The 248,552-nt window shown below is 41.2% G+C and overlaps 4 protein-coding genes across 8 annotated transcripts; 1 reads left to right on the plus strand and 3 right to left on the minus strand.

Annotated features, from left to right (window-relative positions):
* The first annotated feature begins 4,174 nt into the window (after positions 1-4,174).
* On the plus strand, positions 4,175-17,613 carry snn (stannin). The gene is made up of 2 exons (XM_060840511.1): positions 4,175-4,427; positions 16,107-17,613. The coding sequence occupies exon 2, from the start codon at positions 16,210-16,212 to the stop codon at positions 16,468-16,470; it is 261 nt and encodes an 86-aa protein (XP_060696494.1). The 5' UTR covers positions 4,175-4,427; positions 16,107-16,209; the 3' UTR covers positions 16,471-17,613.
* Positions 17,614-17,742: 129 nt separating this feature from the next.
* On the minus strand, positions 17,743-96,532 carry txndc11 (thioredoxin domain containing 11). 4 transcript variants are annotated; one of them, XM_060840508.1, is made up of 13 exons: positions 96,229-96,316; positions 83,806-83,921; positions 80,951-81,167; positions 77,045-77,142; positions 69,992-70,121; positions 69,723-69,846; positions 44,329-44,441; positions 42,275-42,475; positions 34,567-35,332; positions 32,778-32,923; positions 28,925-29,037; positions 23,901-23,981; positions 17,743-18,494 (listed from the first exon to the last, which is right to left on the minus strand). In XM_060840508.1, the coding sequence occupies exons 3-13, from the start codon at positions 81,143-81,145 to the stop codon at positions 17,894-17,896; spliced, it is 2,568 nt and encodes an 855-aa protein (XP_060696491.1). In that variant the 5' UTR covers positions 81,146-81,167; positions 83,806-83,921; positions 96,229-96,316; the 3' UTR covers positions 17,743-17,893. The 4 variants fall into 4 exon arrangements, with proteins under 4 accessions (XP_060696491.1, XP_060696490.1, XP_060696489.1 ...); XM_060840507.1 differs by lacking the exons at positions 69,723-69,846; positions 83,806-83,921 and adding an exon at positions 53,077-53,170 and having other exon boundaries at positions 96,229-96,532; XM_060840506.1 differs by lacking the exon at positions 83,806-83,921 and having other exon boundaries at positions 96,229-96,532.
* A 21,631-nt stretch (positions 96,533-118,163) lies between these two features.
* Positions 118,164-207,747, minus strand: zc3h7a (zinc finger CCCH-type containing 7A). Of its 2 annotated transcripts, XM_060840512.1 has the most exons (23): positions 207,575-207,747; positions 185,369-185,474; positions 181,134-181,173; positions 180,176-180,370; positions 179,659-179,817; positions 172,724-172,804; positions 172,568-172,627; positions 171,360-171,399; positions 170,773-171,059; positions 165,755-165,986; positions 164,403-164,470; positions 158,812-158,995; positions 154,488-154,649; positions 142,032-142,237; positions 140,190-140,290; positions 137,434-137,615; positions 132,157-132,233; positions 127,644-127,777; positions 125,324-125,429; positions 125,128-125,236; positions 124,056-124,183; positions 121,945-122,108; positions 118,164-119,188 (listed from the first exon to the last, which is right to left on the minus strand). In XM_060840512.1, the coding sequence occupies exons 2-23, from the start codon at positions 185,434-185,436 to the stop codon at positions 118,999-119,001; spliced, it is 2,973 nt and encodes a 990-aa protein (XP_060696495.1). In that variant the 5' UTR covers positions 185,437-185,474; positions 207,575-207,747; the 3' UTR covers positions 118,164-118,998. The 2 variants fall into 2 exon arrangements, with proteins under 2 accessions (XP_060696495.1, XP_060696496.1); XM_060840513.1 differs by lacking the exon at positions 180,176-180,370.
* Positions 207,748-213,802: 6,055 nt separating this feature from the next.
* Positions 213,803-224,720, minus strand: LOC132825570 (nuclear apoptosis-inducing factor 1-like). The gene is made up of 4 exons (XM_060840948.1): positions 224,048-224,720; positions 219,172-219,755; positions 215,451-215,526; positions 213,803-213,981 (listed from the first exon to the last, which is right to left on the minus strand). Exons 1-2 carry the CDS (start codon positions 224,718-224,720, stop codon positions 219,283-219,285), a joined length of 1,146 nt encoding a protein of 381 aa, XP_060696931.1. The 3' UTR covers positions 213,803-213,981; positions 215,451-215,526; positions 219,172-219,282.
* Between the last annotated feature and the right edge of the window lie 23,832 nt (positions 224,721-248,552).

Consider the following 248,552-nt stretch of genomic DNA (forward strand, 5'->3'; position numbering starts at 1 on the left):
CAGCATCCGAGGAGCAGAGGAATCGACATCTCGGGCATAGGCCTTTCGTCAGCAAGGGGTTTCCTGATGAAGGGCTTCCGCCCAAAACGTCGATTCTCCTGCTCCTCGGATGCTGCCTGACCTGCTGTGCTTTTCCAGCACCACACTCTCGACTCTGATCTCCAGCATGTGCAGGCCTCACTTTCTCTGAGTCCTTGATTGCACAATGTTCAGCACCATTTGTAACTGATACAGTCATACAGCACAGAAACAGAGTGTTTGATCCAACCAATTAGAGGGTTACCAGGTAGCTAGGAAGAAACTGAAGAATGGACTTAGGGGAGCTAGAAGGGGGCATGAGAAAGCTTTAGTGGGTAGGATTAAAGAAAACCCCTAAGGCATTCTACAGCTATGTGAGGAACAAGAAGATGGCCAGAATGAGAGTAAGGCTGATTAGGGATAGTGGAGGGAACTTATGCCTGGAGCCGGAGGCAGTAGGGGAGGTCCTTAATGAATACTTTGCTTCAGTATTCACTAGCGAGAGGGACCTTGTCATCTGTGAGGACAGCGTGAAACTGGCTGATATGCCTGAACAGGTTGATGTTAAGTAGGAGGATGTGCTGGAAATTTTGAACAACATGAGAACACATAAGTTACGTGGGCCAGACAGGATATACCCAAGGTTACTGCAGAAAGCGAGGGAAGAGATCGTTGCGCCTTTAGCAATGAGCTTTGCATCTTCACTGTCCACTGGAGTAGTGCCAGAGTCAAAAGGTGTGGTGCTGACAAAACACAACCGGCCAGGCAGCATCCAAAAAGCAGGAGATTCGACATTTTGAGCATAAGCTCTTCATCAGGAATGTCATCTCTCCTGCTCCTCGGATGCTGCCTGACCGACTGTGCTTTTCCAGCACCACACCTTTTGACTTTGATCTCCAGCATCCGCAGTCCTCACTTTCTCCTATGGAGTAGGACCAGATGATTGCAGGGTGGCAAATGTTATTCCCTTGTTCAAGAAAGGGAATAAGGATAACCCTGGGAATTATAGACCAGTCAGTCTTATGTTGGTGGTGGGCAAATTATCGGAGATGATTCTGAAAGACTGGATTTATGATTATTTGGAAAAGCATAGCGTGATTAGACACAGTCAGCATGGCTTTGTGAGGGGCAGGTCATGCCTCACAAACCTTACTGAATTATTTGAGGATGTGACAAAACACATTGATGAAGGTAGAGCAGTGGATGTGATGTATATGGATTTTAGCAAGGTGTTTGATAAGGTTTCCCTGGTAGTCTCATACAGAAAGTAAGGAAGCATGAGATATGGGAAAGCTTAGCTATCTGAACACAGAATTGGCTGATCCATAGAAGACAGAGGGTGGTAGTAGATGGAAAATATTCAACCTGGAAGTCAGTGACTAATGGTGTTCCACAGGGATCTGTTCTGGGACTTCTGTTCTTTGCGATTTTCATTAATGATTTGAATGAGAAAGTGGAAGGGTAGGTTAGTAAGTTTGCTGATGACACAAAGGTCGGTGGAGTTGTGGATAGTGTGGAGGGCTGTTGTAGGTTACAACAGGACATTGACAGGATACAGAACTGGGCTGAGAAATGGCAGAGGGAGTTCAACCTGGAAAAGTGTGAAGTGATTCATTTTGGAAGGTCGAATTTGAATGCAGATTACAGGGTTAGTTAAAGTCAGGATTCTTGGCAGTGTGGAGGAACAGAGGGATCTTGGGGTCCAGGTCCATAGATCCGTCAAAGTTGCCACCTAAGTTGATTGTATTGTTAAGAAGGCATATGGCATATTGGCTTTCATTAGCAGGGGGGTTGAGTTTAAGAGCTGAAAAGTTATGCTGCAGTTCTGAAAAGCCTGTTTAGACAACTTGGAATATTATGTTCAGTTCTGGTCACCTCTTTTTAGGAAGGATGTGGAAGTTTTAGAGAGGGTGCAGAAGAGATTTATCAGGATGCTGACTGGATTGGAGAAAAGTTGAGTGAGCTAGGGCTTTTCTCATTGGAGAGAAGAAGGATGAGAGGTGACTAGATAGAGGTGTACAAGATGACGAGGGGCACAAATAGAGTGGATAGCCAGAGATTTTCTCCCAGGGTGGAAATGGCTATCACAAAGGGACATAATTTTAAGGTGATTGTAGGAAGGTTTAGGAGAGATGTCAGAGGCAGGTTCTTCACACAGAGAGTGGTGAGTGTGTAGAATGCACTGCCAGCAGTAGTAGAAGAGTCAGATACATTAGGGACATTTAAGCGACTCTTGGAGAGGCACATGGATGATATTAAGTACATCTACACCTTCTGTAGATGTTCTGAAGGCATAAGACAGCAGCAAAGAGAATAAATTGCCAAAGGGTGTCAGTGAGTCAGTACACTGCCTTACTGAACATCTCAGAGAGTCTGATGTTAGCTGGTCATAATTGACCTGAGCCAACCTGTTGTCATGGAGACATCACATTGAGTACCAAGTTTCTCCAGCAGCTCTTACAGCCCATGGCCTTTGGTGAAATCCATACAGTCCATACATGGTTGTTCTTTGTTTCCTTTGCTCACATCTTCATGTTGCTGTGGGACTGAGGAGATCAAGTCAACTGTGGACCTTCCAGTTCTGAAACTACGCTGGCATTCAGGGCTGCCTGTGACTGGATCCTCCAGTCTCACAAGGGCGACCATACTTTTCACACATGATGCTCAGCAAGGAGGTGCCTCGATGGATTTTGCAGGCAGGGTGGATGTCATTGTTTTTACTACGCCGTTGTTCTGGTATAGAGTCACAGTCTTGGCATCACACAGATCCTGAGGCTCCACCTCTCGCATAGACAAAGAGGTTTGTGCAGACGCTGCAGGAGCGACAGATTCTCATTCTTGATGAGCTCAGACGGGACAGAATCAGCACCTCAGACTTGGCCCAACCTTATGGACCCTCTCTGGTGTGGGTTCAAAATCCAGCTCGTCCAGCAGAGGCAGGCGTCCTATCGATTTAAAGCAGAACTTTGCAAACTGTTTCGCACTGCGACCTTATTTCAAAGCTTGAAAGTGCTAGTGACCCCCTCATGATGGCGGGCCTGTTAGAGTGGGGGTGGGAGTTGTTGTCTGTTAGAGTGTGGGCATAGTTGTTATAACACACTGACCTCATTCCTGTAAACCCAACATTTCAGCTCCTGCTCCTGCTTGGAGTTCCAAGCCCCAATCAAAGGTCTACTGAATGACAATGTTCTCCCTAGATAGATCATCATTGATGTATAATGTCCACACCCTGCTGTGAAAAGTTTTTAAAATGCATTTGGAGGTTCTCAGAGTTCTGTCTGGTCTTTAAAATTCAGGCCTGCTTAACTACAGTAGTAGCGAACCAAGTAAATTATTAATTATAAGAATTAAAAATGTTGCTTTGATTTAAACAGCAACAGAAGTTAAATTGCAATGTGCTGTCATAATGGAAAGGAATTGCAGAATACACCAAATTCAACAATAGGGACAAAAACTGAAGATTTTCAGAAAGGTGGAGTCCACTCACCTGGTTAAACACAGACTGAAATAAACTTAATGGACATGAAATAGAGGCATGGCTATGCAATGGTAGAGTTCAAATTTTGCAAATGCATCTTGTGGCTGCACAGGAGTTAAATTCACAGCGATTCATTGAAAATGGTAAACAGCTTTATCCCCTCACCGCACAAAACAACAACAAAAAATTCCCTTTATTAAAAAAAATGGAAACAGGAAAAAAATCCATAACCATTCGAGGGTAGGTCTCCAACCCTAGTGCGTGTACAGGGCCCGCATGGAATAGAATTGAAATGTTGCCAAAAGTCAATGATTCAAATTATTTTCCAAACAAAGGCGAGATGGTAATTTGTTACAAATGAATCACTGAAGGAACCAGGTTTGAATTAAGAGCAGACCGTATAGATCTCATGCTTTATAAAAAAAATTTGTTGTGCATCTTCACTGTTTTGTTGTTGTTGTTGTCAGAGTGGCGTATTAAAATGAATAAAAGGTGCAGTGGATGAGGGACCAGAATCTGGATGTAGGATTCTGCACAGCTTCATGAGACTGTCAAAATGGATCCTTTACCTGGCAGCCTCCTTGCTCTTGGCTGGTTCGTGTTGTGGGCAGCTCTCTCTCTCTCTCTGTATGTCTCTGTCAATCAGGAGGGAAGCGGATGATCTCAGAGGGGACGGGCGGTGCTTGTGTGAATCGATCAGCCCCTCACTGCGAGTGTGTGGTAGTGACTGGGGGCAGCTCGGGGAAAGGAAAGCCGGGGCAGAGAGAGAGAGAGAGAGAGACCGAGAGGCGGAGCGGAACCCAGCAGCTGGGGGCTCGGAGACGGGAATAAACAACGAGAAAATGCAGAGAGAGAGAGACCGGAGATTTCAGCGGGGAATGCTGTAAGAAGCGAGGAGTGATTCACTCTGGGGCTGCAATGTGAAAAGATGGTGAGCAGTCGGGGGACTTTTGCAATCGCTGCGTCTTTTCTTAAAAAAACAAAAGTCGCCTTTTTTTTGTCTCTCCTGTGCTTGTTACTGTGTGCCTCAAATGTACAGGGGACTATGTTCAGGGGCGCTGCGGATATCTTGTAGCAATGCAGGAGGGGGGGAGGTGGTGAAACAAAGCAATGCAGCGTTTGCACCGTAACATTGTCAGGCTGCTGAGAGTCTGCACCTTTTGGGTGAAAGTGAGTGCTCCTTCAGGTACCGAGAGCCTGCACCTTTAGGTGCTAATAGCTGGAGACAGAGCCTGGTACCTCCTCGGGGGGGGGGGGGGGGGGTACCAAGTGTGTGTCGTAGGGGAAATAACTGGCTGCTTATCTAGACGTACGTAGTTTGTGATACATTTTAACTCTAACCACGGTCAGAAATCGAATTTTTGTTACTTCCCTACATTGTTGTAGTTTCTATATTTATACACACTTTTTAAATAAAATAGCTATAATTTATAAAATAATCCGGTGTAATTTTATATCCATATGTTATATACATCCAGTGTAATAACATATTTATAGTAAAACACTATAATCAGTGTAAATATAAAAATGTATACAAATTAATATTGGTTCCTTTTAAAATTCATTTGGACATTGTGTGGTTGGGTGAACTGCAGTTTTGCTGTATTTTGGACAATACTGAAGGTTTATTAAAATTTGGTCATTAGCACAGTTTATTTTTTTCTAACTGTTTTAACGTTGTGTGGTTAGGTGGTTGTCATTAGAGAACAGTGTCAGGATAGTTCATGGTGATACAACTAACCTATTGCTGTCTTTGGCATGTTCAACCATGGAAAACCCTGTTTGTGCTTATGCTCTTAGGGGGTCATTCTTGATGGAATGGAATATAAAGTCCCTTGATAATCCCCTGAATTTGTCCCCAGGAATTTTCCCCCCTCACCCCAGCTTTTTTTCTCTTTCTGGATGACCAGTTCCATCCTGGGTTGAGCAAATATTAGCAAAAATCTCATGTGAAGATGAAGATTCAAATATTGCAACCACAGTTAAGATTTTGATTGATATATTAATATTTGTGTTTATTTTTTTTGATGTGGGTTGTGCTGATGTTTGTTAGACCAGGTAATTTTTAAAAAAAGTATCACCAGTTGAAATAATCGGTAATTGAGCAATGTCATGATTTTACTTGTTTGGCAAAGCAATCTCGATAGGCTGATTGGCCTACTGCTCCTCTGGTCATAATATCAGACCCTTGGTGACAGGGGTCTTCAGGTTTTGCTGCAAGGCCCTTATTACAACTGAAGTGTACCATCAAATAAACTCTTGGCTGCTAAATGGCAAGTAAACGTGTTAAAAATTGAGTCAAAACAGAAAAACTCAGCATCTTTGGAACAAAACAGGATAAGAGTTTCAGGTACAGTGATGTTTCTTTTGGACCTGAAACGTTAACTCTGTGTTTTCTTTCCATAGATGCTGCCAGACCTGCTGAGTTTGTCCAGCAATTTCTGTTCTTATTGGTCAGATTTCCAGCATCCCTGGTTCTTGATTTTGTTTAGAAAGTGGAGAGTTCTGCAGGTTGCTTCCTACTCTTTTATTTCCATGTTGCCACTAATTAAACATCTTGAGGTTTCCTTTGTGAAATGAACTGTGTATATAAGGCAGATGTTGTTGTGGTGGTGTGTATCAGAATTCATTTCAATGGGACTTGTTAGGTTATACAACTACATGGTATACCAATGGACTATGATCTCTCAAGAAGTTCAATGGTAGAAATTAGATAATATGAGCAAATGTTATCACGTTTTTATTGTTTGCTGAATGAGAAGTTTATACCTTGCAATGGGAAAGAAGTTACTTTTTCAATGCTACACAGTGCAATCTCAGATTAAGTAACAAGGTGGTTTAAAAAAACTTAGTTTTGGATATTATGAGTCATCTTATTGAGAGGTTGTATTGCACACATCCGGACCATGTGGGACTTGAATGCAGGCCTTCTGATTAAAAGGTAGAGACATTAAAACTATGCCACAACAACCTTATCTTACATTTTTATGTAATAGAAACACATGAACATTGACTGAAACTATATTAACTGGTAACTAACCTGTGTAGGACTTATGCTAATATCTTGGGAATTACCACATTAACTTTTTTTTTAATTCACTTATCCAACTGTGGTTGGAAAATACCACTGAAGAGGTTTTGCCCTGCTTGCCTGACTATAAAACATAAGGACAGAAGCCCATTCAGGACATCAAATCTGCTCTGCCAACCTATAAAATAGAATGATCGGATAATCCTCAACTCCACTCTCCAGCCTTTTCCCTCTAACTGTTGATTCTCTTACCGATTAAACATCCATCTGTCTTGAATATAATGGCCCAGCCTTGGTTGCCTTTTGTGGAAAAGAATTTCATTGATTCACAACCCTTTGAGAGAAGAAATTCCTCCTCATTTGTTTTAAATGAGCAACTACTTACTCTGAGATTATGCTCTCTGATCCCAGACTCCCACAAAGGGGAACAATTGCTCCATATCTAACCTGCCAAGTTCCTTAAGAATCTTGTTAGTTTCAATAAGGTTGTCTTTCATTTTTCTGAAGTCCAATAAATACAGGCCCAACCCACTCAAATGTTCCTCATAAAGCAAACTTTCCACACCTGGTAACATTCCAGTGATCCTTCTGTGGACTGCTTGCAATGCCAGATTCTGGATCAGTGATGCTGGAAGAGCACAGCAGTTCAGGCAGCATCCAAAGTGCAGCGAAATCGACGTTTTGGGCAAAAGCCCTTCATCAGGAATAAAGGCAGTGAGCCTGAAGTGTGGAGAGATAAGCTAGAGGAGGGTGGGGCTGGGGAGAAAGTAGCATAGAGTACAATGGGTATAACATATCTTTCCTAAGGGACCCTGAACTGTTGAGCATTCCAGCTGTGGTCTGATTTATGCCTTGTATAATATTAGGCAAGAGCTCCTTGCATTTAAACTCCATTCCGTTTGAAATAAAGCTGACATTCTGTATGCCTTCCCTATTACCCTGAACGTAGATGTTAGTAATCTATGATTCAGGAGCACTCCCAAACCTCTTTGTTCTGTAGTTTTCTCCTTTTTAAATAATGTTCAACTCCTCTATTCCTCCTGCTGAAGCACATTTTCCCACATTATATTCCATCTGCCAATTTTAGATAGGAAACAGACTGGAATCCTTGCAGCTGCAGTATTATGCGTAGGTCATATATATTGAAATACAAACTGTGCAATATCCTTGTGGAAAAATATAATAGCTAAACACCATGAACTCAAGCAGTCCTTACGTCAGCACATCCACTTCAATTCTAATCCGCTGATTTTTATAGAGCTTCAGCATAGAAGTGCTGTAGTTCCACAATCAGAGCAATCCATTTTATTATTAGTTGACCAAGTGCATCACTACACAGCTGTGATGACCCTGGGAAGTTTGTGTCACTCTATTAAAGAATAGGATCCAAATTCCAGTGTAGTGTGGGTCACTTAATCTGGCCTGGGCAGAGCAATTTTGCAGCGAGAGGACTGGGGAAATAGACCATGTGTTTTTAAGATCTCTGTATCGTCATAGGAACAGCTTGTATCTGAGAGCACATGGTGTATGCAGCAAACTAAAGTTTTTTAACGTTTGATTTTAGGTGCAGATATTTGCTATTTTCAAATTCCTCCTGACAGCAATAATATTTACAAGCAAAATAAAACTGCAGTATGAATGCAACAGTCTTATGACACTGGAATGTTGATTCTTTAAGATACTATATTCTTGTGAAGATTTTGGAAATTTGATACAGATGCCTCTTGTAGTGGCAAATTTATTTTTTCCAATTTGTCTTTTGCTTTTTTAAAAATAGCTGTTCTTGGCTCAGATATTTTACATTACCAATAAAGTCAAAAGCCAAGAGCTAATATTACCTCTACATCTGGCTTAGTGGTTTAAAATTTTGTTTTTCAGATAAAGTTTGTCCCTTTTTAAAAAAAATCTGTAGGTTATTAGAAAGATAATATTTATAATGCCTTTCATGTCTGCAGGAAGTCTGTCACCAGTGCAGTATAGGCAGAAGTGACTAATTTGTACACCACAAAGCCACTCAAACAGCAAGTTGGATAACCGACTAGTCAGTGTGTTTTGGTAACGTTGTTTGCGACCTAGACCAGACCAGAGAGAGAACAGCTCTTGGTCTTTTTACATACACTAGAGCAGAAAAGTTAATTTACACCAACCTGCTTCAACCTGAAATTGAAATACTGGAAATTTCCTGGCTGTTAAAAGATATGTAAGCATAGAACCAAACAACAGCAGTTCCACTTAGCTCAACAATGAAATATAAGCACTGTTATGGCACATGGTTAGAGACAGAGAGAAGCATACAACACAATACTTTTCATTTCCTTGGTTGGGGCTATTTTACCACAGTGGGATGGCTACATATTTGCTTGGAGAAATTCAGATAGGGCATTGTGGAACACAGTGTGCTCTTGGATCTCATGATGAATATTAGGGGGAAGGAAGGGTTGGAGAACTGGGAGGACAGTTTGCTAGGGCAGCATCATTTATGAACAGATGTGTGCTCATGATGGTTTGAAAAGGTGGGACAGAATCCAAAAACAGGGAACCGTTTACAACATTAATATCATATAGGCAAGAAATGGGTGTTGGAGTGTGCCCTAAATGGAAATTTGTGGGATACATTAGAACTACTTATAAGAAAAAAAAATGTTGATCAGTCACCATGAGGTTTGATTGTAGGAAGAGGAGAGCATGTGGCCCGTCAGGTCTGCTATGCTGTTCAGTCTTATCAAAGACTATCCACCAATCTCACTGCCAGACTCTCTCCATGTGTCTTGATGCCTTTAGTGCTCAAGTTCAAACCTGTCTTTTTTAAAAACTAACAAACTTGATAACAATGGGAGATGCTGCTACTCATTCTGCGAATATCTTTGATAAACATTTACAAAAAAATAACTTCAGTGATTCATTGTATTAATTTATGACTTGGTTTTGATATAACTGGATGCTACGAATGTTGACCTGTGTTTGTTTGAGTTTGAAAATGAATCTTCAAAACCAATTGCAGTGATTAGGATTAAAATGCAGACACTCCTTCTAATATTTTAATCTTTTCGATGAAACATGTTTTCAGAGTAGTACTGGATTGTCCGTCTTTCAAAATCTGATTAAAATACTGAATAATGTTTTTCGGCAGATCCATAAATTAGCCAATAGTGTGGATAAATGTTGCTTGAGAGTAACAAATTAATTAAGATAGAAAAAACACAGAATAATCATTGATAAGGAATGTCAGATTTAACTTTCATGTTTTATTTTAAATTTTGATTCTTTACGTGTGGGGAGTGGGGTAGGGGAACTAATACATTTGAAACACAGCTTAGTGATCAGAGGGAAAATATTAGACCCTCATCTGTGTATGATAAACCTTGGTCAGAACAGAGGTGAGTCTACCCTTTTTCATGTTTTTTAAAGATAATAAATTTCTTTAAAAATATCTAAATTCACTGAAGTTAATATTTAAAGAATAACTTTTGTCTCAGAGTTAAAAAGTTTCATTAAAGTTTTAACAGTGACAATTGAGAATGCCACAGTGAGCCAGTACAAACTAGTTGATCCGAAATATTTCCTTTCTAAAGGAAACTGTGTATTTATGGAGCAATTTTCTGGTCTTGTCACTTCCTACTCATTATCCACTTGGTTCTGCAATGTAGAAATTACAACAACAGGAACTTTAAAATGGACAGTATTCTTTCTTTTGTGCAAAAAGAAAGTCCCAGTCTTCCTGCACCCCATGGAAACTTTTAAACGTAGCAGAGGGATGTTCAAAGTTCAGCCCAATAGCCTAAAGGAAAGCAGGTTACAATCTCCAACAAAGCTTTCGTTAGCAATAAGAACTCAACGTCAAAACATCTGTTGATATTCTAGGAGTTATTTCATTCACGTTCTTAATCTGATTAGATTTCACATGTGGCTGTAGCTGAAACATGTTATTAAAGCTATAACTTAATGATGCAGACAACATTGAAAAGCGTCAAAGCTGTTGTGAATAGATCTAACATTTGTTACAGAGCATAGTCACACTACATTTAGGGAAGAAAATGGTACATTTTTTTAAAAAAACAATTAATCTTGGGTATTATCGAAGAACCTAGGAGTGGGACATCTATAATTGTACAGCTGCATGCTTTTCATAGTTCAAGTGAAGATGATATCAAGTTTTGCACATGCACCATTGTAACTGATTGAAATTCCCCTGTAGCAGGCTTGCTTTCCATTCCTGCTTCTCAGTTTTCCCCAAGTAATCCCAGCCATGACAAGGGAATTCATTGAATAATTTTTTTTAACCCTCTTTGTACTTTTTTTTTCCTTTTTAAAAAGTGAATCAATGTGTATGTGGAAATATTAATACGTGCACATAAGGAACAGACAACCATGCAGATCCCATCAGGTTTGCTGACTTACTGTGTAAGAGCTGCTTGCATCAAGCCCCCCACATTATCCATTTGTATATTAGTCAAGTATACTGATTTATGATCTGGGTGGAATAATTCTGGGTGTAGCACAACAGATATAAATTTCAGAATATTTTTGGAAGGTTGAGGATGTAAATTGAATTTTGTGTTCATCGATAAAGTTCTTCCCTGCATCAAAATCAAAACTGATGCTATTGGAATGGAATTTAAAGGTTCCAACTTGAATTTGCTGAATGGCTTAATAAACTATGTTAAAATGTTTCCTTTCTCTGCCTCCCACAAAAACATTTTAATGAGTAAAACCAAATATGTTTCAGATTCTGATGTGGAGGCACCGGCATTGGATTGGGGTGGACAAATTCTGAAGTCCCACAACACCAGCTTATAGTCCAACAGGTTTATTTGAAATCACTGGCTTTTAGAGCGCTGCTCCTTTGTCTGTGGGCTTCACCTGATGAACGAGCAGTGCTCCAAAAATTTGTGATTTTAAATAAACTCCTGGGACTATAACCTAGTGTTGCGTGACTTCTGAACTTGTTTCAGATTCTGTTGGTTTTAGCAGCATGTGATGCTTTACTTTTGATCAAGGGGCTAGAGTGAGACTAGCTTGAGCAAAAGACAAAGTTCTGAAGATAGCTTCTCAGTTGGAAAACATTAAAGTGATTTGACCAGAATGACATTTTGTTTTAAACAGGAGCCTGCCACAGTCCAAAATCTTCAAGGCACACATTCTTAGAATCTTTTCCCAAAAGAAAAAACTTGTTCTAAGGATGTTTCAGCCGAGTCTCTGGCTGCCCTCCAGCATTCTGTTCTTGAGACCATTTGTCATCTTGTAATGTCAGTGTATTCCAGGGGGCTATTTTACTGTGGTGTCATTAAACTGTCCTGTTTTCAGCCGAAGTGTACACGCATGTACATACATGGCTGGGAAAATCACCTGGGGGTCTAGGAGTCAACAGTAACAAGGTCATTCAAACTCTAATTAGATAACACTGCACACCCAGTGACCAAATCATACACATTCTTGATCTGTGTGTAATAGCATTAACTGGCTTATTACTTATTGAGGGAGGAATAACAAAATACATGTTCAGCAATCTACTGTATTATAACTTGTGATTGCTTGAAATGTGGTATTCTTTTACTTTGCCTTGATGTTTGCAAGATGAGAAGCTTCAGCCATTTTCAATGGAATAAGAGTTAATGTTAGATCTCTACAAAACCTCATGTAAACATTTTTTTTGATTACGATTAGATTACTTAGTGTGGAAACAGGCCCTTCGGCCCAACAAGTCCACACTGACCCGCCAAAGCGCAACCCACCCATATCCCCACATTTATCCCTTCACCTAACACTATAGGCAAGTTAGCATAGCCAACTCACCTGGCCTGCACATCTTTGGACTGTGGGAGGAAACCGGAGTACCCAGAGGAAACCGGAGTACCCGGAGGAAATCCACACAGACACGGGGAGAATGTGCAAACTCCACACAGACGGTCGTCTGAGGTGGGAATTGAACCCGGGTCTCTGGTGTTGAGGCAGCAGTGCTAACCACTGTGCCACCATGCTGCCCCTTAGACTTGCTCAAAATTTCAGAGCTATGGATTGGTCAATTTGGTTTCCAAACTCCTGGAAAATGTGCTATAATCTTTTAATGCAATCTCCTGGCAGTGTTTACTATTTATGGCCCATTGATTTTTCAGTGTGCGTGCATTTAAAGGCACTTGATTTGAAAATGCTTTTAGGACTTTCATTTCTGCAACTGTTAAAATGATGCATTATGCGATTACATTTTGGCAGTTCTGGACACGAGAACGATCCTGCAATAGACCAGTTTCACTTTGATCACCTACAAGGATTCTTGCTCCAGCATTATAAACTTTAAAATCCTTGTCACCACTTCAAATTGCTGCACAAACATGGCCATGTGATCATGTCCAGGATCTAATCTTCCCTTGTATCAGTCAGACCTCCACATTGCCTACTTATGTTTTGTGTAAAAAATGAGGTCTGCAGATGCTGGAGATCACAGCTGAAAATGTGTTGCTGGTCAAAGCACAGCAGGCCAGGCAGCATCTCAGGAATAGAGAATTCGACGTTTCGAGCATAAGCCCTTCATCAGGAATGTTTTGTGCCTGACGACAGAGCCTCCAGCTGTCTCTGTCCTATCTTTCGACTACCGCGTCCTTTTCAATTTTAAAATGATTTAGTTCATTTTTTTAAAAAAAGCTTTAGTTATCCCTTCTACACTTATATTAGGCTTGTCACTGATTGAAAGAATCATTCCAAATCTATCTTAGTCAATGTGTACCATTCTCAATAATAAAGAACTGGCGTCGAGCTGGTGCATTGAGGCTAATTTTAAAAAACTAATGAAAATGTACTTTATCAAACCAGTTTTAAAAGTCAATTTTGTAATATATGCGACATTAAGGGTGGCTATAACAACACATCTTGAACAGCATGACCAAACTAAATCTTGCAGGACTAGATGACTTTGAGATATCCAAATTAAAGAAGTCTTTTTTTTAAATTTTCAAAAAAAACCCCAAAAATCTTCAGATGCTGGAAATCAGAAATACAAACACAAATTGCTGGAGAGAAAGCAGAATTGGTGTTTTGGGTCCACTGACCCTCCTTCAGACCCTTCGTTTTTTTTTATTACTGTAGTCCACATATTGCAGCCTTTTAATGCAATACGGTGCTTGGGACTGTCACTGTAAATAATTGACCAATGTCAGCTCATGTACAAAAAGAGGATCAGCAAAATGTGAAAATTTGTCCTTCCTACAGAATGTAGTAGCATAATGTACATGACCAATTGAAACACAAAATGTGGTCCTGTCAGTTCAATATAGGAGATACTGACTGAGGTCACTATGAAGATCCCACCTTCCAAACCTCACCTGTGGCAAGGTAATCCTCAGGTTAAACCAACAATTATTTCTCTCAAGACTATGGTGACTTTCCCTGAATAGGATATATAAAATAGGCCACTCAGCCCCACCATTCCATGCACTATTTATGCTCCTTCTAGCCTCCTCTCATCTTCCTATTATCACCCTCCATCCCATCGTCTGCTTGCCTAGCTTCCTCTCAAGTGTATTTATACTACTATTCATTTCAGGAACTCCTGGTAGGGAGTTCCACATTCTCAGCACTGCTTGGGTAAGAAATTTCTCCTGAATTCCCTGTTGGATTTCTTGGTGATAACCCGTGGTTGTGCTTTCCCTAAAAATGAAAATAATATCTATCTTAATTTTTAAAGACCTTTGTTAGGTCACCCCTCTTCAAAAGAGAAAACAAGATCTCCACCCTTGTAGTCATGTATTTCCAATATTATCCTTGTAAATCATCTTCATACCCACTCCAGTGTCTCTATCCTTTTTTGATCACAGCAGAATTGCATTCAACATTTTGTCTAATGAATGTTCAAGAAAGGTTTAGCTTAATTCCCTCCCCAGAAACTGAGTAGAGTTCTTTTGATAGAACTTTGGTAAATTTATACACTTAAGGCCTCCTTGTTCTTATATTCAACCTCATTTCAAGCAATAGGTGATCTCCCTGACTCTGGGCAGAAGTGAGGACTGCAGATGCTGGAAACCAGAGTAGAGATTAGAGGTGTTGGAAAAGCACAGCAGGTCAGGCAGCATCAGAGGAGCAGGAAAATCGACGTTTCAGGCAAAAGCCCTTCATCCAGAGCTTTTGCCAGAAACGTGGATTTTCCTGCTCCTCTGGTGCTGCCTGACCTGCTGTGCTTTTCCAGCACCACTCCAACTCCAACCTCCCTGACTCTGCCAACTAAACTATGCTACCTTGTTTTTAGCTGTCTTCACGTTTTATAGGAGATCATTAGAATGGGCGAAAATGACTATCCTGGCACCACCTGCAAGGCTTAGGAGTCAGCTGCAATTGTAGCAATGTCTTTTCAATTCCAAAATCTACATAGTTTCTGACCCGCTCCAAAGTTTGTAATAACATCTCTGAAATCGGGGCTCTTGTGGTGCAATGGTATTTTCTGATCAACCTATTCAACGTCTAAACAACAAAGTAATTTCTAAACAGCAGTGTTCCCAGCATGAATTCTTTCTAAGAATCACTTTCCCATGAAACCTTTCTGCTTTAAAACTAACCAGCAATATACTTAACCACTTTGATCACTGAGCCTACACACTTTGAGCTTTAACCTTACTTTGTGGCACCTTATTGAAGGCCTTTTGTAAATCCAAGTCACATCTATATTTATTGCCTATTCTTTCCTTCCTTGGTGAAGTATATCAGTGCTGACTATTCATGACATTTAATTTATAGATGGTCTTCTAGTCTCTCCTTTTGTAGGGAATTCATTATCTTCCAAAACAAAAAGCCCTGACTCTAATTCCCTGGACATTTTCTGTCCCAATTCTTTACTATAGGAATTGTACTATTATCTAGCAGTTCTGTAGCACCATACATTTCTGATGAATTACTAAATATGTTTAAACCCCCTAACATGGACAACATTTAAGTGAAACACACTGGCTATGAGTATCAGAAACCAACTTCATTAATTTCATTTTGTTCTGAAAATCATGATTTTAGTTTAGAGGAAGTTTTCATGGTAAGAGGTTAATGGGCAAAGATAGAAATGGCCTGATTTGGGAAACTTGTCTACTTTAGCATTATACTTAAGAGAATTCATCAATTGCTGAGATCACATGGGTCATAACTGTACCTGTACCATTCACATTAAGTTATACTGAAGAGACTGGGATAGGTATTTCAGTGTGGCCAAATTTTCTTTAACTTCCACAGAGTTATGCCTTACCAGGTGGTATTGTGTTCCTCTCCATGTGTCAGATTCAAAAATATATTAGAAGCATCTGGACCATTTGCAAAGCATGGTTTTGTAAATGAAGGAAAGTTTTAAATGCTGGTTTATTTCATAGAGAGGCTGGGGGAATTTCAGAATCATGGTATTCCCCCAGCCAAAACAAAATAATACTTTATAACTAAATACTTTGGGAAAATCCTTCAATTTATTTTTTAAAAAAAGGGGTGGGGAAAGACAGGATTCTTACCTGGACGGTCCACCAAAATTTTGTCGGAAAATTAGTGTGACTTGTTCTATTGCAGTGCCAGCTAATAACCCTCAAATACAGTATGCTTATTCAAACTTTTTTCTTTCAGACCTTTTTGCAAGAATCTCACCTCTATCAAACATCCTAGTCATCGATTTGAAGTAGCACTCTTTTCACAATCTGCAATTGAAGGCTTACACTGGACACTTGCCATGTCTATGGACCACAGCCCCACCACCGGAGTGGTCACAGTTATTGTGATTCTGATTGCCATCGCGGCTCTCGGTGCATTGATCCTGGGCTGCTGGTGCTACCTGCGACTGCAGCGAATAGGTCAGTCGGAAGATGAAGAAAGCATCGTGGGAGAAGGCGAGACCAAAGAGCCCTTTCTGTTGGTGCAGTACTCAGCCAAAGGGCCACGGGTAGAGCGGAAAGCTAAGCTGACAGCTAATGGGACCGAAGGTCATGGTTAACATTCAGTCACAGTTCACAACTGCAGATTCTGCCATTTGGACTGAATAACATTTGTAGGATAATCATTCTTCATACTGTGAAGGTTTAATTCTGTTCAAGCTGCTTTATTAAAAACAAATAGCAAGGTTAGCAGAAAACAGCAAGGACTAGCCAGCAGTCTGTTGATCTGCAACTGCATGTTATCAAAGATCAAGACTAGCCATTCAAAATTCCTGTTTATTTTGCAGTGTTTCCTACTTGAATTTTAATCCCTTTTAACTGAGCCTGTTTTGATGGAGCAACTACTGTTAAGTTTCATCCCTACTGAACCTGTGGATCTCTGAAAATAATTTGCATTGATCAGTATGAAAACTTCTTTCTGTATTGTGCAGGATAGTATTACCCGAGTACAAAATGAACTGCTGTAAATGTTACCACAGCAAAGGCCATGTTAAGTGATCATCTTTAATGCATATTTTGTTGTTGAGCCTAGGTTTATGGGGAGGGTGGGGGTATTGAGATAGGGCAGTCTGAAGATTTAAAAAAAAACTAGAAATGAATTAGAAATTCAACGTAAACTTTTGTTTAAAAAATTAATCTAACACACTACCAACGCTGTTCATTTACCTAATGATACAGCTATTTCATCTTTAATACATATTTTGTTGTTGAGCCTAGGTTGTATGGTGAGAGTGGGGGTATTGCATCACCTCAACTTAGATCTTGTATTGTCTTTAGAAAGGTTTTTTAAAAAAAATTAAATTAAAAAGGGGAAGAGAGAGCCATTATTTCAATGGGATCATAAAATGAAAGATGTAGAATCGTTCTTGCATTTTGCACAGAGTGAGATAGTGCTAAAGTGGTGTATGACTGCAAGGATGCTACCAAAGCACTTTTTCCTAAACTGATTCCAGGCTGCACCTATGATGGAGAATGCTGTAATTCACAGTCTGCAAATGATCCGGAAGGTTTGCAGTGAAGTTAAAATGGTGGCTGAGCAGTTTTCTGTTTTAATTCAAAGCATGTTTAATATGGTCAAATTGTACTTAAAACAGTATCATTTCAAAATAACTTGATAAGATTGTTGTATCTTATGACCAGATTTTGTTCCCCTTCCTGTAATTCATTAGTTTACAGAAATAAAATTTACTGTGTGTAACAAATTTCACATTAGTGCAATATTCAAATGTAAACAAAGAATTTCCCCTTTTACCAGATTTTTGATTTACAAAAAAGATGCTCAAGATTGGAACTTGATAAATGAAGTTCTTGTTTTTAAAAAAAAACCATAATTCTGTAGAAAGAAACTTTTACTGACATTTCGAACTTCACATGAGATCTCCGCCAACCTGATGTAGAATAGTTTATATTCCTGGGGCAATTTTGTTTTTAAAAGGTCAGCAGCAGAATGCCTTGCATCTGCAGTTTCATGATTATCTCTTTTCACAATGTAGGAGTATCATGACAAGAAAAAGATTCGGTTTCAGCATTATTTTCTGAACGGGAAGTTAACAGAGATTCCTCTTCAGCACGAACTGGAGTTGAGGAGGGATAAGTGTTTTCCTCCAGCAGTTCTTCAATTGAGGCCATATATGTCTTAAGCAAGGTGTTTTCTTTGAGGAGTTTCTCAGACACTGCTGTAATTTCACTCAGTTTCTCTGCTGTTTTGGCTAGCTCTACATTTCTCAGGTTATACAAATCTTGTAGTTTCTCATTATGACTTTTCAGCTTTTCGTTTTTCTCCTCCAGAGCTCGATTATGGAGCTTCAATTGGTGCTCCTCGTGCCTGGTCGCTGAGAGCTGCAAAGCCAGTTGCTTTTCAGCTTGATGCAACACCTGCATCTCTGCACGGAGTCTCTGCAGCTCTTTCTCCAGTTGGCTAATTCGGTCTTTCTGTAATTCTGCTGCTTTTTGGATACAGTCTGGATTACAAGACTGGAATGGGTCTTGATGAACTAACTGGGTAGAATGAGAGAGAATGAACCTCACTAGATTAGGAACAGTAAATGGCAGAGCTTCAGGGTACTTCACACTCAAGTCTTTCCTGAAAGTAAGAGTAAAGAGAAAGTAAATTTATGGAAAATATCCTGATGTTGACCAACATGAACATTTCTGTATTATAGAAATTTTTACTCTGAACATTTCATTATTAATTTAAAAGGAAATCAGTTGTTTTATCAACATTTTTCACTACTCCTCAGAAAAACAGGATATCATACCCAAACAATCCCAGTAATGGTAGATAGTCAACAAGGAGGAAATCAATGTAGCATCAAGGGTATTGATCCAACATAAATGGTTCAAAAGTTGGATAGATTAAAGATTTCTTAATCCTTGAACTTCATACAACTATTGCCACACAAAAAAAAACGGTTTCCTTTAATTTCTGTGTTCCTGAATGTGTGCAGTACATCACGTGGTAACACAATTCCCTCAGCAGCAGCATTCCTTCGGTGCGTAAATGGACATTGTTTATACTTGAAAATACATGTTGACAGGTTTGAATGGAGGAAGCCATAGTTAATCTCAATAAATAGAAATGCTGACAGGTATACGTCTCAGTCAAGGTTGCCAAGTACAAAATAAATCCTTTGGCTCACTTTTCTCCTTTGTGTAATTGGTCTCCAGGCCCTTAGACTATCTTTTAAGCCAAAGCAGCATTCAGCTTGGAATTAAATTATGAGACCTCTAGTCTATCATGGTTTTTGGAGCCAGAAGAAAAGGCAACTCACTCTCTGGTCTGTTATTCCAACAAATTTCAAGAGATCCTAAAATAGCTGATCTGGATCAAATTGAACAATTGTAGAGTTAGAAGAACATTATTTCCAAAAAAGGTTTGTGCTTTCTGTAATTATCCAGCCACAAACTGTAGTGTAAGCAATTTCATAACTGCTTCCTTATTCAAGTCAGTCAAATATGTTGATGCTTTAAAAAAAGAACATCCAAGTGGGAATTAAAACTAACATTAAAAGGAATTGAAACAGATTTCAAAAGGAAAATGATAGGATGTGCAGAACTGGCAAGGGCAACATTTACTGCCCATCAATTGACAAAGGGATAGTGAGCAGCCTCCTGGGAAGGTGCTCCCACAGTGAGTGCTCAGAGGTATGGACTTCCACAAATTTGACCCAGTAATGGATGAAGGAAGGGCAATATAGTTCGAGGTCAGATGGGGAGTGTGATTTTGGAGAGGAACATGCCAATGAAGTTCTCCTACACTTTCTGCAATCTTCTTTATGTTGGTGTTAGTTGCAGATTTAGCCTGTACTATTGAAGGTACTTAGGATAACTGGAGTCTATCTTGTAAGTACATCTGCTGCCTCATAAACAAACATTCTCTCTTTCTCTCCATTTCAAGTACAATATCATGGATGGAGTGCCCATCAAGTGAAGAGTATTGCATCTTACTCCCTCTAGGTGCTGGACAGTTTTGGGGTGGGGGGGTGAGGAGGAGAGGATGGTCAGGAGGAAAGTTACTCTCCTCAGGAATGCCAGCTTGTTAAGTTTCTGGTTAATAGTGACGTGAGGATACTGATAGTGGGGAATTCTTTGCTGGTAAAAAGTCATTGCATGTGAAAAGGGGGAATTATCAAATTCTTTGTTATTGGAAATGACCATTATCTAATACTCGTGTAACGCAATTGGTTTTGCCATGAATTATCCCAAGCCTAATTACTGTCCAGGGTCTTGCTGCATGCTAACATAGTCTGCGCTCTTTATTTGAAAAGTGTGAAGTCTTCAGCAATATATCCCCATTTATGACCCTGGGAAGGTAAAGATGATGAAGCAGCTGAAGATGGGTGAGCCTAGAACATTGCCCTGAGGAACTCCTGCAGTGATGTCTAGAGGCAGAAATGATTAGCCTCTAACAAATGCAAACATTGTGCTCAGTTACGTTCCAGCCAATGAACGGTAATGCCCAATTTGCACACTTCTGTTTTACTAGGGCATCTTGATATCTGACTCTGTCTGAAGGACAATCACTTCTTGAGCTCCATACTTTGGTGCATGTTTGGGAGCCAGTGAGCAGATTATGGGAGAGTAAGTGCTGCTTGATAACATTGCCAACTAAACCTTCTATCTCCCCCAGGTGGTTGAGAAAAGACTAATGGGCTGGTAAGTGGCCATTTGGAAGTATCCTGCGCTTCTTTAGAATTAGAATAGAACAAATCACTTATGATTTCTCTGCATCAACATCTATCTCAACATCCACAAATGATCATTAATTCCTGATAAAGTGCTTAGGCCTGAAACAGATTCTCCTGCTCCTCGAATGCTGCCTGACCAGTTGTGCTTTTCCAGCACCACACACTCAATGCTACTCTGGTAGTGTTGACTGAGCCTGCCACAGGCGGGATAAATGTACTCAACTTTGTCTTTAAATCAATCTACCTTTACCAGATGCTTCTGTCCATGACAGTACCAATAGGACTTACCATCACACAGAAGATATCACCCTTCATTATGCTAAATGGGATACAACTTGAACAGCGGGGCAATTTATGACTATCAGCAGCAGAATCGTATTCCATCACAATTTGTAATCTCACAGCCTGGCAGAGCCTCTACCCTATTACCAAGGCAGACTGACCTCAAAATGAAGTGTCAATCTAGTAAAGGCACCACCTAAGTTTACATGTATGACAAACAGTACATGTAGCCTGTGATAGACAAGGCTAAATGATTCCAACAGACCGAAAACAAACACAAAGGTCTGTTCAGCACCATTTGCAACTCTTCAGGTACTGAAGCAGTCCATATCCAAATGCAGAGATCCATAGCAGCCCAAGCCTGATTGAAACATTCTTGCACATGCCAGGCAATGACTACCTGAACAAGAAAACCCACACTTTGCTTCTTGATATTCAATGCACTACCATTGCTGAATTGCCAACTAATATCATCCTGGCATTGCTACTGACTAAAATCTGTCCTGGAACAGCCATATAAATACTGTGGCTACAAGAGCAGAACATAGGCTGAGAATTCAACCGGCGATTCACTTCTTAACTCACCAAAGCCAATCACTATCTACAAGGCACAGTGCAGAATTGGAATGGAATACTCCCCACTTGCCTGGATGAGTGCAACTCCAACAACATCAAGAAACTCAACATTATCCAGAAAAAAAATCAGTGCGCTTCATTGACACAACATCCAAGACCTTCAACATTCACTCCCTCCACCAAATACCAATGTAGAGTGATGGCAACGTGGAAACCATTTATGAGATGCACTTTAAAACTCACCAAGGCTTTGTCTTTTAACCCCTTCCAAACGTTCATCAACCACTGAGAAAGACAAGGGCATCAAGTAGACCAACTATAAAGATTCCCTCCAAGCTACAAATCATCCCAACTTGGCCCGATATTGTCGTCAATGGGTCAAAAGTCTTGAAATTTCCTCCCCAGCAATACTGGTGAACCCATGCCACATGGACTTACATGCTTCAACAAGGCAGATATCTACCACCTAAGAGGGCAATTAGGGACGGACAATTAATGCTGGCCTCGCCAGCAACACCCAATATGTGTCTCGTATGCCTGAACATCTGTTACAGGTAAGGTGGTCATAGTATTTAGATTGTGTTAGGCAGGAGAATGATTCATCTTACTGGAGTTGGAGTTGAAGGGCACAAGTATACATTCATTATTCCAGCACATAATCTCTTCTGATCTCAGAAGTATTACTAGATGATGACATGGAGGTCGGATGGACACTTCCACTCACAAAGCCGTGGAGCTACCTTAGAATCTTCTTGTACAATATACAGGTTGGGCTCCAAGGGGTTATGAAGCCCCTTTTACAAAGTACAGTATACCAGAGAGAGACATCTCACTAAAAGCCTCTGCACCACCTTTTCAATCCTAAAACACATCTTTTTCTACAAAGAATAGGATGCAGCATGAACATATTTTGTCATCGAAGAGATTGCTTGCTTTTAACCAGAATTCTCCAAAATAAAATGTACTATTTGTGCAAAAAAGTGTTTATTGGAACCCAGATAATTTCTCTGAGAAAAATGAAAAGGTTGCTCCATAACCTTTTCATAAGTAACTTGAAAGAGTCATTAGGAAGAAGTAATCTGCCAGTCCTGGTCAGATTCAATGTAACGCCCAGAAAGAGCAAAGCAGTTTAGACAAAACATGGCATCATTATAGCATGACCATACTCTCCTGCATTTTTTTAAGAAAAGACTTTTTCTTGAAATATTCTACATAGATTCAACTATTGTGCTGAGGTTTTTGCTTTTAAATGAAAAGCATGTCAGCAAATGTCTTCCAAACATGGCTTCTGCTGACTTTGTGAGCGTCTGGTTTTTCCACCCTGCAGCAAGTTACAAATAGCACATGATGCTTTCAGCTTTAACAGTCGATACTTCCTCTGACATACTTAGTGACTGAAAAACATTCATGCTGAGTTTGCACATTCTGCCTAATTGTTAAGTCTGTTTACTGTGCTGCAGACTTGCTTAGTGAATAGTTTAAAAAAAATCAAAAGTATGGCCTAATGTAGCTTGTGAAATGCGCAGCTCAGAAACTGTATCATGAATTAGTTCAGCACAACGCCTCAAAGTGCCACTGGGTTGATACTTTAGGAATAATTTTAGTTTCAAGTCATTTTCCTGCATTTGTAACATAGTCACTAGATCATATTGCAAGAATAATTGATTGGCTTGGAAGTGTTCTGGAGTAGCCTGAAGTTGTGAAGCCAATATATAAATACTTTATTCAACACACAAATATAGGAAAGGGTCAGAAAGCCAGTTCAAAATACTTCAAACACAACACTTCAAATAAATTATTGAGATGCAAGGCAAGGAACCTTTAAAAAAGGATCAGCGATAGCAGATTTGGTTTTGAGGCGTTGGTAAGTGCTATGGAACTGAAATAATAACTGCATTAAAACTGCATTACTCATTTGTGGTTGAAAATGTTCAAAAGCAACTCAGTCCATTTAACTGGCTGCTTTAAACCAACAATCTCCTTCCATGTCAGTTTACCTCTTGGTTTTCTGACACTTAACTGAAAAATAATTTTTGTTGAACACAAAAAAAAGGAAACCGCAAGCTTAGGCAGCAACATGTTTTAGTCCAATGGAGCTCAAAGACATATCCCCATTGTGTAGTGTAACAGCACACGATCTCGCTAACAACTGAACTCAGTTGTGAAGCTGCAATTATATTAAGCCAAGTGCTGCACTTCAGGTTGTTGGTTTCCAGTGCACAGCCACAGACTTTCAGAAGCTGGTGCTGGAGTTGTGGTAAATTTCACAAGAGCTTGCCACATCAGGAGGGCCCAAGCATGTAAAAGCAGGTCCAGTGATACAATCACATTCAGACAAATACTGAAAATAATAAACTCAAATTCTCAAGTTATTACAGCTGGGAGTATTTATAAGCAAATGAGCACTAATAAAAATACTTGCAGTTTATTCATTCAGGCCTTACCTCTTACTGGGGAAAAACAGAACAGTTGGAAGTTGGTCAACCATATACTCCCAAGGAAGATCATTTTTGGCAACATTGATTCTGAAAGTACAAGAGCAACTTTGTGAATCCTGTGGAAAAGGAGCACCAAAACACAAATCAGGATCAATTTCTGAGTATAGGTACAAAAGCTAAATTGGATGAAAAACTTCAGTAACTTTGGCAAACTCATTCACAGCAACTGTAAAGAAGTTTAAAACCATACAGTATGATTACTGCACTCATTTGCAATAGGTTCTATGTGCATAATACCTAGATTGCATGGATTTAGATTAGATTAGATTACTTACAGTGTGGAAACAGGCCCTATGGCCCAACAAGTCCACACCGACCCGCCGAAGCGCAACCCACCCCTTACCTAACACTACGGGCAATTTAGCATGGCCAATTCACCTGACCCACACATCTTTGGACTGTGGGAGGAAACCAGAGCACCTGGAGGAAACCCACGCAGACATGGGGAGAACATGCAAACTCCACACAGTCAGTCGCCTGAGTCGGGAATTGAACCCGGGTCTCAGGCGCTGTGAGGCAGCAGTGCTAACCACTGTGCCACCCACAAAGTCAGTGACTTACAGCTTTAAAGATTATTTCCAGTTTGATAAAACATTTTTTGGCAAGTCATTTTGCATTTCATTTTTCCAATTACTATCTGCTTTTACATATATAAACTATTACACAGGCACATTTAAATCATTTTGAATTTTTGAAAACTTATGATCAACAATAACGCTGCTTTAGAATTATGCACCGCAGTGTTTCACTGAATAAGTGTCCCTGGTTCAGTTCACTCCAAAAATAGCTTAATTGTTTGCCATGCAAAGTTGTGGTAACTAATCAAATGTCACATACAATAAGCTTTTGTGTCAAAAACTGTACTTCTAAGAGGGGCAAATTATACTGAATCCTTATGCAAATCTTTGAAGTTCAGTCAATTTATTGCAATATGTTGGTTTAACATGACAATTTTATTAAACAGTCCTCAGTTTAGAAATTCAATGCAGACTCTGCAAAGCCATGATAATGTAAAAATCACACAACACCAGGTTATAGTCCAATAGGTTTAATTGGAAGCACACTAGCTTTCGAAGTGACGCTCCTTCATCAGGTGATTGTGGAGGGCTCGATCGTAACAGAATTTATAGCAAAGATTTGCAGTGTGATGCAACTGAAATTATACATTGAAAAGTTGATTGTCTGTTAAGCCTTTCATCTGTTAGAATACAATGATAGTTTCACTTCTTTCATGTGTAAATCACAAACCCTTTTTTTTTAAAATTGCATTCTCAGGTTAGCTGTTAACAATGGTGATAGCTAGACAATATGTTGAAGGTCTCCTCAGAAGACAGACACGTGCTGCAACTGGCAGGGTACCCTTTGTTCAGTACTTCCCGGGGGCTGAAAAATTACGCCATGTTCTTCGTGACTTGCAACACATTATCAATGAGGAGGAGCACCTCACCAGGACCTTCCCCACACCTCCACTACTTGCCTTTAAACAACCGCCAAACCTCAAACAGATCATTGTTCGTAGCAAACTGCCCAGCTCTCAGGACAACTCCATACAACCAGTCACGGTGGACGCTGCAAGACGGGTCAGATTGTGGACATAGATACCACTATTACACGTGGGAACACCTCCCACTTTGTACATGGCAGGTACTCATGTGACTTAGCCAATGTTGTCTATCTTATATGTTTGCAGGCAAGGATGCCCGGAGGCATGGTACATTGGGGAAACCGAGCAAAGGCTACGATAACGATGAATGGGCATCGCACAACAACCAACAGACAGGAGGGTTCCCTCCCAGTTGGCGAACACTTCAGTGATCCAGGACATTCAGCCTCGGACCTTCGGGTGACCATCCTCCAAGGTGGACTTCGGGACAGGAAGCAGAGGAAAGTGGCCAGAGGCTAATAGCTAAGTTCGGTACCCATAGGTAGGGCCTCAACCTGGATCTTGGGTTCATGTCACATTACAGGTGATCACCATTGCAACACACACACACGCGCACACACAGACATCCACACACACACTCCTGCACTCTCATGCACCCCTCACAGACTTAAGACACTCTGCACCAACCACACACACATACACACACACACCACCCCAGACAGACAGACACACAGACAAAGACCCACATGCACATATATTTTGTGGGGTGAATTTATACTTGCAGAGTTCATTGCACTTTGCTCAAACTGCATACATTTATGTAGAACTTTGAGCTCAAAAACTGCATGAATTTATGTAAAACTCTGATCTCACTTTTTAAGATTAGAATGAATCTAAACATCAGGTCATAGACAAAGAACACAGGGGCTAACACCTTCAACATATTGTCTAGCTATCACCATTGTTAACAGCTAACCTGAGAATGCAACTTTTTAAAAAAAGTTTTGTGATTTACACATGAATGTGAAACTATCACTGTATTCTAAAAGATGAAAGGCTTAACAGACAATCAATTTTTCAATGTATAATTTCAGTTACATAAGACTGCAAATTTTTGCTATAAATTCTGTGTTACGATCGGGCCCTCCACTATCACCTGATGAAGGAGCGTCGTTCCGAAAGCTAGTGTGCTTCCAATTAAACCTGTTGGACTATAACCTGGTGTTGTGTGATTTTTAACTTTGTACACCCCAGTCCAACACCGGCATCTCCAAATCATGATAATGTAATGTATCCACTGCAACAATGTACAAGAAATGGTCATTTCCCTTCATGATATTTCCAATTCCATCTGTCAAATGTTTCAAAAACAGTTCTTAGAAGTTTAACAGTTGCTATATTAGCAAATAAAGCAGGTGTTCTGTTACAGGAAGACCCCAGTCAGGCATGAGCTGAACAATGAGTTAAGGTAATTTATTCCACACAGTGCTGCGTTTATGGAATGAGCTGACAGAGGTAGTGGAGAAGATGGGTACAATTACAACATTTAAAGGCATCTGGATGGATACATAAATAGGAAAGGTTTAGAGGGCAATGGACAAATGCTGGTAAATGGGACTAGATTAATTTAGGATATCTGGTCAGCATGGTCAAGTTGCACCAAAAAGAGTTTCCATGCTGTACATCCCTATGACTATCAATTCAAGGAGAGGGGCCAAGTTGAACAGACCATTGCAAGAACAGCAAGATCTACCTGAAGGGGCCCTCATGGCTCAAACATTGTGTCTCTGGACTCGGAAGCCCAGGTTCAAATTCCATTTGCTGGTGATGGATTAATATCTGAGCAGTATGATCAGAAAAATAGGTTGAATAAACAAAATCTACCTGAACAAGCAAGCAGGCTTCTAGCAAACCAACTCATTTCAAAACACTCCATCAGAGAATGTCACGCTTGCTTAACACTGCACTGGCATTTGTATGTTATCCCACATAACCACCAGTTAGCTTAAACTCACTGATGAAACATAGACCTTAGGAGTGAGAGTAAGCCATTCAGATCTAGATGCGTTCTCTGCCATTCAATAATATCATAATGGATCTGATTGCAGTCTCAACTCCTCACAGAATCCTAAACTCCCTCATCAATGAAAAATCTCAGTACCTGTACTAAATAAATTCAGTGACGAACATCCATTGTGTTCTGAGAAGAGAACACCAGAGAACAATGGGCCTCAGTTGAGGGGAAGGTGGTGGTCTCATCTCAACGATAAAAGCAAGCTCTTATTTTTAAAACACCGTCTCCTAATTCTATTCGTTCCTACAAGAGAATCATAGATATGTACAGCATGGAAACAGAGAAGGATCTTTTCAGGATCCACCCTACCAAGTTTCATCATGCAGACTCTCTACATCTTCCTGACAACGTATTTCCTGGTGAAGGAAATGTGAGGCCCATTGATCTGTGGAGTTCTCTTCACAGAACACAATGGATGTTGGTTACTGAGTTTATGCAGTGTAGGTACTGAGATTTTTCATCGAGGATGGAGTTTAGGATTCCTGATGAAGGACTTTTGCCCAACACGTTGATTTTCCTGCTCCTCGAATACTGCCTGACCTGCTGCGCTTTTTCAGCACCACTCTTTTGACTCTAATCTCCAGCATCTGAAGTTCTCACTTTCACCTAATGTATTTCCTTACCTAACTTGAGTCAACATATATTAACCTCCAACAAACAGGTCAATGCCATAGACTGTAAACAGTTGAGGAGCCAGCACTGATCCTTGTGGCACCCAGCTAGTTACAATTTGCCAACTTGAAAATGACCTATTTGTCCCCACTGCCTACAGTCTGTCTTCTGGTTCCAAAGAATGCTGTCTTTCAGAATGACCACATGACAGAACTGTAACCTCTTTCTTGACCCCCCTCCTCCCAACTCTCTAAAAACTCTCTCACCTGCAAGACTACCAGAACTTCTTGAAAGAAATGACACTCCTGGCAATGATAATTTTAGACACAAACTATAGTCATGGCTTTTTCCAAAGGCAGGATACTGTACGGAAACCATTTAATAAAACGGGTACGCAGATATCTCAATGACATGTCTGGGTACGCAGATGTGTCCCCTTGGCATTTTCTCATAATCAGTATACCTCCAAAAATGCAAAGAAATGGAACATCACCCCCAAAACAGTTAATTTTGAGAGACAAGATTTTTGAAAACCAAGACTGAATGCATGTTTGGAGTTATTCAAGATATCTCACTGATCCTGACTGAACAGGCTCTATTCACTTGTGGGACGTGGGCATCGCTGGCTGGCCAACATTTATTGCCTGCCCCTAGCTGTACTTGAGAAGGTGGTGGTGAGCTGTTTTAATGAACAGCTACAGCCCACGTGCCACACCTAGCCGCACAATGCCCTTACGGATGGAGTTCCAGGATTGTGTACCCAGTGACATTGAAGGAACAGCGATATATTTCCATGTCAGGATGGAATAGCTGCAGGAACAAAGACACACACAACGGGGAAGAGAAAAAAAAGCAGGGCAAAGGAAATGTTGTTTTGAAACAACTGCGATTATTTCTCACCTGGCTATTATAATTCCATCATTAGCATGGAATAGACGGGCAACCTGAATGAACACATGATTGAGAGCAGTGCAAAATCCACACCATTGAGTGTAGTAGAGTAACAAAACATTCTGTAAGAGAAGACAGTATTGTCGAGTCAGTCAGCACAATATCATGCAAAGACCTGACCAAAATAATAAGACTATGTTACCTTCCACCTACCCATTACATTGGTCCCTGAGGGAAGAAACAACTATTTAGGATGAGTATGAAGAAGAGGAGATAGCTGCTATTCACCTTCATTTTTACATTCAAATTTTGATTAAAAAATAATTACACACATTTATTGTGAAATTCAAGTACTTTGATTGTAAAGTTCTTACTGGTATTCCAGTAAGAATCAGAATACAAATACCTTTTTAAAAAAAAACAAACTACACAACAAGTTGTGACCATCCTTGGAACAAAGCCTTGGAACTGTCTTAAATGGTGAATACATCTGTCATTTGACTATGCATGAGATCACTGGGAAGGTTGGCTACATACCAGGTGGAGTTTACATGGGTTAATTTGATTTCCGGGATCATCTAAAGTGGGTGGGGACTGGAAGCCTAGACTTTTGTTTGTATAGATGAAGACAGGACAGAATCTTGATACCACACCAAAAATATTATTTTTCAAACTTTCAATTCTAAAATATTTCCATTCAATAAAGCATTATTTACCTCCCAGACACATTTTCCACAATGACTATAAACAGTACTTGAGTCCCATTATGTTTGAAATTGTAAAAATAATACTGACATAGTACTTTATTAAAAGAAGGAAAAGTATTTTATTAAAGAAACTATCAAAGATTTAAAACAACTAGAAGTGAGCCAAATAGAAAACTGCTCAAAGGTTTGGCTTTCAATTTAGACATTTTGCAAACATGACACATCATGACAAAATGTTTCATTACTGAATAAATGGCACAAAAAATAACCTTTGATGTATAAAATTTGTACAATTTATACAATGCTATCTGAATGACTGTGCCTACCAAGTTGAAGATTAGAAAGAAACCACAAGCCTCACCACTAATGAAGCAATCACAAAAGCAGTTAAAGTTTCAAATATACATTAATTTAAAAAGAAGAATAAACAATTCTGTGAATAGAAAAGGTGGATTTATGCACACACTAAACCAGACCTTCAGAAGGTAAGTCATTCTCACAATCTACAAGGAGACATGAATTGGCAATGGGTACGGAAACTAAACAAATATTACAAATTTTCCCAAATATATAAAAAACTGGAAAAGCAAAGGAACACCTACGAGATATAATTACAATGCGTTGGAACTTCAACAACCTGCATTTCTAGCATATTTACAAAAGGCAGATTATAGTTTAAAAAAAACTTGCCAATATATTTGCACAGAGGGTTAAGAGAAGCAAAATTCTGCGGATGCTGGGAATCTAAAAACACAATGGTGGAGAAACTTAGATTTGGCAGCACTGTAGAGACAGTAACAGAAATAATGTTTCAAATTGTATATGACTAATGGTGATTTTCCTGCTCCTCAGATGCTGCCTGAACTGCTGCGCTTTTCCAGCACCACTCTAACCCAGAATCTGGTTTCCAGCATCTGCAGTCATTGTTTTTACCTAATGGTGAACAGAACTGCCTGGATTGCTATACTGAGAGCTGGCATGGAATTTATGGGGCAAATGGCCTTTGTGTGCCAAGAACTTTACAATAACAAAAATTAGCCAGACATTTTTCAGCTATTTTCATTCTGCACTTTACTTATTGGAACTCCTCAAAGTCAGGCTTGAGCTGTCTTGCTGTACTGAATGACTAACTTGCCACAGCCCTCACTGCCTTTCCATGTCACTCATGAGGAATTTCACACAAAGCCTGTTATGCAGCTGCCTTCAACCAGCAACTTCAAACAAAAGACCAAACAAGGGAGGAATATGGATTGCATACAAGAATCTGCATAAAATAGTTGTTTGCAAAATTACAATCTTACAACAATTCAGATTTTGATAGCAGCAGTAATAAGACTGGAATTTCTATTTGTTACATGTGTTAGGCAAGCCATCTGATAAGGGTGTTACAATTAGGTTTTACTAGCCTCAAGTTAGGGAGTGAGGGAAGAAAAAACAGCTGCCAGGGTTGCTGTTCTGACATGCTATCCCAACAATGACCAATGCTGTAAAATGTGTCAAGGTCAATGAAGAACAAGATCAAGATTAGTTCCGATGACAAGTCTGGTATGATTAGGAAGGGTTTTGGAAGGATATGGCTGGGTGCTAGCAGTGGGACAAGATTGGGTTGGGATATCTGGTCGGCATGGACGGCTTGGACCGAAGGGTCTGTTTCCATGCTGGACATCTCTGTGACTCTATGGTGAAACAGATAACAAAATCAAACAAGTGTTTAGACAAGGAGGCAGTGACTTGCCAGCATCTATGGAATTGTATCAAAGAATTAACCTCTCCTCTTTGAAGGAGGAGGAAATAATGCAATCCTGTGATTCTTTCCAATTTGACAGTTTAAAAAAATATTTTTAAAAAAAATCAAAGAGTTAGTCAGCAAAACTGTCGAAAAAAAAAAATTGGTTGATCATGGCTAATTACACAAAGTTTTGAACACAGCCCACAGTCACACAAGCTAATCTTACACCCATCAACTTCATCTATACTTTTCACTGCTGCAGAAAGGCAGACAACAAAGACCCCTCCCATCTCAGTTAACATCTTTTCCAACCTCTTCAGTCAGAAGATACAAAAGCTTAAACACACTTAAGAATAGCTGTTATTAGACTTCTGAATGTACCTCTCCAATTTCAAAGCTAATATTGACCTTGCTTTTTGTACTTCTTGCCGTAACTTTGCATTCCTTGCTCTGTTCAGTCACCCTATGATCTTTGCATCTTTGTATAGTATGTTCTGCCAGTACGGAGCACAAGACAAAACTTTTCACTGTACTTAGGTACATGTGACAATAATAAATCAAATCCAATATACAAGTTTCAAAACTGGTTTCCTGATCTGTTCCAACCTCAACTTAGCTAAACATTAGACACTATAGCTGGTTTCAATATTAGCAGGAAGACAGTGGAGGGATATGACAATCCCAACTAAATTTCCAGGGTTCCTGCTTAGTTACTCCACATTGTTTTTACCTTTACAATAATATGGCCAATGATTGCAGGTGCTGGAAACTAGATTCTGGATTAGTGGTGCTGGAAGAGCACAGCAGTTCAGGCAGCATCCGAGGAGCAGGAAAATCAACGTTTTGGGCAAAAGCCACTAATCCAGAATATTATTGTAAAACAGAGCAAGTCCAATATGAGACCTTGCCTTCTCAAACATTATTTGGGGTCATACTTGCCAATCCAGAAAGGAACCAGAAGGGTGCCAGTGCCTGCAATAACCATATACCATCATGAATCATGACTTTCAACAGTGGAGGAAAAGGAGTTTTTAAAAATCTCATGACAGAAGCACTCGTCAAAATGTAAGGTTTCCTCACAATTGCTTAGAAATGGCTAATGATGTAAAAACACATTTTTATTCACAGACTTAAATTTGCAACATTGAAATGAAATGTAGCAGGAACACAAAATCAGCATAAAGCTTAAACAAATTTTGCAGACCATCTCCCAGCTGGCACAGACATATTGCCCAAGAATAAACTTTTAAGTTTGTGTGTTTTGTAGAGAAATAGGAATTGACATGAGAATTTGCTACATTCTAATCTTACAATCTGCACATCATAGTTACAAAAATGTACAATGGCATTTTTAACAGCACTTTTTAACAGCACATACAAACTGTTACTCAAAACATGAAAATAGCAAGAAAAACCTCAGGCTAACCTTTTCAGCATCCAGAACTATGTTGTCAAAAGTCTGGGTCGTGACTTCAGCAATTAAATATTTTTCCTGAGCTTGAGATTTTGTTCCAGCAATAAGATGCCGACTTAATGGACTGTATGTCCTACTATAATTCTTTATAATGTTTTCTGAAACAGGAAAATGATAAACAAAAAACTTATCACGTTAATACATTTCTGACCATTGCTTGTTGCAGACCAACTATGATTTACATTCTACAGCTTTAAGAGTTCACAATTCAGAATATCAAGCAATAAATAACTAGCATCCCAGAACTGGAAACCAATGAGTTTGGACTTAAGCTGAAAAATATTAGTGTGTTACGTACATTGAAATGTGACTGCACAAACATTTATACAATTTGCTGTTAAACTTATTTGTTATTCCCAATATGGTTTGCTTCATAAGTTGTTTTAAAATCAGAGCTTGCACATTTTCCCCACGTCTGTGTGGGTTTCCTCTTTGTGCTCCAGTTTTCTCCTGTACTCCAAAGATGTGTAGGGTAGGTAGATTGGCCATACTGAAATACCGAGAATCCAGGGATATACAGACTAGGTGGATTAGCCTTGGAAATGCAGGGTTGCAGGAATGGGTTGGGTATGGGTGGGATGCTCTTTGGAGGGTGAGTGTGGACACAATTGGCCAAAATGGTCTCCTTCCACACTGTAGACATTTTATAAAAATTGGAAAAGGAACAGGACTGGTATCTTTAAAGATAAGTTAAATTATTGCAACAAAATGTAGAGAAAGCTTTCCTCTGATTTTCAGTAGACTTAAGACAAACTAGTTCCTGGAATGACAGGGGAAGACACCGTTTAACACCTCAGCTGAACAGTCTTGATGCAGTGTGCTGGGTGACCTTTCCAAACAAATGGGACAAAGCGGTCAAGTCAGATTCCATCCTTAGCTGCTGTCCACACGTGCACACATCCAAAAGGAGATCATCATCAAGTATGGAAAATGATGTTGAAACACTTTAATTTAAAGAGGCCCACAATGTCATTGTGCCACAAGAGCCCTGGGAGGGGCAAGCATCAAGCAAGGGAGAAGAACAAGTAGTCAATGCCCTAAATAGTACGTAGGCAAAAGTGAGGACTGCAGATGCTGGAAACCAGAGTCTAGATTAGAGTGGAGAAGGTGAGGACTGCAGATGTTGGAGATCAGAGCTGAAAATGTGTTGCTGGAAAAGCGCAGCAGGTCGGGCAGCATCCAAGGAGCAGGAAAATCGATGTTTCAGGCAAAAGCCCTTCAGTCCTCCATTCCTGCTGCTCAGATGCTGCCTGACCTGCTGTGCTTTTCCAGCACCACTCTAATCTAGGCCCTAAATAGTCAGGTTGAGTAAGACTGAAATATTTGCATACATCATTAATCAAGTGGTCAATGCAGACAATGAGCTCAACTGAATCTAGATGAAGAGCTAAAGCTTGGGCCATATTTTCAAAGATGCAAGGGAAATTCAGGTATACCGGTTAATTTAGAATCAATCTTGAAACCATGATTCCAGAAAGCGCATGAGGGATTATGGCAAACAGAACTAAAAGCCTATCTAAATTCAGAGCATATTCATTAAGTTGATCTGGGACTGTTAAATGAAGAAACCAAAATGGAGAAGGGATAAAATTTGACCAAATTCATTTCATCGACGTAGCATTTGTACTTGGACTGGAGTCTGTAAATTTGAACCAGAGATTTTTTAAAATCAGCAGTGTTAAACTATTACAAGTCGTCAACATCTCAGCCATATTAAAAATACCTTTTCATAGCTACGTACCAATAGAAGATTTATCAAGAATCTGCCTTTGGTCAAGGACATAATGAACTTCATCCAACAGATCAATAATTGTAGCAAATTCTTGCACTTGCGCAGACTCATTGGCTCCTAATCTAGTGGCAAATCTCCAGTGCAAATTTGAATCCATCAAGTAAATGTTCAGAGTTTTATTGGTATTACAGCTAAGTCCTGTAATGTGGCTTTGACTGTGATGCAGTTCTAGAAGAGTCGATACTCTGTCCTCAACATGAGGAAAGCTGTGGGTCATCACCCCATTCTTCTGCTCTTCACTGAAAAACAGTTCTGAAGGGGTAACTTGATCAGATTTAAACAAACTGTTAAATGTCCTGCAGCAAACAGTGTAGTAGTTGAAAGGACTGTAATAGCTCAAAATGTTGCTACATTCTACAGTGTTTGATCGCGGATGGAAAAATGTGTGCTCTCTGAGGTAGAACGAATCCAGTGCTGTCTCCATCTCTATGAAGTTGCACTGCACAAGGTGGATCACACTTGGTCGAATTCCAACTGTCTGGTTAATGCACAACTCACAGATGTTGAGAGTTTGGGATATACGATTCCACTGAGGAAGCATTATTGTATTGCAACAAGATTTCCTCATCTGGAAGACAGGTTCCACTACACATGGAAAAGAATCTGTGGCCTGATCTTTGCGGTCAGCCTGATTGGTCTCTTCCATGTATTGGAGCACACGCTGAACGCTCTTGCTGTTGTTACAGTTGTGATATTTAAGGGCAACTTCAGTTATCTAAGAGACAGAGAGAGAAACAAAAAAAAAATCAGATATTTCTGACCTCAGTTCTGCATTATTTAACTAGTCAAAAATGCAATAAAATGACAGTTGGAATATCCCAACCTGACCAAATGAGCGACCTCTGCTTTTTTGTTTAGAAAAGGGCGGAAGGGCAGAATAAGTGCAGGATAAGTACCACCATCCCAGACTGCAGCAGCATACCCACACTCAACATTGAGGTCTATTCCTCATGAATAACAGGCATTTGGATAAGGTTATGGAGGGCTGCACCAACCAGGGAACTAAATCAACATGAGATCACAAACATTATTTTGGTGCAGAGAATGGAAAACAAAATTTAAACAGTTGTTACTAAACTTCACTTTTAGTGCACAGCACAGGGTTACACTTCATGAAAGGTTTGGTGCTAAGGACCATATCATTGCTTGGTATTGTCATTCTCAACCAATGAGGAACACAGTAGCCCAATTAATAGAATAAATAAAAAATATACAGCCACTGCATATAAAAGGTTTTCCACATATTACACATCCACCCCAATATACCTCAAAATCAGCTTTATTCTGATGCAGAGTGTATTTGAAGCAGTATTCCTGCATACTGGGTTTTAACATTTTTCCCCCTCACTTTGTCCTGTTGGAACACAGGTTTATTTGTGGCTTAAGTTATTCGGCTGATCCTGCTATCTAGAAATCAATGAGCAATCAAATATGAATTCCAACTATAGCAGGAATTGGAGGTGCATGTTCATAATGAAAACTGAAATTTATTTTGTTGATAATAAGCAATCAGTACAGGATGAACTGCTATTAAATTCAGCACTTTCAGGCACTGAAAGGAGGCCAAACATCAGCAAATTAAAGTAGGTTGTCCTGATATAATGGTCATTTTAAAATTGGAATTAAAAAAAAACGCACATCCTTACAGCTTCGTTTTAAATGAATAAAACATTGTAGACTTTCATTTTTTGAAAACATATCGTGGGATGACATGAAAAGCAGTATTGTTTTGAAGCTGCTCATTGTACGAATAGGTGGGATTGTTGGCTAGCAGATTTAATTTCAATAAAATGTATTGTTTCAGAAAATACTCTGTGGAGACTTAGTACAGATGAGATACTCTCCAATCCCTTGTTCTGGGCAAAATATGTAAATTCACACTCGCAAAACAGAGTCATCCATAAATTTGAGTATTTTAATTTTCATATAAAGAGGTGCATAACACCACACTTTTTTTATTGTTGCATAACTAGGTGGAGTTGGGGTTGAAGCCACTTTGCATAAGCATAGCATTTTAACAAGTTAAAACGAACATCTTTATTAGAACTGCATTACAATCATCTTGGCTGTTCCTATTCATATCTTTTCATTGTTTTTCAAAAGTCACCTTTTTAATAAAGCATATTAGACAACTGCCCTGGCCTCAAAACCTCAGTTCAAATTCAAACCAGATTAAAAAGATTAAAGGAAGTTAGACTTCTAGCTATGCTGGTATGGCACTAAATACATAGTGGGTAATTCTCAATTCCAACAGATATCCAACTCAGTGCTCTTTACCCAGTGCTCTCACTCACCATTGTAAGGCTGAGGTGGGGAATGAAAAATTGTCAAACTGGTGCAGAGTGGATCATTCCAAGGTAGAAACAAGAATGCAGTAAATTTTGATCTGTATCACTCTGTGCAATACCCAACATGCAAATGCTTAATCTGTACAGTGTGACCCAAAATAGGAAGCACTAATGTTCTGAACTAACATTACTCAGTTTGAAGAGCAAAGTAATGAAATGAATTTATGCCAGCCAGTTTTGAAGTAGCATCATGCTAAGGTTGTGGTATTGGTAGGGGAAATGCATTATGTGAAATATGTTTCCACATTAAAATCGAGAGAGGAAGCAAAAATGGCATGCTTTTGCAGCCTTGGTTCTAACAAACTTGCAAAAAGATATTTTTAGACGTTGCAACAAAATTTGTTTCAATTTTTAGAATCTCTCCATTTAACATGCTGAGAAATCTTCCTGACAAGTCAACAATTATTCAGCTAAAAGAGGGAGTTTGCTTGTAAAGAGCCATTTTTCTTTGCATACATTACAAATACCTCTACAGGGAACCATGTTAAAAAGAAAGTTGAATCATTTCCTGATAAATTGCTTTTGAAATACTGGTTTAACAAATTCATTCACAGTCAAGATTACTGTGTTCCTTCGGCCTTCCTGACTAGATTAGATTACAGTGTGGAAACAGGCCCTTCGGCCCAACAAGTCCACACTGACCCTCTGAAGAGCAACCAACCCAGACCTATTCCCCTATATTTACCCCTTCCCCTAACACTACAGGCAATTTAGCATGGCCAATTCACCTAACCTGCACATTTTTGGACTGTGGGAAGAAACCGGAGAACGCGGAGGAAACCCACACAGACACGGGGAGAATGTGCAAAACTCCACACAGTTGCCTGAGGTGTCTGGCGCTGTGAGGTAGCAGTGCTAATGGTGATGCCACCGTGCCACCAACTGCTCGCTTATCACACACGGGTGGCTGACTTTATATTTTTGTACCAAGGATAGATTTAAGGAAACTCAAGTGTGATGGGGTGCACTACATTGGAACATCAAGCAAAAAGCAGCAATTTAGAATGACCACTTTTCGGTCACAAGATACTTCTTCAATTCTAATATGTGACTAACCAGTTGCGCATTTTGTAATCTGAAGGGGAAAACTATGGATTTTCCAGACAGCTCCATGCATTTAACTTCGGAGTTCTGTATTATAGTGGCTACCACGAATAATGGATCCAAAATTTCTAGAATGTCAAGAATGAGAGCTGCAAGTTATATTCCGTTGCATCATCTGGGCTACAGAAGTGGAACAGCCAGAAAATTGTGAAGTCACTAAAAACAGTTACAAAGGCAGTTGCAAAGGGAAATTCCAAAGTCTTCTACAGGTGTATAAACAGTAAGACAGTAGTTAAAAGGAAGAAGGAGCTGATCAGAGACTAAAGAAAGGGAATATATACATGGAGCATGTTTGAGGTATTAAATGAACATTTTGCATCAGTCTTTACCAAATAGAGAGATGCTACCAAGGCCACAGTGACAGAGAGGGGCAGTCAGTCAATAATAGAGTTCAAAATTCATTTGGTTGAAGTGTTGGATAGGCTGTTTATCCTCAAAATTAACAAGGCACCAGGACCAGAAGACTTGCATTCAAGGATTCTGAGAGAAGGTTGAAGTTTCCTGGATTCAGGGAAAGTGCCAGAATTCTGGAGAACTGCAAACATTATGACCTTGTTCAAATAAGATTATAAAGATCATCCCAGCATTAGCATACCAGTTAGTTTCACTTTATTACTGGGATAACGTCTAGGAAAAATTAGTAGTCAGTTAGAAGAATGTACAAATGGTCTTCGAACGGAGAAATCGCACATAACAAAGGGTGTCAAGTGAAAAATCAGAATTGGATAAATCTATAATTGGTTTAGCAATTGTGGTAAACAAACCAATCAAAATCAACAGTGAGGATGCAGAGTAGGGCTTGATTAGATCTCGATCAAATAAATGATAAAGTAAAATTTCTTGCATTAAAAATATTTACAATTTTAAAAACAGCTGAAGCCACGGATGAATCCTGTTTGGTTCGGATTATACCTCAAACTTAAAAGCATTTCATTTGTCTCACAAACATAGTCAAAGCCTTGGTCTTCATAGTAAATATGGATGACAATGGAAGAAATCATTAAAAGATGAGTGAAAACCAAACATCTTGTATGTAATATAACATTGCATTATTGGGCTGTACAATCCATCTTTCCCATCTTCTTCCAAGATAATTCTGTCATATTGTAGAGCAGATGGTCCTAATGAAAACATTGTAGTTTCAGTAACTGGCTCACCTATTGTTTGCCCCCTCCTGCTCCAAAACAAGAACAAAATAGCTTGTCTGGTAAATTTCCAGCTGCACTTCTTATTCAATTTTTCCAATTAGCTCGGATAATACGGAATGATCTTTACTTTCTGCAAACCAATCCCCTCAGCTATCCAAATAAACAAATCCCAGGAGCTGATAGTGTCTTTCAAGGTTACACAAAATGTTGTAAACTTAAATTTAGTTTCAAAGAACCTAAAATTGGAGAAGCCGCCTGCAAGACAAGCTCCTATGCTTTATTTGATGAGTGTAGTAACAGCTGGCAATAAGTAAGTGACTGTAAATCAATTAAGAAACAAGTTAGAGGTAATTATACATATAAAAACATTGCAACAATGGGGGGTCCATTTAGCGGTCAGATTCTGTTGGTGACTCAAGTATTTTGTTCCTGCAATGGGTTACAAAATGCCCTTGGTATTTACAACATAGACAAACAGGAGGCTTGAAGAACACAGCGAGCCAGGCAGCATTAGGAGGTGGAGAAGTTAACATTTCAGGTGTAACCTTTAGGTGAACACAGTATTGCTTGGTTGGTCTACGGGAGGAATGAATCTGGTTGGTAGCTGGAAGGAAGGGGTTGATAGGTGGAATGGAGAAGGGGGGGGTGGGGGAGGAAAGAACTTACTTAAAATTGGAGAATTCAATGGTGAGTCTTCCAGGCTGTAGGCTGCTACAGCACCCTCAGACTTGTTATTTGCATCTGAAAAGTTGTCCTGTACAGCGTACAAGGGAAAAGTGAGGACTGCAAATACTGGAAACCAGAGATTAGGGTGGTGCTGGAAAAGCACAGCAGGTCAGGCAGGATCAGAGGAGCAGGAAAATTCACATTTCGGACAAAAGCCCTTCATCAGGAATGCAGAAAGAGAGCCTCCAGCGTGGAGAGATAAGTTGGGGGGGGGGGGGGGGGGGGGGGGAGAGAGAGAAAGGTGGGGGTCTGGGGAAAAAGGTACCAAAAAGAGTACAACAGGTGGATGGGGCTGGGGATGGAGGTGATAGGTCAGAGGGGAGGGTGGAGCAGATAAGAGGGAAGGGAGATTGGCAGGTAGGACAGATCATGAGGACAGTGCTGAGCTGCAAGGTTGGAACTGAGGTAAGGTTTGGGGTGGGAGTGAAGGTGGAGAGGAAAATGAGGAAACTGGTGAAGTCCACATTGATGCCCTGGGGTTGAAGTGTTCCGAGGCGGAAGATGAGGCGTTCTTCCCCCAGGCATCGGGTGGTAAGAGAGCGGCGGTGGAGGCAGCTCAGGACCTGCATGTCCTCGGCAGAGTGGGAGGGGAAGTTGAAACGTTGGGCCACAGGGCAGTGGGGTTGATTGATGCGGGTGTCCCAGAGATGTTCCCTAAAGTGCTCTGCAAGAAGGCATCCAGTCTCCTCAATGTAGAGGAGACCGCATCGGGAGCAACGGATACAATAAACAATATTGGTGGATGTGCAGGTGAAACTTTGATGGATATAGAAGGTTCCCTTGGGCCTTGGATGGAGGTGTGGGGGGGGGGGGGGGGAGAAGAGAGGGCGCAGGTTTTGCAATTCCTGCGGTGGCAGAGGAAGATGCCAGGACGGGAGGGTGGGTTGTTGGGGGGGCATGGACCTGACCAGGTAGTCAGGGAGGGAACAGTCTTTACAGAAAGTGGAAAGAGGTGGGGAGGGAAATATATCCCTTGTGGTGGGGTCCGTTTGGAGGTGGCGGAAATGTCGGCAGATGATATGGTTAATGCAAAGGTTGGTAGAGTGGAAAGTGAGGACCGGGGGGGTTCTGTCCTTGTTAGAGTTGGAGGAGTGGGGTTTGAGGGCAGAAGTGCAGGATGTGGACGAGATGCATTGGAGGGCATCTTCAACCTCGTGGAAAGGGAAATTGTGGTCTCTCAAGAAAGAGCCCATTTGCTGTGTTCCGTGGTGGAACTGGTCCTCCTGGGAGCAGATACGGTGCACAAATTGGGAATACGGGATGGCATTTTTGCAGGAGGTAGGGTGGGAAGAAGTGTAATCCAGGTAGCAGTGGGAGTTGGTGGGTTTATAAAAAATGTCAGTGTCAAGTCGGTTGTCATTAATGGAGATGGGGAGGTCCAGGAAGGGGAAGGAGGTGTCAGAGATGATCCAAGTGAATTTAAGGTCAGGGTAGAATGTGTTGGTGAAGTTGATAAACTGCTCAACCGCCTCGCTGGAGCACGAGGTAGCGCCAATGCAGTCATCAATGTAGCAGAGGAAAAGATGGGGGAGTAGTGCCAGTGCAACTACGGAAGATGGACTGTTCTACGTAGCTGACAAAGACACAGGCATAGTTGGGGCCCATACGGGTGCCCATAGCTTCCCCTTTGGTCTGGAGGAAGTAGGAGGATTTGAAGGAGAAATTGTTAAGGATGAGGACCAGTACAGCCAAACGAATGTGTGTGTTGGTGGAAGGGTACTGTTGGGGACGTCGGGAGAGGAAGAAACTGAGGGCTTGGAGGCCCTGGTCATGGCAAATGGAGGTGTAGAGGGATTGGATTTCCCTGGTGAAGATGAGGCGCTGGGGGCCGGGGAAACTGAAGTCTTGGAGGAGGTGGAGGCTGTGGGTGGTGGTGTCTCAAACATTTGGGGGGGGTTCCTAGACTTTGGGGGGGGGTAGTGGAGAAGAAAAAAAAATATAGAGGACAGTATTGAGGTAGGCGGAAACAATGGGTCGGCCGGGGTGGTCAGGCTTGTGGATCTTGGAAAGGAGGTACAATCAGGTGGTGCAGGGTCTGGTGACTGAGAGGTTGGAAGCTGTGCAATTCCAGTGTATTGTTTGTGTTGCTTTCCCTTCATTGGAAAGAGGAACCCCTTCTGTATATACTTTCTGATAATTCTTTTAGTAGTAAAGAATATTTTTGCAATAAAGAATGCACATATCTTTTGCTTATAGGCCATGAAAATGGCACTGTCTAATCAAAATAACATTTCTCAAACGCATTCAACATTAGTACAACATTGACAATTACCTGGCACCTTAAACTCCACCTTTATTCAAACCATGCATTATCCTGTCTTTAGCTCTCACCTCCTTCATTAGTGGCTGTTTCTCAGCCAACGGGCTGAAGGGGAAAAACAGTAATAATGCTGGGCCTTTCTTCAGTTCATTGTTGAGGAGAAGGCTCTTGCTTCCATGTGGTCGTAACCAGTGCATAAAGGTCTCACGGTTCTCAAAAGCCCAGCTGTAGATATTTACCGCTGTGACATTTAAAACCTCACGGGGAAAGATCTATAATAGGAGAATAAACCAAAGTTTCAGGATGTTTTGACTGTTATGCTACAAAAAGGAAAAAAACTCAAATGGCCAAAAATATAGTTTAAAAAAAGTTGACAACACACTTCCTTGCAGTGCAAAGAGGATTTATATCTATTTATACTGCATTTCTCTGTTTTCTGTGATCTCTTTGGTCTCCCATGCCACAATCAGATCCTCAGCTGTTTAATCTCCATTTTCCATCAAAGCTGAGCCTAAAAGCAGGTATGGTACAAAAGGCCACAGTAGGAAGCTCCCCTCCAGTCTTTCCAGACTCTCAAAGAGGGTAACCATACCCCAACTCACCTTGCAAGTAAATCTACATTCTACCAATAAATCACCATGTACGAGAGACAAACTCTATTGGAAAGACATCAATTTTCTAACCTAATCCATCAAAACAGGTTGTTTGACATGGATAGTCCAAATTGCTGTTCATCCTTTATGTGATAGTATGCCTAATCTTGTGTTTCCAATGCTGCTTTTCTTTCATTATCTACCTAATCTCTCTCCTTTACTCTTTCATCCCCCATGAATTTGGAAGTGAGTGGCCTTTTCAGTCGTTTCAGAGGACAATTAACAGTCAACCACACTCCTGTGTAGTGGGAGGTCACATGCAGACCAGGTAACGAAAGCATATTTACTTCTCGAAAGGGTATTAGTGAACGAAATAGGCTCTTACAACAACTGATAACAGTCTCGTGGTCACCATTACTAGGACTAGCTTTTACTCAAGTAATTCACCAGCTATCTGAGCAGGGTTTGAACTCGTATCCACAAAGCATTACTTATGGATTCATAGTAGAGTGATATTACCACTAGCTGACCATATTCACTCATTCTAAAATGTTGCTACAAGCTCCTCTTTCATTTAGTCATAACTAATCTTAGTAAGTTTTCAAAGCAAGATATGACACACTAATCCTACAGAATTACACCTATAGAGTCATAGAGATGTAGAGCATGGAAACAGACCCTTCAGTCCAACTCATCCATGCCAACCAAATATCCCAACCCAACTGGGCGGCACAGTAGCGCAGCGGTTAGCATTGTTGCCTCACAGTGCCAGGGGCCGGGTTAATTCCCACCTCAGGCAACTGTCTGTGTGGAGTTTGCACATTCTCCCAGTGTCTGAGTGAATTTCCTCTGGGTGCTCCGGTTTCCTCCCATAGTCCAAAGATGTGTAGGTTAGGTGAAGGGGTAAATGTAGGGGAATGGGTCTGGATAGGTTGCTCTTCGGAAGTTCGGTGTGGATTTGTTGGGCCGAAGGGCCTGTTTCCATACTAAGTCAGTCTATCTATCTAGTCCCAACTGCCAGCACCCAACCCATATCCCTCCAAACCCTTCCTATTCGTATACCCATCCAAATGCCTTTTAAATGTTGTAGTTGTACTAGCCTCCACCACTTCCTCTGGAAGCTCATTCCATACATGTACCACCCTCTGCGTGAAAAAGTTGCCCCTTAGGTCTCTTTTATATCTTTCCCCTTTCATCCTAAATCTATGCCCTCTAATTCTGGACTCCCCCCAACCCAGGGAAAAGATTTTGCCTATTTATCCTATCCATACCCCGCATGATTTTAAACACCTCGATAAGGTAACCCCCTCAGCCTCTGACACTCTGGGGAAAAACAGCCCTAGCCCATTCAAGCTCTCCCTATAGCTCAAACCCTGGCAACATCCTTGTAAATCCTTTCTGAACCCTTTCACGTTTTGCAACATCTTTCTGATAGGAAGGAGACCAGAATTGCACGCAATATTCCAAGTGGCCTAACAAATATAAAAAATTTTTTTTTAAAAACCGAAGACTGTCTGTAAGTTATCACTTACTATGGAAGAGTTGAAATGCCTATGCATATAAATTGTTCCAGGACTGGTTACAGATATCCTTTCTGCCACCTGTTTGCTGGTTATCACACCAAAACGAATGGTTCCTTGATAATCTGAAATCACAAGAATGCTCTATTTAAACAGATCTCAAAAATTCATTCAACAACGTCTTAGGATTAGAAGGTCCAATGTAATAGAACAATACTAACTACAACAGATAGCTTAGAGGATTACTGTTTTTAACATGTTGGTCAGTTTGCCACTGTTCAGCTTGTCGGAATTTAATCTTGAAAAAAAAAATGCATTGGGAGTTCTAAAAGCAAGAAAACACACTTTGAATGGTAAGGACCCTTGGAAATAAAGGTGGTCAGAGGGACCATGGTACACATGCCCATGGATCGTTGAAGACAATTGAAGCTTATGGATACTTGTTTTCATTAGTCAAGGCAATGAAGAGAAAAGCAAGGTGGCTATGATGGAGTAGTATATAATGTAAGTTGGGTTACAATTGGAGTACTGTACGCAGTTCTGAGTATCACACTACAGGAAGGATGTGATTACACTAGAACTGGTGTAGAAGAGATTCACCAGAATGCAGGCTGGGCTGGAGGGTTTCAGCTTTGAATGGAGGTTAAATAGGCCGGGGTTGTCTTCCTTAGAGCAGAGAGGGCTGAAGGAGGATCTGATTAAGGTGTACATAGTTCCAAAGGGCATTGGCATGATGGGTAGGGAGAACCTTTTCCTTTTCGTAGAGGGAATAACCAAAGGGTAGAGTTTTGAGATAAGGAGCAGATGGTTCAGAGGGGCTTTAAAGGAAAGAAATTTCACCCATGGGACGTGCATATCTGGAACTCACCTGCCTGAAAAGGTGATATGGGCAGGAGCCATCAAGAAAGTTTACAACCAGTTAGATGAATACTGGAAACACCACAGCATACAAGGCTGTGAGGACCACAGATACTGGAAACCAGAGCTTAGATTAGAGTGATTCTGGAAAAGCACAGCGGGTCAGGCAGCATCCGAGAAGCAGGAAAAATCTATGTTTCGGGCAAAAGCCCTTCATCAGGAAGGGAGGCAGGGAGCCTCCAGGGTGGAGAGATAAGTGGGGGCTAGGGAGAAGGTAGCAAAGAGTACAATAGGTGAACGGGGGTTGAGATGGAGGTGAGAGGTCAGAGGGGAGGGTGGAGTGGATAGTGGGAAGGGAGATTGGCAGGTAGGACAGGTCATGAGGACAGGTCACGGGGACAGTACTGAAAAAAATACAAGGCTACGAGCCAAGTGCTGGAGAATGGGATGAGAATGGCATGACCAACACAGACACAATGGGTCAAAAGGACTTCTTCCCATGCTGTAAATGTTCTATGAGAACACTTACAAAAAATGAAACACACGTAACCCAAAACCCTGAAAAAGGGTAGTTATAGAAAGCCAAATGAGATTTTCTGCAAATCACCTATCTTCTCAAGAACAAAATAATCAAAATCAATAAAAGATACTTAAGATCACAATTTTAAATACTAATCAAGCAACTTTATTGTCACATCAGAAAGCCACTTCTATTTGTCTAAATAAAATATTCTCTGGTACCATAGCATAATTTTAACAAAATATCTTAACAGGGATTTTCAACAACAATAAAACCAGGCATTTAGCCATCATTAATTGGCAGTACTTAAACAGAGTCCAATTAGCGTAATGAGACATCAAGCATAATGGTTAATAAACTCAAAATGACCTCAGTGTAATTCTTGCTGACATGACATTTTAGACATTAGCACCAAGTATTCATAAAAGGAACTTGCAAATTCCATCCACATCCACTGTAACTTGTAATGCTCTGTTTAAACTAGAATAGGGGATGCGTGGACATGTCCGTTCTATTGATGTCTATCTGAACTTTACCACAAGTATAATGGAATTAAACACATGCAGTGATTGAAAAGTTTGCTGTACTGCGGAAAAGTGAGTAAGCTCTCAACTTCAACAGAGTATTGCTAGCATGTAGAGGCAAGTCGAGAGTTCAACTTGTCTGAAGTCACAATCAAAATGACAGCTGTGTTTAAAATTGGTGACTATATTATTCTCTGCAGTGACAAGGTAATCTTCAAAAACACCACATATTCAGTCAATGCATTTCATTGATACAAACGTGTGATCAAATTCCGTTTAAGTAAGCAGTTCTTCAAAATAATTCAAATAGTTAGCATTATTTTACAGCCTTCTTCCCCACATTCCAAGGTGTTAAATAGAAAAGATCAACAACCATGCATAGTCCTTTCACAAAGATACATGTGTTACCAGAAATTAAGCTCAGAAGAAAACACAGACTTTCCACATAGAAGTAAACACACCAATGACTTTATTAGCAAAAATGGTGTCTCAAATAAATAACACCATGCTTCAAATGTTTTTTTTAAGATTACTTACAGTGTGGAAACAGACCCTTCGGCCCAACAAGTTCGCACCAACCCTCCGAAGAGCAACCCACCCATACCCATTTCCCTACATTTACCCCTTCACCTAACACTCTGGGCAATTTAGCATGGCCAATTCACCTAACCTGCACATTTTTGGACTGTGGGAGGAAACCGGAGCACGCGAAGGAAACTCACGCAGATACGGGGAGAATATGCAAACTCCACATAGACAGTTGCCTGAGGTGGGCCCTGAACCCGGGTCTGTGGTGCTGTGAGGCAGCAGTGCTAACCACTGTATGTTAAAGCATGCTGATATTTCAACCTTAAATCAACCCAATGTGGCCAGAAAAGCATTTTATTTTGTCCTTTCACAATTCTGAAAGATAGAAAATCACATTTATCCCCAAACAACAGCAAAATATTTTTTGGCTCCCTTCAAATAGACTTAACTCTTTACATTTGTGGGATTATATTTTTAAATTATAATATTTTCCCTCTACCTCAATATGAATTTATCTTTACAATCCTCTATTTCAATTTCCGATGGTCTCACCTACTGCTTTACAGTACTTCCTTCTGAGAAGGCAGGATGGGACCACTATGTTCCGAGTTATGCAAGCTGTTGTTTTATTAGCGTTGTTGTTTTCTAGCTTTTCTTTCCTACTTTTCTGAAGGTGTTAAAATTTTCTTTTGGCACCTTGCCCAAGATTCTGAGTAACAACATTCACCACTTAGATTTGCAAATGAAGACTGAGGAGAACCTGAACTCTCTCCAGTGTGCATGTTCTGCAGCAAGATCGTAAAATAGTGGTCAAAAGCACAAGCCCATACATTTTAAACAAGGTGACAAGACCAACTGTCTGGCATCAAATAATACCACAGCAGAATTAGTTAAGTTGTCACAAATCAGGAACTGAAGTCAAATGTTCTATTACAGAATCACAAGACTGCTGTGGCAAAGGAGTTCAGTCAGCCCATCGTGCCTGTACTGGCTTGTTAAATGATCAATCCTAACCTTCTGCTTTCCCCCGCCATACTCTAGCACACTATTTCTATCTAAATAATTATCTCTTGCCTTCTGGAATGGCTAACTGAACCTGCCTCTACTAAACTTTCAGGGAGTGCATTCCAAAACTCAACTACTCTCAGACGGAAACATTCTCTTCTAACTTCACCCTTGCTTCTTTTGCAGATCATTTTAAAATCAATGTCACTTGTTCCTTTCACTAGATGCAACAGTTTCTCCCTATCTACTCTAGGATATAGTGTAGATACTAGAAATGATGAAAGGTTCCAACCTGAAATGTCAATTCCCTTCTCCTCGGATGCTGTTTGACCTGCTATGCTTTTTCCACCCTATCTACTCGACCAAGCCCACTCTTTGTTCAAAATATCTATCAGAACTCCTCTTATCCTTCTTCTCTCCAAAGAGAATAGTCCCAACATCTTTAATATGTTCTTCTGGAGTTCCACATCGTCCTATCACAGTTTGCAATTCTTCCAACTTTAGGTGTATTCTTGCATCAGGATCTTGATCATAACGGTGGCACAGTGGTTAGCACTGCTGCCTCACAGCGCCTGAGACCCGGGTTCAATTCCCGACTCAGGCGACAGACTGTGTGGAGTTTGCACGTTCTCCCCGTGTCTGCGTGGGTTTCCTCCGGTTTCCTCCCACAGTCCAAAGATGTGCGGGTCAGGTGAATTGGCCATGCTAAATTGCCCGTAGTGTTAGGTAAAGGGGTAAATGTAGGGGTATGGGGGGGTTGCGCTTCGGCGGGTCGGTGTGGACTTGTTGGGCCGAAGGGCCTGTTTCCACACTAAGTAATCTAATCTAATCTAAACATTTCAGGAAAATCAATGATCTCAACACTAATCCAGAGAGAACACCACTACAACCTTCTTCCAGCCCAAAAAATATCAATTGATAATTACTCCGTTTCCTATCACTCAGCCAATTTTCAATCCATATTGCCTCGGACTCTTATTTCATGCCTGAAACCTTCCTTGCTGTCTGTTCTATGGCACCGTACTAAATGCCTTCTGGAAATCCATGTGTACCACATCAACGTTACCCTCACCGACCCTTCCTGTTATTTCTTCAAAACGCCCCACAAGTTAGTTGAACATTATTGCCCAGTCAACTCCCTTTTTTTCCCCCACATAATTACTAATTCTATCCCAAATGAATGAGTCTAGAAGCTTCCTCAGTTAAACGGATTGGTCTGTAAATGCTAGGCTTATCCTTACAAATCTTGTTCAACAAAGCCATAACCTTTGCCATTTTCCAGTCCTCTAACACCTCCGCAAAGTCTAGGGAAGTGCTAATGCTCCAGAAATTTCAATTCTCACTTCCTTCAAAATCCTTAGGTGCATTTCATCCGGTCCAACTGCCTTGTCAATTTTGAGGACTAACAGCAGATCCAATACTTCTGCCCTATTAATTTTGAACCCTTCTCATGACTTAGTTCCCTCACATGTCATCAAGTCCTGGGTAGCAGCATTTCTACAATTAGTAAAGATAGATGCAAAGTATTAATTTAACAGCTCGGCCAATGATCCCTCCTCCTCGTGTAAATCCTCTTTTAAGTCCATTATCAGCCCTATGCCTCCTTTTACTATTTACGTGGCCATGGAAAACCTTAGGACACCTCCTTACATTGGGTGCCAGTCCTCTTATTATTCCTCTTTGCTTCTCTCATTAGCTTTTGCACCTCCCCACTGAACTTCAATATATCTCTTTATCCTCAATTTTCTCTTTTAATCTGACATTTGTAATACGTACACGTTTTCTTCATCTGATTTTCTCTCTCCTTTGTCATCCAGGACACTCTGGATTTGTTTAAGATGCTAAAACTATCCTAGCTTTCTGATTTGAGGGAATATAATTGGGCTGTATCAAAATGATCTTCACTTTGAAAGCAGGCCACTGTTCAGTTACTAATTTCCTGTAAACCCCTCATTCCAGTCAAACCTGCCCAGCTCTGTTGAATTCAACTTTCCACCAATTTAGTTTTCTCACTCTGAACTGCTGCACATCATTTGCCACCATCATCCTGAATCTTACAGTACAAGGATCACTCCTAAACATTTCCTATATGACATTTGATCCACTTGGTCCACCTCATTTCCAAGAACCAGGCTCAACAACTTATCCTTTCGTGTTGGACTGGAAACATACCGTTGAAGGAAGCTTTCCTACACTTTTATGAAGGTGTAGTGTACTGTACCTTTAAGAGAGTGAAGAACTTAGAGGCACACAGAGTGCTGGAGAATTTATAATGTAACATGTGGTCCATCATCTAGAGTAGCTGATTGCCTGGATACAAAAACAAATTCGAATGCGGCCAATCAGTTGAAATTATATCCCCAAAAAACACCGAACTCTAATCAAGTTTGAATTTAGTCTGCTGACAATATTAAAAGCTGATGCTTTGGGGTAGAAGACTGGGAAAACTTGAACGGTTGAATGAGAACCGCCAAGCCACCAGCATGTACAGACTGCCCAAAATACAGCTCTTAAAACGTACCTTATCTATCAATGACCTGTGAAACAGAAATCCCTAAGAAAATCTACAGAGGAAGATACAAAGGGAAGATTCGACAGCTGCCTGGCTTTGAAATTTTAATTTTTGATTAATCTTACTTGGGGTTTTTTTAAAATCGGACTAGTATTATAGAAGGGAAAACAAAAGATAGGTTGGAGGAAGGAGTTGTAAATAGTTGTTAGTTAATTATTCTCTGTTATACTTTAAGAAATAAAGTTGTTCATTTTTACTTTAAATAGTTCTTGTCCTCTCAAACTTTGACAGATTACTGCATGGAATAAATCTTTGCTGTATTGTTGGTTTAAATTAAGCAGAGGGGTTGACCCATTTCATATCAATACACAATCCAAGAACACTTGTCCCTTGCAGCCATGTAGGCTACAAGTATTCCAGTCTATGTTTGTATAATTGGAAGTTTCACATTATAACTTTGACATTTCTCCTTAACGTCCCTGTAGATTTGTGCTTCTGCATCCTTTCCACTAGTTGATGATCAATAGACTGCACGCAGTAATGCAACTGTACTCCTTTTGTTAGGTTAGTTCAAGCCAAATTTAAAGTATTTGCCAGTAACCTCCATGACACCCTCTTTCTGCAGCACTGCAATGCAATTTTATTAGTTTGGTGTAGCATTGTACTGACCAATGCCTCTACTCAGGTTAGCAAGAGGAAACTGCACCAAATTAGAGAATCCAATATCCAGCTTTCAACCCAAAACAGCAATTCAGTTTCAAAGATATGCAGTTGAAATATTAATTGCTACACCCTCACTGTATTTCAATTAGTGTTTGCTCCACTTCTAAACGATAGAATCTCATCACTCTTCAATTGATTTTTCTGATTCACATGGCAATGAAATAATCATTTCACCTGCAAACTGAATAAATTGAAAGGTCATAAAACCGAATATAGCTCCAGCTCAAAAAGTAAAATATAAAGTGAGCAAGTGTACAGAAACTGGAAGTGATAGCTGATAACAGCCAAAAACAGAAGTGAAGCTTGGCAGAAAGAGGTCCTATCTATACTCGCATATGTGAAAAGGAGGAACCTCAGGTTGACAATATTAGGTTAGCACAATGTTTTGAAGACATTAATGTCCTCTGATAACGTATTCAGCTAACTGGTAAGTTAAGGAACAGAATACTAATTTCACTTAAATGCAATCAACATTTGATGCATTTAACCAAATTAAAACGTATATTTTTTCCCCTTATGGATAGCAATAAAAGTGAGCGAAGTGTCAAAAGTCAAACTAATGGGCAACATTTGTTCCATGTGTCAGATTTTCTGGCACACATTATGGCAACAAAACAGGTGGGAGAAAAGGAACATGTTGCAAATGTTATTGCAATTACCATCAGCCTAAACAAATAAAAATTAAAGGCACTGATTTTAAACGATTGCCTAAATGCCGAAAACAAGTAACACTTCAACTGAGTAAAGAAATAGTAAGCCTTTCTCTTACTGATATTACATTTGTCATACTAGTGCAAGACAAGTAATTCTGAGAAGGATTTCACAGACTTGGTGGGTCAAAGGGCCTGCTCCTGTGCTGTACTACTCTAAGAATAACCTTTGCCGCTCTTATTTAAATTACTGATTGAAAATCTAACCTTACTTTTAAACAGTGAGCACTGACTATGAAGTTAAAATTGCACAGGAGCAAAAACTTTCTATAAAACTTCCTTGAACATTTTCAATGGATGCAAAGAAAAATCCAATAATCAGCATTAACTAATATGCCAGCAATACTGAGGTTACATTTTGCTTTAGCCGTAAAAATCATTCTCAGAATATTAATACCACTTCAGTTGAGATTGCATGGCACAGACATTCCATATTACAACTGGGTTGTAGCTGCTCAAAAACAGAATTCTATGTAACACTGGAACAGGCAGCAACCTTTTTAAAACAGTCAAAATATTCATTTTTTTTTAGAAAGGTGTACAAGATTAAAAACATGGGAAAGGATGGTCATGCATGTTATTGGTCAAATACCATCTCCTCACTGCAAACTTCCACGAGATTATCAAATAATTTAGAATGCTCTTCATCAGATAACAAATTGGAAACACATATCACATAATTTACTTTGGACATAGATCAAGTAAATTTAGGTGTTCGAGACACAAAACACGAGCATGCAGGTGCAGCAGGAAATTAAGACAGCAGATAGAATTTTGACCATCGTTGCTAGAAGGTTGGAATTCAAAACTAGGGAAGCCTTGTTACAACTTACAGCGTGTTGGTTAGGCCACACTTAGTGCTGTGTACATTTGTGGTCCCCATACATAAAGAAGAGATGATATATACTGGCATTGGATGCAGTTCACAAGTCATACACAAGGCCGGCTGGCTTATTGAGAATGCTTAAAACGGGTGGGCCTTCGTTCATTAGACATGATGAACATACGAGATTCTGAGGGTGCTCCACTATTGGGGGAACCTCAAACCAGGCAAACAAAGTTACAGAATAAAAGAGATACCCGGCAAAACATTGATGCAAAGGAATGCCTTCTCTGAGAAAGTAATAAATGCCTAAAATTCTGAACCACAGAGAGTTGTGAAGGCTAGATCTAAAGAGAAGTAGATAGAGTTGTGAAATATCAGGAAGTCGACAGCTATGCTCAGCTGGCACATGGGAGGGGTTGAGGCCTGGGAAAGATCAGTCATGATCTTGCTGAATGGCAGGGCAGGCTTGGAAAGTTGAATGGCCTAATCCTGTTTCTATTTCTTATGTTCTTACGCAAGAGCTGCAGTATTCAAAAGCTAATGAGGAATCTCACCTCGTTTTAGTGCATGCAATGCAGAGACATAGAGTGTCAGGTAACCCGGAGGCTGTGGTGATGAGTTAAACTCGAAATATCCAAGAACACCTGGCTGAGTTGGGGGAAAGAAAAGACAAAAATTAAAAAGTTATCTCAAGAACGTTGAGAATGTTTCAGCAACTTTCACATGTTGACAAAACCTCTACCCAAAACTCCTGATACAATGCTAATTGTACAACTGTGTATCATTATTTCTGTTGAAGTCAAATTATTCACTCAGAGGGTGTCCCAGAACACACACTCCTTATAAAATGCTGTCACGATTAACAACACTCAGATGACCCTCACTACACAACAATAACTCGTCGGATGATGCTACATTATATAAACAAGAATTGTTAATAACTCTTGCATTATACCAAAGCAAAGCATTATTTCTAATTGGGCTAGTTCACCTTCACATGCTAGTCAGAAAGCTTACTTAGATAAAAAAGGGATTTTCAGGCATAAAAGCATACAATTGTAGAGCACATCTTAACATTCAAAGATCAAGCACACAAAACTTGATCAGTTAAATTAGAACAGGCCATTTCAAAAGCTGCTTAGAAAGCAAAAGTTACTAATGTGCAACACCACAGATGGCTTCACCGACAAACTTCAATGTGGAAAACGTATGCAACAATCTTGTCTTAATCATAACCTTGTTGGAAAGTACATGCTGCTATTTACAAACTAATTCTAACAGTTGGGCAGAAGGTGTTAATCACAAACAAGTACTCATGGAGAGACATACCCCCAACTACACCAGATTACTTCTGATGCCTTTCAAGACAGGATCCCTCTTTCCTCTGGGCTCTTCCAAGTGTACACAGGCAATCTCAGAGATTAATGCCCATCTTTAAAGCAAACGCATAACTGCACAGGTAAAGAATTGATGATGCATGGAGCCAGTGATTGAATCATGCTGTAAAGTGCACCCGGTGCACTGAAACTAAGATGAGCACAGTGGCTCCTGCCTGGGATCCAGCCACATGGCAGCAGCAGGATTCTTGGAGATCAAGGAATCCCAGCTGCCAGAAGGCTGGTCTGATCAGGCAAGCTCAAGAGTGTGTTGCTGGATAAACACAGCAAGTTAGGCAGCAAAGGAGCAGGAGAATCAATGTTTCGGGTCAGAGTCCTTCAACTGGAATACGCATCAAGTTTGGCAGCTACATGGTGCAGTTGGGAGAACCTGGAAGAAGGGTCTAATGGCAGTGGTTGTGCCCTGAACTCTGGGTTAGAAAGTCCAGGTTCAAGTCCCACATCAGAAGGTATATCATATCATGTCTAAACAGACTGAAAGTAAGACAAAAAGGGGAGAAACATAACTAGTGCTAACAATTGCAGCATCTAAAAAGTTATTAGATGGGTTCAACCATTCCAGCAACCACAAAGCATAAAGCGATAAGAATGAGAAAAAGCAGGACATTGGAAATCTAAAGTAAAAGCAAAAACTGCTGGAAATACTCAGCAGGTTCTGAAGAAAGATTATAGGCCTGAAACGTTAATGTTATTTTCCTCCACAGGACTGAAGGGTCTGTTTCCGTGCTGCACATCCCTAAAACTCTGACTGTTAAGCTGTTGGGCATTTCCCGGGAAAATACGTAACCACATAGCCAGGAAAATAAAGTGAGGATCACATAAGTGCCTTCAGCCTGGGTATTAAAAACAAAAATGAAACTCTCAATTAGTGGAATCACCTCATTCCACTCCAGTGAAGCTCACCTCACTCCTCTATAATTTTTTTAAAAATCAAAAACATTTATTTTATTCTCTCTAATTAGCAAACAGAACATAAAATTATACTCAGAAAAGTTACACCACTTGGCAGAAAAGTGGGAATTCTGCCATATTCTCATTAGGGAAGGAATTTGACCACATACTGTTACAAAAATAATTACACATAGCCATCATATTTACCTTGGACCTAAATCCTAAACTTATTTTTATATTAAGCACAGGTCACCAGCAGAGTGGGACTCAAGACCAGACCTGCAACCTAAATGCTCTTTCTACATGAGCAGCATGTGCTCTACACCTTTGAACAGCAGCCATTAAAGAAGTCTCCAGTTACAATAAGGATGCATCACTAACTTACTATCAACACAACAGTAAAAACAGCAAAAACTGGAATCACTCAGCAGGTCAGGCAGCAACAGTGAAGAGGACGGGGGTGTTGAAACAGCCATGCTACAACACCTCTCTCTCTCCACAAATGCTGCTTGACTGGTTGAGCATTTGTCTTTATTTCAGGTTTACAGCCACAACAGAATTTGTCTTTCCTTCAACATTTAAACGCAACTGATTTCCCAAACCAGTTTTATTCTCTTTCCATTCGCAACCTCCTTCCATTTTTGTGCTTAAAATTAGAATAAATATTAACACCATAAATCAACAGATGGATACACTAAAGAGGTGACAAGCAATCTATATTTTGCTCAGACTGAATATTATATAAAAAAAGGCAGGGAGGTTGAAGTTACTCGAAGAGACCAAATCCTTAATAACTTGACGAATCAAAAGCTATTGCAGTCAGTTCTTAGCAATAAGAAGTGTAACTTTGTAAATGTCACACAGGAAGGATTAAGGCTTTGCATTTCTTCCTCCTCACCCTCTTTTTCATTTTTCCTTTTAAAAAAAAGCTTTCCTTTCTTAGTTCTCACAATGGGCAACAGATGACCTTCTGTGGAAATCATTGCTACTTCCAACTAACAAGTCAAAACGTGACGGCAGGGGAAAGACCAATAAATTTTGTGAAGGAAGGAAGAAAGATCAGAAAACATGGGGAGCAGAGGTTGAGACAGCGACAGCAAATGGAGAAAGACGAGGGAAAAAAAAAGTGCAGCCTGCTAATGCAGTGCCTGTGGCATCATAACCATTTCACAGGATTCAAATCCCAATCCAGATAGAAAAGTCGTAACCAGCTGTGAAGCTCTTCATTAGCGGTATGCCAGACAGCAACACATGCATAGAGCAAGTTCTTGTCTACTTCTACAGCATTATGTTGTTTTGAAACATGACCCCAATTGAACCGTGCAGGCAGAGATTTCCAATTTATTCAAATCACCATCTTTATATGAGGCAGGGGAGCTTATTTTCACAGATTTTGAGAATTAATGCATGGGATGCAAGTGTCACTGGCTTGTGGGCAGTTAAGAGTCCATCACATTGACATGGATCCTGGAGTCAAATGTAGGCTAATCTGTAAGGACAGCATATTTCCTTTCACAAAAGACAATAAATAAACCAGATGGGTTTTACAACAATGACTGTATGATCGGCATTGGACCAACTGGTTATTCCAGAGTTTATTGAAACTATTTGCCACAGTGTGATTCAAACCCATGTCCCCAGAACATTGCTTTGGGGTTCTGGATTGCTAATCTAGTGACATTTGGTAATCAGGCAACAGCATTGCTTCCCACTGAACCAAAATATTTCAACGATTTTCTCCAGAAAGATGGTCAGATTTCAATCCCACCTGTACTAGGAGTTTCTCAGTGTATCCAAACAGGTTGGCTAAAGTACAGTAAATATATATTGGAGGGGGGCTGGCTAATTATCCAGATGTTTGGTTTTACTGGATTGCCAGCATTTACAAATATTAATAAATTTGAAAAAGTGCTCACTTGAAATCAAAATTATACTTGCAATATGGTACTTTCAATATCCTTTTATTCCTTTATAACGATTTGCCTGTGTGGGAGTTTGAGGGTGCTGGTTAGCACATGGATGTTCAAAACAGCAATTTATCAGAGAAAAGCTACACCATCACTGTATAAGTATTTGAAACATCCTCATACCAACTCAGTCAAATTGAAATACAATAGCAAGTAAAGGAATCAAACGGAATCGACCAAGAGATCACATATCCCAAGAAGTTGCAGTTCTGAAAACAATCTATATAATGACCAATTTTGGTTTTGAAATACTTAGAGTTAACTTGTTAGGAGTGTTTTCCAAAGCTGTTTGGACATTGTTTAGAAATTCAAACACAAATCTCATTGCTTTTGATTTGATTGGATTTATTGTCACATGAACTTAAGTACAGTGAGCAGCTTTGTCTACAAGCAGTACAGGCAGATCATAGTAAGCAAGGACATGCAGATTTTAGGGTGGAAAACAAAACTTGGACAGAGGCATACAGGTTACATTAGACGTGGTGTGTGCCAGGCAACATTAGCAAGATCAGCACCATTTGAAGTTAGAGTCCGTTCAGTCTAATAACAGCAGGGAAGAAGGGATTTTGAAAATGCTGGTGCTTGTATTCAAGTTTCTGCATCTTCTGCCTGACCGAAGAGATTGTAAGACAGCATTACAGGTTTGCAATGACTCAGACGCTGGCAGCCTTTTCGCAGCAAAGAGCCATATAAATGGCATCTGTGATGGTCTGGGCTGTGTATACAACCTTCTCTAGTTTCTTATGGTCCTGGGCACAGCAGTTGCCGTACCAAGGTGTTATGTACCCAGACAGTATTAATATAGAAAAATACATCGCAGTACAGGCCCTTCGGCCTTCGATGTTGTGCCGATCCAAGCCCACCTAACCTACACTAGTCCACTATCCTCCATATGTCTATCCAATACCCGTTTAAATGCCCATAAAGAGGGACAGTCCACCACTACTACTGGCAGGGCATTTCATGAACTCACGACTTGCTGAGTAAAGAATCTACCCCTAACATCTGTCCTATACCTACCACTCCTCAATTTAAAGCCATGCCCCCTTGTAATATCAGACTCCATACGTGGAAAAAAGGTTTTCATGGTCAACCCTATCTAAACCCCTAATCATCTTGTACACCTCTATCAAGTCACCCCTAAACCTTCTTTTCTCCAATGAAAACAGCCCCAAGTGCCTCAGCCTTTCCTCATACGATCTTCCTACCATGCCAGGCAACATCCTGGTAAACCTCCTCTGCACCTGTTCCAGTGCCTCCACATCCTTCCTATAGTATGGCGACCAAAACTGCACACAATACTCCAGATGCGGCCGCACCAGAGTCTTATACAACTGCAACATGACCTCAGGACTCCGGAACTCAATTCCTCTCCCAATAAAAGCCAGTGCACCATATGCCTTCTTCACAGCACTATTTACCTGGGTGGCAACTTTCAGAGATCTGTGTACATGGACACCAAGATCCCTCTGCTCATCCACACTACCAAGTATCCGACCATTAGCCCAGTACCCCATCTTCTTGTTACTCTTACCAAAGTGAATCACTTCACACTTACCTACATCGAACTCCATTTGCCACTTTTCTGCCCAGCTCTGCAACTTTCTGCAACTCTGCAACAGTGGGCGGCACGGTGGCACAGTGGTTAGCACTGCTGTCTCACAGTGCCTGAGACCCGGGTTCAATTCCCGACTCAGGCGACTGACTGTGGAGTTTGCACGTTCTCCCCGCGTCTGCGTGGGTTTCCTCTGGGTGCTCCGGTTTCCTCCCACAGTCCAAAGATGTGCGGGTCAGGTGAATTGGCCATGCTAAATTGGCCATGCTAAACTGCCCGTAGTGTTAGGTAAGGGGTAAATGTAGGGGTATGGGTGGGTTGCGCTTCGGCGGGTTGGTGTGGACTTGGTGGGCCGAAGGGCCTGTTTCCACACTAAGTAATCTAATCTTATCTATATCCCGCTGTAACCTGCCACATCCTTCCTCACTGTCAACAACTCCACCAACTTTCGTATCATCCGCAAACTTGCTCACCCAACCTTCTAGCCCTTCATCCAGGTCATTTATAAAAATGACAAACAGCAACGGACCCAAACGGATCCTTGAGGAACACCGCTGGTAATTGCACTCCAAGATGAACCTTTACCATCAACTACTACCCTCTGTCTTCCAGCCAGCCAATTCCTAATCCAAACCTCCAACTCACCCTCAATGCCATACCTCCGTAATTTTTGCAGTAGCCTACCATGGGGAACCTTATCAAACGCCTTACTAAAATCCATATACACCACATCTACCACTTTACCCTCATCCACCTCCTTAGTCACCTTTTCAAAGAATTCAATAAGGTTTGTGAGGCACGACCTGCCCTTCACAAAACCATGCTGACTATCCTTGATCACATTATTCCTATCCAGATGTTCATAAATCCTATCCCTTACAATTCTCTCTAAGACTTTGCCCACAACCTGTAGTTACTAGGGCTATCCTTACTCCCCTTCTTGAACAAGGGAACCAACATTTGCTATCCTCCAGTCTTCTGACACTATTCCTGAAGACAACAAGGACAAAAAAATCAAGGCCAATGGCTCTGCAATCTCCTCCCTTGCTTCCCACAGAATCCTAGGATAAATGCCATCAGGCCCAGGGGACTTATCTATTTTCACCTTTCCAGAATTTCCAACACCTCTTCCCTACATACCTCAAAGCCATCCATTCATAATTGTGATAATGGAGTCATAATTGTGACTCAATATTCACATCAGCAACAATGTCCTGTTCCTGAGTGAATACTGACGAAAAGTATTCAGTGTCTCCCCAATCTCTTCAGCCTCCACACGCAACTTCCCACTACGATCCTTGCCTGGACCTATTCCTACCCTAGTCATTCTTTTATTCCTGACATGCCTATAGAAAGCCTTTGGGTTTTCCCTAATCCTACCAACCAAGGACTTTTCATGTCCCCTCCTTGCTGCTCTTAGCTCTCTATTTAGATCCTTCCTGTCTACCTTATAACTCTCAATCACCCCAATTGAACCTTCACACCTCATCTTTACATCGGCTGCCCTCTTCCCTTTCACAAGTGATTCCAATTCCTTATTAAACCACGGCTCCCTCACACGACCCTTTCCTCCCTGCCCGACAGGTACATACTTATCAAGGACACTCAATAGTTGCTCCTTGAACAAGCTCCACATATCGACTGCACCCTTCCCTTGAAGCCTACTTTTCCAAGTCACACATCCTAAGTCATTCCTCACCGCATCATAATTTCCCTGCCCCCAGCTATAACTCTTGCCCTACAGTGCACACTTATCCCTCTCCATCACTAGAGTAAAAGTCACCGAATTGTGGTCACTGTCCCCAAAGTGCTCACCTACCTCCAATTCTAACACCTGGCCTGATTCGTTACCCAGAACCTAGAACCTGGCCTCACCTCTTGTTGGCCTGTCTACATATTGTGTCCGGAAACCCTCCTGCACACATTGGACAAACACCGACCCATCTAATGTACTTGAGCTTTGCTTTCCCAGTCAATATCTGGAAAGTTAAAGTCTCCCATAACAACCACCCTATTACTTTCATTCTTCTCCTGAATCATCCTCGCAATCCTTTCTTCTATGTCTCTAGGACTATTAGGAGGCCTGTAGAAAACTCCTAACAGGGTGACCTCACCTTTCCTATTTCTAAGCTCAGCCCAAACTACCTCAGATGGCGAGTCTTCATCCATCGTCCTTTCCACCGCTGTAGATACTATCTTGGACAAGCAATGCCACACCTCCCCCTCTTTTACCCCCACCTCTGACCCTACTAAAACATTTAAACCCTGGAATCTGCAACAGCCAATCCTGTCCCTATTCTACCCATGTCTCCGTAATAGCCACAACATCAAAGTCCCAGGTACCAACCCACGCTGCGAGGCTCACCTACCTTATTTCGTATACTTCTCGCATTGAAGTATACACACTTCAAGCCACCTTCCTGTTTACAGGCACCCTCCTTCGAGATTAATGCCATGTTCCTAACCTCTCAAACTCTAGGTCCTGCACCCTAAAGCTACAACCTAGATTCCCATGCCCCTGCAGTGTTAGTTTAAACCCCCCCCAAAGAGCACTAGCAAACCTCCCGCCAAGGGAGTATGCTTTCCCCCCCACTGAGTATGCTTTCAGTGGTGCATCTGTAGAATCTGGTGAGGGTCCTGATGGACATGTCAAACTTCCTGAGCCGCCGGAGGAAAGAGGCATTGTTATGCCTGCTGAACCAATCGCATATATGTGGGAAGTCCAGCTCAGGTTGTCGGTTATCACACCTAGGAGCTTGACAATCCCAACACTCTCAACCTCCATTTCGTTGATGTCGGTGAGGCATGTTCTCCTCCTTTCTTTCTGACGTCAATGATCAATTTTTTCAGTTTTGTTGAGGTTGACAGAGAAGTTATCATTGCACAATCTCTATCTCCTTTCTGTATTCTGCCTCAACGTTGCTTGATAACCATCCTCCAAGGGTGGGGTCATCAGAAAACTTGGAGATGACCTTTATTGGCTTCCTGTCCAACAAAAGGTATACAGGAAACTTTAGGTAATTAATTTGCCAGAAGGGCAAAATGACAGGGATCGAAGGATGTTAACTTGCATTTAATCTGGCATTAAGAGCCATGTTATAATTTCTATAAACAGCTTGCAAATTTGGATTTTATATTTATTACAACAGCATAAATATGCTGCATTGATATGGTAAATCCAATAGTGATGGAGGGCAAAATATCTATCTATCCATTAGGAGTAAGCTATTATGGTCTTTCAAATATCATCCTTAAAAGCTTTTACCAAATGAAAGCTCCCTTTTGAGGAGGATACATTCTAGGAAACAGGCTCTAGGATAGAAGCAACATAATTGCTAGATGAAAAGAAATCCAGTCTGCCTAACTCAACTTCTAAGATTTAACAGTTGTTTGGCACAATGGTAATGGAGCTGTAGACTGATCACAGAAGCCAAGCTTCAGTAATTAGTCTTCCTATCAACCCAAAGTAAAAAAAAAGTGTGAGCAAATTCTGTGAGATAAATAATCAAGTCCGAAACTAAACAGTTCCTTTCATGTAAGCTATGCTAAATCACTTGAGTGCTGCTTCAAAATATTAATCAATTCTCCTTCCACCACCACCTGGGGAGCCTGATTCACAGGTTCAGTACTTGCTCTCTAAAATATTTTATATTTTCCCGCAGATGGAATTTTCGTAAAGAAAAGATTAAAGCTTTACCAACCCTTCCTCCTCGGCCATTTTTTCATTTCTCTTTTAATCAAAGTTTTCTTTTGGGTTCTCACTACTACAGGTCATATGTTACAGCATCAATAATTGGTGAGTTGTTGAGGTACATATTGTGTTGCGCCCAATACCTATTTCTAATTATTTTTTAAATCAACTTATTCAGACACATGTCGTGACACACCTCTGGGGAGGTGCAACTTGAAACAGGAACTGCTGGCTCAGAGATATGGACACTATCACAGGCCGCAACCCTCCTTTCCAGATATTTTTAATCAACCTATTCAGAAGTTCGATGACACAATTCTGCAGCAAGTGGGACTTGAGCTTAGGATCTTGTGGTCGCAAGATCCTTAATCCTCCTCGCTAGTCTGAGTATCAGGGCCTGTTTAAATTAACAATTGTAGGGGATAAATCATGATAAACCACAGAAAAAAAAACACAAGAGTTACACAGCAAGATCTAGATTTTTAAAAAATATATCATGATAGTAATAGTTTCAAAGACTATGTAACTTGCGCCTATGTTAACTAGTCAATCAGAAACTAGAGATGACATGTCAATCACCATGGACTATGTGCTGGAGACTGTACCTTTCCCTCTCAGGGTGTGTAACATCATCCGATTGGATGGAGATTAGTACAGCTTAAAATGCTTTCTCTTTCAGAACCATCACCTTCTAAACCATGGCTCCTCAGCCAACCAGAAGTTTCAAGTGAAATAAAAATATGTTCTACTTTTCTGGATAAGGTGAAACAGCAAATTATGGTCCACGTGACCTATTACCTTTTGGTGCTATGACAACCAGAACTGCACACAGTATTCTAAGCACTGTTGTAATGATTCATAAAGTAGAAAGATTCCCTTATTTTGATTCAATACTGACATTTAACATCTTAAAAAGGATTGTAACTTCAATTTCCATAAATTTTAATGGACACTTCTTGCTGCATTTTAAGAAAAATAACTCTCAGTGATGGGGGGAAAAGGAAACAAAATGATGCATGGCCATCCAAATGTGAACTGATGTTTTATCAGGGACCTGAAACATTCTCTTGTTCTTTTATTCTACAACTGTGACCCGAGTGAATCCAGCCTTGGTCGTTCTTATTTCAGATTTCCGGCACATCCAAGATATTGTTGTTTTATTAGCTGGACAGTTGTTCGACAAGTTTCCTGTTTAGTCTGTCCCACCTCAACGTCTCTGTCTCTTGCACCACTATCCCATCACTCAACCAGTTGACTATCCTCAAAACTGTTGAAACAAAAGCCCAGAGTCCATCCTCAGTATGTGAGATTATTTCCCCCACAACCTCAACTGGAGAACCGAAGTCAAGAAACTGCATTTGCAGACATCGCCTTCATCTACGTTAGCTCAAGTTTACATTGAAATAGTTAAATTTCAATATCGTGTGGAAACTAGACATGCCCCTTTTCTGTGCCATTCGCATGATAAAATGGCAAATTGAGTAAAAGTTTTATTCTCTACCTAAATTTTAGCAAAACACTGTCTCTCCAGTATAATTCCTGTTATTAAAACACGGTTTTCACCACAGTCCTTTAATTTTAAATTCCTACAAAACTAGGTCATAAGCTAGCTTCAACTGCTCGAAGCAACAACAGAGCTGATTAATTAACACTTGCCAGTGGAATGGCATGTACAAAGAGGTAATACTCTCAGTTAGAAACATTTAAAGTCACACAAAACACTAGTTTGGAGACTTTGTTTACTGGCATTTTAACAAACTATAGCAGTGACAATGCCATTTCACACACCCACAATGGAACAGTTTTTCATCTCCAAGACTCCGAGTGCAAAGAAGGGACACTTTCCATGTACACTGGAACTGAAAGTAAAGTTACAGATGGATTTATTTATTGAAGTTAATTGGTGCCAGTTATAGATTGTATAACGTCTACACAGAAACCCTGAAAGCAGTCATGTTGCAATGAACTATAATGAATTAGAAGAACTAAACAGGAATTTTGGTCAAGATCAGGCAATGGACAATTGTAATTTTTTTCATGCTGTATTGCTATCAGGTGCACTCCAAGTTCTGAATTACCTCTTGTGCAGCATTCAGGATTGTGCCCTAGCCCAACCATCTTCAGCTGCTTCATCAAGATCTTTGCTCTTTATAAAAGGTCAGAAGTGGGAACATTTGCTGACAGTTGCACAATGTTCAGCACCATTTGCAACTCCTCAGTTACTGAAGCAGTCCATGTTCAAATGCAACAAGATCTGGACAAGTGGCAATATTCAAGCCATACAAATGCCAGGCAATGATCACCTCTAAGATGAACCAATCTAACCACTGCTCCTGGACATTCAATGGTGTTACCATCAATGAATCCTCCACTATCTATACCTTGAAGGTTACCATTGACCAGAAACTGAACTGGACTCACCCTCGAGTTCCTAAAGCCTGTCCAACATCTTCAAGGTAAAGTCAGGAGTGTGAGGGAATACTCACTTCTTGCCTGGAGCTCCAACAACATTCAAGAGGCTTGATACTACCCACAACAAAGCATCTTGCTTGATTGGCACAACATCCACAAACTTTCACTCCCTCCGTAACTTAGTGTGTACTGTCTACAAGTTGTGCTGCAGAAATTCACCAAAGGCCCTCAGACAGCACTTTCCATTCCCATGACCTCTACCACCTAGAAGGACAAGGGCAGCAACTCCATCACCTGCAAGTTATCCCTCCAAACTACTCACCATCCTGACTTGGAAATATGTCACTGTTCCTTCACTGCTGCTGGTCAAAATCCTGGAATTTCTTACTTAACAGCATTGTGGATTTACCTACAACATGGACTGCAGCAGTTCTAAAATGTAGTTCACCAACTCTTCTGTAGGGCAACTAGGGACAGGCAATAAATTAAAAACAAGAAAAATATTCACATGGAAAAACCCACTTTCCTAAATGTCAAACATTACTTCAGCTAATTTTTACTCCAATCTGAATATTGTTGACATCCTCTTCAATTTATACCTCCACCATTGACAAAAGACTTCAGAATCAGCAGCAGAGATGGCACCAGAAGCACCGGTCAAAGTCAAGTCTTTGGAAGGCCCTCAAGGCATTTTGATATAGCCAAAGGCTTTTTGATGCAAACTTTGAGAGAAATAATCAATTTTCACTTTAATTCAAATTCTGGAACCCAGCAATCAACAAGTGGTCTCCTATTGAATCAGCTTTCCAAAATCTTTGAACTGGAGCTTATTAGGGACAATTTGAAACTGATCGAGTAACAACCAAAAGAAGAAAAGGCTCCCAGAATATGAATTGGAAGGCCAACTTAGGAAAAAGTATAGCCATCTTGGTTTTCAAAAAGGCCACAGGCCAAATGTGAGAAAGCAGCCTTGCTCTGTTCCGCAGCTTAATTTCAGCTCCACCTGCTCAAAAAGATTATCTCAATAGCAACATATTTCAGACTTTTAAGACTGATCTGCCATGCAAGTCTATTTTTGTTTGTGTCACATTTATGTAGTACAGAAAGAGGGCATTTAGCCCATTTGATCGAAGCCAACTCTCCATACTCTTAATGAGGCATACTTATTCCCCTCAAGTGCCCACTGAAATTTTTCTTGAAATGATTAACAGCCTCCACTGCCAGTAGCCTCGTGAGTATTGAATTATAGAAGATTTACCATTTATAAAGTTCTCTCACATTTTCTGGTATATCTTATTCCAACCTTGAACTTAATTTAAGGATGAACTACAAATGTCAGCTTAGTCCATGATGAACCATGAGAGTTTTTTTTAAAAAAAGAAGTCTCCCCTTGATTGTTGTCAGCTACAGCTCAATTTAAAGATGACTGAACAAGCCAGTGCAGATATACAGGCTGTTCTACTATAAGGAGAGTTTCATTAGAGCGAATTTGTTATTACGCATTTGATGAATTGAGGACATTGCTACTAAAGCATGAACTTTCAAAACATACGTTGGCTGTAACATGATTAAGCACAGTTTCTCAAGCACAATTTTTCTATAACACAGGGTTGCGCAAGAACACAACCATCGTGTTATGGAAGAACGACCTGTACGAGCACATGGAGTAGATATCCCACAAGGCAGCAAGACCTGGAGCACAGGACTGACTTCCCTTTCTTCACCACTGGACCTCATTGTTATGGCATTCAGGATTAAAACATACAGCTTGATGGCCAAGCTGTAGCAAGCTCCTCCCAGTTACGTATGTCAATGCTTTCACATTCAAGAAAAGCTTCAGAATGCTTTTAAAGGATTTTCTGTGGTCTCCTCTGAAAGGGGCTATTTGAGAAAACAGAAGAGATACTTTTTAAGTTGTCCAGACCAGAATCCAACCATTGCAGTTGATTTTATTGGAGCTTTTTGTTTGCTTATAGGGCTTACTTTATAAAAAAAAGGACACTATTGTTTCCCTGGCAGAGTGGCTCTAGTTGAATACGAGCGTGGTTATAACATTGGTTCAGTCCATAAAATGTTTCTTGGCCTTGAAGAGCTGTTTGTTGTCAAACAAACAGCTTGTACAAGGTGGCATTGATATATCCGATACTGAATTTCCTTAATGGTAATCTTGAGAGAAGTGATTGCCAAAGCATGAGAAGTGTTCCTCAAATTCCAGAATCTCTCCTCCAGCATATACAAAAGATGGAATATTTGATTGAGCAAGCTGGGGTTTTTTGGTCAGAGTTTTGTTTGGATAACATTGACAGGTTGAGTTTATGGTATGCAGAAATATAGAGATGAAGAATGGTTTAAAAATCTGGTACACAGCAAGCTGTTGTCTGCATACTTCTGATCTTTTATAAACCTCGGGTCCTTGCACCAACTAACGGGAACAGCATTTGTCATCTACCTTATCCAAAGCTCTAATACTTTTGAATGGGTATAATCAAATTCTGTCTTAGGTTCTTTGTTCCAAGGAGAACACCACCAGATTCTAACCCAACAGCTAAAATCCCCCATTCTCAGAACCATTCTGGTAAATTTCCTCTGCACCCTCTCAGGAACTTCTTCATTCTATCTAAAGTGTGGCCACCTAAACCAGACATAATACCCTAGTCGTGGCCTAGCCAGAGCTTTAAAAATCTTCAGCATAACTTCTCTTCTTTGGTGCTCAACAATTCTATCTAAAAATCCAACATCCCTAAATCTGCCAATATACTCTTCAATATATCCTGTATTCTTTAAGAACCCACACAAATTAACATGCAAGGTCAGTCACTAATAATCCAAATTGTATTTACAGACTTCAAACCACTCCATGAATTGATCAATTAGCTAATGAAATACATTTTATTCAGAGAAGAACAGCTCCATTATAACTACACAAATTAGTGTTATCTTACCGCTGTATTAATGCTTCGATGGTCAAGCTCCCTCTTGTGGTGAACTGGCAGTCAAAGCCTTGCCTGTGGCTATTTCAGAACATTTCTAAATTATGCCTACACTTGAAAGATTTATGGTCAAAACCAAGTGACAAGTCTTACAGATCGTGATCTAGTTCTATAAAACCTTATTTTTAAAAAAGCCCCGTTCAGCAATACTTTGGATATAGGGTATATTCAACATAAAATACCAGTAGGAAAAAAAGTCTTAATTATTCTATCAATTATAACTTGGGATATCCAAAGGAACCACAACCTCTAAGTTCAATTAATGTTCATTCCTTTGAAGTTTTTTTGAAAAACAAAACTGTGCTGTTAACTGAAAAATTTGTAAAAACAACAATCCAAAAGTCACTAAGTATCGCTAAAGGTTCTGGGGCGAACTTGGCGGTATAAAAATAACACCAAGATTATATACTGAATAAGACAAGGACTATGAATAACCTTGCCTGATGAAGGAGCAGTGCTCCAAAAAGCTTGTAATTTCAAATAAATCTGGTGGACTATAACATTGTGTCGTGTGACTTCTGAGTTCATCCACTCCAGTCCAACACCAACACCTCCGCATTATGAATACCTAGTGTACAGCATGTAAGGGCAAACTCTAATTTACACAGTAACTCATTACATCTTGAGGGGCATCTTAAATTGCTTCACATTCAGTGAGTTAGATTGTGACTATGCAGACAAATACAGTCGGGTTTATTGCCTCAACGATTCTACAAAACACAGCGAGATAAATGACCAATTAAACTATTGCAGATTGAAGGTGAATATCGACCAGGAAATCCTAAAAACTACCTCCTCTTTCAAGGTGAAGCTAAAGAAACCTTTTTACCCACCTAAGCAACCAGATGGGGACTCAGTTTAAAGGCATCCACCTCAGAAATGCAATAGTCATCACGACATCAATGAACCCTCGTCATGAATTATCCAAGACTGAAACTAAGATCATGCCTGCCTTCATTGCACTACTGGATTAAAAGGTCATCTCAGTTCCCTGGCCAACACTAAAATCAAACTGTCTTGTCACTGATTTTATTGGGATCTTGCTGTGTACTTTCCCAAGCACTTTACAATACTGGCTGTACTTTTGCTGCATATAATTTCAGATATCGTGAGGTTGTGCTGTAATAAATGTAAAGTCTTGATAGATAAGCACACAGATATCATGAGCTCAAATTTCAAACAAAATTACATTGAAGTTTGTCTTTACAAAGTGAAAACAGCCTTTGAGAAGTAGAGTATTCTGTGCTCTCTAGACAATGATCCTACTGCTACAAGATGAAATTACACAAGTATAAGCTGGTATTTTAACCTTCCCAGTAAAGCTGTGGAGGGCTGAAAGACTAGCATTAGCAGAAAACTGCTTTTCCATGTAAAATTTTCAAAATCCTATTTTTAAAATCAAACTTTTCAAGTTAACTTTGCTGATTTATATTGTCCACAATAGTTCCACACAGCTTTGTAAAGCATGATAGCACCATTGGGGAAACCTCTGACTGAAAAAACAAATTAAAATAAAACCATTGTTTTTGGAAAGTTCAGCATAAAGTGCCAATCTTGGCCTTGAAGGGGGAAATAAAAAAAAAACTTTGAGGCATTCAACATCAGCTTTTTTCTGTCCGGGAGCAGCGGGAGACAGAGCAGAGGTGACGTTGGGACCAGGTGGTTGCCGGAAAGGTAAGGACTTTGTATACATTTGGGCAGCGGCTAAACCAGAAATACTACACATGTAGTATCTCCCTCCCACCCCCTTCTCTAAGCAGAAGAAAAGGTCTCTGTAAGGTAAGGCTTTTTTTTTGTTTTATATATTTAAGTGCATTGTTTGGCATTAGTGAAATGAGTTAAAGTTAAGGCTTACAATGGCAGGGGACCTCAGACCTGTGGCACGTGCCTCTTGCTTGATGTGGGAGCTCAGGGATGTGACCGACATCCCTGACACTTGCAAGTAGTGTGTCCAGCTGCAGCTTTTATTTGACCACATGACGGCTCTGGAGCTGCAGGTGGACTCACTGTGGAGCATCTGCAATGCTGCGGAGGTCGTGGATAGCAGATTTAGTGAAATGGTTACACAAGATTAGAATTGCTGAGGGAGACAGTGAATGGGTGACCAAAAGGCAGAGAAAGAGTAGGAATGTAGAGCAGGTGACCCCTGCAGTCATCTCTCTCCAAAACAGGTATACTGTTTTGAATATTGTTTGGGGAGATGGCTCACCAGGGAAGGCAACAGTTGCCAGGATCACGGTACTGTGGCAGGCTCTACTGTTCAGAAGGGCAGGAAAAAGACTAAGGGCCATACTTACAGGGAATTCTATTGCAAGGGATGTAGATAGGCAATTCTGCGGCTGAAAATGAGACTCCTGGATGGTATGTTGCCTCCCAAGTGGTGGTCGGGTCAAGGATGTCACCAATCGGCTGCAAAGCATTCTAAAGGGGAAGAAAACTAAACATCCTAGACATACCATATTTAGCACACACAGGCTATTTCACTCATCAATATCTCATAACTAACAATATACACACAAAACCAAACGTTAGACTCCTCCCTTTGCCCACAATAAAAAAAACCTACCTCATAATGTGAAAGGAAATTCAGCAAGATAGAATGAGTTGCGATGTATTGCAGTGGACTCATTACTCGTCGAATGAAATCATGAATGTAAGGAGATGTAAGAGGGCCTTTGTATTCGATAGGGCCAAACCTAAAGTAATAAAAAGAATTTCCATGAACTGTGATATTATGGAACTTTTATATCAACTGGAAAGTTTAATATAACTAATAAACCAAAACAAGGGAAAGATAACTTTTTTTTTTACATATATTCTAGGCCAACATCTTAGCCATAAAAGCCATCAATGCTAAAGGTTAGCTGTCCTCATGTCTCAAACAAAATCTTCAGCCGCTAGCAAACTTGGGGTAACTTATTTTGACAAAGTTTTATTTTTCTGGAAACCCTTAAAATTGATACTTGCACATAACCTAAAATTTGTTTCCTCATTAAAAATTATTTGAAGGGAAGAATGCGTATGATTTAGTGCTCAAGTTGATAGATGCTAAAAGGATTAGGATTTACCCAATAGCTATCAGGAAGTAGATTAGATGTACACTAAGGATCCTTCCAGGCCATCACCATATACCTTAAAACTATAGCTTGAGTACCTCTTAATGCATCAATCAGGTGTCAACACCAACCACCCTGGGGACATTTCAACAGTAATGCCAGTTTAGGTTAAATCCCCTCCCAATGGTTTGAAATACAAGAGAGATTTTGGTGAGACTTTTACATTGAGAGGGGAAATGAATTCAACAGAACATAAATATTTAAAATGAAAAGTTTAAATATTAAAGCTAAATTCCATGAACCACCCAGATGACTTAAAAAGTGTTGAAATTGCAATTTGCTAATCAAAATATTTTATGATCTTCTTGAACCGCAATGCTTTGGCATTAAAAATCCAATTTAAAGACCCTTTTGGTACGTCGGCATTTCAGTAATTCTTCCTCTTGGGAATAACAAGAGATTACTCATGCCAGCGAGCTTTTAATTTGATGACCAAGCTGTTGCTCAAATATTGCAGCAGCTGAGACAAAACCATAGAACAAGCCTTCTGTAATGTTATCACAGACTTGCACATTGTTTAAATAAGCTACCAGTAACATTTTTAATACAGTTAATTTTTCAACTAATGGCTTCTGGATTGCAAGCAGCTGTACAAAGAAGCACCCAATTAAAAAAAACTTACCACGCCAAAAATGAACAAGCTCTGTCAGCTGCCTAGCTAAGTACCCTGCAATTTCCATTACTAGCATTTATAAAAATTGTCACCCTCATATGCCCTTTCCAAATTAACTTGAAAACTGTGAAATGTACTAAAGTACTTTCCTGTCTGCATGTTCTAATCTCTAGAACAGTTAAACCTGAATTTAACCACTTGTTCTAAGGATAGATGAAGCAGGAAACAGTCATATTTTATGCAGTAATATCCTTGCATTATACTCACCCAATGGTATCGGAGCTCAGTAGTTACTTTATATAAACCAATTTCTCTCTCCCACAGCATCCATAATCACTACAGACTGCATCACTGTGCTGGAGTGCAGAGTTATGTGCTCCTCAGTAAATTATCCTAGGAATTCCAGCTACTTTAAGTGCTTTGGAATTTTGTTTTAGTGCCTGAGAAAAATCTTTTTGTTTCAAGTGCAAAAATATGAAGTGTTAGGAGACTAATGTTAAATGAGAATAAATCCAATTACAACAACCAGCCTTGGATAGGAATAACAAGTGAAAATATTGAAAATATTGTGCACACCTCATTCTATTGCGAAATTGCCAACGGAGGCCAGCATGATTAGTTCAGATGCACTACCACCTAATCAAGCTTTTACAGGGAAAGAAGCCACTTGGAATTGTTACTGGTGCATCATGATGTATACTTCAGAAGATTACTTCTCTCCCCTTCTCTGAAGTTGTTAAAAAAAAAAGGCTTAAACAAAAAAAAAGTATCACTTTTAAGTTTACACATTTGGCAGATTCAGAAGGGGTGGTGTCATTTTTTAGAGAAGCCATTTATATCAAGGTCCCATCAGGTCTCTTGACAGAATAGAAAAGATCCCATGGCATCATTTCAGACAAGACCAGTGGAGGTATCCCAGTGGCAGAAGAAGGTACTGCAGATGCTGGAAATCAGAGTCTAGATTAAAGTGGTGCTGGAAAAGCACAGCAGATCCGGCAGGATCCAAGGAGCAGGAACAGCATTGCAAAGGACAGATCATCAGCTAGATGGAGCTCGCTGTTGTATTTCCTATATTACACACTCAACACTTAAAATATTTTACTGGCTGTAAGCACTTTCAGATACACCTTGGTCATGAAACGTTCTGGATAGATTACATTAGATTAGATGATTACATTAGATTCCCTACAGTGTGGAAACAGACCCTTCGGCCCAACAAGTCCACACCGACCCTCCAAAGAGTAACCTACCCACACCCATTTCCCTCTGACTAATGCACCTAACACTATGGACAATTTAGCACGGCCAGTTCACCTGATCTGCACATCTTTGGATTGTGGGAGAAAACCTGAGCACCCAGAGGAAACCCACACAGACACAGGGAGAATGTGCAAACTCCACACAGTCAGTTGCCCAAGGCTGGAATTGAACCCAAGTCCCTGGCACTGTGGAGGCACCAGTGCTAACCACTGAGCCACCATGCTACCCCAAGGTTCAAGTCCCTTTCTCTTCTTGGCAAGTTCACTCATATAAATGGAGTAATATTCTCCCTCACTTCAAGAGGCAGCAGACGATTTTTATCATCACACAACTATATTTACCACTAAATCAGATGAGGGGAAAATGAGCATGGTCTCTTTTCAAGGTTTTGGTTGACTTCTAGTCAACAGTTTGCTTCACCTCTTGAATGGAGTTTATTATCCATGGACCCTGCCATACATACAATTCAATACCGGATAACAGACCCAAGTGAAAAGGAAACCACCTCACATCATAAATCTGAAAACAAGTTCTTTAAAAATGCCCACTTAATAAAACACAGCAGCTTGCAATCCAGAGTGGATATTCCTTACATCTCAATAATTTGTCTCTAATTCCTTTATCAATATTGTAGTATGTTTTAAACAACATAGAAACTTAGATCGCAGGAATGGATTGAATGGTGGGGTAAGTGTCATTATCTCCTCTGCTGAAAATGCGCAGCAGGTCAGGCAGCATCCAAGGAGCAGGAGATTCAACGTTTCGGGCATAAGCCATTCTTCAGGCTTATGCCCGAAACGTCGAATCTCCTGTTCCTTGGATGCTGCCTGACCTGCTGCGCTTTTCCAGCAACACATTTTCAGCTCTGATCTCCAGCATCTGCAGACCTCACTTTCTCCTCATTATCTCCTCCCCCACCAAGAACACCTGCCAGCCCTATGGCCTTAACGTGTGCCTAGAAGACATTTCAGCGCCCACTCAGTAGGCCACTGATAGTCAGCAACGCCTCCCCCCCCCACCACCCATCCTGCCTGAAACTGGGATGAAGGGAGAGGTATCTCCTCAGCACCAACCAGCCCAATTCAATGAACACGGACTTGTTGATTGGAAATTTGTTTGGGATGGCTGGAGAAGAGAGTAGAATTATGACAAACTTCAGGAAATCTTGAACTTTACTGAACATTGTAGAAATTGCTTCCCTTGCACAATTATGAAGGGAGCTTCTTGGGTTAACAAAACAGGACAGTGCAAACCTGTTTCTCTCTGCCAAGGACCGGTCTCCAGCATGGGCTCTGAAACAAGATATTCCTAAAGCCCGATAAAGTTTAAAATCTCATGACCCATATGTAAACCCACCGTCTGACTGAAGGTCAAGCAAAATGTTCTGGCAAATAACAGGCACAAAATTTCTGTGTAGGTATATCAACATAGGAGGGATTACACAGAATATCTTTTCTTTGCTGATGGACAAGTGGTTGACCCATGATACCCAGAACTAAGATATGTAAAAGAGGCATTGAAGGAGAAGATAGATAACTTCAGTTAGGACAGAACTTACTTGAACTTTAAATAGAGAATGGCTCTGCAAAATGGCTCGTACTGGATTTGGCCGGACGTTATGTCCAGCTCAAGATGAAACAGAACAGAACAGCCTGCTGACTCCAGAAGCGAACATTAGCTTCAGTGTGTTTGTCCAATTTGGGACCAGGAAGTGATTGCAACGACAATTCTGATGGCAGCCATAGATATCTGGATACCTTATTTCTCTTGTCCACCCTGATCAGTAAACCACTCTGATCTCTTACAGTGAAGATTTATTTTCTGCCCTTTTAGCTTAACTAAACCTTACGAAATCTAAATTGCTGCTTCTTAGTTAAAAATAAAAAGAACTGCGGATGCTGCAAACCAGAAAGAAAAACAGAAGCTGCTGGAAAAGCGCAGCGGGTCTGGCAGCATCGGTGAAGAGTAATCAGAGTTAAAAGTTGCAGGTCCGGTGACCCTTACTCAGAACTGTTGACTGATTTCTCTGCACAGATGCTGCCAGATCTACCGAGCTTTTCCAGCAACTTCTGTTTTTGCTTCTTAGTAAACAGTTTTAAAATCACTGATGGTATTTACCTCCTTTCTGTGGTAATCTTGGGCTCCTGGGCCAAAATTTTACAGTCGATTAGTTATTAACCCAAAAAAGAAATGAATATTGATGAAAATGACGTTACAGGAGTCCGAGGAAGTTTGCACATTTTGGGGTTAAAAAAAAAAAATCAAGATCAGTATGACTAATCGAATAGCAAAGTCAGTACAGAAACAATGGGTCAAAAGATCCTCCTATGGTCTATATAATTTGATGGTGTTGTCTGGCAGTCTGCACAATTGCTTCCTCCTGTAAATGCATTCAAATCCTGTTAGCCTGGATGCATTTTTCCCCACTAATTAATTTCAGTAGGATGATCTCAAACTGATAGAAATGAAGCCACCCTCTGAAATATCAAACACAATGCCAGGTGTGGTTTTTTTTTCCGCTTTAATGAAATCCAGTCAATTTCAAAACTAACAGCTGTTTTATTCTGTCAAGTAAAACAAAATGGGTGAACAGAATGCAACTTTCACAAAAGACCAAAGACTAAACATATGGTCATTGCTTCTTTTAAGAAAAAGCAATTTTACTACCTCCCTATTAAAATAGTGCAGACACTTGAAAATGTAGGTTACTTGCAACGGTTGCCTGCTAGAATGCATACAGTTCAACTGACAGGGTGACCTAACCCTTACAAAAATACCAAGGGGTTAAAGATATAATCCTTTTAATAGCAAAAACAAAAAAAACGTGATGTTACTACCCTGAACTAGACACCTACTCCATGTTACGCAGGGCTTGCACACATCTGTCTACGCTCCCGACTCCTGCTAGGTATATGGCATTCAAGTTTAGAGGTGCCACAAAGGAGTAATGGCAAATTGGGTGATATTTCAACTTGTAGAGCTAATTAACAGCAAATCACTAATGTTCAGAATACTACAAACTGCTGGGTTGCTGTAGAAAGGGAGAACTGAATTTAGCACCATAAAAATATTTCTAGTTTAGTAAGTCCAGCTCACATAGGACTGGTTGAACGAACATGAGAATGCAGTCATGTGTCATTTTAAGACTGGAAAGAGGAACTTTCAAAACATTTTAATATAGTTTAAAATACAGCCTGAAATTTACTGAATTATATGGAGGAGTTAAAAAAAAGGTAACTTGAAACACCAAGCTTCTTAAAAAAACAAGTTTCATGAAGAATAAAAAAAAATTGAGAGTTTTATTTAATAGTCTGCTGAGTGATGACAATTGGGAAATTAAGGAGAACTTGACAACGTGTAGGAGTTTAAATAATAAATGGGGTGAGAAAAGTTGATGAACCAGTTCACTCTGATTACGAGAAAATCAGCCTGGATTGTGTTTGGCTTCAAAAGGGTGAATCCCTTTAAAAATCCACAACAAACAAACAAACAAACAAACAAACAGACAAACGTGTGCCAGAAACCAAATATCTAAGGCTGGAATTTCTCTCAGAGTCCAGGTAAGAAGCTTTGTGTCAGAACTTGCATAATCTTCAAAATTTATGAAAGCATCCCTTCTAAAATATCTTATTCTTTGCATTTCAATTTGCCTCCTGTACAAGACTAACGTGTAGGGACACATTCTCACTGTTTTACGAAGTCATTGGGTTCGGTTTCAACAGAAAAACAAACTGAATTGGGAAATGTGATAAAACCAGGGAAATAAACTCACCAAATATACTAATATAAACATGGAGTTTAAGGCTTATATTAGAATCCCTACAGTATGGAAACAGGCCATTAGGCCCAACAAGTCCACATCGACCCTCCAAAGAGTAAACCACCACGACCCATTTCCTTCTGACTAATGCACCTAACACAATAGGCAATTTAGCACGGCCAATTCACCTGACCTGCACATCTTTGGATTGTGGGAGGAAACCCATACAGACACAGGGAGAACGTGCAAACACCACACAGATAGTCGCTGAGGTGGGAATCAAACCCGGGTCCCTGGCGCTGAGGTAGCAGTGCTAACCACTGAGCCACCATGCCGCTATTTTTAATGGTTAACGGAATGTTAAAACGGCCTACTCCTGTTCCGAAGTTAATCCAAATAGGGAATCAGCTTTTAGGAGTAATAGCTGAAAAGTTGAAATCCACCCTCTCCCATTGTCTCATTACCAGAGTTGGGTTGGAGACTGTTCCCACCAACCCTACCATAAAATGTAGGGCAAAATGAATTTTATGGACAAGGAGCTGACCAGTTGCTACCAATGGCAGAATCATAGAACAGCACACCATGGAGTGGGTTTGCACCAGGACGGGTTTGACTTCAGCAGTGAGTCAGAATAAATGGCAAGTACCGAGAGTTTAGATCTTTTGGTTGATGAGGGATTGATTTTACACAGGAGATTGACAATCAGTTGATACATATGGTATTCAGTATCCCTCACCCCCTGTACACACAAAGTAATCTCTTTGGTTGCAGTACTTCTTTTAGGGATGTTTTTCAGTTTTAACCATTTTTAGTGGTCATCTAATTTTGTGGGTGGGTCATCATTTACTGAATTGGGAAATGGCTTCTTACCTTCTCTGATATAAATGGATTACAGGATAATAAAAGAGATTCATTTGCTTCCTGCACTTCCCCTGGTGCCACCAGCAGTTTACAGCAATGAACAGCACCTAGACAGTGGGAAGAATTCAGTTACATCAGCCTCAGCAACACTATCATGCTTTAACACAATTAAAAGTTTTTTATTTTAATCCAAGAACACTTCAAATTCAAAATGCACAACTGTTCAGCAGCAAAGTAAGACTCCAATGATAATTAAATGAACTACTGAGGAGTGGATTCTATGACTAGCCTTGGTGGCCAAGGGCCAGAAAGAGTTGGTGATTAGAAGACAGAGGAGAAAAACAGCAAGGAAAACACTTTTTTAAAAAAACGATTTGAGGAGAGCTGTGTGCCCTTCAAGTCTATTAGAATAAAACTTGCTTCAGCAACACATGAGAAACAGCATTGCTGACATTCAAAAAAAATACCCTCCCATATTGCCCTGGAGCAGGAATTGAACCAGTAAATTCAAGCAGACACTAAAACTTGAACCCAAAAATACGTACAAGACAGATGAATGAAGAAGAAAAAAAAAATCGGCTAACAGAGTAATTCAGGGAGTGGGCAGGCACATACACACACACGGACAGCTGTAAGGAACTTCCAATGATCTATGCTGGTTTGCATAAGGCCACACAAATTTGTTTATAAATCTTTTTAAATTACACATTTCAATCTAATCTAAGAGCCACCTACAACACACCAACAATAGATAACTGGTGAGCAAGTAGGCGTCAAGGCGTAGGAGGCAGGAAGGTCAATGTCAATAGGCACATAATTTAAAAATATCTTACTGCCACCTCAGTCTCATCAATAATTCTAATTGAAAATAATCGGGTAGGAGTCCACATCAAACTGAAGTTAAACTTTAATCTCCTGCATAAAATCAAGTGAGCAGCATTGCTATTTTAAAAGATTCCTAGCTGAGTCATAATCTTAAGACACAAAAAAAAAGTTAGAGTTATAATTTAGGCTTTCTGGCACCCTTGAAAAGAAGTGAACTGGTTTTGCTACCCAAATAACAGTAATTATGTTCAGTAGTTAAACTTTTAACTTAAAGTTCTTTCCTACATAGAGCATACTGCCCCTAGAAATTGAGCAAGATTAATAGATTGCCATTTAAAACAGCTTCCCCAATTAAAAAAATATGAGTAAAGCCAATTGTGTCTCTGGGATTTCATTCTGTACAAGCTGAAAACAGGTATTAAAACAAGCTGTGCAACTGAAGAGATGTCTGGATTTTTAATGGCGTCAGCATACGAGGAAAACACTAAAGTGCAGAGTAGTATCTATGGAAGACAAGGTGTACTCTAAGTTTAAAAATTAAGAGATTGTTCCTTGGTAATCCACAACCAACTTGTAGTTTTGGCTGTCAAAGATCTATTTGTTTACCTGTAATTAAAAGCCTCAAATTACCCAGCAGCTAATTGTCCATTAGAAATCAGCACTCCTTTCCACAATTTAACCATCACCACTGCTCACTATTTTTCAACACACAGAAACATGAAGCATTTCGAACAATAGTTTCAAACTCCCAACACATTGTATTATCACCTCAGTGGACAGAACTTTCCAAACTCTGTGCTGAGAAGTGATCTTGTGAAAGATCCACGCCAACATGTCCACAAGTTTTGGTAGATTGCTTGCACTTTATGGATTAGAAACTGAAAAAGACTTCAAAATACAATTCACAAGTCTCTATGAAAAGCTTCAGAAGAAAAAATGTCCAGATCATTATGACATTTAAGCCACAGAACTCAAACGAATGACAGCAGTACCAATGTTTCATACTCGACCCTCTTTCTCAATCCCCTACAACAATATCCTCCCTTCCTTTCACATCTGTAATTTCATAAAAGAGAAGGTTCATCTCATTTTCCTTGTGCTACTTACTGATTTCTGCACTCTTTCTCCATTATCATTTTACGTTCTATTTCAAATATTTATCACATGCGCTCAAGATGCTACAATCACTTGTGATTCAACATTCCATATTTTAAAAACTATGGGGAGGAATAAAGTAAAAATCAACTTCCTCTTCATTTAGGGAGGACAGTCTGACTTTGTCACCAATTTGCCAATATGAAATAATCTTTTCCTAGCCCCACTCTTGAAAACAATTGGAAAGCTGAAATCATATTAAAATTCTCACTTATCCATGACAAATGAATATCCTATGTCCTTTTCTCCAAGTTTATCTCTTAATCCAGAAACAAAATGTGGATTCTTAAAAAGTAGTAAACGCTAAAATACAACCAAGATTAGCAGCATCTTAAAATACTTAAAAGTATTAAAATTTCCATTGCTTTGAGACTGAAAAAAGTTCAAGGTTAAATCATTTAGCAACAGACAATTGATAGGTAACCTTTTAATATAATGGGTAATACAGTAATCATAATATATAGAAATTAGGGAGAAAAAAGAAGTGTGGGGGGGGGGGGGAAAAATAAAAACCCCAGAGTGAAAGGCTTGCACCAGACTGTACTTCTAGTCCACATAACATCCAAAGTGCATTTGCTAATTGAGGATTTACTCCCAGTTGTAAAGACTACACATATTTAATTTGGAAATATAATATGAAAAATGAAAGTTTGAATTTAATATTTGTTTTTAAACAACCAGACGGATAATTGGAACAATGCGGCACTCTTGTTAGAACTGGATTGGAGGTATTTTTTATAGCAACCTGTTTGGAGATGTTATTACACACTCTCGAGCAGGTGGAACTTGAATCCAGGCTTGCTAGCACAGACGTAGGGACATTACCACTGCTTCACAATAACCCCTTTGGAATTGGATTGGACACTTTTGGACTGACACCAAGGTGTTTTAGGGTGAAAATAAGCAACTGCCAAGCAACACAGATTTGTAAGGACCATTTTGACCCTGAACCACCAAGAGGCGAGCGAGCAGTTGGGACACAGGCCTGCAAAAAGCCTGCAGCAAGTAAAGTCATTCTGTCCATCACCCTCTCTAATTGGAGGGTGAAACAAAAAAAGACATTCAAAGGCTTTGTAAAAGAAAACACCTAATTTAAACCAAGAGTCAAGTACAACTGACTGACGACTGAATTAAGGATTGTCACAGCTGACAACATCAGAATTTCATTACCAAAACTCAAAAGGAATTTGCAAGGTAGTCACCTCATTTCTCCCTTTTGGTTGGAACTCAGATCCACAAACTGTGCCTCTATTCATCTTCCACCCATGATGTTCATAAACAGTCTGCCAGTTTGCCCTACATGTTAATGAATAAATGGGCGTATTTGGATTTAAAGATGGTCATTTAAATTTGCATTAGAAATTAATAATCTGTTTTGCCATAATTTAGAGCAAAGGGTTGTTATAATAAATAAGCAGTTTCTTGTTAAATGATTAAACCTGGTGAGTTTCTTTGATCTTAGTTAATAATGGTCACTATCCAGCTAGGTCAGACAGAGTCATACAGCATGGAAACAGATGCTTCGGTCCAACCGGTCTATGCTGAGCATAATCCCAAACTAAACTAGGCTCACCTGCCTGCTCCTGGTTCCTATCCCTCCAAACCTTTCCTATTCATGTACTTATCTTAGTATCTTCTCAATGTTGTAACTGTGCTCACATCCACCACTCCCTCAGGAGGTTCATCCCACACATGGGCCACATTACGTAAAAAAAAATTGCCCCTCAAGTCTTTTCTAAAGCCTCTCCCCTCGCACCTTAAAAGTCATTCAGGCATTAACCATGCTAGTGATTAAACTGCTCATATTTCACACTTATGACGAGCCGGACAATAATGGGGTTTTACTTTCAGTTTACTATTCACTCCCACCAGGGTATTGACAAAGGGCAAGGCAAAGGTGGCAGCGAAAGTTTAAGGACACAAATCAACACTCACCTGATCTCGAAGCTTCATTGCTACCTGATCAATTTCTCCCCTGACAGAAATGGATTCGCCACACCAAGGAGCATAAAACAGAATAACGTAGACTTCAGATATGTGACAATATCTTTCCACTTGATCCAGTTGCCCCATGTACAGGTCAATAACAGGAGAGTTGGGGGAGAAAAACCGAACAGGAGGTGGGGGCATTTTGACCACATCTTTGGCTCGACTGGAAAAGAAACCAAAAAACAAAGTAAACACTCATTTCTCATAATGAAATCAGGATTTAAAAATTGAACAATTGCCTAACCTGCTAGAACATCTTAAATGGAAATAACGCACTCAAATTTCTCACCTCTTAACAAGAATGTCAGTCATTACGATTATGACTTGGAAGCAACATTAAAAGTACCAAATCAATCAGGAACAGAAATGGAAATAAAAGTAAACAAACATGTTTCACCTTTTTACTTCTCAATGTCATCCATCTGAAATCTTGCTTTTTGCAAAGCATGCATGAATTAGAAACTAAACAATTTGCTGTGACTGAAGTCCCCACAATTCACCAGCATTCACAGTGAAAAGCTTGTTATTTCTAATTCCCACTGGGAATTCATTGCTCAAATAAGCTTCACACTTCAATAGGATTATTTCCATACCACCTGCAATCCAATAATGCACCATACCAACTAAATTATAATATCCTCTCATAATGCTTCACTTCAGAAAGCAGAGTACTATTTAATATTCTGCAGAATGTTGCTGTAAAGATAAACCTGGGTGTCCTTCTACCTGAATCACAAATCGTCAGCGTGTAGATATAACAAATAATCAGGAAGGCAAATGTAATGTTGATGATTTCTCATGGTGAAAGAGAAGACTTGCTACAACTATATAGGGCATTGGTGAGGCCATTTTCAGAGTGCTGTGTAGAGTTTTGGTCACCTTAAGACAGACAGAAGGTTCACAGGGCTGATTTCTGGGTTGAAAATGTGTTGCTGGAAAAGCGCAGCCCCGGCCGACCAAAAACAAAAAAAAACCTGACCTGCTGCGCTTTTCCAGCAACACATTTTCAGCTCTAATCTCCAGCATCTGCAGTCCTCACTTTTTCCTCGATGATTTCTGGGTTGAGCAGTTACAAGGAAAAGTCAAGCAGGTTAGGCTAATACTCAATGGAGTTTGGAAGAATGATGTGATTACTGAAATATAATACTGAGGGGATTGAAAGGGGAAAGAGTTACATATTTCCTCTCATTAGTTAAATATTTAACTAAAGAGTTTAAAAACCAAGGGGTCTTTCATTTAATACAGAGATGGAAGTGGAGGCTGGATCATTAGATTCATACAGCACAGAAACAAATCCTTCAAATCAATCTCATCCACACTGACCAGACTTTCCAATCTGACCTAGTCTCATTTGCTAGCATTTGGCCCATATCCCTCTAGACCCCTCCAGATGCCTTTTAAATGTACCAGTCTCCACCACTTCCTCTGGCAGTTCATTCCATACATGTACCACCTGTGTGAAAAAGTTACCCCTCAGGTTCTCTCATTTGAAACCTATGCCCTCTAGTTTTGGAATCACCCATACTATAGCCTAATTCTCCCCATAGCTTAAACTCTCCAGTTCCAGTAACATCCTTCCAAGTCTTTTCTGCATCCTGTCAACAACATTCTTCCTATAGAAGGGTGACCAAAATTGTACACAACATTCTAAAAGTGGCCTCACCAGCGTCCTGTACAGCTACAATACAACACCCCAATTCCTATACTCAATAAACTGTGGAACACAAATCATTCTGTGTCAAGGCCATTATTTAAGATTACAAAAAGTTACTAATTTGTCTCTGGTACCTCGCTGTGCAAGACTGCATTGCCGTATCAGTCTATAACAAGATTTACACACAAGTTTTTAAAGCATTTTACAGATACCTGTATAAAATTGTGACATCCCAAGGTTTTAAAAGCTGCTACATCAGTCCACAAGCCTTCTCTTCTTGATATCGATTGACTGCTAAATAAATGCAGCCAACTTTCACAATAGAAACCTCTATTTTAAAAGAGATCATGTATAAGATTACTAACTTACATATTTTGCCAATGCCTTTGGTTCTACGTCTTGTATTTGCTTCCTGCCTGGTCTGAGAACCTTTCTTTTTAATCTTTCAGCTAATACAGGATAAATGTGTTTTCATCATCAGTTTACTCAGCAGCAGAAATGTTTTGGACTTTGATGGAAAGTAAAAATGTTTCATTGATACTGGATGCCCCACAAAGCACATTTCGCTATTTTTCCTCTTGCACTGTGAACTAACTGGATCAGCTAGATTAATATTTCATTTTCTTAATTTTCAGGGAGACAAAGAAGGTAAAAATCTAAGCAAAAAAAAAAAATTGGGGGAAAGTGATATTTATGTACCTTGCATAACAAAATAACTACAGCGATATTAACAAATAACACTGAAATCACTCAAGTTAGATAACAGATTTAATTAGAAATAAATGTCTTTTTTCCATAAGGAAAAAACACAAAAAAAAAGGTGAGATGAATCAAGTTAAAGCCTGGATAACAGCGAGCTCAGTTGCTGCACGCCAAGCTGAGTTAGGTCGAAATTTGATTGATAAGGGAGTTGGGGATATGGGAGCAGGATCAGCAATGCTGGTGGAATCATGGCCAAAATTAGATCACCCATGGTCTTACTGAATGGCTTACCTCTGCTCCCTAACATTCCTATAAAAGCGCACTAAACTGAAATCACCACCACAACATGGCCGGAGTGAAATATTTTACTTGGAACTTCTGTTAAATACAAGGGCTCTTGGACTCGAAACATAACTCTCATGGTCTCTCCAGTGATGCTACAGACCTGCTGAGTTTCTCCAGAAATTTTTGATTTTATTTCCAGGTTTGCTGTGCAATCGCCGCCTGGTGCCTTGGATGAGATCACTGCTGTTGAATGACAAAAATCCTCTCGAGCAGAAACTAGAATTAAAGTGATGAAGGGGAAAAAAAAGGATGAAATTCACCAATGCCATTGATAAATTTCTCAGGCAGCTTTTCAAGAACAGCTGCTACCACCACAGCTTTGACGCTGACTACAATATCTGATCGGCAATTTCTGTCAAGTTTGTGATACGAAGAGAAAGCCAATAAATATATGTAGCCAAGTGCACTTGTACAAACTTTTGGAATATTGTGTGCAATTCTGGTCTCCTTCCCATTGGAAAGATGTTGTGAAACTTGAAAGGGTTCAGAAAAGATTTATAAGGATGTCACCAGGGTTGAAGGATTTGAGCAACAGGGAGAGGCTGAACAGGCTGGGGCTGTTTTCCCTGGAGCATCGGGGGAACCTTAAGAGGTTTATGAAATCATGAGGGGCATGGATAAGGTAAATAGACAAAGTCTCTCCCCTGGGGTGGGGGGGGGGCGCACTACTACAGGGCATAGGTTTAGGGTGGGGGGGAAAGAGAGGGAGATATAAAAGAGACCTGAGGGGCAACTTTTTCATGCGGAGGGTGGTACATGTATGGAATGAGCTGCCAGAGGCTGGTACAATTGCAACAATTAAAAAAAAAGTCTTCTGGATGGGTATATGAATAGAAAGGGTTTGGAGGAATATGGGCCAGGTGCTGGCAAATGGGACTTTATTTGGTTGGGATATCTGATCAGAATGGACGAGTTGGACCGAAGGATCTGTTGCCATGCTGTACATTTCTGTGACTCTATAAACTCAGTGTTTGTATCTTCCAATGAAGCAAAAATGAATAGTATGTGATACAGTGCCACCTAGCAACAAAACATTGGTACTGCAGAAATGTAATAGGATATTGGGGATTGCAATCTACTGGATTGGAGTCTGTTGACATTACTAAATGCAATGAAAACCTGGTTTTTAAAATTTAAGAATGATAAAACCCAGAGACTGGCATCAGAGTTCTGCCAGTGCAACACTTACAATCAAAAATGTCCCAAAATTTTGATGAAATAAATAATGCATGCACCTATTCCTATCTGGCCTGGTGTGTGCCAGTCTGAACTTTAAAAAAATGGAAACTGCCCAAAGCAGCAAGACTTGTGGCCTTTTGGAGAAACATAAATTGGCACACTATAGGGTTCAATTACAGTCATGCCATCAAATACAGCTTAAAGAATTTGTTTTTAAATGTGAATACAAAAAGCAAATGCAATCCACTGAAGACTTGACAACTTCGAATGGGTGCAAATGGAAAACCTAGAGGAAATTATAAAGTATTGCCTGGATTGAAGCTGAACTTTGGTCATGTTCACCAATCCATAGGCGATTAATGGTGGTTAATGCAGTAGTATTGCAATTGGTTTTTTAAAAAGTTAAACAGGACCCCTTTTTAAAAATTACATGCATTCAAGTAATTGCTTATACTTATGGCTTTATGAAACTGAATTTACTGTGACATTAATACACGTTTAAAAGGTTAGCTAATTATTTCACAGGCCAGGATGAATTCATGTAGATATAGAAATCAGGTTGTAGTGCTGCTCTCTAAACAGAAATAAAGTATTAAAAATAGACATCAGATTAAATCAATACAGTTGAAGTGGCAAAACCAGCTGAACAGTGTGTACTTGGTTTATTGTGCTCACAACAAACAAAATAACACTGCTCACCACTTGATTTTTAAAGGCTACCACACAACTCCTGCATTCAAAAGCACTCACTTTGAATGAAAGCATTTGGGAAAAGTTTAACAAGTGTTAAACCACATTGTGTACAACTTTAATTAATATGTTTTATCATGTAAATTTTAATTTCCAAGTACAAATCTGATGACTGACATGCCAATTCTAATGAGCATTTCCATCACAATACAAACGCATCAAAAAGATTGAGGAAGTCCAGTACAGCATCCCACACAACAGCTCGGCTTAAAAAATTTTAGAAAGATAAATTGGATTTCAAAAGCATAGATGGCAAAGAGCATTGCAAAATAATGGGAGATGCAGTTATATTTCAGGAAGAATTTCATTCAAAATAAAAAAGTTGTTTGCTTGGTTTGAAAATTCAAACTGTGATTAAAAATAAACATTCTGAAACCAGGACATTTCCCTAAAAATGAAAACAAGTTATTGAGGAATCATTTAAAAAGGAAACATCATGGCAAAACTGGCAATTGTTTATGTAAATACAGAGACACAAAACACACAAAAGAAAAACAAAATTCCATAAAACCAATACACAGACATCTCTTCCTCATTTCAGTTTCTGATTGTAACCTTCTACCCAATGAACCAAGCAGGAATGTGTGCCCCTACAAAACACTTCAGCCTCAGTACATCATTTCAACTGGCCAACAATGAAAGTGTTTCTTAAAATTAACTGAAGCTGAACCACCACAAAGTTGATGGCAGCTAGCAAAAACTAGCATACCACGAAACAACTTCTCAGATACATACATTTTACAAGGGAATCCCAGAGAGACTCGTCAATGGATGGTTAATTTCAAGTTTTCAGAACAACTTCATCCAAGTAATCAGCAGGATTCTTGATGAAGGGCTTTTGCCCGAAACGTCATTTTTCCTGCTCCTCGGATGCTACTTGACCTGCTGTGCTTTTCCAGCACCACATTCTTGGCTCTAATCTCCAGCAGCTGCAGTCCTCACTTTCACCTTGTAATAAAATACGTGGTGAAACTCCCATGATACAGACAGTTACTGCTGTCATTATGTAAACTAAACGAGAGAGAGTTAATTATTTTACTACTGCACCAAGGTTTAATTTATACATGCTAGCAACTTGTCTCCTGTGAACGCAAGGCCAGTTTTTATTGCCCATTACAATTACCCATTACATGGTGATAAATGGGAGTGCTTTAGAGGTGGTGGCGTTCCATGTGGCAGATATAGTGGATTTAGAAGAGGAGTCCAAAGTAGTCTTGCCAAGTTGCATCGTGTGGATGGTACACAACACTGTCATTACACACTAGTAAAGGGAGTGAATACCAACAATTCTAGCCGTGAAATTTCTCTTTTTATTGCAGCCAAATTCATTCAGCAAATCTGGAGAATTCCATCACACTTCTAATTTGCATCTCTTGATACAGAGGTTGTGGAGGGTCAAGAGATCAGACACTTAACACAATCAACAGACTCTGACCTGTCCTTATAGTCACCATAGGTATATTGCTGGTCTAGTTAACTTTCTTGTCAAATAGGAATCCAACGACAAAAATGCCATTCATAATAAAGGGAAGGCAGTCAGTTACTCCCTTGTGGGCAATAGCCATTGCCTGGTCTTTTTGTGGTATGCATGTTACTCATCAGCCCAGCCTGAATATTGTTGAGGATGCAGACAATTGCATTATTACCTGGAGTTTCTAATGATACCAAAACTGTGCAGCCATAAAATGAAACTCTCAACCACTATTGCGACCTCAAAAAAAAAAGTAGTCATTCACTGCTTCATCAATAAAAGATGGTTAGTCCTAAAACACGACCCTGGGAAACTGGGGTTCTTGGGCAAAGTGGTAGCGGCCCTACTGCTGAGACAGGAGACCAGGGTTCAAGACTCATCTATTCCAGAAAAAGTGTGGCATAACACAGGTTGATTAAAATATCAAACCTGTGAAACTCCTACAGAGATGTTCTGGGGCTGAGACAACTAGTCTTTGACAACGCCAACTATCTTCCACTGTATTAGATAGGAATTCCAACCAGTGCAAAAACGTTTCCCCAATTTCAAAATTTTAAATAGGACACCTTGACTCCATACTTACTGGAACAACTTGGCTGGAGACAGTTACTTCTGGAGCACAAGTCTTCAGCACTAGATTCAGGATGTGAAGCCCATAGCCTTTGCAGCATCTATCGCACACTGTCAAATCTTCAGCCATGGAGTGAACTGAATTGCCTGAAGACTGATTTCTGTGTTGAGGGAGACCCAAGGAGGACGCAAGGATGAGTAATGTCATAGGCATGTTTGGCCGAACAAAGTAAAGAAACTTTCAGCCTGGTCTTTTGGTTTCACACTCTGGGCTCTGCCACTATTCAAGGGGGAAATGTTCAAATGGATGTTCATATCATCACTTCCAGTTGTTGAAAAAGGGAAGTAGCTGCTAGTTACACCACCTAAACAAAAAAAAACAACTACGGATGCTGGAAATCAAACAGAAATTGCTGGAGATACTTAGAGGTCTGGCAGCATCTTTGGAGAGAGAAAGCAGAATTGTTGTTTCAGGTCCAGTGACCCTTCTTCAGAACCTGTCAGCTGTTGTAGAGCTGGCAAGAGTAAAAAGCATACAGCCTCAATTTCGGTTCGTATCCTATTAATTGAAAAAAAAACCTAATTGAATCAGGAGCTCAAATAATGGAAGTGTACAGAATGGAGGTCACAGATCACACTTACCCACAGAAAAACATCCAAACAAAGAAAAGTATAGACCTTCTATGTTTTTCTGGGAAAAGGTGTTGATTTTAAAACCATTTATCTTCTACTACAGTTCTTTAAAATGTAGTAATGTCACCTCTTCAATCCAAAATGTAGTATGGAGATCTGTTAAGCCACTCAAAATTTGTTTGAGATATATATAAAGTGATCTGGAAGAGGGCACTGTTGTTATGATCAGCAAATTTGCAGATGACACAAAAGTTTGGTGGAGTAAGAGAAAGCATAAGGGGCTGTTAAAGAATATAGATAGACTGGAGAGTTGGGCGGAAAAGTAGCAGATGGAGTTCAATTGCGACAAATGCGAGGTTATGCATTTTGGGAAGTCTAATTCTAGAACAAATTGTACAGTGAACGGAAGAGCCTTGGGAAAAGTTGATGAGCAGAGAGATCTGGAAGATCAGGCCCATTGTATCCCGAAAGTTGCGGCACAGGTGGATAGAGTGGTCAAGAAGGCATATGGTACGCTTACCTTCATCAGATGGGGTACTGAGTACAAGAGCTGGCAGGTCATGTTAAAATTGTACATGACATTAGTTCGGCCGCATTTAGAATATTGTGTACAGTTCTGGTAGCCACATTACCAAAAGGATGTGGATGCTTTGGAGAAAGAATGCAGAGAAGGTTTACAAGGATGTTGTTTGGTATGGAAGGTGCTAGCTATGAAGAGAAGTGGAGTAGGTTAGGTTTGTTTTCATTAGAAAAAAAAAAGGAGATTGGGGTCTACAAAATCATGAAGGGTATAGACAGAGATAAGCTTTTTCACCAGGGTGAAGGATTCAATAACGAAAGATCATGCTTTCAAGGTGAGAGGTGAAAAGTTTAAGGGGGATACATGCGGCAAGTACTTACACAGAGGGTGGTGGGTGTCTGGAATGCGTTGCCAGCAGAGGTAGTAGAGGCAGGCATGGTAAATTAATTTGAGATGCATCTGGACAGATGCATGAGTAGATGGGGATCAGAGGGATACAGATGCTTAGGAATTGGGCGACATGTTTAGACAGTAGATTTGGATCAGCTCAGGCTTGGAGGGCAGAAGGACCTGTTCCTGGGTTGTAAAATTTTCTTTGTTTTGCTCTTTGTTTAATCAATTCTCGCTTGAGACAAAGCATTGAAAAATTCAAGGCTGACACCAAGAGTAGGTCTGAGTGAATATCATACTCCTGAATTCTGAAGGAGATCTCAACGAAGACCTTGTGCACTACCCAAAAGTCCATATGCAGATTGAACTGACAAAGACCACCAGTTGCTTCAAGATGATTAAACTATCAAAAGGAAACATACTTAAGAGTTGAACTGTATTTGGATCTGTGGGACTGGATAAGCCTAGACTGGAAAATGTTCAACACCAGTCTTGATTTCTTAAAATACCAAAGTCATCAATGTCAGCAAGAACTGACCATCATTCCGGCTTGGGCTGATGACTGTCAAGTAACATATACACCACACAAGTGCCTGGCTACATTCAGCTCCAAATAGAGGAAGTTTCATTCGTCAACATTCAGTTTCATTACACAGTTACTGAATCCCTCACTATTAACATTACACTATTAATTTTCAAAGGCCAAACAGCAGTGCCTGGTCTCCAGTTATCTTGGACACTCCTCACTGCTGGACCAAGACCTTGCGCTACTAAACCCGTGTGGCAGCCAGTATGCAATGGTTTACCCATCTTCCCTTACCCTGAGTGGAAGAGAGTCATCCTCACCTGCAAGGGACCACTAATGAATGAATGGTCAACATTCTGCAGTTTCCATTGATCAGATACTACATTAGACCAACTATTTCAATAATGAGGCTGCAACGGGTTAAAAGTTAGGTAGTCTGCTGTGAAAATGAGAAACTGGCCTCCCATCTCCTCAAAGCCTGTCCACTGCCAAGATACAAATTAGGAATGGAATGAATACTCTCCACTGACCTGGATGAGCTCCAAAAATATGAAGCTTAACAACATCCAGGACAAAGCAGCCCCTTGATTGTTGTGCCATCCAACACATCTTCAACATTTGCTCCGCTCTCCATCAACAGTGCTTACCATCTAGAAGATGCACTGCAGGAACTCAAAGTTGCTCCAACAGTATCTGCAAAGTCCACAAAATCTACCATCACTGGTGGTCCCTCGCAAACAAGAATGACTCTCTTCCACTCACAGTAAGTCCACAGGTGGCTATACAAACCCACGCAGTTCCACAGGCTCTGTTACACTTAGGGAAGGTGGTGATCACTGGAAAGGGTGAGGGAGGTGGTGTGACAATAGAAAATAATAGACAATAGGTGCAGATGTAGGCCATTCGACCCTTTGAGCCAGCACCATCATTCATTATCATGGCTGATCATCCACAATCAGTATCCTGTTTCTATCTTATCGCCACTAAGAGCTCTACCAAGCTAAGAGCTCGAAAGTATCCAAAGACTTGGCCTCCACAGCCTTCTGGGGCAGAGCATTCCATATACCCACCACTCTCTGGGTGAAGAAGTTTCTCTTCAACTCTGTTCTAAATGGCCTACCCCTTATTTTTAAACGGTGTCATCTGGTTCTAAACTCACCCATCAGCAGAAAAATGCTTCCTTCCTCCAGAGTGTCCAATCCATTAATAAATTTTATATGTCTCAATCAGATCCCGTCTCATCCTTCTAAACTCCAAGTGTATACAATGTGCTCCTATCATTGTTTTCGCATGGCTTCCGCTCTTTCCCCAATGGCAAGTCTCAAGATGCTCAACATCTTCCCAGATGTTCCTTCTCTACTTTGGATGATCTTGGGCCAGTGATCCCCAGATGTCTGTGGGAATGCCGCACTTGCCATGAGGCCTTGAAGGTATCACTGAAGCATATTTTCAAGCTGGGAGTACACATTCCTGATGAAGGGTTTGTGCCTGAAATGTCGATTATCCTGCTCCTCGATGCTGCCTGACCTGCTGTGCTTTTCCAGTACCACTGTTTTCAACTGCAGTCCTCACTTTCTTCTAGTCGTACACCATCTGCTTGGAGAGTCTCGTGTCAGTCGTGCAGACAACATACCCAGCCCATCGCAGCTGATCAACAGTAGTCCATGCCTTGAAACTGGAGATTTTGCTCTAGTCGAGGATGCTGATGTTGGTGCGTCTTTCTTCTCAGTGGATTCACAGGTTCTCGCATTAGTGGTGTTGCTCCAACGCCTTAGTGTGCTGTAGACAGAGCAAGAGTGAGGACTGCAGATGCTGGAAATCAGACTCTACATTAGAGTGGTGCTGGAAAAACACAGCAGGTCAGGCAGCATCTGAGGAGCAGGAAAATTGACCTTTTGCCCAAAAGAGTTAAATGGGAGGGGCTCTCCACCCCAGAGGCTCCCTGCCTTCTTTCATGAAGAAGGAATTTTGCCCAAAAGGTCAGTTTTCCTGCTACTCAGATGCTGCCTGACCTGCTGTACTTTTCCAGCACCACTCTAACCTAGACCCTGTGCTGTAGGCCGTCCATGTCTCGCAGCCATATAGGAAGATGGGCTCTGTAAGCCAGAATTTTGGTGTCAGATCTGATATTATTGTCCTCACAGCCTTTTCCTCAGATCCAGCACTGTCTTCAGTGTGCTAGCAGGGCCTTCAGCCTCCTAAGGAAACAGGTCTACAACTTCTACCGTGTGAAAGGGCAAGAGGCAGCAGATAGGGTCAACATCACCATCTGCAAGCCACTCAACACTCCAGCTTGGAACTACATGGTCATTCTTTCACTGTTGTTGGGTCAAAATCCTGGAACTGCCTCCCTAAGTGTTGTGGGTGCCTCTGCAGTAAATGGACCACAACAAATCAAGACAACAGCTCACCACCACCACCTTTTCCTGGGCAATTGGGAATCGCTAGTTAGTGCTGGCCTAGCTCATGACACCTACATCCACAAATTACACTAAGCAACAGAGGAATGCTTGTCAGAATAAAAGGAAGAGAAAATCTGAAACTGGTAGCTCTTTTCACAATTTAACATTGACGACAAAGGTCAAGTCTGCCCCAGAGCCGAGATCCACCCCAATCAGATCCACTCTATACACAACAGCAAGATCAAACCAAAACCTGATCTTCCAGTAGAGTGCTGCCCTCAAGATTCAGACTAAGTGCCGAGGATGAAAGACGGAGGCAGCTGTCCAAAGGCTCAAACAGGAAAAAAAGTGTGCGTCTTTTCCACATTCCCAAACCAAGCTGGAAACTGTGCAAAGCCCCTTGGACCATGCCCACCAAGAGGATGTTTGACATTAAAAATGCATTATAAGTATAGCCTGTCAGTACATGATTAGTGAGGTACTTCATATAGCTTACTGATCAGTGTGCACTTTAGTTATGTTCAATTATAAAGTTACTTTTTTTAAAAAATATAAATTGTGCAAGCACGTTTGTTTTTGGAAAAAACACCTCTGTACAAGCGACATACAACTAAGTTACCACATAGGTGCAGCCATGCAAAAATATCTTTAAAAAAGTTATAAACTTCTAAAACTATCAACATGGTGCACTTGTTTCTCAACAGCATAAAAGATAACACATTATTTGGCAAAATAGCAGGTGTTCTTTCCTTCACGTGTGCTGGCAAATATTAAAAGATTGCTGCCAAGGTTGGAGGGTTTTAGCTATAAAGAGAGACTGAATAGGCTGCGACTATTTTCCTTGGAGCGCTGGAGGCTGACGGGTGACTTAAAGGTTTATAAAATCATGACAGGCATGAATAGAATGAATAACCAAAGTCTTTTTCCTAGGATGGGAAGAGTCCAAAATTAGAGGGCATAAGTTTTGAGAGAGAGAGAGAGAGGAGAAAGGTTTAAAAAGGACCAGAAGGATGACTTTTTTCACAGCGGGCGACGCATGTATGGAAAGAGCTGTCAGAAGTAGCGGTGGAGGTTGATACAATTACAACAGATAAAAGACATCGGGATGGGTACATGAATGGGAAGGATTTAAGAGCGATATGCGCCAAATGCTGGCAAATTGGACAAGGTCAGATTGTGATACCTAGTCGGCATGTACTGAAGGGTCTATTTCTGTGCTGTATGACTGTCTGATCACTATCATGTTGCTGTTTGTAGGAATTTTCTGCGTACAAGCTGCCTGACTGCTTTCCTATCTAAGGAACAGGAAATTCGACGTTTCGGGCATAAGCCCTTCAGAAGGGCTTATGCCCGAAACGTCGAATTTCCTGTCCCTTGGATGCTGCCTGACCTGCTGTGCTTTAACCAGCAACACATTTTCAACTGCTTTCCTATCTAGGCTACTAAACTTCAAAAAGTCAGTCTTCAACTGTGGAGCATTTTGAGATGTTCTGAGGTTAGGAAAGGTGTTATATAAATAAGCTATTTCTCTTTTAGTTAGTGCATTTTAGTGTTACTTAAATGTGACAATGGTTACATTTTGGAGCTTTATATTATTGATCTATCATACTGAATGTGTTGTAGTATACACAAGTTTTGTAACCAATAAATGGTGTAATTAAACCAAAAATTTCAAGTGGAAATTTAAAAAGAGAAGTATAGATTATAGATGAAAGGGTCTCTTGCTTATTTGTTTGATTCCTGCCCTCCAAAGATATTTGCATACTTGAACTACATAAGCAAAATTAGTAAAAAAGGTTAACATTATTATGACTATTCGATGCACTCATCACGAATTTTAAATCGCAAATCAAGGGGAAAACAAACCTCCCTAATAACAAAACCCCTCTCTCAAAAATAAGTACTTTTTGAGAGTTACTCAGTTTAGGTGAGGATCTAAAATCATCAAGGATTGAGCTTCGTGGTCACAGCTCCCAACAGGATTCATAGTGATGAATCATCTTAACAGAACCAATACTGGGTTTCAGTGCATTACACAATATCTGCACAGACAGATGACAAATAGGTGTAAAGTGCAATTCATTATAGCACTCACACAGAATGCCCACCTCTTGTGTAATGGATGTTGCAGCTGCCATCATTGTTTAAGACAATTAAATACATACAAGTTTTGGTCATTGCTTCAAATTGTCTTTGTAAAATAATTTACTGAATGTTATAAAGTGGCACAATTCAACAACTTGCCCAGTTTATGACAATTGACACATGTGATACAATTGGTTAACCTCACTGTTAAATTTGTAATTCTCATTTACCAAATATTCTCTTAAATATAAGTTATGACACTTATTTGGCTTCTACACATCACCTCGTGAATAAAATAATTTTTTTTCACGCAAAAAGACAAGTGCGTTATTCATTCTCAGCTACATCTATTCCTGATGAAGGGCTTTTGCCCGAAACAATGATTTTCCTGCTCCTCAGATGCTGCCTGACCTGCTGCGCTTTTCCAGCGCCACTCTAATCTAGACTCTGGTTTACAGCATCTGCAGTCCTTGTTTTTATCTAGACATTTATGCAGGTCAATAAGAGGAAAGTTTTATCAGGAGCCTGAATGGATGTATTTGGCTATTGCACCATTCAATAAGAGTGAAAATGCATCTTCAACTCAAGCTCTGTCTATTCCTCAAGCAATGACATATTCATGATTGAGGTTTGAATCTCAGAAATGGTAAGGAGAGACTATTAACCCAATGCCATCTCCCCTCCCTACTGACAGAGATGCACATTCACAATGCAGGTCCTGTCTCATGCTCTCTCTGACATAGCTTTCCCTCCGCTTCTCCAACCCCACCACCCCGACAGAGAGTTGCGCCCCCCTCTCACTGACAGGGTGAAAACGAGGGAGTGAGTACAGTGCTCAAGCCCTTCACCTCTAACAGCAAGAAACAGTCCTGCACCCACTTTCTTGAAGAGTTCTTCACCCTTCCTTCTGACAGTGCAAGCGTGAATAAGGAAGTGTGCATGTATGCATAGCTCAGACTCCCTCATTCTCTCTGACAGTCAAAGACCTACTCCCCTCTCTCTAGAGAGAGTCTTACTTTCTTCTCCTTTCTCTCTGACAGTTAGGGACCTACCACCCTTCTCGGACAGATGGAGTACTGCCTCCCCCCACCCTCTGATGTGAATGCCCTAACCCCAGCACCTCTGACCATGGGAGAGGGCACAGGTTGAATGAAGGAATAGGAGTACGTATGAGCCCTGTGACAAATGGTCTCTCTCTGAGTGTGAATGGGGCAGGTGCCAGACATGATGCACATAGGAGGGGACAACACAGGGTGCTCATGCCTAGGACAGTGCAAGATGTGTATACCAGGGACAGTGTGGATTTATTGGGGGCAGTGGAGCAGGGCTGGACACACCAGGGACACAAGGGGAGTGGGCACACTGGGGACAGTGCAGGGGGGGGTAGGAAGAGAAGAGCAGGCACACTGGGGACAGTGCGGGGGGGGTAGGAAGAGAAGAGCAGGCACACTGGGGACAGTGCGGGGGGGGTAGGAAGAGAAGAGCAGGCACACTGGGGACAGTGCAGGGGGGGTAGGAAGAGAAGAGCAGGCACACTGGGGACAGTGCAGGGGGTAGGAAGAGAAGAGCAGGCACACTGGGGACAGTGCAAGGGGGGTAGGAAGAGAAGAGCAGGCACACTGGGGACAGTGCAGGGGGGGGTAGGAAGAGAAGAGCAGGCACACTGGGGACAGTGCAAGGGGGGTAGGAAGAGAAGAGCAGGCACACTGGGGACAGTGCAGGGGGGGTAGGAAGAGAAGAGCAGGCACACTGGGGACAGTGCAGGGGGGGGTAGGAAGAGAAGAGCAGGCACACTGGGGACAGTGCAGGGGGGGGGAGGAAGAGAAGAGCAGGCACACTAGGGACAGTGCAGGGGGGGGTGGGTGAGTGGGTGCACCAGGGACAGTGCTGGGGGGGGGGGGTGTGGTGAGGACTGTGCTGGGGGGGGGTGAGGACTGTGCTGGGGGGGGGGGGGGATTGTAGCGGCTGTACCCTTCCTCCCGCCGCCAGCCGTTTACCTGAGCGCCAGCCTGAGGCTGAACAAGGTACAGATGACAGCTACCGCCCCGCACACATACTCGGGCCTCCTGGCCATCTGCCGCACCGTGTGACTGATCCACAGCCAGTGCCGCTGTAACCTGATCATCCCTGGCCGCCGGCCCCGCTCTTTATACCGGGCTGTGAGAGGGAGGTGTGAAGGGGGGTGGGGGTAAAGGCCTCTCCGCCCAGGCCCAGGCCTCGGCTCTCCGCCGCCGGGCGAACCCCGCTCCGCCACGTACTCGCCGAGACTTCCGCTCGGTAACCCGGGGTCACGGCGGCGCCGCGCCCGCGCGCGCCTGCGTGATGACGGCGGTGGCGGCAGCGTGCGACTGCGCACGCTCGGCCAGGCCACGCCCACTGCTGCCGGGCATCCGTGTCCCAGCCGGCCAGCCAGTCCGGCTGCCGCATGGTCCTAGTGCCGGGTGTGGGTAAAACTTAGTGCACAGCAACGTCCCGCAAACCCTTTTGTTTAGTTTTAATCCTTGGTTTTTGCAAGTTTGCTGGGGGGGTCCACCGCGGGAAAATCACCCTGCACTTCAAACTGCCTTTTCCAGTAGTTTGGTGTGAGTTAAACACCTCTTACAAAACTTAGAAACAGAAAAAGAGAAGGCAAACATTTGTATAGCACCTTTTTTTATGATCAATAGCTGTCTGAAAGTGCATTACAACCAATAAAGTGTAATCTTTGTGAGAAATGTGTGTGCACAGGACAGCAAACGACAACGCAAAGCTTAGTTATTGGCGATCTGGGCTTCAGTATAAATATTGATCAGGATACCCTCCCAGCATCCTTCAACTTAGTGCCAATTGGATCTTTTCTATCCACATAAACAATCAGAATGGGACCTTTGTTTAACATTTCAAGAAGGCACCTCCAGCAATGCAGCACTCTGTCAGCACTGCACTGGAATGCCACAACAGCATTTCTCCAAGGGGAAAGTGATGACTGTAAATCAGAGTGGAATGGAGTGTGGTGCTGGAAAAGCCCACAGCCGGTCAGGCAACATCCGAGGAGTAGGAGAATCGACGTTTCAACCATAAGCCCTTCATCAGGAATGAGGCTTTTGGGCCAAACGGACCAAAAGATAAATGGGAGGGGGGCTGGGGGAAAGTTAGCTAAGAGTGCGATAGTAAGGTATGGGAGGATATTTGGGAGAGTGCAAGGAAGATATCAATTTGCATTAGGACCCATGCTTTACAGTTGAAGATTCTCCACAGGGTCCACTTAGCCCCAGACCTATTTATTCTATCCATGCTGCTCATGATTTTATAAATCTTTATAAAGTCACCCCTCAGCCTCCGACGATCCAGGGAAAACAGCCCCAGCCTGTTCAGCCTCTCCCTATAACTCAAATCCTCCAACCCTGGCAACACCCTTGTAAATCTTTTCTGAACCCTTTCAAGTTTCACAACATCTTTTCGGATGTCATCACGAAGGACACCAGAATTGCACGCAACATTCCAACAGTGGCCTAACCAATGTCCTGTACAGCCGATCTTGAAGGAACCTGTTTGGGAGAGGTCACAGCACAGAAACAGATAAGTGATTAGTTTTAAGTATAGCTTTGCTGTAAATCTACAATAGTGAGTAAAGTGGGTTCTTTATTGATTACATGCTTTATTGAGATATATCTCTGAAGTCATAAGTATTAAGTTAACCTAAAGCGGTGTTTTGGAGAGGACTAAGATTATGCTATTTTCTGGGTCTGTACATTGGAAGAAGCAAAAATGGCCCCTAGATGTGTGATATGCTCTTTTTGCCGATGTGGGACTTTAGGGAGAGTTTACGTGTTACTCAGGATTATACCTGCAACAAATGCCATTGGTTGTTAACCCTATCAGATTGAATGGATCATTTGGAGCGACAGTTAGAGGCAGTGAAGAATTTACAAGAGCAAAGGAATGTAATGGAAAGCAGTTATAGGAAGGAAGAAAAGTCGCAGATACAGTCACATGGATGGTTGAACTCCAGGAGAAGTAGGAAGGGTAGGCAGGTAGTGCAGGAGTCTTCTGTGGCTATCCCCATTTCATCCAAGTATGCTGTTTTGGAAAATGTAGTGGGTGATGGATTCTCAGAACAGCCAAGTTTCTGGTATCGAGACTGGCTCAAATGTAATGAGGGGTATGCCAGGTTCCAAGCGATCGATTGTGAAGGGGGAACTCTCTAGTCAGAGGCATAGACAGACATTTCTGTGGCCAGCAGTGAAAAATCAGAATGATGTGTTGCTTCCCTGTCTGCCAGAGGGTGCAGAATGTTTTCAAAGGGGAGAAGGACCAGCAGGAGGCCATTGTACACATTAGAACCAATGACATAGGAAGTGGAAATAATAAGATTCTGAAGGAAGAATATAGAAAGCTAGGCAGGAATTTAAAAAGGAGATCCTCAAGGGTAGTAATATCTGGATTACTGCTGGTGCTATGAGCTAGTGAGGGCAGGAAGAGGAGCATAGAGCAGATGAATGTGTGGCTCAGGAGCTGGTCTATGAAAGAAGGATTCTCATTTTCGGATCATTGAAATCTCTTCTGGGGTAGAACTGACCTATAACTAGAAAGGTGGATTGCACCTGAATTGGAAGTGGACTAATATACTGGCAGGGAGATTTGCTAGAGCTGCTCAGGAGGATTTAAACGAGTAAGGCAGGTGGGTGGGACCAGGGAGAGATAGTGAGGAAAGAGATCATTCTGAGACTGGTACAGTTGAGAAAAGGAGCAAGTAAAACAGTCAGGGCAGGCAGGGACAAAGCAGAGAACTAGGTAGGACTGATAAACTGCATTTATTTCAATGCAAGAGGCCTAACAGGGAATGCAGCTGAACTAAGGACATGGTTAGGAACATGGGCCTGGGACATCATTGCAATTACAGAAACGTGGCTCAGGGATGGGCAGGACTGGCAGCTTAATGTTCCATGATACAAATGCTACAGGAAGGATAGAAAGTGAAGGCAAGAGAAGAGGGGGAGTGATGTTTTTAATAAGGGATAGCATTATAGCTGTGCTGAAGGAGGATATTCCCAGAAATACATCCAGGGAAGTTATTTGGGTGGAACAGAGAAATAAGAGAGGGATGATCACCTTATTGGGATTGTATTATACACCCCCTAATAGTCACAGGGAAATTGAGAAACACATTTGTAAGGAGATTTCAATCATCTGTAAGAATAAGAGAGTGGTTATAATAGGGGAGTTTAACTTTCCAAACATGGACTGGGACTGCCATAGTGTTAAGGGTTTAGATGGAGAGGAATTTGTTAAGTGTGTACAAGAAAATTTTCTGATTCAGCATGTGAATGTACCTACTAGTGAAAGTGCAAAACTTGACCTATTCTTGGGAAATAAGGCAGGGCAGGTGACTGAGGTGTCAGTGGGGGAGACTTTGGGGCCAGCAACCATAATTATATTAGATTTAAAATAGTGATGGAAAAGGATAGACCAGATCTAAAAGTTGAAGTTCTGAATTGGAGAAAGGCTAATTTTGATGGTATCAGGCAAGAACTTTCAAAAGCAGATTGAGTGCAGATGTTCACAAGTAAAGGGATGGCTGGAAAATTGGAAGACTTCAGAAATGAGATAACGAGAGTCCAGAGACAGTATATTCCTGTCAGGGTGAAAGGAAAGGCTGGTAGGTATAGGGAATGCTGGATGACTAAAGAAATTGAGGGTTACCTTAAAAAAAAGGAAGCATATGTAAGGTATAGACAGGAGAGATCGAGTGAATCCTTAGAAGAGTATAAAGGTAGTAGGAGTATACTTAAGAAGGAAATCAGGAGGGCAGAAAGAGGACATGAGATAGCTTTAGCAAATAGAGTTAAGGAGAATCCAAAGCGTTGTTACAAATACATTAAGGACAAAATGGTAACTAGCGAGAGAATAGGGCCCGTCAAAGATCAGCAAGGTGGCCTTTGTGTGGAGCCACAGGAGATGGGGCAGATACTAAACAAGTGTTTTGCATTGGTGTTTATTGTGGACAAGGACATGGAAGATATAGAATGGAGGGAAATAGATGGTGACATCTTGAAAAATGTCCATATTACAGCGGAGGAAGTGCTGGATGTCTTGAAATGCATAAAAGTGGATAAATCCCCAGGACCTGATCAGGTGTACCCTAGAACTCTGTGGGAAGCTAGGGAAGTAATTGCTGGGCCTCTTGATGAGATATGTGTATCATTGATGGTCACAGGTGAGAGGCCAGAAGACTGGAGGTTGGTTAATGTGCTACTTCTGTTTAAAAAAAGTGGTAAGGACAAGCCAGGGAACTATAGACCAGTGAGCCTGACGTCAGTTGCGGGCAAGTTGTTGGAGGGAATCCTGAGAGACAGCATTTACATGTATTTGGAAAGGCAAGGACTGATTAAGGATAGTCAACATGACTTTGTGCATGGGAAATCATGTCTCACAAACTTAAGTGAGTTTTTTGAAGAAGTAACAAATAGGATTGATGAGGGCAGAGTGGTGGACGTAATGTATATGGACTTCAGTAAGGCATTCAACAAGGTTCCCCAAGGAAGACTGGTTAGCAAGGTTAGACCTCATGGAAAACAGGGAGAACTAGCCATTTGGATACAGAACTGGCTCAAAGGTAGAAGACAGAGGGTGGTGGTGGAGGGTTGTTTTTCAGACTGGAGATGTGTGACCAATGAAGTGCCACAAGGGTCAATGCTGGATCCACTACTTTTCATCATTTGTGTAAACAATTTGGATGTAACATGGCAGGTATAGTTAGTAAGTTTTCAGAAGACACCTAAATTGGAGGTGTAGTGGACAGCGAAGAAGGTTACCTCAGATTACAACAGGATCTTGATCAGATGGGCCAATGGGGTGAGGAGTGGCAGATGGAGTTTAATTTAGATAAATGCAAGGTGCTGCATTTTGGGAAAGCAAATCTTAGCAGGACGTATACACTTAATGGTAAGGTCCTCGGGAGTGATACTGAACAAAGAGACCTTGGAGTACAAGTTCATTGCTCCTTGAAAGTAGAATCGCAGATAGATAGGATAGTGAAGAAGGCATTTGGTATGCTTTCCTTTAGTGGTCAGAGTATTGAGTACAGGAGTTGGGAGATCGTGTTGCTGCTGTACAGGATTTTGGTTAGGCTACTGTTGGAATATTGCATGCAATTCTGGTCTCCTTCCTATCAGAAGGCTGTTGTGAAACTTGAAAGTGTTCAGAAAAGATTTACAAAGGTGGTGCCAGGGTTGGAGGATTTGAACTATAAAGACAGGTTGAACAGGCTGGGTCTGTTTTCCCTGGAACATCGGAGGCTGAGGGGTGGCCTTATAGAGGTCTATAGAATCATGATGCGCATGGATAGATTAAATAGACAAAATCTTTTCCCTGGGGTATGGGAGTCCAGAACTAGAGGGCATAGTTTTAGGGTGAGAGGGAAAAGATATAAAAGAGACCTAAGGGGCAACTTTTTCAATCAGAGGGTGGTACGTGTATGGAATGAGCTGCCAGAGGATGTGGTGGAGGCTGGTACAATTGCAACTTTTAAAAGGCATCAAAGCATTTGGAGGGATAGCAAGTTGGGACTAGATTGGGTTGGGATACCTGGTCGTTAGATGTTTCCGTGCTGTACATCTTCTAAGATTCTATGACTCTAAGACACATCAGGTCAGGTGACAACCTGCCTTTGTGTGCAGCTCACCTGAGCTCAGGTCCCCTGTCGCACTTGGGGAATACAGTCATCATAATTTGTTGTGTCTTATTTTCCTTTATTCATTTAGAGATCAATTGGGCTTCCACTAATGATACAGCATTTTGGACTGTAGCATGAATTTCAGGCCCCCCAATAGTAGTATCCATGTAATAGATGACCCCATAAATTTAACCTTAAGAAAAAGACTAAAAAATTCAACTTTTAGATGAGTATCTATGGTATTCATTTTGAAGACTCAACCTAGGTAGGTTCATTAATTAATTGCCTCCTGTCGGTAACCTTGTCCCTTGTTTTCAGTTCTCTCTTCCAGGGATACATGTAAGGTTAGGAGAAGCGGGAAGATGAACCAATGTCATGCTATGGCTTTCTCCTTGCTGGTTGCTTTTGGAGCAAAACAATGCAGTATCACTCAGCAGCCTGACAACTGCACTTGGTCAATGGAAACCACAAAATCGGGTCTGGTTTTAGTGGGAACTTGTGACTCTTAATGCAATCTATCTCAAGTTCAAAATCACACAACACCAGGTTATAGACCAACAGGTTTAATTGGAAGCACTAGCTTTTGGAGGGACGCTCCTCCATCAGGGCCGACCACCTGATGAAGGAGCGTCGCTCCGAAAGCTCGCGTGATTCCAATTAAACCTGTTGGACTATAACCTGGTGTTGTGTGATTTTTAACTTTGTACACCCCAGTCCAACATCAGCATCTCTAAATCATATCTCAAGTTCTTTCTTCATGATCACCAGACCTAACAGATTAAGTTTCTCTCACTGGCCTGCTTCATCTGTTCTGTAGTGGAGAAGTCTTCTTTTCATGTTAAACTCTGGAGGAAAGCAGCAGTCCCCAGTTTAACAGCAAGTTTTATCTGATCAAGGATCGCTGTTTATTCAGACCTTGGGACATCCTCAGACTGGGGAAAAAAATGCCTTTGCAGGTAAGCCACGATGAATGATTATATACGTTTGTTTCATCACCAGGAAGGTTAAGGAGAGCAGTGAGAGAGAAGAAAACAATCAAGTAAAGGGACTTAAAGAGATAACAATGCAGGCAGATCGAAAAAGTCAAAGAGCTAAAATAGCAGAGCCCCATGTTCCAAAGGAATTTTAAAACTTTGTCTTGGGATGTAGGCATCACTAACTTCGCTCGCATCCATTGCCCAGGGAATAGTTAAGGCGCAAGCACATTATTATTGGTTTGTAAGCTGGACACTGGACGAATGACAAATTTAATTCCCAAAGGACAATTTTTAAAAATTCATTCACAGGTGTCACTGGCTAGACCAGCATTTATTGCCAATTCCGAATTTGCCAAAGGGCAGTTAAGAGTCAACCACATTGCTGTCAGTCTAGAGTTACATGTAGGTCGGACCAGGTGAGGATGACTAAAGGGCAATAGTGAACCAGATGGGTTTTTCCAACAATCGACAATGGGTTTATGGCCATCATTAGACTCTTAATTCCAGATTTCTATTGAATACGAACTTCACCATCTACTCTGGAAAGATTTAAACCTGGGTCCCCAGAACACTACCTAGATTGTTGGATTAACAGTCCAGTGGTGATACCACAAGGCCATTGCTTCCCCCATTAGTGAACCAGATGGGCTTTTACAACAATGACTATATGCTAACCATTAGGTTATCTTTTTCCCTTCTAGAACATTGTTGAATTCAAATACCATGACAGGATTCAAACATATCCCCAGAACATTAGCCTAGGAACCTATGTTATTAGGCCAGAGGCATTATCATACACTAGCACCTTCTCTTATTAAAGAGTTTTCCACTTTAATTGTTTAGCTTTGAACTTTAGGTTTAACATTGCAGCAGTGGAAGAACAGTTGAATAACATTATGGAAAATTTGCATTACAATTTCTTTTATATGGGTCTGAAAGGGTGAATAATGAGGAGGGCCATAAGCACCTCCCACAATGATTATAACACATAGACTTGAAGATAGAATAGACAAAGATCTCGACAGAGTGAAACCTGACATCTGCTCCTCCTTAAAGTCTCTGCAACATTGCCTATTGGCGAGGCTGCATTTGGAATACTGCATTCAATTCTGGTCCAGTCCTGAAGAAGGTTTACACCCGAAACATTGACTTCTTCACCTCCTGACACTGCCTGACTTGCTGTGTTCTTCCAGACTCCTGTTCGTCTACATAGGAATGATGTTGTTAAACTTAAAAGGGTGCCAAAAGGATTTACAGGGATGTTGCCAGGATTGGAGGGTTTGAGCTATAGGGAGAGGCTGAATAGTCTGGGGCTATTATCCTTGGAACGTTCTGAGTTGAGGGGGGACCTTTATAAAATCGTGAGGGGCATGGAGAGGGGTGAATAGCCAAGGTCTTTTCCCTGGCGTGGGGAAGTCCAAAACTATGTGGCATAGGTTTAAGGTGGGTGGGGAAAGATTTAAAAGGAACCTAAGGAGCAACTCTTTCATGCAGAGGGTGGTGTGTGTATGGAATGAGCTGCCAGAGAAAGTGGTGGAGGTTGGTAAAATTACAATATTTAAAAGGTATCAGGATGGGTATATGAAGAGGAAGAGTTTAGCAGGATATGAGCCTCTATCTGATGGGACTAGATTAGTTTAGGATATCTGGTCGGCCTGGATGAATTGGACTGAAAAGTCTGTTTCTGTGCTGAACATCTCTGTGCCTCTATGACTGTACCTTGGCAATGTAGCCTGGAACCCATTGTGACATGCAATAGACTGCCATGTTTATTACAATAGACTGTTCTTGCTCAACAAGGAAGTGGTCATCCTCTACCAAACAGAACCGAGCAGATCAGTTCCTACATCGAAATAGCAACCTTCATGATGAGCAGCAGCTCATATAACATTGGCATACTCTCACAACATGATAGTCATGGTAAAGCTTGGAGTTAACTGCTTACACAGTACATGGTGAGCAGTTTTAAGTTACAGTTCAATCAGCAGCAGGGGAGAGCTGAAGATTTAATAACCTTACAGATTGCCCTCAACAAGAAAGACTGTTCCAGTCAATGGTAAAATTATTTCATACCTCGTAACAAAGAACAGTCAGATTGAACCCAAAACATTAACTCTGTCTCTCTCTCCGCTGAGGGTGGCAACCTGTTGAGTTTCTCCAATTCTTTCTGTTTGTATATTTGATAAGAGGTGTGCCGTAGCAGGAGAGTTAGTAATTCCCTGGAGACGGGGGTTACAGACTGCATTGTGAGGCAGCAGTGCATGGGACCCAGATCAGGGTTCTCTAGTGAGTAAACAGACAGTGGAAGCTTCATCGGTGAAACATAAACCCCTGGTGGGCCAGGGGAAATCTTTAAACATTCCAACAATCCATGTTGGAAAAGTGAGAGGTGGGCCAGGGGAAATCTTTAAACATTCCAACAATCCATGTTGGAAAAGTGAGAGGTTAAAAAAAAACTCAGCTCAGTTTATGGAGTTGAGAAGCATATTAGCCAAGATTGAATGGTGGAGTGGACTCGATGAGCCGAATGGCCTGATTCTGCTCCATCAGAATCCAAATCTTCTAGGTCTTGAGTATCACCACCATAGCAAAGGGCTGTGCAAGAAATCTTAATCAGAGGCCACAGACCCAGAGGCATCACAAAGCCAGCAATTAAAGTGATAACATTAGGCCGTTTAAAAACAACATGAACAATGAATAGCAGACCCAGCTTGGGCCAACAGATTTAATCTATAACTGATGCCACTCTGAGACGGACACAGTTTGGTGAACAAATAACCAGGTCTGATGTCCAGATGCTGAGGTAACTCTTATGAGGTAAGATCCAGCAGGACGTTTGACTTCCTCACTTTCCCAGGAAGAGTCCTCAGTCACTGTGACAGAGATCATGCTTAGCCTCAGATTGCAGGACTGAGGAAGTGAACACATCAGTTTCAGAAATGATGCCATCACTGAGGATGATTGGAGGGTCCAAACCAATCTGCATGTTGAGGTAAATGTGGACTGAGGAAAGAAGTGGTGTGCCAACTGCGGTTGAAGATGTGGTGAACACAACTCCATTGATACCACCACTTGGATAGGACGACCAATGCCCAATGAATCAGGATACAGCAAAAAAGAAACTGCCTGTTTCAGCAAGGAAGACATCCTACATGAAGGAAATTCGAGAGATTGGAGGCCCACCAGTTTAAAGTGACCGACAGATCTCAAGACTCTCAAGAAGAGAATCAAAACTGTCACCTCGACAAAGTCCCAGTGTTGCTAGTCCAAAGAGAACATTTTCGAAAAATTATTGAAACCTCCAGATCACGTGAATTTGTAAAGTAAGAGACTTGGAGGAGATGCGGCTGTAGCAAATGTAATTATTGACACAAATATATATCTCAGAGAGAGGTGCATATGGGTCTGAAAGGGTTAATACTGAGGAGTGCAATAAGCATCACCCACCATAACAATGTCATCTGGATTTGTGGCCAGAACAATTGACATCTCAAAGAAATGAGACCAAAAGCATACTTTTCAAGATGGCGGTTGAGTAGGGCTTTGGAGGCAGCAGTGGCAACAGAAGCAGCAAGGGGGCCCAATGCAGGGACTTTAGCAATTGGCCACAGGTGGTCGGTGTACCCCGGGCAGAGTTCAGGCAGTCAGTGGCATTCTGGAAGTGGCTGGGGGTCTGGACTGGCACCAGAAGGGGCACTCTGGTGACCTGTGGCAGGGCTGGTGAGCTCAGATGGCGGGCGGTGGGTAAGACGGCTACATGGAAGCCCAGGGATCGAGAAATCAAGCCCAGCATAGAAAAGGGATCAAACCCAGCACGGGAGAGGGATCGAGCCCAGGACGGGAGAGGGATCAAACCCAGCACGGGAGAGGGATCGAGCCCAGGACGGGAGAGGGATCAAACCCAGCACGGGAGAGGGATCGAGCCCAGGACGGGAGAGGGATCAAACCCAGCATGGGAGAGGGATCGAGCCCAGCAGGGGAGAGGGATCGAGCCCAGGACGGGAGAGGGATCGAGCCCAGCAGGGGAGAGGGATTGAGCCCAGCAGGGGAGAGGGATCAAACCCAGCAGGGGAGAGGGATCGAGCCCAGCAGGGGAGAGGGATCGAGCCCAGCAGGGGAGAGGGATCAAACCCAGCAGGGGAGAGGGATCGAGCCCAGCAGGGGAGAGGGATCAAACCCAGCAGGGGAAAGGGATCAAACCCAGCAGGGGAGAGGGATCAAACCCAGCACGGGAGAGGGGTCAAACCCAGCAGGGGAGAGGGATCGAGCCCAGGACGGGAGAGAGATGGGGCCCTCCTGGGAACGCCCAGCTTAAGGTGACTGCAGGACCATAGCGAAAGAAAGACTTTAATTTGGAACTTTTAACTTTATTTCTTATTTATTTACTACGTTATACCGACAAGAACTGTAATGTTGAATTTCTAACTTATTTCTTTATTTTCTACTTTTTAAAACAAAGATTTTATACCTCGGACCCTCTTTTCTAAGATGACGCCATACATTGTAAACGTTTCACTATGTTTTTCTCTCCGTGTCCTTGAGTACACGTGACAATAAAATCTAATCATAATTCAACACCTATTCCTCTTCAAAATCTCTAACAATGTCTACTGGAACCTACAACTAGTTGCTAACATGTAATAAACTGTCTTGTCAGCTACAGGGGATTCTTTTGGTGAGACCAGAGAGCTTTTCTTCTCCTGTATCACAGCACTGTATCAGTCAGCAGGCCCTCAGATCCTACAGTTAAAGAGGAAATTGCAGCAATCTTCATCATGACCACCAGCTTATGCCACGTAGGGGGCTGGCATATCAACGCCACGGCCTTGATAGCCACATTAGAACAGCCCAAAACACTTCATAGACAGTGAAGAGATTTGAAATTGTTATCACTGTGATAATGTAGGAATTTATGTCCCTATCATGTACTCCACAAATGTTAGTTTCAGCATGAGTTCCAAACATGAAAAAATATTCTTCCAGTTGAACTGGCATGACCTCAGACTGCCTGAAATATTGGGCTGCATCTTCCCACATTCTGGCTGTGCGGTGGGGTCTTCTCTGTAGACCATTGCAACTTTGCTCACACTGTCTTCCACTCCTCACTGCGTCAATTATACATCAAGGCTCCAGGGCATCAGAAGCTTACTGCCCTGGGCTGAGATAGCCACTTGGGATGTAACAGTGACCCCTATTGAAAGAAACACTCAGCAACATAGGAAGGACGACAGGGGTAAGTGTTACCACCCTGTCTCCACGACCTCACACTCTACCTTTGCACACAACTCCCAGCAAGCTTAGTGGTCTACCCTTCTCACTAGTGCATGAAGCCATTCACTCACTGGCTGTCTTCCATCTCACTCTGCCAAACTACTATGTTCTTCAGCTGTCTGTTTTTGTTATCAGCTCATTCCTGATGAAAGGCTTTTGCCCGAAACGTTGATTTTCCTGCTCCTCGGATGCTGCCTGACCTGCTGTGCTTTTTCAGCACCACTCTAATCTTAACTCTGATCTTCAGCATCTGCAGTACCCAGTTTCGCCTGTACTTGTTATTTACTCACTCAGGAGACCTCAGCATCTTTCCAGATCCTTCACCCTTTCTGACAGCTTTTCCAGCCACTTCCGTCCACTTTTTGCCTAGATGGTGAATCCTGGCCCCACCCCCCATGCTATATCAGATCTGACCCTTACACTCAGAGTTGCCCCCTTTCGCCATCGTTATACACTCTGTGTTTCTGTGTAATAGTTTCAACCACCAACGATTAAATTTCCCACTTTCCTCAAAGCAGCATGGACTGCCCCCAGTAACGCCTTTGATATTTATTGCCTAAGCACCTTGGCCTGATCATGGCTAACCCCTTGAACTGAGATTTTGACTGCTCTCTCACTGATCAGAGCTCCCTTTCACTTGACTAAGGACTACTTCCCTTAAACTTTCAGACGGGTTCCTCTGGTTGAAGAACAGTGTAAGCTGCTGTCGGTGTAATGTTGATGTAACACAGTGCTGTACAGAGGCATGGCTATTTCCTTATCTATTCATTGCTGACACATTATGACAGCTTGCCAGGCCTTCCATCTGCACAAAATGGCACAGCAAAGTTGAACTGCAGTGATAGAGCTTCAATCATATCATACAGGTCATCCAGCACAGGAACAGACCCTTCGGCTCAACCAGTCCATGCTGACCATAATCCCAAACTAAACTAGTCCCACCTGCCCGCGCTTGGCCCATATCCCTCCAAATGTTTTTTTTTATTCATGAACTTATCTAAATGTCTTTTAAATGTTGTAACTGTACCCACATCCACCACTTCCACTGGAAGTTCATTCCACACGAGAACCACTCTCTGCGTAAAAGAATTGCCTCGTGTATTTTTTAACATTTTTCTCCTCTCACCTTAAAAATATGCCCCCAATCTTGAAATTCCCCATCCCAGGGGAAAGACAGCTGCCGTTCACCTATCTATACCCCTCATGGTTTTATAAACCTCTATAAGGTCACCCCTCAATCTCCTATGCTCCAGTAAAGAAAGTCCCAGCCTACCCAGCCTCTTCTTGTAACCTAAACCCTCCATTCTTGGCAACAACCTGGTAAATTCCTTCTGAACCCTCTCCCGCTTAATAATATCCTTCCTATAATAGTGTGACCAGACAGCACACAGTATTCCGGAAGAGGCCTTACCAATGTCCTGTACAACCTCAACATAACATCTTGTGTGGAAGTATGAGATAAGTGTATGTCATTTCATACTGTAATCTGATGGGCACTTTGCAATGTAATATATCAGTGAGCTCCAAAGTTTATTCGTGAAGTATAGGAGTTGGGAAGTCATGTTGCAGCTGTACAGGACATTGATTAGACCACTTTTGGAATACTGTGTGCACTTCCAGTCTCCCTCCTATTGGAAGGATCTTGTGAAACTTGAAAGGATTCAGAAAAGATTTACAAGGATGTTGCCAGGGTTGGAGGATTTGAGCTACAAGGAGAGGCTGAATTGGCTAGGGCTGTTTTTCTGGAACTTCTGAGGCCGACGGGTGACCTTATAGAGTTTTATAAAATCACGACGTTTTCTTCCGAATTACTCCAACATTAATCATAATGAGGTGCTAAGGCTGGTGTTTTGCCGTTATTGACGTGCAAGGATGGAGAGTGGAAATGGTTGTTGCCCCCTCAAGCGTGTAATGAGATTTTGGGGGAAGAAACTTCAATATGGAGGCCTAGGAGAGGCCACTGCTGACCTTCATTGGCCTGGTAACCACTCAGACTTTCAAGACAGAGATTGACACCACCTCATTTCTTGTCAGTGACTGGGAGAGTTGGGAATGAGGCAAGATTAGCTGACAATGCAATGTAAACACTTGCAAGTAAGGTCTTGCCACTTACAAATGAGATTCTCACCCAACTGTTGAAACCTTCAGGGGAAAATCTGATTTTATCAACAGTGAGAATTTCATTTTTCTCATTCTTGTCACTTCCTCCAAAATGTCTTGCTATTGTCTGAGCTGCTCAAGGGCTTGAAAATGCCACAAATTTGTGAATGAAGGATTCCAATGCTTTTACAGTCAACACCAAATTGTTGAGCTAAAGCAGGAAATAATTCCGTTATCCTGTGTCTATCCTAGTGAGTAATCAAAATATTGATTATTGGTATCGTCAACACCGTGGGTTCAATTCTCATCTGCAGTCCTCACTTGCCTAATTGTACCAGCCTCCGCCACTTCCACTGGCAGCTCATTCCATACACACACCACCCTCTGTGTGAAAACATTGCCCCTTTGGTCCCTGTTTGAGGTTGCCATGAAGGACTATCCTTCTCAACTTCTCCCCTTGTCCAAGGTCTGGTGGCCCTTAGGTTAAATCTCCCCCAGTCACTTCTCTCTAATGAGATAGGAACCCCTATGGTCTGTTAAGACTATGGCAACACAACAACAATAATATTGGTATCAAAGTTATAATACAATTTACAAATGCAACCAAAATGGTCCTTCTATTGCACATTATTGGTTAGGGGACTGATCTACCAAAGGTTTGATATTAACCTTCAACTTTAATAAAAAGACAAATCGTGACGTTATTCTCACAATGACGATTGGTGAGAAGGACGCAGCAACAGTAAGGTGTAAATAATATACGTTCAGATAAAGTGTGGTGCATGACTTGGGAAGCGATGTTGATCTCCTAATGTCACTGCTCTTGTTATTCTTGGTGGTGGAGATCACAGGCAAGGAAGGGGTTGTCAAGACTAATATCTCTGAGCTGTTGCAGTGCATCCTCGATCTCGTACACTCTTCCAGTGTTTGTTGGAGAGAGAAGTAAAAGCATTCATCATTAGAACAGATGTAAGGTGCTGGTGTCATGTTACTTCCTGATTTGGTCCTTCGAGATGGTTAGATGCTTTGAGAGGCAAGGTTAACCACTACCTCTGATATCCACAGCCTTTGGCAGCCACAGTGTTGATATTCCAGCGCAGTTCAGCAGTGATTCAACCCCATCCCCCCGTGTACTGATTATTGGGTGGGTTGGGGGGTCTGCTTCAATAATGGTGGTGCAACTGGTATCCGAGTAAAGGGAACTAATCTTTATCATATTTAAGCAATCATGCCCTCTCAACAATGTGAGCTGCCATTTGTCAACCCATGTCTGGATGTTATTCAGATGTTGAAGTGGACTAGGAGAAAGTGAGGACTACAGATGCTGGAGATTAGAATCGAGAGTGTGGTGCTGGAAAAATGCAGCAGATCAGGCAGCTCCGAGGGGCAGGAGAATCGATGTTTCTGATTAAGGGCTTATGCTTGAAACGTCGACTCTCCTGCTCCTCAAATGTTGCCTGACTGGCTGTGCTTTCCAGCACCACACTCTCGATGTTGAAGTGGACTGTTTATTACTGTGTATGAGAGATGAATGTGGAATCACCAGCAACATTAAATTGAATAAATTGGGTCAAGGAAAGTCCTTTAAAGATTTCCTGCAATGAAAGCTAAGGACATTGATGGGTGCCCTTTGACTGACAGAATGTCTCTCTTCCTTTCTATCAGATATGACAACAATCACTAGAGCGTTTCCTGTGACACCCAGGGTCATTCCCAATGATGGCATCAACTACTCATGATTTTAAACATGAACTGTTGTTTGTAATATATATAAAAGATTCAGATGAAAATGTAGGTGATCTGATTCGTAAGCTTTGCAGCAGAGGAAGTGGTAGATGCAGGCACAGTTAAAACATTTAAGGGACATGAATAGGAGATTTAGAGGAATATGGGCTAAATGGAGGCAAATGGGACTCGTTTAGCTTGGGTCAACATGGACTGAAGGGTTTGTTTCCATGCTGTCTGTCTCTATGACACAAAAGTTGATGGAGATGTAGATAGTAAGGAAGGTTATCAAAGGATACAGCAGGATACAGATCAGTTGGGAAGCTGGGCGGAGTAATGGCAGATGCAGTTTAATCTGGACAAGTGAGAGGTTAGGCATTTTGGAAGGTCAAAATATGCTGTGATCTCTGGTGCAAGATAACATGGCAAATGAATAGGAAGTCCAGTGAAACATTACCCAGTTACATTGCTCTTAAAGCTCCACATGAAACGACTTGTGGAAAAGTTTTTCTTTTAAAATGTAAAAACAAGCTCAAAAGCATTGGAAGTCTGACTTGTAATAAATAAGAGCTCTCCCAAAACTTTAGTATAATAGTGAAACCCCAGGAGGAAATTCTTGGCTGAAAGGCTACATACTCACTGAGTATTGCTATTCTAGAATTAATTCGGAAGCCGGAATCCTTACCATGAACAGATCCTACAATGTGAAATGATAATTCCTTGAAATGTCTGGGCTTAGTGTTATTGAAGTGAGGAAATTATAATGGTAGAAGCAGAAAGCCTTTCTGATCTTGAAGCTGTTTTGAAGATGCTGCTTCAGGATGTAGAGATTTTAGTGGCAACGAGAGAAAAGTACGCTCCTGAAGATACTCATTCATAACAGTCGTCTTTTGAGTTGGGGTAAGCATTTTTGGCATCGTGCCGTTATTTGGGAATCTTGAGTTGCTCGATGCTGCCATTGAAGATTGGGCTCACAATGTGGAAAGAATGTGTTACTTTTTCTGGGCAATTGATATTGGGGCAAATGAAAAGCAACAAATCATTCTCCTGACAGCTTGTGGATCCACAGTTTTTCTGGTTTAGAGGAATCTAAATTTCTCTGAGGTAGCAGATACCAAAACCTTTCAAGCCTTCTCTAACTCTGAGATGGCGTCAGTTTTACCCAGCAATTCTAGAACCAGGGGAATCCGTACTGGCATTTTTGACGAGGTTAAGATGACTGGCAGAGACATGTGACTTTCGTCTAACCCATATTGAGATGCCAAGAGACCTGTTTGGCAAAAGTGCCTACTAGCTGAAACCTAACTGGACTTCAAACAGGCACTACAACTGGCTTTATCATTGGAAAACGCAGCAAGTGCAGTATATTCTATCAGAAGTAAACACTCTCACCAAGCAGATTGAGCTTGGGGAACACGCTTGAGTGAAGGCGATTGCAGAGCCTCACTCAGGACATATCCTGAACAGAGGGACTCTAGGTCAGCCTACCGCAAAATCCCAATACAAAGCCAAACCTCGTCCAAATGGTTAACATTTTCTTCAGAATCCAGGCCGGCAAGCCATTGCCGTTGCTGCTGGTATGTGGACTTGAGACAGCAAAAGAGTCCCACTAGGCCTAAACTGAGTAAGAGAACTGACAGACCAGTATCCAAAAGAGTCCACACCCTGGGAAGCCCACCTTCATCTGGTTTGAAATTGCTTAGCAACATGCAAATCTGAACTAATCAAAACAAATCAATGGTTAAATGATCACCCAGTTCTAATGGAGGTTGATATCAGCGCAACAGTTTCAGTGATCATAGAACCATAACAAAACCCTCAAACTTGCTCAAGACTTCATCTAGACTCAGAACTTATACCAGGGAACCTTGACAGATTAAAGGTACAAATTTGGTTTCAGTCTCTTACGAGATGCAACTGTTCAGTTATCACTGATTGTGCAAAAGGCTGAGGCCCAAGCTTGATGAGCAAACATTGGTTGAGAGTGATTAATCTGGATTGGCTCGTGCAACTACAGGGATAGCTCCAGCAGGTTGCTAATGGAGAGAAGACCCTGCACCAGTTAAATCTGATCTTTCCGGACGTGGGGTGGAATGGTATCGGGATTGCCAATGCCAGACATTACGCTAAGTGTAAGAGACAGTTTACTACAGGGGAGCAACTTTGGTGTAGGAACAATGGGAATAACCTGCGTGGATAAGAAGCATGGGAGACATGAGGTCAGTCCAATGACATATAATAGAAGGTTGGTTAGGTGTAACAAGCAAGCCTGTGGACCACATGAAAGTTGCAAACTCACAACATGGGAACAAAACGTGCTTGCTCATTGACACCCTTCTGACTGTTCGGGTACCCGTCCCATCATATCTTCAAGATACCTTGAGTCAGAGATGGAAATGGCAGATGTCACTGCCTGAAGGGGAGAATGAATTTCTTCCGAGATGCTCTGGTGCAAGAGGTGAACTACTGTGCATTAGATGCTGCCCAGGAATTGGAGGAACCTGATCTGGTGCTAAAATGCCTCAAGAGGAGCTACAATAAAAAAGAATCAGTCTATGTCCTCGGAATCAGAGGTGGAGGGATACAGTGATTGGAACAAGGTCAGCCAGATGAACCTCATAGAAGATCAGTTTCCTGATTGGGGCTGTTAATCTGGTCCAGTGAGGGAGCTCTGGTAGACAGTGACAGATAGGAGTGTCAGTACATTCTGACAGCTGGGTCAACGTCAAGGGCTCTCCATGTGGAAATAAAACATGGCTCAGTAATGGGATTCTGGCCTCTGTGGAGTTATTTCACAAAGCCCTTATGGAAACCGGCAGATTAAGTGTCACAATTCAGCATAATACCAACGTACAAATATGCTTTTCCCAGAACAAACTAAGTAGCTCACATTTCTACATGCTGATTAAAGACCGAAGCATTATTTAAAACTGTAATTTCAATGTGCATGATCAATACAGTTTATCTTTTTACACTTACCAAATATCAAAATAAGTTGATTTACATCTTTATATTCCATACTCCATTGTTGAATTCAAAGCAAAAACAAAAATCACAGTTCCCACAACATGGTCATAAAAGAACCATTCTGGAGAATTTGTACATAGATTTTTAAGAAGCACCTTTGGTAAAAACAGAGACAAAAATAGAGGTTGCTGGAAAAGCTCAGCAGGTCTGGCAGCATTTGTGCAGAAAAATGAGTTAACATTGAGTAACCCTTCCTCAGAACTGCTTTTCCAGTAAATTATATTTTTGCCCCTGATTTTTATCCATTTTTATCTTTGGTCTGAAGTTGGTGTTTACATATATGATACTATGTCCACCCTTGGATACTTTTCCAAGACCACATTTATTATAAACCAGCATGTGGAACAACTAGCTTACAGGACCACAGTATTACAGTGTTATATCACTACCCAGCGCATGAGAAGTATGGATAGGGTGAAAAGCCAAGGTCTTTTTCGCAGGTTGGAGGAGTCCACAACCAGAGGGCATAAGTTTGGGGATGAGAGAGGAAAAATTTATAAGGGACCTAAGGGGCAACCTTTCACACAGAGGGTGGTGCATGTATGGAATGAGCAGCTGGAGGAAGTGGTGGAGGCTAGTACAATTACGTCATTTAAAAGGCTTCTGGATGGATACGTGAATAGGAAGGGTTTAGAGGGATATGGACTAAATGCTGGCAAATAGGACCAGATTAATTTAGGATATCTGGTCGGTATGGATGAGTCAGACTGAAGGGTCTGCTTTTGTGCTGTACAACTCTACAAAATGCTGCTATGTTTTGTATTTGTCTTCAAGCATCTATATGTAATTCCACTACAACATAGGTGTGATATTTCCCCAGTAGTGTTCATCTTGTTAGAGCAATAAGTTGGTCTGAAATAACCAAATAGATTCAAACATTTACAGACTCAACACTTGGTCATTGCTTTTAAAAACTAATTATCTTGAAATGGGGCAGGGCTGGTGCAGAATCTGCAAATGCACTGGTGGTAACATCACTTCCAAAGGAACACATTAATATCAGCAGCGCACGTGCAGACCAATCCAAATGCCTATTGCAGACAGCAGCAATCCTGGCATTTGGAGTACAAAGGGTCTACACTATTTGTTGCCTTAACAGTAGTTGATTCATATATGTGGGGTGGCACGGTGGCTCAGTGATTAGCACTGCTGCCTCACAGCCCTCTATACTCAGGCTCAATTCCAGCCTCAGGTGACTGTGTGGAGTTTGCACATTCTCCCTGCGTTTCTTCTCTGCTCCAGTTTCCTCCCTGCTCCAGTTTCCTCCCACAGTCCAAAGGTGTGCAGGTTAGGTGAATTGACCATGCTAAATTGCTCATAGTGTTAAGTGCATTAGTCAGAAGGAAATGGGTCTGAGTGGGTTACTCTTCAGAGGGTTGGTGTGGACTTGTTGGGCTGAAGGGCCTGTTTCCACACTGTAGGGAATCTAACCATGTCCATGCCCTGAAGAAGGGCTCATGCCTGAAACGTCGACTCTCCTGCTCCTTGGATGCTGCCTGACCTGCTGCGCTTTTCCAGCAACACATTCTCGGCTCTGATCTCCAGCATCTGCAGTCCTCACTTTCTCTTACATGTTTTATTACAAAACAATTTTCATTACATATTCAGCTATTTCATACCCAAGTCACTATTTTGATGTGACACCAAAACATTCATCCATTAATTCTTATGGAAAGTAAACCCTGTTCTTAACATTTTTGTTATTCATCTTTTTGTGATCACGGTCTTTTTTTATGCTTCAAAGTACAAATGTTTACATTACTACGTTTCTGCACTCCAACACCAGGTGGCACCTTAATGTCCAAGGTCTGTTCCTCTCAGTTCTGTATCACAATACTGCTCCTTGATAATTATTGCTGCTGACAGCATCTTCCCTCCTGCAAACCTGCCTGCCTGTCTGACTGTGATACTACAGCCTCTTCCTTTCGATCCATTCCTCTCACTAATCTTACTACATTCAATTTTAGTTTCCCCGTCCTCAACAAATTCAAAGCACAATGATACTTTTTGTGGTGAGGAACTGGTAAAAGAGGAATATAATGATTATTGGCTGGCTGGGTGGCCGGGCGGAGGGGGTGGTGTTAAGTTCAGAGTGGACAAAAAAAGACCATGTTGGGAAAGAACGGTTATACAAGAGACACAGAATGAAAAAAAGGATCAGGGAAAGAACAACACAATAAAAAGTACAGCCATAGAACAGGAAGATAATGAACAGTGGAGACAGTGGAGACAGGCAAAACAAGCAACCAAGGGATGACAGAACATTTTGAAATACACCCCATCAAGACTTGCTGTCAGTTACTAAAGTCATTGCTCCCAAAGATCAAATTGGAAGATAAACTGGTCTTACGTTATGACGTCTACAGGTAGTTCTGGGGTAACTCGCATTTTGGCAGTGCGATTCGGCTATAATGTCACTGAAGAATTAGGGAATGGTGTTTTGGAGAACGCTTACCTCCATTGACAATAGTGTAATTCCAGCGAGGATCAGTTTGTGCACTTTGATCAGCACATGCACTGATATCAGCTGTCGATAGAGCAGCTTTCTGTGACAGGCACTGTACAGAAAGCAGCTTTCTCACATTTTTTACATGTACTGTTAAATTTACTTTTGTTTTGGTACTAAATATGATTTCAACCTTCATTCAGGCTGTGCTATACTTTGTGTTAGGCTTTTGGGTGATTTTTGAGCGATTGGGAGTGTTATAGTTTGCTGGTCTGTCCCCAATCCCACCTTTCCCACAGGCCCTATATTTTGCCATTTTATATTAATCAAAGTTTCGCTAGAATGCAACTATGGTGTTATAGGAGGACTATGCTTCCCATGATCAGACAATTTTGGTGTCTCAGCAGTCTCTCCTCACATCAATTTAGTCTCGGGTGTGACAGACAACTCTAACTGATCTTTATGCCATACATTTGGTTCCCTTTCAGTGCTTGCTTCATTGCCTACATATTTAAAGTAGTTATCTAATTCACTGCAGCGTCTCCTCGAGATAACATCTTAATCATTCATAGTTATCATCAAAATTTCCATCATTTCTGAATGCATCAACTTCCTCTTTGCACATATGTATTCTTTGTGCCATCTAGAGGTGATGTTTGAACTGTTAACCACTGGCAATTATAGTGGTCATCATAATTTAACAGACAGAATACAAGGCACTCTAACAATCTGTAATGTAAACATTTTTATATCCTTTATTGACAATATTGGTCCATATATTTTTGCCACCTGGCAATTCTTGTGATTTTTAAGGAAATCAACATTTAAATAGCAAGCATTATACTTAACAAAACTTAATAATTTTGAATCCTGTAATGAAATTATTTTATGCAGTTCTTTTAACACCTGTTTCCCAGTTACCAACAATGGAGCACATAATTAAATGCTGGTAAAATTTAAACCATTCAGCTTATATATTGATGAATGATTTTCCTTAAAAACTATTACTTATAAGAAAAAAGTTATCAAAAGAAGCATCCTATTGCTCTAACAAATTCAATGATGCTAACTCGTCTCTGAACTGTTACACACTATCCAAGTTGGATTGCCACATTACTGAACCCCATTTCTCTGCTGTTTTCATTTATCTGGATACTGAAATGTTTATGAATTCTGTATCATTTAAGCCTTACATCCACAATCCAAAGTTTTCTCCTATGTCTTAAGTCACTCAAATATATTCCTATGACATTATGGAGAACATCACAAAAATATTCAAGTCCTTGCACTTTAATATAACCCATGATTATTCTTTTTTCAAGTTGCACGTTACCTTGACAGCAAACAACAGCCTGTTGTTAGATGGAAGTGCAGAGAGTACTGCTGCCCTCCTAGCCCTACTGTATGCCACTTTCACAACACCATTGTAGTTATTACTGTAGGAAAGTAAAGCAGGAGAACAATTCAAAGATTTACTGCTTATACACCTTTTAGTTTTGGTTTCAATTGAAAAAAATGTCAACTTCTACCACATTTCAGAAAATTCGAATGTACCATGGTTATTATATTAATTTAAGTCTTTAATCAAAAAATCAAATTTTCCAAAGTCGTCATCATCTGGAGCAATCAAATGGTCCTTTTTGGCTTTCGCTAGTTTCTGTCTTAGAACTTCTCTTCGATCCATCCATTCTTGCAATTCTGCTTTACTATGAGCAAATTGGCAATTCTCCTCCTCTGGACAGTTACCTGTCTCATGCCTGAAATTAACATAAACATACATTACATTTCAAAGGGTGTTGTGTTTCCAAAATGCATTGCTTTGGAACAGACATTGATGCAAAGGTACAGAAACAATACAATATTTTTTTTCAAGTTAAGGATGGGATGATTATCTTCATAGAAAGTGGACAAATTCAACAAGTGAGACTAAAGTGGAGACAGGGTAAGTGAATGGGAGTCAAATCCTTTGGCATTAGTGTGCATACATGTTCTTTCTGATTAAAAAGAACAGGGCTCTAAGTATTAATATATGTATTTCCAATACAGGCCATGTGTACCACACTGCAAGTCCAATTTATAATCTTAATTTGGCTGTCGGCATCATTCTTTGCACGCTTAGGATTATTTAGCAAATGTTGTCCACTCACAGAATAAAATTGTATCTTTGTAACTTGTGTAGTTGAGTTCAGTTTTAATTACACCATACATGCCCAAATAGATGATGTTGCCATGGGATCCTAGCTAGGCCCACCCCTTGCAAAAATCTTTCTTGAGAAATGTCTCCAAGATGAAATTACACTTATTTCCTACCCCCTGAACATTTCCTTTATGTACACAATACATTTGCTATATTGGAATCCAATACTGCTTGTAATAATTTCTTTACATGTTTTAATGGGCTCTAACCTATAGTCTAATTCAGTTTTAAATGGTGTGGTCAAACATAAGAAACAGGAGCAGGAGTTGGCCATCTGTCCTGCTTCGCCATTCAATAAATAGCTGATTTTCTTGTGGACTCAGCTCCACCAACCTGCCTACTCACCATAACTCTTAATTCCTTCACTGTTCAAAAATCTATCTTTGTCTTTAAAACATGCAAAGAGGTAGCCTCAACTGTTTCACTGGGCAGGGAATTCCACAGATTTGGATGAAGAAGTTCTTCCTCAACTCAGTCCTAAATCTGCTCCCCTTTATTTTGAGGCAATGCCCCCGAGTTCTAGTTTCACCCACAGTGGAAACAACCTCCCTGCTTCTCTGTTATCTACATCCTTCACAATTTTATATGTTTCTATAAGATCCCCCTCATTCTTCTGAATTCCAAAGAGTATAGACTCAGTCTTTTCAATCTCTCCTCATAAGCTAATTCTAGTTCTAGTTTCACAAGTCAGTGGAAATAGCCTCTTTGTTTCTATCCCATCTATTCCCATCATAATTTTATGTTTCTATTGAATTTATTTTAAATTCCAGCGAGGATAATGAAACAAACTCCCTCTCCTTGATGTCCTAGTTAAGAAATTGGCCAGGATATTCTCTAACATGGTCTAACTGTTTTCAAACAATACTCCAGTTCTGTACTACTAAGTGATTATTTGTGGAAGTCATTATGAAATAAAAACATTAACTGTAAAAGGATAGAGGGCCTGGGTGGCAGATTTTATTAGTTTTTAAGTAATGATTAATATTAAGATAACAACATTGATATTCACAGGGATCTAGGTCCACAGACCCCTGAAAGCTGCAACACAGGTGGATGAGGTGGTCAGGAAGGCATGTAGTACATTTCCCTTATTGGCCGGAGCATCGAATGTAAAAGTTGGCAAGTTATGTTACAGCTGTATAACACTTTAGTTAGACCACATTTGAATATTGCATGCCATTCTGGTCACCACACGACCACAAAGAGGTGGATGCCTTGGAGAGGGCGCAAAGGATGTTGCCTAGTCTGAAGGGTCTTAGTAATGAGGAAAGATTGGATAAAATTGGCATATTTTCACTGGAAAGACGGAGGCTAAGGGGTAATCTGATAGAGAGTCTCCAAAATTATGAGAGTTATAGATAGGGTGGACAGTCAGAGGCTTTTTTCACCCAGAGTGGAAAGGTCAACTACAAGAGGGCACAGTTTCAAGGTGAGAGGGGGCAAGTCTAGGGGAGAAGTACGGGGAAGGTTTTTCACCCAGAGGGTGGTGGGGGCCTGGAACACACTGCCAGTGGATGTGGTACCAGCAGGCACGTTAACAACCTTTAAAGTGTATCTTGACAGACATGTTCGGGAGAGGGACAGGAACCACATACGGGCAACAACTAAGGAATAGGCATCGCAGGCTTGGTGGGCCGAAGGGACTATTCCTGTGCTGTATTGTTCTTTGTTCTGATAAAAAATGAAAGAGAAAAGTATACTTCAGCAAGGAAGCAAATCTAATCCATGCTCAGGGTTAGAAACGTGAAAATCTCGAAACAGTAAGAGATATTTTACTCATGCCCTTCAAATATTATAAAGCATAACTTACATTTGGTTCTACTATGGCTAGTCCATGTGAGCAAGATAAATTATAAAGACACACAAAGTAGATGCTGCATTACCAATGAGGTTATATACAGAACATTAACTATTTGCCACCAAAACTGGATTAAAGGTTCTGGCAGACAGCTTTTTTTTTTAGATTACTTACAGTGTGGAAACAGGCCCTTCGGCCCAACAAGTCCACACCGACCCACCGAAGCGCAACCCACCCATACCCCTTACCTAACACTACGGGCAATTTAGCATGGCCCGCACATCTTTGGACTGTGGGAGGAAACCGGAGCACCCGGAGGAAACCCACGCAGACACGGGGAGAACGTGCAAACTCCACACAGTCAGTTGCCTGAGGCGGGAATTGAACCCGGGTCTCTGGCGCTGTGAGGCAGCAGTGCTAACCACTGTGCCACCGTGCCGCCCATAAGCTCTCTCTTATTTGAATGATGTAAACAAACTAAATTATTTTGCTTAAAAATGAATTAAAAATATCCTTACATTTGACAAACACTGAACTGTCCTGTAGGAAAACGATGTTGCCAGCAGTTTTGGTCATCCTCACAACTAAAAACTTTTTCTTTGTGTTTTTCCGAGGTTATATGCTGCTGCCATTGCTTCTCACTATTACAGCTCTTCCCACACAACCAACAATGATAGCCGATCTTTAAAGGAAAGACAATAGAAAATTTCTTTTAAGTGCATTTCACTGTCAAAGAGCAGTTAATGTATGGGCAGAGGCAAAAGCCATAAGGTAAACAGCAAAAGGAAAAATATACATAGCTGTCATTTCCAACATATTTCTCATAGGCTGCAGGAGGGCACTATTGTGAATAAGATGAAATGAAAATCTATACAATGATTTTTAAAGTTCCATTAATAATGTGGTGTACAGAGACCTGAAACATTAATGGAAACTGCTCAGCAACAACAAGCTAGAGATTTCAGAATCGCATTGTACAGATGCCTACAAACATGATGAATGCAAGAAATACTCAGATCAGTCAGAATCCAAAAGGAGACGACAAGATGAGATTTAAGCATTTTTATCAATTATTAGAATCTTAATTAAACAAACATGAATCAAATAGCCAGCTAAATGCAGGTTATCTAATGAAATTATGAGTTCAAATTTAACCCAAAATGCAAATGCAACTTTTTAAAATATTGGAGACATCAATTCTTCAGTCAACGTGAATTTCAGTGGGTGCAGTCAACAAAATGGATTCCTCTGGCAACACTTGCCACCTTGTCTTTCATCTTGGGTGGCCTGGTCTGTCCTCTCTTTCACACAAGGAAGCAGTGGAACAGGGGTGTGGAGGAAGGGGTGGGACCCAACTGGTGGGGTTAGGAGACTTGAACAGGTGGAATGGGGATGGTGGGTGGGTTATAAAGGGGAGCAGGAGGCACTGAAGTGACATATGGAAGGGGGGCTGACTAGAGATAGGGAATGGCGTGCTGGAAGGAATGGGGTAGGGGGTACTGGAGTATGTAGTTATAGGAGGCTCTGGAATGGAGTTGGGAAGAGTTGAGGCTAAAAATGGAGAGATGGGCTGCAATAGGTTGAGGAGCTGATAGGGTGAGGTGAGGGAGTAGTGCAACTGAAAAACAAGCTCATGGCAACCAAGAAATAGCCCTTGATAATTCTTGAATCTGTCAAGAAAAATATTTTGAGTCCTACAAACATGAAAGGTCCTTTTATCACTACAAATCTGTACAGACCACTTCTGACATCAAAGTAGGCCTGAACCAAACTGGCACTTTGTACTAATAGTCCACCGCAACAAAAGGAGAATGGGTGACCAGCCAGAGAGTCACTTTCAGAACACTTCCACAATAAGCCAATCCACAACATGAAAGCCACTAATTTTTCTTCAAGATGTGACACTGGCATTAATCCCACTATGTTACAATTTTAGTTGAACATAAATGAGTTGGTCCAACTAGCTACTGTTTTTATTATTAAGATTTTCATTAGTTTCCAATTACAAAAAACAGGAAAAAACTAGAATTGACTGAACACAGTCTCTAGGTGAAAGTGACGACTGCAAATGCTGGAGATTAGAGTCGACAGTATGGTGCTGGAAAAGCACAGCAGGTCAGGCAGCATCTGAGAAGCAGGAAAATTGACATTTCGGGCAAAAGCCCTTGCTTAGTCTCTGTTAATCATAGCTCGAAGAAAGATTGTATATTTCCTTTATAGGTTTGTCCCACGTACATGATCAGTTTATTCTGTCAACAGGCAGTAAAAGACAATAAACAATTAAGGGCAATTCCTAGTATAAAGGAAAGTCCCTCTCTTCCTCCATTCCAGTTGAGACAGTATGATAAATAAATGTAATCAAACAAGGTATCAAGACAAAATAGCTCAAAACCAATTGGATTCAGCCCAAGATTTGTAACTTAAGAGACATAATTCCCACCAAGTTTGCTAGGTTCTAAGGATTTGAACTTCATTTACAGTATTACATTTTGCTTGTGAGCATACTGTCTTCCCATCATTGATAAATCCTGTCTAAGCGCTCCCAACCTGTGGTACAACTGTTCAACTTAAAAAAATCTATTCAACAATGGAGCAATTGATCTACTACCACTCACAATTAATCACTTACCACAAGATCAGCATAGTCGGTTGGCATGTGGATTTGTTTCCCATTTTCCTTTGGTGCATTAACTACTTCCTCTTTCTCTGGCTCCTGACTCTTCAGCCACATTTCATACAGCTGTTCCATGTCTAAGACTGGTCAAGTTTAATTTAAAGCAGTACAGTTAAAAAGGAACTCAAGTCATGGAAAAGTTAAACAACAATAAGCTGTAATTTAAACAAACAAGTTGATTGATTTTCGGACTGAAAAATGTAGTTGGGATTAATGTGATATGGTAGTGTAATGCTTTAATTTGCATTATACTCCATTAAGCTTGCCCAACATTTTAAATTAAAACAGTCTGTCCATGAAAGGCTTTCTGTCGTAGAAACTTGAACACATAAGCATTATGAAGGAAGTCAGTTACAAATGGTTCTTTAATGATTTCATGTATCAAACCATGAATCAGATATTTGCAGATTAGAATTTCAGAGATTGTATTTTTCACCTTTTTAAGCTTTTAATTCTTCTCCCCAAAGCATGTATATAAGGTTCTAATAAAATACCACATTAGAAAACAGTGCCATTGTAGTCTTTTGTTTAATGGCCTCAGGCTAAAGTCAGATCTTTCACTCTGAGAAATACAAGAATTAACATACATCATCAATGCAGAACAATGCTCACAATGTACTTAGGAAGCTGTAATATGAAATCGTTATGGTGTATTTACAATGGCATTTGCAGGAAATAAGGTAGTTAGCTTCTTAAGTGAAAACATACATTTTACTTCAGTAGGAAATGTTGTACAATATTGGTTTAAGAATCAAAGGGTAGGGTCAGCTTATCACGAAGAACAGTCATTTAAAATTCAAGTTAAATTATTTAACTACAGGTCGTTCTGCATAAATGTGACAGCTGTAGAAGATTGCTATAGCCGTTCACCAGAGAGTTTGCATATTCCAAATAGCGTCCACAACTCATCAATGGTGTTATGGCCAATTCGTGTTGATGAAACATGCGTTATATCAGAATGACCTGTATAGGCTTCAAAGTCATTTGCATTTTAAGCAGAGACAACAAAGCTTGAATTAGCACTTACTGTTACTGTCTTTCATATAGGTCCACATGTCTTTTTCCTCAAAACTGTGGGCAAATGAGCAAAGCCCGGTGTATGTACATTTCTTTCCTTTAGCTATATGCAAGCATAACTGAAAGAGAGTTACCAAAGGAGGTTCAACTGGGAATATACTTAAAACAAAAACATACTGTTCAAAAACATTATTCCAAACACTTACATCAAATTGCTGTGGAATTGGTTTCTTTGATGGTAGAGGACGTATAGTTGTCCATTTCTTACGTTCATTGGACATCACTAGTAGCACACGACGTTCTTTGGTCCAACTTTAAATAGTTAAAACAAGTTAATATGACACTTCAAGTACAGAAGGTTATCATATGTGAACTCAATGTCTCCCATGCAGTAGTATTTGTCCATTGCAAAAAGAATGTTTGCACAATGACTAACATTAAAGCTAATCATAAATGGTGTCATTATAGGGTAAATATTAAAAAAATAACTTGGCCTCTGCCCATTGTTTACGACGAAACTGAAATAATGTTCACACAGCAAGATGGGAGAGATGAGAATCATGGGTCCATGTTCAAGGAGAAATCTCATTACTCTGTTTGTAAAACACAAAAGCTGCTAGCAACAGCAGGGTGAAGAAACCAAACTAGTGGTGAAACTAGTTACCCTAATCATTATTTAGATGCAAATGATGCAATGACCACAAACGAGGCCAGATACTTGACAAGTATGGAAATGAAAAAGTTACTGCAGTAATATGATACACTGCTGTTAGGTTCACCTGAAGAAAACATCTCATTGGCTTCAACTCAAACACAATGAGCAGTATGCAAATTCTGAATTTGCATAGAAGATGGAACAAAGAAAACTACAGCACAAGACCAGGCCCTTCGGCCCTCCAAGCCTGCACCGATCCAGATCTTCCAGCTAAACCTGTCAGCTATTTTCTAAGGATTTGTATCCCTCTGCTCCCTGGCCATTCATGTATCTGTCTAGGTACATCTTAAATGACACGATCGTGCCACCTCCGCTAGCAATGTCTCCCAGGCACCCACCACTCTCTGTGTAAAGATCTTTTCACGCATATCCCCCTTAAACTTTTCTCCTCTCACCTTGAACTCATGACCCCTAGTAACTGAGTCCCTCACTCTGGGGAAAAAAGCTTCTTGTCTACACCTCTCATGATTTTGTATACCTCAATCAAGTTCCCCCTCAACCTCCGTCTTTCCAATGAAAATAATCCTAATCTACTCAACCTCTCTTCATGGTTAGGGCCCTTCATACCAGGCAACATCCTGGTGAACCTCTTCTGCATCCTCTCCAAAGCATCCACGTTCTTTCGGTAATGTGGCGACCAGAACTATTTGCAATATTCCTAATGTGGCCTTACCAAAGTCCTATACAACTGTAACATTATGTCAAGTACTCTCAAGTCAAAGTATTCTTTTAGTTTTAAGTATTAATTACTGTCAGACAACCAGTGGCACTGAAAATTAACTATCACAAGTGTGGAACTGCTTTCCTTCAGTTGAATGTTTTTGTAAGACCATTATTCTACTTATTCGTTCAATTTATCTTCTTTAAATCTTAAGTCAATCTTTATTTTCCGTTTCAATTCTTCTTCCTGCATCAGATTTAACGATGAATTTCATTCTAACTTCCTTCTCGATACTGAACTGCTGTTTTCAAAATCTTTCAATCAGATCGGGCTGAAGAGATATTCACTCAGAGAATACTCCACCTTCTGTGCTGCATGCTTTCAGCAACACTTAGTACAAAATATTGTTGATAATAAACAGGCAATGGCAAGTCTAACAGTGGGTACCATTTGCAGTCCTAAATTTGCTGTTGTAGGACAATGTATCATTGTGCTAGTCTGCAACCAGCAAAATAACAATAACTAAATTGTATGCTCACGATTTTATGAATTTTGTGAGACTCTTAGTTGCTGAAAAATACTGAACTGAAACATATTAATCACAGATTCCCTTCAGTATGGAAACAGGCCACTTGGCCTATCAAGTCGGCACCGCCCCTCCCGAAAAGCATCCCACCCTGACCCATCCCCTACCCCATCCCTGTCATCCTCATTTCCCATTGGCTAATCCACCTGTTTCTACATCCCTGGATACAGTGAACAATTGAGCATGGCCAATTCACCTAATCTCCACATCACCGGGAGGAAACCAAAACATTCAGAGGAAACCCACGGAGACCCGAGGAAGACGTGCAAACTCCACACAGACGGTCACCTGAGGGTGGAAATGAACCCGGGTCCCTGGCGCTGTGAAGCCGCAGTGCCAAAATTTGAGTCGCCATGCCGTCCGAAATTGTAGCAGTTGATCACTTAAAATTCAACTAAGTGGCTGTTCATAGCTTGATACGAAACATACTGTGCATTAGGAGTGAATCAGCAAAAACAACCATTATAGAGATGTCTGTGGTGCTATATTACAGTCACTTAATATAGATTATTAGTGCTTCAGGAATACTGATCATTTGACTGAATGGATGGTTTAGCTACTCACGGGTGTCTTGCTTTAGCATTGCAGTATTTTCGGTTCTTATCTGGCTCGCTGACTTGCCCATGCCTCCAACACTGTCCACACACAAATTTGAGCTTTAGGTTGAGGTTTCTGGATTTTGTCATGCCAAGAGGTACCTTAAAAGGAGAAAATCTGTTTATTACAGACTGCTCATCACAATCAACTTTTTCAATACACCTTAACTTGTACGAGGAGAGGTCTGAAATGCTATAATGATAGATTTTGAATTGCAGTATGATCTTGAATCAAAAGGACATCTGTCCAAAAATGTGGAAAAAATATTACTGCAGTGGCTTTCGTTACTGTCACCATGATTATTTACTTTGCATTAATTTGAATGCTGCACACTATAGGTGCATGCATTAAGAACATAAAAACTAGGAGCTGTAATAGGCAATTCAGCACCTCGAGTCTGGCTGATCTTATCTTGGCCTCAACTTTCTTGCCAACTTTTCATAACCCTTCAAACCATTAAAAACCCATCTCCTTAAGTTTACTCAATTTCCCAGCGTCCATCACATTCTGTGGCAGTTAATTCCACAGAAACACGATTCCTTGAGTGATTTCTCCTCATCTCTTTTAAAGCCGCTACTCCTTATTCTATATTGATTACCTATAATTGAGAAATGCACTGTTCATTGGTAGAATGGTATTTATGGGTAATATCCAGTTAACAAAAGGTTACTGACTTGTGCAAACAGACATTAATTTATACAGTGCAAGTGTATAAACACCATAAAGCACAGAATGGAGTCAGTACCATTCAGTTCCAGATTATGTATGTGCTGCCGAAACAAGACACCAAGGATAAGTTATCTCCTCTGTGGAAGATTGATCAGAAGGATAGTCTTCTGATTGACAGTTGCAAAATGCTGCTTCAGCTCCTTACTACTTCTGCTGGAGGATCTGTTGTCACAGCATGCCACGCTGGTCTGTCCTGTGCCAGTCTCACACATCGACTGTAGCTTGTCTGCAATTACTCTGTGACATCTATCATCTAACTACAGCTGGTTTGATCCCTCCTTCCACACACTTGTATTAGCAGGTAAGCCACACACCTGTTTACAAGAGGTATATGACAGGAATGAAAATGGATGTAGGCGTGCTCGCTGAGCCAGAAGGTTCGTTTTCAGATGTTTCGTCACCATACTAGGTAACATCTTCAGTGAGCCTCTGAATGAAGCATTGGTGGTGTAGCCCGCTTTCTATTTATATGTTTGAATTTCTTAAGGTGATGTCATTTCCTGTTTTTTTTCTCAGGGGCTGGTAAATGGGATCCAAATCAACGTGTTTGATAGAGTTCTGGTTGGAATGCCATGCTTCTAGGAGTTCGCGTGCGTGTCTCTGTTTGGCTTGTCCTCGGATGGTTGTGTTGTCCCAGTCAAAGTGGTGTTCTTCCTCATCTGTATGTAAGGATATTATTGAGAGTGGGTCATGTCCTTTTGTAGCTAGTTGATGTTCAAAAAGAACGGGTACCCAATGAACACAGTTTGCCGATTTCTCAGCAATAAACCCAAACAAGCAGACAAAACATGTCCAGAAACCCAAGCCACTCTCCCCTATGTCAAAGATATCTCAGAAATGACTGCCAGACTACTCAGACCCCTTGGCATCATGGTAGCCCACAAACCCACCAACACACTAAAACAGCAGCTAATGAACTTGAAAGACCCTATATAGGCAATAAGCAAAACTAATGTCATTTACAAAATACCTTGCAAGAACTGTAACAAACACTACATTGGATCAACAGGCAGAAAACTAGCTACCAGGATACATGAGCATCAACTAGCCACAAAACGACATGACCTCTCTCACTAGTATCCTCACATACGGATGAGGAAGGAAACCACTTCAGCTGGGACAACACATCCATCCTAGGACAAGCCAAACAAAGCCATGCACAAGAATTCTAGAAGCATGGCATTCCAACCAGAACTCTATCAATAAACGCATTGAGTTGGATCCCATTTACCACCAGTTGAGAAAAAGGACAGGAAATGACATCACCATAGGAAATTATGTCACCACAGGAAATGGCATCACCAACCCTAGGAAACTCAAACATACAAATAGAAAGCAGGCTAGACACCACCAGTGCTTCATTTGAAAGCTCATTGAAGATGTTACGTGGTATGGTGATGAAATGTCTGAAAACGAACCTCCCAGCTCAGTGAGCAAACCTACATCCAGAACCTCAACCTGAGCTCAAAAAATCTTCTCAAAACTTGCTAGGAATGAAAATAGAACAATTTAATAAGTGTTGATATTTTATTTTTTATATTTTAGGCTCAGAAATGCATTGGAAGAAAAATATAAGAATAGGATAAAGGGAAATAGGGTTAGGATAGGTACCTTCAATACCAGGTAGCATTTAGCAAAAAAAGTGATGGATTGGCTGACTTTCTCCACTTTGGTGCTGAAATGGTTGTCAACATATAGAGAGGAATAATTTCCAATTGTTCTGACTGGTTTTGGTAAAGAGACACAGTTGGGATTATTCTCCGTTCTCAAGGAGCTTTGTTTTGAAGGACATTGCTGAATAAATTCAAAGTGGAAAGATGTGACCTCGATTCCAATAAACCGTAAAGTAATTTACATCTCTGACACTGGTTAATCTTGGCTCTAATCCTACGTATTACCACATCGAAACATTCAAACTTGAATCACGACAGTCACTGACATGTTTGCAATACCCTGCTCACTTCTAATCTACCCTTCCCAAAAATAGTGATTTGACACCACGAATGCCGTGTCGAAACAGTGTTCTGTGGATATCACACTAGTGCAGATCACAAAGGTACCAAGTTTAACATTGGAACAAGCACTTGAAAGTTGCATGTATTCAGACACCAGTATGTAGCTAAGTTTCAGAAGTTAGAGGTCTGCAACAATACAAATAGTATCTGGAATTTGTACATCAGTCTGACTGGAACACCAGTAACTAACAGTAATGAAGTTCTGATGAACAACAGTTTATGACACTTTTGTCTTTTGTAATTTATTTAAAAGTACCAGAGCTAGAAAACTTGGAACAATGGTTATTCCAACTGGATAACTGGTACAATAAATCATTACTCTGGGGTTTAAAAAAGAGAATGGAGGTCAGTTAGCCTAGTAGGCTGGCCAGATAGTCTGCAATGTAGAGTGATTCCAACTGAGTGAGTTCAATTCCCACACCAGCTGAAGGACTCTCTTTCTCAACATTTCCCCTTACCTGAGGTGTGGTGACCCTCAGGTTAAACCATTACCAGTTGTCTCTCTCTAATGAATGAGCAGTCCTATGGTTTGATAATTTAACACAAGAATGCTGGCATTTGGTTTTATAGACATGCGTGTTTCTTTAAATCTGAACTGTGCTGTTCACTCAGCAATTGCTCAGTTTAATTTGTAATATGCCTTTAATTGGATTTGCTTGGAGCAGATCTTGGATCAAAAGCTGAGAAAAAGACAGAAAATCACTTTTGTATGCGAGATGGGAATTATGTAGAAGGCGATTTGTAAACATTGCTTGATCTCATGAATGTGGATACATGAATTTAAAAATGGAAATTGTTAAAAGTAAAGTCAAAATATCCAGAATAAACTGACATAGAATTGTGTTTGGATACAATTATCTCTTCGAGTAAAAAGTGACGTCTGCAGATGCTGGAGATCAGAGCTGAAAATGTGTTGCTGGTTAAAGCACAGCAGGTTAGGCAGCATCCAAGGAACAGGAAATTCGACGTTTCGGGCTCTGGCCCGAAACGTCGAATTTCCTGTTCCTTGGATGCTGCCTAACCTGCTGCGCTTTAACCAGCAACACATTTTCAGCTACAATTATCTCTTGCCTTCTACTCCTAAGTCTGTACTGGATATTCGCGTACCATTTACAGAAATATAAGACACAGTCACACTGCACACACAATATTGTAGCTAACCTCAGGTAAGTTAGATAAGCAATTCAATCTGTAAATTCTTATTCAATCCTAGCACATTTAGGACTGAATAGGTCTGTCCACCATCAGTTTTGAGAGCTACATTTCATTCAATCAATGAGAATAACTTACTTGTTGTTTTTAAACACTGCAATGTTACCCAAATCAATTTCCCTGTCTGAACTCACATTTAGAAAATCAATATCCATGTCAAGGAATACTCAATGAATTTCAGCACTATATCAATTTTCCATAAAACTTCTGTTGTCCAATTATCCTTCTGCTGCAGTGAAGTTGTAATAAAATATTCCTTGTACTTAACTACCACTTAAACTCAGAGAATGCTTTAACCAAATAACTTGCTATTTTTCTGGTAGCATTCAGGGCTTGTCAGGATATGGGCATCAAAGTCGCTTCCAGAATATTAGCAAATGCATTTATAGAACTCAAAATAAGCTTTTAAGGCCTTTTTCTTTAATCAGCACCTGAGGAATTATCAAACAATTGGAATACACTAATCAAACAGCAGACTGGTCAAACCTGAATTACGTATAAAAACATATGTAAAAGATGTTTACCTGTCCTGACTGGGTACTAGCTTCCAGATTCTGCCAATACTTTTTTGATTCCTGAGCAATTGCTTCATGAGAGATATCTGGTGATTTAAAAATAAATTCAATATTTAAACACAATATATTCAAGAAATAAAACATGTCTGACATCTGATTTTTGCAACTCCTTTAAGCTCCATTCCCAAGTCCATGCACCACAGTGGTTGCTCAGTTGGTTGTCCTCATGCCTATGAATCACAAGAGTCCAGCTTCAAGTTCTACTTTAGGACCTGAGCACAATAATGCAACTTACAGTCCAGTGCAGTACCGAGGGAGGGCTACATCGCAGAGGTGCCGTCTTGGATACATGTTAAATTGGGGCTTCGACATCCCCTGCTCAATGTAAAAGATTACACAGATAATTTCAAACAATAGCAGGGGAATTAAACCCAGTATGCTAGGAAACAATCATCCCTTAATCAACACCACAAAACCATATTATTTGGTTGTTATAGGAGTTTGATGTGTGCAAATTGGCGGCCAATTTTCTTGCATTATAACAGCAAATGCATGTCAAAAGTACTTCATAGGCGAAAAGCACTTGGAATTGTTCAGTGGTCATGAAAAGTGATGCATAAATGCAAGTTTTTCTTTGTAAACTTTCTAAAAATCAAGTCTATTACAGCCATATTGTCTCAGATTTTTAAAATAGGGATTTTGTATAACAATAATAGAAATGTATAAATTCATCTATCAAACTTAAGTAGTTACAGTAAATTTTATTTTGGTAGGGGATACTACAAAGTAATACTTGCTTGTAACAAATTTGCGAACAAGAAATTTTGAATGTTAACGAATGTTAACAAATTTTGAATGTTAATTCAAACTGTTCTGAACCCAGCTCACAGTAATACCTGACAGGTCAGATTCCACAGTGAAGCCTAAAGACAATGCCAGAGAAATGAAGAAAGTACTGGCTAAAGTAGGCAGAGAAAATAAGACTCACTGGGAAGTCAATGGATTGGCAGCGCCAGATACTTTAGCAAATATTCCATAGCACTCAGCAGAAATTTATTCCAGTCAAAAAGGGTTCGATGAGTAGGACAAGTAATGTAATTAACAAAGGCAGTCCAGGAAAACATTAATCAAAAACCAAGGCATACAAAGTGAGTAAACTTGTGCTAGGCCAGAGAATTAGGATTTATTTTTTGGAAGAACGAGCAGGAGATGACTAAAATAATTAACGGGAAGGAAACTGATTCTGAAAGTAAATTGCAAGAAATATGGAAACAAACAAGAGCTTCTATGGGTATATCAAAGAAATACAATAGATAAAGTAAGTGGAGGATGTGACTGGAGAATTAATAACAAAGTGCAGGTAAAATGGTAGATAACAAACAAATATTTTGCATCCCTCTTCATGGGAGAAGAAGACACTATAAAACATCCCATGGATAACACATAAGCAAGGTGCTCATGGAAGGGAAGGTTTTCTAACAGTTTCTGTCAAATACTTTGTCCCTCATGATAAAGTGATGGGAATTAATGACAGAGGGGTTGCCAGGACTTGATGGCTTGCATCCAAGGATTATAAGGAAATTGCTGCAGAAATTGTGGATGCATTGATCAAAATATTTTGTTTTGATTCCAGGAGGACTTCAGCCGATGGGCATTGCATTAGCAGTTTTCCAAAGTTCAAGGAGGGAGGGAGACACAAAGCAGAAAATTATAGACCAGTCAGCTTAAAATCTGTCATTGAGAAAATACTAGTCTATTAATAAGGAAGAAATAGCAGGACATTTAGACAAGCACAATGCAATCACAGTCAACATAGCTTTATGAAAAAAAATTATGTTTGGCTAAGAGAGCTATTTGAGGATATAACAAGGAGGGTTGACTTGGGGAACAGGTAGAAGTAGAATATATGGATTTGATGAAGTGCCACATAAACGGTTTTTGTACAAGACAGAACCTCACAGTAACGGGGTGATTCTCAGTAATCCTCAACATGTACTGGGTTTGTTTAACATATAGAATTCAGAGTCAGGATTAATGAATCTTTTTCAGATTTCAAAGGTGTGGTAAGGAAAGGAAAAAAAAGAGTGCCACAAGGCCAGATCATTCTAAATTAATCTAATCCTGTTTGCCAGGATTTGACCCATATCCCTCTAAACTCTTTCTATTGCCTTCCTAAAGCCATCCAGATGCCTTTTAAATGTTGTAGTTGTACTCACCTCCACCACTTCCTCTGGCAGCTCATTCTATACACACATCACCCTCTGTATGAAAATGTTGTCCCTTAAAAGGGACCTAAATCCTTCTCCTCTCACCTTTGACATCTAGTTTTGTACCACCCTGCTCTGGGGAAAAGACCTTGACTATACACCCGATCCATGGCCCTCATGTTTTTATAAACCTCTCTAAGGTTACCCCTCAGCTTCCAACGCTCCAAGGAAAACAGCCCCAGGCTATTCAGCCTCTCCCTATAGCTCAAACCCTCCAGTCCTGGCAACATCCTTGTAAATCTTTTCTGTACCCTTTCAAGTTTCACATCTTTCCTATAGCAGAGAGACCATAATTGAATGCAGTATTCCAAAAGTTGCCTAATATCCTATACAGCTCCCAACTCCTATGCTCAATACCAACAAATGTAAGAGTACCATACGTCTTCTTCACTTCCCTGTCTACCCACGATTCCGTTTTCAAGGAACTATGTATCTGCACCTTAAGCAATACTCCCTTCAGTGTACAAGTCCTGCCCTAAGGATTTGGAGGAGGAGCAGAGTAAAATACATCCAAATTTGTTGACGAAGTGAAAGTAGATGAGAGATGTGATGAGGATGTAAAAAATCTGCAAGGAGATATAGACAGGTTGAATGTATGGGTAAAAATTTGGCAATTGGATTTTGCTGTAGGAAAGTGTAAGGTGATGCACTATGGTAGGAAGTATCAAAAGGATTGAATGGAGAGAGACCCCAGAAAAGTGAAGTACACCGTGATCTGGCTGTTCTTATACATGAAGCACAAAACATTAGCATGCAGGTGCAACAAGTAAATATGAAGGCAAATGGAATTTTCCAAGATTTAAAACAGTTACAACGACAAAAGGTGTTGGCAAGTCACACTTAGAGTACTGTGAACAGTTTTGGTTTCCATATTTGAGAAAGGATTTACTGGTACTGGACGAAGTTCAAATGAGATTCACTCGGTCGATGAAGATCATACTTGACTTATCAAGATTGGCTAAAAACAGGTTAGGCCTTTACTCACTAAGAGGTTAGAAGGATGAGGGGTGATTTTAATGAAACATCCAAGATTCTGAGAGTTCTTGACAAGGTAGACATTGAAAAATCGCTTCTATTAGTGGGAGAATCTCGAACTAAAGGACACACATTTAAAACTGAGATGCAATGGAATTTATTCTCCTATGGGGTAGTAATGCCTGAAATTGTCCACCCCAGAGTGTTGTATATCACTGAAAGAATGTAAAAAGAGGTAGATCGTTTTGAAGTAATAGGAATTTGAGGGTTGTGTGGACCTGGCATGAAAGAAGAGTTGAGGCTGAGGACAAATTAGCCTTGTTGTTAATGATTGGCAGGGCAGGCTTGAGGGGCTGGAGGCCCTATACCTAACCATTACATTCTTATCATAAAGCCTTTACTGTTTGGTTATTGTGATTAGTCACTGAACATATTCATGAGGCTGCTAATGTTCTTTTAACATAAGATGAGTTTATTAAACATAAAGAGGGGAAAACCCAAACTACATGTAAGACAACTTAGAAAGACCTGACAAACAGCAAAAAAAATTATCTTTCCTCCCTTTACATTCACTCAATCCCAAAGAAGGGTCACTCCTATCTTACCTCTTTGATTTCTTACTAATTTGATGCTTTTCAGCTGTGATGGCCCAAGCAGCACAGGGACTTTCTTTCAGCTGTGATACCAACCCCGCAAGAGAGCCCCTTCCAGCCGCAATGACCCAGAGACCCCCTTCCACCTGTGAAACCCAGAGACCCCCTTCCAGCTGTGACAGCCCAGAGACCCCCTTTCCGCTGCAACACCCAGAGACCCCCTTCCAGCTGTGACACCCAGAGACCCCCTTCCAGCTGTGACACCTAGAGACCCCTTTCCAGCTGCAATGGTCCTGTGACCCCTAGAGACCCCCTTCCAGCTGTGACACCCCAGAGACCCCCTTCCAGTTGTCGTGGCATAGACATTTTAGTTTTTTCAATTCTGGGAGAGAGACTTCCATAAACCGTTACAACCTGGAGACTTCTACAAACTAAATTCTCTCAGTCTGGAGATTTTACACATAAACAAACTGCCCTTTTTCTTGGATAACTTTGTTTCTTCTTCTGAACTCAATCTAGTTCTGGCCCTGACCATCTTTTTCTGTGTAGATCATATCACCTGCTGTGTAAGCACTTAGCAATTGACTCCAGAGATAACTGGTCAAGTCATTTAACATAAATCACATGCTCCTTTGTTAATGATGTTTGATCTCAACACATTGTTCAAAAATAACTGTGTGTGTGTACAGTCCTGGTCACCTTGCTATTGGAAGGATATTATTGGAGAGGGTTCAGAAAAGATTTACAATGCAAAGAAATGTATATTTACTGCTGGTGTTCCTCCATTAATTACATTAATATAATAATTCCCAGGATTTATCAAGACAATTCATACCTCACTATTACAAGTATTTCCTAAGGACTGTGTTATAACATAGATACGATGTCAGTCTGCAAATTACAAGTGAACATAAGACAAAATAGTACATTTCGGGAGATGCATTTAAAAAGTTATAAATAATCTTTAGTCTCCACCCACCACAATAAATGCTGTTCCCTACAGGCCCAAAGTAATCTCTGGAATAGTTAATCCATTTGCCTGAACATAAATTGACCCCACAAATCTCTGCACAGCGAGCTTCTGGTCTCAACTGAGAAGCTACTCAGAGGAAATATCACAGGGAAACACTTCAGCTTAATGTCTGAGAGAAGTCATATCACAAAATCACGATGGAATGGGTTGTCACCCAACACAGTGAATATGGACTTGACTGAGGAAAGAGACTTGACAAATTCCAGATTCAGGCTGTAGAGGGCCTGTGGATAAAGTGGAAAGTAAAATTACTCAGAATGGATGCTGAACATTTCGCATCCTGAACTAGAGGGTGAATGAACTGGCCCATTACTATTCCAATTTTGTTGCATCTTCATTTCAGTTAGATAATGGTCTGTGGAATACAGAATCAGCAGGCTTCAAAAGGAAAAAAAAACTCCAGTATCACTGAACATACGTGTGTCACGCTGCATCATCCAGACTTTCAGCTCTATCAAACTGTGTGCATAGAAACACTCATCCTCTCTGTTACAACCAAAGCGAACTTCATGGCGGCAGAGATCAAGCAATCTGGTACTGTCAAAAGATCGGATTTTAGAGCATTTCACCATTGTCTCTCGCAGGATGTGAACAAGGCACCTGTTTAAAAGGAAAAAACCAGGTACTGAGAATCTGAACAGGAGCCTTGCTGTACATTTAATAATTTTACTGAGGAACTGATAAAAGTAAATCCACTCAACTCAAAAGTTGCTATGGTTATCAACATTGAGAGTTGCAAGTGTTGAAGTTATGTAGACTTATCACAGTTCTTACAAACTGGCTGTCCTGTCATCTTTCACATTTTCTGTTTCTACTCAAAAAATGTGACAAAATGTACAACTGAACCAGATAGCAATCAGATTTCTGGGCCATCCTCACAGTGATTTTCTAAGACAGATGAACTCGATCATTCTCCTAATTGTGGTCAGATGATATGTCTCAGTCAGATTTTTGAAACAAGTTAATGCAAATCAAGTCATGATAGAGAACTGTCGAGTGTGGAGTGCTGGAAAATTTATGCCCGAAATGTCAATTCTCCTGCTCTTTGGATGTTGCCTGACCTGCTGTGCTTTTCCATCACCACACACTCAACTCTGATCTCCAGTGTCTGCAATGCTCACTTCCTCCAATATAGAAAACAGTCAATTAAGAAAGAAACTGTAAGGAAGTTCTATGAAATCAGGCTGCCATTTCTGGCCTACTATCAAACATCAAATTCACAAAGCTCATATACGCATCCACATACTTCATTAAACTAAAGCCATGCAGGCACAATACAAAACACAGTAACTGGTAAAAGAGACAATTATAGCTGGGGTTTTTCAAAATCAATAATTTAAAGAAAAGGGTTGGTGAACCAAGAGTATTGAAATGAATTAGGGCGGAGAACACAATTGCCTCATAAACTAAATGAAGGAGAAGATGGTGAAGAAAGTCACCATGAATTGAGAAACAAGAGGTGGGAGAAGAAATAATACAGCATGAATTAGGAGGAGTGACTAGAATGTGTAAACTGGGAACGTACGGCAGTAGGGTGCAAGCTTGCATGTGAAGGAGGGTATCATTTCTATAAACTGAAGATGGAGGTAGTGCCTCCATGCCAACATGCAATTGCATAAAACTACTTCAGAATTATTTATTAGAGTTAATGCACAGTGTCTATGTAAATATCCATGGTACAAAAACAGAAATGGCTACCGAAACTCAGCATATCTGGCAGCATCTGGGGGAGAAAGCACAGTCAATATTTCAGTTCAATGACTCTTCTTCAGAATTGACTGTAGCTTGGAAAAGGTGACATACATACTGAGAACAGGGGTCTGGTACATGGCTTTGCACTTTCTGTAAAATTGACTTATGCTCTTGTAGTGACTATGGGATCCTTGATTGGGAGGGGGGAGTGGGGCTTGTTGACCTGGGCTGATCAGGGAGCCCTGGCTGACAGATATAAACAGGAGGTTGTGCCCTTTGAGGAGGCCACTGCTTGTCACTGATCACACGGATGTCTTTGTTCTGTCCAGGTGGTGGAATATAAATAAAGATTTACACACTTGCTGTTTCTCAATGTGTACAACAAAGGGAAAAATCAAGCACTACTGCTGTCAGTGATAGTGTGGGGAACCATTAAAAAAAAGAGAAATGGAAATAAAAGAAAAAAAAAGAAAAAAAAACAAACAGGAGGTTTTGCCCTTTGAGGATGGCACTACTTGTCGGTGGCAACTCGGGTGTCTCCTTTCTTCCTGTCGTTCTCTGTGTCCTATACCTGCACACATTCAACATGGGTGCTGGGGAAAATAAGCACTACCTCAGTTAGGCAGTAGTGCGGGCAAAAAGAAATTAAATAAAAGAAAAAAAACAGGAGATTGAGGCTTGTCCTCATATCTCTGAAAACTGGTTGAAACATTAGGATCTGGCTTTGCCACTCTTCTCCCTTGTAAACTGCTGTTCCCTGTATACAGCTGTTAATGTTAATTGTTTGTAAACTGTAGTGTTTAATAAATTTTATAAAACAGGAGAAATAAAATAAATAAACAGGAGATTTAAAGCATATTTAAAGCATTCTAGGAACTGGCTCTGAACTGGCAGGTACTGAACACATGTAAATAAAGGCTGACTTGGTGATGGGATACCATCCTCCGTGCAGTTATTTCAGCCCCATAGTAACTTCAGTGCAATTATTCAGGATTGCAGTCACAGATGACATATCCTTTAGTACTTTAATTAAATGCACTGGTTGTTAGCTTGCTATACAAAAGCATATAGACAGAATGGCTTCCATTTTAAGGGATTGCTTGCTTAATAGATATGCAGTTATGATCTGGAAATCTGAATAGGATATACGAAACATAACAAAAAGATGCCTACAGATTCCATATTTAGTTATTATACTTAATTACAGAGGCATTGCTATTCAATTTCCACCTTGTATCCCAAAACAGCCAAGTATTTAACACGTCACCTATTGAACCCAAATAAAAAGAAAGTAATAGATCATTAGCAAAATAAGGGTTGAAAGTTATGGGAATAATCATAATGAGATATTCCATGGATGAAGTACACTTCAGTCCTCAACAGCAAACACAAAATTCATCCAAAGTCTTGAAAGTCCAAAAACACAGGTTTGTTCCAGCTCCATTAATGATGGTTCACAACTTTTGGACTGAATGTACTTACTTGTTCTGCTCAAATAAATGCTTGGCATCTGGATTGGAACAGTAGGCTTGGTTATCCTTATTGTTTTTGTGTATCATTCTGGGCTTGTTATCAAAACATTTCTGCAATCAATTAACACATGATGGATAGTTCCACAATTAATACTCATGTTGGAACTCAACTTGTAGCAGAATTATTTTCAAATTAAAATTTAAACATTTAATACACAAAAAGAACTGAAATACATCAGATTTGATTATTTAATTAAAAAGTATGCTGACTGAAACAAAGTTAGGCAAAATATATTAGCTGAAGAACAGCTGCTCATAGCATTTTAGTAAATCTGCAGTTTACAATATAGCCCAGAGTTTCCAATATTTCCTTAGCTAAGTTCACACCACAGCAATTCAATTAGCGGGGACATTACTCCCATCTGTGGTGGTAAGGTCAGGGAGGGCCAAGGTTTCAGACAAAGTGTGGCGCAAAGTCCTCAATGGCAGAGTAGCCTATGGAAGAGCATGAGTCTGACCAGCTGTGAAGGCGGAACAAGGCTGCACAGTAAGATGGTCCCAGTCATTGTGGTTCCACACACCACTGAAATGTGACCACTAACCAGTCACGATTATGCAGACATAATGGCACTTCAAGGTCCCTATATTAAACTAAGTCATATGAGGGCTTCTACTATGGTCTGTTTACCAAGTCTTATGGCAATGGAGGATGGACAACAGAAAGACAACTGTAAACCTGGCAGTCCGTAGTCAATAATGTGCACATTGGTGACAGACATATAAAGGTCTTGGACACCTACATTGACAGTATTAAGATGAGTCACAGCCAAAAGCTGTGACCTTGAATGGTTCTTATCCTCAAATCGATAGACAGCCAATGGGCAGTGACAATCACAGCAGACCTCAGTAAACCAAAGCACCCAGGACATATTTGACATTTTCATTTCCCCATCCCAATGAAAAAGCAAAATTTGATTTGATTTTAACAACTTCACCAACTTCACTTTTATTGATTTTTGAGAAGTTAAGAACTAGAAGCAGGGATAAGCATTTCAGCCCCTCAGGCCTGCTCCACTGTTTAAATATGATCTCATTGTTGCCTCAATTCTGCTTGGCTGTCTGCTCTCCATAACTTGTTAATCCATCACTAATTAAAAATCCATCTCCTTCTTTAATTTACTCAATATCCTGGCATTCAACGTACTCTGGGACAGTGAATTCCACAGATTCACAATCCTTTGAGAGCTGCAATAGTTTATCTCTCTTTTAAATCAGCTACCCCTCACCTTAAAACTATGATGACTCATCCCTTTACATAGCTATAGCTATAGTAACCTCATTAATTCTAGTTGCTGATCTTGTGTGCCAGCTATCAAACCCAATGGATGCTTAGGAATGCAGAAGAAATCACTGGAAAAACCATGAACTATTTGCCGATTATTCACAGCTCAGTTGTCCAGCTGTTCCAAAGCTTATTTCTCAAATATGTATCAGTTCCCTTCAAAAACACTGCTGGATGATTTCAATGACTGGGGAAGTCAGTTCAATACTTCAATATGGAAAAGTAAAAGAATGTAAACAAAGATACCAGGCATCAAGGAAAGGAAACAAACCAAAAAGCAACAATAAAAACAACTGTTTCCACAAAGGTTCGCAAAAGGATTTGTCATTTTTCCACTCTGCTCAATGAAAAAATGAGAAGCCGCCTCACCGGTCACCTGAAACAATCTTCACTCCCCTGCCTCAATCCTATAGCAGATCCTTTTTCTGTTATGTCTGATTCTTGCAGTAATGTGTCACATAAAATAAAATTATAGTGCAATTAATTAAAAATATAGCATATCTAGCTTACCTCACAGAGAAACATAAATATGCCATGATGTTCCTGTAGAATTTTGGCTACAGTTAAATTAACCTTCCTGATACTTCCAAAGGGATCAAACAGCAGTTCACGATTAAATGCTCCTTTACGCTCTAGGGTCCATACATCTATCTCTTCTTGGCAATATGCAAATGTGCAGTGACCAGGGTATCTACATTCTTCTCCTGCGGCAACATCTAAAAACAAAACCAAGTCACTTGATTCTTCCATGCACACATTCCTGTTCCCCAAACTTTTTTGTAGCCCAAATGACTTCTGAGCTCAAACACCAGTTATTAAGCAAAATATAAATACCACTGGTGTTTCAACAAGATATAAATAAATGCATTTATTTCAGTCAACCTTAACTCAATTCACAACAGAATGTATTTCTCACTGCTTCATTTAGTGGCTAAAATATCCAGATTTCATGTGGGCTAAAACTTACAAGGCTGTACCTCATGTTGCCTATGATTGTCTCACTGTTTTAGTAAAATAAATTATACTAGATTATGAAAGATGGAAGGTTTTGAAGGCAGCATTCAAATAAGGGACATTAACAGAAATATATTTACTCAGAGGTAAAAGTCTAAAATTAACTACAAACTATTATTTTTAGGCGAAAACAGTATACATGTTGCTTGTCCTTATAAAGAGGTCAAAGTCAACCCACTTCACACTTTATTGCTGATTGTTCTAAAACTCCACAGTCAGTTTACTCATTTTTAACTTGGTCAAGTGTGAAGGATAACCACTGAAGCATTCCAGAAAAGGCGTCTACGTTGATGCTGGACAAGGTCAACAACCTACATTGAGTTATATTGAGCTAAATCTTACCTTTGTTTTGGCTACATGTCAATGGTGACAAGTTTCTTAGAGTGCTTCTCTCTGAGGCCTAGTGAGATCTATCACCCAATCCCACCAATGTCACCTTATTAATTACATACACCACCCCCATGGTGTCACTCTCATCAGATGTCAGCCCCATTCTATCACCTGCTGTTCCTGGAAGAACTCATTCACCGGATATCCACTGAAAGCCCATCATCTTTAAAAGGCCACTAAGTATCCTGACGAAAACTGGCATTCCAAAAATGCCCTATTTGTTGACAGACAACAGTTACAAAGAGTCGAGCGTGTGGTGCAGGAAAAGCAGGTCAAGCAGCATCCAAGGAGCAGGAGAATCGATGTTTCAGGTATGAACCTTCTTTGGTAATGAAGGCCTCATGCCTGATACATCAATTCTCCTGCTCCTCAGATGCTGCCTGACCTGCTGTGCTTTTCCAGCACTACACTCCTGACTCTGATCTCCAGCACCTGCAGTCTTAACTTTCTTCTAGCAATTACAAAGATGCTAGAGAAGGAGAAAATGGTGCTGTGATTCTCCGAATGGGGTGATTCAGAGGAAGGCCATCTTCTTCTTACAAGACAGGGCAGAGGAGGCTACAACACTGGATTCTGGCAACCTGCTCCCAGGTCACACCCACATCAGCACTTTATCTAAGGTCCAAAGGTACGGACGCCAGCAGTGCTGCAAGGTCAATAGCTTTCTCCGCTCTGTCAAGGTAAATGCCACACTCTGTCTACTACCTCACTCAGTCCATCTCTGCTACCGCACCCATCTCTCAGCAAGACTTATTCTCTGTTATGCTCACTACTGCATGTTACATTCTCCCTCAGTCACATAGAGTCATAGAGAAACACAGCACAGAAATAGACCCTTCGATCTAACTCGTCTATGCCGACCAGATATCCCAACCTAATCTAGTCCCATTTGCCAGCACTTGGCCCATATCCCTCCAAACCCATCCTATCCATGTACCCATCCAAATTCCTTTTAAATGTTGCAATTGTACCAGCCTTTATCACTTCCTCTGCCAGCTCATTCCATACACATACCACTGTGTGTGAAAAACTTGCCCCTTGGGTCCCTTTTAAATCTTTCCCTTCTCACCGTAAACCTATTCCTCTAGTTCTGGACTCCCCCACCTCAGGGAAAAGACCTTGTCTATTTAAACTATCCATGCCCCTCATGGTTTGATAAACCTCTATGAGGTCACCCCTCAGCCATCGACGGTTCAGGGAAAACACCTCAAAACACAAACCCTGCACGGCCTTTGCACTAGGTAAAAACAAGGACTGCAGAAGGGCAATTTTCCTGCTCCTCGGATGCTGCCTGACCTGCTGTGCTTTTCCAGCACTATTCTAATCTAGACTCTGGCCTTTGCACTGCCTATTCACCTGCCTGGGATACTTCACCACCTTTTGACCACATGCACCTGTACTGACAGTAGGCCAGTCACTTTTACGTTAATCCCTCACTTTCTCCTGTTACAGGAGAAACCAATTCATAACAAGGTAGGAGGAGCCAGGACAGGTTGAGGGGTGCTGCCATTATGCTCCTCACCAAAGGAGCGAATACCATCCCTTGCAAGTAGTGACCAGGACTAGTTCTGCAGTAACATCCATCTACCATTCTTCATTTCACTGCAAATCTCACATTAACCTCACCATCAGTGTTATCCATCACTCAACTCTTCTAATGACCGGCTGTGACACTTTCGCTCTCGTGTCAGCAGGATATCTACAGCTCTGAAAGAGAAGCGGGCTACTCAAGGCACCTCTTTGAGCTCTGAGGATGACAGTTTTGATGTCTTAGAAGCAGCAGCAGCAGCAAAAAGACTGCCACCTGCATCAGCTCAGATACTGACACCTTGATGGGAACACCATTGGTAGGAACACTTGGTAGCAGAATCCGGTCAGCACCTCACTGCGACAACTCTGCACCTGGCCAAGATAGAAACAACCCAGGCAGTTGTGTTCAACTCTATTTAAGAGAAGGTCTGTTGAAAGTACAAGATCAGTAAGGTGGACATGGTCAGGAAGGAGGGAATCTCATCTGGATAAAACACAGCCCATCATGAGTATATCATTTGAGGATTCTGGAGCAGCATGGGAATTTGGTGAAGAGGTGATTTTTGCTTGCTTTTTCACTTCAATAGTTGGTGAGGTCTTTTTAAACAGGATAACCTGAAGCCCAAGATTGAGTGTCCAGCACAAATCCAACTGTGACATCACAGGAAAAGTTCAATGGATAAATGGGGGGCTATTTAAAGATGGCAAGCTAAAAGACTAGTGGGAAATTTTGAAAAAAAAACCTAAGAAAATAGAGATGGAAAGCCAGGCGATGTGTTGCAACTGTATGATGTGGGAGCAGGTAGACCCCCACTGTGGTTCATAGTAACCACATCTCTGGCAAGTGTTGGTTGTTTGAGAAACTCAGGCTCAGAGTGGATAAGCTTAAGTCTGAGATTCAAACACTGCAACACATCAGGGAGGGGTCAAGTTACTTGAATGCTGTGTTTCAGGAGGCAAATCACACCCTTAGATTAACTCGGTCTAATTCAGTCAATGGTAAGGGACAGGCGACTGTGATTATATGTGACATGGGCAGGAAATCCAGGAGGTAGTGCTGAAGGTGCCTCGGCCCTTGAGCTTGTGTAAGAGATTTGAGGTTCTTGCTCTCAAGATGAGAGCAGGGACAACAGGCAGGATGAGGAAACTGACCATAGCACCATAGTACATGAAGTCATTCCAGAGGGGGGGAAAGAAACAGAAATGTAGTTAATTGGGGATAGTATAGTCAGGGGAATAGACACTGTTCTCTGTGGCCAGGATCAAGAGTCCCGAAGGCTGTGTTGCCTGCGTGGTGCCTGGTTTCAGGATATTTCATCTGGTCATAGATGAACTTGGAGTGGGAAGGGACAGATCCAGTTGTCATGGTACATGGAAATATCAACGACATAGGCAGAAAGGGGAAAGAGGTTTTGCTGAGGAAATATGAGTAGCCAGAGAACCAGAAAGGTAATAATCTCTGGATTGCCACCTGACCACAGGCAAATAGGCACAAGGTCAACAAGATTAAAGAGGAAAATGCGTGGTTCAAAGACTAGTGTGGGAGAAACAGATTTGAATTCATGGGGCGTTGGCACCAGTACTGGGGAGGAAAGAGAAGTTCTGTCAGGACGGGGTTCTACCTGAAGCATGCCAGGACTAGAATCCTAACTAATCACATAACAAGGGCTTTAAACTAAATGATGGGTGGGTTCAGCTGCAGAGAATATCATCAAAGCAAAGATAAAGGAGAAGACAGGGTTGTAGCTTGGTGACTGTTATCAAAAATAAAAGGGAAGAACAGAATACGTGAATGTCATTTTGTACTAAGGACCATGGAAGTACAGGGAAATTCAATAATAGAACAGCTTAAAGGCTTTGGATCTTAATGCATGAAGAATTTGGAATAAGGTAGGTGCAAATTGACGGAAATGAGTGTGATCTTGTTGCCATTAGGACACAGGGTTACAAGAAGATCAAAACTGAGAACATAACAATCAGATATTTGATCTTTTGGAGAGATAGGAAGGATGGAAAAGATGGTGGGTAGCACTGTTAATAATAGTTGAAAAGTAGACAGTTATGAGAAATGTTCTAGGCTCAGATGACATACAGTCCATTTGGGCTGAGGTAACAAACAAGATTAGTATACAAACCCTCAAACAGGAGCTATTCTATGTGATAGACGATAAATCAACAAAGTGTAGGAGCATGTAAAAAGAATAAAGCAGTAATTATGGGTAACTTTAATCAAATTAGAAAAGGTAGCTATGACAATGAACTGAAAGAGTGCATTAGGAATAGTTTCAGAGAGCAATCTGTCTTGGAGCCAACCAGACAGCAGACATGTTGGACCTGGTATTGGGTAACAATGCAGGTTTACTAAATGATCTCCAAGTAAAAGATCCCCTGGGAAGTAGTGATCATAACATGTTAGAATTTAATATTAATAATGGAAGTGAGAAACCTGGTCAGAAACAACTGTACTTAAATGAAGGAAATAACAATGAAGTGAGGATAAGAGTTAACTAAAGTGAACTGGGCAGATAGATTAGCAATAATGACAGCGAGCAAACACTAGCAGACATTTAAGGAAATTAGTGGGTGGCATGGTGGCACAGTGGTTAGCACTGCTGCCTCACAGCACCAGAGACCTGGGTTCAATTCCTGCCTCAGGCGACTGACTGTGTGGAGTTTGCATGTTCTCCCCGTGTGTGCGTGGGTTTCCTCCAGGTGTTATGGTTTCTTCCCACAGTCACAAAGATGTGTGGGTCAGGTGAATTGGCCATGCTAAATTGCCCGTAGTATTAGGTAAGGGGTAAATGTATGGGTGGGTTGTGTCTTGGCGGGTCGGTGTGGACTTGTTGGGCCGAAGGGCCTGTTTCCACACTGTAAGTAATCTAATCTAATGAAATAATTCATGAGTCTCAGCAAAAATAAATCCCAGTGAGGAGGCAAAAGAAAGATAAACCAACCAAGGCTAACCAAGGAAGTGAAGGTGAGTATTAAGTTGAAAGAGAAAGAATAAGGAGGTCCAAGTCAGAGATCGCCCTGAATCCAGCCGAGGAGGACTAAAAAGATAATGAAAGTGAAAACCATTAAGGGCAGATAGTGAGAAAACTTACAGTAAGAGCTTCTCAAAACAGACAAGAAAGAGAGAGGTCAAAGTGAACATGGGCCCCTGAGAAAATGAATCTAGGGAGATGGTTTTGGGAAACAAGGAAATTGCAGATCTTTTGCATCAGACTTTACAGTGGAAAATACTTCAAACATTCTATACTAAAAATTAATTCTTTAGTATTAAGTATACGGGGAGAATTTAAGTACCATCACTAAAATGTAGTATCAAACAAACTAACGGTGCTAAAGGCAGATAAGTCCCCTGGCTCTGATGCCTTGCATCCTAGGATCTTAAAAGCGGCACGTTGGCTCAGTGGCTAGTACTGCTACCTCACAGCGCCAGGGACCTGACTTCGAATCCAGCTTCGGAAGACAGTCTGTGTGGAGTTTGCACATTCTCCCTGTGTCTGCGTGGGTTTCCTCCAGGTTCTCTGGTTTCCTCCCACAGTTGAAAGATGTGCAGGTTAGGTGGATTGCCCCTAGTGTTAGGTGCATTAGTCAGAGGGAAATGGGTCTGGGTGGGTTACTCTTCGGAGGGTCAGTGTGGACTTGTTAGGCCAAATGGTCTGTTTCCACACTGTAGGGAATCTAATCCTAAAAGAGGTAGCTACAGAGATAGTGGATACATCGTAATTTTCCAAAAGTCATTGGATTCTGCAGAAGTCCCAGAGAATTGGAAAACTGCTAAATTTGACACCTGCATTCAAAAAAGGGAACCAAAATACAGGTAACTATTGGCCAATTAGTCTAACATTTATTACTGAAAAAGCATTGGAATCAATTATTTAGGAAATAATAGTCAAATGTTGACAAAATCAAAATTGAATCAAGTAGAGTCAGCACAGCTTCATGAAAGGGAAATCATGTTTGACTAATTTATTAGAATTTTTCGAGGAAGTCGCAACCAGAGTGGGTAAATGGGAACCAGTATATCTGTTGTATTTGGATTTCCAGAAGACTTTTGACAAGGTACCTCATAAAGGGCTGTCATAAGAGCCCCTGGCATTTGAAGTAGCATATTGACATTGATAGAGAATTGGCTCACGGGCAGGAAACAGCAAGTGGGGTTAAGGGTTTGTTTTCAGGTTGGTGACCTGTGAATAGGAATCAATACTGGGACTGCATTGTAATACATATTTACAACTTACATCAATAACTTGGAAGGAAATGAATGTATTATGGTCAAATTTGCAGATGACACAAAAATACATGGAAAGACATAATACAGGGATACAGCTTACAGAGAAATATTGATAAGTAAGTGGGCGAAAAGTTGGCAAATGGGGTCTAATGTGGTAAAATATGAAACTGTTCAGTTTGGAAGGAAAAACTAAAGAACATAATATTGTTTAAATGAAGAAAAACTGCACAAAGCTGCAAAACAAAGAGACTTGAGCATAGCACACAGGTGCAACAGGCAATCAGGAAGGCTTACGGAATACTGGCCCTTATTTCAAAGGGCTTGAACTAGAAGAGTAGGGAAGTTTTACTGCAATTGCACAAAGTGCTGGGGAGACCACATCTGTAGTACTATGAGCAGTTTTGATCACCTTATTTAAGGAAAGATATCATTTCATTGGAGACAGTACAGTGGAGCTTCACTAGGATGGATTCCTGGTATGAAGTAATTGTCCCTGAACACTAAACAGGTTGGGACCTTACTCACTGGAGTTTAGAAGAATGAGCGATTATCTCACTGAGAGATATAGGGTTCTTAAGGGGCTTAACAGGTTAAATGTTGAGAGAATGTGAGAATCTAGGACCAGAGGACTCAGTTTCAGAATGAAGGGTTGCCAATTTAAGACTGAGATGAGGAGGATTTTTTTTTCTCAGAGGATTGAGAGTCTTGGGACTCCTTGCCACAGAGTTGGACAGTGACCTTGTATTTATGTAAGGCAGAGACAGATTAATTCTAGATCAGTAGAGGGGAATGAAGGGACAGGAGGAAATGGCAGGAGAGTAGATGTGAAGAATGTAGGATGATCCTATTGACTGGCAGAGCAGGGCTCGGGAGACTGACCAGCCTATTCCTGTTCCTATTTATCATCTTAGAGATCAGGCAGGAGGCCACTCTGCAGTGTCTCAAATGAAGACTTTGTCAGAAGAAGGAACAACAGTAGCAGGCAGTGTATATGGGAGACAATGGCACTTGCAGCTCAGAAGATGCAGCTGCCTAAAGCATATGATTTCCTGGCTGCCTCCACAGACAAGTTGGCAGTACCTTGCAGGGGCAGATCCCGCACCATTAGGGCCTTCTGGATAGGCACACAGGCGTGCACCCCATTACCTTAGCCAATGGTCATCATGGTACGGCAACACAAGGAGTGAGAACTTTGAATCAACTCTGGGTGTCTCTTCCTCACAAGAGATAGGGCAGTGAAAGGAGGTATCCAGCCAGAGAAGGAACCACAGAGAGGCCTCTCAGAAATCACCTCTCAGTACACTCCAGAGATAGCCAGGCCCTCCACTCCACCCTGCCTGCTCCCCTTCTGACCTGTGGGAGTTCAAGCCAAGGAAGGTCCACTTGCGTCCACCAAGAAGATCCCCCTGAAACTAGATACAAGATACAGCGAGTTGTTACCAACTTCAAGATACTCCTCACTGGACTTTCTCACAATGTCATGCTAGCCCCTATAATTTCCGCCTGTAGTGGTCTTCAAAGCAGATAAAAGTGTAACACGTTGATGCGAAAAAAAAGTCACAAAAACTAAATGAACAATTTGGAAGATTGACCAGAGCGCTAGACAAATAGATAGGTTTTAAGGAGGCTTGTTACAGAGTAAGCTGATGAAGTAGAAAAGCACCTTTTTAGTAAGGAAATTCCATAGAATGGTACCCAGGCACTTGATGGAATGGCTATCAAATGGACAGGATCACAAGACAATGCCAATGTGATAAACTCTTCTTGTTATAGCCATTGTTCTACAAATAACAAGTGATGCTAATATTCTTGTCCTGATCAGCAGTTTTCACAGAATACTCATCATTTGCCTGAACTTCGCACACTGCAAAATTATTAAGATGACACAAATGTTGAAGGTTGATCAATCTAATCAATGCCATAGAGTCAATCATGTCAAAGATGTAAGCAATCTCAGATAAAGCAGTCTACTGGCCCTCCATCTGATCAAACAGCATCACAAAAGTAGCCATGCTGATTTCAGAACTGTTTCTGAATTATACAAACTAATGTAGCTGCAATTTAAAATCCTGCAAGAAGTAAAATAAAATGACATAGAATACTGGCCACCAAACATTACACACTGCTTCTCTTGTCTGCAACGTTTATTTTATGAGTATTACTTCCTACCTGGATTTTTAATTCTTTATGTTCAGTCACCATCGTCTGTTGAAACAACTGCTCCAACACAGATCAGACACTGGGAAATATCTATGTAACCCACTACAAATTCACCAGACTTCTCATACTCATCAACCACCATGTTCAATACCATCAGTATCCCCTTTTGTGAGAGAAGACTAACAGACTATGATCATTAGTAGGTTCCACATGCAAGCAATGTGCTAATTATAACTCATTACTGCCAATGGTAAAATAAGCTATTCAACAGCTGTGGAGTGAAAACTCTTATGAAGTTAGTCTCAAAACTAAAGAGAATAAGACTGATAATCTCGTCTTATTGCCAGGTGGCTAGATATATCAAATAATTGACTCTGTTCCCCATTACGTCCTTCATGCTTCTGCAGTTCTTATTTGCGTCTAGTCTGGCTAGATAGTTTAATCAACTGCGAAGTACTCTACACCATGTGGAAAGGCAATGAAACTGGTGGAGCTCAATCCATCCCATCAGCTGTATATAATATTTGCATGTTCATATTGCACGGAAGGTAGCAAGAGATCCAGAGCAGAGCAGAGGTGCTGCATTTTGGAAATCAGGGCAGGACTTATACACTTAATGGTGAGGTCCTGGGGAATGTTGTTGAGCAAAGAGACCTTGGAGTACATGTTCATAGTGCTTTGAAAGTATACTCACATGTAGATAGGATAGTAGAGGCGGCATTTGGTATGCTTTCCTTTTTTTTTGGTCAGAGCATTGAATATAGGATTTAAGAGGTCATGTTGGGGCTGTACAGGACATTGGTTAGGCCACTTTTGGAATATTGTTGTGCAGTTCTGGTCTCCTTCCTATCAGATGGATGATTTGAAAACTGTAAGGGTTCAGAAACGATTTACAAGAATGTTGCCAGAATTGGAGGATTTGAGCTATAGGGAAGGCTGGAGCTGTTTTCCCTGGAGCCTTGGAGGCTGAGGGGTGTTGGGGAGAATAGCCCCTAGATTGCCTAAGAGTGGGGCTAGGGAGGGTAGCACTATTACTACACCAGACATTACCAGCTCCAGCCCCTAAACAGTTAATCGCAGCCATGGGGGAGAACCTGGCAACTGCAGGGCTACCTGTCTGAAGTAACATTCCTCGCTGATTAGATCATGTCAGCCAGTATCAGACTGCCCCATTGAGAACTCATGACTAATAAAGGAACCGGTAACTGTCGAACGGTGTGAATTGCACTGTCGGAGTACATGATTACTAAAGCACCTGTTAATGTACCTGTCAGAATAGATTCCCATCGAAACCCATGATAAATGATAATGTTTGTTAATTCGCTTGCGGAAGACCATTGACTCTGTCAGACGCATAGTAATGAGATCGATACTCGGAACAATGGACCATTGATTGCAGGATCGGAACTGCCCACCCCAGGATGGCTGTACCATTGTCCGGCACAGCAGGAGCTGGACAGGCACCTCAATACGGCCAGTGGAGGCGCAGACCCCCTCACTCTCAGGTGTACCAACCAATGAGGGGGACGAATGAGGGAGAACTGACCGGGAACTCCGGGCGGCGCGAAGTATAATTGAGCCAGGTCTGAAGGGGAAGATAGAACGCCTTCTCCAACGAATTGCATGCGGTAGAATTCGTTGTATAGTTTGCCAGTCGTGATTCTGTAAAATAAACGGTGTTCTGCTCCTAACTAAAGAAGCTGGTGCGGTCTCTCCTTCCAAAGAACTCGCGAAGACCAGAATCCCGAGATTCCGGCCTAACATCGGTGACCTTATAGGGGTACTTAAATCGTGAGGGGAATGGATAGGGTAAATAAACAAGGTCTTTTCCCTGAGGTGGGGAGTCCAGAACTGGATGGCATAGGTTTAGGGTGAGAGGGGAAAGATATAAAAGGGATGTACGGGGGCAACCTTTTCACGGAGCGGGTGGTGTGTTTGTGGAATAAGCTTCTGGAAGAAGTGGTGAAGAATGACACAATTACAACATTTAAAAGACATCTGGTTGGGTATATGAATAGGAAGGGTTTAGAGGGATATGGGCCAAATGCTGGCAAAATGGGCCTCAATTAGGTCAGGCTATCTGATTGTCATGGACGAGTTGGACCAAAGGGTCTGTCTCTATGACTCTGAACTTCAGCATTAGTTGAAGCACAAATGGATAAAAAAAAAATCCCAAGGCTATCGTTGGTAAAGCACAGCTGCAATGACCATCTCCAGCAAGAGAGTACATAACCAACTTCTCATGACATTTAATGGCGTTGCCCATATCAACATCCTGAGAGTCCACATTAGCTCAAAACTCACCTAGACCAAATACATGTTGTGGCTACTAGAACTAATCAAAGGTTCGATACTCAAACAGCCTGTGTCCTCAAAAAGTGTTTCCATCACTTACATAGCACATGGCAGGAGTGTGACTGACTACACTTGCTTAGAAAGGTGCAATAACAACTCAAGAAGTTCATCATCTATTAACCTGAACACCCAACCTGTACACTGCCACGAGTGAACCTAGGCCACAACACGTACCATCGACAGGAAACTGCCAACAATTTTTCAGCTGATGATACTGGGCATGGTAGTGGCCGATAAACACAAAAGCCAGAAGAATTTGTAAAAGGGTACACAGATGCTTTCCTAAACCTGGTTTAGCAGGTGATAATTCTAGGAAATTTCGAGGGAAAATTTGAGGGAAGTGAACGCATGCTGAGACAGCAAACAGCGCAGGGAGAAGTAGAACTTGAACCAATGTTTCCTAAATCTAGAACGTCAAAAGCAGCAAAGGCTATTCACAGGCATGAAAAGGTGTTTCCACATTGTTATTTCTGCGAGGTCAGATTCCTAGAAATCTTCTACTTCATGGCATATCTTCACCATTCAAACAGCAATAGTTCAAACAGAAGACCCCTACCTTATCAAAAGCAACTAGGAGTAGGAAGCCAATACTAACCTTACCAACAGCATTGAAATTAATTTTAGGAAGTCCTACCATATGACAATTGCATTTCCTGCCATGCTTATAAGAGAATTTACAATATGTATGAGAAATTGGGCGGCACGGTGGCACAGTGGTTAGCACTGCTGCCTCACGGCACCAGAGACCTGGGTTCAATTTCCGACTCAGGCGACTGACTGTGTGGAGTTTGCACGTTCTCCCCGTGTCTGCGTGGGTTTCTTCCGGGTGCTCCGGTTTCCTCCCACAGTCCAAAGATGTGCAGGTCAGGTGAATTGGCCATGCTAAATTGCCCGTAGTGTTAGGTAAAGAGGTAAATGTAGGGGAATGGGTGGGTTGCGCTTTGACAGGTCGGTGTGGACTTGTTGGGCCGAAGGGCCTGTTTCCACACTAAGTAATCTGTAAATAATATAGCAGTGCATCGTTTACTAACATGGCTACTGAATGTATTTAGGTATAAATAATATGTCTAAAGCATGCGACAGTCAATACATTATTAATATCATATTAAACCTACAATGCATCAACCACCACCCCCAGGAAAGAACTAACAATCTTTTTATTGCATACAGTAAGCGAACATTTCTTTAGCATGTAAACTAAATGTGCCAGGAGCTGAACAGTAATTTTCCTCAATTTGTGTAAAATACTCGCTCCCTCCCTCTCTCTGATGCCTTACCTTTACATATGTAATAAGGACCCACATACTGATTCTTTGTTGGTCTAGGTCGTATCTTCTTCCAGGGTCTACCATCGGGGTTCTTCAATCGACCAATTAAAATATCCTTTGTACACTTATGTTCTACATCTCCGTTGTAGGTGTATGTCAATCCTTTGGAATCTAGAAACAGTACATGATAAATAAATTCCTTAAAACTACATTATCCCTTACAACAATGCATTGTGACATGGTCAATTCAATTACTCAATCTAAGTTTGCAAAGATCACTGTCTGTATTGCTGGGCAGCTACATAGCAACCAGTTCCACTTTAAATCTTCACCTTCAAAAGTTAACATTATTACTCAGTTCAAACTTGAAAAATGAAATTTGAACTCATGCAGTTCTCAGTGGTGGGGAGAAAACTGCATAGTCCAGTGATTACTAAGTTATATCATCTGCTGGCAAATGGAAACTTATGGTACAGGCCTATGTTTTCTTTTAATTGATTCGTTTTGTGGGATGCGGGCATCGCTGGCTGGCCAACATTCATTGCCTGTCCCTAGTTGTCCTTAAGAAGGTGGTGGTGAGCTGCCTTCTTGAACTGTTGCAGTCCACCTGCTGAGGTTTCAACCACAATGCCTTTAAGGAGGGCATTCCAGGATGTGACCCAGCCACAGTGAACAATTGGCAATATACTTCCACCTCAAGATGGTGAGTGACTTGGAGGGGATCTTGAAGGTGGTGGTGCTCCCACATATCTGCTCTACTTCTAGATGGAAGTGGTTGTGGATTTGGGAGGTGCTGACTGAGGATCTTTGGTGAATTTCTGCACTGCATCTTGTAGATAGTATCTACTGTTGATACTGAGCATCGGAGGAAAAAGTGAGGACTGCAGATGCTGGAGATTAGAGTCGAGAGTGTGGTGCTGGAAAAGCACAGCAGGGCAGGCAGCATCCGACGAGCAGGAGAATTGATGTTTCGGGCAGAAGCCCTCCATCAGAAATGAGGCTTGTTGGCCTGAGGACTGAAAGGTAAGTGAGAGAGGGGTGCAGTTGGGCGGAAGGTAGCTGAGAATGAGATATGTCGATGAAGATGAGGGAGAAGGTGATAGGTTGGACAGAGGTTGGAGTGGATCGATGGGAAAGGTGATGACAGGTCAGCAGGACGGTGCCGAGTTGGAGAAATTGCAATCTTGGAAGAAGGATGCCATCTGCGATTTTCTAAGGTGGACTTGGTCATTCTGGGAACAGATGTCGCAGAGGCGGAGGAATTGGGAATAAGGGATCACGTTTTTACAGGAGGTAGGGTAGGAGGAGATGTAGTCTAGGTAGCTGTGGGGGTTGGTTGGCTTGTAGATGTCTGTGGTTAGTCGGTTGCTGGAGATGGAGAGGTCCAGGAAGGGGAGGGAGGTATCCGAGATGGCCCAAGTGAATTTGAGGTCGGGGTGAAAGGTGTTGGTGAAGTTGATGAACTGTTCAACCTCTCCGTGGGAGCACGAGGTAGCGCTAATACAGTCACTGATATAGCGGAGGAACAGGTGGGAGGGGTGTAAGTGTAATTGCAGATGATGGACTGTTCCGCATACCCGACAAACAGGCAGGCATAGCTGGGTCCCATGCTGGTGCCCATGGCTACCCCTTTGGTTTGGAAGAAGCGGAAAGATTGGAAGGAGAAGTTGTTAAGAGTGAGGACCAGTTCAGACAGGCGAGTGAGGGTGTCGGTGGAAGGGTACTGTTCAGGACGGCGTTTCCGAAGTGCTTGGGGGACTTCGTTGTGGTGGATTGATGTGTACAGGCACTGGATATCCATGGTGATGACTATGCTACCAAGCATCGGTGGTGGACAGAATGGATGTGGTACCAATCAAGTGGGTTGCTTTGTCCTGGATAGAGTCAAGCTTCTTGAGTATTGTTGGGGCTGCATCCATCCAGGCAAATGGATGTAAGATCATGGGTAAGGCAGTGTGATGTAAAGTGTGTGATCTATCATTATGTATCATTTAATTTAGGGGTTTAATGGAATTGGGATGTGCATGTGAAGAGATTTAATGACCAATTTAGAAGTATTCCTGTAGCTATGGTGATTTATTTTAAACACAGTATTGAAAAGAAAATTTCTGGATAGCAATGTGTTTTTTTTAAAAACATTGGGAGAGTATTGGGTTTGGGGAAAGACTTTGTCTGGAAAGAAACTTTTCAATTTGGCAGTTTTTCAGAAACATTGGTTGAAACTGGATATGTAAAACTATTGCTCCTAAAAAAGTTTAGGACAGTTAAGAAAGGGGTTACCACAGTATATCGTGTTCTGTTTAAAATTTCCAGAGCAGAAATGTTTCATTAAAACCCTGAAAGGGTTAGCTAAAGCTGAGAAAGTCTAAACTCAGTTGTGTGAAGGTTTCAAAAAGAAATTCACAATATGGGGCACAGTTACATCAAGCTTTATAAATGTGAAATAAACCAGAATTTTCTTGTTGTGCATACTGCAAAGGAGTGTTTTTGGTTTATTCTAATTTATCTTCATTTCCCTTGCAAACTAAGCTTGTGTTTATTGTTAAAATTGAATCTGAAGCATTTCATGTTTGTGTTTCAGTGAGAGGACCAAACAAAATATGAATCATCAGGTCATATTTCAGTCTGGCATCTGACTTGACCAGGGACAACAGCAACTTGGATCACCACAGTGGACATAAATGTACTCGTGCAGTGCATCAGTGGCAGAAAATTCTACCTTCCTTGAGAGGAAGATGTATTCCATTTATAGTGGCTAACACCCAACATATTGAGAAGACCAAAACCATCTTTAATGTTTACTTCCACCTTCAGCAGGAGCAGCGCTACTTCAGTTGTTGATTAGTCACTGGTAGTAGAGCTACTGTTACATGGAAAACTGGCAACAATATAGAACACTATATTGGGCACAAAAATTGCTCGAATCTAACATACAACTTAACAGTATTTAAGTTAGCCTCGTCTAACTAAAATAACAAGCAAGCCTTTTTAAATTTGTCACAAATGACTATTGTGGAAAGTATCATTAGTCCTTTAGCAGGCAGTCAAAAATCAACTGCATGCAAGAGTAACATTTGATTTCTCATTTCAATAGTTGTCCAAGGGGACACAGTATAATTTATTAACAAATGTGTTTATAACTTTCTTTTTGAGCAGATGACAGGCTTAATTTTGAGTTTGCCTTTCAATTATTTTAACTGTAGTTTTCAATATTTCTAATATCTCTTACAGCCAGTGTGTTTGCAATAAGACCTCCAAGTGATTGCTTTCCAAAAGTAAAGCTCAGTTTCCACCCCTCCTATGTTTCTTTGCACCAGTTATACTATTGCATCAGTCAGGAGATGGGACTGGCAAGGATTTAATACCAAACAGCCTCAATTATTCAATGTTCTTATGAAACTAATTCATGTGTTGTTTTGACACCACACTAACTGAATTTGATCCAAGGTATATAATATAACACATTTCACCTTTTGACCAACTACAATAACTATAAATCAAAATAACTACAAATCAAATTTGATTTCTGAATACTCTGAACAAAAACAAAATTGATACTGGCAAATATAAATGATAAATTCTCCAAAGATCAACTAATCTGAATTGGGATGCATACAACATAGGTATATTAAATTTTAAGGTGTAAATGTTATTAATGTCAAACAATCAGCATGTTGGACATCAGATAAGGGATATTGCTAGGATACAAATCCAAGAAACAATGGTAATAAACTATCCAACTGATTATACATAATAATGAAGTCCAAGCTGACTACCATTTTAAATCGAACACACTTTTTCTTAGATAAGATGATATAAAGTATTTGATGCCACACTAACATGGCATCCTTTCCCATGATTTGACTCATTAAAAATCCTCACCTAAAGCAAGACTAAGAGACAAAACTTGTTCATGGTCATGGTTCAGTAACTTTCAACACTGCTATTAGGTCCCATTTGAAAGCATCACTTCAGCAGAAAAACTGCAGCTCATTTCTTTTTGTTAGCAACATTTGCAGCTTTAATATTATGACCATCATCACTACTCCAAATACAAAGTCAAATCAAAGGTACTTCTCTGGAATATGAAATCACTCATCCAAAATTAGATTGCAGAAACAACTCCATTGTTTCCAGAGAGATATCCTTCAACTGAATCCAATGAAGATTCACAGTTGAACACATTGGTTCTTATGAAATATAAGTCTGCTGGCGGAATAATTACATTACAAAGGCCATTGTTTAAGGATACGTAGAGGCACATGAACAGATAAGTGCTGGTCATTTTATAAGATGAAAATTTGAAGAACATAACCAAGTTATTTTTTCTCACCTATTTTAAAGCACGAAGGACAGGCCTGCTTAAATTCATGCGTGTCCGACAGCGGATTTCTACCTAGTGTTTGTGTGGATAATTCATTTGCTCCCATTTCTGATCCTCTTGACAAGCCACTTCCATTTTGACCTATAACTCCTATATTTCTGTTACTACTGAACAGACTGGTTGCACTATTTAGCTGTAGAAAGAATAAATACAGAAAATGTTTGCTAAGCATTTTTACGTGTACTGAAAATTGCAAAGTAGAAATTCATTTTCATACCACAATCTGAATTTTTAACTTTGAAATGTGACATACATTTGACAAATGCCAGTGTGCGGACCTGAGGCAGTCAGGTGAGTGAAGAAGCACAATTGCATATTTTTAATTATAAATTAGAAAACAAAAAGAGACCAACTTAATTTTTGGCGACTTTTTTTTAAAGAAAATGAAAAACAAGCTTGGTCAAATAGATAAGTTTTAAAAGCTGGAATTTGAAATATAAATTTGCGTTTTTAAAAATTAAAATTGATTTTCCAAATAGTATGACTGAGTTATAATCAGATATTATTTGCACAAACAAAATAACAAAGCAGCAGCTTTCCTTTACAATTCCAGTTGAATTATTCATTGCTCTGCTGAAGAGATATATTCCCATTTAAAGATGGGATTTATATAGCGTCAGGATATTATAAGTGATATGTAAAGGTATGGCTGTTGAAAAAAAGCTATTTTTGTTTTATTTTAGCTATAAGTATTAACTAGCTTTAACATCACCATGAATAGGTAAAAACAATGACTGCAGATGCTGGAAACCAGATTCTGGATTAGAGTGGTGCTGGAAAAGCACAGCAGTTCAGGCAGCATCCGAGGAGCAGGAAAATCGACGTTTTGGGCAAAAGCCCTTCATCAGGAATAGAGCTACTCTTGATGAAGGGCCTTTGCCCGAAACGTCGACTTTGCTGCTCCTCAGATGCTGCCTTGAACTGCTGTGCTTTTCCAGCACCACTTCAATCCCTTCACCATGAATATCCATGACATTTGTAAGAAATTACTGGCCTGTTTATTTTTATAATATACATTGCCTCACCTCCTTGCTTACTTTACACTTAAACATATTGTATAGGTTCTCAGAAAAAAACAACATGGTAGTAACATATAATGTACTTGGATTTACAGAACATTGCACAGATGTGACTAAGATGAACACCTCGCATGAGATTTGCATTCAGATGAATCGAGAGTGTAAGTACATTAACAATTATGTATCTGGAAACTACTGGAAATATCCCAACGCAAAATTATAATTTTCATGTAATATTCCACCGAACAAACCTCATCAGATTCAGTAACACCAGAAAATTAAGTTTTACATTTTAGTTAGAAATAAATAAAATGTAGGATTACTTTTGCTATTCTTTATCTAACAAAGTGGGCATTCAGAAAGAAAATAGAACGTAGGATAATTATCAAAGAAAGGAATACAAGATATAGGGTATTTGTGGTACTACCACCAATGTATGCCAAGGTTTAACTTCCCTCATTTGACAAGTACACAGAAAGCCAGGCATTATTGCAATCACTTCTCCAACTGAAGGGAATTTAAATAATCTTTTCTGGACATTTTGTTGGCACTACTACATGTGTTACTTATTTGGTGAATCCAAAAATGAAGTTCCACATCAAAACTGATAAATTTATCTTGGAGGATAAGGCTGAGTTCAAAGAAAATACCAACAAACACTTACCAAGCTTTTTCTTCTGGGGGAAAAAAAACTTTTTCTTTTGGTTCCCACTTGCTTTTCTGGCTATTTAAACCCCACAACAACCCATTTTCCTACACATATTAATTCCTTGCTGGAACAAGATTCCATAGTCAGTGCCTTGTATGTTGTTAATCAGCTGTTCCATTATGGTCACCATAATCAAAGCTAATCCCAAGATCAAAGGGATAGTCTTTTTTTCAACAAAAACAAAATAGTGCCAGTGCCAAAGATTTGAAATAAAAATTTCAGATCTGAAGAAAAGTGATATGGGATGTAAACATTAGATCTGTTTCACTCTCCAAGCAAGTTGTCAAACCTGCTGAGTTTCTATTGCACTGTTTTTATTGTAAACTCCTCCTTCATAGGTTCGAAAGGTGTGGCGCTGGAAAAGCACAGCATATCAGGTAGCATCCGAGATGAGGAGAGTTGATGTTGATTCCTGGTGAAGGGCTTATGCCTGAAATGTCGACGTTCTTTCTCCACGGATGCTGCGTGACCTGCTGTGCTTTTCTAGCACCACACTTTTTGATTCTGATCTCACTTTCTCTTCCTCTTTCATAGGCTGCCAGTTAACAAGAACCACAGTCTTTTCAATTGTTTCTACCCTCCATCCCCAGCTGTCTGTACCAAGTGTTACTCCCTCGTCATCCTTGATCACCTTTTCATATTAGCCAACTTCACTCTGGGATTCCTTCTGTCATCCCATTATTCATTTGTAGGTCAAGGTATATTTCACCCTGGCTTCCCACGCTTAAGTCTTCAAATCTCCTTATACCCCAGACAGCATTCAATAGTTTTCTCCCAATCTCATCTTCCATGCTTTTTCAACTGCACCAGCTCTTTAAAGTTTTGCTGTCAAGTGTGTCTGCTGTCCCAACTGCATGGTTAAGATGCTAGTCTTGCATGCTTTATTTGGTTGCACTGGCCATTTAATTTTTATTCTATTTCCTATGTTGCCCCTCCTTCTTTCTTTTCAACTTTCCTGTATTTATCAGCAGTAGATTTGGTGACTGCTTTAAATGAACAGAATATTTGTTGAGCCAGTTACTTGGCCAACTGCCAGCGCAAGACACCAAGGACTTACTGAACGGCCTCATAGCAACCTAACAAGAGATCTACTGAATAAACTAAGTTTATACAATTCATACTGACACTTCAACAAACATGGTAAGAAATTGAAGGAAATTTGCACTAAAAAAAGTTAATCTTGTACGCTACTACTCATGGACATGATAGTTTCAAAGTCTTGCAGTTTTGCTCTTTTACACTGTATGCCTCTCTCATTGTTCATTACTGTCTCCTCCTCAGCCTCTCTTGTCAGGCAATGTTTTTTTTCCTGGTCTATCTCCTCTCTTCTGTATGCCTCATTCCTTTCTCCTCTCAACTTTGCTCTCTTCCACGCTTTTCTCTGTCTATCACTGCGCAAGCCTCTCATTCACTTTCATTTTCGTTCTCTGCAAGTCTCCTTTTAGATTAGATTAGACTTAGATTAGACTTACAGTGTGGAAACAGGCCCTTCGGCCCAACAAGTCCACACCGACCCGCCGAAGCGAAACCCACCCATACCCCTACATTTACCCCTTACCTAACACTATGGGCAATTTAGCATGGCCAATTCATCTGACCCGCACATCTTTGGACTGTGGGAGGAAACCGGAGCACCTGGAGGAAACCCACGCTGACACGGGGAGAACGTGCAAACTCCACACAGTCAGTCGCCTGAGTCGGGAATTGAACCCGGGTCTCAGGCGCTGTGAGGCAGCAGTGCTAACCACTGTGCCACCGTGCCGCTCCTTCTTTCTCCAATGTCTCACACAGTGTTCTTTTCTTTCCTGTCACCTACCAAAGAGATGAGAAGGTAGATTTAAGGCTGCAAATTTCAGATAGCTGCAAAGGAAGAGAAAGAAAATTGCATTTATATAGTGCCTCTCACGTCCTTGGGACACCTCAAAGCATTTCATCAAATAGTAGACCTCTGCAGCACTGGAACTGCCGACTCCCTCAGAGATATTTATTTAGCCTCATTCCCCTGCCTTTGGTCCTTTCTTGTAATGTATTTATTTTAAAAGCATGTTAAAAACTACCATGGATTTTGCACACATTGTTGGTGCATCCCACATCCTTAAAGGCAAGCAAGTAAAATTAAATCTTCCCAATCCATTTTATTTAAGGAACCTGGAGCAAAATAATCTTCAGTTTACAGTTTCTAGTGACCAGAGGCAGTAGTGTCTATTTGATTAATTGAAAGCATTCAGTGGCCTGGACATGATGTGCAACAGTAATGATATTGAAGTTGTGTTGCCCTTGAGAAAGTGGTGGGGAATTGCCTTTTTGAACTGCTGCAATCTGTAATGCTTATTTCACTACTTCAAAAGTTTAAATTAAATGTTAAAGATAAAAAAAACATTTCAACTGCCTACTTTTTCTGCCTGTGAGAACATTTCAATGTGACTGATGACTTAGCTCAGCTTGCTGACATTGATGCAGCATACCTGGCTGACCTCTTGAACTGATGCCAGAGGCAAACAGCAAATAAAGATCGCTGGGTCTTTGTGGGAAGGTTTCTTTGAGGTTAGTGGTGTGCTGCTGATTATTTGGAAGCTGCAAAGCCTATCACAATATAGCACCTCCATGTGTCTATTATAATTTGCCTCTCTTTTCATAACTAGAGATTCCTTATCGGTATCATCACTCTAAGTGAATATCTTTTCCACCCCAATCTTAAAATAGGGAGCATATCTGGACAAACATTCTACAAGCGACTTTACCAAGGATTTGTACTGGCTGGCCATTACGTCTTTGCTTTTGCACTCTATTGTATAGCTGTATCTGTAAAGCCAATGATCACTTAATTTATAATAAAAATCTGTTCTCCCACTTTAAGATCACAATCCCAAGCTTTTTAGCTCCTCTGTTCATCCAGTTTTTAAAACATTTAAGGTGTATTTCTTCTCCTTATTCTTCACCAAAAAACATCGTAATTTTTGTGTGTTAAATAAAAAACAAGGAAATTCAGTCCGTCTATGCCTTCCTTCCTGAAGTAGGCCTTTCAGTTAACCATTTTGATGTTATCTTCCAATTTTACATAAAATCCTTTACTGCCTTTCTTTATGACTGCCTGACCTTCCCTCAAACAACTTAAATCTTGTTATTCCTCTTTGACCCCCAACATTCCACTTGATTTCTTTTGCTTTTAGACCTCGATTTAGTGTGTTCCTTTTCAGTCTCCATTTACTTTGAAATTTTCTACTCACTCAAAGATCTTTAGTTTTTTTGCTGCACCCGTTTTATTTCTTGCATTTATTCTGTAATAAATTTTACTTTTAAGGGTGGATGGGAGTTGCGATAGGAAGATGCATTGCTTTAATATGGTTAGTAACAATTTTAACGATCAGAAGAGTTTTATGTCACATTCAATTCAAGTTAATCACTGCAGAGAAACATAAAGGGAGGTAGACAGGAATATAGGATTAAGGCAACAATTATTATTTTACTGTAGGGCAGTGCAGGCTCAAAAGGCTGAATCTCCTGGGTTCATATTCTTATTCATATATTTGTAACTGTATCTACTTGTTAAGGTAGGAGTAGTACAGAAAATTGTAGGTTGGTCATTAAAAACAGATATGAAAGCTTAAATAGTTAACAAAAAAGTGTGCACTACTCTGCTTGGATTTACAATTTTTTTCTCGATCTCTTTTCCTTTCCCTCCGTCAACTGAACTGCCCCGATAACACTAAATATAGCCATGTTGTTCAGCTGATCATGTGCTATAAAATATTGAATCGCAATATGTGTTACCATACACTTTATCAAAATTAGCGTCAATTACAGTTACTCACAGGCAAGTAAGAAGAGGTACTGTTATGTCCTTGTATGCCAGCCCCGACTCCAAGTCCTGGAGGTTTCGCTTTCAAAGAGAAAAGTTAACGTGAAAATACTGCAGCGTTAAAACCTCAGATTCCTTCACAACCAATGATATATCTATGTCCAAGTGCAGTAAGCCGATCCATTAATAAAACAATAGTATTTATTGCCTTCAACTCTTAGTTGAAAAGTACTCAGATTTAGTCTAAAAATGTAAGGAGCTTAGCTTGGGAGGAGAATAAAGCATATGGCAATAACTTTTATTCAAGTTTATTCAAATCTTACCAAGAATTTCCTTGATTGCTTTTTCATGCTAGTTTTCTCCTAGATAAAGAACCATGAAGCAAAACATCACATTTGTCAAACCTCTTCTCTGAAGCCAATTATATGAAACATGCCTAAGTGTTTTCATTCTAAATAGCAGCTTTCAAAAGGTGACAGTTTGTTCTGAAATTAACCAAATCAAGAGACTTCACTTCAGGTTGGAAATGTAAATGTTGCCAAGGCTGCTTTGCTACGAACAACCCTCAGACCAATTGGAACTCACTGTCCTTTAAAAGGGAGCCACTCCAACTGGAAAACATTGATGAATTCTCTAATGAAATACTAATATCCTGAGGATGCTGGAAATCAGGGAAGGTGAGAGATCAGGTCAATGATAGCGATAAAATATTCAATCACAAAGCAATTTGTCCTTGACCTCCAAGTCCTGGAAACTAACAACTGAGGATTCCACATTTTGGATACAGAAGTGGAGATAATCAGCATAAAAACTAATGCCATCCATTCATTGTAACCAGGAACAAGGAAGAGGCTTTGCTATGATTTGCGTAGGCCCTTCAATTCTGTGGGGCTAGCTTTTTGTATAAATGGAGGCAGAAGTGGGGGAGTTCTCACACCTGTACATGTGAAGTGTCAATACTATTGTCTGATTGAGGGCTGCTCGCTTGTTTTGTCATGCTTTCACCATTCTAAAAGATTTTTTCTATTATCCTCCTTACAGACAAAGTCACTTCAAGAGTTTTGTGAGAAAACAAGACCATGTAAGTTCGCCACCATTTCTCCTGATCTTGAGGAGATGGCCTGCAGGGGATGTCCTCAGTGAAGTTCCCAATACTCATGCAGCAAGGAAATTCCCAATACTCATGCAGCAAGGAAACATCATGTTGAACAACTCCACTAGAAAGGTATGAGCAACTGTTCACCTATTTAAGGTCTACAGGAAAGCCAACAGGCAGAAAAAACATTTCCAATGCATGAAGTCAAAATCTTATTTAATAATCAAATTTAACAAATTTTGATCCAATAGTTAATGGACATTTCTTACCTCTCTGAGATTCCATAATGGGTAGAGAATCTAAAGAGTCCATTCTTGAACCAAACGTATCATATGGTAGCATATTCATGGATAATGAATACACTGACGGCAGAGTCACTGAAGGAATACTATTACTTATAACTTGGGGTGGTGGCACCAAAACAGAACTCGGACAAGGAATACTGGAAGGCATTTTGGCTGGCAGGCTAGAAGAAATACTTCCTTTAAGATTCATGGATTTCTGCAAAGTAAACAAGCAAATCAAACCAAATTTCATTGTGACACAAACAATTCACAATATCAGAAAACAGCTACAAGAACAATTTTGCATATATGTACTGCCTGATCACGTACACCTCAAAGCATTTCACAATGAAGGGGGTATCTTTGAAATGTAGTCACAGGTTTTTAAATATATGTAAATATCATAGCCAAATCACAAATGGCAAGAGCCCATGAACTACAATGAATAACCAGAAAAATCAGTGCACACCAAATCATGACATACCATAAAGAAACATATAAGGAAATGTGTCTTTCGGGAGATCCTTACAAAGAAACATCAAAGTAATAAGTCAACTATCACCAATTAAGAAAGCTACTTGGGAGAGAAAAATGGAGAAGAGTTTTGTTTCAAGACAAGTTTACAACAAGCCAGTAATTAATTTTTCTCATCACCTTGGCTGCTTCTTTTGTTGAAAATAAGTAAATTAGAAAAATGTCTCTTATGAGACACATGCAAAACTAGAAAATGTAAGTGATAAACAAGGACATTTTTATTCAGAAAATCAGTGTTCAGCAAGATATTCAAATCTCTCATCAGGTCTGAAATGCTAGAACACAAAAGGTTCTATTAATGACATCTGAGTTGCATCTTCAAAGGCAAAATCGATAATAAATCTTTTTCAAAGGAGTATCATTACTCGTCTTAAGAATTTGCAATGGCAATTAAGTAACTTTAGTTGTATATTAATCTGATTTTGGGTACCAATATCGAGAGATATCAGTTCAATATGCCCAGGGAGATATAAATATACTTGTGCTCTGGGACACAGTTTATTTGGGTGCGACTGTCAATAACAATCTATATTTAAACAGCACCTTTTAATAATAGAGTCCCAAGGTGCTTTCATAGGATCATTAGGCCACAAAATATGAAATAAACCACCAGAGGATATTCCAATTATACAGCTTAAAACATGGCAGAATTCTGTGCACAGGAGAGAGTTATGTATCTAACTGCAATATGCTTAAGTGTCTGTGCTCCTTTACAATCATTCTTGAAGATCTACAAAACTAGTCCACCACCAAACCTAAAGATAGAAGAACCCTCCAAATACACTTATTCAGAGTGGTTCCTTCGTACTGCAATCAGATTTTCATACAAAGCAGGAAAAAGAAATGTTCAAGTTTCTGTTGGAAATTAGATTAGATTACTTACAGTGTGGAAACAGGCCCTTCGGCCCAACAAGTCCACACCGACCCGCCGAAGCGCAACCCACCCATACCCCCACATTTGCCCCTTACCTAACACTACGGGCAATTTAGCATGGCCAATTCACCTGACCCGCACGTCTTTGGATTGTGGGAGGAAACCGGAGCACCCGGAGGAAACCCACGCAGACACAGGGAGAACGTGCAAACTCCACACAGACAGTCGCCTGAGGCGGGAACTGAACCCAGGTCTCTGGCGCTGTGAGGCAGCAGTGCTAACCACTGTGCCACCATGCCGCGCAAATCCTCAGGAATTGTATTTTTAACGGAAAATAATAATTGAAAAGATAGTCTTTGACTGCTGGTTTCATTTATGCAGTGTTTTAAATTTATTCATTCCACGGATGTGGGCATTACTTACTGGGCCTGCATTTATTGCCCATCCTCAGATGCCTTTGAGAAGATGGTGGCGAGCTGCCTTCTTGACCCGCTGTAAGGACATGCACAACTGTATTAAGGAAGAGGTTTCAGGATTCTGACTAGTTGACTGAGTACTGACAGGAATTTAGTTGGTCTTGTCAAGTAGATTTCATTGTTGTAGCTGTATTGGAACAGCACACCCAGGGCTGCAGCTAGTTCTGAGCATTACTGCTTTCATTACTATTGTTGGAACACTGTCAGTCAGGCCCTTAGCCTTTGCCATATCCAGTGCCTTCAAATGAAGACAGTGATGCTGTGGACATCTGGAGGAGGTATAACAGATCATCCACTCAGCAGTTCTGGCTGAAGATCTTTGCACTAATGTGTCGGACTCCTCCATCTTTACAGGAGTTCACTGAAGAAGGAAATCAGGAGGGCAAAAAGGGGGCATAAGACAGCCTTGGCTGAGAAGATTAGGGTGAATCCAAAAAGGTACTTTAAATATATTAAAAGAAAAAGAATAACTAGAGAGAGAATAAGGCCCCTCAAGGACTAAAAGCAGAGCATGTACGTATAGAACCGCAGGAGATGGGCAAGGTTCTCAGCGAAAATTTCTCCTCAGCATTTACCATGGAAAAAGACACGAAGACTTGAGAACTAATGGGAGGTGATGGATGATATCTTGGGATCAGTCCATATCACAGTGGAGGAGGTGTTGGATGTATAAGAATGTATGAAGGTGGATAAACCTCCTGGTCCTGAGCAGAACAAGAACACTGCGGATAGGCTAGAGAGGAAATTGCAGGGACCCTGCCTGATATTTTTGCTTCATCGTTAGCCATGGGTGAGGTCCCTGAAGACTAAAGAGTAGCAAATGTTGTGCCATTATTCAAGGAGGGCTGCAAAGAAAAGCCTGAGAACTATAGACCAGTCAGTTTAACATCTGTGGTGGGTAAGTTACTTGAGAAGATTCTGAGGGATAAGATTAAAAATGCATTTGGAAAGACAAAGTTTGGTTGGAGTAGTCAGCATGACTTTGTTGGTAGGAGATCATGCCTCACAAATCTGCTAGAGTTCTTTGATGAAGTAATCAGAAAGGTTGACGAGGTCAGGGTGGTAGACATAGTCATTTTGGATTTTAGTAATGCCTTTGATAAGGTTCCACACTGTAGGCTGCTCTGGAAGGTTAGATCACATGGAATCCAGGGTAAGTTGGCAAATTGGAATTAAAAGTGGCTTGATGGTAGGAAGCAGAGGGTAATAGTGGAAGGATGTTTGTCTGACTGGAGGCCCGTGAGTAGTGGAGTGCCTAAGGGGTCGATGCTGGGCCCATTACTGTTTGTTATCTATGTCAACGATTTGGATGAGAATGTACAAGGCATGATTAGTAAGTTTGCTGATGGCACTATTGTATTGTGGACAGTAAAAAAGGTTATCAGAAATTGCAGCAGGACCTTGACCAGCTGGGGAAGTGGGCCAAGAAATGGCAAATGGAGTTTAATACAGGTGTGAGGTCTTGTTTTTGGAAAGGCAAATCAAGGTAGGAGTTTCATGGTGAATGGTAGAGTCTTAAAGAGTGTAGTGGAATAGATAGATCTTGGAGTTCAGGTGTACAGTTCTCTAAAAGTGGAGTCACAGGTAGACCGGGCAGTAAAAAAGGTGTTTGGCACACTGGCCTTCATCAGTCAGGGGACTGAGTATAGAAGTTAGGAAGTTATGTTGTAATTATGCAAGATATTGGTGAGGCTGCACTTGGAATCCTGTGTTCAGTGTTGGTACCTTGTTACAGGAAGGATGTTATTAAACTGGAAAGAGTGAAGAAATTTACAAGGATGTTGCCTGGATTCAACAGGCTAGGACCTTTTACTTTAGTGCATAGGAAACTGAGGAGAGAACGTATAGAAGTGTACAATATCATGAAAGGCAAGGATAGGGTGAATGCACTCAGTCTTTTTCCCCAGGACTGGGGAATCAAGGGCTAGACCATCAGTTTAGAGGAGAAAGAATAAAAGGGAATAAAAGGTGGCACGGTGGCTCAGCGGTTAGCACTGCTGCTTCACAGTGCCAGGGATCTGGATTCGATACCAGCCTCAGGTGACTGTGGAGTTTGCAAATTCTCCCTGTGTCTGTGTGGGTTTCCTCCGGGTGCTCCGGTTTCCTCCCACAGTCCAAAGATGTGCAGGTCAGGTGAACCGGCCAGGCTAAATTGTTCATAGTGTTAGGTGCATTAGTCAGAGGGAAATAGGTCTAAGTGGGTTACTCTTTGTAATCCACACTGTAAGGAATCTAATCAGAACCTGAGGTGTAGCTTTTTTACACAAAGGGTGATATGCAGATGGGTGAGCTGTCAGCAGAAGTGGTTGACACAGGTGTATAAACAACATTTAAAAGGTATTTGGACAAATACATGGATAGGGAAGGATTAGAAGGATATGAGCCAATTGCAGGGAAATGGAGGCAGATATTTTGGTCAGCATGGACGGGTTTGGGCCAAAGGGCCTGTCTCCGTGCTGGGGGACTCTATGACTCTATGAGGATGGGGATAGTTATGAAGTCGCTTCCTCTAGTGAGTTGTTTAATTGTCCACCACTATTCATGACAGATGGGGTCAGGCAATAGAGTTTGGATCTGATCAATTGGTCGTAAAATTATTTTTCACTGTCTATCTCTCCCCGAAGTCACTTTGAATGTATGCAGTTCTGTAGAATCATAGAATCAAGCAGTACTGAAGAGGCCTTCAGCCCATCAAGCTGTTACCACCAAAACTATGCCAAATCAACTTTTCAGCACTAAGAACATAGCTTGAATGTTATGAAGCAAAAGGAATTTTGAGGTATTGTGCCTTTTTCATAACTAAGCAAAAGCATGGGAACAGTTCCCTGGTCCATTCTCCAAGCCAACAGATCAACTAATTAGACTTAACTTGTCAACCATTTTGTATCTTGTTTCACGCAATATAAACTGTCCTTCCCTTCAAAATTTGGCATTCTTACATCTGCCCTGATGAGTGCAGGACAAAAGATTTCAACAGCATCTCTTCTTTTAGCATTTCTCAAGTTCTACACCATCATGTGATTAATTATGATTTGCAGGAATTCACAGCATTTAACATTCTTGGTGATATTATTTACTGAGGCATAGTATTTTGTGAGAAGTTCAGAGTTCTATTTTACCATTTGAGCATCTTCATCAGTGGATATTGAATCTAACAGTTCATCCAAATCGTCTCCTATTTTGTCACCATCACTGAATTCTAAACGTGACTCAGGCACTGAAAAAGGTACTTCTTCTCCGTTCACCAGGGCAGTATTGCACAGGCTGGTTTTCTCTGACAGTTTTGGAGTGGGTGATGCAGAATTAGAAACGACTGGAATTGAGGCTGAATCACATAGTGTTTGAGAGATATCATCCAAAGAGACAGATGAAGAAACTGAAGGTTCTGAACTCACTGCTGGGAAATCTGCAAAAAGGAAGTGATAATGTCATTGATAATTCTCACCTCCTGGATAAAAAGTTATTAATTAAGATTAAATCTACAAAATATCTCTTAGGTTACAAAAGAAAAGCATTTCAAAAAAAAGCATATTAATAAATTTCATCCACTAATTCTCTGTCAACTTTTAAATGTAATATACTTTCACAGCCCTGTTTTATCTGACCTCCTTGGGAATATGAATGTCTAACCATTGGAAAAGTGATAACAGTAGGCAGACCTCTTGCGACAGCAAGAACAAACACGACAAAATTAAGGTCCTTTTACCTATTTCAATATCTTCAACAGAATCCAAACCACTGGTGGGCTAAAAGAGAGAGAAAGGAAAGCCTTTTATAATTATGTTTACCAAACTCATAAAAAAGACACACTCTTATGATATGAGATTATATAACTCCTTAAATATTCAGTTCCTAGTTCACCTCTATTATGTGACATGAACCTTCAAAGTGCACAATTTGTATTTAATTGGCACTCATATGTAAAGTGGTCAAGAAGGCATTATATTGTCAACTGATATAAATTTTCTATTTGATGGCTCTGAGCGAGAAGCTAGGAGTTCCATAGCTTTTTACAGAGATATTCTACCTTTGAATCAACTATATGTTGGTCAAAAGCAATGTTTCCTTTTCTTCATCCACCATTTTGCTCTTTTTCCTATCCTTTCAATATGTGCTAAGAGCAAGGGCAGGTAGCATATCCATGTAAGGTAAGCCAGTGACACAGCAGTGTAGTTTACCTCCACAACTCCTTTCAATGAAAGGTATTATAATAGTTTTTAAAAAAAGGGCTTCTAAATCCACTTAAGCCATACAAAAATTAAGTTCTTCAATTAATTTTCTCAGTTCCCACAATCCAACTATTTAAATAAGCAATTGATTATTTTATAGGTTACATTTCCTATTAGTTTTATTATCTCTCCATTTTCAATGATCAGCTGGACAGGGAGACAAAATGGTGTTTTACACCAGTATTGCTTCAGATGCTATAAAAAAAAAGGCTGCTCCAATATGCTTCACATAAATCAGGAAACAAAATAACATTTTACTCAACCTGAGAGCATGAAGGTTTGGCACCAAATGCATTCCATTGGTATACGCTGTTTTAAATAGGCAATTAAAAAATTTGAATATGCAATCAGCGAAACTTAAGACGACAAAAATTTGAATTTTCTGAGAAGCTTCCCAGATTTATGATTACATTCGTCACAATATAAAGCTTACACTTTTAATCTTACATTCTCAAATTTTCAAGTTACCAAGGGAAAGTTTTACTTTTTGGAGGAATAGTTCCCTTACACCCTGCTAAAATAAAATTCCTTTTTGATGTAACAATCCTTTTGCACAAGTATTTTAAATCTGCTTGCTGTATCAACAAAACAATCTGAATGAATCACCAAAAAACTTGGCTCGATGCTCATGGATATTGAACACATATAACACCGAACACTCAAAAATTAACAAGATGGTACTTACTTGGTTCGAAGATTCAGCAGAAGCTAAAGAGCTGACAGCAACAACAGGAGTCAAGGGAGGCTAAAAAGAATGATGAAATGTTCTATTAAAATAACAGCATGAAGATTCTGAATGAAAACTTAAGATATTAGCTCACAGTAAAGGACTGGTACTCACCTGTGTTCTAACATAAGCTTTTCGAATTTTTAATCCCAATTTCTGAGCCAGTTCCTGGGTTAATTTTATTACAAGATCATCCTGGAATATAAAATTTTAATACATTTCTTGATTAACCCTTGAAACTAGTTTTTTGTACAATTAATTTGGGCGGCACGGTGGCACAGTGGTTAGCACTGCTGCCTCACAGCGCCAGGGACCCGGGTTCAATTCCCGCCTCAGGCGACTGACTGTGTGGAGTTTGCACGTTCTCCCCGTGTCTGCGTGGGTTTCCTCCGGGTGCTCCGGTTTCCTCCCACAGTCACAAAGATGTGCGGGTCAGGTGAATTGGCCATGCTAAATTGCCCATAGTGTTAGGTAAGGGGTAAATGTAGGGGTATGGGTGGGTTGCGCTTCGGCGGGTCGGTGTGGACTTGTTGGGCCGGAGGGCCTGTTTCCATACTGTAAGTAATCTAATCTAATCTAAAAAAAATCTAATCTAATATATGCATACTAGGCCACAAAGGTTAAAGAAGCACATGCTGAATACCAAAATGGCAGATCACAATCTTAAACTAAAACAGATGAAGAAAACCACAGCAAAATTCAGTGGGACATCAGGATTTATTATAAATCGATAGATGATCAGTGACTTAAAATGCACAGTAACGACTGCAGTACAGGGGATGTGTTGCCAATGCAGCTCGAGGATGTTGCAGTATGCATGAGATATACAGAAACCACATCTGTAGTAAATCTCTGTGTTCGAGCAGCTTCAGCTCAGAGTCAAGAACCAGAGCTATAGAACACCTGATTCATCAGGGAGAGGGATGGTTACCCGGACACTTTGATCCACAAGGCCATCAGAGAGAGCAGGGAATAAGTGTGGGTAAGGCAGATAAGGGGATCGAGAAGCCAAAAGTGGAGGAATATCAGCCCTTATGACTATGCAACTGGTTTGAGGTTCTTGCAGCCTTTATGGATGAAAACGAGTGCAACAAAGTGGATGAGTGAATTAACCATGGCACAATGCTACTCAAGCCATTCAAATATGGGGAGTGAACAGAATGACAATGGTTGAAGGAGATCATATATTAAAGGGGGTGGGCACAGTTGTCCATAGCCAAGAGCAACAGTCCAGAAAGATACACTGACTGCCAATTCCAGGTGTTGTGCAAGTTTCACGGAGCTGAAGAAAAATTTGGAGTTGGAGGGACAGGTTACAGCAGTGGTTCTTGACGTAGAATCAGAGAGATGTACAGTATGGAAACAGACCCTTCGGTCCAACTCATCCATGCCGGCCAGATATCCCAACCCAATCTAGTCCTACCTGCCAGAACCCCATGGCTCATGTCCCTCCAAGCCCCTCTTATTCATATACCCATCCAGACGCCTTTTAAATGTTGCAATTGTACCAGCCTCCACCACTTCCTCTGGCAGCTCATTCCACACACACACCACCCTCTGCGTGAAAAAGTTGCCCCTTAGGTCTCTTTTAAATCTTCCCCCTCTCATTCTAAACCTATGCCCTCTAGTTCTGGACTCCCCCACCCCAGGGAAAAGACATTGTCTATTTACCATAACCACACCTCTCATGATTTCATAAACCTCTATAAGGTCACCCCTCAGTCTCTGATGCTCCAGGGAAAACAGCCCCAGCCTAATCAGCCTTTCCCTGTAACTCAAATCCTCCAACCCTGGAAATATCCTTGTAAATCTTTTCTGAACCTTTTCAAGTTTCATAGCATCCTTCCGGTAGGAAGGAGACCAGAATTGCACACAATATTCCAAAAGTGGCCGAACCAATGTCCTGTGCAGCTGCAACATGACCCCCCAACTTCATACTCAATACTCTGATCAATAAAGGAAAGCAAAACAAACGCCTTCTTAACTGTCCTATCTATCTGCGACTCTACGTTCAAGGAGCTGTGAACCTGCATTCCAAGGTCTATTTGTTCAGCACACTCCATAGGACCTTACCATTAAGTGTATAAGTCCTGCTAAGATTTGCTTTCCCAAAATGCAGCGCCTTGCATTTATCCAAATTAAACTCCATCTGCCACTTCTCAGCCCATTGGCCCATCTGGGGAAGATTAGATTAGATTACTTACAGTGTGGAAACAGGCCCTTCGGCCCAACAAGTCCACACCGATGCGTAACCCACCCAAACCCATTCTCCTACCTTTCACCCCTTCACCTAACACTACGGGGAATATAGCATGGCCAACTCACCTAACCTGCACATTTTTGGATTGTGGGAGGAAACCGGAGCACCCGGAGGAAACCCACGCAGACACGAGGAGAATGTGCAAACTCCACACAGAGATTCGCCTGAGGCGGGAATTGAACCCTGGTCTCTTGGTGCTGCGAGGTAGCAGTGCTAACCACTGTGCCACCGTGCCGTTGTAATCGGAGGTAACCTTCTTCGCAGTCGACTATACCTTCAATTTTGGAGTCATCTGCAAACTTACTAACTATACCTCCTAAGTTCACATCCAAATCATTTATATAAATGATGAAAAGTGATGGACCTAGCACTGATCCTTGTGGCACTCCACTGGTCACATGACTTCAATCCGAAAAACAACCCTCCACCACCACATTCTGTCTTCTACCTTTGAGCCAGTTTATCTAAATGGCCAGTTCTCCCTGAATTCCTTGTGATCTAACCTTGCTCACCAGCCTTCCATGAGGAGCCTTGTCAAATGCCTTCATGAAGTGCATATAGATCACCTTTCCTGATGTAGGGCTTATGACCAAAATGTCAATTCTCCTGTTCCTCAGATGCTGCCTGACCTTCTGTGCTTTTCCAGCATCAAACTCTCAACTCTAATCTGCAGTCCTCACTTTCGCCTCCATACAGATCACATCCACAGCTCTGCCCTCATCAATCCTCTTCGTTACTTCTTCAAAAAAACTCAATCAAGTCGTGAGACGTGATTTCCCATGCCCAAAGCCATGTTGACTATCTGCAATCAGTCCCTGCCTTTCCAAATACATGTACATCCTGTCCCTCAGGGATGCCCTCCAATAAACCACCCACCACTGATGTCAGACTGGCTTGTCTATAGCTCCCTGGCTTGTCCTTACCATCTTTCTTAAATAGTGACACCACATTAGACATACTGAAGACCAGGAAAGAGGGTCTGCAAAGCAAGTCTGAATAATTAGGGTTTAAATTGAAAGATTGGTGAGGGAAAGATAAATGTAAATTCATGGGGCACAGGTTCCAGTATTATGGAAAGTGGGATGTCACCACCAAACACATATTTCCCTTCCCACGTCAGCTTTCCACAAGCACTTTACCCACTGGTAGACCCTGATCCACTCCTGCTCACTCCCTACATTCCCACAGCACTTTCCCCTGCAATCACAGGTGTAATCTACCCACTTACGTCCTCCTTCCTGGCAATTTTTTTTTCAATCTAATTTACAGCATTCGTTGCTCACAGTGTGGCTTCCGCTACACTGGGTAAATGAATTGTAGATTGGGCGACCACTTCACAGAACACCTATGTTCTATCCGCTACAAAGACCCCAAGCTTCCAAGTTGCCTATCACTTCGACACACTACTGTGTTCCCTGGCCAACATCTGTCTCAGGCTTACTGCAGTGCTCCAGCAAAGCTCAGTGCAAGTTGGAAGAACAACATTGCATTTTCTGCTTGGGAACTCTACAGCTTTCTGGACTCAATATCGAATTCAAGAATTTTAGGGCTTGAGGCACCTTCTCCTATGTCCTTACCCCAATCCACAGATTCCTTACAGTGTGGAAACAGGACATTTGGCCTCCAAAGAGTAACCCACCCAGACTCATTCTCCCACATTTACCCCTGACTAATGAATGCACCTACCCTATACATCCCTGAATACTATGGGCAATTTGGCTAATCCACCTAACCCGCACAATTTTGGACTGCGGGAGGAAACCCATGCAGACAGTGGGAGAATGTACAAACTCCACAGAGACAGTGGCCCGAAGTGGGAATCAAACCCGGGTCCCTAGTGCTGTGAGGCAGCAGTACAAACCACTGAGCCACTGTGCCACCCCAAGCCTAGCCATGTCACATGGTCTGCTATGACACACAACCCACTGTTAACCACTAACAGTCCCCATTAGCACTTATGCATTCTCCTAGGCTGACCAGTCTCCACTCTGTCCAACTATACTCTCTCTTTCGACTCTATCTCCATCCATCATTTACTCCTTACCCCTTCCCCTAATTTCTGCCTGAAACATAACTTGTTCCTGGCTACCATCAGTTCTGAAAAGAGTCACTAGACCTGAAATATTAAGGCCTTTTGTCTCCACAGGTGCTGCCAGATCTGCTGAGTGTTTCCAACAATTTCTGTTTTAGTTTCTGATTTCCAGCATCTTCAGTTTTTTTAAAGAAAGGCAACTATAAGGGTTGGAGTTAAAGTAAATTGGGTTAAAAGATAAGATAGTAGGAATCCAGATGTTAAATGAAGTATTAGCAACTTTGATCTAAGATTTATCCCAGTGCAAAAGAAAGACTCTTTGCAAAGGATGCATTGCCCGTAGCTAAATAAGGAAATTAAGAATTGTATCAAATTCAAAGAAACAATGTAAAGGTCTGCAAAGATTAGTGGATCAGATTCTAAGAACCAGCAAGGAGCAACAATAAACAAGAAAGGATAAATCAAAAGATGAGAGAAAGCTCATTAGAACTTATTATTAAAGAATTATAAAGCAAGGTACTGAGAAAATCGTAACATTATCAGGCAGATTCAATGTGGCTTTGTGAAAGGGAAAGTGTTGAGCTAATTTATGATTTTTTTGAGGAAATAATAAGGAAGGTTAATGAAAAGAAAACCTGTAGATGTTGTGTACTTAACATTTCCAAAAGGTATTTGATAAATATGCCATATCAGCAATGACTGCAGGAAATAAGCTCAAATAGTGTAGGAAGTGACATAGTAGCATGCACAGAAGATTGGTTAGCTATTAAGAAGCAGAGAGTAAAGATCTTAGCCACATTGGCTAGCTGTAACTAAATGGAGTTTCAAAGGGCCAGTGCTGTTTACAAAGTATTCACTATTTATATCAATGGCTTGAAGGGAGGGCTGACTACATGTAGTTAAATTTGTCAAAGGCAAAAGTAAATTGCCAAAAGAAAGTCAGAGTCATCAAAGGAATAGCTATGGTTTAAATTAGTCTGAAAAAAATTAGCAGAGGGAGTATAATGTAGTTAAATAGAGAGAAATTGCAAACAGTGGTGGAACAGACGGATCTGAATGACCTTAGACATTAATCATAAAAAAGTTACAGGTACAAGAAGTTGATTAGGAAAGCAAATCGAATGTTAATGGCTATTGTAAGAGAAAGAGAATGTAAGTGTTGGGAGGTTTTACTGCAGTTGTATTGGGCTCTGTTGAGGTCACATCTGGAGTAATACACTTGTTTTCATCTCCTTATTGGAAACATAAATAATTGCATAAGAAGCAATTCAGAAGGGTCATTCAACTCATTCCTGGGCCAAAGGACCTGCCTTACAAAGAAAGGTATAACTAATTGGGTGTTTTAGAATTTAAAAGAAACACGATTATCTTACCAACAACATATAAGATCTTTGGGGACTTAATTGGATAGGTACCAGGAAGATACCTGGCCTTTCATGGCATGGTCTAAAACGAGGGGACATTATTTAAAAGTAGGAGGTCTCCTATTTAATACAGAAATAGGAAATATCTTCATTTCTCTCAGTGGATGATTAGTATGTAAAATTCTCTTTTGCAAAGAGTAGTGATGGCCGAATCATTGAACTCATTCCACATATAGTCAGATTTTTGACATATGAGAGAACTGGGGGTTAGAGAATGCAAACAGGAAAGTGGAGTTAAGACAACAAACAGACCAACTATGATCTTCATGAATGGTACAGCAGATCTGAAGGTCCAAATGGCCTACTCCCATTCTTGAGTTTGTTATTAATAATAGAAAATGATTTCAGTTACTGTTTGGCACAATAGATTTTCTAGTACTTTGCAGTTTTGGGAAAAGAACAAAAACGCTTGATTCAAATAGCAGCAGAAAACTCCCCCTTAACACTTGCATATGAAGGGAATGTTAAACAGCTGTAGGGCACCAAAACACAATGAATTTTCAAACACTATTACTTTCAAAAGATCTAAAGCTGTTTCATTCATTCTGAAGACAACATTTGAAAAAATTATACTGAAAGGTGGAGGTGGTAGGAACTTGGATAACAATTTAGAAACTAGAGAATGCTGAAATTATATGACTCAAAAGGACACTGAAATAAATCATGAAGCTTTCAGTGAAGTGAGAAATCAATCACGTTGATTTATTTCTCTCCTCCCTTTCCTATTTGTCATAAGTTTATCATTTTATCCTACATTTTTAGGTTCCCAACTCCATGGCCTTCTGATCACATTACAATGGACACGCATACTGATTCTAGCACTCTGCTAATGTTACTCTCCAAGGGGCATTGAAAAACAGATACAAAACCTAAGCAACGCTCAACTGCCCTATTTCCTTTACCTCTTTATAAGGAAGTTCCTTATCTGTTGATAGCACAAACCACCCTCATCCCCATGACTGGGAGCAAAAAATAACTGGCAGACAAACTACAGACAAAATCAACATCCTAGCATCCTCAATACAGTGAACACTGAGGCATAGCTTCCGCAACACTGTTGCAATACTACTGCATTCAGATTGTTAATTTAAAGTTTATTTTTCTACATTACCTCCTGACATTAAGTGCTCACTTTTCTGATAAAATTACTAGCATTAGTAGGTGCCACCTTTCTTTAAAGATTACGAACTGTAAGCCCCTGATTAAAGGAATTGCTCAATTGTTTGTCAAGTAATATTCAAAATAAATAAGCACTGCACAGTATGAATGGGTTGAAAGCACAGTATGCTTTGAATAATGGTTGTCAAGTAGAGGCGACAGCCATTTCCCTTACCTGTGGCACAGCTAGTGAACACTCCGCAACAACTTTGTAGGCTTCTTCATGTCTTCCTAACTCTTTCAAGGACTTTCCTTTACGATAGAGTGCTCTGTAATTACGATCATTCAACTGTAAAGCTTTGTCACAATCATCTAATACTCGATTATAGAGGCCCTAAAATGACAAGAGTTGCACGGGTGAGAAATATTGTTTAAGATGGTGATACAATTAGCTTTAGCCTTTAAAAACAATAATGGGGAGGAAATAAATTGGGCGAAATAATTATCAAGTTATTTCTGTAGGAAGTGTGCATGCACAGTATATAGATGAGAACAGATCTGGGTTCAGTGATGATACTAAACAGAGTATACCCAAGAAAGATATCAATTTTTAAAGCTGGATAATTTTGAAGCAAAATTACAAAACAGATTTCCATTTCCACAAAAGATGATCAAAGGTCTAAATATGAAACAATTAGATAGAAAATGAATCAGCAAATATTAGAACTATGTTGCTGTGCCCTTTATCTTACCATATTCAAGTAGCAGGCTGCACGATTTGCATACAGCTTTTCTATTACTCCATTTACAATACTGACTTCTTCAGATGCATAATGAGCCACATTTAAAGCCTCAGTATACTGATTCAAAGCATCAGCCCAATTGCATTCTCTGAACTTATCATTTCCCTCATCATTTAAATTTCTTACGAGGTCTTGAAGAAACACCTAAAAATTAACATAATTAATGTAGATGCAAATATTACACTGTGCAACAATAAACTCATACGCTTTCTTAAAGGGGAAAGAAAATCTAAGGTAACAACTCTTTTCCAAGCCCTTTTGATGATAAGAATAAAACATCACTTTTTTTTCAAAGACCATCCAAATCTTTACTTGCATGAATCTTCAATAGTGCTTCATTTTCTATCAGGCCACATTGGCATTGACGCTTAGATATCAGCCACGGTTGAGTGTCCTCTTACCTTCATTTCAAGAAGCTGTGGTTTTAAGTCCATCACAAAGACTATTTTATTTTCATGATAAAATCAATCATTTGTAGCTTTTTGCTTCCCCATCCAGCTTGTTTACACCATGTTTACATAAAGGAAGAGATTTAAATGTGCTCATCTCAAGTAATGTAAATACTTGTGTGAACTATTATGCTCAGTTCACCCCTCAGGAGTTGCATTATTTGTAAATCTAATATTGCGCAAATTCACTTACGCATTTTTCCATTCAATTCCTCTCTGCATTGTACTTACATAATCCAACAAAGTTAACTAAGGGAAGATGTGAATCTCCCCAAATCATAGGAACATCTTGATGTATTACAATTTCAATCTCAGGAACACAAGTACACTTTTCCGAATTAAGTTTAAATTTTCATCAAGAATCCTTGACAAGAATCACATTATCTTACCTACACCCTCTTAAAAAAAATATTCAAACTATTAGATTAATTGAGATACATTAAAAATATGTATTTTACCTCATATTCTCGTTCGGTACCAGGATATGGCAATGTAGACCTGCAAAACAAAAGGGGTTTTTCGTTGATAGTGGACCCATCCAAATCTTTCTGGCATCTATTTCCAACAATTAAGATTCTACTAATGACAGCATTTTTGCAATTACCAGCACTTTAAAAGTCAGATTACCAAAACAAACAGCCTTGTGTCGTGACCCATTTAATTATATTTTGCTTTAACACATTAATAACCAGGATGATGTGAAGCAAAGAAGCATTAGCACTCCATTGCCTAAAAACATATGCAGCAATATCAGCTACTGTATTGGAAAAGATGATGAAAATCATACAACTGTTTTTTAGCCTATATTTTTAAAAATTGACACTTGGTCCACTGCAGTTCCATGGTTTGGTATGCTGAGACCACTGACAACTTATTTTATTAAATATTTTAATAAAACAAGAACTGGGGATCTGAAACATTAACAGAAACTGCTGGTGAAACTCAGCAGATGTGGCAGCGTCTGTGGAAACAAAGACGATGTTTCAAGCTTGTGCACTGTAAGTATTTTGGTGTCTGTCTCAGAGAAATATAAAACTTTCGACTAGCTGCCCTAAGTAAGCACTAAGTCAAAAATTTGCACAGTATTCCAAAATGGCCTTTTGAAATAATTCTCAGACGGTCTTTACTAATGCAGGTCCTTAACACATCATGGATACTGAGCTTATAGAAACAGAAAAAATAAGTTCCTGTTTGAAAACTAAAACAAAGTCTAAATCAGAAGAAAGAAAACAGAAAGTAAAAGGCCAATTTAATTCTCGTAACAAGAATTCCATTTGTAGTGTGCTTTTCACAACTACTATATGGCTAAATGAAATCCTTTTGAAATGTGGTCACTGGACAAAGGAAACAGCAGCGATTTGCATACAGCAATCTCTTACAAGTAGCGATGTGATAAATGATCAGATAATCTTCAAGACTTGCAGCTCAGATGCCAGCTGCCGCAGTTGTGAGTATGTTAGCCAAGCTGGGGAGTTGGTTTGCAACTGAAACCGGCAACAGGAATGGAACCAAATAAAATTCCAGAAAACCCAATACAGCCGCGCTTCACAGGAGGCTCTCAAGCACTGAAGATGTCACCTAAACAGGAGGCGAAACATCTGCAAATCAACTTCCCAGCTCAGCGAATATACCCACAACTACGACGATCAGGTATCTGGTTATATCAGGGTGAGGGACTAAGACTGGTCAGGATGCCAGGAATGACAACTCTGCCCTTCTTAGAAATAGCACAATGTGACCTATCACATCCAAACAGCTAATTTTAATATCTCATCCAAAAGCAAGTATCTCTGATAATGCTGCATTCCCTCAGTATTGCATTGAAGTAGGTGGCTTTGATTTTTGTGTTGAAGTCCTGAGTTAAACTTGAACTCAGGACCTTGTGACTCAGGCAAGCGTGCTAATGTCACAGCTAATGTCAAAATCTCTGCTGAGGAGGGGTGAAAGAGAAGTGATGTGACATTTGATATAGATACCTCCAAGATGTGAGATTTTGAGAAGCATAATACAACAAGAAATTCAGTAGTCTATTAGATAAATATACCTAAAGTAGCAGATGACTATATTAAGTTCCATGTACGGTTGAGTGTTCTAATTATCCTAAATTCAAATGCATTCAAGATTAAAGTTCACTATTTAAGGCACATGAATGTTGTAACCATTTCACATCCACAAGGAGAAATGAGTGATCACTATGACTTCTATCAAGGCTGTTCACTTGCAGAGTCTAAAAATAGTAGAAACAGATATCTCAAACTAAACTGTTTCTAAGCAAACATTATGCAAATTACAGACAAACGATCAGAGGCTTATTTAACCACAAACTGCTAACCAAAGATGATTACTGGATAGACTCAGCTGTACATTTGAAAACTAATTTGATAAGTTTCACATTTTCTAATCAATTTGCTCAAAGTTGTTATTACATGCCTCTGGAGGAGGTAGAGCTGAAAATGTGTTGCTGGAAAAGCGCAGCAGGTCAGGCAGCATCCAAGGAGCAGGAGAGTCGATGTTTCGGGCATGAGCCCTTCTTCAGGAGGAGATGTTCAAGTCCTTCCTCTGGAGGAGGTAGGACTTGAACATCTCCTGCCTACCACTAATATACAACTCTTTCACACTAGGTAATACTACAAAATTACAGGTGTTTTCTGAATGCTTCCCCCCATTCTGGAAACAAGTAATGAACAAAGGACTGTAGGCATTGAAGACTCTGCCAATGGTATAAGCCCTATGGCCCAGCACATCCAAAGTGGTTTTGAAATTGCACAAAAACAAAGACATAGACCCTGCAAACAATCTTCGCTCAGGCAATATTATGATACTACCTTTTTAAAAACATTTCTCATTAATTAGCTGATTTCAAAAATCACAAGATGCTCTTCCAATACAAAATCATGTTCTTTCAATACAGTATTAGATTTTACTGTCATGTGTACACAAGTATAGGAATATATGAGTATAGTGAAAAGTGTACAAAATCGCCATTCTGTGGCGCCATCCTGATTAAAAAACCAGAATTTTAAAAAACAAAATTCTTGTATGCAAATATTAACTAGAGCAAAAACATCAAATTACAGCATGGAACAGGCTATTCAAAGTTAGTTTGGGTCAGTTAGCTGAGTTGGCTGTATGGATAATTTGAGATGCAGTGATACCACACAGTTAAATTCCTGCATTGGCTGACATTACCATGAACAACTCTCCTGCTCAATCTCTCCCCTCCCCTGAGGCATGGCGACCCTCAGGTTAAACCACCACTGGTGCTCTCCTCTCTCTCATGGAAAGGCGACCTACCTTACTCAACTAAGCTTTTCCTGTTCTTACCCCTTTCCCATAGGCTTCTACCTGCAAGATTCAACAACTGACTCAAATTACCATGATCAATTGTCTCATGTATTAATATATCAGAAAAATAATGCATGAATCAGATAGAATATGTGGATATGCTTACATTTTGGAAAACCCCAACAATTATTTCACAATTTGGTTCCACCAGTAGTTATGGCTTGGGTAACTGCTAGCAGGCAATCACAATTTACTGAGCAACAGTGTCAACAAATACAAATCCATTGGCTGTATATCCAATAATTCCCAAGATATGCATCCAGTAAAAGTCATCCCCCATTAGGATCATCAGGTCCCAATAACTCTTTCATGTTTACACCCACTACCATAAAACACCCACACTGGGATTCTGAAAACAATTTCAGAAGAACATCAAGCCTTGATCAGTACCACAGCAGTAGAGTTCACTCATCATTTCTTGAATGTAATTGATTTCAACCGTATCAATATGGACAAGTGCTCAGCTGCAAGTTAGGGCAAAGACAAGAAACTGGAGATAGAATTTCCCATTAGCTCTTAGCTTGTAGGGTGGCAATATTATCGTGAGACAATTAATCCAGAAATTTAGCTAATAGTCTGGGGGTCCCATGGCAGATTGTGAAATTTGAATTCAGTAAAACAAATCTGGAATTAAGGGTCTAATGATGACCATTAGACCACTGTTGATTGCCAGAAAAACCCATCTGGCTCACGGATGTCCTTTAAGGCTTGAAGTATGTCATCCTTATCTGGAGACTCACAGTAACGTGGTCGACTCTTCACTTTTCTCTGGGCAATAAGGGATGGAGACTAAATACTGACCTAACCAGAGATGTCCATATCCCATGAGTGAATTTTTAAAAAAGTTTTTAACTGCACGAGAACGAACAACAGCGATGGGCAATAAATGCCAGCCTAGCCAGTGACATTCTATGATTGAAAAAAAAATGAAGTTAAAGCAAACATCTAAAGTAGTTCACCTTTCATGGTCAGTTAAGCACCTTGTACCATGAGAAATGGTAGCAAATAATTTATTCTGCAGTGTCTATTGCTAAGACTTAATGATTTTCACCACTGGTGCAAGGTGGGAGCAACGTGTCTAATCTCCCAGATTTACTTGCAGCAATTCATCAAGGCTCCCCTGACTGAAATTTTCAAACCCACACCCTCCAGATCTACGGTTGATGAACAATAAATGCTGAATAGTAGGCGTCACAGACGCCCATGAAATAATGCTTTGAAAAGTCAAAGTAAATAATCTGGCCAGGTACAGGAAATGCCAACATACTTCAGGTGTTGCTTCAGTGGGAGAAAATTGAATAATTTAATGAACTGTCAAATGAAATGAGTCACATAGAAAGATACTTACTGGATAAATTGTAGTCCTTTCTGAGTTTCTTGCCACCTATTACTTCTGTCCTTGGATACATTGGACATGTTATCCTTCACATCCAATTCCTCTAATGATTCGGTTTCTAAGTCAGAAAGGGAAACAATAAATTATAAACAACCATGCAAAAAAATTCTCATATTCTCCTTCTTCCCTAACATTACAAAGGGTAACAATTATATTTTTGTTTAAAAATTCATGCAACTTAATTGCAATAGTAAGGATACCACTGAATCAGCATTTTCTGTTTGCCAATGCATTGAACATCCTTTAAATGGGAATCAAAATGTATGTTTGGGCATGTAAAATGCCACAATACATCACCAACATTTTCCAGAACATTTTGCTTTAGTTTTAGCTCCATCAGTCAAATTTAATACAAGGCTTTCTCCTTAAAATCTCTCACAATTAACACAGGTACTGACAATTAATCCTCAGCTCATACGTATAACATGACAATCCCAGAGCAACACCAAGACTTGTTTACTGCAATAAAACAGAAAATGCTAGAAATTGTCAGCAGGGCTGGCATGGATCTGAAACACAGAACAGAGTCAATCTCCACAGATACTGTCAGACCTGCTGAATATTTCCAGCATTTACAGTATTTTTATGTTCTAGACTATATGCTGTCTGATTCAAGGCTGTTCATCATAGAAGCAGAGACACTGAAGCACAGATTAAGTGTTTGTGTTGACTCACTAAAATTTGAAACCAATTCCTGTGCCTAGACCAATGTTGTCACATTGCATCTGAGGAACAGGACAGTCAAAGTTTTGACCATATGCCCTTCATCAGGAATGGGGGGTGTCAAGAGGGTTGAGAGAATTTATGGGGGGTTGGGGGGGCTGAGGGAAAGTAACTTGGAAGGCAAAACTTCACAAACCTGACTGCCTCAGTTAACCCATCGTCTCTGCCTGCTCCTGCCTCACCGATCTTATCTCCTCATACCTCGACACCGTCCTGTCCCCCTTGTCCAAGAACTCTCACATACATTTAGGACACCACCCATGCCCTCCACAACTTTTGGTTTCCTGGATCCCACTGGCTCATCTTCACCATGGACATCCAGTCCCCGTACACATCCATTCACCATGATGAAGCCCTCTGCTTTTTCGTCTCCCGCTGACCCAATTAGTTCCCTTTCGCTGACACACTCATTCGAATGGCAGAACTGGTCCTCACCCTCAATAATTTCTCCTTTGAATCCTCCCACTTCCTTCAGACCAAAGGAGTAGCCATGGGTACCCATGTGGGCCCCAGTTATGCCTCTTCGTCGGGTACGTGGAACAGTCCAAATTCTGTAGTTACACCGGTGCCATTCCCCATCTTTTCCTCCATTAGATTGATGACTGTATCTTTGCCACCTCATGCTCCCACAAGGTGGTTGAACAATTCATCAAATGCACGAACGCCTTCCACCCTGATCTCAAGTTCACCTCTACCATCTCGGACACCTCCCACCCCACTTCCTGGACCTCTTCATCTCCATTTCAGTAACCCACTCAACACAGTCATCACTTCAAACCCACCAACTCCCACAGCTACCTGGACAACACCTCCTCCCACCTTCCCACCTGTAAAAATGCTATCTGTTACTCCCAATTTCTCTGTCTCCACTGCATCTGTTCCCAAGAGGAGCAATTCCACTCCAGAAGATCCCAGATGGCCTCATACTTCGAGGATTGCAATTCCCCCTCCCACGCAGTCAACAATGCCCTCCAGTACATCTCCTCCACTTCCTGCACCTCTGCCCTTGAACCTACCCCTCTAGCTGCAACAAGGACAGAACCCCCATTAGCCTTTTCCGTCACCTATAGTCAGACCCCACCAAAGATATATTTCCATCCCCACCTCAATCAGCATTCCACAAAGACCATTCTCTCCAAGACTCCCTTATTAGATCCACACCAATCCACCTTCCACTCCTGGCACCTTGCCTTGCCACCGCAAGAGGTGTAAAACCTGTGCCCACACCACTCCACCTCACCTCCATCCAAGGCCCCAAAGAATCCTTCCACATCTGGCAGAGATTTTCCTGCACATCCAAACACCTCATCTACTGTGTCCATTGCACTAGATGTGGCCTCCTCTACATTGGGGAGACAGGACGCCAGCTTGCAGAATGGTTTAGAGAACACCTGAGACACATGGACCAAACAACTCCACCGCCTTGTGGCCAACCACTTCAACTCCGCCTCCCACTCTGCCAAGGATATGCAAATCCTAGGCCTCCTCTACTGCCTAATCCAAGCCATCTGACACCTGGAAGAAGAACACCCCATCTTCCGCCTTAGGACCATCCAACTACATGGCATCAATGTCAATTTCACCAATTTCTTCATCTTCCCGCCTGCCCCCACCCACCCATATCCCAGATCAAACTCTCCAACTCGGCACCACTCTCTTGAACTATCCTACCTGTCCATCTTCCTTCCCACCTATCCGCTCCAATCTATCACCATCACCCCCCCACCTTTGTCTACCTACCGCCTTCCAAGCTGCCTTCCTCCCAGCCCCACTCTCCTCCCATTTATCTCTCAACCCCCTTGACCCTGCCTGAAACGTCGATTCTCCTGCCGCATAAGAGTTGATAATGTCATCATTCCAAACCTTTGCCTATACATAGCATCATAGATAAATACTTGGACATTTTTAAAAGAATGTGATAAATTAAGCATTCTGCGATTTTCTTCTCTATTACAATAAGGAAAACACAATCATAGACCACAATTCCGTTATTGTATAAATGAATTACAATACATCAATTAAAAAGACTGCTCAGATATACATTGAAACTTCATTCCAAGCAAACAGAATAAACAAAAAATACTTTAAAAATAGATTTTAAGCTGTACAAGATGAACACATTCTTCACATTATCATTAAGCCAAATTTCCAGAAGATGCAAAATGCTATTTTATCACACATATAGACTTTTTTTGCACAAGATAACTTTGCCCTCATACAGTTTTTGGTTGTGTACTCAAATCTTATATCACAATCCATCCAAGCAGATACACAGACATTAGTCCAACATTGAAAACCTAACACAATAAGTAGGAAAAGAACAAAATCTGTTTCAGGTGAAGTGATAGCAGATGCTGTAATTATGTCTTAATCCTTCAAAACTGCAAACACATCACCTTAACAAGACTGTTAAACGCTTAGCAGATATCCATTCAGATCTAACTCAATTAGGGAAACAGTGAAACAAACAAGAAAATAATATAATCAGTAGCAGGGCAACAAACACATCAAGAACTGCTAAGCTATACAACTGTACTGTATTAAGTTTATTTGAAAGTGCTTCGGTATTAATAAAATGCGTTAGTTTGTTTGGAATATTGTAATGGGATGCAAATCCTGCTGTTATTTAAATATTCTCTGGCGCAGCTGGAAAATAACACAGATTGAAAGGCTATTGACCACTGATAACCAAATAAAATACTCAAAAGGACCAAAACCACATTACAGCATCGCTGAATGATACAGCACTCAAGTCTGGGGTTTGACGTCACAGATGATCTCCTGAAGGTGAACATCCAACAAGCCTCGCTCTTTGCCTTGGAGGCCTCCAAGATAATGTTCTGGTCCAGAGTCCACTCTGTGGAAGAGGAAGAGACAATCTTCTTCCAGATGCACAGGAAGAGCTCTTCGTTGAAGGACGAAGATGGCTGGGTAACGTCACCTCAGTCCAACATCCTGAGGATCAGCAAATCCTTTAATGCCAGACTGTGTGACATGAAGCCCACAGGAAGTGCAGCCTCGTAGCTGTCCCTGTCCTCTATCATGGAAGTCTTTGACAACAACATGGGGGAAGAGACTGGACCAGCCGTTATCTCTGGATGAGCTGACCAAGGCCCTCGAGTTCTGAGAAAAGAATAAAACTCCTGGAAGTGATGGCTTAGTGGCTAAAGTGTATTCAGCTCTGCGGTACTTGATCGGCCAGGGCCTGCTGGAGGTGTACAACAGTATGCTTCTGGAGGTATCATGTTCAAATCCATGAGGAAAGGTGCCATCACCCTCATCTACAAGCAAAAGGGGGACAGAGAGGAAATAAGAAATTGGCAACCAATTTCATCACCAAATGCAGACTACAAACTCCTGTCTAAGGCCAGTGCCAACTAGGTTAGGTCTGCTCTGGGATTGGTGATTCACCCTGACCAAACCTGTCCTGTGCCAGGCAGGACAATGTCTGAGAGCCTTGGGTTCCTCATAGTTATGACTGCTACGTGTGGGACAGGGGAGGCCTTTGACAGGATATCACACACCTACATGTGGGACATGCTCTCCAAAATGGGCTGTGGGGAGGGAATCCACAATTGGGTCAGGCTGCTCTACACAAACATTAGTGCAGTCTCAATCAGTGGGTGGGAATCAGAAAGCTTCCCGATCAGAATTGGAGTCAGGTACAGCTGCGCAATCTCTCCTGCATTGTTTGTGTGTTGGGTAGAGCCCTTTGCCGAGTCCGTCAGGAAGGATGCAAGCCTGAGAGGAGTGACTATTCCAGGCAGCGGAGGCCTGCAGGTCAAAGCCTCCCTGTACATGGATGACGTCGCCGTTTTCTGCTTGGACCTGTTTTGTGTGCAGACTCATGAGCATCTGAAACCAGTTCAAACTGGCCTCAGGAGTCAAGGTAAATCGAGGCTACAGGGAAGCCATGTTCTTTGGGCTGACCGCTCCATTATTCCCTTCACTGTCAAAATAGAGTATCTGAAGGTGCTGAGAATATGGTTTGGAGGGCCAGGGTGTGCACACAAATCTTAGGAGGAGTGCTTTACCAAGGTGAGGGGGAAAATGGGCTTTTAGGAGCACTGCTGCTTCTCCATTGCCAGTAAAAAACTGGTCATCTACGTGGTGACCCATCCTCCAAACCTGCGCTGTTGCAGTCATCTGAGCCATCTTCCACTTCACTTGGAGATCTAAGATGGACTGTACCTACAGGGACACCATGACCAAAACTCTAGCTAACGAGGGGGAAACATACCCAACGCCACCCTCCTCCTTTGTGTGTGGCTACATCAAGTTGTGCAAAGACCATCGGCACACAAACACCAAGTTCACTATGTACTGAGGTTCCACCTGTTCCTGGTGTTGTCACCGAATGCTCCAAGGAGTTGGACCATTCCATATCACCTTCCCTTGTGAATAAATTTGCAAAGTCCAACAGAAAGTGGTCAGCACGTAGCTAGAGACCCTGCGGAAAAAGGAGAGGGTAGATCCTGTTGCTTGGTATCCTGAGCAGACTGTCAAAAATCATTTGGCAGAATGCTGCATCAACAGAACTTTCCAACAAGCACCAAGCCATCACCTGACATTTCCTGTGATATCCTTCATGTATGCCCAGTCTGTCTGTGCCTCTGCACATTACACCTCTGCAGCTGCTTTGAGGGCAGAGACTGTCACACATCTCCGTCTGGAATGCGCCTTTGCAAAACAAGTCTGAAGAAAGAGGCAGTGGCTTTTTTTTGTCGATGTTTGTCCTAAGCAGGACTCCGTGCTCTACGGTATGTTCCTGGGAGGCACACCAAGACAAACATCAACTGTGCCTGGAGGCCATCAATTAAGTGAACAGCGCTCTTTGGTCTGCCTGAAACTTGCTGGTTTTCCAGAGTAAGGAGTTGACCCCAAGTGAATGTTACAGACTGGCACATTCCAAGGTCCAGGATTACGTCCTGAGGGAAGCAATAAAAGTTCGGTCAGCTGCCAAGATGCAGTGAGGAAAGACCACCATCTGAACTCGTTCCACTGCGACCATCCTGTGGCTTTGAGAGGTTATTCTGCTCTGGCTTTTTTTTAGAAGAGAGATTGTACGGCAGGGACACTGAACTGGTTATTAAATAGCTTGGGAGGCCTTGGGTTTTTTAAAAAGACATCCTGAATGGGTGTGGCCAGCACTGTCGGATCAGGATTTCTGGAGTTTGGGTTTACAGTAACATCAGATGCTGTCGGGGTCTCAGAGTTGGAAGCTTTGGTAAATACCTCCCGGCTGATCCTCTTTCTGAATTTTCTCTTGGTATTTTTTTCCTCCTGGATTGGAGAACTGCATGTGAGAATCTGCGTCTGAATTGTCCTTTTGCAAAGAGGTATGCTTATGGGATGTTACTATATTGGAACAGTTAAAAGGTAATAGTTACTGCATTATTAGTCAGTTAGATTTTCAACTTGAGTTGTTATTCTAAATTCCTCTTTCTTTGGTTCTATTTTAACTATTGTGTTTAAATAAATTGTGTTGTGGTTAATGTCGAGTAGTTTAACCAGTTGAATTGCATCTGGAACACAGCAAATTACGTCTGCCTTGAAAATCAGAACGCATTAGGGTCCATATTGCTTACCAGTTGAATTTCATCTGGAAATTTGTTACGGACCAGACCAGTTTCCCTCAAAATATTTTAACTGTAAAACTGATACAATAACTATTATTAATTAACTGTTCCAATTTTGTAATATCCCATAAATACACCCCTTGGCAAAAAGGCAAATTCAGACACAGATTTTCAAATGAGGTTCTCCAACCCAGGAGGAAAAAACCTTCACGAGAAAATTCAGAGAAGGGAGCAGCTAGGATACATTTATCGAAGTTTCCAACTCTGTTGAGACCCCAACAGCTTCTGATGTTACTGTTAAACCAAAACCCAGACATCCTGATCTGAGGGAGCTAGCCACATCCATTCAGGCAATTTAGTAAAATCCAAGGCCTCCCAAGCTGTTTACTCAAGAGGTCTTCACTAGACAGCTTTCAACTTCTGCCTCATAACCTCTCTTCAAAACAAAACCAGGTCAAAATGACCTCTTACAGACACAGCATCATTATACCAAAGTTAAATGGGGGTCCGTTCAGTTATCAGACCATTCACATGCCTCAAATGCATGTAATTATATTCTTGTATAAGTAAGAGATTCCTTTGGTTTGCTTGTTGGTTAGAGTTAAGCACCAATGTTTGTTTGTTTTCTTCATATGCTACTGCACAGAACCAAACTGTGTTTGTGACTGTGTGTAACTATACATTACATAAATAAGGAAAGATATCTTTTATGAATAAAGTATATTTTTGAAATTAAAAATTAGTTGTGCTGGCTCTTTGTAGGAGCAACCTGCCTAGTGCCACTCCCCATCCACCTCCCTACAGCCTTGCACATTCATTCTTCCTTCCCAGTTGCAATCCAATTCGCTCTTGAATTCAGAAGCACTAAAAGAAAAGCATTTATTTCCCCATTAAAAAAAGCATAACACAGAAGCACTGCAAGTAATAGAGGCGCAATGCAAGGCAATCATTTCAATCTCCACCTATCACTTTGATCAAAGTGCCTATTACTTGCAACAACGTAATAATCTCACTTGGACGCCACTTGGTTGGTGGTGTCTAAAGTGGAGAGCTTATCACAGCTATGTGCCCTTTTAAGGTTGGGCACCCAGTTTGGACCATACCTGAATACTCAATATTTGGCAACAAAATAGGAATTAGTCCATTCGCCAGAAATGACTTGGGCTCATATGAATCTGCAAAGAGAAAGAGGGATCAAAAGCTTTTAAACTTTACTGCTGAGCCAATGTCACCATATTCCTAGCTGAATCAAAGATAGGTTTTATTTGGAATTCAAGTTTGTGCTATTACTATCATTAGGAAATGCTTCAAATCCATTTCTAACTGCATTTCCAGCACTATAGCAGCATTCAAATGGAATAACACACAAAATATATGAGAAATGTATGTAATCATTTGAAGAACTGGACTTGTAACAGACGTCTGAATGCTCTCTGTGACCATTTGATAACATTTAGCACTAACAGGTTGAAATCCACAACTTAATATATTTTGCCCATCCTTCAACTCATAACTTACAAAAGCAAAAAGCAACAGAAATCCTCATGTACTACAATGCATTTCTGGACTGGTCAGTAATAAAGTAATATTCTACATACAAGGGCATGCAATCAACAAAACCAAACAAACAACTGAAATTTGTGCATGAATTAAAGCTAGATCAAGAAGCCACAAGAGATAATGAAAATATTACTGCATTATAGAACCATGAAGCACGGGAAACAGACCCTTCAATCCAACCAGTCCATGCTGACCATAATCTCCTACCTGCCTGCACTTGGTCCATATCCCTCCAAACGTTTCTTTTCCATAAACCTATCAAAATATGTTTTAAATCTCACCAATACACTTTCCTCCACCTTTTTCTGGATGTCCTGTCTGCTGTACAGATGTTCCTTTCACATGGAAGCACTGCATATAGTCAAATTAGTATTTTCCACCAATTTAAAAATAAACTTGATTTAGAAGCCACATAATATTATTAGAAGTAGGGGTCTTTTGTTGGCCTACATTCTGCAGTAGGAAATTACTGATTTTCTTTTTAAAAAAGAGCTCAGTATCAATTCTACAAATGTTGCACAAAGTAGAAGACATCCTGGTTCTCTGCTAACATCTCTCTGCAGCAGGTTAAAGACAACAATGACCGTGATTGCCAGTAGAAACGATGATTAAATTGACAGCAATGGCAAATGCACTGATAAATTGAGACAAACTGTACATTTACTCAGTCTGTACTCTTTATATTCACAACTAGGAACTTTAACAGCTGCTTAATGTGGCTTTTCAGAACTAAGCCACTAGTACTTAACTTTGGTCTCAGGAAGAGGCCCCAATCAAAACAAATAATCACACAAATAGAAAAGCAAAATACTCACACGAGACTGGAAATATACACAAGAATGGTAAAAATATGCAGCAGGGATAGACAACATACGTTGAGACAGCGTTAACATTTCAGGTTGCAGTGATTCTTTACGAGGTATTTTGATGAACGATCATAGAGATGTACAGCATGGAAACAGACCCTTCGGTCCAACCAGTCCATGCCTACCAGATATCCCAACCCATTCTAATCCCACCTGCCAGCACCCAGCCCATATCCCTCCAAACCCTTCCTATTCATATACCCGTCCAAATGTCTCTTAAATGTTACAATTGTACCACCCTCTACCACTTCCTCTGGCAGCTCATTCTATACATGTACGACCCTCTGCGTGAAAAAGTTGCTCCTTAGGTCTCTTTTCAAATGCTAATAAATAAGCCCATACACCTGGGACTTTCATAGAACATAGAAAATAGAGCGTTACAGCGCAGTACAGGCTCTCAATGTTGCGCCGACCTGTAAAATTAATCAGATGCCCAACTAACCCAAACTGTTCCATTATTATCCATATGTCCAATGCCCATTTAAATGCCCTTAACATCAGCAAGTATAGCACTGTTGCGGGCAGGTCGTTCCATGCCCCTACTACTCTGAGTAAAGAAACTACTCCTAATATCAGTTCTAAATCTATCATCCCTCAATTTAAAGTTATGTTCCCTCGTGTTAGCCTTCACTATCCGAGGAAAAAGGCACTCACTGACCACCCTACCTAACCTTCTGATTATCCCATACATCTCGATTAAGTCACCTCTCAACCTTCTTCTCTCCAAAAAAAAAACAGCCTCAGTTCCCTCAGCCTTTCCTCATAAGACCTTCCTTCCATACCAGGCAACATCCTGGTAAATCTGCTCTGAACCCTTTCCAAAGCTTCCCCATCTTTTCCATAATGCGGTGAGCAGAACTATATGCAACACTCCTGGTGCACCTTACACTCTTGTACAGCTGAAGCATAACCTCATGGCTCTGAAACTCAATCCCCCACCAATAAACGCCAATACACCGTATGCCTTCTTAACAACCCTATCAACCTGGGTGGCAACCTTCAGGGATTAGGCACCGAGACACCGAGATCTCTCTGCTCATCTACACTGCCAAGAATTTTACCATTAGCCCAGTACTCTGCATTCCTGTTATTTCTTCCAAAATGAACTACATCACACTTTTCCGCATTAAACTCCATTTGCCACTTCGCAGCCCAGCTCTGCATCTTATCTAAGTCTCTCTGTAACCCGCAACATTCTTCGGCATTATCCACAACTCTGCCTACCTTTGTGTCATCGGCAAATTTACTAACCCATCCTTCTATGCCCATCTTCAGATTATTTATAAAAATGACACACAGCATGCTTTTACTCCCCTTATGAGGGCTCCTATGGTGCATTGATAACAGCTCTAATTCTGTCCAGGAGGAGCTCAAGTCTCACTTGTACCCAGGCCTCCTGGTCCAGTGGTATATTACCTATGAGAGTCAGTTGGCTGATTTGCAATGTAGAATGGTACCAAAAACATAAATTGAATTCCCACACAGACTGAGCGTACCATCAAAGGATTAATTTTCTCAACCACTCCCCTCACCTTGTGGGCGGCACGGTGGCTCAGTGGTTAGCACTGCTGCCTCACAGCGCCTGAGACCCAGGTTCAATTCCCGACTCAAGCGACAGACTGTGTGGAGTTTGCACGTTCTCCCCGTGTCTGCGTGGGTTTCCTCCGGGTGCTCCGGTTTCCTCCGACAGTCCAAAGATGTGCGGATCAGGTGAATTGGCCATGCTAAATTGCCCGTAGTGTTAGGTAAGGGGTAAATGTAGGGGAATGGGTGGGTTGCGCTTCGGCGGGTCGGTGTGGACTTGTTGGGCCGAAGGGCCTGTTTCCATACTGTAAATCTAATCTAATCTAATCTAATCTAATCACCTTGAACACGGTGGCCCTCTGTTTTTAAACTAGTCATCTCTCTCTAATGAGAGAGCAGCCCTATGGTCTGGTAAGACTATGGCAACTTTACCTTTATGTTATAACACTTCTGAACAGACTGATTATTAAACATCTTCTTTTACTTCTGTCCATTTTAAAGAAAACTGGATTTTCACTTTCTCCAACCAAGGATGTTGCCGATTATCATAATGGGAACCTCTAATTAAACCCACAGAAGAAAACAACTGGGTCAAAATAGTGCAGTTTTACTATGCTCTTACATACATTATGATAAATCTCAAAATTATCCTACTGCCCTTGTAATGAGCTGAAGAGTGTTAGGGATCTGTCTACAAGCAATTGGCTGTGATGCCACCTTCTCAAGGATACTTAGGGACAGGTAACAAATTCTAGCACAGCCAGTGATGCTTACATTCTGGCACATTATAAAAAAGAAAATACCGATGTACCATCCACCTTCATGGGGTAAGTGAGATGACCAGCAAACTATGACGTGATGTGTTGTGCTGTGTAAATAACATCATGAAAAAGTAGGTGGAAATAATTAACGTTCATTTCACATGACATTATTACTGAATCACAGAATGGCTGCAGTGCAGGATCAGCCCATCGTGTTTGTACCAGCTCTCTGAATGAGCAAATCACTCAGTGCCATTCTCTTGCCTTGGCTCCATAACCCTGCACATTCTTCCTTTTTAGATAGCAGTCCAACTCCCTTTTGAAGGTTTCAATTGAGCCTGTGCCCACCAAAATCTCAGGCAAAATATTTCAGACTTAAATACTGAAAAAGTTTACAAGTTATTCCTGGTCACTTTTGCTACTTTCTCCAATTACTTTAATCTATGTCTTCTCAGTCCCCATCATTTTATTAGTTGTGTAAGATGCCTTGGGACATTCTGAATAACATTTTCCATTTTTCTTCTTAAAGAAGCGTTTGTTTGTAATATTAAGCTCCATTCTTGTGCTAGGTTTTGGCAGCTTGTTCTGTGCAAACATTTATTAGTATAGTAAAAATAGAGCTGGAAAGGAAAATTTAATGCAAACAATTTAGGGTATATTCAAAATCATGCCCTCAGTCTGCAAGAAAGGTCACTGATCTACTCTAACATTCAATTCCTTTAATCCATGCTTTCAACCCAAAAGGAAAAAGAATACTTTATAGTATTTCTTTCCAAAGCAATAGGACAGTCAATAAATGATCAAAGTTATAAATCCTTGTAAGGCCAAAACAATGGCAAATGGAATATTTAACAACTGTGAAAGGTACTGAGTGATGTTAAAACCTCAGTTATGGGAATAGCAGACAGGTTGAGCATTTAGAATATTTGTTAGGGCCTGGTCTGAACAACCGTATTAATTTAAAGAATATAAGGCATGCAACAGCCAAGGGAAAGAAAATAAGCAGCAGGACTTCAGGATTAAACTGAAAGCACCAAAACAAACTTTGCTGTATAAACATGAACAGAACTAAGTCAAGCAACTATAACGAAATAGGTACATCAGAAAGATAATGATTCTAAATATTATAAGGTTTTATATTAAAGACAATCAACAGACTTAGAGTCATAGAGATGTATAGCACGGAACCAGACCCTTCGGCCCAACTCATCCATGCCAACCAGATATTCTAACCAAATCTAGTCCCATTTGCCAGCACTTGGCCCATTTACCTGTAAACCCTCCCTATTTAACTGGTGTAATCGTCCCAGCCTCCACCACTTCGTCTGGCAGCTCATTCCATAAACACACCACCCTCTGCATGACAACATTGCCCTTAGGTCCCTTTTATATCTTTCCCCTCTCACCCTAAACCTATGCCCTCTAGTTCTGGACTCCCCTCAGACTTGACCCAGCTTAGTCTTTTTCAATGTGGCGTTCACTCCAACAAGCTTTTAAAACATAAAGTTCCTTTTCATTCTGGCCAGGCTGATCATAGTTCAGATCTATAGTACATCCCGTAAGTGTTTAAAGTCTGGTTGAAGATTTGTAGCTCGGGTGTCCGTTGTTGTGGTTCTGTTCGCCGAGCTGGAAGTTTTTGCTGCAAACGTTTCGTTCCCTGGCTAGGGAACATCATCAGTGCTATTGGAACCTCCTGTGAAGCGCTGCTTTGATGTTTCTTCTGGTATTTATAGTAGTATAAATTTACCACTATAAATACCGGAAGAAACATCAAAGCAGCGCTTCACAGGAGGCTCCAATAGCACTGATGATGTTCCCGAGCCAGGGAACGAAACATTTGCAGCAAAAACTTCCAGCTCGGCGAACAGAACCACAACATAGTACATCCCACCAATATAATCTCCTGGTTCAAGTATAGGCATCACTTACAGATACATGCTTTGACCCACCAGACACACAGACACTGCCCTGACATCTATTCTGAAGATGGACTTCACCTCTTTTCATTGAGCTATTTTTTATCATGCAAGTTTGATGGAACTCATACTCTGTTGAAACATTTAACTGCAGTCTTTGGTTAAACAAAGCAGACTGGATGTTTGCAGTCTTCAGGTCAGCTCTCTTCTCACTTACTTGTATTTTTTAAAACCAGAACTCACCAGTTGTTCTTTAAAGATTAATTCCAACCTCAGCAATTATCTCCATAGCAACCCAAAGGTTCCAATAGTCTCTCCGCTGACTCAAAGGTCTGGTATTATTTGTAAACACAGATATAATTTAAACGGAAAGTAAGCAACCTCGAGTCCACCATAAACTGAAACCAAAACTCTAAGACTAAATATAACACACAATAGGCAATTATAACAGAAGTAATTCAAAAGAATAGCCATAGGGGTAATTCTAATCCATTTGGTACCGCGAGGTTATGTAGTTTCAGTGATATGAGTATCTTTAAACCTTTCCTTCTAAATAACTCTAAATAAAACCTCAATCAACTTGCATGGAATCACAAAAGTGCAGGTCCAAGGCAGAAAAATTAGGCATCTCTTTCGCTGGCAGGAGGACAGTAAAAATCAGAACTCTCAAGCCTAAAATATTCAGACCAGTAACGTTTTCTCTGAGTCAATGAACTGGGCCGTCTTCATTTCACTTGTCCCTTCAAAGCCAGAACCACCCGAAAAGTTCAGCTCAGAATTATAACAACATACCATTTTCAGCCCTTTCTTGTTCATCCTCATGCTGCCCACAGGAGGTACTGTGTGCAAACAATGATACAATTTTCATTTCTCTACTAAAATAAAACAAATGACAGCAAATGCTGGAGACCTGAAACAAACAAACACAGAAATTGATGGAGAAACTCAACAAGTCTGTTCTGAAGATGGCTCACTAGACTCAAAATGTTAACTCGACTGATTGGGCTGAAGGGCCTGTTTCCACAGTGTAGGGAATCTAATCTAAATCTAAATACTGTCAGCCTTGCTGAATTTCCACAGTAATTTCTGCGCTTTTTTGTTTCACATGTATGCTGATGACATCTAGTTCTACTTCTCCACAAATTATCATTTACTATAAAGAAACAAACAATGGAGTGACTGCATTTAAGTAACGAGAGCACATTTAAAGTGTACAATCTGGTCACAAAGTCTGGGGAAGCTTGTTGTGCAGAAGTGGTTGCTGAACTTCGAACAGCAAAATATTACAATTAGTGGAAATACTCGGCAGGTCAGAATGCAGCCTAGAGAGAAACAGAGTTAACAGAGCTGAATTGTGATTACTAGACAATTGGTAGACAGAAGTAAATGCAGAGAAGCGTGAAATGTTTCATTTTGGTAGGAACGTCATGGAGAGACATGCAAAGTAAAGGGTATGATTCAACCGAAGGGTCTGTTTCCATGCTGTACATCTCTATGACTCTATAAAAGGAAATGCAGGTGCAAGGGTCCTAGATGTATAAATGCACAAGTAATTGAAAGTGGTAGGACAGATTGAGAACAGTTAATACAGCATACCATATCCTAGGTCTTATTAATTGAGATAAAGATTACAAAAACTGGTGGTTATGTCAAATTTGTATAAAATCTGGTTCAATCTCAACTGGTGTACTATGACCAAGTGCTGGGTGTCATGCTTTAGGAAAATGTGAAGATATTAGAAAGAATGCTGAAAACATTCACAAGAATGGTTCCAGGGATGAGAAATGTCATTTGCGAGGTTTAGACTGTGTTCCCTGCAGAGGAGAAAGTTTCCAGAGGCTGGATTTGTCATACAAAATAATGATGAGTCTACACAAAGTAAATTGGAAAAACAACTGGAAGGATCAAGAATAGGATGGTACAGATGAAATATTATTGGCAAAGGAAGCAATGGTAACTTGAGGAAAAACATATTCATGTACTGAGTGGTTTGAGATTTGCCTGAGAGTGTGGTAAACGTAGGTTCAATTGAGGCATTTGAGAAGGAACTGGATTATTCTCTGAAAGAATTAATGTGCTATACTACAGAAGTGGCACTAGGTCATCTTTCTCATTTCAAAAGCTAACACAGGATTGACACAGCAATGGAATCCTTCTGTACCATAACCAATCTATGATTATCACATTGACTACAGTCTGGTTGAAGATTTGTAGCTCGGGTGTCCGTTGTTGTGGTTCTGTTCGCCGAGCTGGAAGTTTTTGCTGCAAACGTTTCGTTCCCTGGCTAGGGAACATCATCAGTGCTATTGGAGCCTCCCGTGAAGGAGCCTCCTGTGTACACTGACTACATTTTGTAAGCACAGGTACTTCCATGACTTTGATGTGCTTTGGGACATATCAAGGATATGAATGTTCTGTGGTGTTAGTCTGGGGTCAATGGCAGCTGTCTTCTCAGAGTCAGAAAGCTATGGGTTCAATTTCCATACAACACAGAGAGTGGGATGACAGCAGGGAGGTGCACCACTGCCAAGGACACAGTCTTTCAGAGCAGATAAAATAGTGATTATATGCCCTCGCAGATGGTCACAAAAGATCTGTGATCACTAATGGAAATACAGCGACATTCTTTTAGATTCCAACATTTTATCCTCATTACTATAACTAAATATCCAAACCTTAATTTCTCTGTTTCCTTAAATTATGCGTGACTAACAGCAAAGATTTTTGGAAGGTGGGGACCATTACACATACTATAAAAATGATTTTTTAAAAACAATCATTGAAATTAATGGGTTGAAATGACTAATATTCAATATGAAATATCTGAATAAATGCAAGTAAATAAAAGCAGCAGTCCTTCAAGCATGCTTTACCATTCAATGAGATAATGGCTGACCTTTTAGCTCATCATCATTTCCCTTGATGTTGTTAATATGCAGAAATCTATCAATCTCAGTTTTGAACATACTCAATGACTGAACCTCCCCAACCCTCTGGGACAGAGAATGCCAAAAATTCACCACACTCTGGTGAAGTCTTCCTCATCTCATTCCTAAATAACCTGACCTTTATTAATCTTGCACACCCTCAGCCAGAGGAAACATTGTTCTTGCATCTATTCTATACAGTCCTATAAGAATCTTGGACATTTAAATGAGATATCACTACTCATTTTTCGAAACATTAGAGAATATGAGTCTAGTTTTTAATTTTTCCTCAGAGGACAATCCCTGAGTCCCAGGAATTAGTTAGGTGAACTTTCATTGTACTCCCTCTATGGCAAGCATACCTTTCTGCAGATATGTTTACCAAAACTACACAAAGATACTCCAGGTGTGGGCTTACCAAGGCTCCATATAATTGGAGTAAGGCACCTTTACTCCTATACGTAAATCCTGTTGTAGGCCAAAAAACTAACTGCCTTGTTTACTGCTTGTGGTACATCCATGTGAACATCCAGTGACTCATGAACAAGGTCACCAATTCCCTTCGAGGTTCAACGTGTCCTAGACTCTTACCATTTAAGAAATATTCTGAATTTCTGTTTTTCCTACCAATGTGCCTAACCTCTCAATTCTCCACATTGTATTCCAATTTCCCCCACATATTTAACCTCTCCAAATCATTGAGGCGTCTTTGCATCCTCCTCACAATTCTCAAAACTAGCAAAGCTTCTCAGTGTCATCTGAAAACTTGGAAATATTACTTTTAATCCCAATATCCAAGTCATTAATATAGATTCAGAATAGCTGGGGTTAATTCTTGTGGTACCTCAACTGTTTTGCCTACCAACCTGAAAATGGTCCATTTATTCCTAATCTCTCTGTTCTGTCCATTAATCAGCTATCAATCCATATCAGTGTAGTGGTATATGAACAGGAAAGGTTTCAGAGGGATATGGGCCAAGTGCTGGCAAATGAGACTAGATAAGTTTAGGATATCTGATCAGCATGGACGAGTTGGACTCGAGGGTCTGTTTCTGTGCTGTTCATTTCTATGACTCCACACAAAAAAAAATTGCACCCGATCCCACATTAATGCATCTCTCAGTAAAAGCACACAGCACACAGAGTGATATCAACCCATTTCAATTACTCTCTGACTCCAACCAGAAGCTTACTACACAGATAGACATGCAATAGGTTGCTCTACCAAATGACTCAGTGAATAAAGGCACATACCAGAGTCAGAGGCCATCTAAGTTTATTCTGTCATGTGTCAATCTGTGGTAGGTTAGCAAATAACAAAACACAACTGCCTAATGCATCTTAAGGGAGGAAAAGGGCAAATTCATCAAAGCTTTCCTCCTTGATTGCTATCCAGTTACCGCATTGAAAATGCATGTTCACTGAATGCCAAACAAATGCGGAACAGAACTCAACTACTATGACAGCCAAATAGTCTGCGATTACGAACTGCCTTGGTTCACACAGAGACGACTTGAGCAACTTACTGAAGGCATCCCACTCCCTTTATTCTGAGAATGTCCTCTATGCAGGTTTTAATATTAAAAAACAGAAAACAGAAAAAGGAAACTTGAATTTTTATACATCAAGCTTACCTTGAACTCTACAGAGTAAGGAAACCAATACAAATATATTTAACGTTTCCAATCACAGTTTAATCTTGATTACCATTCTCAAAGAAAGCATATATTTTAGAACAGGTGCTGTAACCAGTAGTATCAAGTCACCATTGTACAGCTGTACATCTTGCATGCCCCTGAGGTTTCTGTGTACTTCCATTTCTGGCTCCTTCGGCAGCTCTGATATTGCTTGTTATTGTCAGCCATTCGTTTAGCTGCCAAAGTTCTAAGGTTTGGAATTTCCACCCTAAACTGCTCTACCTCCATTTCCTCTTTCAGGAAGCTCTTTAAAAGTTGTGTGTCCTAATACCCCATAATGTGGCTCAGTGTGCCTGATAACTGCACTGTGAAGTGGGCAACGTGACAACGTTAAACAAAACATAAATGCAAGTTGTTGTATAAACAAGTGCTCAAAATACACACGGTAGGAGAATTTACCCCCCTCGAATAGCGCACAAAATAAATTACAGAAGTGATGACGGAGCAAAGAAAGGTTCGCTCACATGAGAAAGACAGAAACTGTGAGGAACTGCCCTTCCAATCACATGTTCTGTCTTTGCTATTCTTACTCTTCATTATGAAACAGAATCAGTGCTTTGAGGAGGATCAAGGCCAAGAGGAAAATAGTGACGAGGGAGAAACTGCTGACTGCCTGGAGAGAAGTAACCGGGGTCAGTGAGTGACCCAGGAGAGGAGTGGCTGGGGTCATTGAGTGACCCGGGGGAGGACCGGCTGGGATCAGCGAGTGACCCGAGGGAGGAGGGGCTGGGGTCAGTGAGTGACCTGGTGGAGGAGGGGCCGGGGTCAGTGAGTGACCCAGGGGAGGAGGGGCTGGGGTCATTGAGTGACCCGGGGGAGGACCGGCTAGGATCAGCGAGTGACCCGAGGGAGGAGGGGCTGGGGTCAGTGAGTGACCTGGTGGAGGAGGGGCCGGGGTCAGTGAGTGACCCAGGGGAGGAGGGGCTGGGGTCAGTGAGTGACCTGGTGGAGGAGGGGCCGGGGTCAGTTAGTGATCTGGGAGAGGAGCGGCCAGAGTCAGTGAGTGACCTGGGGGAGGAGTGGCCGGGGTCAGTGAGTGACCTGGGGGAGGAGCGGCTGGGGTCAGTGAGTGACCCGGGGGAGGAGCGGCTGGGGTCAGTGAGTGACCCGGGGGAGGAGTGGCCAGGGTTAGTGACCCGGAGGTGGGGGGGGAGGGCTCGGGTCAGTGAATGACCCGGAGGAGGTGTGGCCGGGGTCAGAGTGACCCGGGAGAGGAGAGGCCGTGGTCAGTGAATGACCCGGGGGGAGGAGGGGCTGGGATCCGTGAGTGTTACGGGGAGGAGCGGCCGGGGTCAGAGTGTCCTTGGGGTGGGGCATCCAGAGTCAGTGAGTGTCCCAGGGAGGGGGGTCAGTGAGATAGGCTCAGACTGCAAGATGTAGTGGGTGGATCCTCAAGTCATATAAAACTGTACATAAGAATCAGGTCTCTCACTTTGAGACAGTCGAGCAATTGACTTCATTTTCAGAACTTCAACTTTTAACTTCAGAACCAGCTGAAATCAAATATTTTTGAGATAGTCACCTTAACGACCTGAATCATAATTGTCATTATTATTGTTTCCTTATGACTATACTAGTGACCTAATAGTCATGTGCAAAAATAAAGGACCTTTTGCACCATCACTGGTTGGAAGCAGTTGAGTTTGATGTCATCTTTTTCATACATCTACAAAATTCATGAGCCAGGGGAGTTCTTTTGCACTTGCCTCACATTTCAAGGGCTAGCTCTCTCACTTTAAAAGTATTTCATGGCTGCAAAGCAGTTTGGGAAATCCTGAGATCACAAAAGGCACTACATTAATGTATGAACCAAAATATTGTTAGAAGGGCTAAAATGACCATTGTGATTAAGAACAATATTTGTACCAAACTAGTATATTATGGAGATGTTCAGGAGAGGGTACTGATACAAACCATCATTAACAAATCATCAATTTGATTTGATTTAGTATTTTCACATGTACCAAGGTTTTGCATGCAGTATAGGCAGATCATAGTGTGTTAGGGTAATAGAACATAGCAAAGAATACAAGTTACAGATGCAGAGAAGGTACACAAAAAGCAAGATCAACATTAAACTTAAATGCCTTGCCTACAACAATAGGAGACTTGCCAACTTTAGGGGCATTTAAATGGTCATTGGATAAACAGATGGATAATAATGGAAGTGTAGGTTAGATGGGCTTCACAGGTTGATGCAATATTGACGGCTGAAGGGCCTGTACTGCGCTGTAATGTTCTATGAAGCAACATTGATTCATAAAACATCAATGAACAGCTTTTTCAAAAGAAAGGTCTGTTGTGCCTGCACCTTCTGGAATGTCTGCTCAAGATTAACAGATGGCTATACCGAACTTTTTCTTAAGGGAATACTGGCATGGTAGAGTCCAATATTGTCCAGAATAGCTTTGGAATACACAAAAGGTGGCAAAGTGGGTGTCAGTGCAGCTCTCAGCTGCTGAGCAAGAGGAAGAGGAAGGTGGGGGTTTGAAAGAGGGGTGTGTGCACAAGGTTTCAAGTTGTATGGAATATGGATTGACTAGTTGTGTGAAAATTGTATGTGAGAAACCAAATGAATATTGTTTCCTCAATAATTTATCAGGGAAAATGCTTGAAATTCATAATGGTTGTGACATTTGCAATCAAAACCTCGTATTCAGGTTTATCCACTCAATCTGAATCACTTAATGTCAATTGGGTCAGTTAATGTTCTTCCATGAACTCATCATGGAAACAGCAACATGGGAAATTCATTGCAAATTAACAAAACAAAATAATGGCTAAGAACATGCAATCTTTGGTATTTATGCTTTGTTCCGAATAAAAAGAAACTCTTTAAAATTTCAACCCAAGTTTAGACAGGAATCGATGTAGGTTTGCTCGTTGACCTGGAAGGTTCATTTCCAGACGTTTCATCACCACACTGGGTAACATCTTCAGTGAGCCTCCAGACGAAGCACTGCTGCTGATTCCTGCTTTCTATTTACATGTTTGAAACCCAAGCATATAAATAGAAAGCAGGAATCACCAACTGTGCTTCGTCTGGAGACTCACTGAAGATGTTAGCTAGTGTGGTGATGAAGCGTCTGGAAGTGAACCTTCCTGCTCAGCGAGCAAACCTAGTGTGGAGATGATAGGTCTGAAAATCGACTTTCCAGGTCAATGAGCAAGCCTACATCCAGAACCTCAACCTGAGCTACAAATCGTCTCAAAACTCGCTAACGTTTACACAGTAATGTTTAGTCTGTGTCTACATCATCTAAAAATGAAAAAGGAACCACTAAAAATTAAAGACCTTGAGGTTATCTCACAAAGAACTCTTCATAGTAAGCGGCACGGTGGTTAGCACTGCTGCCTCACAGTGCCTGAGACCTGGGTTCAATTCCCACCTCAGGCAACGGGAGTTTGCACATTCTCCCCGTGTCTGCGTGGGTTTCCTTTGGGTGCTCTGATTTCCTCCCACAGTCCAAAAATGTGCAGGTTAGGTGAAATGGCCATGCTAAATTGCCCGTAGTGTTAGGTGTAGGGGAATGGGTCTGGGTGGGTTGCACTTCGGCGGGTCGGTGTGGACTTGTTGGGCCAAAGGGCCTGTTTCCACACTGTAATTAATCTAATAACTATTTTGAACCCTGCTTATGAGCAGATAAACACCTAACTCCAAAGGTTTCCCTTCCTGGTAGAATACTACACTAGAGAGAAAGAAACATTTGTTTTGGTCCTGGTTGTTTTTGTTCTGCAACTTTGACATATTTTGAAGCAACAACTTAAAGCTGGAACTTTGCTTTACACATTTCAGTTGAGATCCAAGATGTGCAAAAGCTACAAAAGATCAGAATCTGCCTCAAAATGTAAATTATGTCCAGTCTGAATTTCTGAGGACGCTTCTCAGGGGTGAAAGTGAATATATAAACACGGGAAGTGCCCACTGTTTGATTCTCAAGTTAAGCCCGAAGTTCTGCGTTGAAACAGCCGAGTGTCGCGGTCAGTAAACCGCAGAGTGGTTCGGTGGTCGCCGACCCCTGCTACTACAGCCCGCGGCTTTGCGGCCTGGTCGGCGCCTGACACCGAACTGCCGTCAACAAACAGCCCCTGGTACCCGAGCACAAGGCCCGGCCACGCCAAATGGAACCGGGGGAGGGGTAGAGTGGTGTCCTGTCCTCCCCCCCCCCGGGGGGGTAGGTGTAGGTGTAGGTCCCCACCACCAAACTTACGGCGTGAAGGGACCCGGCGGACAGACTGGCGACGCCGGCTGCTCCGTGCGCCCCTCCACCCCCCGCAGGAGCGGGCTCCGATCCGCCGGAGCCTCCCATCCCCCCCTCACTCCCACCGCCGAGCTGCAGGACCCCGGCCGCGGTTGCTAGGGGATTGGGGACCCCGGCCGCGGTTGCTAGGGGGTTGGGGACCCCGGCCGCGGTTGCCAGGCGCTTTTGTTCGGCGCGAGCAGCTTCGGCTAGTGCTGCTGCTGCTCCTGCAAGTTGCTCTGGGTTGCAGCTCTGGGGAAAACTTTTACTCCCGCACTATGCAAATCTAGGTGCAAAACAAAAGAGGGTAAGCGGAGATAGTTTGCTCCTTTCTTTCATAATACATATTATGCAACGCACTTACCTATCTGCTGTATTTGTTGGCGGAGTGTCTTTGTTTCTCTGCCCTCTAGTTTTTGTCAATGCGCTCCGCACTCTCTGTACACATAAACCTTATTTTCGTTTCTCTCCTGGACCAGTAACGTGTCTTTCTTATTCTTCACTGTCAGTAACAACCGCCACCTACAGAGCGATAGAGAGCTCAAATATTGCAACTAGCACTGTACACTACACTACATGGGAACTCAAGATCTGGCAGCTAACATAACACACCCCTTTGTAATTACACTACAGTCGGAAATGTATACGTGTACTCACTTTAAAACTCTAGTTTATCTCAATAGTTGCTGAAATCCCAACCAAATTTTGGCCTATATTTTCGATAAGACCTTCTCTCCTGAATTGTATCTAAAGAACGTTGTCTAAATGTATATATTTTAATTATTAAGTGTTGTTGACAGGAGTGTTGCGCCCTTGAGATGGTATTGCAAGCAACAGTTCTCCAAAAGAAGTCCCAATCTTAAAATGTTGCTCGCAGTGAATTCGTTTTCCCCTTTATAGCTGTGTGTTAAAATAATGCAAAAAAAAGTATTATTCTGCTGCCAAGGTGGAACTGAGCTTGAGCCTATTGTTTGTGTCGGGACGTTTACATTTTGGAATGTGCTAAGTGTAAAGATGCAACTCCAACAAGGATTCAGATTGTTTGGCATTGCCCAGGCAAAGTCATGTGCTTTAAGGGGAAGTGATTTTTAAGTGGCATTTCTCCAGATGAATGAACAGATATGTTTGGGCCAAGATTGCTTTTTTTTATTTCAAAAATATACTTTATTCATAAAATACTTTGATGATCTGTAAACATTCCATTTCTTTGCATACCGAAACAGAATAGTCATTCCTATTTACAGGTCTGTACGATTACATTTTTAGCTGAGGTGTCAGCAGAGTCCAAATGACTATGTGGGCCCCCTGTTCTTCTTAGACAGGCAGATGTTACACGGTGGTCTTTCCCCACCGCCCCTTGGCAGCAGCTGCCCCAAGCTTCAGTGCGTCCCTCAACACGTAGTCCTTCAGCTGGGAGATCAACAGGTTTCGGACCGCCCAGAGAGCGTCCTTCACCGAGTTGATGATTCTCCAGGCACAGTTGATGTTCGTCTCGGGGGGTGTGCGTCCCGGGGAACAGGCGGTAGAGCACGGAGTCCCGCGTCACGGCGCTGCTCGGGTCGAATCTCGACAAACACCACTGCATTCCTCTCCAGACTTCTTCTGCGTAGGCACATTCCAGAAGGAGGTGTGTGACAGTCTCATCTCCCCTGCAGCCGCTTCGAGGGCAGCGTGCGGTGCGGCAGAGAGTCCGGGCGTGCATAAAGGATCTCACAGGCAGAGCCCTTCTCACCACCAGCCAAGCCATGTCTTGGTGCTTGTTGGAAAGTTATGGCGATGAGGCATTCTGCCAAATGGCTTTGACAGTCTGCTCAGGAAAACGCTCGATAGGATCCGCCCTCTCCTTTTCCCGAAGGGTCTCAAGGACACTACGTGCTGACCACTTCCTGATGAACTTGTGGTCAAAGGTGTTTTTCTTCATGAACTTCTCCACGAAGGACAGGTGATATGGAACGGTCCAACTACTCGGAGCGTTCCGCGGCAGCGAGGCCAGGCCCATCCTTTGCAACACCGGGGACAGGTAGAACCTCAGTACGTAGTGACACTTAGATTAGATTAGATTAGACTTACAGTGTGGAAACAGGCCCTTCGGCCCAACAAGTCCACACCGACCCGCCGAAACGCAACCCACCCATACCCCTACATTTACCCCTTACCTAACACTACGGGCAATTTACCGGGGATCCACGCACAGCTTGATGCAGCCACACACAAAGGTGGCCATCAGGGTCAGGGTGGCATTGGGTGTATTTTTTTCCCCCTTTGCCCAGATCTTTGTACAGCAAGTCCCTTCGGACCCGGTCCATCTTTGACCTCCATATAAATTGGAAGATGGCCTGGGTGACTGCAGCGGCACAGGTTCTGGGAACAGGCGAGACCCGTGCCATGTATAACAGCAATGACAGTGCCTCACACCTGATGACCAGGTTTTTTCCCGCGATGGAGAGCGACTGTAGCTTCCATCTGCCCAGTTTGTGTCTCACTTTACTGATACACTCCTCCCAAGACTTGGCGCACGTCCCAGCCCCCCGAACTAAATACCCAGCACCTTCAGGTGGTCGGTCCTAATGGTGAAGGGGATCGAGGATTGGTCGGCCCAGTTTCCGAAGAGCATGGCCTTGGTTTACCTTGGCCCCCGAGGCCCGCTCGGACTGGTCACATGTGCACGAGTCTGCGAATGGACAGCGGATCCGAGCAGAAAATGGCGACATCATCCATGTACAGGGAGGCCTTAACCTGCAGGCCCAGGCTGCCAGGAATAGTCACCCCTCTCAGGCTCGCATCCTTCCTGATGGACTCGGCAAATGGCTCTATGCAGCACGCAACAAGACAGGAGAGAGAGGGCAGCCCTTCCTGACTCCAGATCTGACTGGGAAGCTATCTGATTCCCACCCATTGATTGAGACTGTACTGACGATGTTGGTGTAGCGCAGTCTGATCCAATTGCAGATTCCCTCCCCAAAGCCCACTTTGGAGAGAACATCTCTCATATACCTGTGTGATATCCTGTCAAAGGCTTTCTCCTGGTCCAAGCTGATCAGGCAGGTGTCCAACCCTCTGTCCTCCACGTAGGCGATCGTATCCCTGAGGAGTGCGGGACTCTCAGCGATCTTCCTGCCCGGTACAGCACAGGTTTGGTCAGGGTGAATCACCGACCCCAGAGCAGACCTGACACGGTTGGCGATAACCTTTGACAGAATTTTGATATCCGCATGTTTGGGCCAAGATTGCTGGCTTATTAAGGGAGCATTTCTTTGTTGGTGAGAGGACTTTGCAATTCCAGTTGATCCACCCTTCTCATACTGCATCTTTGATCAGGTTGATCATGAACAATTTCCGAGGAAGGTGACAGTGGCAATTCAGAGTTCAAGGCCAATGTTCTGAGTTCAGGTTCAGGCCCTACCTGTCCCAAAGGGACATCATAACGTGTCTGACCAGGTTGATTAAAAATCATTATTAAAGTACATTTGCCCTGATTGGCTGACTGTTTTCTTTATGACTTGAAGGTGCCAGTGTTGGACTGAGGTGTACAGAGTTAAAAATCACACAACATCAGGTTGTAGTCCAACAGGTTTATTTGGAAGCACTAGCTTTCGGAGCGCTGCTCCTTGATGAACCACCTGATGAAGGAGCGGCGCTCCAAAAGCTAGTGCTTCCAAATAAACCTGTTGGACTTTAACCGGGTGTTGTGTGATTTTTAACTTTGTTTTCTTTATAGTCGAAAAGTGTGGTCAGGCAACAGTCCTCACTTTCTCCTGTTTTCTTTATAGTTTGGTTCAATTTGCAAAAGAGTATTAGGATCTATATTGGTATCTGCTAGCACACTTTTGGGGCTACCACGGAGTGGGGCTGGGTGGCATCCTGACACCACCCCACCCCCCAAATGAAATCCTAACTTGGTAAGTTTGATTTCTTTGGTCCTGTAATTTCCCCTTTAGTATAATTTAGATTAGTTCAGCTTTTTGCTACTCAATCCCAAATATTAAAATGTGTATAAATAAGGATTCAGGGCTTTTATGGTGCAGTGGTAGTGTCTGAAACTTTGGCCTTCCTATCCTAAAGGTGCATTACAGTATTATCTGATTAGGTTGTTTTGTTTTGAAAAGTAAAGTTTTTCAGTTTCCATCTCGCTGACTTGTCTTGGATACCATTTGACAGTGTGGGTAGATGGGGGTTGACAGTTTGCACTAGCTGGACTGTTAGTTTAGAGACTTACCAAATAATGAGGGTCAGGATTTCAAATCCCACAATAGTTTGAAAGATCTATAAGTTATGGTGTGCATTATTCTCCCAGTTAGATGTTTTTATTTAATTTTGATCAGCTTCCTTTATCACTTTACATTAACCTTTCTGACCTTTTTGTTACGCTTCACAACAGATGCCGTCTAATCCATTTCTTAATTTTATTTTGAAAAGATTAGCGCTCTTGAGTGCAGAGGCAGTGTCCCTACCTGGCACAGAGATGTCACAGAACGTGTCCAAAACGATTAATTAAAAATACTACAATATATATATATAGAAGAGTCACCCGGAGTAATGATGGGCTTCATGGTGTGTGGTTGATTGAAAATAAATTCTAACTAGAAAGTCTAGACATTGTCTAAAAGCACTTAACAAGTACAACACCAAAACACTTCAAATTCCTACTGCTTTCTCTAATTTTGAACATTATATCAAAGAATAGTTGGAGGCAGAAAAGGTAACATTTTAATACCAAATTGGTACGCTTAGCTAATCCTCCTTATATAAGAATCAGTATGAACTCTCCAGCATTGAAATAGTGTGATGAAATATTGTTTGTGTATCTGGATTGATGTACTGTAACAACCCTCAAGAAGCTCAGTACCATCCAGGATGAAGTAGTTTGGACAATCAACAGGCCATTCACCAATGTGAAGAAATATTCTTGTCAAAAGTCCTAGGCAATGACCATCTCCAATAAGAAGAATGATCTATCAATCTACCCTTGACTTTCAGTGGCATTTCTATCACTAAATCTCACTATCAATGTCCTGTGATTGAGACTGAATTAGACCAGCCACATACATACTATAGGAACAAGAGCAGGTCACAACCCAGGAATCCTGCAATATTTCACCTTCTGACTCCCCAAAACCTGTCTACCATCAACATATCAGGATCATGATGGAAAACTTGCTCCTTACCTTTAAGTTCCAACAACACTCAGAAGTGTCACACCATTCAGGACAAAGCAGCTTATTTGACTGGCACCACAATCACTGTTGGTGGGCCAAAATTCTGGAACCTCTTCCTTAAGATGCGTATGTATAAGCAAATGAAAGCTGCTTTAATTTTTACTTTGTGTTAATTTATTCATTTCTGGGGAGCGAAAGCTGTACTTTCTCCAGTTCTTTTGTGGGTGTCACTGAATGAGCCAGCATGTATTGCCTTGACTGGGTGATGATGAGCTGCCTTGTTGAACCATTGCAGCCCATAATGCTATCAGGCAGGGAGTTCCAGAATTTTAACCCAGCGACAATGAAGGAACAGCAATATATTTCCAAGTCAGGATGGCTTGAAGGGGAACTCCATGTATTGTTACTCTTGCCCTTCTAAGTAGTAGAGTTCATGACTTTGGAATGTGCTGCCAAACTAGCTTTGGTGAGATGCATCTGCTAGATGGTACACACCGTTGTCTTTGTGCATCAGTGGTGGAGGGAGTGAATGATGAAGTTGGTGATTTGAGGTGCTTCTCAAATAGGGTGCTCTGTTCTATTTAAGAGATAACTGGAAAAAATAAATTCTGAGAGCTGTGTGGATCTCCGGAGGACTGATTCCAATTCTGGCCATTGGAAAAATCCATAATTTTATTAAATTAATCTTGTTTTAATTAATGAAAAGCTTATATTGTTTAAGACATACCTTAAATGCTTCTGATATTAGATGTTTCCTATTGGTAAAAGGGGGTGGGGTTATGGACGTGGATTTCAAAGATAAATCACAAGAACAGCTTGTCGTTATTTCTGATGAAATCATAGTCCATGTGGACTCCAAAATGTAACGAAAATCATACCGGAAGGATCTTAATACAGTAGAGTGATTGCTCACTGCAATCATTAAGTACAAAATACAAATTTATTCATAAACACAGCAAATACTATGGACACTGGAAATCTGAAATGAAAACAGAAAATGAAATATTCAGCAGGTCAGGCAGCTTCTACAGATGATTAAAATGGTTTACATTCCAATTACCACAGATTGTCCCTGATCTGCTGAATATTTCCAGCACTTTCTGTTCTCATTTCTTACAGTGCACACTGCCCATCCTTTCATCAAACAGGAACTATGAGATTCGCCTCAATCTAAAATTATGTAGTAACTACATCAACGTCATGCTTATTCAAGCATTTTTCTATAATCCTGCTGGTATGTAAATTATACTTATTGGTCTAACTATTAGTAAAAGATCACCTGATGCACGTCATTTCAGAGTCACTGTCACATGAAACAAAAGAAGCCATACTGTACCTAATTACATTACATAACTACTTATATTTTCCAGGTTGAATTTGTTTTCCTCTATTCTTCTTAAACTGTTCACATCCACTAAGAATGATTTCCTTTGAGTGCCACTTCGTTGAAACTTGTCCAGTAGATTATGTGATTGAATTGATATTCTGTCCCTCCTTCACATCAGAGAACTTCTGACTGACATTTCCCCTATGGCACAATAGCTACATGCCTCAAGAGAAGAACCTTTGATGCTCAATGCAGTTACCAATCTTCAAGGCCAGGCAACAATGCTACCTGCAGTAAATGAGACATTTATTGGTTAAAGCAAGTTCCAGGAACTGTTAGATAGTGTCCAGAGATGGACTAACTTCAGGAGCACCCAAATGTTCATATAACAAATAGAAGTAGATGAATGGGATTAATTGATTGTCTGGGTAAGTACAACGGGACAACAGTGGGAAGTATTGTAACACCTCACTAATTCTGAACCAGATGATCTGGGTTCAAGTCTCACCCACCCTGGAGGCGTGTTATATGTTCAAACAGATCCATTTATGATAATTTAAAGATGGGACAAGTGAGTGGAAGAAACAATAAGACTGAATAGTTAATAAACCTGATCTCCAAAGCAAGGTGGCTCCAGTCTTACTGACTGGTTTGGATCCAGGCCGATACTAAACTTAGATACTAGGGTCACAATTCAGGATTAATATATACTCACAGCTACTTGTCAATGTTATACGGCCCATTTGTTTCAATGATCTGAGTATCCAGCCAATGCTAACCACACCACTGACTGATTGGATGCATTAGCAGAGGGCTGGTTTCATGAGAGGCAAACATCATTTAAAGCTCTCCTGCTTCTTACAAAGAGAGGGTACATTGAGGCTGAAGTAGATACCAACAGTTGTACAGGAAATGAATCTGACCTGGAGATATTGAATATTGGGGTAACATTTGAGAGTTCATACAATGCGTTTTCTGGACACTGCACTGAAGACTTGTTGGAGAGAGTGGGTAAAGGAGAGCTGTCCTGTATCTGCAAGGAGTCAGGAGGCCCTGAAGGCAAATGCTGATAAAGCAGTTGGAGCAAATAACTATAGGTGCCAGTTTTAGCCAGATAGACTTTAAAACCAGGATGCAGTGCCACAAATAGTCCAATGATGAGTGGTCATGGTGAGTGAAGGATTCTTTCATTGCCACATCTAGTCAACTACAGCGTAAACCTCACTGTTCAATTCAACATATCTCCATTACTGACTTCCCAATAATGAATCAGGACACATACTTGACATTCAGATGGTGCATTGCAATCTCATGTGTAGGCTGGGATTCTGTTGGCCAAGCCAGTGACACCCAAATCCAGTGAATAAACAATAAAGACACGCAGCAAAGTGGTTAACTGTCTTCTGGGCAATTAGCGTTCAGCCATAAGTGTTGGCATAGCCATCGACATCAACATCCCATGAACTAATATTTTTTTAAAATTTCCCAATTTATACAACACGTTCAATGTGATAGAACATCTCAAGGCACTTTACAGGAGCATTATCAAACAAAATGTGACATTGAGCCACTTAAGGAGCTATTAGGACAGACTATCAAATACTTGGGTCAAAGTAGTAGGTTTTAAGGATGGTCTTCAAGGTGGAAAGAGAGACGGGCAGGGGGATTGGTGGGATGGCTAGCTGAAAGCATAATGGAACATTAAACAATAATTTAAGCATCAAGATGTCATCAACCAAAACATCTCTTCATCTGACCTGTGAAGTGTTTCCAGCATTTTCTGTTTCTTTCAGATTTCCAGCAGCCTTTTACTTTCTTCATTTTGAATCCACCCTAATTTTTGTGTACAAATTAAAGTAATTTTTAGAATGCTTGTTGCAGTTATGATACACAAAGGCAGTAATTGCAGGTGAGGTCAGAGTTAAAACACAACAATTTGAATCACTGATTCAACTCCTTAGCTTGATTCTCAATTATTCTAACTGTAGATGGCTGGTACAAACTTTAAAAGAGAACACAACATTAAAATGACACAATTTATAAAAATAAATGGTCTCCTTCAAGTTACTTTCAGCTGTTTTATTATAACATCAGAAATTTAGTCTTTGCCATATCCATCACAAAATAATTAAAGCCTCTCAAATGGAAGGCTATCTCACATGAAACGCGTTACAATGCAATTGAACTAAAGCAGAGTTAAATCTGGAAGCTAAACTCTTACTTTCTCTTTGAAATGCTAAAAGAAATAATACTAATTAATATTTGGGAAATAAAGTATAATTCCTTAGGCCTTCAAAATGCTTGAATCCTAAATAAGTGTCAACTGAAAATTCAAATGCTTTGCCCTGCAATGTATTTACAAACATTACATCATCTTTGACTAAAGAACACAGTCCTGAATTGTGTCTTGCAGTCTCCCAGATCTGCCCGACCTGCTGTGTATTTCCAGTGTTTTCTCTGTTTATTCCAATATGTTTAATATATTTTTTTTTGTTGAACTTTCATTTAAGTTCATTAAATCTTTTAGAACTGAAGAAACACGTTTCTTTCTCTCCTCTGCCAATACTTTGCTGAATTCACTGAACCTGTTGCTAAATTGGGATGTTCTGATGTATTAAAAAATGATTAAGTATGTACTGATCATTTGTACTAAAAGTCAAGGAATACAAAGCAGACCAACACTGCCACGGCTGCATAAACAGTTATAAAAACAAGTTTCCATGAGGTTAATTGCTCAACAAAAGAGGCAGGTCAAGATAATTATTAGCCAGGACCAAAAGAGACATCTCAGTCTGAGCTAGGAATACCAATGCATGTGATTAGTGGTACGTCTTAGTGAGTTGTTGTCCTTGGAAAAGAGTAGGTTGATGGGAAACCTGATTTAAGTGTACAAAACTGTGAAGGACATAGACAGGGTCAATAGGAATAATCTTTTCCTTTTAGTCGAGAGGTCAGTTACCAGGGGCAGTTTAGAGGGGAGATTTAAGGAGAATTTTTTTTCACCTAGAAGCTAGTGAATGTCTGGAATCTGCCTGAAATGGGGGGGGGAGAGGCAGAAACCATTACAACATTTGAGAGGTATTTAGAAAAATGCCATTGCATCCAACACTCTGGGCAAAGTGCTGCAAAATGAGATTAGGACAGATAGGTGTTTAATGACCTGGTACAAACATTGAGTCATACAAATGAACAGCACGGAAACAAACCCATAGATCCAACTCATCAGCACCGAGCAGATATCGTAAACTGATTAGTATCATTTGCCACCATTTGCCCCATATCCATTTAAATCCTTCCTATTCATGTAACCATCTAAATGCCTCTTAAAGGTTGTTATTTTACCCATTTGTATCATTTCATCTGGCAGCTCATTCCCTACATGCATCACCTTCTGTATAAAAATGTTGCCCCTCAGGTCCCTTTTAAATCTTTCCACTCTCATCTTAAACCTATCCTCTAGTCTTGGTATTCATAGAGTCATAGAGACTTACAGCACGGAAACAGACCCTTCGGTCCAACCCGTCCATGCTAACCAGATATCTCAACCCAATCTAGTTCCACCTGCCAGCACCCGGCCCATATCCCTCCAAACCTTCCTATTCATATATCCATCCAAATGCCTCCTAAATGTTGCAATTGTATCAGCCTCCACCACGTCCTCTGGCAGCTCATTCCACACACATACCATCCTCTGCGTGAAAATGATGCCCCTTAGGTCTATTTCATATCTTTCCCCTCTCACCCTAAACCTATGCCCTCTAGTTCTGGACTCCCTGACCCCAGGGAAAAGACTTTTGTCTATTTATCCTATCCATGCCCCTCATAATTTTGTAAACCTCTATAAGGTCACTCCTCAGCCTCTGACGCTCCAGAGAAAACAGCCCCAGCCTGTTCAGCCTCTCCCTATAGTTCAAATCCTCCAACCCTGGCAACATACTTGTAAATCTTTTCTGAACCCTTTCAAGTTTCACAACATCTTTCCGATAGGAAGGAGACCAGAATTGCACGCAATATTCCATTAATGGCCTAACCAATGTCCTGTACAGCCACAACATGACCTCCCAACTCCCGTACTTGATACTCTGAACAATAGAGGAAAGCATACCAAACGCCTTCTTCACTATCTTATCTACCCGTGACTCCACTTTCAAGCAGCTATGAACCTGCATTCCAAGGTCTCTTTGTTCAGCAACACTCCCTAGGACCTCCTTTACCTGGGAAAACGACCTTGGTTATTCACCCTATCCATGCCTCTCATGATTTTACAAACCTCTAAAACGTTACCCCTCAGCCTCCAACACTCTAGGGAAAATAGACTATACCTCAAACCCTCCAATCCCAGCTATGTTCTTGTAAATCTTTTCTGAACCCTTGCAAGTTGAACAAAATCTTTCCTATAGTAGGGAGACCAAAATTGAATGCAGTAGTCTGAAAGTGGCTTCACCAATGTACTGTACAGCTGAAACGTGGCATCTCATTTCCTAGATGCAATACCTTGACCAATGAAGGCAAGCATTTCAAACACCACTTTCAGTACACCTCTACTTGTGACTCCACTCGCAAGGAACTATGAACCTGCACGCCCAAGGTCTCTTTGTTCAGCAACATTATGGGCTAAAGGGTCTCTTTCTGCTCAATGGGTCTATGACTGTCTCACGGGAATAACTGCTGAAAACATTTCTAAATTTAGATCAGAATGCTTATTTCTCAGTTGCTGATAGTTCCAATTTATCATAAATATAATTAAATTTTGCCAAAGTAATTTCAAAATGACATTAAAAATTTCGGTGGCTGAGTACAATCAGACTAATTATATGTAATTTGTTCGGGTGTGTATGGACAGTAAACTTGTAAAGTTATTTCTTTAACAAACTACGTAAAAACTAGTCTACTATGATGCTCATTTCCATGGGCCCTACTAGTTTGAAGACTGTGTATTGAAATTGATCAAATAATTTAATTTTTAATATTTATTCATTCTCTTCTTTTGCCTCCAACTCCAGGATGTTAACTATTTTAGAAGACGATCACATAGCTGTTGTTCCCATAATAAAGACAATACTGTTTCGATTGACATTACTCTTTAAACTATGTTAAAAGTTGTTCAGAATCACTGGCACTTAATTTAATCTGTGTTGTTACAAGTCATATTTAGCATATTTGTCACCAGTACACTATAGGAAGAAAGATCATCCAAAGTTAATATATTGGAAATATGGAACTAAATGATGAACTTCATTCATTACTTTGAATTACTCAGCACCACACTGTTATGTAGATCTGCAATTCACCCAAGATCAAAATAGCCCATGCAGACACAGCCCACAACACAAAATCTACACTATAATTGTGTTATTTCTTTTCTTTTCATTGTTTAAGTGCAGACCGCATGAACACTTTACATTCTAATTATAATGTTTTCCTAAAATCCTTGTGATACCACTATAATGTAAACAGAACCAAGTGTTGAACACTTACTTTTGGAAGTCACTAGATAGGGATGTGCAGTCACCTAGAGAGGTACAACACTTGACCCAACCAAAGACGGAAATCAAAGAAGCAAAAATCCCCCGGCCTAACACAGACTGGTTACATGCCCAGTTTTGGCCGTTTGCAGGTTTTGCAGCCAGTCCGTCGGCTATGTGATAGTGAAGAGCCAGATCCCACAGTTTCTTCTTCATCTGGCTGTGTAAACGAGTCGGTCATCTCCATCATGCGAGAACGAGGTGGGTGCTGCAACAATGGAAGGAGAGCCTGGATATAATCTGCCAGCCTGTCCAAGGGTTGCCGGATGCCTGCGGCCATTTCTTGAAGGTCACTCCGTAGCTCTCTCAATTCCTGCCTGATGCCATGCAACTCCTTATTGCCATTCCCGAGTAATACATTGTGTTGCTCCTGGATGCTGAAGAATTCTTCATCCGAAATTTGCTTATGTAACCTCTTCCCTTGAGGCCGGAATGAACTTTGTTCTTGAAGGTTTGGTGGTGATGCAATGTCTGGTGAAGAATAATCCGCATCAAAATTTGGACTAATATCTTCCTGTTTCACTTTCACAGTGGTTTCTGTGGAGATGAAAAGATACTGTTTACCTAACATGCATACTGAAGCTTTTCAGAGGTTGTCAGTTCACATGTCTGCTTGAAATTCATAAGCTTGCTCCAAAACGCAAGCCCAGGATTCAAGTGTTTAGTAAAGAATTACCCTCCCTCGGCCCAGATTCTGCTGCAGCAGGAGATCTAAAGGCATTTACCATCAGTTATAACTTGCTTAACTAACTTAAAAACGATCACAAAATGACCAAAATGTAAGGAAAGGAATAAAAAAGCATCTTGGACCTGACTGAATAGTTGTTCTGGGATCCGAAGTAGGCCGTTCAGCCCCCCAACATTGGTCCTCATTCAAATAGCAGCACGGCTGATCTGATCATGGCCATAACTCCACCCTGATAGCCAATGACTCCCTTGATAGTCATAAATTTGTCTCAGCCTTCCAAACAATTAATGTTTCCCCTGAAGCATAGGAGGCTGAGGGATGACCTTTAGAGAGGTTTATGAAATCATGAGGGCCATAGATAAGGTGAATAACCATGGTCGTTTTCCCAGGTTAGGTGAATCCAAAACTAGAGTGCATAAGCTTAAGGTGAGAGGGGAAAGATTTAAAAGAGACCTGAGGGGCAACGTTTGCACACAGAGGGTGGTGCATGTATGGAATGAGCTGCCAGAGGAAGTGGTAGAGGCTGGTACAATTACATTTAATTGGCACCTGGATGGGTATATGAATAGGAATGGTTCAGAGGTATTCAGGCCAATCACAGGAAAATGGGACGAGTTCAGTTTAGGAAACCTGGTCAGCATGGACTGTTTGGGCTGAAGGGCCTGTTTTCCACCACCACCTCCACCACTCTCTGAAGAGGAGAGAGCTATGACTTGTGACCCCCTGTCTTTGATGGCAGATTCCTGAGTTTTAAAATGTCCCTAGTTCTAGTTTCTGCAAAAGGAGACACATCCTTTCAGCTTCTATCTTGTCAAGCCCTCTCACGATCCTACCTGGGCGGCACGGTGGCACAGTGGTTAGCACTGCTGCCTCACAGTGCCAGAGACCCGGGTTCAATTCCCGCCTCAGGCGACTGACTGTGTGGAGTTTGCACGTTGTCTGCGTGTGTTTCCTCCTGTGCAGGTCAGGTGAAGTGGCTAAATTGCCCGTAGTGTTAGGTAAGGGGTAAATGTAGGGGTATGGGTGGGTTGCGCTTCGGCGGGTCGGTGTAGATTTGTTGGGCCGAAGGGCCTGTTTGCATACTGTAAGTAATTAATCTGTATCAATAAGATCACCTTTCATTCTTCTAAACTCCTATGGCTATAGATCCAGCCTGTAAGAACTTTCCCCATAAAGCTAACCCTCACCCAACCCAAGAACCAGTCGAATGAACCATCTTTGAGTGAATCTCCTTGACCAATCAGAATGAAAGGCTGATGTGTGAACAGCCCGAGGACTGATAGGCAAGTGTAATCCCAGTGGCTAAAATTGATGTCAGTTCAGGACTTTAGACTTACAGTGTGGAAACAGGCCCTTCGGCTCAACAAGTTCACACCGACCCGCCGAAGCGAAACCCACCCATACGCCTACATTTACCCCTTACCTAACACTACGGGCAATTTAACATGGCCAATTCACCTGAGCTGCACATCTTTGGACTGTGGGAGGAAACCGGAGCACACGGAGGAAACCCACACTGACACGGGGAGAACGTGCAAACTCCACACAGTCAGTCGCCTGAGTCGGGAATTGAACCCGGGTCTCAGGCGCTGTGAGACAGCAGTGCTAACCACCGTGCCTTTAAAAAGGAGAGTGAAGAAAAGATTAATTTGTCATGCCTTTAAAATGGTGTTTACATTTGTAGTGATTTGACTGAATTTTCTAAGGCAAGTTCAGCTCACATCTACTCGGAATTTGTTGCTTGGCCATGATGAGGAAGAGGACAAGACCACTTTTTTTTCAGAACTTAACCATGGTTGGCATAACTCAACACAAGCTTCCAGATATTGACATTTGGCTTTGCATCTTCTGACCACCTGAAGATGCCGTACATGGTTTGTAAGTATCACAGAACTCCGTTAGCCTTACTGTTATTTTGGCAGGAACATCTGGCTCAACATCTGTATTTGTTGAACAAAAATCAGGAAATAACATAATAACCCTGTGGAGATTGGAGAGGTGCTAAATGAATATTTCTCATCTGTTTTCACTTAGGAAAAGGAGAATATTGTAGAGGAGAAGAATGAGATATGGGATATTAGACTAGAAAGGATCGAGGTTTGTAAGGAAGAGGTATTATCAATTGTAGAAGGAGTGAAAGTAGACAAGTCCCCTGGGCTGGATGGAATTTATCTGAGGATTCTCTGGGAAGCTAGGGAGAAGGTGTTGGAGCCTTTGGTCTTTATCTTTGAGTCATCATTATCTACAAGTTTAGAACCAGAGGACTGCAAATGTTGTGCCCTTGTTCAAGAAGGGCAGTAGAGACGACCAGGTAATTATAGATGAGTTTTGGAAAGGATTATAAGAGATAGGATTTATAATCATCTAGCAAGCAACAATTTGATTGCAGATAGTCAACATGGTTTCATCAAGGACAGGTCATGTCTCACAAACCTCAGTGAATTTTTTGAGAAGGTGACCAAGCATGTGGATGAGGGTAGGGCAGTTGATGTGGTGTACATGGACTTCACTCAAGCCTTTGATAAGGTTCCACATGGTAGGCTGTTGGAGGAAATGCAGAGACATGGGATTGAGGGTGATTTAGCAGTTTGGATTAGGAACTGGCTTTCTGTAAGAAGGCAGCAAGTGGTGGTCAATGGAAAATATTCAGATTGGATTCACTTTGGTAAGAATAACAGGAAGGCAGAATACTGGGTCAGTGGAAAGATTCTTGGTAGTGTGGATGTGCAGAGGGATCTTGGAGTCCAAGTACATAGATCCTTGAAAGTTGCCACCCAGGTTGACAGTGCTGTTAAGAAGGTATATGGCGTGTTAGGTTTTATTGGTAGAGGGATTGAGTTCCGGAGCCATAATGTAATACTGCTACTATACAAAACACTAGTGTGGCCGGACTTGGAATATTGTGTACAGTTCTGGTCGCCCCATTACAGGATGGATGTGGAAGCATTGGAAAAGGTGCAGAGGAGATTTACCAGGATGTTGCCTGGTCTAGAGGGAAGGTCTTATGAGGAAAGGCTGAGAGATGGGGGTCTGTTCTCGTTGGAGAGAGGAAGGCTAAGGAATTTGATAGAGACATACGAAATGATCACAGGATTAGATAGGGTAGTCTTTTTCCTAGGATGATGATGTCAGCTTGTACAAAGGGGCATAGCTACAAATTGAGGGGTGATGGATTTAAGACAGATGTCAGAGGAAGGTTCTTTACTCAGAGAGTTGTAAGGGCAAGGAATGCCCTGCCTGCCAATTTAGTTAACTCAGTCACTTTAGGGACATTTAAACAATCCTTGGATAAGCACATGATGATGATGGGATCGTGTAGGGGGATGGGCTTAGATTAGTTCACAGGTCAACATCAAGGGCCAAAGGGCCTTTATGCGCTCTATTGTTCTACGTAATAATATAATAATAATATTCAGTATCCATCTGCCTCAATTAAAATATTCTTTCGTTATTCACACCAGCATATTGGGGGCATTGCAGTACTACTGAGTAGAAAGGGGAAAATGAAAATGCATTGTTGGTGAAACTACACTTAGGAACTCAGGATTATTTACAGGGAAGTATATTAAATGAAAATGTGGTTAGATTTTGTATTAACTTGCTATGGTTAAGGGGAAACAAGCTGGGAGGATTGAAGGATACAAAAATTAGTTTGTAAAAGCAACACTTACATTAATAGCGCAGCAAGTTACATACTTTGACGTAAAGCATAATAGGTTTGTACATGTAATTCCCCAGAAATTTCCATTTGAACGGGATCTGCTTTGCTGGGACCACTAGCATACTGTTCAGACACCAGTTGAGCCAAGATGATGAGTTGTACATCTGTTATGAGAAAATTGTGCTTTGTGTACAGAATTTAAAGAGGTGAGGGAACCTACCCTGCAAGCACTCAAGCAGAAGACGTGGGAATACACAGAGCTGGGAAAACTAGGAAACCTTTGTGTGCACTGGGAATAAAACACACATTTGCAAGATTTGGACTGTCCTTTGTCTACCTCTGATGACACAGTGATGATTTCTCACTGCATTTTGTTCTGTAAAGGACTGGGCCACCAACAGAGATTTTTCAGCTGATAGTGATAATTGGTGGAGGTTCAATGGAAGTGTCCATGAGCTTGGAAATACAGAGGCCACTCACCATCGAAGGTGTTGCCTGCTTGATAGTTGGGGGGTCGCTCCTGAGTACTGACCCGTGTAGCACTCTGGCCCAGTGTGAATAGCAAGACTGGTGGCCACTGGACTCCAGATTGGTGGCTGAGCATTGGTGGCACCTGCCTGCCATGCCAAGCCACCTGGACGGGCAGTGCCGGCGTCTTCGTCTGCTGGCTGGGAGCGGCGTGTCGGCTGCTGGCTGTGCCCGTGCTGCCGTCCTGGCTGGCGCCGCTGGTACTGGGCTCAGCACCGTCCTCGCCTCCGCTGGTGCCCAGCTGGTGACCGAGGGACAGTGAGGTGGGCTTGTCCTCCTCCTCTTCTTCCTCCTCCTCCTCCTGTCGCCGGGGCGGGGGCGTGCCGGTGACGGCCCTCTCGCTCCGCAACGCCTCCTGTGCCAACTTGATCACCTTGTCCTTGGTGCGGTGGCACATGTCGTACCATCTTTTCTTGATGTCCCCGATGTCCCTGGTGCACTTGGAGACGGCGTTGACCTTGGCCAGGATGGAGAGCCAGACCTTGTTCTTGGTCCCCGGGGGCAGTTTGGTCTCCCCTCTCCCAAAGAGTTGGTCCTGGTGCAGTGTGACCTCCCGGATCAGGATCTCGGTCTCATCCTCATTGAAGTTGAGTTTGCGGCGGCGGAACGCGTCCTCTTGTGCCATTGGGGCTCAGCAGCGGCGTAACTCCCAGGGAGCGGGTGCACGGACAACCCTCGTGTTCCGGCTGTTTATCCCCCTGCCTATTTTTAAAAAAAAGCATGCATATATAACCTGTTCCTGCAGGAAAACCAGGAAGCTTTAAGATGGCGACTTAAAGTTGCATTTGCACTCGGACGGAACGTCGCATTTTGGGTGCGTCCGAAATACGAGGTTTCGCGGCGTCACAACTTTGTCGCATCGCGGGGGAGGGGGGATGCGACAACATTTCGGGGCTGGGGAAGGGTTGCACGGTTGGGTTAGAGTCCCTCTCTCCCCCCACCCCCCAGAGAGAGACAAAAAATTCAAAATTGCATTCACAGTTTCACGCAATTTCAATGCAAACTCTTCCCCCCCCCAAAATGCTCAGTGCAATCTGGACCCTGCAAATTGTTACCGTCTCCTTTGTTTCTCATTCCAAAAAGGAATCTAATCTCTCCCCCCAGAGCCTGACAGAATTACGGGGGGGGGGGGGGGAATTCCCGGACGCCCCCAGTCTCAAAAGAACGCGCAGTTTGCAAGGTAGAAGGGGGCTTGAAGCGGCGCCACACAAATGCTGAGGTTCTGCCCGCTTTGGAAGGGGGGGGGGGGTGTACAGGCCGTGCAAAGAGAAAAAACACACACATCAAGGGGTGGTTTTGCGGTCCCGCTCCCCGAGTGAGTGTGTCCTGCCCGCGGTGTGAGAAAGTCTATCCTTGTCATTGGAAGGACACATCGGGGTAACTTGCATTTCTCGCTTCTGTTTCCCCGACCAACTTTTCTCAGGAGTTCCGTTACACCGGGAAAGGAACAAACACAGAAGACGATGATGAGCTCTTTTGACTGCAAGCCCTTCTCTGGAATTAACAGCAATCTAGGTTTGTTCAATGTTGCAATGACACTTGTCATCTCATGCTATAAATCCTGTGCCTAATGGTCCTGCTGCCACCTGATAAAGGAGCAGCGCTCCAAAAGCCAGTGCTTCCAAATAAACCTGTTTGCGATAACCTGGTGTTGTGTGATTTTTTTAAAACTTTATCGCTGGATTTGTTAGTGCAACAGTTGAGTGTGCTTCAAGGCATCATGTCGTTCTGTTGACATTGTAAGGACACTTTAGAAACTGGACTGGCAAGCCTATTGGAACAATGGGGAATTCTAAAGTTTAGCAATGCAGCATTGAGTCACGGAACTAATTCAGAAGCTTGCTTTCTAGGTTAGATTACCTACAGTGTGGAAACAGGTCATTTGGCCCAACAAGCCCACACTGATGCTCTGAACAGCGACCCACCCCCTTATATTTACCTCAACTAATACATCTAACACTATGAAATTCGACGTTTCGGGCATAAGCCCTCCATTCCTGGAGAAGGGCTTATGACCGAAACGTTGATTCTCCTGTTCCTTGGATGCTGCCTGACCTGCTGCGCTTTTCCAGCAACACATTTTCAGCTCTGATCTCCAGCATCTGCAGACCTCACTTTCTCCTCCATCTAACGCTACGAGCAATTTAGCATGGCCAATTCACCTAACCTGCACATCTTTGGACTGTGGGAGGAAACCAGAGCACCCGGAGGAAACCCATGCAGACACAGGGAGAATGTGCAAACTCCACACAGATAGTAGCACAGGGCTCAGAATTGAACCCAGGTCCCTGGTGTGTGAGGCAACATTGCTAACCACTGAGCCACCGTGCTGACAGGGCAGAAATTATTAGCCTCTGACTACCTCATCAATGGACTCCAAATGTTAACTCTTGTTTCTTTGGCCACAGATGCTGCCAGACCTGCTGTGTTTCTCCAGCACTTTCTGGTAGTGTTTTGGAAATGATTGGCGTGATTCAGATTTAAAGGTCAGGGCCCTAAAACAGAACACGAACTATTCCATAAGCAGTGAGTGCTAAATTACAGCAACAACCTGCGTTTATATGGCACCTGTAACACCATAAAATGGCCCCTAGCCACCTGGCAGGAATATCACAAAGCAAGATTTGACACCACGTGAGGCAACAATCGAATGGCCAGAAGCCAGGAGATTGTGGAGAAAGAGAGAGGAAAGAGGGATTTGGAAACAAGGATGAGAACTGTTTTCTTCCACCCTGACAGCAACTTGCACTGAGAGCCATAGAGATGTACAGCACGGAAACAGACCCTTCAGTCTGACTCGTTTACGTCAATCAGATATCCTAAATTAATCTAGTCCCATTTGTCAGCATTTAGCCCTTAGCCCTCTAAACCCTTCCTCCATATACCCATCCAGATGCCTTTTAAATGTAATTGTACCTGCATCCACCACTTCCTCTGGCAGCTCATTTCACACATGCACCACCCTCTGTGTGAAAAAGTTGCCCCTTAGGTCCCTTTTAAATCTTTGTATTGATTAGAGTGGCGCTGGAAAAGCACAGCAGGCCACACATTTGCTTTCTCTACTTTCTCCCCACCCTATCCCCCTCTCATTTATCTCTCCACTGCAGGCACCCTGCCTCTATTCCTGATGAAGGGTTTTTGCCCGAAACGTTGATTTTCCTGCTCCTCGGATGCTGCCTGACCTGCTGTGCTTTTCCAGCACCACTCTAATCTAGACTCTGGTTTCCAGCATCTGCAGTCCTTGTTTTTACACTTTTAAATCGTTGTCCTCTCAACTTAAATCCGTGCCCTCCAGTTTTGGATTCTCCCACTCTGGGGAAAAGGCATCTTGAAGGGTATGAATAGGAAGAGGTTAGAGGGATGTGGGCCAAATGCTGGCAAATGGGACTAGATTAATTTAGGATATCTGGTCGGCATAGACAAGTTGGACTAAGGCAAAAGTGTGGCATTGGGAAGCACAGCTGGTTAGGCAACATCGGAACAGCAAATTCTAGATTAAATTCCAGCACCACTCTAAATTAGATCACAGCAGATCAGTAGCATCCAAAGAGCAGGAAAGTCGACGTTTCGGGCAAAAGCCCTTCATCAGGAATGAAGGCAGGTAGCCTCTGGGGTGGAGAGATAAATGGGAGGGGTGTGGGGCTGGGGAGAAGGTAGCAAAGAGTAGAATAGGTGGATAGGGTGGGGATGAAGGTGATAGGTTAGAGAGGAGGGTGGAGGGCAGCAGGAGAGTCGACATTTTGAGAATAAGTTTTTCATTAGCAATGCTCGAAACGTCGACTCTTCTGCTCCTCAGATGCTGCCTGACCTGCTGTGGTTTTCCAGCACCATACATTTTGACTCTGATCTCCAGCATTTGCAGTCCTCCAAGTTGGACCAAAAGGTCTATTTCTGTGCCATACATCTCTATGACTTTGGTGAACCAGGTAGGTTTTTATTACAATTGACAATGGTTACATGGTCCACTATTAGAATTAATTGATAGTCTAGATTTTATTGAATTCAAATTTCATGATCTGTCATGGTGGGTTTTGAATCAATGTCCTTCGAACATTACCTGGCATTCTGGATTATTAATTAAGTGTCAATACTTATGTTACCATGATGAGGACTTCTTGTCTTAAATATCTCTCCACTACATATCTACTGATAAAAAGCAACAAGTTGACTGAAACCATTCATATTGCTCAGTGGTTACCACCAGGGTCCCAGGTTCGATTCCAGCCTCGGTGACTGTCTGTGTGGAGTTTGCACGTTCTCCCCATGTCGATGTGGGTTTCCTGCGGGTGCTCCGGTTTCCTTCCACAGTCCAAAGATGTACAAGTCAGGTGAACTGGCCATGCTAAATTGCCCATAGTGTTAGGTGCATTAGTCAGAGGGGAAATGGGTCTGGGTGGGTTACTCATCGGAGGGTCGGTGTGGACTGGTTGGGCCGAAGAGCCTGTTTCCACACTGTAGGGAATCTAATCTAATCTAAAAAAAAATCAATGTTTATGTCAGATACAGTCAGTTTGACAAATGTAGGGAGGAAACCCACAATCAGTTAAGCTCATGGTGCTAATGAGAAAAGCATTTGAAGTCATGACTCAAACAGCAAAGCCAAACCCAATTCTGAATTACTGTCTTTAGCAGACAGATATTTAACTTTTAAATATTACTTTTTTAAACTCCCTTCAAATTTCCTGCAGATTAATTTCAAGGAATGTAGGACAATGCTATTTACAAAATAATTGTAGAAGATTTCAGAAGTATTAAATGGTACAATGTGAAATGTGGACACCACACTCCCCCTGTCAAAAAAATGGTGTTTAACATGAAATGAACACTAATGGATGAAGAATATTGCTCATACTCAGATACTTGACCTGGTATACAATATAAACATAATGGGGGTTGGTTAGCTCGTTGGTTGGATGGCTGATTTACAATGCAAAATGATGCCAACAGTGTGGGTTCAATTAGCTCACCTGCTGAGGTTACAATGAAGAATACTCCTTCTCAACCTCTTCCCTCACCCTCAGGTTAAACTAACCTCTCTCAGCCATCTCTCTCTCTACTGAGAGAACATTCCTATGTTCCAATCGGATTGCAGTGACTTAACCTCTTCATAATATAGCTAGTGTGTGCTGGCATGCTTTGGACAAACAATTACTTTCTTTTCCATTGTCTTGTATACTGGAAACTGTATGCCGAATCTGAAACTCAGGGGAATGAAACAGAGTCTACATTGTTCTGGCTGTTGCTATTAACAAAGTTACAAATAAACACCATTTGATTTAAGTAATTGTTTGCTGATACAGAATTTGAGTATTGCTGAGAAAAGACAGATTTTGTCAAAGCTTTTCTTATTGTGTGCACTGGATAATTTTCAAGAATACCAATGTAAACAGAAAACAACAATTATAATGAATGAGAGAAGATTGCTGGTTGTTGGAAACTGAACGCTGATTGGTAGAGGCATTGTTATGGAGAATGTAACAGTTGAATGACTGAGAGTTAACTACTATGATTTGTTCAAGTTATAAACCAAACAGAAAATCAAACAGCTCGAGCCTGATTTGTCAAAGTAGTACCTTGAGAAATTAAGCATAGAATGTTGTCTCCCCTTTTGTTGCTCTGAAATGGTCTTTCTGCCCTCTGGATAAGGATCTGTGTGTTTATATGTGTAGTTTCCAGTCTGTACAAGTGCAGCACACTGTAAGCCAAACTGACATTTCTAAATTACTTGTAAGCATAATTCATGGCACAATTAGACTTCTTCAGCAAATGATTTCCCATCAAAGAATTGCATCTAATGCTTGGAGATTGTGTTTTGAGTATTGCATTCAAAGGCTGGTTGCCTGCTGTCAGTACCTTGTGTGCTGCAAACAGCCAAAGGGATGTGCTGTTTATTATGACCTGTCAGTATTTCAGATGTACAGCCTAAATACCAAGCTTTAGAGATGTAGAGCACAGAAACAGACCCTTTGATCCAACCCGTCCATGCTGACCAGATACCCCAACCCAATCTAGACCCACCTGCCAGCACCCGAACCACATTCCTCCAAACATTTCCTATTCATATACCCATCCAGATGCCTTTGCAATGTTACAATTGTACCAGCCTCCACGACTTCTTCTGGCAGCCCATTCCACACACAACCACCCTCTGCGTGAAAAAGTTGCCCCATAGGTCTCTTTTATATCTTTCCCCTCTCACCCTAAACCTACAACTTCTAGCTCTGGAGTCCCCAACCCAGTGAAGAGACTTTGTCTATTTATCCTATCCATGCCCCTCATAATTTTGTAAACCTCTATAAGGTCACCCCTCAGCCTCCGACGCTCCAGGGAAAACAGCTCCAGCCTGTTCATCATCTCCCTAGAGCTCAAATCCTCCAACCCTGGCAACATCCTTGTAAATCTTCTCTGAACCCTTTCAAGTTTCACAACATCCTTCCAATAGGAAGGAGACCAGAATTGCATGCAATATTCCAAAAGTGGCCTAACCAATGTCCTGAACAGCCACAGCATGACCTCCCAACTCCTGTACTCAATACTCTGACCAATAAAGAAAGGCATACCAAATGCCTTCTTCAATATCCTATCTAGCTATGACTCCACTTTCAAGGAGCTATGAACCTGCACTCCAAGGTCTCTTTGTTCAGAAACAGTCCCTAGGACCTTACCATTAAGTGTATAAGTCCTGCTAAGATTTACTTTCCCAAAATGCAGCACCTCAATTTTATCTACATTAAACTCCATCTGCCACTTCTTAGCCCATTGGCCCATCTGATCAAGATCCCTTTGTAATCTAAAGTGACCTTCTTCACTGTCCACTACACCTCCAATTTTGGTGTCATCTGCAAACTTACTAACTGTACCTCTTACGCTCGCATCCAAATCATTTATATAAATGATGAGTGGTCGTGGACCCAGCACCGATCCTTGTGACACTCCACTGGTCACAGGCCTCCAGTCTGAAAAACAACCCTCCACCACCACCCTCTGTCTTCTACCTTTGAGCCAGTTCTGTATCCAAATGGCTAGTTCTCCCTGTATTCCATGAGATCTAACCTTGCTAATCAGTCTCCCATGGGGAACCTTGTCGAACGCCTTACTGAAGTCCATATAGATCATGTCCACTGCTCTGCCTTCATCAATCCATTTTGTTACTTCTTGAAAGAACTCAATCAAGTTTGTGAGACATGATTTCCCACATACGTACCTAAGCTGACTATCCCTAATCAGTCCTTGCATTTCCAAATACATGTACATCCTGTCCCTCAGGATTCCCCCCAACAACTTGCCCACCACCGATGTCAGGCTCACTGGTCTATAGTTCTCTGGCTTGTCCTTACCACCCTTCTTCAATAGTGGCACCATGTTAGCCAACCTCCAATGTCTGGCACCTTACCTGTGACTATTGATGATACAAATATCTCAGCAAAGGGCCCAGCAATCACTTACCTAGCATCCCACAGAGTTCAAGGGTACACCTGATCAGGTCCTGGGGATTTATTCACCTTCATGCGTTTCATGACGTCCAGCACTTCCTCCTCTGTAATTTGGACATTTTTCACGATGTCACCATCTATGTATATCTTCCATGTCCTTTTCCACAGTAAATACTGATGCAAAATACTCATTCAGTATCTCCCCCATTTTCTGTGGTTCCACACAAAGGCTGCTTTGCTGATCTTTGAATGATCTCTCCCTAGTTACCATTTTGTCCTTAATGTATTTGTAAAATCCCTTTGGATTCTCCTTAATTATACTTGCCAAAGCTATCTCATGTCCCCTTTTTGCCCTCCTGATTTCTCTATTAAGTATATTCCTACTGCCTTTATACTCTTCTAAGGATTCACTCAAAGCAGCTAGCTTTACTTGTTGCATAACATTTTAACTTCTAGGTAATCTAAGTAAACTGGGCTTTTTCAAGACTAAGAATGAAAGCTTGAAGGTTAACTATTGTACCACAGGATGACATTGATGTGCCTTATTTCAGCATCAAGCTTACACAGTGAACAAAGAAACAATCCTTATTTAAAGGCTGCGAATAAGTCCAATCTTATAGTATGTGGAACTTTAAAAATCCCTCGGTGTTTATTTACCAGTGAAAGTAGGCACATGATTGAATTGAATTGAAATGAATTTATTGTCATGTGTACTGAGGCACAGTGAAAAACTTTGTCTTGCGAGCAATATAGGCAGATCACAGAGTTAAGTAGCATAGATAGTAAATAATAGGTAAACAGCAGCAAAAACAAAAACACAGGTACAGGTGAATGTTAAGTTTGTGAGTCCATTCAGTATTCTAACAACAGGAGGGTAGAAACTGGTTTCGAAACTGGCTGGTACGTGTGTTCAGGCTTCTGTACCTTCTCCCTGATGGCAGAGGTTGTAGAAAAGCATTGCCAGGATGGGATGGATCTTTGAGAATGCTGGTGGCCTTTCCTTGACAGTGGGCCTGGTAGATGGATTCTATAAATGGGAGGTTGGCCTTTGTGATTGTCCAGGCAGAGTTCACTACTCTCTGTAACCGTCTCTGATCTTGAATGGTACAGTTGCCATACCAGGTTGTGATACATCCAGATAGAATACTCTCGATCGTGCACCTATAAAAGTTGGCAAGGGTATTCGATGTCATGGCAAATTCCCTCAGCTGCCTCAGGAAGAAGAGACGTTGTTGGGCCTTTGTAATCAGTGCGTCTGTATGGAGAGTCCAAGAAAGCTTGTTGTGGATGACCACTCCCAGGAGCTTGACACTCTCCACTCGTACCACCTCTGTGCTGTTAATGTTTAGAAGGGCAAGAGTAACATCCCACCGAAAGTCAATAATGAGTTCCTTGGTTTTGCTGGCATTGAGAGCTAGGTTGTTCCCTGCATCATTTTTCCAGATCTTCCACCTCCTGTCTGTAGTCTGCTTCGTTGCCATTTGAGATTCGACCAACTACCGTGGTGTCATCTGTGAACTTGTAAATGGCATTAGTCTGGTATTTGGCGACGCAGTCAAGGGTATACAGTGAGTACAGTAGGAAGCTGAGTATGCATTAGTAGACAACCTCCGGGCCAATTTTACCACTAGAAAGGGAACTCATTTGACAGTTCCATTTTAAAGGCAAGTTCAAACACAGAATGGAGTCCATTAAGACATGTAAGGAACTCTTTACATGCAGCTGCAGATACAAATGTGCCATATACATTTCTGAAATACTTAAGGAGCGGGATATTAGGTGCCATCACATTGAAGACGTGTTTCTCATGGAATTCAATAAAGATGTTTGCAAAAACTGGAGCTAGTAGGATCCAGTGGCAACATCATCCATTTGGACTTGCACGGTGTTGTGAAAACTGAACCGAATTGTGCCAGTTGCTGAATTCATGAATGCAATCCACTTGCCAACCAATCAGCACTTTGCGCACAGTATGAATTTGCTTTCTTTTTACTTTGGTCTTCTTGTGAATTGTCCTGATGAGTGCAAAATGAAAAGCTTTAACAAGGTGTGTCATTTATCAACAACATTGTTTGATTTCTCACCAATGTTTTAAAATAGTTCCAAAACAATAAAAGTCCTGAAGCCTTAGTTACTTTTGCAATAACTTTGGTGACTAGAATTACACAATCTGGATGGATTGCTATTGTGTGTAGAATCCATCCATCAGATAGTACAAAACAGAAAAGAGAGAAGGAAGTTAAACATAAATCACATCAGTCCAACATATCTCATTGTTCTCTTTGATTCTGTCGAGTACAATGGAAGACAGACAAAAGTTCAACACACCCCTGGAAATGAGAAGTCTATCAATGAAATCAACTTTCTATAGGGAGCAGGAAAGCTTTTAAGGATGTGAAATGATGCTATGAAGCTAGTAAACAAGGTCTATTATTGAGACAGACATCTCAGATTAGGTAAAAGCAATATATTGCAGAACCTGGAGAGCTAAAATAACAGAAAATGCAGAAAAATCTCAGCAGGTCTAGCAACATCTGTGGAGAGAGAAATAGAGTCAATGTTTCAAGCCCCATGAGTTCCAGAGACATGGGACTTGAAACTTTAACTCTGTTTCTCTCTGCACAGATGCTGCCAGACTGCTGAGTTTCTCCAGTACTTTCTTTTATTCCATATTAGATCTCTGACTACTGGTAGTACCCAACTCACATATCAATCTGAACCACAATGACATCATTTAATTTGTGGAGGTGCCTGTGTTGGACCGGGGTGTACAAAGTTAAAAATCACACAACACCAGGTTATAGTCCAACAGGTTTAATTGGAAGCACTAGCTTTTGGAGTGCTGCTCTTTCATCAGGTAGCTGTCGAGCAGGGTCATAAGACACAGAATTTATAGCAAAAAATCACCGTGTCATGCATACTGATACAATATATTGAACAAACCTAGATTGCTGTTAAATCTTTCAACTTTAAGGATGGGTTACAGGTTTTGGTTCATTAATATGTAAATCCCAGAACTTCTTTCAAGTCACATTCTTGAGATAACTTAAGACTTTTTTAAACAAAAGGTGACATCTCAGCTCAGACAATGTCTTAAAGGTGTGAGGTTAGAGTCTGTCTGTATTCTAATCTTGAGTCAGACTGGTTCTATGTCCAAAGTAGGAACTTATAAAATGTTACATGGATTTACTGCCTGCATTGACTGCCTGCAGATTGTGTACTTTTTTTGAGCAAAATAGAATGTGTCTGTAAATAAAATTCTGCAAATGCAAATTCTTACCCCATAGACTTATATGTGTGCGTGCATAGGAGAGAGAGAGTGTGAGTGAGTGGGTGTAAGAGAGTGTAAGTTTGCATGTGTGCATGCTTGGTAAGTGTGTGTATAAGCCTGAGAGAGTGTGTGCATGAATGTGATGTGGGGATGTATAAGTGTGTGGATGAGAGAGATCATGTGTATGAAAGAGGGTCTGTGTGAGTATATGAGTATGCAAGTGTGTGTGTGTGTGTGCGCGCGCACATGTGTGAGGCACCTCCACATCTTGGCTACCACTAACTACTGGCTCAAAGTGGAGAATACCTCCAAGAGATCATGCATCCTCCAAGGCCGACTTTGGGATACACAACAACTCAGAGTGGCTGAGCAGAGGTGGATAGCTGAGTTTGGAATCCATGAGGATAACCTCAACCAAGATCTTGAGTTCATGTCACTCTACTGGTGACCCCACTACACTATGCACTCTCTTTCACACACACACTCTTACATACTCACGCACTCATGCAGATCCTCTCTCACACACATGCTCTCTCTGACACACATACACATACACCTACCACACACACACACACACCCTCTTACAGGCTTATACTCCATCACACAAACGCACACCCTGAACCAAGCCAACACACACTCTTTCACGTGCACTCACACTCATAGGCACACACTCACTCTCTCTGTCTCTCTCTCCCATACATGGATACACACATATAAGTCTATGGGGTGAATTTGCATTTGCAGAATTGTATTTGCAGACACATTCTATTTTGCTCAAAAAGCACACAATCTGCAGGCAGTCAATGCAGGCAGTTTATCCATGTAACATTTTATAAATTCCTACTTTGGAAATAGAACCAGTCCGACTTGAGTTTGGGATACAGACAGACTCTAACCTCACACCTTTAAAGCAATGTCTGCGCTGAGATGTCACCTTTTTTTAATAAAATCTATCTCAAGAATGTGACTTAAAAGAAGTTCTGGGGTTTGCATATTAATAAACCGAAACCTGCAACCCATTCTAAAAGATGAAAGGCTTAACAGCAATCTCGGTTTGTTCAATATATCGTTTCAGTTGCACGACACGGTGATCTTTCATTATAAATTCTGTGTCTTGTGACCCTGCTCGACAACCACCTGATGAAGGAGCAGCGCTCCGAAAGCTAGTGCTTCCAAATAAACCTGTTGGACTATAACCTGGTGTTGTGTGATTTTTTAAAATCATTCACTCTGATAGATGACACAATTTTCCATAGATAGAAAACAATCTTAAAATGCTGGGTATCCCTCAGATGTAACTAGCAACTGACAAGCACATTGCAATCCAGAAAGTATGCCCTGTCAAAAATTAACTGCTGGGTATCCTCAGACTGTGTTTCGAGAGAGAAAGAGTTTACATTTGTACAAACTTAATATCAATTCATGCTTTACAACCAGAGAATCGTTTCGAGTTTAGATGTATTGTGACTGCTTTTGTTAACATCAACATGGCTCCCAGTTTCCATTAATCAATTTACGCCATAAATAGTAAAGATCAAATATGCTGTTTAGCACTATGTTTAAGGAATAAATCTTTGTCAAAATACTGGAAGAACTCAACTTTCACGAATGGGTAACACTCACTTGAGCAGTTGGATAGCACCTTGGGTTTTTTTTTAATAGTAGTTTTGATTTTTATTCACTAACTGGATGAGGGCCTTGCAGGCTTATTTATTATCTGTCCATTGCAATTAAGAGTCAACTACATTGCTGTAGGGCTTTTGCAATTGGGTTGAGAAACGTATCACCTATGACTGAGTAATGGAGCAGACTTAATGGACCAAATGGCTTAATTCTGCTCCTGTTCCTTATTGTCTTGTTTGTCATATTTCAACTTTTTTTTTGTCAAAGCTCACTTGGTGTCATCATATGGTTGAGATTATGTACTCAGATAATTATCTAGAGTCACATGTAGGCCAGCAGTTTCCTTCCCTCAAGGGCATGACTGAACCAAATGGGTTTTTCAACAATCAGCAACAATTTCATAGTCTTCATTAGACTCCTAATTCCAGATTTTTGCTGAATTCAAATTCCATCATGTGCCATGTTAGGATTTGAACGCAGATCCCCAGAATATTAACTGGGTATCTGGATTAACAGTCCAGTCATAATACCACTCCCAATGTTGCAACAAAGTGTAAGTCAAGATTAAGTGCTGAAATTCTGGAGTTAGATCCAGGACTACCTGACAGGAATATTACCTGCTGAACCATGATAACATTTCATTGTTAATCATTAAATGTTGTGATCTTGAAGGGGGAGGTCAAGATAAACACAGATCTACTTGATCCAACAGAATGAAATATTTTCTATATTACAGCTCAATGGTCTCATTGTTTAAAAACCATATCATCTGACTTGTTATGAATAACTCCATGGAAGATCTGCTCATTGATACAACACTTTTGAGAATGTCTGTAACTCTGTCACATTCAAGAACTATGTGCCGGATGTTACGTTTTGTATTAAACACCAAAAAATCACGACTAAACAATTTATATAAACTCTAAAGGAGAACAACCACAAATAATTTGGGCAATTCTTTTTAATGCTTGAGTTAATCTGAAGAGACGGTTTAAATAGCCAGGAAAAGAGCAAAACAGTAAAAATCTGAAAACATTGCAACAATAACAAGCTTCTAATTAATCTTGGGATTTGCTTAAATCACTTCCCATGGGATTTGTCTGAGCAAAGCGAAGTCAATTTACAGTAAATTATCTGAGTACAATTAAACAAATAGAGCAATGTATCATCTCATCCAAAGGATGGCACCAAGGAAGCTTGAACAAAAACCGTTTAAGTGTGACAAACAAGAGCATAAGGTATTGGAGCAGAGTTAGACCATTTGGCCCATCGAGTCTGCTCAGCTATTGATCGTAGCTGATATGTTTCTCAACCCTGCCTTTTCCCCAACACTTTTGATCCCCTTACTAATCAAGAGCCTATCTATCTTTGTCTTAAATATACTCAATAACTTGGCCTCCACAGCCTTCCGCAGCAATGAATTCAACAGATACAGTGCCCTCTGGCTGAAGAATTTCTTCCTCATCTCAGTTCAAAGGGTTGTCCCTTCATTCTGAGGCTGTGCCCTCACATTCTAGTCTGTCCGACTAGTGGAAACATCTTCTTCATGTCCAACCTATCCAGGCTTCACAGTATTCTGTAAGTTTTAATGAGAACTCTGCCCTCATCCTTCTAAACTCCATCAAGTACAGACTCAGAGTCCTCAACTGCTACTAACTTGACAAGCCCTTCATCCTTTGAATCATTCTTGTGAACCACCTCTGGATCCCTCTCAATGCCGGTGCATCGTTCCTTAGATATGGGCCCAAAATTGTTTAGAATATTCCAAATGTGATCTGACCATACCTTTATACTGCCTCAGGAGTAATTCCCTCCATCTTGTATTCTAGCCTTCTTGAAATGAATGATATCATTGCATTTTCCTTCCTATCTGTCATCTGAACCTGCATGTTAACCTTAACACAATCCTCAGCTAGGACTCCTAAGTCCCTTTGTGCTTGAAATTTTCAAAGTCTTTCCCATTTAGAAAATAGTCTCCATCTTTATTCTACCAAAGTGTAATGCTCTCTTCCAACCCCTTCCATCAGGTGAAGGATACAGAAGCTTGAACACATGCAATAACAGGTTCAAGAACCGCTTCTTCCCCGCTGTTATTAGACTGATGAATGGACCTCGCTAACTGCAAATAATGTTGATCTTGCTCTGAGCACTTCCTATGCAGCCATAACCTTGTATGCCTCACTCTGTCTAAGCACCCTAAGATCTGTATATCATTCTTTGCTATGATCTGCCTGTAATGCTCACAAAACAGAATTTTTCACTATACTCAGATACATTTGACAACAATAAATCAAATCAAATCAAAACAAGGAGTTATAATTGCAACACAGATACATAAAGCAGGGAAACAGGCTTACGCTGCTGGTCAAGTTTCACACAAAGCCTATTCCCATTCTTCATATAACGTCATTAAAACAACTTTCTGCTATACTCCTTTCTCTATTGTGTGTTTATGTTGCACTCTATTAAATTTATCCACATTCCAACTTTGTTTTTAGAATTGTAAATTTTTTTATGGCTATCTTATATTCATGGCTCTTGGTTTCAGTCTGTCCCATATATATAGACATATCCACTATTGTGGCTGCACTATGAACATTTTAACTTAATGCCAATCTTCTGCATTCTCCCCACAACTCTGCACAGTTTCTGTTTAAATGATCAATTCAGTTTCAATTGAATCTACATCCCCCACACTTTCAGACTGTCCATTCTACACTTGTTGTATAAAAAGGTGTTTGCTAACATCCCATTTGTTTTTTACACGAAACACCTTAAACACTGAGAACGCCTTTGGTTCTCAACTCACTTCTGAGTGGGACTAATTTGTCCCTATCAATTCTGTCCAGTCCCCTCGTGATTTTGAAAACTTCTGTCAAATCTCCACTTAGCCTTCTTGTCTCCAAGGAAAACAGTACCAACTTAGAGTCATAGAAGTTTACAGCAAAGAAAACAGGCCCTTCGGCCCAACTTGTCCGTGCTGCCCAGTTTTCACAATTAATTTACTCCCATTTATCTGCATTTAGTCCATATCCCTCCAGACCTATCTCATCCATTTTCCTGTTCCAAATATTTCTTAAATGATGAGATTGTACTTACCTCCACCACTGTGTCTGGCAGCCCGTCCCAGACATTCACCACCTTCTGTGTGAAAAAATTACCCCTCCAGCTCCTTTTGTATCTCTTCCCTCTCACCTTCTTCAATATTTCCTCGTAACTGATGTTCCTCATCCCTGGAGCCATTCTATGAAACATCTTCTGCACTTTCTCCACACCCTTCCACTAACACAACACCCAGAACTGTACACAATACTCAAAATGAGTTCTAACTAATGTGCTATGTATGTCCATCATAACCAACCTGCTCTTGTACTCTATGCCCCGACTTACAAAGCCTAGAATTCTCTACTTACCACTGTCTCCTTGCTCTAGCGCTAATAAGAATAAACATCTAGGTCTAGATAAAGAGAACCATTTACTCTGAATGTCGGATGCCAGTCAGCAAGCAGTTACTATCAAAAATGGAAATGGACAAAAGAATTTCCATTATCAAGCAAAACCAAGAATCTCAAAATTGACTGCTCAGTTCCCAATGTCAGTGCTTCTGATAACATCTAATATAAAGGCACAATGTTCCACTATCTACTCTTCATGATCAACCCAGAGACTGATCTGTGTATCTTTTAACTTTCATCTATTTTTAGACTCATTTCCTACCTCTAATGTATGTGTATGTATTACTTCTTGTATTTAATGTCTAACAAACTCACTCTTCATTTAAATGCAAGAAAGCCACTGTGAATTGGTTTCTTTTAGGACATAAATTCATTTGGTCTGCTAGCAAGGTCACAAGGGAGGGGATCCTTTTCAATTAACCCTTGTTGTGACCAACGAGGTGAAGGGAGGTAAAGTTACATGAGAATAAAGACAGCAAGCCAGTTCCATCTCTTGTCATCCAAGAACAATCGAAGCTGGAATATTCTGTCTGGAATCGTAACAAACCAGGACCAGGCATAATAATATTTAGTTTGCTTTTGTAATGACTTTGGTAACCCAGCATTGTCATGTTTAGTGATGTAGGTGTCTCTATCCCCATTTAGAAACTTATCTTCCAAGGAAAATGTGGCTTCCTTACTTTTCCTACCAATATGCGGCACGGTGGCACAGTGGTTAGCATTGCTGCCTCACAGCGCCTGAGACCCGGGTTCAATTCCCGACTCAGGTGACTGACTGTGTGGAGTTTGCACGTTCTCCCCGTGTCTGTGTGGGTTTCCTCCGGGTGCTCCGGTTTCCTCCCACAGTCCAAAGATGTGCAGGTCAGGTGAATTGGCCGTGCTAAATTGCCCTTAGTGTTAGGTAAGGGGTAAATGTAGGGGTATGGGTGGGTTGCGCTTCGGCGGGTCGGTGTGGACTTGTTGGGCCGAAGGGCCTGTTTCCACACTATAAGTAATCTAATCTAATCTATGCGGCACCCCGCACATAACTATATTGAAATTCATTTGCAAAAACTCAGCTTGAAAGTTGATTAACATTTTCCTGAGTTTTCTCACAGTCTGCCTCCTTATTAACAATTCCTCATAAATTAATGTCATCCCCAAATATTGAAGTTGTACTTTTGATTCCTGAATCTGTACTGCTCATATCCCATCACTAATCTCTGCAGGACACCACTACCCACCTTTCACCAGTCTGATCTCTACTCTCTCTTTCTGTTCCCTAGACAGCTTCTACACATTCTGCAACCTGTCCTTGAATTTCATGTAATTGTGACCCTACGTTATCGAAGTTTCAAGTTATAAACGAGTTAGTTTGCTTATAAAAGGAACAGATTCAGATTGATATGCAAGCACAATTTGCATCTTGTTTGTAATATTCCTTTAACAGCATACCAAAAAATATTGCACTTATCACCTGTTGGGGACAATCTGCAAACTTATGTTTGTATTTTGAGATCTAGTCTTGAGGCTGTTTTTATTTAATGATGTACCACAACCTCTGTCTGATTAAGTTCCTGTTGTTTGATATTAATATAGAATTCTGGAGAGTTTAATGGTTGAGAGGTGATCTGATCGAAGTCTTCAAGATATTAACAAGAAAAAACAAGTAAGTAAAAATAAGGGATTTCCACTATTTGGAAATTCTACAACGTTGGGGTGTTCTGTCAGAATTGGGGTCAGGCCATTCAGAAGAGATGGTAGGAAGCACTTCTACACACAAAGGGTAGTAGGTGTTTGGAATTCTCTTCCACAAACAGCAGATAATGCTGGATCAGTTGGTAATTTTAAATGTGAAATAGATAAATTTTTGTTAAGCAAAGGTACAAAGGGATATAGGCTCGAGACAGGTATTTGAAGTTAGGTCACTGATCTGCTTGAATGTCAGATTAGGCTCAGAAACACTCCTGTTTTCGTGTCTCTATGTTTACTTCTTACCATTGACTGGAATACCTTTTCAATTTAAATTGGAATAAAATATTATTTAATGTCTATCTAAAATGATAGAGCCTGATTTAAATCTTCTATCTTTAAGTAGTAGATTAAGGAGGGTTTTTTTCACAAGTTGGGACACCCCAGCCAGGGATTAGACCGATCGATTAGACTTTCAATTTAAATATTAATAAAAAGATAAAGAGCAGTACAAGAACCACATTGTGAACAACGTGAAATTGCTTCTTTCATTTTCATTTATGCCTGATGAACCTTGGCCACTTCTTAGTATCTGCAGTTAATTTACAGAAAGTTTAATAAAACCAATAGGACTTCTGTAGCTTTATAATATTCAATAAAATAATATGTAACATCCAGCTGGTGAAAGATCATTGAATCATGGAATAGTTGCAGCACAGGAGGAGGCCATTTGACCCTTTGATTGTGTGCTGGCTCGCTGAAGAAGCATTCCCCCAGTGCCACATGGCTGACTTTTCCCTGTAGCTCAGTGATTGTTTTAATTTCATGGAATGATCAAATTCTCTTGAAATGATACCTCAATGATACTCTCAGATGGAGCATCCCAGATCCTAACCACTCAAGGTTGAGAATTGCTTCACTTGCCACTTACCTGAAATCTGCACATTCTGCTTCTCAATCCTTTTACCAAAGCTTCCCTCTGCCCAGTCTATCCAAAGCCCCGAGATTATGAATGCCTCCATAAAATCTCCTCCCAACTCTTTCTGCAAGGACATTTATGTCCTCAGACTTACCAGACAGTTTCATGCAGGGTCTCACTTTGTGAGGCTTCGCGAATATTCTTGTGCCATCTTCCCAATGTGCCTTGCCCACTATGACCACTCAACGTGCTCTCCCACTTGCTGTGGGTGGAAGTCCTCTCCAATGCAATCTTTGAAGCCATTCGTGCACCCAGCCAATCATTAGCAGTGCAGAGAGACCCTTCACTGTGCACAAAGTGGTATAGCACCTACTAACCAACCCTTTACTCAGGCACAAGATGTCGTGGATGACAATTCATTGCACATGTAAGTGCACATTCTTATATCTCTCATTGCATAAGAACTAAACCACACAGCCTACCTGTCCCAAGTCCTATCCCATCTTACAACCCTGTTTAATCCAGTGCTACTCTTTGCCCCATGTATCGCAGAAGTTGCAGAGTGAGTGAACCCTGAGAGGCAGCCTGGTCCAGTTAATAAGCTGAGTGTCCTGTGAAGTGCAGCAGCAGCAGCATTACGTTGAAAGGTCCAGCATGTCCCAAAGTGCATCAGCATACTGTAATGTCAGTTGGAAATGTGCCATGATGATGCAGTGAGATTGGTATGTGTTGGATACCAATATCTGTGGATGGGGATTGCTGGCCATGGAGTGTACCCTGAGATACTGCTGAGGTAAAAAGGGCTTTTGCCCGAAACGTCGATTTCGCTGCTCGTTGGATGCTGCCTGAACTGCTGTGCTCTTCCAGCACCACTGATCCAGAACCTGAGATACATTATGGAGCTCCAGGCACCGAGCTGGAATCACTAGGTAATCACTCTGACTTCCTTGTAAGGAATTGTCGCTGAGTAGTCTCTATCCCATGAGTTCCATATTGGAACTGCTGTCCATCTCTCCACAGAATAGAATGGCTACAGTGTGAAAGCAGGCTATACGGTCCACTGAGTCCACACCAACCCACTAAAGAGCAACCTCCCCAGACCCATCCCCCCACCCTATCCCTGTAGCCTAGCATTTTATCATGGATAGTCCAGCTAGCCTGCACATCTTTGGACTGTGGGAGGAAGCCCCCACAGACATGGGGAGAACATGCAATCTCCACGCAGAGAGCCATCTGAGGGTGGAATTGAACCCGGGTCCCTGGTGCTGTGAGGCAACAGTGCTAACCACTGAGCCAATGTGGCACCACATCAGATGTGGCATATCCTCCTTACCCCCTGCCCCCTCACCCTTGGTAACTGTGAAAGACCCCCCTAAGCTTATTTCCCCTGACATCACACAACATCACCAGGTGACATCAGGCTTGTGTCACTAGCAGGGTACACTTCAAGATCTTTCTCCATATCATTAATCAACCGGGACGCCACATCAGAAATTGTAATGAAGAGGGGTTTGGATGACAGGTTTGGAATCTATGAAGTTAAAAGTCAGTTGAAATGTTGTCTTTGCCTTGTACCCAAGTGCTCAAGAAAATTTATTCTGATTTAGCCTGACAAATGTGAGCTCACGTTTGCATAATTGCTGGACTCGGCTCTGTGGCCAGGGCAGTGCTCTGGTTGTGGACCATCATTGCAGCTCCATCAAAGATTAATGCTGTGAATGTGAAATATAGCCCCCTTTGTCTCAGCATCTGGGTGGAGTTGGCACCAGGTACAGGCCAGATAACAGTTTCCAACAGTGAATCCAGCCAGTCACTGCTGTGAGTAACCACAGCATGCACTTCAGGGGCAACCCGTGGTGGAGATATTTTTGAGAATTGATTATTACTGTAGTTAAAGTCTCATTTCAGCCAACTTCATGGGCACAAACCCACTGAGAAGAAAGCAATATAGATTCAACAGTAAGGGTATGAATGAGTGTGCAGGTTATGATAACGTACTCACAGACAAAATTTGACCCTGTTTTGGCACTAAAGAGAACAAAATAGATTAAAACTTCTGAGTTTTCCACTTTGATGATATCACAATGACTGAAGTGACATCATAATCTGGTTTCCTGTGATCTTTCTCTCTCTCCACATGAAGACCATAAAACTAGGAGCAGAAATAGGCCATTCAGCCCATCTAATCTATTCTGCCATTCAAAGACATCACGGCTCACCTGAGAATCCTCAACTCTATCTTTCTGCCTTTTCCCTCTAACCTCTGATTCTCATCCTGATTAAAAACAAATCTCGGCTCTTCATGACCCAGCCTCAACCGCCCTCTGTGGTGAAGAATTCTTCAGATTCATAATCTTCTGAGAGGGAACAAAATCCTCCTCATCTCTGTCCTAACTGGATGACCCCTTACTCTTATTCCCTCTGGTCCTACACTCTCCCACAAGGGTAAAAAACCTCTTCCCAATCTAGTTAAAAATCACACAACACCAAGTTATAGTCCAACAGGTTTATTTGGAAGCACTTGCTTTCGGAGCGCTGCTCCTTCATCAGGTGGTTGTGGAGTATAAGATCATAAGACACAGAATTTATAGCAAAAGTTTACAGTGTGATGTAATGAAATTATACATTGAAAAAGACCTGGATTGTTTAAGTTTGATTCAACAATAATGAAGATGGTAGCATACAATGAATCAAAAGTTGCATGTTTTAAAATACAAATGAAGATCTGGACCCCTGCTGGGGTCTCTTGGTTCTGTGATCGGTCAATAAACACTTACAGCTGGTCTGGCTGTTAAGACTTCACTCTTTATTTTTCATACGGCCAGGCACAGAGGTTGTGCACTTCCATGTTCCTCGGAGAAGCTGCACACATGGTAAAAAACAAAGACATTTTTATACTTTTCTTAAAGAAAGGTACAGGCCATGATCACATAATACATTCAAATAATTACCGATCAATACATGATAATGCTTTATTTGACAGTTACTTGGTCCAGTGATATTTCCTGGCAACCAACTTTATTTTCCAATACTTAGGCCACTCTTACCTTAGTAACTGAGCCATTGCACCTGCATCCAAAAGCCAATCAGGATGGTTCGTAATGTCTTATCTAGTCGAGTTATTTCTATGCTTAAAAGGGCACATTGTCTGCCAATCTCTATTAAAATAAACTGTGGTTAGTCACTTATGCAGCTATAGCAGAATTAGCAGTTAGTAACTTAAAAGCCATTTTATGCAGTTTTAGCAGAATTGTCCGTTTGCAACCTAGAAGCCATTTTGTCATGTTATTTGCATTGAGAAGCCATCTTGTTGCCACCTATGTTATTAAGAGCATATGTTAAATGGTTGCCCCGACTACATCTAGTCACCTCAGCTAGTATTCAGGTTTCAAATCCTCACAAACACTTATTTCCCTCTGTTATGGAGTAGGCCAGGCCACTCAAAACATTCTTAAGCAGGCAGCCCAGACCACAACTTTGCAATTTATTTTGATAAGTGTACAGTGAAAATTACCCAGAATGAGGGAGCTAGGTTGATTACCAGGTTTTAAAACAGACCGAAATTTATTCATCAAATTGTCCAATGAAACACAAAGAACAGAATAAAGAACCCCTACAGAACTCAGTCTATTCAAACTAGACTTAATTATGCTGATCCGAATATACACAACAGTCTCAATAAGCAAACCCTTTTAAAACCCTGTACAAATGGATCACATACTTCCAGGTTGAAGTTAGAAGGGCAGAAGGAGAGAGAGAGATTCCACACAGCTCACTGTTGAACTTCTAACCAGTTCTGAACTGAACTGCTCAGCTAGAGCGCTGACCACTCCCCTTTCATTATACAGGTCACTTCTAAAACAGCTTTTAGAAAAAAGGGACCAGCTTTGTGACACCTCCCCCTTTATGCCAAAAGATGGCTTCATTTTAAAACCCTTCAAAAACAAACTGGTTAGTAGTCTAAACACACATTTACACCATACTAACTATAAACATGCAAACATACACAACTGCATGCAAATCCAGGCCATGGCACACCCATCACCGAATGCCCCCGTATCTCATTTGAGTTTTGCTAACGCATCGACAATCATCATATTCACGACCTGCCACATGCAGAATTGTCAAATTGAATGGCTGCAATAAGAAGCTCCACCTAAACTGTCTGGCATTTTTGTCCTTACATTTTTCCAAACATCAACGAGTTATGATCAGTGTATATGATTGTCTCAGATGCAGTGCTGGTAATATAAACACTGAAATGTTGTAATGCCAACACCAAGTTTAAAGTCTCTTTCTCCAGTATTGAATATTTTTGTTGATGAACGCTCAACTTCCTGGAAAAATACCCGATGGCTCTTTCTATTCCCTCGTCATCCTCCTGCAGGAACACCACACCGGCACCCACATCACTGGCATCGATAGCCACCCTGAAAGACTTCATGTAATCCGATGTGGCTAATACTTAGGCAGTGGTTAACGCAGTCAAATGTCTTTTGACAGTTCGCTGTCCACTGAAAGTTCTTGCCTTTTATTAACAATTCGGTGATTGGAGCCGCCACACTGCTAAAGTTCAGCATAAGCTTTCGGTAAAATCTCCAATTACTTTTGTTTTGGCATCTTGTGGGGGCATTTGTCCATGTTCAATAACATGGCCCAGGAAGGTGACTTGGGCTTTGGCAAATTCACTTTTACTAGATTTACCACCAAACCTGCCTTCCGAAATCAATCGAACAAGTCTGATAAATGCTGTAAATGTTCCTTCCATAAGTGACTAAAAATCACCAGGTCATCAATATACACCACACAGTTGGGTAGTTGAGCAATGACCTTATTAGTCAGTCTCTGAAATGGGGTTGGAGTGTTTTTCGTACCAAATGGCATGTCTTTGAACTGATACAGTCCATGTAGTATTACGAAAGCTGAAATCACCTTTGCTCTTTCTGACTGAGGTACTTGCAAGCAGCCTCTGAGCAAGTCCAACTTAGAAATGTTAGCTCTGATGTTGCTTAATGGGATTGCCTCTGGAAATCTAGTTAACACATGTATTATTGTTAATAAATATTTATTCCTACTTTTGTTTGAGGGTGGGGACCTACTCAATCAGTCAAGACTCTTGTGAAAGGTTCCTCAAATGCTGGAATAGGTATTAAAGGTGCAGGTTTTATTACTACCTGTGATTTTCTGACTAGCTGACATGTATGACACGTCTGGCAAAATTCAACTACATCCTTGTGTAGTCCAGGCCAGTAAGAGTATCTTTGTATTTTAGCCTGTGTTTTCCTCACCCCTAGATGACTTCCAAGTAATAGCTCATGCACCACTCGCAGCACCTCCTTTCTATGCTCTACTGGCAAAATAATTTGATGAATCTATGCCCATTTCTCATCTGCTTGAATGTGTGATGGTCTCCATTTCCTCATTAAGACATCACTTGTTAAATAATAGCACATAGGGATGCATTCACTGTCCTTCTCTGTAAATATAACTGTTTTAACTCCTCATCTTTCTGTTGTAATTCAATCAGCTTCGCAGAGCTAAAGATACTTGCATGTTTACCTATTTGCTTTTGCTCTGTCCCATTTATCTGATCAACAAAAATCTTGGATAAAGCTATGTCAGTTTCGTTATCTTTGCCTTTTGATTCCTCCTGCATCAGCTTGTGCCTCTGTGATCTTGTCACCACAAAATCAGGGAAAATTCCTGGATAAACACCCTTCATGTCTTCATATGTCTCCACTGGCTTTTCACCTAGCATGCCTACCGGTGAATCAGCTATATCATTTGCAAGGCTAACCTATATTCTTGGAGCTGAGAGTTTTTCCAGTACTCCTACCACAAATTCTCCACTCTTTTCTGGACTGTCTAGCCTCACTTTACATAATTGAACGCTTTTTGTCTCACCATGAATTCCTGTTACCAGGACCTTTACTGGCAATAGTCCCGCAGGTGTACGTATCTCCACATCCTTCTGCGTTACAGACTGAGAGGATCCTGTGTCCCTTAATATTGTAACCTCTTTACCTGCTACTCCTGGCCAATGTGAATAAACTTTACCCTTGCATGTATATTTTTTAAGTTGATC

Source organism: Hemiscyllium ocellatum, chromosome 20 (genome assembly GCF_020745735.1).
Source record: "Hemiscyllium ocellatum isolate sHemOce1 chromosome 20, sHemOce1.pat.X.cur, whole genome shotgun sequence".
NCBI lineage: Eukaryota > Metazoa > Chordata > Chondrichthyes > Orectolobiformes > Hemiscylliidae > Hemiscyllium > Hemiscyllium ocellatum.

What these genes read in the sequence shown, in the direction of transcription:
- LOC132825570 (XM_060840948.1), bottom strand. Translation starts at nt 224,720, where the DNA reads ATGGCACAAGAGGACGCGTTCCGCCGCCGCAAACTCAACTTCAATGAG. An exon ending in AGCAGGCAACACCTTCGATG is followed by an intron (nt 219,756 to 224,047) that starts GTGAGTGGCCTC and finishes TCATCTCCACAG; the next exon opens with AAACCACTGTGAAAGTGAAA.
- txndc11 (XM_060840506.1), bottom strand. Translation starts at nt 96,356, where the DNA reads ATGATCAGGTTACAGCGGCACTGGCTGTGGATCAGTCACACGGTGCGG. An exon ending in AGCCTCAGGCTGGCGCTCAG is followed by an intron (nt 81,168 to 96,228) that starts GTAAACGGCTGG and finishes TTTCTTTTCCAG; the next exon opens with TCGAGCCAAAGATGTGGTCA. An exon ending in CCCTTGCAATAGAATTCCCT is followed by an intron (nt 44,442 to 69,722) that starts GTAAGTATGGCC and finishes TTGTGATTTCAG; the next exon opens with ATTATCAAGGAACCATTCGT.
- snn (XM_060840511.1), top strand. Translation starts at nt 16,210, where the DNA reads ATGTCTATGGACCACAGCCCCACCACCGGAGTGGTCACAGTTATTGTG.
- zc3h7a (XM_060840512.1), bottom strand. Translation starts at nt 185,436, where the DNA reads ATGTCCAATGTATCCAAGGACAGAAGTAATAGGTGGCAAGAAACTCAG. An exon ending in AAAGGACTACAATTTATCCA is followed by an intron (nt 181,174 to 185,368) that starts GTAAGTATCTTT and finishes TTTGTTTTGCAG; the next exon opens with GTCTACATTGCCATATCCTG. An exon ending in CTGATGAAGATGCTCAAATG is followed by an intron (nt 165,987 to 170,772) that starts GTAAAATAGAAC and finishes TTTACTTTGCAG; the next exon opens with AAATCCATGAATCTTAAAGG.